Source organism: Bombyx mandarina, chromosome 16, assembly GCF_030267445.1.
Source record: "Bombyx mandarina strain Sakado chromosome 16, ASM3026744v2".
Taxonomy (NCBI): domain Eukaryota; kingdom Metazoa; phylum Arthropoda; class Insecta; order Lepidoptera; family Bombycidae; genus Bombyx; species Bombyx mandarina.
Genome location: NC_143222.1, coordinates 13,557,402 through 13,786,028, shown reverse-complemented (window position 1 = coordinate 13,786,028; position 228,627 = coordinate 13,557,402). Strand labels below are relative to the sequence as shown.

Here is a 228,627-nt window from a genome sequence, read left to right as displayed (position 1 = left end):
AATGATAGTAGACTAGACAAGGTATAAGGAAAATAAAGTTTCAAAGCGGGACCTCGCGGTACTTAGCAGGAATTTAATTTAATGTGACCCGCTCCATACAAAAAAATCACAAAACACATTTTTCTGACCAAACTATAAAGTTTTTGTAATTTTTGCCCAAAACAATTATTATTGAGATTAACGAGCTCTATCTATGTACATAAATTTTTTTATAAAAAAACAAAGTTGGTCCCTAAGTCACTAAAATCATAGAATCGACCCACTGTGAGGCGGTTGGCTTTCGGACAATTAATCACAGTAGCGTACGTAAACACATATTTCACAGGCGCAAAAGATGGTAGAGGGGCATTCAATTTTAAAAATACTTTTTTCTTTCTTCTTCTAAAACTTCATTATGGTTTTAATATTTGAAATTCTCTACTGTCTTCTGCCAAAAAATGTCACTATAAGTTGAGCTTTGGATCTTGGCTCACTGCTCTAGTTGTCTGAATCCAAACTTGTATCTATTTCAAAATAATCGTCTTCCCTAGACTTCGTTGAAGGTCTTTCTGTATCTCAGGTATAGAATTTGGCATAATCTTTATAATTTCTTTTACTAGTAAATTCTTCATTATACAACATTCTGACTGACCAATTAATGAGGTGCGGTTTAACTTTTTATATTTAGGATGTGAAATTGCAGCTAAAGCAGCATTTTCGGCTTGTGATCCCGAAAATTTCAAAAGATCTGGTTTGCTCACTTTTTAGGTAAGTTTCAGTCAAACTGCTGCAGAACTCATAGGCTCTTCTTTCAGCAGTTGCATTTGTCTACTTTATCTTCAAGGAGGGCATTGCCGCGGCCTGCCGCGGTCTGCCGCGACAGGCTCCGTACAGGACGGGTACTCACGTACGTACCTTCAAACTCCGAAGTGGAGTTTTTTTATTTAAAGCTCTGCGTATGTAGTGCTGCAGATTTATCTTTTATTGTGACGATTTTATTCAAGGCATCATAAAGGCTATTTCGTCTCGTCTACTGGCCCATTAAGTGTGATTGAGAACATTTTGTAAAATTTCAGACGAATTTGGTCTATTTGCAGCTTTCTATAATGTTGTTACACTTTTTTATAGTTTGGTCATGCATTTTCGATAATTCAGTTTCCTGGTTTTCTAGGATTTTATTTGCGTCAGTGACACACGGACTCAACGTGTGTGCAGCGCACACTAGTGTTATGACAATTGTTGAAGAAAGGTTATCTAAATTAGTGAATTCGTCATGTGTACTATCGGTACCGGAGTCATACATGACCTTGCTCGCGATACATTCATGCGATTTACTCCGTAACTTTTAAAGGCCCAAACATAATAGGTGCCACTTTTGGTAACATGCGCCACAATATTTATGCTGGTTAGGCCATATCTAGAAACTATTTCTTGCGACATCTCGTAAATTTTGTCATAACTATGAGTGCCGATATAGCGTTGACATGCTAATGACTTTGAGACGCTCTTTAAACTGTGCGAATCTATCCAGTGTTTGTTTCACCTGGATAGCTTCTCTGACGTCCAGAGTAGTCCAGACCAAACATTAACAGCGTCAAACATGTTTTACATTATTTAGTTCTTGTTTCACTAAAGCAGATTCTTCTTCAAGAGTGCTTCTCTGCTCATGATTCTTAGATTTAAACGACTTAAAATTTGTTGGAAGTACTCTGTAACGTCAGTGTCACGTCAGTGCACTGTAACGAAATCATTGAGTTAACGAACTACTTAACAATATCTTGATCGAATTCAGTTTGTACGTTGAATCGTCGCGGCGACCGGCCTAGCGACGATCTTGAAGAACGAACATTTTTCGATCCTTTGCTTTTGCGATATGTTTTCGTTTTAAATGTGTTCTCACGTTTGATGTAAATAATCTCGTGCCTTTTATTTGTATTTTGTTAGGCAGATATTTTTTGCAAATAGCTACTATTTTATCAGTTCCTTATGCATCATGAAGTAATTACGATCTACGATGTAATTGAATACTATATAATTAGGTTGTAATTTAGTTATGTTGTAATTAAATACCAACGTTGTATTCAATTCTTTGCACATCCAAAGTAACTTTAATTATAATGTAATTGAATAATATATGATCAGATTATATTGTAATTAAAATATTTTGTAGTTTAAATAGTAATTAGAATACAAAAGTAAATAGTTGCGCCCATCACTGGACTTCGGTGCCATCTGCTCTAGCCGATGCAGAGCCTCGCGGAATCTGCCGTCAACTCGGGGACGCCACCACACTTGTGTATCTGCTGGTAGGACTTCTTGTGAGTCCGCACGGGTAGGTACCACCACCCCGCCTATTTCTGCCGTGAAGCAGTAATGCGGTTCGGATTGAAGCGTGGGGCAGCCGTTGTACTGTTACAAGTGAGACCTTAGAACTCATGTCTCAAGGTGGGTGGCGGCATTTAAGTTGTAGATGTCTATGGGCTCCAGTAACCACTTAACACCAGGTGGGCTGTAAGCTCGTCCACTCATCTAAGCAATAAATAAACCCTTCCTACTGTCTACTTTTACGGTTACTTAATTAATCAATGCGGTCTCTGACGCGTCGGCAGGCGCGGGTCGAGCCGTGGTACTATTTCTTTGTGTTGACGATAAGTTCATTAATCTGAATGTATTTTTTCAGTTTATTCAGTAAGGTTTGCTATCCAAATTTGATTTGTTTTAATAAATTATTTTTCTTAGGTGGTTTTTTTGATTATTTTCTTTATGGATCCACACCCGAATTGTCAAATCGCGGAATTTTATACTTTTATTTAATGAATTACTATTAGCTACTTATCTAAGGCATATGATTAAGTCTGTTGATTACACGTGCTGGTGGATGGCAACTCGAAGTTTGTAGGAATGTATTTTGTTAAAATTAAATTACATAGTACAATCGACTGTCTCTATTGTATGTAGTGTCAGTGTAGGCTGCCTACAGCTGGTGTATGAGCACTCGTGAACACCACATCCGTCACGAGAGCCGCGCGGTATACGCTGGCTTTTAGATAGGTACCTCAAGCACCGGTCACTGTTCTCGTCGAACCCGTCGCTTGCGACGAAGGGCTCGACGAGTAAATTAACCCACAGATACAGGCCATCGAGTTTCTCGCCGGATCTTCTCAGTGGGTCGCGTTTTTGATCCGGTGATAGATTCTACGAAGCACTGCTCTTATTAGGGCTAGTGATAGCTACGTCACCAGGTTAGAGCCCCGTGAGCTCACCTACTCGTTAAGCGAAACTGGTATAAGCCCTCGAGGTCACTAGAATAGGTAGGGAAAAAAACGGTTACAGAAACAGTCTTTAAGGAGGAATTGTTTGGAAGCTCGTTTATGCATCCTTCGTTGTTATTTCAAAATCACTTCAAAGATAAAATAACAGTCTAATTACTTTCCAATAATTTAATCATCGCCAATTTCATTATGTTCCGGTTCCAATTCGTCAAAATCTTTTATTTTAACATCTGCATCTTCGCCATATTGTATAATATTGTCTACAGTCAGCATTATATTTTCTATGCTCTCTTCATCTCGTATGTTCAATGGATAGAATCTAACTAAACTGAAATTTTCCACCACTTCTCCAATTGCTTCAGTCAGTTTGGCATACTTTTCGTGCCATTTCGAATGAGCGTTTCTCATATCTGATAACAATACGTGTGGATCGGGATCTAAGTAACTGAAATAATAAATAATAGTTAAGTACAAATTATGTAAAAAATAGAAAATATTGGTTCTGTAACTTTGAACGTTTGTGGGGTAAGTAAATAGAAACAAATAGTGTTCAACTGAACTTTATCCTTTTAAGATACTTTTCCTTTTAAATTTATTCTATACAATAAGTTTGAGATATATCTCAAATATACTCATGATACCTTGCTCAAAGTATTCTTAATGTCTTAAATGTGAACATGTCTGGTGCAATTATAATGATCAATGTGAATAGATTCATGTTCACATTCCACAGAGAGGTACTAATTTTCTACATATTATGTACATACATATTTGGGGCTTAAACGACGAAAGGAAAGATCTTCCACCGAGCGGGTAATATTGCTCGGTAGACCGACGGTCCGAATGTTGTTGTTCGGAACTTGTACATATGCGCTTTATCTTGAAAATGTAAGCGAGATTCAGGCATCTGTCAATTATCTTGCGTTGTATGATGGCTACCCGCCACACATATACGAAATATACTTGACACATGTTCACAACAGACTTACACCGTGAAGGTTCATAATTATTATAATCAAATTAACCTTATACATTTATAATTTGGTATGTATATTGTTAGTGTGATAAGCTCATGGAGGTAGGTGTCGGTATCATGACCAATGGGTTCCGGTTTGAAGAGTGGGACAGATGTCGTTCTTTATAGCTGTACACAACCCTCATACATCAAGTGTGTTGCAGCATAATTGTTGCCATGGCTTAGAGCTAGATTATCTTGATATCTTAGTTAGATAATTGTTTAGGATGTTTAGGATTTAGAAGTCTTGTAAGTTACTGGTAGAAATTGTGAGAAAGCTTACTTGTCTATTTGTTTTCTAGCAGTTTTACTGAGTAGATCCATTTTAGTGAGAACATTGACGTGTGGTAGTTCCAGATTCACCATTACACTTAATGCAGCCATTGTACCTTATGATAAAAAGTTTTATATAACTAGTCTGGCCATAAATACTGTTACATTCTTTTTTTCAACACTAAAACATTTCTTTTTTTCAAGTTTTTTTATGTATTTTGAATTTGGAACACGTTTATTATTTTTTAAACTCCTTTCGATTTTGCGCCATTTCACATATTTTTTCGCTCATTATAAAATTACCTTATGGAATGGGGTGTTACAGAAAATAGAATCTGTGATCGCCTTGCATAAAGTGGGTATGGAGCTGTTGGTCATATTCCAGACACTTTAAAAGCTTGCTATCAGCCGTATGTTCGTATACCGTACTATGAACAGATACAACAACACTTCGTCAGAAGGGGCGGAAAGATCGGGGCGGCCGTGTGCTGTTGGAACTACAAAGGCTGTTGATGCTGTTAAAGCCAGAATTCGTCGAAACCCCACTAGAACGCAAAAAATCTTATCGCGAGAAATGAATATTCCCGCTAGGACTCTGTTGCGTATTATAAAACAAGACCTGAAGCTCGGTGCATATCGTCGATATACAAGACATGCCCTTAATCAATCTTTACAATTAAAGAGAGTGGATCGATGAAAACACCTTCTGTCACAATACGCAGGTGAAAGGCATATTCACTTTACCAATGAAAAAAAAAACACAATTTAAGAACACTACAGTAATGATAAAATGATAAAGTGTACGCTCACAGGGTACAATGTCGTCATTATCCTGCATCAGTAATGGTTTGGTAGGGCGTGTCTTATCAAGGAGTCTTATTAAGTGTGCATAAATATGTACTTATGATCTATTTATGTTTGACAGGTTTACTTGCTGTTGATAATGCTTATGTTTTAATAAATAACCCAGTTATAGGTGGACTGCGAAATTGTCTATGAACAATAGTAAGATGTCTCACTCCTCAAAAACGATCTTGGCCTCTGATGAGACACACATTTCCACTGTCAAAGCATTAACTTCCATATTTTCCAGTTCATTAAATTAAGACAATCTCAAAACTTTCATGATCCCTGCTATATTATGCTCATTCCGCAGGCGGGTACCAATTTTTCCGCAGGCGGGTACCAATTTTTCCGCAGGCGGGTACCAATTTTTCGCAGGCGGGTACCAATTTTTCCGCAGGCGGGTACCAATTTTTCCGCAGGCGGGTACCAATTTTTCCGCAGGCGGGTACCAATTTTTCCAATGAAATACGTACTCAACAAATGTTCACGATTGACTTCCACGGTGAAGGAATAAGATCGTGTAATAAAAATGAAACCCGCAAAATTATAATTTGCGTAATTACTGGTGGTAGGACCTCTTGTGAGTCCGCACGGATAGGTACCACCACTCTGCCTATTTCTGCCGTGAAGCAGTAATGCGTTTCGGTTTGAAGGGTGGGGCAGCCGTCGTAACTATACTTGAGACCTTAGAACTTGTATCTCAAGGTGGGTGGCGCATTTACGTTGTGGATGTCTATGGGCTCCAGTAACCACTTAACACCAGGTGGGCTGTGAGCTCGTCCACCCATGTAAGCAATAAAAAAAAAAAAAAAAAAATTCCACACAAATTAGCAATAAAATTTATCTAACCTGATAAAAACTTTGCACCATCAATCATGAACTGCGAGTCCACTAAAAACACTACACATATCCTAAAGTTCCAATTCTGAAGCAAATCAACCAATCTTCTCATAACCGGCAGATGGGTGTACAACTCAATCTGTCCTGGACAGTCAAATAAAATGTAATCATCATCAACATCTCCAAGTTGCTCCTCTAACCAGTCAGAATTCTCTAAGAGGGTCCTGAAATTGTAAATATTGTTTCAGGTTATGGCCAATTTATATCAGCCTACAATTTTTGTACATTTTTTTCTGTGGCAAAGTAACTGTGAGCACTTATTATTATTAACTGGTAGTAGGACCTCTAGTGAGTCCGCATGGGTAGGTAGGTAGGTACCACCCCCTGCCTATTTCTGCCGCAAAGCAGTAATGCATTTCGGTTTGAAAGGTGGGGAAGCCATTGTAATGATACTTAAGACCTTAGAACTTATATCTCCAGGTTGGTGGTGCATTTATGTTGTAGATTTCTATGGGCTCCAGTAACCACTTAACACCAGGTGGGCTGTGAGCTCAACCATCCATCTAAGCAATAAAAAAATTATCACAAATACATTTATTGTGGCAACTATAAATTACCATCTCATTGCCCTCTTAACATAAATTAAGGCCTATGTAATTACCTATTAAAATAAGTGAAACTTTACTTAAAAGTCATCATACATACTGAAGGGTAGGTCACCAGTGCTCATAATGCCAAAGGCTTAACAGTATTTACTTTGTGGTGATTGTGGGTTTCAGTGAATTACAATAACAATACAAAATACTCACTCAATACAAAACACTAGACCACCATTTGGTCCAAATTGCAATTCCTCATCTTCCATAGCATCATCAAGGTGTATTAGTTCTCTGATGTCTACGAGTGGCTCATAGTCAAAGTGTTCAGCTGCTGGGTCCAAGTTTACTACATCTACAATGCGTTTGGAGTCCATTGCATGTTTCACTATTGTAGAGCAGTATGTTGACTGACAAAAAAGGGTAATTTTATTAAATTTTATATATTAGGATTTTACCATATAAATATTAATGATTTGATTATGGAACATGCATTACATTTTTGTATTTTCTATCAAAAGATGATTAAAGATGTTTAACGTACTTAAGTTTCTTCGTTTTTTAGTAAATAAAAAAAAATGTTTTTCATAGAAAAAATGCATACATAAAGGTGCTAAAATATTATACCTTTCCACTTCCGGCTGGTCCCACTATTAACTGAGCGTAACGCATTGTTTTTTTGTTTAGATCTAAAACATGAGTTGTTAACAAGGTTTATATTTTTTGTTAGAACGAATAGGTTATCTTTGCATAGCTGCCTGTTTTCTTATCGCCTCTGTATCTTTTTTGAATTTTGAACTTCAAGACGTGTTCTGTAAATTGTATTATTGTTATAGTCAAATATATAAAATCCTAGTGCATGTACAGCCCTTATTTTCCAGCTAATAACTTTTCAAATCGTTTTTTTAATACAACAGCTCGCAATGGTGAGATTTTGACACTGACAATAGTGACAATTGACATTTAAAACGTAAGTATACCGGTAAAATGGGGTGATTAGGGACAAATTCCAACTTGATGAACAATTTTATGGTAGTTGTTGATGTTTAAAATGCTATATCGGGACCAAAATGATTGAGTCTTGAGGGTATCTTTGTTATCCAATTTAAAGCTATGCAATTAGCATTCCAGTTTAAGCAAAAATAGGTGCTATCCCTATTTATCCAGAAATTGCGGTTTGGGGACGAAATTAGCGTTAATAGAGAAATTTGCTAGGGCTGGCACTCCTTGGTTTTAATTAATTAATTAATTTATTTAGTTGCACCAACAAAGTGATCATCAATAAAAAACATTGAAAAACTGATAAAAGTACATGGCAGATGTCACCTCAATCATAGGTGCAATTGACAGTTTAGTTACTTATGATTAATTTATATTTACTTGGAAAATTATCCGCGACAGATTTTTCCTGTAAGTTGTGAACAATTAGAAAAAACATCTATTTCATCACTTAAAGTTAGTTCAGCGCAATCGGACAACTCCGATTGAACATTAACGGAGACCGCACTACCGTGATACCGTGGACATTATTGTAGTCCCAAACGATTCTGTTTAAGGGAGGGTAAGCACCTAAATGCGAACGAGCGGACTTTCTTATAAGCGGTTTATATTTCTTCGTTCTTAGTAAGTACTTAATGTGGTAATTATGTTAAATAATGAAACATAGTTCTTCGGATGTACATACTGACTTTTTTAATTCTTTACATAAAATTATACGACTAACTAATTGTTGCTAGGCAACAACTATTCTTCTTAATAAACTTATGATGGTTACATATAGTAAGAAGGCCAGTTCTAGTATAATATAATAATTTAATATAATTTCAAATTAAATAATTTTCTTAATAAAGTGAGTCGTCTTATCAGTCCGCCATCAGCGTAGGCCTTTTCTAACGCATCCCATGTTTGTTTTGCCGTTACGGCACCGGTAACAATTGGGAAAATGTTTTCTTCCAAGAGTAGACATATTTTTGCTCTTGCTTTACTATCTCTCTTTTTTAATTCAGGAGTATCAAGTGTGTCTGTACTTACACAGTCCCATAGATCACAATCTGTGAGGAACATCTGCGTCGCGAATGCCCATGTTCCATAATTGGATTGTCCACGCAATTTTTATATTGTGGACTGCATGGTCACCAGTATGTATATAATCCAAAAATTTATTTATATATTTATATAACGGTACCTGGGCCCATAACCTGTGGTAATTATGTTAAATAATGAAACATAGTTCTTCGGATGTACATACTGACTTTTTTAATTCTTTACATAAAATTATACGACTAACTAATTGTTGCTAGGCAACAACTATTCTTCTTAATAAACTTATGATGGTTACATATAGTAAGAAGGCCAGTTCTAACACTTAAGGGCTGATATTTTTATCTGAGTTAAGAGCTTAGGTGTGTCCGTTATTCCATGGATTAATCAAGTGGATACCCCCACTTTGAACAAATATTAAAATATTTTATTATGTATTACTTAGACATTTTTGTCCACCATGAGATTTCATTGTTCTTGTCACATGTCTGTGCAAAACCAACTTATGTTAAATTACTTAGCTATTTCAACTAGACTTATTCCTAATTTCATAGTCTTCTATTCTGTACCTACTATTTTTTATATTAAGGGATCATATCTCATATAAGGATTTGCACTCTTTGATACGTACACGCGAGGCATATCTAAAAATAGAAAACAACGCGTAACTGATAATATAAATATTTGCCAAACAATAAAATAACACTGCATTGATAATTTTGAATAAAAGTTGTAGACATCATGAATAAACCAGATTCTTACCAACAAATTTAAAAAATATTGTTATAACTACATAGATAACCCTACAAACGTGTACCTATTTATACTTTTTTTTTTCCTGCCTAAGCTGGTAGCCTGGAGCGGCTATTCCAGCGTAACCGTGACTAGTAGGTGAGCTCACGGGGCTCAAACCTGACGACGATGCTAACACGAACCCTAGCAAGAGTCGTGCTTCGCAGAATCTACCACCGGATCGGAAACGCGACCGACTGAGAAGATCCGCCGAGAAACTCAGTGGGCTGTGTCTGAGAGGACTTTATACTTAGGTCGTTTCCATTTCATTTATTCTCATCCCAATTGACCCCTTTTTCGTTGTTATTTGTACCTGAGACGTCCCCGATATCCCCAAAAACAACAGATTTTTACATGTATTTTTATTTTATCAAATACTTTAAAACCAATAACAACTGAGACTTACCTTTAATATATATGATGGTTCAAACACTAAATTGCGTTTATAAATCACAGTCGTCTTATATTATTATAAAATAAATAAAAGAGAGCAAAGTTTCTAGCACTAAAATAATTACCACCACAAGAAGTTAATTTGAAACGCGATTTTTTATAAGTTAGCAGCTATTATCATGCATATTCAGAGTTGTTTTGTGAACTTTCAACATTCTATTACACTACAAAAAGTGGAAGATTTTGCAACGATTAAAAAAAAACTAGTATTGCGCGTCGAAAGATTTTCCTGGTTTTTTCCCCAATCACCTCGCCATCTCTAATCGCCCCATTTTACAGTACCTACGAGAAAGGATCGAAATTATTTGCGATGATTAGGTTGGTTATCGATGAGTTAGTAATAGGGAGGGTAGAGGTAAGAGTCTTTTATGCTATTAAGTTGAAAAAGTTTGAAAGTTTCAAGAGTTCAAAAAAATCCACCAAAATAACGCTAGCGTAGCAATTACCTAATTAATATGATATCATAAATAGTGTATCCAGTTGGAGCAGCGCCCTTAGCGACAAATGCAAGCAAAAGTTCCAATTCGGTACAAATTTGAGTTAACTTTAACGCTATCAAGAACGTTAAAAAGCTCGCTATAAGCACACAACTATGTTCCGATTTGCACTGAAGGTGTGACGTCAATTTAGTATATCGCGAAGCCGTTCCTTTATTGTTAGCTGTATTGGTCATTGTTTAAAACGGAAGGCAGCACAGTATAATGTTATCGACAATTTTTTGGGCGGTTTTCAGTTAAAAAAAGTTTAAAATTTAGTTATATTTCAAAATAGAATATTCAAGCTATTGTCGGTTGAATTAATAGCATAATAAAAGTGAGTGCATATGTAGGTATACTTTTTAGTAAAAGAAAATATATTGTTTTTCAAGCAATTTAATGCGAAATATTAATTTAATAAAAGTATTATTGGAATGAGGTTTCTCCTCCTTGCGTCGATAATCCTCAGTGCTGAGGGTCGTGGCCTCCTCTAATAACTTTCTCCTGCATTATCTTGCACCACTCCTGCCTGTCCTCGGCTGTGTGGATAGTAACGTGGACTGAGGTATTGAGAGTGGAGCATATTTGGTCCGACCAGCGCACGGAATGAGGTTAAGTTCAGTAAAAATGATCACGCGATTAAAGCATCGAGAGCACCTTACTTCGAAAACACTAATGTTCACTGTAGAAAAATGCTGACAGTACACTTCACTCTGTTTAAAAATGGCTATAATCACAAGGAAAGAGAAGTTGAGGAAGATTGCCAACCAGGTGGATGGACATTGTCAAGGAGGCCACAAACACCAGCGTCCTGGGCCCCATTAAGCAGGCCGAATGCAGGTAACATTGGAGGAAGCTAGTGCAAAAACTAGACCAAGGTGGTCGCGACCCTCAGTAATGAGGAAGCGACGAAGAAGAAGAATATTCATAGCATTTCTACTTCCTACACTAGCGCTATGTCGGTAAGTCTTCTTACTATAACTTACTGTTTACAGGCTGTGAACACTTTTTCAACTTGTCCCCTATACAAGATGGCGCTCCTTAGTTCTATCCTCCATGCTTTTAACACAACATCTCTTATCTCACTCAGTCATGCTCCATATCTGTCATTCATCCGTACATTCTGTTCCTACAATACCTTTATATTGTAAGCTCTTTAAAACGACACTGAAAGGACTGTGCAGTTTATGGCGTTATAGAGAGTTGACCAGAGTTGTCGTTAAATGTAGAGAAGAAAAATCAGAATTATAATATAAAAATAAAAAGTTTATTTCTATTTAATCTGACCTTCTTAAAATATAACACCTAATGATCTCTCAACACTAGTCCGCAGCATCTGTTCACGACTTAACCTAACCTAATCTATCTTAAGAAGGAGGGAGCCTGGATATCAGTAATACAGGTCTTTGAACCTAGTACAGACTTCAGCTCTTTCAAAGGCTTACAAAATAAATTATAAGGTTAATTTATTTCCATTTGAATTTGTACTATACGTTTAAGAGATAAATAAATAAATTATTATTATTATTATTTAACTAAGAACACAAATTTAATAAATCAATTTAATTAAATTTTATAACAACACGATTAAAACAATAGGTATACGCGAAATTAATTAACTGTACAAATCTTTATAAATTTCACAGTACGGTAGGTAATATAATAGTATAACGTGCAAAATGCCCGCGTTATATGGGGTATACCCGTGTTATACGAGGGACTGAAATCGCGTAATATGAAAATCCGTTATAAGAGTACCGTGTTATAAGGATTACTTTATAATATATCACTGCATGGAAGATAAGTCAACTAAAGCCAAGTGATTTCGACGCTTCAAGCTTTTGGTGCTATCTTTGAAATTACACCAATTCCTACGGTGGCGCCACCCTAATTGGTCGAAGATTTTTTACATTGTCGTTTATTTATTGTACCTGAGTGAAATAAGTCTTAATAATAGGAATAAAACATTTTTGATTAGCAATTTCTTTATTTTAAATTTTAATAAGTTTAGAAATCGTTCGGAGAGAAGACAATGGTTTCAGCATCATTACTTTTAATATTATGATATGAACAATAATAATTACCGCTATTTTATAATAATACCTCTATTAGTTAATAATGTTGATAACGCGTTATAACTATCTTCTACCTGTATTTACAATAATGCTATCACTTGAAACGTTACAACACAATAACAATTAGAATAATGTGAAATAATTTGTATGTGTTTTGTGTCTCAAAGTTCGTTCCTTAGAATATTGATGATGTAACAAAATACTTGAAGATCAATTTTAACAATCCAAAGTCTTTCTTGTTTAATTTACTAAGTAAAATTATAAGTTAAATAATAGTTTCATTTTTCTTTACATCTTACAAAAAACTGTATCAGAATTGAATACGAAAAGAGTTTACGATTAAAATTCATTGGAAGACTTACAGGTTAATTTTCATTTACATGTTGTCTTGAAATGGTTAAAAATTACAGTACTATATATTTGAAGTGGTTTGAGACACACTACAAAAGATAACAATTTTAAATAATAAATTCAATAGAATTGTTGAAGCGATAAGCCGAGATAAAATAACATGTTATTTCCATATCACGTAGTATCTTAATTTTAAAATAGCTGGTATAACGTTATTGAAAACGGCTATTTCTCTTACTGTCAAACAGCCCTATTAATTTACTATTACATGCTATTCATAATGCTTACAATATTGTATAAATAACATCGATATGTATTGTTTTATTTTCTCCTAAAACTGTCTTTGTTAAAAAATGAGACGTTTGTCACGAATACATTCGAAAAAACATTTCGTCACTTTTTTCCTTTTTAATAAGATGCCTAACAAATTTCATTGTTTTTGGATACACATTTAAGTAGGTCTGAAGTCATTTTCAGGAAATTAACGGTTAACGGTTCTAGGTAACTAATTAACTATATTATGTATGTATTCGATTATCTATAAGTTGTACATTTATTTAATTATTTACACTATAAACTGCAATTATTTACATCGTTGCAAGGATTGTGGTTCCCTCAAAATGTACATTTCACCTTATTCCTACCATTTAACAAAAGGACAATAGAGGAAAGAAAAAACTGAAATAATATTAAAAGCAAGTTTTATTGCTAAAATAAAATACAAGCATAGCCGGAGCGAGGTGCGCGTCGGTCGCGTGGCCGGCGCGGCGCCTCGCTCGGCTCCGCGTTTTGTACGTTTTCTTATCTATCATTTAAAAGGAAGCCATTTTGAAATTTATAAAAATTAAATAGGTAGATAGTCTTCAAAAACAAAAAGTAAAAAAGTAGAAAATCACAAGTTTGAGCGATCTCGCACGTCAATAGAAAACATGTATGTAATAGATACAATAATATAGACTATAAAACTTTATAATTTAAAAGTAAAAATCTTAAAACCCAATTAATTCATAATATTTTATAACCTCTCCGGGTTCTCTATTAACATAATAATACTTTTCAACTGGGGTTCAGTAGACGATATCTTAAATTTACATCTGATTGCACTTCAAGTTTCAACTAACAATAAAGGAAACTATAACTAAACGGTCTCAGGGAGCTGGTCCTCGCCCCGGCCGCACACTGTCCGCCCGCCCACAGGCCGCCCGCACACCGGCCGCGCCGCAGTTTTGGTATTCAGTGTATTTACAACGAGCAGCGGCTCGACGCGGGCCGCCCGAGGACAACTAACTACGTTAACAAATATTAAAGCAAATGCATCGTTTGTATCTCGAGTTCCGACAGAACGTTACGCGGCTATCTACAGTCTTTGGCCTCACACTCGAACTAACCTACCCCGAGCGGCGCTCAGTACTCCCACCGGTCGTCCTCGGCCTCCGACTTGATCTTGTCGTCGTGCAGCAGGCGCGGCGGCGAGGGCGCGGGGTGCGGGGGGGCGGCCACCAGCGAGGGAGGGGGTGCGAGCGAAGGGGGCGCGGGGGAGGGCTCCACGCGCACCGTCTCCTCGGAGTCGCGCCGGAAGTCGTCGCCGCGCATGACGCAGACGCCGTTGATGATGACTTCATCGGGGTTGCGCGGTTTCTCGTCCTGCCAGTCCGGGTTGACCCACTGCGGCGCCGCAGGCTTCCGTCTGCTGGATCGACCCTGGGGCGTCGAGGAAGCTTTCGGTTCAGTCTTAGATTCGTCGTCTAGCGAGTCCTCGGAGCCGAGGTTGCTCTCGACGTCGTCGTCTTCGAAGTCGTCTCCATCAGGTTCGCGTTTCAACGGCATCGTGAGGTCCAGTCCACCGGCTGTGTCTTTCCCTTCTTCGGGAGCGACGAGCCCGCGTCCAATCAGCGCGGCGAGGTTCGAGTTCGCTGCAAAGTACGGAGGATAGGGGAGCGGAACTCCGGCAAGGCCCATCCTCTCCTTCTGTAGTTCCAGCAGTCTCTGATTTAGAAGTAGCCTGAACTGAACGGGGTCGAAAGGCGCCGAGGACTGTTCTCGTGCCGGCGGCTCTGACGGCAGCCCGTGGGGCGCCTGCTGTTTGAGCCTCATACGATGATTGTGGAACCAGTTCGTAATGGTACGGGTGGATAGCCCTAACTCGGCAGCCAGGAATTCTATTGTGGGCATATTGGGATACGGATCAAGGGCAAAAGCTAATCTCAGCGCTTCTTTCTGCTCTTCTGAGAACAAGACTCTTTGTTTCTTAGCACAGGGAGCTCCAGAGTTGGGTCCGGGCGAACTGGAGTGGTAGAACTCAGAGGTGTCGTTGGAGGAGGTGTCGGACGAGTTGTCCTGCCCGGGACCGCTCGACCGCCGCCGTTTGTTCGCTTCGCGTCGTTCGTTCTTGAGCGCCTGAAGGCGGTCGATGTTGTGAGCGTCGCTCAGCCAAAGCTGCATCCGAATGAAGGGCTCCCTACCTTTTATGCTTAACATGTGCCAAGGTTTAGGTTTTGATAATAATTCGCTGACCGATCCCTGCGAGAGGCCGAGAACTGCTTCCCCAAATATCTTTTGTCCGATATTATTCGCAAGCAAAGCTTCTTTTATTTTGGTCGTGATGGTCTGCGTGTCGAGATCTTGCGTGAGAGCGGCCATTTCGTATACGCTGGGTGTCATGTGTTGATGCAGGGTCCGCATCACTGGAGGCTGGTGATGTGGCTGTGGAGGAGGCGGAGGTTTTCTTTCCTTGTTGTTGTTATCGTGGTGCTGCGGCGGCAGAGTGACGGCGTGATGAGGAGGGAATCCAGGAGGAGTGAGCAGCAGCGGCGTGGGTTGTCCGAGATGTGCCAGGTGTCCCGGACCCAACAGCTGTTCTTGTTGCATTTTGCTCAGTAGAGACGTGGCGTCTGAGATCATTTTTTGCGTCGGCGGCATCGGTTTGTTCATGTTTGGCGGACAAGCTGAAAATATGAATGCATCGTTTAATCATTATGTATGTGCATATGTTCAATAAGGGATTTCATGATTTCCGATTTTTTTGGAATTCATTAATAATAATTTATATATCTGTTTTTTTTTTTTAAATTAACAAGATTAGTTGCAGAGACGGCGATGCCAATACTTACGAGGTGCTCCGCTGTAGTTTCCGGTTCTCATCAGTTTCTCGGGTGCAATCTTGTACTGTGACGCCACCAGCTTGTGAACAGCATTATCATCTTCTAAGAACATCTTCATCCTGATAAATGGCTCCCTTCCCTTTTGCGTAAGCATGTGCCAGGGCTTCGGTCTCGCTAACAAATCGCTGACCGATCCTTGAGAGAGACCAAGAACTGACTCCCCAAACAAACGTTGGCTTATGGAGTACTGGCTTAATGCTTCCTTGACCCGTCGGACTATCTCCTCCGTGTTCAAGTTGTTAAAGAGATCAAACTGTTGTTGGGTGATCGGTGGTAGTACAGCTTTCATGGATCTTTGTGGCGGCGGATGGTGCGGGGGGTTTGTTGGTTGCGATATTAAGCTATTAGTTATTGAAGCCATTCTCTGCAAGGGGCTTGCCGCTGCTGAGCTAGTAAAGTCCTCGTTGGGCGTGATCGCGGGTGGTAGAATAGCATTCCCTAGTGGGCTGGAAGCAGACGACCCCGTGGACTGCTGTCCGGGCTCTAGCTTAGGTCGGACCAATGAGAACGCACTACCTGCGTGGCGTATCGCCTCTTCGGCATCTAATGGCTTGTCCTTATCACTATCAGTCATTCCGTTCATTTTCATAGTTTTGTCTTTCGGAAGAGACAAATCTTGAATGGCTCCCGAGCCATTCATATGTTGGTTTTGAGCTTGCTGTATTGCCTGTTGCTGCAGGGCGAGCAGGTTCGGAAAGGGCGGCATTCCTGGCAAGTTGTGGAGATTGGGAATGTTGGTCCCCGGCTGGAGCTTAGCCAGCTCCCTGTGGTAGGCCTCGAGCGCCATGCGAATGTCCTCGGGCGGTCTCTCCATGTGAGGAGCCATACCGCTGCTGAAAAAAGGGGGAAGCATGCTATACGTCAGTTTTAGATTTGCTGTTCTCGTCTGAATTACTGTCGCTATTTCAATATAATGTGAATTGAGCCAATAAAGTGATTTTATTTTTAAATATCTAACGTTTATCACTCAGACATTATTAGTAGCTAAATTGACCGGCGTTAAATTGAAAGTTGAACTTACCCAGGGAAGCTATCTCTGCTGTGGCGCATGTCTTCAACCCGCCTGGTCATGATCTTAGCCAGTTCCTCATGGTAGATGCGCACGACTTTATCCGGAGGAATATCATCGTTTTCGTACTTCTTAAGTCTTCTGTTTTGACTCGAATCCTGAAAATTTTATTTTAAATTTTTAATACCTTTGTTTGGTTTCAACTCGAGTTCGCGCTCTACCTGGTAATAAGTGAAACCTATAGACTTATACATCATAATGTGAATGCCACTGTTAATATTGAATCATAAATTTGAAGTCTGAATTGTTCTGCGTGATGGGTTTACCAGACATATTCTTTTGAAAATTTGAGATCATCTAGGCTGGGTAGGCTGGCCCTCAAGGACTTAGAAGTCTATCTTTCCTATTTTACTCCAAACGCATTTGGCTAGTGAACATGAACTTTTATATTTATAAATCGAAGACTATTTTGGTTTAAAAAAATACCTTATTTGAAAACGGTGAGAGGCACTGGGTCCTTGGTGAGCTGGAATCCTCATTACTCCTAGAGTCATCATTATTGTGGTGTCCTGTTGGGGTTTTCATAAGGTGTGAAGCTTCGCTGAGCATGTGAGCAAGACGGTCGTCGCCTTCTCCTTCTGATCTACCGAAGCCGGGACCCGGAGTGCCATCTTTCGTCCCTACTGTAAAGAGAGAGAAAAAACTGTTAATTTGGTTCTGGAATGTATGGAAAAGCTCTTGAGAGAAGAGTTTAGTCAAAGTTTGAGATGGTATAAAAGAAGTCAAGTGAAAGGAAGTAAATAATTAAAGCCAAATGCGATCAAAATTAGTACGGAAATGTTGAACTCATAGTACTGTCCTTCTTGCATCTAACGTTTCAACAAGTCACGCTCCCGTCAGCAATGAACGTTTTAATTAGAACCGCACATCATCGCATTCTATTACGATCTAGTAATAACTATACTTAATACTCGTGTACCGCGACACACAAATTTAATTGTCGCTAAAGTCCCTCGCAGAGCCGAGCGAGTTTACATATGCCAACTGACATATTAACGAGTTATTTTAGGCACAATTGATATTAAGAGAGTCGTTTAATTGTGCAGCGAAGGATAATAGCTGAATGGGCCGCTATCGTCGGCTCGGATGCTAATCCAAAACCGGCGCCCGCGCAACCATAAACAAAACGAGTTACGCGCCAAAACCGACCGCCATATTGTCGCCATTTATTCTGTCAACATATTGTCTTCGAGACTCACAATGGAACTATTTAGATCTTGATATACGTTGAATTTGTTTTAATTAAGACGCAAATAATTAGTTTGAGAGCGTTTGTAGCGACCATTATAGGATCGTTCTCGATGCATGACGGGGCTGAGTGGTCGCGATCTTGTGTGAGGTTAATCGGAATTAATGTTGTGGTTCAAAGAGACCCTTGTATTTTTCTTATTTGTTGATGATTTTATGTGCAATGTTAATTTTATAAGGGTCCTAATTAAGTAGTCGCTATAAACAAGTAGGTATGTAAGTAATACGCATAGCATAAAAATACTCTGTTATAGGTAATAAAAATGTCGTCAGTCTTAGCAATAATTCCTGAAATCGTCTGAAAAAACCGCTCTCATTGTTATTTGAGTTCAGCTGTTCTAAATTCAGTTTTTATTTTACTTGTGGTATTTTAATGATCGCAAATAAAGATCGTCTCTCCAGTGTAATCCATTAATTTAAGGATTACAAAGGACTTGCTGGCAATGCTAAGTATAAGTACCTGTTTATGTTTTATTTGGAAACCGACAATTTGGTAGCAACTTTGTGAACGCAATACCATGGTGCCATGCAGAGAGATTTAATTATTATTACGGTTCAATTGTAATTCTTATAACATTAAGTTGATGAATTGATAGCTAGGTATACAGGTTTGTGGCAGTAGGAAATGAATACGTCTCACATTATGTACTCACTGATTAGTACTATTGACGTGTGACACTCGACAGGAGTGAACTTCTTTGACGCCAAGAGATAGACAAAAAGCAAGACCGAGAGACAGTAATGAAATCGTTGATCGTTTAGAGAGTACAGATCGTCGCATCGCCGTCACTACACACAAAAATTCACTAAAACCAATTTAGGGCCTTTTTTTATTATTCAAGAAAATAATAAATAAAAATAACTACAGAAAAGGTGTGTTTAATTTCTGCATAGTTCTAGAACATTTTCCACAACGTTAAGGAGATATGAAGATTATTTTTATTGTTTCGAAATAACGACAAATATTTGATGTAATCATCACGACCGGACCACAGTACCTATGCGAGGTCAATAATAGTTCTTATAATTACATTCTAATAGCAGTTATCACACTCAACCATTGGATGAGTGGTTACTCCGTTCCAGGACTAGCCTTGGATCAGGCTGTTCGTTGACTTATAGTCAGTAATTGAAAATAAACTATATGAATGTGAAAAACAGCCTCATGATTGAAATCGTATGCAATATACGACTGGCCTAAATAACAATTAGTAATATACGTAATTAAACGAATTAATGTTTTAATTACAAACAATAAAACACATAATTCAGTGCTCCGTTATTGTTTTTCTTCAAACGCATTCAGGGAGAGTAATTTTATTGGCGTCTTAAAACATTCTTATTTTATTACGAATCAAAAATGAATTAATACGTTTCCCGAAGGAGTTCTGTGGTCGAGATACGACAAAACGTTTGTTGACAAAAATATATTCTGGCGCTCGTCCACGATCTCCATCTTACTGCCTTGTGTTATCGAAACAAATATTTAAATAATTATAAAACGCGTATTGAAGATTAAAAACTTTCGAAAACATATTGAATTTAATAAGACAATTACATATAAGCAGAGCAATCAATGCATATAAAAGAGGTCACATTTTTTCCTGCCTAATCGCTGGAAGCTTCCATTACGAAAGGTGAATGATGAAATGAGCTCACAGGGCTCAAGCTGGGAGGACTTGCTAACGCTCGCCCTGGTAAGGCCAGTGCTTTCCTGAATCTAGTACTGGGTCCGAATCGCGGCTCACTGAGAGCCTTCGGCGAGAACGGTGACTGGTACTTGGGGGGCCGAGCAGAGAACAAAGCGCCTAGAGCGGATCGGAAATACCCGACAGGACTGGTTAAGGAGGACGGCGGCTTTGTCCCGTCGTCTGGGTCGGAGATGGCGGAAGAGGTTGCGGCTGCGATCACCCTGGTATGCTAGCAGCCTGTCGCAGAAAAACTACAACTGGACAATGACTCCAGGCACAGTACAGCCTTACAATATTTTTGAGAGGGTAGTTTTGTATATGATTCCATCTGGAATACATTCGTGTGGATAACAAGTTTTTTAATTTCAAATTTGCAGTAAGGTTTAACACGGAACCCATTAAGTTTCACATAAAATTGTTTAAACATTGAACAACTAGCACAATTCCTTTAGTTTGAGAGTTGTCAGTTTGAAACAACCTCCCCTGGGCTGTCGGTATTTCAGAACGTTTTGTTTCATTTAAATTTCTAAAAAAAAATAAGTAATCGCGTCCACAGAGAATTTTGTTATTTATTTGATAAAGAAACAGAAATTCGAGATCTTAACGACTTTCGAGTAAGCACGTGACGGAAATAAATTGTTTTATAAAAATGGCCAACAAACCGAGATTATAATCTTACATGTCCATAATGTCGTGCTCCGCCCGTAACAGACGTTAGACAATAACTCTATATACGTGACATGAATACGTAGCCTTCTGTTGTTTTAGTTAATTATTGAATTCATTTTTATAAAGAACTAGATGACCCGGCAGACTTCGTAGTGCCTCAATCGATAAATAAAAGACCTAAAATAAACTTAAAACAAACAAAAGGAATCCGTCCGACGGGGGACCCATCAAAGGAAAAACAAAATTGTAATTTTTTTAAATTCCAAGCATTTTCATATTTAAAGCTTTTAAACCTTCTCTGGACTTCCACAAATAATTCAAGACCAAAATTAGCCAAATCGGTCCCGCCGTTCTCGAGTTTTAGCGAGACTAACGAACAACAATTCATTTTTATATATATATATAGACTTCTTTTAGTAGAATCTAAAATCTTCGAAGTAGCTATCGGCTAGCTAGCAGCACAGACATAGTGGAGGTTAGTTCACTCTTCCGAATGTTACGCGGAATGAGTTTTCGTGTGTTGAATAGCATTTGTTAGTTTTTAGAACGACAAAGAGGAGATCTTTCACGGCGCGGATGTTACTGCTGGGCAGAGCGAAAGTCCGAATGCTGTTGCACGGAACTTTTATTTTTATACATACAAGGTTTGAAAATGTTGTTAACGCGATTCAAGTTTTTGCTAGACTTGTTGCTCTACTGTACGATACTCACTCGCTGCAGAGAACAGTGAAACTGTGTGTGTGTGTGACAATAGTTTAACATAAGTTAATAAAAATGTTATAGACCGTGTTTAAATCGAGTTCCGAATTTTAATTTAAATATTTGTATTTATAACAGACAAAATAAGTATTCGATACTCATCCGATTATTATGTTAAAAACATCCGTTATGTGTATGGTAGAATCGTATCATTAGCATGTACACCATGCACGTTCAAACCGCGACAACTCAACATAAATACGTTCCTTTAGGTTTTATGGGCATTACAGTTGTGTGCTTCACAGACACGATCGCTAGATTTAGCTTAAATTTTTATTTGAAACTTTATAACTATAGCGGAGATAGAAAAAAACCTTATTTTTCTGAATTAAATATGCAGATCATTGTGGCATATGTAAAATATATTTCGTAATATAAAATGGAGAGAAACATACAGTACTTTGCATATTACGTGTAACGTAAGTATCTATCCTTCGACACACGGTACGTCAATAAATTTCAACACACGTCTATTAATGCCTTTGATCTTGTTGCAGACATTTTGTTATTCAGTAAACGGCCCGCGGACAATTACCGCGACGTGCCTCAGAGAATTGTCAAAAACTGAGGTTGTTTCCACTAGATCGTGACGAAATCGCAAACGCCATTTTGTGGCACGTCACCGTCGGCAACATGGCGCTCGATACGCTGCTCAATAGTATTTACTAATCTAAACACTAATTTGTTGTGATCAATCTAGTTCAGATCCCGCGACTTGTATGTTATTCGGATGTTTTATGAAGAACTAAATAATATCTGTTTTTATGTGGTCATTACGATGAGCATTTTTGAAGAATATAAAAAAAAACTAGGCGCTCAATTAACGTCGTCCGGTCACGGAAGTTTTAAATTTATCGGTCGTTGTTTGATCGCTTCGGAGCGAGTTGCAGGTCGCCGGGAAACCAGGGAAAGTGTAAATTCGAGTGGCAATAACATAATTCAGGGATAACGATAAAAACGAAGAAATTATTTGTTTATGCGACATTAGGTCGCGTGCGGACACGCGAATCGTACTTCCTTCGTGACCATTATTGATTAATACGAGTCGTATGAATATTCAGAACGTTCCGAAGGTACAGAGGGAGGTGCCCTAAATTACTCTGTCATTGTGACATAGTAAAAAATGCCATTGAAATAATATAAAGGAACATGTAGGATCGTAATGGGGAACGTGTTTCCGGGATTGTAAATCAAGTTGGCGGGTAGTCGTAAGAAAGGGGTGAGAAGTGCTCGCTCGGTACGTCACTCGCGCGATCGATGCTTATTTGCATTCGAGTCGCCGGCGCGGACGGACGTCAGGGCCGCTCGAAAGTGTCGCAAACCATTAAAAAATGGCCCATTTGAATTGTTAATGCGATGCAAAAGAAGAAGAAATAGTTGCATAAGCAAATAGCGCGCTGGAAATTAGATGTCCAGTATACGACATGCCGAATGAACAGATATTATACGTGGGAGAAAAGTAGTCAAGAGATTATTGAACGACAGTCGAGACGATGTTGGATGCTTTGTAAAAAAATAGTTGAAAATTATTTAATGATATATATTTAGTACAGCGAGCTTTCTATCGCCGGGTCATTGCGTGAGGAGGGCCCGGTGATCGGGATCGCGTGTCTGCCGGCAATCTACCGCGCCGGGGGCACCGACCACAATTGATTCAATACCGGAGAGAATCACAACGATTCTGTGACGCACAGCAAATACTTTTGTAACGATTGTATGTACTTTAAGGAAAACACATTTGATATCACATCGCTACGGTGCGCGCTCTTCAAGCGAACGGTAGCAGCTTTGAGATTGAACTAGTGACATATGTTTTCAATTTTCTTCAGTTGAGTTGTGTTTTCAGTATTAACAACCACGCGGTTTGAAGCGGGTAGTTGTACAAATGAAGGGCGAACCAAGAAAAAGAAAATTCACTTTTTTTTTTTTTTTCGCCAAAAATGTGCTTTTGTTTTAGAAAATTATAGTAAACGATCTAAAACATAATTGCTCTTAATAGAACTGAGTTTAGAATATATTTCCAGGGCGTGCCCGGTCTCAAACCAAACGACCCGAGGAGCGTTACAAGTAAACGCTTCGAACGGAAAAATAAAAACTAAATAAATCCACAGCGACATCGTAAAAGTGTAATAAAATGTAACACTATCGCTTCTCTCCTGTTCATGTTAATCATATGATTTCATAAGTATTTACGAAAATAACTTTAAAAAAAAACCGTTTAAATGTGTCATAGAAAAGTCTTAAAAAATTTACTTTTTTGATTTTCGTTTTATGCCGGAGGAAATTCAGGATAACGTTTAGTACCCTTACAAGTTTTGTAGATTTGGAATTGCTTCTTTTTTATTATCTTCAAAGGGTAATTAGAATGAATTCTAAGAAAAATTTCGATTGTGATTTTTAAAAATTAAAGCTAAATGTTACGCGGCTAGTTAGAGCAACTCTGACTATATATCTCCCACAAAACGATTCTGATTTGAAAATGACGTATGATGGACGACTTGTACCTGATGAGGTTGCCTAGCGCGAGTTGGACATAAAAAAAATACCTGAATGCTGTAAATATTAAGAGAGTAGAGAGAGCAATAATAGCGTGTAGTTTGATTATGAGCGAGGAGGGCTCGCGTCGCGGCCGCGGCTCTCTCTCGCAAACGTCCGTAGTTTTTAACTAGATTCGATAATCAATTTTGTCTGAGAGCCGAGTGCACATTCATAGTTACATTTTATATTATTTATTTGATTTTTTTCTGGAATTTGTAAAATCTATACTAATGTTATAAAGCTGAAGAGTTTTTTTGTTTGAACGCGCTAATCTCAGGAACTACTGGTCCGATCTCAAAAATTCTTTCAGTGTTAGATAGCTCATTTAATGAGGAAGGCTATAGGCTATAACATCACGGTAAGGCCAATACAAATGGAGCACCAATAAATAATGTTTCAAAATAGGGGCTTAAATAGCTCCTTATCATTCTATAATTCAAAAATATTTTCACTTTCTACGTAAATGAAGTGGGGGTAAAATTTAATGTTATGTCAAAGTAACTAACTATTCCACGCAAGCGGAGTCGCAGGCAGAAGCTAGTTTGAAACAAAATTCATTATTTTGTTTGTTATTGACAGCATAAACAACAAACTGTAGGTCATGATCATATTGCATTGACCTCAGCTGACGTGTCGGCCGAATGGACCCAGAATCCGGGTATCACGAGTCTTACTTTGTGTTCTATTTTATATTACAATTTCTGAAGTTTTCGATGCTTTAAAATTTTCATGGATAATTTATTATTCCAACTACCGCCAACTTATAGAAAATTTGAGCCAGAGTTTAAACCGTACGTAATATCCTTGTGATTATGATTTTACAATCACACACAAAAAATGCACAACGGTATGCATTAGTAACTCGTAGAAGTGGATCTATGGATAGAGCTTGTATCGATTCCCAGGAGAACACAAAACTTTTTACCGGCATCCGGGGAAGTGTTCGCGTCAAGTTTTTTAATGTAATAACCGAATTCCACCGTCATCGTACCCCCCGCCCCCCGCCCCCCGGGGAACAATACCAACACTTAATTACACACTCGGCTCACAAAGTGCAGTAGCAAAGTGTTTGATACAAATTTCAAATAATCTTTTTCGATATATGTAGTTTAATTTCGCGTACTGCTCGTATATTTCATGTAATCAAACGTTTTTGATTACTTAACAAATATTCGAAACTTATTTTTCATAAACTTGTTGCGATAAATATCCATCAGTCTACATGTTGATACATGGCAATATGCCTGCGAAATATTTGATCGGTCACCAATCACAAAATAATAAATGGTGACATTGAATATTGAAAATATGTATTGGCAACATTCTAACGGTCGACCTGAATTCAAAATAATTCCAAAATCGAAATTCTTGGCGCCAAAACCGTCCCATCTCCGTTTTGTTGTGCCGCATTTAAAACAACAGTTTAATAGGAAATTAAGTGTTCCCTGAATTATTATTCGTGTTAATGAATTGCACACGTTTCCCTGCCTGTTTAAATCACAGTTCTGTCACACGGGATGGCCTGTTTAAGCTGTCAGTGCGGACACGATTTGTGTTCGGCCATCTTACATCTTTGCTCCGTTGTCTTGCATAATTAGCGGGGATTAATGAGAGCTCGTGAATGACTCGCTGTTCCGATGTGATGTACGTGTTAATTCGGTGGATAACAGATATAAACGTAAATATAAACGGTTAACTCAATAATCACTTGCGGACTGCGGTCGTCTTCTGTATCGAATACTTCCCTGCCTGATTAATTACAAATATCATGTATACATATGTAGATATTAATTTATTAATAAGACTTTGTCTCAATACAAATAAGATGTTTCGTTGATTTTTATGATATAATTCTAGCTAACAAATTGTTGTATCACGTGATTGTGAGTACAGTCATATACATAATAATATGCATTAGCCAACCGCTGAGAAGTTTTTTTCAAACCTGGCTTAAAGACAGAAGTGTCGTAGTGATTCCCCAGGGCAATTACGAGAAGGGAAATCCATTAGGTATTTTAAGAAGTAAGAGAGTAACTATTTATTGCCTTTACAAAGAATCAAAGTAATTTGAAAAACATAAACCAATAGATTAATAATGGAAAAGTACAACCACCTCCACGGTACATTAAATGTGTTAATTGATAAACTTGTACATCCACTATCGATCACCAGAGACAACCAAGACTTTACTAAAAAGTTGGATCTGTGTTACAATGTTGCCAGTATTAATCCGTTAGCCGGTCCTTAGTCGTTGTATTCGATGCGGCCCTGGCTCCTGATGGCGTGTCGTTTCGCAATCAATCGTTGTTTTAATCAATAAGCGGCTGTCTGTGCACCGATCGACGCATTAATGACCGTTATAGTTCGTCTCGTTTCGTCACGCTAAATAATTTTGTAAACAATATTTTATTTGTAGACATTTTTAGCTTTGCATGGACCAATAAATACTAAAAAGTATATTTTGCTGTTTTATAATATTTTTAAGAAAATCACCACTATTATATTTTTTGGACGAATGGATTTAAGCAAGTAATCTTTAAGCCTATAGTTTATATGGTGTTATTCATAAAAACATTGTCTTATGTTAAGTTTTGCCGCTAATTTCGGATTCAAACAGCGTTCACTTTCGCTTTTCCTCCTCGAGTGTACAAACTAGACGATAATTTTATTAACAATCGTGTGTGCTGGATGGACATTATTATTTTTCTGGGCTTGTTTGGCTCGCACGGGTCGGTTTCGTTATCTAGCCAATTTCTGCCGCAATGCAATTATGAGGTTATGTTAGATGTGATGCCAATGAAATTTCTAATGATTTTCATATAATGTCTAAAGTCAAGAGAAGGAAATTGATGTTTTTAATGTCTATAGACTGCAGCGAATGTTAATTTGAAGTCTTAGATGCCATGAGTGTGTTTCCAGTTTGAGTCAGTAGTAAAATGCAGTGTCATAAAGTAATTTAACGTAGGTAATTCATTGTCAATAGCGTTCAAGCATGATGTATTTTTGTCGTTTCTAGCAGCTACAGTGTATCGCCGTTGACTTGTTGTATCGGCGCAGCGCATTAGTCGGCGCGGCTTGTCGCGAGTGTGTGTCCGCTTTATTAGTCTTTAGCGCAGTTAGTGTTTAATAGTCAGCCCAAAATAGAGCGTTGAAATATTACAGCCGACTTCAATGATATTGTTAACATATTCGCTCGGTATTTCGAAGTCATTCTGCTGATGCAAGGAAGGGGTTGCTTTTTTAGATTATTAGTAAAGTTTTATCGGTATGACGACATCGCTGTGTTCCTCTGATACTGCCTGTTAAATGTTCTATGAACATGACTAATGTTTATCGCCGCCAAAGATTCCGTAGATCGTTACTTGGCGAGGCCACAATATATTTCCAATATTCAACATATACAAAAACGTCTTGGGATCTTAACTTGGATTTGGATTTTTAAAAGTGATTAAATCCGTGTGAAGGACGCAAGCACGCGGCTTTGAGCCTGTGCGGCGCGGGCACACCCGCCCTGTCTCCCGTGCTCCGTGACGCAGCCGTCTTCCCTCTAGTTTAACTCAACTTTTTAACTACCTATGTATAGGCAGGCAGCGGCTTGGCTCTGCCCCTGGCATTGCTTAAGTCCATGGGCGACGGTAATCACTCACCATCAGGTGGACCGTGTGCTCGTCTACCTTCAAGGTAGAAAAGAAAATAGTACTAATTTAATAATATCTTGTAATTATTTAATTGTGTACACATATTAATATTATGAAAAGAGCTGGCTATTTTCTTGTCGACTCTATTAAGTGACAGAGCTGCATTCCGAGTGGGTGGTGTGACCACCTAAAAGTGCCCGTGTAGGCCTATTGTAATAAAAAATGTTTTGATTTTCATTAGGAAGTTACGTCGTAATTTCAAATCGAAGCGCATAGTTTTGGATCAGAAATAAATAGGAATAACCTCTTATTACAAAAGAAGGTATTTCATAATCAGCTGTTAAGTTGACCACTGAAACTATTCACATTACTATATGTAATTTATAGTGTCGTGACCTCGAAAGAACGCGAAAAAGTTCTTTCTCTACAAAGTAAGTATAACATTTAGTCGGATTACAAGCTCGGCTTCATAATCTTGTTCCAGCGACAAGATCTCACACCTCGCTCTGGACAATTAAGTAATTGTTTTATTTCCGTCCGCCGCGCGGTGGCGCTGGGGTTCATCTTCAGCATTTAATACGCGTCTCGAATGCGAGTGTCGATGTCTATTTTAATAATACTAGTGGTCCCGTAGTAATCGAAATCGAAATCCGACTATAATTAATTGAAATTGTAAGTTTGTACACTATTATGATTCTATTTTCAAAGACTTATTATACTTCTGTAATCACAAATTTCACCAAGACTATAAAACTATAGAAAAATATTAATAAAGACAAACAATATTTAATCTATTCTCAATTTGACCACAGACGTCAAGAACAAAAGTTTGACAATAAATAGTATGCATGCGTGTGTGCGTCAAATACATGGTATGGAGTGTGTGTAATGTTTTCTTTATTGATTTAATGTATTTTTTAGGCATTATTTAAAAAAATATTAATATTCTGCACTCCTTCTCTATATTATCTATAAGTGTGGAAAATTTCATACTCCTCCGTCCGTGCAATTTTCGTAAAAAGCGATACAAAGTTTTTCCTTCACGTATTAATATATAGATGTATTACAATCTGAACTGATATTAATACTGAATAGTGTTTATTATGTTCGGTTGTCGCGACCCGTAGACATACTCAATGTTACGTTTGCGGTTCAATCTCTAGTTTTGATTGTCCTTGTATTATTAACTTGTATTATTACTTAACTTCAAATGTTCAAAACTGATAGAAAAAAGTCATAAACATAATCAACTTTTATTGAAACGTAAGCTTTGGTTACCTATCTACTTACTGATAACAAAAAAACAAAAAAAAAACAATAGCGTTCCTTTTCACCCGATACCACATACCATACCTACTGTACAGTGTGCCTAATGCGAGTTTTTTTCTGTTCTCGATACTGTTAAAGTTAACTCCAATTTGTATGGAGTTAGAACGTTTGCCTCTAGGAGCGCTGTTCCAACTTCATACAAATTTGAGTTAACTTTAACGCTCTCGAGGACGTTAAATAACTCGCGCTGAGCACAGTTTCCGTGGTCGCGGTCGGCTGGACGTTGTTCATCGACATTTGAATATTCTATAACTGACTATTTTTCTATAATAATATTTTTTTAATTTTATGAAATAACACAGGAAACTATGAAATGTTTCAAACGTTGGAAATAATAAAATGTTAATAAAAAACGCTAGATTAAACCGTAAATTAATTTCATTAATGATATCTGGCATCCGCCATTTTTATTAAAAATTGGTATTTATTTCGATTTTCAAATGCGAATTCATCTTTGCTTTTTTAAATAGTTTGTATAAAATTTCCCATTAAATTAGAATATCAGCGCAGAGTACTTATAATGTTTTCCGGTGAATAAATCCTTTAATAGACACGCCGTCGCGGCATAGACAAGGTAATGAATACTACGACTTAACAGTTAATTACTGATTTATATCAACTTAATTCAAATTAAAGTAAAATATCCATAAACAAACTTAAAAAAATGGAGTCTCTTCCGATATTTACAAAAATCTCAGTCCGTTTTTCGCTCGAATGTTTTAGTAAAGCCGTGACAATCATGTGTACTCACTCACCCGTGTTTAAACATATAATATAACGTATTATAATCATAAATATGCTTTTAAACTGGTCTGATTGCTTCGTTGGAAGGCATCAAAGCGACCGCTGCATTGCTAACATTCCCGATGGAAATTCTTGACCTCTAGTCTCGGCTACTCAGCGGTAGATGGCGTTACACGTGCATTGTTCAGTACATTTACAACTTTTTCCAACGTTTCTACAGAGATATTTCTGCGTAAATGCTTCTTAAAGGCTTATTTGGTTTTTCAAACGGCTTTCTAAGTGGCCATCTTATGGTTTTTGCCCTGAGCGTCTCTGATATGAGTTTAGCGATAATTGCTTGGTGAAATTGTTTGTACCAATCGTAATTTTATAAGTGTCGAGTGCACGGGTTCAATTAGGTGCGCTCGTTAGCGAACGTATTCCAAGTTTTTGCGTTTCTGCTTAAAAAAATGATTTTTTAGTTTATGTTTCCTTCCGACAGATGGCCACATAATGATTGCCAACATGAAAAAATAGGTTTTAAAACATTTCATTTAATTATGTAGGTCAGTATGTAGGTATGTAATTGATATTAACGTAAGAAATTATATATTACGAGGGGAGAGTAGGAACTGGCAACTTTTAGCTTGAACCTTTTTGTATCCCTTCGAATCCCAAAGCGCGGGTGTATCGGGTAATTATTATGTGATCAGCGAACGGTTTCCGTGTTTGTTAACTTTATGATTTATGTGATATTGTCGTTAACAACCTAATTACGACTTGTTCATCGACCTATTATGGTGACTGACGAAAATTTTGCGTTCGAGAATCGACACGATCCGATATGTTAATTTGAATTTTGATAATTGTCTGATTGAACGCTTTTACAGGAAGCTTTTAGACTAGTTTAAGGCTTATTTAAATTTAATTGTTAGTAATGCGATTACAGCTATTCTTATATTGTTAATAGACAATTGAGTTTTAACAAATTTCGAGTTAATCCGACATTTTGAAGGGGGTCAAAATCATGTTCAAAGATTCCGTTACAAACATACATACGTCTGAAGCTAATAAAAGCGTATTGAAAACGAAATCTCATGTTCAATCAATTCTGACAGCTTAGTAAATTTCGAATTTGAAGTTTTTTTTTTATTGCCCTTGTAGACAGACGTGCATACGGCCCACCTGATGGTGAGTGGTTACCGTCGCCCATGGACTTCAGCAATGCCAGGGGCGGAGCCAAGCCGATGCCTACCGTCAAAGTTTAAAGTGACTAGCTAAAAAATACAAATTCATAAAGCGAATTTCGTTAATGCGTTCAGAAGTTGAGTGTCGCGCGGACTGTATCGGCGCGCGGTTAATACACTCCCAACAACTTTTCGGCTCTGCTTTTAAACGCTTCTGACAGGGGAGCGTGTAGTTTCCGAACGTGACCCGCCATTGATAACGTATTGCCGAAGCGTCGCGAATCAAAGGGTAGTTCGCAAACTTTACGTTCAGCTCACTAACGACTTGTGACTACTCCGTGTTGCGGATGTAATTTATTTGGCGATATAACGATGAGACGGTCATTGTAAAGGTTGTCGCGTCGCACCCACGCCGGCCTCAACGTACGAGGGCAGGGCGGATGGCTGACCATTGCGATCTTGGCGAGGTCAAGGCAGCCATGTTCCTAACTTGGCTTACAATTAACAAAAAGGTCGCTCGAGGCATATTTTCTTTGACGGAAACTATACAGTCGTAGCACGCACGGATCGACAGCAGTACGAACTAAAACATATCTGGTTCGTTCAAAAGCACAATTGAATATTAAAATTTGCTTAGCGTTAAGCTAAGTGCGGTGTAAGGGGAGTTCGCAGTCGGGAGCGCGGAGAGCGTCGAGAGCGCTTAACTTCGGGCATAAAGCCTGCGGGTGTCCTGCCGCGGCCGATACTGGCCCATTCAAAATAGATTTTCACGCTACGCTTCAAATGCTTTCGAGAAGATAAACTTTGTTCAAACCTTCTCGTACACGGATATATTCTGCACACACACACACACACACACGACCGACGTACTGACTGTGTTTATGTTTTTGAGTTAGCAAAGCGGAGGGACTTCGTTGTACTATGTATGTATCTATTTAGACATTATTTGAACATTAATACGATCAATAGGAAAACCTACATGGTTATCTATATCTACATCTATATCTATCTATCTACATCTATCTATATATCTTTAAATATAAAAATAAATTGCTGTTCGTTAGTCTCGCTTAAACTCGAGAACGGCTGGACCGATTTAGCTAATTTTGATTTTGAATTATTTGTCGAAGTTCAGAGCAGGTTTAAAACGTAGATAAGTATGAAAATGCTCGGAATTAAATAAAAATAACAATTTTGTTTTTCCTTTGATGTGTCCCCCGTCGGACGGATTCCTTTTGTTTGTTTTAAGTTTATTTTATACAAAAGTTTAGGTCTTTTATTTATGGATTGAGGCACTACGAAGTCTGCCGGGTCAGCTAATCGTTAATATAAGTGTAAGTTCAGTATAAGCAATGTTTGATTGAATCAGAACGAACGCGGTTCTTTGTGGACAGTTTTTAACATCTGCCTAGTGTTTATTTGAGGCCCACCTCTATAGGGCACGGATCAATACTGACATTTATTCATCTCGCGATGTCTCAGTTGACCGTTTAATTAATTTAGAGTGCTTCATATTTGCCTGTTTTTGTGGCAAATAATTCAGCATCTTTAATGCAATAGACAAAACTCATGTCAGACAGACAGATCAGACACATACATAGTCAGTTTTATTTTGGAGTTTCGAATCAGTTTTCAATCGTTAACCGTTTATAACAGTGACATTTGATGTTGAATAAGTACTTATATTGAGTACACCGTGCACAGTACATCGTTCTATACGAGTAGTATGGTCGAACATCTGATATTATGTTATTACACGTCTAGCGGTCCTCCACGCACTGTGTCATTTACCTACGTTGCAGTGAATTTTCCCAGTTCCCACGGTACGGATCCATAATGTTGTGTTGCGAAACAATCGCGGACAGCCGACTCGCGGCCGGTACTTGAGTTTCATACACACACAGCGAGTTTGCACGGTCGTAAAACATGTTTTGTAACGTTACGAATTATTTACTTCTTCCATGGGAGAGTTAATAGGAACCTACTACTATCCGACCTACGCAGAGATGCAAAGTGTTTGCATATGTAGCTGACGCACGCTGATTCTGTCCCTATGTTGAGCGTCAAGTGGTGGTCAGGGAGTGGTTCCCACGTGTCGGAAGCGGACTCGAGCGAGACCGGCGCGCTGTCATTAGACGTCATTACCATCGGCACGGTTGGTTTTTTTATTTATTGCTTAGGTGGATGGACGAGCTCACAGCCCACCTGATGTTAAGAGGTTACTAGAGCCCATAGACATCTACAACGTAAATGCGCCACCCACCTCGAGATATAAGTTCTAAGGTCTCAGTATAGTTACAACGGCTGCCCCACCATTCGAACCGAAACGCATTACTGCTTCACGGCGGAAATAGGCGGGGTGGTGGTACCTACCCGTGTGGACTCCCAAGAGGTTCTACCACCAGTGAAAATTAACCAGCAATCTCGGTATTTGAACTTATTGACGTCAAATTTGAAGGAACGCGAAAGCGAGTTCTAAATTAAAAAACATACAATTGAGTAGCTTAATGCTGTGTCGAGCTGGACGCGGACACGATTCAAATAGTCATCTATTGTGTGCGTCGTATTTACGAATTAGAAAACGTGTAAAGAGACAAGGCACGTCCGATCCAGCCGCAAACAATGGACGAAACAACGGGAGGAGCATAATTCCGTGGAAAATAAGAAAATGTCCCGAATTATCTGAAATTCAATCTATTTGAACCGGGTCCGTATCGATGTGGACAAAGGCGGCCGCTCGTTCGCCCATTGTCTCATCCAGATTTATACATCGGTTTCCATTGTCGTTAATGTGTACACTGCTTTACGATTTCTGGCTAGGTTTTTTTTATTTTTTTTGGCAGGATTTTTCGTATAGATTCTCTTGTTGTGTCTCGGGATAGATTTAATTTTAACAGTCAGGTTGTTCTGACACCCAGCTCGTCCCGTGCGTGAGCGGAGCTACGTCGAGGTATAGAGAGGCGATTTATGACTAAGTTTGACGCCCGTAACGCTATCAACCAGTGTCATGATCATTAAAGATACCTAAGTGTTTTCTGAAAAAAAAAGTCAAAGAAAAGTAAAAATGATTTATGGAATTTAATGCGGTTCTGAGAGTAAGAGCACAGAGTGTGAGCCCCCCTCCCCTCAGCCTGCCCCCGCGGCGCCCTGCACGCGGAGGTAACGGGTACGGGTACAAAAGGACAAGGTCGGGAAAACAAAAATATAAAAATTGGAAAAAAGTATAAAACACAAAAACATAAAATGTTGCATCGGAAGCGTGAAAAGTTCATGATAATAATTCAATTTCAATTTATTAACGTATTATTACGTCAATTTCACTGTTTGCCAGCAAACTAACATTATACGACAATTTGAAATTGAATTTATTATAACTTAATGCTAGTATTTAATCGAGTCTAGGACAAAGAAAACTTATTCAATATTTCAACTAAAAATGACTGCCTCCTAAACTTAGGTATACTTACATCTTAAAAACAAGCGTAATAGTATAAATTATGATGCAAGATCAGTCAATAATGCCAAGATCCATTGCTCCTTTGACTGCAATATTAATCGGAGGTCTAGTGGTTTTGGTTATCGGGTGCACGAAAGAGGTGAAGTCGGTGATTGATGAGGTCTATTGTCAGGTATGTTGTCGAGCTCCGATAGCGTCAAGTCGCTCGGAAGATTGCGCCAAGGGGAGCGGAAATTGTACCAGCAACAGTATGTTCGATCCTACTCACTAATTTAATACTTAATTTTATTATGGCGCTAAACAATTCTAAGTACTCTGAATGGAAATTTATTATAATTTTGGTTAGTTTGCCTTTAGACTCTAAGTAAACTATCTCGAACGGATGGTACGTAGGTGCGTAGAGCGTTTTGCGTAGTGCTCTGATGACGACTGATGCACTAACCTCACCATGTCGTATAGGAGTGCTTACTCAAGACATGTAATGTGCGCGGATGAACAGATCGCTGACAATGTACTGTTCTAGCAATCAGTGTTTATACTGAAGTTTTAAGCCGATTGTTTCTGTTTAACTAACTACCCTGTTGTAAAATATCAAGAGCGGTACCTTTTTTAGGAATGAGAGACTTGAGGAGCATGATGGCGGCCTCGTCGCATGCCCACGCGTGCATCTTCCTGTACGAGTCGCGGCCCTTCTCCGTCAGCTTGTCCCAGGGCTTCGGCTTTGAGAGCAGCTCGGAGACCGTGCCCTGCGAGAGGCCCAGCACGTACTTGGCGAACAGCCTTTGGCCGATGTTGTGCACGGACAGCAACTCCCGCACTTTGCGGCTGATGTGCAGCGTGTCCAGGTTGCTGTTCGCGTACTTGTCCATGTTGTATCGGAGCATTTCCTGCAGCCGTGCCTCCATGGGGTCGCCCTTGGGGATCAGCGAGTCGCCCAGCCGACCCACCAGCGCCCCCGGCGGCAGCGGACCCATGTCCTCCGCGAACCGATAGGGGCGGTGCTCCTCGAACCTGAAGGGGCTGGGCGGCGGGAGGGGCAGCGGCGTGGGCCCGTTGTTGTTGTGATGGGTCGTGTTGTTGTTGAGCGGCGGTGGGGTGCTGGGCCACTCCTCGCCACCTGCGATGAGAGCACGGTCACGCGGGAACACGAGGAGTGGGACGGAGGGGCTCGGGGCTACGGGGAGGGCGGGGGAGGGGAGGTCGTCGCGCACGTAAGCGTCGCAATTCTACGACTTACGAATTTTAAGTGCGAGCGCGGCGTCTCTCATGTCGAATTCTAATGCTGGAGCTGAATGTTTTGAAACGGTTACGCGCGTCCGTGAGCGGCATGGCGAGGTGGTGGGAACTGGATGGAGCCCTCGTACTCCGCGCGTGGATCGTTACGGCGGCGGTGTAGGGAGACGAGCGCGCACTAGCCGCGGACGAGCGCACGTGTCCACGCCGACCCGGGAGCCCACACTGGGCCGGGGGCGCGCTTAGGATCGATCGTGGACGATAAAAGTCTCAACGTTTTGCGATCGACGAACGATCGTTTAGTAATGATAAAGTCCTCGATCTAAAGATATTGTTTACAGTTAAACAGACACAGAACAGTTCGTTTACAACTTGACCAAATTGAGAACGTGTGTGAATATATAATTGTTCGACACGTACCTAAGACTATAAGTCACAAGTGAGCCGGCTGGCGACAGTTCGCGCCATATCGTCACGCTCTCCGAAAATACTAAATACGTTTTCGTTAAGAAAAAAACAAACGACAAACATCGGAATTTCAAGTAATGCAGCGAGCTTGCGTCATTACAGTTCACCGAGAGCATGGAGTATCGTTTTTATGATTTCGAAGATTAGAATCTTCCGTTCGTGGTTGCACCGTAAACGCAGAGAAGCGTATCTTAAGTGCGAATCTATCAAGACTGATTGTGATAACTCGTTTCCTTCGGTACCGAGGATGGAGTCAGTGGCAGGTGAAGGCCAGGCGGCGGCGGGCGCCCTCCGTCGCTTTATATCGACGCTCAAAATTTAGTCAAGTTATGGGATGAGGAGTGAGCACATACCTGCGTCTCGTCGCTCGGCGCTGCGCTCGCGCTCGGCGGGGCTCCGCTCGTCCAGTGTGGGCGCGGCGCTCGGCGACCGGAGCGGCGCCGGCTTCCGCTCTAAGGACCTGTCGCACGACCGCTCGCCGGCGCCGAGGTCCAACGATCGAAGCATGCTGCGACAACAACACAACTAACTTTAGCTACACATCATAGTAACTAATAAGTCGTCGTGGCCTAACGGATAAGACGTCCGGTGCATTCGTGTTGAGCGATGCACCGGTGTTCGAATCCCGCAGGCGGGTACCAATTTTTCTAATGAAATACGTACTCAACAAATGTTCACGATTGACTTCCACGGTGAAGGAATAACATCGTGTAATAAAAATGAAACCCGCAAAATTATAATTTGCGTAATTACTGGTGGTAGGACCTCTTGTGAGTCCGCGCGGGTCGGTACCACCACCCTGCCTATTTCTGCCGTGAAGCAGTAATGCGTTTCGGTTTGAAGGGTGGGGCAGCCGTCGTTACTATACTTGAGACCTTGGAACTTGTATCTCAAGGTGGGTGGCGCATTTACGTTGTGGATGTCTATGGGCTCCAGTAACCACTTAACATCAGGTGGACTGTGAGCTCGTCCATCCATCTAAGCAATAAAAAAAAAAAATAATAATAGGGTGCGTATATGGCGTGTCAGTTCACTATTCGAACTTGTGGGAGCCAGGGTCTTGGGGATCTCTGTCACAATAACTATAATATTTGATTCATAGATGGTCATAAGATAGAAGTGTACTTTGCTTTATAGAGCGTATTTTATTTCGTATCACATATATGAAGAACGAGAAAGCTTAAAATTTCGTATATGCTGTGGCTAGACAGAGTAAACTATCGCAGGCCACTCGGCCACTCCTTAGAAGGACGAGGTACCAAGACGCCGGCTCGGCACGAGCAGCCGTCGCGAGCGCAGTGTAGCCCGTTCTTACACAGTGGTGTTGCATGCAACAGCACGCTAATAAATGTAAAGCTACCATAATATAAAGATGTTACAATTCTCATTCTATACATACCTACATATAGGTATCCAACGCAGATTCAGATATCTCTCTACTTATAAATTAAGCGAAACTGAATTGATTAAAACAATTTCAGGTGAATTAATTAAGTATTTTAATTAATAGGATATCCCGGTGCCCTTATTGGCAATACTCCTTTCATAAATTTATTGAGATTGGTCCCTTTTGAAAGGTACCTCAGGGCTATTAGGAGATAAGGCGCCCTTTACGTTCTACGCCGATAATTTCAGCTTGTCCTATCTGTGCCTCACGAATCGAATATATTTAAACATCCAACATGCTTCAGTTTGTTCACTTATTTATGAGTGGTATTTTAAGAAACAAAATTAATAAAATAATATTAAGATGAATTTTTAATTAGTTTGAGTATTTTTGTGTTAAAGTCTCAGCAAGCTTTTTATTGTCCAACGTATTTAAAAACATAATTCTGTATCTATTGTGTCGATTTGTTATAATTAATATGCTATGAACAGAAATGAGGTAATATTTACTTCTTTTGTTAATTTCGCGTTCCAACTTCAATTATTTCACTCATTTTTACTTCGTTATCATAAAAGTAATTCGTTAACACATTTTGAAGAAAATCGACGCGCGACTTTACAAATTTAACCTATGAAACTAAATTCACGAAGCGCAAGAGGTGTGTGTGAGCGCTAGAAGAGAATAATTGCAGGTTAATTACGATATAAGTTATCGGCAATTAAATCGTTGATCGGTCGCAGCCGCCCGAGTGTGGGGGACGGGGCCTCCCACCTGCACGGGGGAGGGCGGACGACTATTAGAATTAGTCGCTTTGTATTGTTTAGAGTTGAGAGCGGTCCCTGGTCTCTGCAGGTAATTATCTCGAATGTATTGCACGTAATTTGAGTACAATTGATTTCAGACGACATACATATAATATATTCGATTATAGTATTAGGATTTCAAGTTAAGAGGCGATTGAGCTCATGTGTACAACGGAGTAGACCTGCAATACCAACTAATAAATCTCGACAGACGGGACACACCATCTCGAGTCTGACTCCTCGACTTAATTCAAAAAGTTTACATCCTAATTATTTGTTTCAGGTCATTCTAAATGTACTATTAGTATATCGTGACCAAGAATCGATTTCTTAAACAAAATTCAAGTTGTATCCCAGTAGGTATCACGTGCGAATGTTAATGAGGATATTTCTTAAACTTTGTACATTAGAAGCGTTTTCGTTTCGCTTACAACATGTTTACATAGTTCGAGTTCTGCATGTACCTACTGGAGGCTGGCTGAACGATGTCGCCTGGAGTTTTGAGATGTTGTTATGATATTGCGAAGAGGTGCTTAATTAAAAAAAGGTGTTTTCGGGAACCAAACGCTAACTTTTACATTTTTATCCGAACTAGGCCAATACTGGTGGTAGGACCTCATGTGAGTCCGCACGGGTAGGTACCACCACCGCGCCTATTTCTGCCGTAATACGTTTCGGCTTGAAGGGTGAGGTAGCCGTTGTAACTATACTGAGACCTTACAACTTATATCTCAAGGTGGGTGGCGCATTTACGTTGTAAATGTCTATGGGCTCCAGTAACCACTTAACACCACGTGAGCTGTGAGCTCGTCCACCCATCTAAGCAAAAAAAAATTACAAAGTTGTTGTCTGATTTTTCATTATTTGGTGGAGTCATTTATTCCATGAGCCTTGCGTAATTCGAACAAAGGGAGATGAGCCTGCTGCTACCCGGTCGTAAGTGGTCACCGTCGTTTATTGATGTCAGAGTCATCCGGGGTCGAGCTATACCGCGGCCAGTCACTGAGGACCCCTTTAAATACATACGGAAGGCGAATGGTTGGAGGGCACAAGAGGAGTTCAGTCTAGCTGCCTCTCACTGTGACTAATGTTTTAACGAGAAACAGTCGAAATAACCATTAAAAAGAAGTAGTTGGGAAGATTGTGATCGTGCTCCCAGCTCTCCGGCCAAGCTTGGGGCTGCTCCGCGGCGCCCTCTTGTGACTGACTCAGACGTTTATTCACAAAAGGGAAGTGTAACAAACGCGCAACGTTTCACTTACTTATTAAATATTCAAACTGTTTTAAGACTTAAAGACAAAGAAGCTTTTAAGCTCATGTAGGGTGAGAATCGTTAGGTCGTTAAACTTCTAAAAGCTTCCTGACCTAATTGTTTAGTTTTTGTAGCTTTAGATCATGTGTGTTGTGGAGTCGGTTCAGTTATTGGAAGTGAAGCATGGTCCACGTCTTCTTAGAGTGCGCGCTGGCTAAGTAAGTGTAAGTGGTTAACTATGCTTATGGACATCAATACCAGGGGCAGAGTTGTACTGCTATCCGATATTTAGGACTGGTTCAAGCTTCGTTTGAAAAACGTCCAGCTTGCCGGTATACCTTGGAGCAAAGTGTGTGAGCCAAGAAAGATCTCTAGAAATGCACTGTGGATGAGAGCATTAGCTTGGTGCGGTCCAAGCACAAGTCCAATATATGTAACAAACATAAAGTAATTTTCCTATGATTTCGATTACTCGTATCTATATATATAAAATAAATGATCTCTTTGTACCTACTAATCGGGTTTAAGTTATTTCTGTAGTAAAATATTGCCGGAATGTGCTTTTTATCTCGGTTGTCAGGAACCATTTAAAATTACAAACAGATTTTGATTGATCGCGTTCCGTTCGAGGCGGGGGAGACCTCGCCCTCCTCGCACTCCTCGCGAGATATCAAAGACATATTTCTATGGAGTAACTGCAAAAGGATGCTTCAATATTGATTAGCTAATTACGAATTCCTTCTGAGCTCTCGGCGCGGCGGTCGGAGCGACGTTTTGACGGTCCATGCGTCCCCACGTCCCTCCTTGTATACTCGTACTTCTGATAAAAATATTAACAATAACGCGGGAGACGTATCATTTGTCAGTCTCTTCATTCGATCGGAGATTAGAATCAGTCAGTGATCGAATCGTTGTTTTGTTATCTTTTTTGTGTGTTCGTCGAGTGTTCTCAAACAATGACGCTGACGCAAACACCAGCCATTATCAGCAGAGCGATCGGCCGACGATAGGCGCGCTCCGCCTCCCGCACCGGCTGACCAATCGGAACCGATCGATCGGTCAATAACATTCCTGAACGCCTCTGCGACCATTCGCGTTCCCAATGTAACAATATAAGGAATGGTCAAACTCATTCGTTCGACAAAGTGACGTGTTGACTCTAGTTCCTAGAGCTAGGTGAGTGAGACAATAGCGGGCGAGCGTTCGTTACATCAAAAAAAAGTCGGGAAACGTAAATTAGTTGATAATTTGTGTGCGACAGTGTTAGGCTAAACTTTCGTTAAATGTTAGACAAACACCCGCCTAAGCAAACGGAGACAGGTGTCCGCGATAGGCTCGCGGGCCCGTCGTATTGATACTCAGGAGGCAAACAGAGCAGCGCGAGTGACGCGGCCGAGCGCTCGCTACGAATATGTAAATCATTTGTGTGCTTAATGTTAATTAAACACGAGATAACCGATGCTTGGATTCGTTATTTGCTTTTCTTACATTTTAAGTTTTTCTTCCCAAACAACGTCAACATAGTCAGTTTTTGTGGACGCGACTATGTCTTCGCGCGATACTTATTCTTTTTGTTTGATCACTAATGACACACAACGGGCGATATCAACCTCGAGATGTCTCTCATTAACTACTTTACAATTGACAACGCTGAACATTAAATAGCGCCGGTGAACACAAACAAATTTTGAAGATATCACGTCGAGTTGCCGACAAGACAACAAGAGAGAGAGAGAGAGTAAGAGAGCTGTGAGCAGAGTCCCGCGACCTCCGCACAGATTTGGCGCTGAACCGCTCAGGAATCAATCTATTCCCACCCTCTATTAAGCTTTAATCTTCGGAGGCTGGCTATAACTTAATCCCGACTTCAGAGGCCGAGTATAAATAAGCAATAAACCGCTACAGGTGCCTCCGACTGTTTATATCGGGAATTATAGATCTTACAGGATTACTATGTTCCCCTCGTCTTTTGTTAGAGAGCTCCGATCATGGGAAACGAGACAAATGTTCGCGTGTTCGCCGCAATAATTGGAATGGGTACATGGATTTTTTTCTATTGTGTTTTCCGTTTATTTTTCTATCAGCGTGTCGTGTGAGCCGATACTATGTCATCAGGTATCAACGGTTATATCGCTCACCGTGTGCCTTCGGTGATTTTATGGTGAATGTGATCGCACGCGATTATCCTCACAAATCGTAGGAAGCGGACTAGAATTATAAAACACCACATTAGAATAAAACAATTTAAGGGAAGCATACGATGAGGCGCTTTCCTTCATCTTTCGTACACGTAAGATGAATTTGTATGCAAATAGTAAAACAAGATTCGTACAGGAAATAGTGTAATCTTTTTTGCACATGTTAATTTGCAAAAATTATCAACAAATATCATGGAAGTCATCGTATCGTCAAGGAGAAGTGAGACAGAAAACACGATTAATCAAGGAACCACGCAACTCCGTAAAAAGGTTGGATTATTCAGAAAGAAAGATCAACTAGAAATTTCAATGCATATCATTGACTATGTTTAAAAATAGCAATAGTCGAAATTTACTACATTTTTTGGGTGTCGATGAATGATGTTACCCGTTTTTAGGACACCATTGACACTACGAGAAATGATTATCATTTCCCATTCTATACAGCGAAATACGGGTGCTTTATGGCAGAAGTATGGCAATGGCACCTACTTTAGTGAATTTATTGTAGATATAACACATATTGTATTTATTATATGAAATATGAATCAAATGTAAAGGATAATTAAAGTGGCGCCAATCAGTCAGCAACTCATGGTGTGATTTTACAAATTATTGTTTGACTCCTGCCATTGTTGAAACCAATTGGCGACCCACAAAACCGGTTAAAAACTATTATATTTTTATGCAATCGTCTTGTCCGATTTTGGGTACTGGATTGTGTACCTACGTTATGAAGTTACTATTGAGTCTTTTCTGCGTAAAATCGAATTCATAATATCGTCAATATATGAACATTAAAACATATTTATAACGTCCGATTTCCCGTGATGAAACACTCGATAGTTTATGACTTTTTAAAAAAAATGGTGTTTATTGTTGTTTGCTTGTGTTTTATGTTGTCGCTGTCGGCGCGTTTGATCCGAACGTCTTTGATGATCAAAGACGCCGGTCATCGGTCGCCATATTGGTAAAAATAACACATTAACATTGGTTATAACACGAATATAATGTTTGTTTTAGTGAATGATGAACTGTTTATGGATTGATGTCTCTATTAGCGCACCGGGCACTTGTTTGTGACGCTCGTTCTGTGCCGCGGACCACGGATTTATTAATTAATTGACTTGTTAGGTAATTACTTTACCTTTACAAATATTTTGGTACCTGTGTAAAAGAATGCTTTAATTTATTATTAATTTATTAATGTCAACAAACCGTAATATTACGTTACAACCAACATATGTACTATCATATTTGATTCTATGTGGTTACACTTCATGTTTTCAGACATCTTTCTGATGGTATGTTGGCACGTGCAGTGAGTCGTCCCCATAAATGATTGCACGTTAAAGTGCAATGCACCGCAAAAGCTCTCCGCAAAGCATAAACCTTATTGTTTGAGATGATACCATCATCTCGTTTTTACCATCGCACCGCCCGCCATCGGAGTAGAGTTCATCCATACTACCTGGAGCCATTGTGTTCATCCATAGTGCGTTTTCAGAGGTCTTTTCACGTACCATCCGGCTTTGAAATGAGCTCCCCTCCACGGTGTTTCCGGAGCGCTATGACATATCCTTCTTTAAACGAGGCTTGTGGAGAGTACTTGACGGTCTGCCCCTGACATTGCCGAAGTCCATGGGCGACGGTAATCACTCACCATCGTGTGGACCGTATGCTCGTCTGCCTACAATAGCAATTAAAAAAAAAATGTCGGTTACTTATCTTGAACATTTACATCGGTATTGTGAGCATAAAGCCTTTTTTCATTGATTAGATATAATTGGTGTTTCCCTGAATTAATATTGTGTTGCATCACGCAGGCTCGCCGGCCGCGCGCTGGCGGGGCGGGTGTCGTGTTGCGCCTCGTCAGCGAGACGTCGGTAATGACGATAAGCAGAAGCCACGCATCTATTTGTTGATTCTGAACTTAATTGATATTAGCGGAGCGGGCCGTAGGTACTCGCATTATCTCGTAGAGGATGTTGACTGATCGCCTTTTGACTGATTACCGGGAACACGACACGTGGGAACGAATCCCGGCCGTACAACGGATCAATTGTGTCATATTACTCCGTATTGCTTCGTATTGCACATTGCTAATGTTAGATAATCGTTTCTAGGTAGATATTATTGCCACTATTTCATGTATTGGTTTTTGTTCGAATTATTTAGATTTCGCTCAGTATGCGATATCAAGTTTCGATCTTCGTGAGTGAAAAAATTATTTTACTGAATATTTTAAATATATGAATGTAATTTATGATGTTCCAATAGGTATTTCAAACTATAGACCTTTTGTCAATTTCCTCAAATTGAATAACATAGGTATATTTTGGTTCTTAGGCCCTTCTCTTCTCCCCTTCTTCCTCTCAGGAGGCGCCGGAGTCCGACATAACCCGGTCCGTTACCCCCCTCGACCGGGTATCCGTAAATGGATTCCCCAGCGTTAAAAAAAAAAAAAAGGTATATTTTAGTTAGTTAACATTTACTATTAGGATATCCCAAAATGTATACAACAAAACTTAATTAAACCGACAAACATTGATATCGAAACTACAAAAATTCATTATCAATCGAAAAAAAAAAGACACATCCGTCGATAATTCTATTTATATTTCCCACTGACGTTAGCAGGAAACGAAAAAAAAAAAACAGCGTCTATTATAATTTCTCAGGGAGCGTTATTTGTTACGATCTGTTTGTGGACGGGGGTAGGATGCTAAATTCCATATCTCGAACCGTTTAGCGTGTACATGCTACACGACTGTGAGAGATTGTGTCACAAGTGGCCACCGATTATGGTGGAAATGTTCCAGGTAAAGAATACGTCTGGGGACCTCCTCTGGAGTACATGACTTGAAGCGCTCACCGCTCACAAAATTAATCCATCAAGGAGCCTTAAGCTTCCTGCGGCTTCGTGATGACTTGTTTTACATTAAGCAAAATGCTGATAAAATTAATGATAACTTGAACCGAGCGATGTAATAAAAAAAAATTCCGTCGTCGTTTTAAAAAATAGCGAAAATTACACATCTGACTGCAGCATTGAAGTACCTACACAAAGTTTCAGAGAAGTTAACGACGAAATAATTTGATTTTTTAGCATGAATTCAAGAAAAAATTTCAAAGTTTTAAAACAATTACAACACACAGCCGCCATAAGTGCACGATCAAATATGATATGTGGAGGCTGGTGAGCTGCTGCGTGCACTCGTGGAGAGGAGTCATGGTAACACCAGAAACTTATTGGCGAGAGAAGTAGACGCGACTTTTATCTTCTTATTTGCATCCAGCGGTGGCGGTACTCATTATGTTCGATAGCAGTTTGGTAAAAATCGTAATAATTAATACGCTTTATTAGCTTCATATGTATGTTAGAATGTAACGGAATCTTTGAACATGATTTTGAAGTCTTCAAAACGTCGGATTAACTCGAAATTTGGCATATACTTATTAAGGACCGATGATTGAATTGTCATCTTTTAAACTGTTTGATCCGTTATCCTTACTAGGATAATCAGGATTAGCGATTTTTTGTTTTCCTGAGACCCGGAGTGTCTGCGTTGCATTTCAACTAAAAAATGAAATATAAATAATAGTTTAAAAAAACTAAAAAAATACGCTTTTATAGAAAATCCAATTAAAAAATAGAAAATAAATTTAAATTAAAAATAGTGTAAGAAAAAATGATTTTACTGTAAACAAAGCGTGGGGTGCTTTTCAGGATATTGTCAAAATATTTATAGCTATTATCCCAGGTCAGTCTGTTTTACCATTGCGAAAGCTAACTAAAAAAAGGAAATTGTTGGGAAATCGCGAAAATGTTAGAATAGTTGATTAGGTAATTATCGATACTAAAATGTTATTTTGATGATTTTTTATTAATTAGAAATTTTATAGGTTTTGAAATTTTGCCTCTTAGTTATATACCTAGGTGTACGGCTTAATGTCGATTCATGCTTAATGTCATGTTACTATATATGTTTACACGGCGCTATGTGCTTTCCGCAAACTGTTAATAGTTCAACTGAAGTTATCGTATTACCAATTATATTAATTTAATGTGAACTAATTGTATTACTTTTAATTCTTATTTGATATCGAGTGGGAAAAAACTCACAGCCCAGTTTGCTCTGATGATTATAAGTGGTTTACATAAGTCGTCCGTGGGCTCGGCGGCGCAAGGAGGGCAGACCATCCACTGTTTAGCTCAAATTCTATGGATTAGTCATGAATCATCAATGATTCATTCACTCGTACCACCACGTCACTATTTACATTCGCTACGCAAATACCACAGACAATGCCAACTATGTGCTATATTGTGATATATTTATTTAGTCTGTTTTGAGTAATGTAGATTACAAAACATTAAAAGTACATTGCGAATGCAGTGCAAACTAATCTGTGGACATTTCTCTATAATCGCACTCAGTCAATTTGCGGAACTTTATCTTGAATTTCTTGTTTAACTGTTTTTTCCGTTGCATTCTAAAGATATGTTATATCTCCGACAAAATAATTCTAATAAACGACGTTTTTCACAAAGCATGGGTGTGCTGTAATTTTTCAATTTACATATATACAGGTGTATGTGTGTAGTAGTACGTCTGGAGCGTATTTTTTAAAAGTTTATTATGTACTTAAAGAGTTAATGACCGACTATGAACGATTGTTAGCCTTGTACGAGATCGATGGATCCTTTACGAGACTCTCAGATAATTTGTTCGTCCGCGTTGTAGACCATGGACCACGTAGGTTACGACAATCCAAAGACCTGCATTAAGCTCACCTAGGGCAGCACCGGATGTATGTATTGCTATATTAAGCCCGACAGTGTGCGTTAGTTCTTGATTGTCTATTGGCTGTGCCAGGGATGGCGCTGAGCCGCTAAGGCTGTCTTGCCTTGTTTCAAGGACGTGCCGTACTAGACTACAGCATCAGGGACCTCCACCCCACAGTCCATACACAGTTACAGAGGAATTGAGTTTTGGATTTTTTTGGTAAAAACGCACCCGCATTATGTTGTAGACAAGGCTAAATAGATATGTGGAATGTCTTTATTGATTTGAAAACCGTTTTCTTGTTTCAGCACCTCACTGCCCAAATGATAGGTCAGCCAATTTTTGTTGTATAGTCCTAATTGTCAGCACGAGCTGTACTCAACAACGAGTGAGCTACCCGGCAAGAGCACGTGTTAATAAACTTGATAAAGCAATACCAGTTCGTTCACCTTTGTACAGAGATTAGGTGTGTTTGCAGTGTTGGGAAACTGTGATGCATGAGCCTTGAGCTGGCCGAGGAACTACGAGACTGATAACAGACTGTACTTACTGATCTATTTATACTGTGTATAATTTATACTGTGTACATTCGAAGCGTATCTACTTGATTTTATTTTTTATTAATGGCATATGATTTTTTTTCTTTAGAATTTTTTTATTGCTTAAATGGTTACCAGAGCCCATAGACATCAACAACATAGATACCGCTACCCACCTCGAGATACGAGTTCTAAGTCAGTTTTATTGTTTAATTAATGTAAAGTTTATGTAAAGCGGGTGTTAAGTTGAATTGTATTAAGTTGGTCGTGCGAGCACTGCGCGTCCGCCGCCCGTCGCCTATCCCTCACCTTCAGTTTTTTTTTTGCCCTTGTAGGCAGACGAGCATACGGCCCACCTGATGGTGAGTGGTTACCGTCGCCCATGGGCTTCAGAAATACCAGGGGCAGAGTCAAGCCGCTGCCTATTTATTTTTATAAAGAAATTTTAGATTTTATAAACGAAAAAGATTCATCCATTAATGTTATTGCACTACGACGACATTGCTTCGAACGAGGTCTGGCATGGTATTGTCGGTGTCCATATACAGAGAGTAAGTACTCACCACCGGCGCATTACAAGATCACAAAAGTCAAATGAACAATCTAATTAAGACACAGCTTAGAAAGGAAACATTGTAAGTCAAACACAGAAATAACTTGAGAGTTAAGTTACACCTGCATCTTGTTTGCACAGCATACCTTTGACTGATAGCGTGGCGCCGTGCATCCAACGCACACACAATGTCGTAAATTCTTTTATATATGTACAGATTTTATTTAAATATATATTCATTTGTTTTATCACAGACGGAGCGTTTTGTTTAACTTAAAGATCTGAAGTTGAAACTAAATGAAGTTAAATGACTCATTTACTTTTAAATATTATAACTCGTGTCTATGGCTAAACCTTTGGTTATTTCTAACAAAAACAACTATAGTATGTATTCACGAACAAAGACTCACTTAACTTTATTGACTTCGAGAGAAACCGAACTCTTTGCTCCGGGAGACAAGAAAAAACGCTCAAGTTGTCAAAAGTTGTTTTTTAAACAACGAGTCAAAAGGAGCAAGGAAGCGACCGGCGCGCAACAACAACGATTAACGGTTTACGATCGCGAGGGCAGGCTGTACAAACAGCGCCTAATGAACTTGTTGTCATTGTCGGTGGTGACGCTTTGATGTGCACTCGATCGGGTTTTTATTAGCCGGCGCTGGCGGTCGTGCGAGCGCCTCACATCCAACCGATACTAACGCTACTAACACGCATTTTGATTGATTTCAACACATTACACGTGTACCGCAAAGTCCGAGCGAGCGTGCGCGGGCGTGACATGTGCATGTTCTCCGCAGATACGTTTTGAGCTCACACGTACTCGTCGGTCAGCACGAGGGGAATTTATAATGTGACAAAGTTTCAATAAACAATATTACATTCGATTTCAAGAACTTCTTTCGTATCAGGGTGTTTTGCTTTTAGTAAAACTGACATAATCAAACCAAACCAAATGAATGTACTGACACTGATCTTATCGTGCGGTAATTGTATGTTTGGATATGGCGGTGAAGGTTTTAAGATGGTAACGTCTAAGGTAATCTACACAACTACATATCTGCAATTTGACGCATATAAGATAATAGCATGTATACAAAGTGCACCGTGCAGACCCGTGGCTGACCTGATCTCCCGTTTGATATCGTCATAGTCCCTCTGGTTGTCCAGCCGCGCCTCCAGCCTCGCTATGTGTTGCTTCTTCTCATCTAGACGCTCCTCCAGCCTCTGGAGCTGTTGTGCGTGGGCTTCTTGCAATGCTGACAGAGACGCCTGCAGTCTTCTTACGTCTTCTACTAATTGAGCGATCTGTGGAGAGAACGAGTCAAGTTACTTGGTTGAACAACTAAAACGGTCGGTGCAGTTGTTAAGTTAGGTTAGAGGGCCTTTTTGAGACACGCTCGCGTACTGCCGCGCTGTGTCCTCGTTGCGAAGATGGGACCGGACGAGTCCATTATCTTGCAGAAGGAGGTGGGGGAGCGAGAGAGGGAAAACTTTTCTTCCCTCTTGGCGTCGTACAACCGCCGCCGAGCCGGGGATTAGAGCAGGGCGTTCGTCCAGCTCCCACCAATATAAGAAGGCGGCTTCCTCCTCCTAATGGTCACGGATGACCTAATGGGGTCGAGGCTGCGTCGCACGCTACCGTCACTCCAGCGAGCTGGCACCAGGAGGACGGGACGACGCGTTGGCAGCTACGGTCCGCGTTTTCGTCGTCGCCGGACGTACTCTGGAAGAGCAATCCGGTCGGCGGTGTATCACGTTTCGACCAGGTGCGCTGGTTCTAGGGGGGGTATCCCAGAACACCAGAGGCACTACCTGGTCGGTCTGACGGGCCCCCGTACCGCGGAGACCGGCGTCGTTGATCGTTGACGATCGCCTCGGTCGGGTGTCCTCGGGGAGGAACGCGAGTCTGGTTGTAATGTTGACGCGGACCGGAGGTCAGGTGAGTGAGTGTAAGGAGAGTTCTTTGGTAGGGACCTAAAAACATCCTTGGGCCCGCGGTCCGTTCTCACCGTCAAAACCTGCATACCCCGCGCACCCTCTAGGCACGGACACTTTTTGTCAGAGGTTTTTCCCCCTGGACTAAAAAAAAAAGGATAACGGCCCGGCAAGGCCCTCTTTCTACATCAGATATCACGGGAGACAGCTTGTTAGAATTCACACGTCGCTAAGTCTGCTCAGCTGTGCTCACGGACAGTTGGATATCAATGTGTTTATAGTATTCTTATTTAATACGGAAGGTGGTGTTTAAGTTGTATTTTATTGTAAGTTAATTTAGAAGAATGAATAAAACAAACCAAGAAAAAGCTTCGTCTGTGCTGACACTGACAGTAACTGCATTCGGTATACGACCGAACAACGACTCAGCAACCAACGCGCGACAACTACTGACTGTGTGTGTGTGTCATCTGTTACATGGTCGGCCATTTTTAAAGTAATAAAACTTAATTTACATTCACAACAAAATGATTGAATTCGTCAAACAAATCTTCGCGTTTTTGTTTGATACGCATAATATATTTAATTACACTATAAACTCATATAATAATATATTGTACTGCGGCAATCTAATGAAGTTTCTAGTGAAGAGATTGATCCATGTAATGTAACTGTAGGTTCTTATATCTGATAAGAAAAATGATACAAATATTTACTACTGTGCTGATGTTATATTTAGTTGATAACATATTTTATATTGTGTGCTTTATTCGTAAGGCGACTAAAGTTTTAAAGATATTGTTTAGCAGCAGCGGGTGGCATCAAGGGTTGACTTAAATCGAAGTCCGAAGCTAAAACTGACAACTACTAAGACCAGCACTAATATCCGTCAGGCAGTCGTCCCGACAGTGGAAATATCCTTCAATGTATAACACATAAAACATACGTGTCGTCCACAAACAGATATCGTCGAAAGAAAATTATAGGTAATACCTCCGGTGATTAAGGTACGTCATAGTAATTATAGAAAATCGTTCTTTATTTGAATGGTTTTAAAGTTGAGATTGGTCTGTAAGGGTCGATGTATCGGCCTTCGGTAAGTATCAATTGTTCAGTGTCGGGTAGAGTGCAGTCGACCGCGGAGATGCGTATCGCTCCAAGACGGACGCCGCGGATGCCAAGGTCCCCGACAATGACATGTCAAGCAGAACGGCGCGAGTCGCGACCAGTGTGAAGCCCGCGCTCTAATGTGGGACGCTCCAATCAACACCTTGGAATACGTTGAAGGTCTCAACCATTACCAGCCTTTGCGGTCTATTACAGTACAACCCAGACCTCATGGTTCAAGGTGGCAACTGCCAGCAGTGAGCACGTTTCATGGCTAATGGGATTATAGACACATTAGTAACATAAAATATGTATATAGTGTATTATTTTATTTACATCAAAATACAGTTTAGCCTAGTAAAACTATAGCACAAATTGAGAAACAACATTTAAAGCTATTGCTTCACCACTTTTGTATGTTTTTTTATATTTCAAAATCCCAAATTGCTTTTATATTTCTAATGTTCCTTCTTCTAATGTTTCAATATTCAAAATTCCATTTATGTCATCTTTATAACATATTAACCTCTTTTAAGACAAATCGTATAGAGTTTACATGTATTACATAAATACTTTATGTTGTATGTATTTCATTATTTTACATTTGCATTGAGACCAAAATCAAACAACTAAATGACAAAGATGTTTAAAAATAGGAAACGAACGACAATTTGACGGTTTTTTGACAATTTACGTCAAGACTGTATTATTATGTTAGTTGATCTTTGATTTCAATGTGTACTCTATGGATAATTACAGAAATTAGCTGCAAAAACAACCCTGAGTACACTCAATTGTATGCTTTATAGCCGAGTACTTAAACGACAAAACCACGTGAACAAGAAGCATGCCTTGACATACCTAAGTAAGTTGATAATAGAGTAAATAACATTCGAAGTGGCCTTGAATGAACGAATGCTGTAAATGTTCGTTTCATTAATTTTTTTTTTTAATCCCCTTCAACGAGATGTCGTAAATGTTATGACGTCATTATTGTAAAGCGCACTTGATGGCTTTTATCAAATTTATAATATCATTAAATTATAAAATAAATCTTTGGAGATTTACCGCGATCATAGTTCGGTGTTATCAGGTGCGCGCGACCGCCGAGGTCGGCTTCACTCGACTTACCCTCGCACTGGAAGTCGCGCTGGGCTCCACGGGGACCCTACTGATACGTCTCTCCGAGCCAAGAGTTCTGACCGCCTCATCAGGTAAAAGATAAATAAATACGAAACTCTGTTCCCCGTCATGAGGGTTCATCTAATTTGTGAACAAAACGTATAAAACTGTAGGATCGGAGCGGACATCCTCTGGTCGCGCCCCGCGCCGCGTGTAATTATCGTCTTAATTCGGTGGCGCGCTGACCGCCACTAGCCGCGGTCCACTGCGCGGCTGTAGCGGGTACATAGGGCGCCCGCACTGTGCAAGTCATAGAAGATATAGACATAACTCACTGAGTTTTTCGCCGGATCTTCTCATTGATTCGCGATTCCGCTAGTAGATTCAGCGAAGCACTGCTCTTGCTAGGGGACTAGTGTTAGCACATTCTCTCAGGTTGAGCCCGTGAGCTCACCTACCGGTCCGCGCGTAGTTGGGATAGCTCCTTAGGGTACCAACGATTTGGAAGGGAAAAAAAAAAGTGATATTCCTTATGTTCATGAATAATATACTTAGTTTCAATACGATGTACGATTTATTATTTCAACGGATTCAAGGCTTTGTCGTTTGGCGTGTAAAGTATTACTTACGTAATATAGTTAAACGCCTTTATATCTTCAATGGAATTTAAAATTTATTACCCCCCCCCCCCGGGCCGAAAGTGGCAAATTTAGTCCCGCTGCGCTAAACAAACTTGCCACTTTCCGCCTTTGTCGGACAAAAAAATAGTATACAGCCCTTGGAAAGTAAAGAAGTAAACCTCAGATCACATGTTTGTTATATGTGATCTGAGGCTTTTCTTATTTTCCTTCCCAAGGGATATATCCCAATACTATTACTGTTTATCTCGTGTTTACGTAATTGTATATCATATCGTACCAGTGATTTGAATCAGTAAGTGTACAATTATACAATTGTATAAATGTTATTCCAGGAAAACTCGTCTGTTTATATCTTGCGCCGCGTATTCCTTTGTAGGGGTTGAAGGGCAACCCCCGACAATTGCCTACAATCGTTACTATAACGTTGTCGGTGCTCGCCACAGCTTTTTACCGGTCGTTTTTAGTTTAATTGTAGCCTCGTGTCTACGGACGTCTCTTAAATCCAGATTAAACTTTAAATTTTCACGTAAAAATGTTACAAGTTGACGAGGTTCGGTCTAGTTTGATGTTTTAACTTTTTAATTAGACTAGTGCATGTTATGTCGTGTGTTGAGGAAATAGCTTCGGTGTCATGTGGGTCATTACTTCGCCCACGCTCTGGCGACTTCTGGGATCAACCCCCGGCCTCAAGTTGTGTCACTCGGAGTTCAACAATACTTACCGAGATATACATTACGAGAGGCGTACTGACTGTGGGCCATGTCAATGGTATATACCAAGGGCGTCAGTGGCCAGTCAATATCGGGTAGTTTTTATGAAATTGTTAGCTCCCCGTGTTATGTGTTTCGTTATCCTGGCCCCTCTGTCCCCTAGTGACGCAGGTACAATAGAGTTACACTATTAACTATATTTCACTTCAGAATTCAAAACGGCAGACACATTTAAAAGTCCGCAGTAAATAAAATCACTAATTTGAAGACACATGACCCCATAAAAGTATGGTAATGTAAGAATAAAGCATGATTTCTTTGTTGGAGTGGCTGATAAGGTCGCCGGAGACAGTTGGCCGTTATTTATTGCTGTGGAGCATCCAGTTCTTGAAGGGTTGCAGCGGGGAATGCGCTGATAGCCACACGTGATGCATTTATGCAGACGAGGTCTCGTTAAGGTTACTTCTTAATATGCATGTGCTTTGTTTTGTACAAGGCGGCTTCAGGGTCGGACAATATACTGCCACGTTTGATATACGATAATTTTGTGTCATAGCGACACCTCATGCCGCAATACGAACGGCTTGGGATCGAGAAGGTAGTGGTAGAGTTGGTATTACTACCACGGATGAGCGGAGGGCATCTGGAGGCGGAGGCTCACCCGGCCGGCTGATGAAAAGCTCAACATACTAATTATTCGGGTGGAATTCCCTGTAATTTGATTTTGTTTATTGCTACAGGAAAATTGCAGGCAGGAAAATTTACTTCCTCTTTTTTCCACTAAAATAACCAAGCGAATAATGCCTATTTAGTTTCATCGGTATCAGTAAATTAGCAATAAGATTTAATTTCAGTCACTCGGCTGTACATGCACCGATAGGATGACATTTGAGTCAATAATGTTATTGGCGTTGTGTTGATGCGCAGCAAGAGCTCAGTCGGAGGTTCTAGGGCGACAAACGACAGACAAACGACAGACAGACAATAAACGAGACCAAACTTATAATTGCTTCATTTCGGTTGTCTGCGATCGGAAACGGTTGCGCTGCTCCGCGGAATTCTGTGCCTTTGCTGAAAAACATATTCAGCTGTAGCGGATTTGTTCTGTTTACAATCAAATTATTTAAAGATTTTTTTAGTTCCTCTATATTTTATCTCGAGTCTGACACATACCCAGTGTCGAGCCAAAATCTAAAATGTACAAATGATTCTATGATTGATGAATAAATAGTTTACGTGTCACGTGAAAAATGATATTCATTACAGTTATAACCATCTCCGATGTTTCGTTGATAACAAATTATGTTTTAATGCTCCGAGATTATGTTTAAGAACGCAATAGAAAATCTGTAGGTATATAATTGGCGTCATTATTTGCTTCGAGCTAATGTCGACCATGTTTGCTAATGTCAAAAACCGAATTGACGTTCCAATTTGAAAGTTTCGAACGCCGAAATGATTGCCAGCGTTGAATTAAAATTTTTACCTGACTCGCACGATTTGACGTCTGATTGACAGCTCTGACGTTTATTGTCAATCGGAGCCGCGTTCCGACCGAGCGTTCTGTTAAAATTTTGAATATTTATGAATTGTGTGAATTGTCCCGTCGTGTTAAAATAACGTTTTCATTTTATCACTTTTAATTTGGTATAGATTCGCTGCAAAAGCTCGTTATATTGTTCGGTAAAAGGTAAAACGGATAGTTGGAAAATCTCTTTTCGAAATTCCCGTCCAACTGTTCAATCATTCACGTCATTTATCATTTCACGTCCGACAGAGAGCCAGTAAAAGGGAAACTAAACTCGGACGTAGGAAGTGGAGCGTCTTTTTATTCTGTTGGTACGCCTCGCTCAGGTCGGAAGCTTAGTTTTGCCCTTACTACGGTCTTAGCTTAGGTTCTGAAAAAAGTATTTATCTACATTTATAAATTTATACCGACTTTTTATGAAGCCGCTTGTTTGAAATGTTACGTCTGAAGATATAAATGTATTATCACTTGTTACTTTCAGTAAGCCTATGTTTGACAAGTGGCGTGGCGTTAAGTTGGGCGTGTTCAGATCCGCGGTCGTGAGTTCCTCTTGAGGAGTACTATACCAAGCTCCGATGTACTTCTTCAGACATCTCGTGTCGTGAGTTGTAAGTCAACACTCATTTAGTGTACAATACGTAACTCACAAACAGCATAAACATCTCTAAGCTTCCGAAACATAATTTTCCTTCCTGTGGTAAGACCAAGACTCCGATTTTCCCCTGCTTTGAATTTCATTGAGCTAATAACTCTGTCCGCCGCCGGCCGACCTCATGTTTGACCAGTTTGACACACCGCCGACATGAATCCCACTTTATGATGGCGGCTGTATCGCGGCGTACTTTTTTCCGTATAAATTCCGTCCGTCCATATGTCGACTTGTCTCGTGAGTTCCTTTGTGATTGAGCCTCATCTATTGTCAAAGAGAATCGATGCGGGTTTGCTTTTATTAGTTCCTCTATATTGACGTTGTTCTTTCACTTTTCATTTTTAATGGGATTTTCGTTCTTTTGATTGGATTTTCGTAGGATTGAACGTCAATCATTATGACTTGTGTTGCACTAAACAACACTATAGAAAGTATCACTAGCGGTTAGCTTTAGCTTTAGTTGGAGTTTAGCGTAAATGAAAATTAATTGAATTGTGGTGGTTAAATAAAATTAATTTACTGGTGGTAGGTCCTCTTGTGAGTCCGCACGGGTAGGTACCACCACCCTGCCTATTTCTGCCGTGAAGCAGTAATGCGTTTCTGTTTGAAGGGTGGGGCAGCCGTTGTAACGATACTTGAGACCTTAGAACTTTATATCTCAAGGTGGTGGCGCATTTACGCTGTAGATGTCTATAGGCTCCAGTAACCGATTAACACCGGGTGGGCTGTGAGCTCGTCCACCCATAGAATGAGTCGACGTTTTATCGTTTATTAGCACTTTGTTCTGTTTATTAGGATATTCTTCTTATGTTCTTAGGATAGTCTTATTATGTTCCAACAAAAATGCAACATATAAAGTTAGTAAGCTACAGTATTCTTTTTTTTTTTTTTTTTATTGCCCTTGTAGGCAGACGAGCATACGGCCCATCTGATGGTGAGTGGTTACCGTTGCCCATGGACTTCAGCAATGCCAGGGGCAGAGCCAAGCCGCTGCCTACAAAATTCTATACAAAATAACTGTTACACGGTAAACTGGGCAGTCGACGTTATAAATGAAAACCTACATCATATAATTTATATATTAATACGTGAAGCAAAAACTTTGTATCCCTTTTTACGAAAATTGCGCGGACGGAGGAGAATGAAATTTTCCACACTTATAGAGAAGGAGTGCAGAATGTTAATATTTTTTAAAATAATGCATAAAAGATACATTAAATCAGGAAAAAAAAACATTACACACACTACATACCATGTATTTGACGCACACACGCATGCATACTGTTTATTGTCAAACTTTTGTTCTTGACGTCTGTGGTCAAATTGAGAATAGATTAAATATTGTTTGTCTTTATTAATATTTTTTTATAGTGTAGTCTTGGCGATATTTGTGATTATAGAAGTATAAAATACAATCATAAGAGTGTACAAACTTATTATACAATTCCAATTAATTATTATAGTCGAATTTCGACTACTGCGGGACCTCTAGTATAAGTAATATTTTAAAGAAAAATTGTATTTTAATTAAAAGTATACTCGGATAAATCGGATAACGTTTAAGCCGCCAGCCCGACTAGTATTGAAGCTACGTTCTGGAACGCCGAAATAAGTCTGACTTTGATTTACGTCTGATTTTCCTTTTTTTTTCCTACCTAAGCTGAGAGCCTTGAGAGGCTATTTCAGCGTAACCCTAACTTTGTAGGTGAGCTCACGGGGCTCAAACCTGATGACGTTGCTAACACGAACCCTAGCAAGAGCCGTGCTTCGCAGAATCTACCACCGGATCGGAAACGCGACCCACTGAGAAGATCCGGTGAGAAACTCAGTGGGCTGTGTCTGAGAGTTAATTTACTCGTCGAGCCCTTTGTCGCAAGCGACGGGTTCGACAAGAACGGTGACCGGTGCTTGAAGTACCTAAAAGCACCGTTAGTGGATCGGGAGGATCCGAGATGACGTCTGATTTTCCCACAACCAACGCTACAACGAACCTACGCCTATCCTACCGCACGCTACTACTTCCAAAATCGCGAGTAATTCATAAGCAATAGTTATTCGAAACTATAACTACATACATACATACATCTATTTCCTTACTTTTTAATACGCTTTTATTAGCTTCAGACGTATGTATGTTAGTAACGGAATCTTTGAACATGACTTTGACTCCCTTCAAAACGTCGGATTTACCCGAAATTTGGTATACTTATTAAGGATCGGTGACAATAAAATATATAAAAAAAAATTGAAAAAAAATTAATGAAAAAATTGAAATTCAACTAAAAAATTTAGAATAAATAATAGTTTAAATAAATCCTAATAATAAATTTAAATAATATCCTGAAAAGCACCCCACGCTTTTTTTACAATAAAATTATTTTTTCTTGCACTATTTTTAATTCAAATTTATTAAAATTTATTATCTATTTTTTAGTTGGATTTTCTATAAAAGCGTATTGTGTTAGTTTTTTTAACGACTTTTACTTACTTATATTACTTATTACTATTACTTATACTATTACTATACTATTACTTATTTATTTTTCAAACGTTTAACATTACAACTATCATGTCACTAACAATGCTAATACAAATTCATTGCCACTTCAGCTTGCTTAAGCGTTGAACTATGTCGGTAAGTCTGGTTCTCTCGCGAAGGAGTTCGTTCCGGATAGGATCCCTTAGAGAAATACCGAGCATAGCTGGGTCGGTTCACAGCTCGCTGGGCGCTTTTAAACGCTTAGTGATCATTAAATAAAAAAAGCAATAGGTAAAATAGGGTTAATTTTGTTTTTTGGAACGAAGTTCCTTATGGGATGATGCGGAGGAGTACCCTAACCTTGAAAAAACGTCCGTAACGTAAGATTTTTATTAGTAATGCACACAGTGTACGACTTAACTTTATAATAACGTACAATAACGTACAAAAAATTATTATAAGTAATTAGAAGTTACGTAATATTGGGGCGGCTTGAGGCTCGAGGGCCGCACGATGACCACGCACGCGGCACAACAAGTACATCCGACGTTCTGATGCTAATATTTATGATTGACTATTGCCGATACATTTTTGAAGGTCCAGCTGTACGCGAGTTCCACCACCCACCCTCATTTCGTTAAAGTATTCTGTTTTCTATAATTTCCAGGCGATGTTACAGTAGTGCGGCGCGAGGTGGCGCATGGCGGGCCGAAACTTGCATTTGCAATTATTCTTAATTTACGAGCGCGTCCCTCGGTAGCGTTTAATACGTAGGTACGTATCTTTAGCTGAATTTGCTCGTTTTAAAAACCGTTGTATTTCTTTTTCGGAAATATATTCGATGTTAATAACACCTTGTGCTTTCTGGCGTTTCGTGAGGTTTGATTTAAAAGTGTTCGTGGAATAAATAGTCTGTACTGATAACGAGTTTTTTTAGTGCGGTTGCGGATAACCACCCGCCCCGAGTTATAAAATAGAGTCGATACGTGAATAAGTATGTCTAGTCTTCACAGTTTTTGATCTATATGGTTTGATTATTTTTTTCAGTTTTTTTTAATAATTGTTAATAGCGGTATGCAGCGGCTTGGCTGTCTTCCTGGCATTGCTGACGTCCATGGGCAACGGTAACCACTTACCATCAAGTGCGCCGTACAGTCGTTTGCCTACACGGACAATAAAAAAATGGTTATCCGATATCCCCCGCACCGCTTCCAGAACATTATACATCCGTGACGTCACCCTCCTTCCACGGTATTTGCACAACTCCTCAATGCTTTATTTCGTCTGTTTGTCTATTTGTTCAGTCTAATTAGAAAACTCGGAATCAGCTAATGCTCGTTATTGAATTTCATTTTATTATCGATGTATTTTGAGTACTTCGTTTTGACCGTTAGAGCTGTACGGATGCATGGCGCGAGCCAATGGCATAGGCGGCCACCGCACCGATCATTCATGCCGATGTGATTTTGTCCATTTCTTTATTGTTTAGTATTGATTTCGCCTGGTGCATGTCGTATGCCACTATTGAATTATTATCTGTAGTATTACTACAGATAATTAAAATTGTTTTTCATAATCACCAACACTACAAACAATGCACTGCGATCGATATAATTGCACACATTAAAACTAAAAATAGCACTCATTTAATGACGTGTAAAATAAATGAATTATCCTTTATCAATTATAGAGTTCGAGGGAAAATAGAAAAAAAATATTAAAAAGATACGTGAAACATTCAAGATGGCAATCGTCATAGATTAAAATACTTCTCAGACATGACCCGGCCTTCTAACGCAATTACTATACTACGCGCTCTGGCTGCCTCTGAGAGCCGCGCTCTTATTTCTGTGTAATTATAAATAAAATTGACAGTAATTGCGTTTATTTTTATAATGTGGGCTCGTTAAATATTTCTCGAATGTATGAAAATGTCAGTAATGCAGCGCACTAAAGTTAGACTTAATTAATGCAATTTAGCGAAACAGTGATTAAAGTTATAGAAACACGACATGTTTGCTTTATGAAAATGGAAGATTAATTGGCGCGGACGGGGTCGATTGGTTTAGAATTTTATTATTCCACTTCAAACTCGTATTCCAAGCATGAAATAATTATTATGACGGAGCTTGTACGTGCACAGTACAGATAGTACAGAGCGTATGGGATTCAAGCGTCGCCGCCGCCGAGAGGACTTACTGCTCAAATGGTTTTCAAAGACTTTGTAGTGCGTCATTGCTTATGAGGATGTTGGACAAAAACCAAACTGATGTGTCACGTCTTTGTTTGTCCGCTCTGTGTCGCGGCGGCGCGGCTAGGACTGGTCCGGTCGGGGGCGGCTTGCTTTGGTCTATTTTGTCGTTTAATTAACTACTATGAAATTTTAATGGCACGAGTGAGAGTTGAAACAGACAATTACGTTTTTTGCTCGCAAATAACTTCATACCTGTACAAGGTTTACTTGAAGCTTAGTGCTTCATTACTTTAGTGCTGTTTACTCTACGAATCATGGCGAGTCCAGCCGCCTCTTAGGCAAAACAACAAGACAAGGTTAACAAGAGTCGTTACTATTGTTAATGACAAGGTGCTGAGGTGGCATTATGTCATATAAAACCACAAACAAGAAATAAATGCTATTAAAAAATAATAAATAATCTGAATTTCGGAGTTGATCTTGTAAGCTCCCCCATCTCGGAGCTGGTGCAGAATCATTCCGCAAAGCACAAAAGGTCTATCGGAAGGAAAACGAAAGGGTAATACGGGCGTAAGATGCGCATCGTCACACACGGGCGCAGCCAACGCACAGGGCTGCCAACTCTAATCTATTTTAATTTATTCATTATATAATACTAAATTGTCGAATAGAATGTAATTTCATGAAGATTTTTATCATAGGTGGTGGGCAATCTACAGCGAAGAATGATTGCTGAAGAATGATTCACTCCACAGAGAGAGGGGCCATACTAATAGACAAGAAAACAGGTTAAACATTATAGGCTTGGCTCATAATAAAATACATTACCAGTAGGTTCCACATCGTTAGTATTTTGGGGATTTTACGACGAAGGGAAGATCTTCCACCGAGCGGATGATATTGCTCGGTAGACCGACGGTCCAAATGTTGTTGTTCCGAACTTGTATATATGCGCTTTATCTTGAAAATGCCGTAAGCGAGATTCAGGCATCTGTCAATTATCTTGCGTTGTATGATGGCTACCCGCCACATCACTCCCCTCCGAGACCGGAGGTCGTGTCATTTAGTTAGCGTTGTCTGTGCTGAGATTAGCTTGAAGTGCCAGTGCTTGCTCGAAGTTTGCGGTGAGTCGAAACTGAGCTTGAATGCTGCGTGATTGTCGCCAGTGCTGCTTGAAGTCTGCGGTGAGTCGAGACTGAGCTTGAATGCTGCGCGATGAGGCAGTGTAGGTGCGTGCCGTAGGGCCAGGAAGCGCGGTGAGTCGGCTGCGATGGTCCTGTTGAGGCTGCGATGCTGGCTTGCTGTGGGACGACTGTCGATGACTTGCTTTTATCTGCGAGGATGCGGGGATTGTGGTAGCCGAAGTTCTTGATGCGCTGATGATGAATCAGAAGGTTGCGTGTTCACATCTCGTCGCAGGTCACCAGTTTGGGGAGCTTAACGACAAAGGGAAGATCTTCCACCGAGCGGGTGATATTGCTCGGTAGACCGACGGTCCGAACGGTGTTGTTCGGAACTTGTATATATGCGCTTTATCTTGAAAATGTCGTAAGCGAGATTCAGGCATCTGTCAATTATCTTGCGTTGTATGATGGCTACCCGCCACATCACTCCCCTCCGAGACCGGAGGTCGTGTCATTTAGCGTTGTCTGTGCTGAGATTAGCTTGAAGTGCCAGTGCTTGCTCGAAGTTTGCGGTGAGTCGAAACTGAGCTTGAATGCTGCGTGATTGTCGCCAGTGCTGCTTGAAGTCTGCGGTGAGTCGAGACTGAGCTCGAATGCTGCGCGATGAGGCAGTGTAGGTGCGTGCCGTAGGGCCAGGAAGCGCGGTGAGTCGGCTGCGATGGTCCTGTTGAGGCTGCGATGCTGGCTTGCTGTGGGACGACTGTCGATGACTTGCTTTTATCTGCGAGGATGCGGGGATTGTGGTAGCCGAAGTTCTTGATGCGCTGATGATGAATCAGAAGGTTGCGTGTTCACATCTCGTCGCAGGTCACCAGTTTGGGGAGCTTAACGACAAAGGGAAGATCTTCCACCGAGCGGGTGATATTGCTCGGTAGACCGACGGTCCGAACGGTGTTGTTCGGAACTTGTATATATGCGCTTTATCTTGAAAATGTCGTAAGCGAGATTCAGGCATCTGTCAATTATCTTGCGTTGTATGATGGCTACCCGCCACAGTATTCGTGAACATACTTTACGTACGTAGGAGTCATTTGTGAACTAAGACATATAATTTTGTAAATATGTCATCATCACTCTCCTGCCCTTCTCCCAGTCACCTGGGGTCCGCGCAACATGTTTTCTTCTTCCATACTCCTCTAGCACATACCATTTCTTCGCTCACTCCCTTCTTACACATATCGTCTTTCACGCATCTTGTAAATATGTAAAAGTTGTGTTTGTTCGTGTTCGCTCGTTTAGTACCACCAACTCAAGAAGAGCTCGTGGTCCACTTGGTGTTGAGTCGATACCGATGGCGATAGCTACAACTACGTGATTACGTGAACTGCGTCTCATCTAATTATATTTATATATATATAAATATATGCATGTGTATAATAAAAATCTTACATTTATTTCTGGAAGAGCGGAGTCTCCTAATACAGGCTTGCACACGTAAAAGGAGACTCCAATCATTGTATTGTTTTGACTCGTTTTTTAAAATAAAGTATTTTTGTATTTTTTTTGTGTTTTGTATAATTCAGGGGAAATTACGGCACAATTAAAAAAAATCCGTTATCTGGTACCTGTAACACAAGTTCTTTACGAACTTAGCACGGGACCAGTTAACGTGGCGTGATTGTTAGTAAATATTTATTTATTTATTTATCTTTACAGCCTCCAGCCAGTAAACGATCAAACAGTTACTGTTCAACGATTAGATGTATGGTAGAGACAGCCCTGCGTTCACAATTTTGCATATTGCCCAAATCGCTCGGTACACCCTACAAGAATACATTTTTACTACCACGTTACAAAACTGTATTTGCTGCTCACAAACTTCCTATCGTTCTATTTTTAACCTTATTCTTTTGACACAAGGGCTAGTTAAATAATTACGATTGTAAATCCAAGTTGTTAAGTAATAAGGGTGACATTTTGAGGGATGTTACTGAGATCTTAATCGTGGAGTGTATTGCGTATTGATTTCTTTATTGTTTTAGTTTTCGTAGAAAATATTTGCAAGGTACTTTAGTTGGTGGACACTTGCGAGTACTTAATTAAAATTATGTATGTTCATGTTTCGTTACAGGGAATTAATTATACATGCAAAGAACAATGTTTGCTTTATTGAACAATAAAACAAAAATAATACATTAGGAAGTACCTAAGTAATTAACAGGGTTTACAATTATCGATTAATTTTATGATCACTAAGTGAGGCGTTGTTAGGTTTCTCATGGATTACCACTTTTAGATGCCTCGTCTGAAGAAGCAAGCAATGACACATTCCAAATGAGAAGCTTCGCTGGTCTACATCGGCATCGAGCATCGAGCATCGAGCATCGAGTCGCATCACTACATAGTATAAAACAAAGTCGCTTTCTCTGTCCCTTTTATCCCTATGCTTAAATCTTTAAAACTATGCAACGGATTTTGATGCGGATTTTTTTAATAGATAAGAGTGATTGAAGAGGAAGTTTTATATGTATAATAACATCCATTAAATAGTGGAGAAATCAATAATAAATAACAGTTTCCGAAGCGAAGCGAGGGCGGGTCGCGCTAGTCGGAATATAAATCTCAATTAAAGTAATCGAGTAGAAGCATTTGTCGAGTCGTGAAGTCGCGTTCGTTAACACACTTCCCGAGTTACGTTCTCGAACTACCCCCGTTTACAGAAATACGTCGAGGACAAACTAATAAACGTGAATGTTTAATATTCCGAATCTTCTACGGGCCCCTCCGACAGAATTTCAATACGAGGCTAAAGTAATATCAAGCGGGGAGGGCACACGGGATTTTTCAGTCTTATGGAGCAACTTATTTGTTGAATGTATCTCAGATAGAAGTTATCAGGTATAGTTAGGACAATGTTGCCAAATGCCGAGTTTATCTAATTATTGAAAACCAAATAGTATGTTAATGTGGTAATCATTCTGGGCCGTTCATAATATTGCAATAACATTGAGCACACATGAAAAAGTAGAATGATGATGACTAAATACGGTTTTGCTTACTAGACGGATTTTTTACAAATAATAATAAAAAACGTAAAACTTCCATACTGGTTGCAGTTACTGTTGGTAGGACCTCTTGAGAGTCCGCGCGGGTTGGTACCACCACCCTGCCTATTTCTGCCGTGAAGAACACGTTTCAGTTTGAAGGGTGGGGCAGCCGTTGTAACTATACTTAAGACCTCAGCACTTATACCCATCAATCCAATAAAAAAATTTATGTGAAATTGCTAATTTTCACTGGAGCACTAGAGATAAGCAACCGTAAGATCGCTCGTCTGCGCGCCCCAGTTATCACATTTCACCGAACAATATTGTACAAGACATAGCATCGTGCAGTTCCGAGTTCCCTTCCCGAACGGAGACTGTAACGGCCGATCCGGAGAGTGATTTCCCTTGAAACCAATGTACCATATAAATACCATTATTTTGAAACATTCGCGCCTTAATACCGCCATGTTGGAGCGCGGGAAACGGTTGAGACCTTTCGACGTTTTGTGCTCAAGACGTGATCTGCTTTGTTTTCCGAATGTTGCTCTGAATCATTTCGATAATGTTTCTTAGGAGAGCGTTGTTAATTTTATATGTAGATTAGTTTTCTGCTTAAGCTGATGTTGTGAACAAACTTGTTAAATATCTGCGTGCTCTCTGATGCGACAAAAAATATAATTGCTTAAGATTTGCGGTAGGCAGCGGCTTGGCTCTGCCCCTTGCATTGCTGAAGTCCATGGACGACGGTAACCACTCACCATCAGGTATGCTCATCTGCCTACAAGGGCAATAAAAAAAAAAAAAAGGTTGGAGGTAAATAGAGAACAGTGCAGCCACTTTAGACACAACGTTTGTAGCGTCAACTGCGAGAAAGTTTTCCATTTACAGGCTCATTAGTTGTTATCGTCGCCCGTTTTATGTATCTGCCTATCGAAGATCTGCAACCTGTGTGCCTAGAAGATGTAAGTCAAAGTGACAGCTTGTCATTTTTCTATTTATAATCGTGAGGTCGTGAGGTGCAGGGGGCGACCGGTCCCCCTCACGACTAACTAAATCAGACATCCGAACCAATTGTACATTCAATTAGTACAGAACTTGTATTGGTTCTTAGATCGCGACTTGTGCCGTGTTGCCAACCTTGGGAAATATTGCAGTTTCATATCGACTATTCTGGTATTTATTTGTAAAAGTATTTTTGTAGTAGGATTATTGTGTTGTTGCAAGTTAATTTGTGGATTTCTAAATATATCAAGACTGAATTTATTTGTAGCTTAGATGGATGTTTTTAGTTTCCGCGAGCAAGGATGTCAGTATTTGATTATTAAACGTTATAAATAAAAACTGTAGAAACGAAAATAACAAATGAAATGGTTGAATATCATTCTATTGTTTAATCTGGTCATTATTATTTTGTTAATACAATGACTGAAGTATTTTTAAAACAGAATTAACAGTAGGGTAAATACTAAGCTGAATGAATTGGCGGAAACTTTTAAAAATTAGACTCGCAGTCTAGTGTTTATTATTATTTTTCTCTGATAAATGTAGAAATGATTATATATGTATATATGTGTAAATTTTATATTATTATCATGATATAAGATTGTGTACGTTGTTGTATATTATATTATATACATTTCTATATACCGTGTATGTGTTTGTATACGTATATAATATTATTATTAATTTTCTTATTTTCGCAAAAAATAATGCACCTACCACAGGACTCTCTACACTACCTTTGGTTGACTGGTAGAGAACGCCTCAGGCATTAAGTCGGCCATTGTACCATTGCGCATGAAGTTGAATAAATAAATAAAGTTGAACATGTTTACGACTCGGGAAAATATCACTCATATATACCTTACTCTTTATCTTTAAAACTTAAGATAATAGACCATAATTTTATCAAACTGAGTCACAAGTCTAGCAACACCGTACGTTTCGTTTCGCATCGAGCCGCCACGACGCGCACGTTTCTTATCGCGAGACGATTTTACGAACGAATTAATCCGAAAACATACGGATTCTATCTCCCAGGCGGCCCCTCCGCGATACCCGCCGACTATTGTACTGTGCACAACTTAATTAAATAGGTACGTGCATTCACTTACTGTACTGGATTCGTCTTGAGCACCTTTAGCTATGCCAATGCCAACAGTTTCGTGGTTTTAACCGACGCAATCAACAATAACAAGAGAACACAGCGTTCAACTTATTACCGAAAATTTAGTTTCATCCGGAATCCTTTTTCAGGAAACCTCCTGTATTGTTGAATTTATATAAAACGGCAACATTACATACGTTCGAAATCTAAAATCAAAATAAAGTAAATCAGTTCGAAGTCTAATTGAATTACCGAAGCACAGCGGCTATAAATACTTCGAAATTTGAATTAATAAGCAATATTCCATAATTGAATAGACAACTTTATAAAATCCGTAACCACAGACAAAATAGGGGAAGTGAAAAAATATTGATATTTATTGTATTGTCTATTATATTATCGGCTATTGATCATTGATCGCGCCTCGATATCGGGACTGTATTGATGGATTGATATTAATGGCATACGGATTTGTGGGGAGGCCGCCCGGCCCGGCACTCGCTTGCACCACAATGGGATATTATGTTGTTCACATACAAACGATTTCATTTTGAGTTTTTGTATGTTTCTGTTTGTTTGGCAGGCTTATGAATTTAGAATGGACGATGTAATTGGAATAATTGATTGTTTGTCAATATGTGTGTTGGGCAAATATTGTGGGTACGTAACGGTGTCAAGGGGTCGCAGATTCAAGGTCGTTCCCGTTTATGTTATGTCGAGGAGTTCTTGAAGGATGAATGGGTTCACGGATATTATATTATTAAGCAGAGATTGATAACAGCATTTGTAATACAAAAGTATATCTTCACACCATGTGGCAGTACTTCAAACGCTCATTACAAACAAACGTACATAAAAGTAATGATATGGAATCCACAGTCGTCATTCGTTCTAACAATGGCGCCCATATTCGCGCTCACACTTCAATATGCGAAATTGACACCGCAATATTACAAACAGAAATAAGATTGCCTGGAGCCTCCCCTCGCTGAGGGGTGGCAGGGGGTGCTACTTTATTATCCAGAATGTCTTCACGATTGAAACCAATTGTTAATTGAGCTATATCTATGAAAATTGCGTTCCGTGCGTCACCGATTCTTATCGGAATTTGTCGTTGAATTTATTACAACAATGGCGACCGGGTCTGCGCTGCGTGGAACGGGACGTTGTTCGAACGTTCGAATTTTAACGATTCATATTTCGAATTGGGCACTTAAACGATTCTGGAATCGAACATTCCTCTGTGATCACAAACATTCGGAATTAGTACTCAAGTGTAGATTAGAGTGCTCTATACCGACACGCATCGCACGCAACTTTGCGGCAGGATACAGCTAGACCGTGACACCGAGTTGTGTGGCGTTGCAACTCCAAAACCAGCTATTTAAACATATAGTTTTTGTACCAAATAGCAATATTGGACGCGATCAGCCGCTCGTGTTTGTGAAGCAATTATACAGAGCAGGAAGGAAGGCCGGGGCCGACAATAGTTAGACAAATGAATAAATCCAAATGGAAATTTCCCTATTCGTGAACAATAGTTAGATTTTAGAGGCTGTATCTCGTACAGACAGATTGATTGGGGCCGCGCCCGGGAGGAGCGGGGAGTGGGGGGACGACTCGAAGACTCAAATCATTGCGGTTCTTCCGTACTTTACAATTTTAATTCGAGAAACAGAAACAACCCAGTGCAGTCATACTCAATGTGAGGTTCGCTGCTGCTGTAACTTTAATATTGTATTTTTGTAGGTTTACGCAGTCAGATTGATCGAACACTGATTGTTAAAGATGAGGAGAGCTCATGGCGTTTTAAGTGGGCAGTTACGCAATATGTCTTAGCAAGCGATGTACACACATAGTTGACATGTCTTGATCATTGGGCCCATTGGCTCGGTCACGTGGCGGCTGTGCAGAGTGCCTGCGACACCCCCGGCACGGAATCGTAATGTTGTGATCAAGCTACAATAAACAAAAATAAGAAATCCGCCATAACTGTACAGTCCATAAATTCAGACAAAATCTCAAGTTTCGACATTAATAATACGATTGCGTTCACATAAATAACATTTCTCTCTCCATATTTTGTTACCTGGGCTCGTTTGTTACGATTTTATTATGAAAATGAATGGCAGACGAGCGAGGGGGCGCGGGGGTGGGGGCGAGGGAGCGCGGGGGCGCCACTAGAGGGGGTGGCATACGATCAAAAGGGTTCGTAATTCGGCAACGGTTGCACACTACACCAACTATGAGAGTTTTATGGGCCCGAATCTTTTATGGGATAATCAAATTTTGTTAATATTAATGTCTTTTAATTCGTATTACGGAATCGATTCTGGCTTTGTGAGGCTCTAATTGTACCGGAGATCGGTGTACCTGAAGTTTTGGTCGTTGGGATAGTTAGTATACTTTTTAGGGTTGCCTCACTATTTAAAGACTAAGTGAGTATTCGATATTATTATTCATAATGTTTGACGTTTAATATGTGTGAATGGAATGGAATTTAATTTAGTTTTCACTAGTCTCCGTACGATGGGAATCATATATAATATTGTCTCAACATAAACAGTGTCACTCTCGGAAGCGCATCACTACGTGTGCGTACATCACGTCAAAATCATTCGAGTCACTACATGGTCACTGCACAAGGGGGTCGCGGGTTCGAATCCCGCCAAAGGAAGATAATAATAATAATAATAATAATTACATTTACAAATATTTGTATGATAAATATAAAATGTCTTTTCCAGGGTTATGGATGTATTTTAAATATATATGTGTATAATAAAAATCTTACATTTATTTCCGTTATGTGGTACCCGTAACACAAGTTCTTTACGAACTTAGCACGGGACCAGTTAACGTGGCGTGATTGTTAGTAAATATTTATTTATTTATTTGACGGGAGTTGCTAGACCAATAAGACGTACCAGCTCATGGCTTAGCAGCAGCACTTCTTAGTAGTTCTCTGTAGGTAACGCGCGACATTGTCGTGTCGGGGGCCACGTATGCGATTGGTCGGACCGCGCGCTCGGCTCCCGGTTATGCTAATAAGTAATTACGTCTCGAACGTTGTTATAAACAGTACAAAGCGCTAACAAAGAGACCGATCGAAAAACCAACATCATTATTCTCGTTTCCCGCTCTCACCTATCATTATTTTAATTGAAAACTCCGCGTGACGTTAACTTATTTTTGACATGTCGCCTCTTACAATTAATTTGCGGGTTGTGTCGCGGCCGCCATTTTGAAACGTAACGTTTTAGCGAAAAGCGACTTTGTTTTCGTTTATTTCACTCCGTGTGCTGGTTATTTGTCTGAATTAATTGGAATTTTCATTATTCAACGGCCACACGTGTAATTAGAATAGCACGACTTCCACAGACGACTTGTATTGTTGTGCGCGAAACTGAACGGAATCAAAATAGTTGTGACGAAAATTGTCAATCGTAAAATACAACTAGAATACTTTTAATTAGTATTGAATGTACGTAGAATATAAGAAGCGCAGAGCTGCAGCCGACACACGCTTAGATACAGGAACGTGGATGTGAACCATAAAGTTATATTAGACTTACCGATCCAACGTACACATGAAACATTAAATGTGATCGTGGAAACCTGTGAAAATATGTAAATTGATCCTCGGAGATGTCGGGCCGGCGGACTGAGTGAAATTTGAATATAAACTTTCCGCCTCCGTCGTATAAGCGCCATTTATTTCGGCCGCTCATAAAATATAATGATTTTTGCCGTAGTTCACGGCTGTGCCCACACTGCGGGCGCGGACGGGCCCCTCTGATACATCGACAGGTATCTCCGTAACTTAATTAGATCGTTGGACGACCCGAGGTAAGAGTCGGGAATAATGAACCTCACGGCTCACCGCCCGCACCAGCTCTGTGCTGCGCCTCGTATGCGCTCTAACCTGACGTCCTAGTCTAACCAGCGCTCGTCAGATGCACTGGAATTCTTTTAGATGAATTTGTGAACTTAGCAGGACGAGCTCCACCATCTCGAGGTGCTTTAAAGCTTGCTGTTAAGTGGTTAGCTCAGCCGATAGACACTTACAACGTAAATGCCACCACACACTTTGAACATAAGTTCTAAGTCTTCTTTTTTATAGTAAAACGGCTGCCCCACCCTTTAAACCGAAACGCATTACTGCATCACGGCAGAAATAGGCAGGGTGGTGGTACCTACCCGTGCGAACTCACAAGACACCCACCCGACAACCAGTAATTACGCAATTTATAATTTTTGCGTGTTTAATTCTTACTTCACGATGTAATTTTTTTACCGTGGAGGTCAATCGTGAACATTTAAGTACGTATTTCATTAGAAAAATCGATGGCTGCTTCCGGGATTCGAAGCCCGGCACTGTCGCCTCGCCCGTATGCGAACTCTTATCCCTTAGGCCACGACGACGCTACAGGCTGCAGAGCGGCTCGTGAGTTTTTCTCTTTACTTGGAAAAATGCGCAAAGCGGCAAAAAAAAACGTTAGGCCAGCTGGCCTCGAGTGGCTACTAGAGTTCCGCCAGTCCACCTTGACGCGTCAGTCATCCTTCATCACATATGTAGTTCTTGAACACGTGTCGGTTATGTTTCCACAACTATATACTTAGAAACATTGAAGAGTACTTGACAGAGAATTTGAACTCCAGAATATTAGTCCAAGGACGCTCCATGGTGTCCCGTTCCCGAAGAATCCAGGAGTTGTCAGACAACGGAGGACAGCTCGTGATCTATGACTGGCCTTAGACTAACACAAAATAACAGAGAATAGTCTCTATCGGAAGGTTTCTATCAATATTGAATTCAATCTAATCTTTGTATTTGTCGTCTTCACGTTGAGTATCCTGCACAAAAAGTAGCTCTGTGAAGTGGTCACTACAACGAGCCACCGCCGGTAGGTATACGTTCAACATAAAAAGACAATAAAGAGGAAATCACGGAACGTATTATGAAAAATAAAACTCATAGATAAATATGCAGAGCGCGAAACCCATTATTGAAATTCAACTTCTCTATAACGCAAATTTTTATAAAAGGAATAAAAATGCCGCGAAATGGACGCCACTCGCCTGAATAAGAGATCGACATTATTTACATAAAAAACAAATAATACACGCCGGAGACGGGATGCGTGCATAAAATTAAAATCGATGAGAACTTCTACCCTCCGAATTAAATATCACTGTCCTGACGCACACACGCGCACACGGACACGCGGGATACGCACACAGGCGCAGCGCAAGATCTAGACTCGAGCAGGAGCGACGTTCGGCGCTAGTAGCTCCAGAATGTCAACCCTTTGACGGCTGAACTAGTTCGTTCGAAATTCAAATCGCTCATGACGCGTTCGGTGTTCGAAGTCTTACAGCAGGGTGAGGATTGTTTCGAGTAACGTAACGGTTGCATCGATTACTGCATTCGAATTTCAAAATAACAGTGGCGGTTCAAATGCAGGCGCATTCTTCCGAACTATAGAAAACTGACATTAAAAAATCGCACGTTACCAATGGGGTGTGCTTAAAATATCGGTCCGCGCTTATTTGCATACTAACTAAAATAATTTATTATTTTTTCTCGAAGGGGTCGTCTACTTGGGGTGAGTCTCCACACAATGGGTATGACTAGAGACTGAGTGTTATTGGCCTGATCGGGGTGCTTTATACGCAAAATCATGTTTGATGTTTTAAAATCGGCAACAATATTCATTCGGCAGCCGTTCGATGATTTCATACTTTTTAATCAGATTCATAAAGTTTGCAGACGTAAACAAAATAGTTACGAGCCCACGTGTGTACAGACAGATATAAGAATATTAATATGCGGGCGCGCTGAAATGCAATATTCGTCGAAACGGATGCTTAAAAGTTTCGGGAATCAAAGCGATACGAAAATCAAAGTAGCGTCGGCAAAAGGACGAGTCGAGGCTTCGGTCGGATTGCATCCTTACAAAACAAGCGTGTGATTGTACGAAACAAAACGCTCAACTTTCCGAGCTCTCGTTTCGTTCGCGTAAAACTTTGTCGGCTCTGCGCGCACTTACTCTGTGTCGCGTCATCGCTGCGGCGTCAATATCCGCTTCCGATTGCGATTTGTCATTTTAGTTTTCTTTTTTTTTTCAATGATACGATCGGAGTTGCAAATTTTGAGTGTTCGATTTTATGAATTCAGCCGCCCGGGGAAGTTTTACAAAAGGGTCGTCGGTTTGATGTCGGATCAAAGGGTAGATTTGCAGTCTGAATTTGATTTTTCCGATACTAAACATGTTGTTAATTTATATTTTAGATAGGAATACGTGGGATTAGTCGGGACCTAAAGGACCATGTATGTAAATGTGTACTTCACTTATGTGCGCATGAATGATTTCCACGATGAGCAAATAACATCAAGTAATTAGATACAAAACCGGAAAATATAAATTTGCGTAATTATTAGGCCATCTTGTATGGAAAACATCTGGATGGGAACTATTCAGAAGATGGAATTCATCACAAAGGAGCTAGATTTAGAATGGCGTGGACAGATGGGCCCAGAACCGATTAATAATCGAAAATGTCCTTATTCATTATTTAAATAAAAAAGGGATATTATTTTGTAATCACTTTTAGGAAAATCCATCAAACATATATAAAATAAAATTACTGTTTTGGTGTCGCTCCTCCAGACATTCTGTAGCGAATGAAATTATCATTTCGTATCAAAGGGAATAATTTTAAATATCTATACACAAACACAGGCTCGGGTTAGGTCCAGACGCACCCACACTGACACATAAGATTTATATCCGATACATTAGGAGCCAGAAATTATTGTTTTAACGTCATGCCAGCTACACCGATGGCGAGCACACTTTGCATATTATGCTTTTCGGTTTGAAGAACAATTTTAATAAAATAAAGACTTTGACATCATGCCTTGCATGCCTTTATGTTTTGGTTCTATTGGATCCAGCGAGCACGTAGAGAAGTCACTTCACAGAATCACAAGTTTTAAAACAAACTTCATCAGTCCAAAGATGTCCGTCTCCTAGACTTACATCTCGTACTACGGCATGCGAATTCTACGTTGAATTGATGCATAATATGTGTTCGTATTTTTATTATTATTTTCTGTATTCGGTCTGTGGCTTTTGTTTCGGAAGCTCGCGACGTTTAAGGGCTTAATTGTGGAGGTGCCGTGCCGCCATCCGCCAGTTCTTGTTATTGTATTATTTTATATCGTGTACTTGTATCTATTACCCAGTAATAGTTCTAGTATGAAACAATATATACGCATCTTAGACAGAGGATAGTTCCAACTAAAACAAAACGATATTTTCAATTTAGTGTATTGTTGCTTTATGTCATAGATAATAAAGGAGCAGCAGTACGTAGCGGCTCCGCTGACGTCCGCGATTGACGGTGACCACTTACCATCAGGCGGGCTGTATGCTCGTTTGCACGGATCTTACATGTTTAGTGGTGTTGTCCATCTAGAAAAAGTGGATTTAAATCCAATTTCAATGCGTTTCATACAGGTAAGCGTGAGCGTTAATGAGCACGCTTCATTTAAGCTACGTTTTATAGGTACTTATTTTATGAGAGTTTGATGAGTCAACCGCAGATTGAAGAGAACAAGTGACAAGGAAGTCCTGTTGACTAATTTCTTCAAAATCCAGAAAGTAGATTTCGATGCCCAGAATTAATTGCTTAAAAACAGAGACTAAATGAGTGTACACGTTGCGTGGTGTAAATATATATTTTTTTCTAAATTTCCAAATAACATAACGCCATTAGCACGCACACATACAAATACTTATGAATATTTATAAACTATATGTATATTTTATTACATTAGTGTGTGTGAGGGAGGGTTTCACACAACAGATATTCAATCAAAATCAACCCCTTTATGTGTCCGATATCTTTCCATTCACCCCTCGTTTTGTATTTTGTTACTTCTCTTGATGAATTTAGATAATTCTGAGTTATGGATGCTGTGTCGGAGACGTACATACAGCTTTGGAGATGTAAAGTCTCAGATTTTGAATATTCGTTGATTTACAAACGGGTCGAGTCCCGAGCGACGCGCGTGCGGTTGTGTGACTTTGCGTTTAGTGGACGAAGACTGCTTCATTGGTATCGTCTCCCACGAGACACACCATCCACGAGATGGTAAGAACTTGGTAGTCATTCGGACCATCGCCGTCAAGACAATAGAAGGCGACAGTTAACTTCTGAGGAGTTTGCTCACACTTGCTAAGAACTGTCCTGTCGTTGTGATACCTGTCAAGGAATGAATCAAACACATTCTTTGTCTACCCCAAAACAAATGATCAGACGTGAAGCCTGACGTCATAGAGTAATTAATATTCAGATGTGACGAACCTCTCTCTCTCTCGGCTTATCACGAAGATGTTTTTTGTTTGAAACATAAAATTAATTTAGCTTCGCCATCCCTAGCAGATATGAAATGATCTGTTTGTCTTTCTTATATCCGTTTTTGTGTCATCAATAATAAAATTTAACAATGAACTTCGGCCGCGTGCCTAATGATTTTCTGAATCCTATTTTCCAAGGATTATGATTTCCCGCAGGCAGTTGTTTGTTTATGTAAATAAAATCGTCGGTTAAGTCGTCGGGTTATTTTTTTTGTAAAATATAACATATTGTATGCTGATATTTGCTAGGGCTTCTTGAGCAATGCTGATTATCAATCCTCAATGTTCGCGAGTGGCGGTGACTACTTATGATCAAGTGCGCTGTATCACGTCTGTGCCTTTAGACAATAAAAATCGTAGAAGTTCATAATTAAATAACATTTTACCGATTTTAAAGAGAGCCTTCATATATTTCGATATGAATATTCGTTAGCACGCGTCATGTTGCGAGATACGGCCGGACGGAAGTTATAAGCGATTACTTTTTCTTATTCTACGACGGATTGTAGCGCGTTTGATAAACGATTGAGCCTTCAAACACTTTCGTTCTTTATAGTACTCAAATGTCTAGCATCCTGAAGAATGTTTGTGGTCTGAAAGATAGGTCCTGGATTTTTCATAAATATTTCTTACAGAGATATTTGTGTGCGTGTAATATGTGTCATTTCGTACAGTTACACTAACATGTTGTGGTTCGCTGTTGATAGTGATACTGATATACTAAGCTTGAATCCTATGTTTGTACATTTTCTTAAAAACACTGGTTTGGTTGAGTTTTCGTTATTTTATTAATGTTCCTATTTATAAGTATCGAATACACAAACATACACTAGTCCTGCAGAACCAGTCGACGCGACATTACAAAGCATAATGATGTAAGTCGATTTAAAACGCGGACTCATGGTAAACACTAACATAATTTGTTTTTTGCACACAAAAAATATATTTAAAGGACGTCTTTACTGAAAGCAGGCATTGTTATAGTGTCATTAGTGTTTCCGTGCGGGCTGTCCGCTGTCCGCTCATCCCTTGGGCCTCCGGTCAAGACGATCCCTTTTTCGGGCGGGTTGTTCACCTTGTATCGAAAGGGTTAATTCTGTAGGGTAGACAGAGAGCCCACGATTATGAGGTATGCGTGCCAGAAATATTATGTTTTTTATCATTTTTGGGGTTTGAAAAGGGACGCCGCGGATCGTCTGCGTTACTCCTTTTGTTTTGCGTTCGATAAGCGGTCGGTCACCGTGAAAATGTACATTTTATATAAATAATACACGTCGTGTACTTTGTAACGGATCCGACGAGACTGCTCGCTGCTTTTGTATTCCGTATTCATTGGCGTGATCCTCGGGCAGGTTGTGCCAACTACAATACGAACTGACGGGGACATTGAAAATGGAAGTTTGTATCGCTTTCAACATTCACCACGAGCAGCGTCCTGGGAGAGTGCTCATAGCAATGCTCAAAGTTCAATGCTTATGTTAATGTTTTAGGTGAAATCAAGTAAACATACACGATATTTATACAAAAATGTCGTATTTATAACGATACTATTGTATTACTGCTCGTGGGATGTGCGTGCATCACGTGGTCTAATTTTTTTTGATCGCAATAGATGAGTTGACCGGCTCATGACTCACCTAGATTTAAGTTATTAGAGGAATTAGATTTAGTTTAAATTCTAGTCATGCTTATTTTGCTACTACTGATACTGATCTTTAGAAGGTAATAAATTATGTATTGAAAAAAGAGTAAGATCTGAGCATCTTACCTATTCTGCTCAGCAGTGAAACTGCATTCCTAATTAATGATAAAGTCGTGATAATTGAAGAGTTCCAGTAAAGTCATGTTTTAACTTTTTAAATTTATTTGACTTTGATGTCTTTTAAGATCTCCAACTGAAGTCTGCCAACATAATTATATACTAAATAACCAATAACCAATCGATACATAAAGAGTTGACCCCCAAAATCTGTCACCCTTCTTCGTTAGGGTGGATTCGCGCTGATTTTTGAACCCCGTTCTGAATCTTGTCCCCCGTGTATAGACCCCGCGAATACCATCGTATATACACGAGATATACATTATAGTTGAATAATAGATAAGAAAATTAAAACTGCGCCCTTGGGCTTAAGTCGGTTTGTAATCTAGCTCCGCGGGCGCACACACACTCACACACACTTTGAGAGAACTTTGAACTAATCAAAAGTTGAAAACTAAATCCCGCTACAAAAATGTGGTACATTATATTTATTGTGACGTCATGTTCTATGTTAACACGGAGAGCTGACGAATACAGAATCGCAATATTTGCTCAAATATCCTTGAATATGGTCCGTGAAGTAAAACTAGGTGTCCGGTACCCTGTACACAGGGTTTTTTTATTGCCCTAGTAAGCAGACGAGCATACGGTCCACCTGATGGTGAGTGGATACTGTCGCCCATGGACGTCAGCAATGCCAGGGACAGAGCCAAGCCGTTGCCTACCCTACAAACAGTTACACTGAGGTTTATAGTTCTCTGCCGCCTCAAATAAGTACTGGGCCCGGCGGGGTGTTATGGGATTGGGAGCATTAATTGATGAACTGATGCCTGAACCTTGAGAGAGATACTAGCACGGATCGGGGATCGGGAGCGGAACACATGGTGCTCCCCGGCTCGGCCCTTTAACAAGATTTTAATACTAAATTACTTAATACTATTATTTAATAGTAAAGATAAGAAGAACGATGAGATCGGAGCTTCCATCCCACATAAGTAATATATTGCTCATACTATCGATTTTACTAAAATCTTGATACAAACATTTTTACATCACAATATATTGTCTACTTATAGACGCACACAGCCTAAGTAAATGTAATGAGCAAAAATCAAATATAAAAATCTTATGTGACAAAATGTATCGGTAAATAATAGGGGGTTGGTGGCCAATCGATTGATCAGTCGCCAGGGGGGAGGAATCAAAGGGGTAAATTTAAAATATTACAAGAGGGTCGGTCTATCTGTTGTGTGTAGGGTAGTTTAGACGATTGAGAAGATAGTACTGCTAGCACCATTTGATGGACTTGCTTACATCAGTGTAGTTTGGTAGATGAGCTCACGGCACACTTGATGCTAAGTGATTAACAGAGTATTAAGACATCCCAACAAAAATGACAAACTTATTTTCTTTAACACGCTTACATTGGCTTGTCTAGCTGCCTACATATGTAACTGAATCTTTCAACGTAACCTTGACTAACTACACTCGATTATACAATTTGTAAGCATATGAAGGATTTACGAAAATTCAACAATTTTATAATCTTATCTGATTAAAAATGTCTAATTGAATTTTAATTAAAACGAGTTACTTTAGTTTTGAATTTCGTCGTTGTCAAACCAAAATCTACTACTATGTGCACTTTTTGAGATTTTTACTTTTTGACCTTTTCGTATAGTTCACAGCCCTATCTACCGTATAAAAAAATGTTATGTATAGCTTTAATATTTATCTCTAGCTTTCATTTGATATAGTTCTTAAAAATTCACCTTCATATAAAAAAATTATACGAAAATATTTTTACTCGTTAATTCAAAATAGAGTTTTTACACAGAGCAGATTTTGGTTTGACAGCGACGATTTGTTTTTCGAATGCTCATGTCGCTGCGTGTTCCTATGGGGGGCGATCATGGGGGTCTGGTGGTCGCGCAACCCTCGATGGGCAGGTCCGCGGAGCCATCGAGTCTCCACAAGTTCGGAAAGCCACGTTGTAAAGAGGATAGCTTTGATGCGGATAAATGCAGTTTTATCGTGGGGCGGCATGCGATCGCCGCGATTATTGTGGATTCGAACTCATAGCGTTTAGCCGCTCACACTTGAGCCGCGTGCTCACAGACTGGGCATATAAAAAAAGGAAAATGTTTGCAATATTTTTTACTGGTGGTAGGACCTCTTGAGAGTCCGCGCGGGTAGGTACCACCACACTGCCTTTTTTTTTGTTTCACCCTGCCTGTTTTGTTATTTACGTTGTAGATTTCTATGGGCTCCAGTAACCACTTAACACCAGGTGGGCTGTGAGCTCGTCCACCCATCTAAGCAATAAAAAAAATTTAAAATTTCTGTATGAATCGTATGAATACTTTCCATACCTGATTTACACATTATAAAAGCATTGCAATATTCGACATGTATCCGCTCGCTTGGTTTTAAGAGATAACCGAAGCTCATAGACATGACTGCCTTGAGGCTAGAGATCGACGTCTCAAGCAATGAGGCATAATTCAGTACCGTGCTTCAGTCGATAAAGTTCATCAGGCATCGCTAAATAGACACGGCGCTAGTTAGTTGGTAAACGTCGTGAGTCAGGCTCGCGTGACCGGGGTGCAAGGTTTGACACGGAACGCTACGGTGTTGTACTCAAATTTTCGCGTTAAATTCTCGTATTTCGGGTGTGTAATTAACGATTGCTATCTTTTTAGTTTATGCTTAGTTTTATTGTTTGCTTTCAAGATGGCCGACTTTGTATATTATACGTTGTATATACGTTGTCAGTCTGCATGGACGGGCCCGTCTTGCCGACTGTGTGTACCACGAAACTATCACGGACTCAGTTCGTATGTAGAAATGTAGTTTTTTTTTTTGATTTCGTTGTTCCATGGGTGATAGCTGCTCCAGACCACACGGGCCCCGAGCCCAGGTGCCTTCGATGAAGATATTTACGCACGCAATCCATTTGACGGAATACCGTATGCCTTCGTATATGCTATTGTGCAGCTTGCAGACCCAGGTGGCCATTAGTGGCTATTTATCAGTCTAGCAAAGCCAGCTTGCTCTTAGTGGTCAGATAAGATCAGATAAGAGAAGCAATGCAAGCCGGAGTCGCGAACATGACAATCAACAAATCTCTTGTTCTAGTTGTCATCTTTTCCGAATAACAGCATATGTTGGTCAATCTAGCAAGCAATGTTTAATATATATTCATTCCCGATCCTGCAGACCAAATGATAAACAGTCGACATCGCCCAAAACACGTCATTTCGGATCCTCCCGATCCACTAACGGTGCTTTTAGGTACCACAAGCACCGGTCATCGTTCTCGTCGAATCCGCCGCTTGCAACGAAGGGCTCGACGAGTAAATTAACCCACAGACACAGCCCACTGAGTTTCTCGCCGGATCTTCTCAGTGGGTCGGGTTTGCGATCCGGAGGTAGATTCTGCGAAGCACAGCTCTTGTTAGGGTTCGTGTTAGCAACAACGTCAGGTTTGAGCCCCGTGAATTCACCTACTCGCCCGGTGACGCTAATATGGTTTCTCAAGATCATCACCTTAGGTAGGAAAAAAAAAAGCGATGTATATGCTCGGTGGAAGATATTCCTCATGTGGACGTTCCCTACATGTATCAATAACAAATATGTTCCAAACATGTATTAGTGCAAAGATTTGCCAACAATGAGCACGCGTGAACATATTTAGCGTAAGTTACTTCCAGAAAAATAGCTCGAGAAGCACATATGTATGAAAGTATGTTGACGAATAACAATTTTATTTTATCTATCCTTGAAAATGGCGACATTAAAAAAAAAAACAAAGTACTTCAGAGGGCATCACGCAACAGCACCGAGAAATGGTCTTCATCGATCCATCAATGTTACGTTTAAATTTATGTATGCGAAATAAATATTAATGAACACACACACACACACACACATACAACCCTTCCGCCCCTAACGAATACCACTAATAAATGTGTATAATTAATCATTTGAAAAGTTGATGGCGAAATCAAGGTATTTATAGTGTGGCGGTTTTCATTTGGGGACCACTGAGCGGGTGACAAAAGCAGACTAGATTTCTCCACTGACTTTATTTGTATAGATCGATGATTACTGTTCGAAAAGAGCAGCCGATCCTTATACAATCCTATGTCTTCCTGGGCGGACAGACACGTACAATCGTTATATAAGAGAGTTGGCGAGCAGTTTCCATTTGGAAAGAGAACCGATAAAAACATTTCGACAATGTAATAATTATTATATATACTGATGGCAGGACGTCTTTTGAGTACGTACGCGTAGATAACACTATCCTGCCTATTTCTGCCGTGAAGCAGTAATGCGTTTCGGTTTGAAGAGTGGGGCAGCCGTTGTACTGTTACAACTGAGACCTTCGAACTAATGTCTCAAGGTGGGTGGTGGCATTCACGTTGTAGATGTCTATGGGCTCCGCTAACCACTTAAAACTGAATCTTTCAACGACTGCTTTAATAGTTTTGCTGTTTTCTGCCAACAGGCCTTATATTATTTCACTTAGCTCGGATTTTTTTTCAAACAACGTGTCCTGACCCTCTGGTAACACCGTGGAGTGTAGCTTGTTCCAGAGCCGGATCGTATGCGTATGAGTGTAAGTTTGTTAGGCGTCTCGCATCACGCCACGGACGCTACTCTTAATATTTTCACGTTCACAATAACTTCCTTATAATCATGAACCCTTCCTCGTAAATTTACCAAGTCATCAGAAATCAATGGAGCAACACACGAGAGAGGACATAAATCACATACACTGAAGGCATACATTCTATTAATTATATTAGAGACGTTTATGGGGATAATGCGAAATCGATATGCTTCTGTTTGTTTAAAACGAGATAATGATAACGTTCATGAAATGATAATGTGAATGATTCAGCTTGGCGTTTAGGTCGTGTCTACAGCTACCACCGCTCCAACTGATCATGTTGATGCTACGATCTGGTCGGAGGCTAACCGTGCTCTGTGTGATCAGTTCACTAGTTCTTCTCAATAAATAGAACGTAAATGGCTAATGGCTTTCGCGACGAATGCGGTCTGTTTAGAAGAACAACCGATGTTGTCTACGAGGTAATTGGCACTTTAACCTCATATCTGAATACGGCCCACCTAGTTTTAAGTAGTTTCCGACGCTAATATATATCACTAGCTGCCAGACCACACTTGACTCAGGGCAGAACAAGGTAGGAAGGTGCTACCGATCCACACACACATGTAGCTGATCCAAGTTGTGCAGCTTCAAAGCCAATCGTCGTTTCATTCGCGCACGTAACTAACTCAGAAACTAAGAGCTTTCTCTAGATATTATACATAAACTTCAATGAAAGAGGAGCCATTTCTCCAAATGGCCGCTTTCATTATCCAAATATCGGGATGCGATGTCGTTAGCACTTTCCAAACCATAAACTGTCAATAAAAGTACTTCGAATGTCAGACATTAGCATATCCGAGCCGTTAAAAACAAAATAGAAGAGTCGAAACAATCACAAGGAATTAATAACCCGTTCAATTTTTTGCTTCATCTTGTGACATCGGAAGTGTTGCCGTGTTTATTACATCTCAAGAATATCCTGATTGTGACGATTTTTTTTGAAGTCGCATCTATTAATGGAAGTCTATAAAAAATCAGAGATTCATTTTTGAATCTGTTGAAATTTTATATGTCATTCTAGAAAAAGATTGCTTTGAATAACTCATCAAATAAATAAAGTCGCTCGGTTGCTAAATGAAAAAAACGATATACGAACTTATATGATTCCAGGGTTCGTTTGCTGATTAAGTGACTTAGAGGCCCTAATACCTAATTAAAATACAACGAAAGTCTTATTTTAAAACCGAAATAATTAATAATTTAAAAGAATGAAATAGTGAAACTCCATCATTCCGACCCACGCTTATCGATAAAACTGACAGTCGATAAAAGAAAAAAAATGGCCGCTTTTAATTGTCACGCGATCAGCGTTTAACGTTTGACGTTTCGAGATTAAGGCCCGTGAACGTGAAACGCTATTAATGGATTTAAATTCGAACGATATTGACAAATTAGTGCCATTAATAACCCGATGCGGAGAGCCTTAATGTTCTTTATTGTTCTATTTATCTGACTACGATTGTCTAAATAGATTGTTAATTTTAACCATTGGTTTGCGGTAATGGTTTTTTGAAAAGATTGATACTGCATTGGGATAGATGATGATAAAAAATTTAATGTTATATTTAAGTGCAATGTCACTTTAACGAATAAGCTCGGGGAGCACATTGTCCGTCTGCACCATTCCGGCGAGCGCCTAGATCGGACTGTGCACATTTTCTGCTAGACCCTGCAGGGTGTCGCTAATTTAGTGCATCGTCCATGTTTTTCTAGCTGAGGGTTTTATAACTACGTTTGTCATAAAGCAAGTATTGTTTCTGTCCTCTACCTACAATGTGTCTCTCACACATTTTATTGATGCAAATTCTTAGATTATACATACAATGAGTATTTTATACATTGGGGGCAATTTCAGACGAAAAAAACAACAACATTTTCTTAACATCACTCATATAGACTTGTTCTGTGAAGAACAAAAATTAACAACAATTCATCTTACATTTGAAACTTCTCACTACTGTTTACCTGAAACAAATTAAAACACTTATTATTTCACTGTCTTATACAAATGAACGAGGCTGCACCGATTTAGCAGTAATATAATTGCGAAATATTGCAAAAAGTAATCTTTAACTGCATTAAGGACGATACAAAGCATTCCAAACAAGACGGGGAACAAATCGTCTAACCATCTGGAAAGGGGTCGGAGGGGGACGGGTGCTACGGGAGGGGAGCGGGGTGGAATCGTACAATTCATAAAACGGATTTATCGACACTGCATAACCGATTTTAGAGACATCCCTACTTTAACGGTTAATGAGCCGTGTGCCGTCTGCTTGAGATTTTTAAATAATACCGATTTGGGGAAATGACTGGGGGCGTACAATGTTACGTGATAATGCGTATGTTCCTTCATGTTTTGAGCGATTTCGAAGGTACTCCGAGAGCTCGAGTTGTAATTTGCTATGCGAATGTGTCATTAATACAGTCAATGACAGTGAACTCTCACGAATACACACAATGAATTGGACACACAGTAGTGCGACCTCGCCTGGAACTTATGGTTTCATTTCGCGAAATATAAACATACTAAATTACAGTACGTATACTCTAATTAAATAATTTTAGTAAATTTATACATTTACAGGAAATTCATGTTGATATTTTGTTTGTCATTGCCGTTCGAATATATGGAAAAGTCCATTCTCTGAATACTTTTTTTTTTTCGTACCTAAACTGGTAGCCTTGAGAGGCTATTCCAGCGTAACCTTAACTAGTAGGTGAGCTCACGGGGCTCAAACCTGACGACATTGCTAACACGAACCCTAGCAAGAGCCGTGCTTCGCAGAATCTACCACCGGATCGGAAACGCGACCCACTGAGAAAATCCGGCGAGAAACTCAGTGGGCTGTGTCTATGGGTTAATTTACGGTGACCGGTGCTTGAAGTACCTCGAAGCACCGTTAGTGGATCGGGAGGATAGATATCCTTGTTGTATTCAGATGAATACAAAACATCCGATTAAACTTAGAATCGCGCTCAAGATGATTTAAGATCTTTGTCCTTCCGAGCAACACCGTCCGCTTGCCGAGAGATCTTGATCCCTTGAACTACGAACTAGTAAATATCCATCACCTCCTTTGCTGATATTTTCCCCAGTATTTGAAGCAATTGAAACACTAGTTGTTTTTAACTGCTTAGATAGGTGAACAAGCTTCCGCCTGATGATAAGTGATCACCGGAGGTCATAAAGATCACAATAGAAATTCAGCTTCCCATCTTGAAATACGAGAAGATGGTTGAAGGTTCCATTATACGGCTCATGGCTCTTCCCCTCAAATTGAAACGTACGAGTATGAGTACTTCGCGGCAGAACTACGCAGGACGATGGCACCTTCCCATGAGGGCCCATTACAAGGTACACTTTACCACCAGTTAATAAAGAAATATGAAAAACATAGTTTTTGAAAATCACATTAAATGAGCAAAATATCAAATGATATTTCATCGATGTACCTTTATCACATCCCTATAGGTATACTTTATACAATCTGTAATAAACGATATGAAGGTTATTCGTTCAGATGACGTGGGACGTCAGAGTGACAAATGTCAAGCAAGTAGGGAAGCGCTCGGCAAATGAAGCCAACAGAAGATATGAGGAATCTTGATACAATCGTCATAAAATTGTATTGATCAGGTTTTTTTTTTAATAAATAGAAAACCGTTTTGCCTACTTCAGCCGCGGAGTCAAACGTGCCAGAAATGGCTAAAAATATGGCAGTTATTCCAATATACGTAGAGACTTTGACCTAATGTCTCAAGATGCCGGCATTAACATTTGAGGTCTTCGGACTCCGGTGACTGATTAACTTTAGGTGGACTGTGAACTCGCACTACCATTGCAATGCCATGAAATAACGATGAAATGTTAAATTTAAAAAAAATACTTCACGGAGATACAACCTTACTACTCTGACTACCTGTTGAGAAATGCGTACGTCCTGATACACACGACACTGAGAGATCCACAGTGGGCCGGCACATACACAGACACGCCGCAGCATCAGGGAATTAATTGTATTATTGTAGCGCTTGGATGAGGAATGGAAGAATTATCAATTAGAATAAGAAAATGGCGCGGAGGGGCCACACTGAGGGCTTTGTTCACGTCAACGTGCGCGTGTGTGTGCGCGTGTGTGTGCGCGTGTGAGGTACAGATCATACGAAACTCTTCATTCTGTCGATATATTGCGTTTTAGTTAATTTTAAACTTATGTATCTCTAAGTTAAAAACGATCATGAAGATATTTTGAAAAGAATTTAGATGCAGATGATCGCAATAAACCGATTTCTGTTTATCTTTATGTTAGAAAAAAAAAAAAAAAACTGATGGTTCTCTTTTGACAATACTTTTTATGTTGGGAGCTTATTATTTGACCAAAAATTTTATCTCGCTTCGTCGACGGGAGACAGGAATACTACAATAGCAAAACCACATCCAGCGACAATCAATCGTAAACAATAAAATAAGGTGCGATAATGTTTCGTGCATTGATATCTATATTTTTGTTATTTGAAGTAGCTGAAATCGCGTGACCATAACAGTGTAACCATATACAAACAATATAATAATAACAATATAATAATAATAAATAGGATATTCAAAATAGCTTAACCAAAGATAATAATTAAAATACAAGAGGATAAAAAAAAGTCAAGAAACAAGAACCCCGTTCGACAACAGAAATCGTAAATCAGACGTCCCTCCAGACCGTAAGCCCCCACCCCACGGGGAGCGGGGGCCGCGAGGGGGGCAGGGGGCCATTCGATTTTCCACAACATTCATCTTAGCATTAGTACTTATAAGATGAGATCTCTGTAATTGTATATGATTGTATCAGTCGACTTCTCCTACTTACGCAATTCGAATATTGTATTTTCTGTCGTGACGTTGACGTTTATAGTAGTTTGACTGACAGCCAGCGTCAAATACTCGTTGTTTGAAGTGGCTGTCTTGTGTCACAGGTAAAGTATGTAACAACGAGCAAACCGTACGTAACGGCCGGACGTGCGTGCCGTCGGAATCGCGACTCGAAGCGACGCAGAGTGAAGTTTGTTGATATCATTGTATTATGTCTATTTCAGTGGAAAACGTCCATACCCTACAGACAGATACCAATTCCTTCAAGTATCTACATACTTAAAGAGTCACGGACGACTTTTGCACTGACTGCCAGACACATAAATAAACCTATAAAATTAATAAGCAATATAAAATTAATAACGGGCAACTATTCATAATCTCTTTTATTGTCGATCCGAAGCAGCCGTGGGCTTGAAAGGTGGGCTATCTGTATACAGTATTGTTGTTCCTTAGATTGCACGCCTCAAAGTGAGTAATAGTATCAATGTTGAGTGATAACCATGAACTTTGGTAACCACTTGGTATCAGAAGAGCCGAGCGCTCGTCAATACAACATACGGTTGCATTGAGGCTCGGTCATTTACAAGAGCCAGTTTATATTTTGAAAGACCTCGTCTAGAAAGGTAAATATATTCATTTATCATTACACGCATTGCTAAAAAATAAGAACACTTAAGTGTCGATGCTCTAAGAAACACAAGTGAAAGACACTAAACATGGACCATTTGTGACCATGGGCCAAATGATCACTAAACATTTGTTAAAATGTTGGCCCAATACGAAATGCTAAAGAATTTGTCTCCAAACAAAGCTCCCCTTGCGTTAATAGACAAGAGATTTTCTAATAACTTTCGATTATTTATTTAAGATTTTCGCCACCTGAGCTTTCGGGGACTCGCAAAACTTACCGAATGACAAAAAAGAAAATGAACCTAATTTCTTAAAAGATAAGTTACAAAATCATTTAATGTAAGATTTGTGGTTGGTTACTTTAATAGGATTTCGTTTTGTTACGTTTTGTAATCCTTTTTTTGTTATTTTCTTGAGTTGTTTTTGAGTATAATTAAATGTCTGCCACACCAATAAATTAAGGAGCGCTGTGCTGTCGATCTGTAATCGTACAATGGCGGTGGTTATTGCTGTCGAAACCCGCAATCATATTCTATAACAATATCACATAATATGTACAGGTTGTTGTACAATATTAGAATATTACATTGGCAACATTTTGTAAATTCATAAAATTGTTTCCAGGTTATTATAAATTTTCAAAAGAACGTAAAACTCATTGTTCTTCGTTTGTAGTGTGTTTATGAAAGAAAATTACTTCCTTCAAAACCGAATGTCATTATCCGCGGCAGCCACGATATGATCCATCCACACTGCACGACTTGTCTCTAACTTGTGTTGAGGGAGAATTTTTAAATTAACTATGAATGTCTGTGAGATAATTATAATCAATGCGTCTATTTACGTGATACTGAACCTGATATATTTTAATATTATTAAAAAAACAATTTAGTACGAGTACTCTAAAAACAAAAAAACAAAACAAAAATTTTATTATTTTTCAAATAAGATGTTACACGTGTACTTCAGGAATTCGTAATTTAATAGGATTCCTTTGAAAGCAAATCTGGCTGTGAATGGGACGTTGTGAGTGCTTATTCAAAAATAGAATTAACGCTGTCAATAAATACCTCACACGAACGAAAAACATTTCTAAATAAACGCTAAAGAGAGAACGTCTTAACTCGCAAGTTCATTTAAGGCTCAGGACTTAGAATTGAAAATAGCTTGTACGTTTGAAATGTCAGCTAAGTGCCTAACATTGTTTGTATTCAAATACATCGATCGATAAAACTTAAACAGTGATCCGTTTCTATATATTACGTTTCGGGGGCTAATTCCTGTTGTCATAAATCGTGGCATTAATTTAACGACAATGCATTACGTACTATCCTAAGAGAACTATTCCGATAGATTGGTTACAAACGCCATTGTAATTAATGGCGGTTATATCAAGCGAAAATAATCGAGAAATGTACTTAAAGATGATACTTAAGGGCGGAATTCGTTTGAATTGTCTCTTGTTTTGGGAATACGGGGGCGTCACCGATTCTCAATCTTGCGGTCGAAGCGCCCAAAGTTTATATTTGATTGAAGTATTACGTCATTAGGTAAATTGGTTAATGTCTTCCGAAAGGACGTTACAAGGAAATGTTTTGTTCTGTATGCTCAGTGTGGATGTTCGTTGTTGTCGGATTAATCGAATGCGTATTGATAGATAAAGGGAATCTAGTCGTGTGGATAAGAATCTAATAGAATACTTAATAAGTGACGAAAATGTTCTTGTTCTACTTGTTGTTGTACAATACAGATCACGGAGAGAGACACAAGCTTGATTGTTTGATGTAAAATATTATTTGATCTCAGAAAACGACAAAGATTGAACAAATTTGTTAGTTGTAATTACTATATTTTAATTGGAACCCGTATAGCGTAATTACGAGAAAACTTAGATTTAATTTCTTCAAAAGTTTATAATGAGCATCATGAAAATAATTTGTTGTGGTCCGGAATCATTGGGGTAAACAGAGGTATAAAATAAATATTAATAACGAAAAGAAAATATATATTAAAAATAACAAAAGAACTAGATTAAGAACATTTTGTTCGTAACGTTGTCGCAAAATCGTCTTTAATGATAAGCGGGGGGTTAGTGTCACGAGTGGTGCACGGACCACGACAGCTTACCGTCAGAGTAACAGTCACGGCGGTACCTGCACAGCTACTGAGTAGTGCCGACTACTTCCGCGTCGATATTCATTTAAAACAAAAATATGGATCGATTAATGAGCGTTGATAACCTCGATTGATCTCACACGTATACGCACTAAAGTATTGTTAGATTATGTAAGTATTTGGTTTGATCGTTTATGTGAATCGCGAATGTCGGAAAAAATATAATGTTGTTAACAGTTCGATTTGCACTACGGCCAAACAAAAAAGGGTGCGTGTACTTATTATGTACGCGCGTAAGAAGTTATACTTTATTTTTGTTAAATTTATTTCTTTTTTTTATTTAAATTTTAATCAATTTGAAAAAAAATCGATTAAACAACATCCTCAAACACGCATATTGGACATCCCTTTTCTTGACATCGTATAAATTCGGTAATTCTCGGTACGGTTCGGAAAGTTCACCTGCGGCTATATTCAGACTCGCCAAGTTACGTCGGTCGTATTGTAATGAACGATTTAGTGGGCAACTTCATTCTGTTAATTTTATGTCACGGTGCGCGCGCATCGTAAAATTTCACTCTCATCAATTTTTCATAACGCGCCTAAACAAGTATAACTTCAAAAATATATAATGCAATAACAAAATAAATAATATATATGGCTGTACATTATTATAACTACTCAATAATGCGCTCTATCAACTGGCCCTCAATCAGTACTTATTAGCCTACAACATCCCAAAGATCTATCTCCTCAGTCTGTAATTTTTTTTTATTTCCGACATGAAAAAAAAACGAAAATATTTTATTATGGACTTTATTAGATTTGAAGGGATCCTATTAATAATACATAGGATACGAGTTTTCACAAATACTACTGTAATACACAGAATTTTAGCTAAGAATGGCAGAGATCACGCGAACCTAAACCTATTTCTGTCGGAATTAATCAACAACCGCAAATAAAGTTAAAAAAAATATAATTTAATACCAACCTTAAATTGATAATTGATTTGAAGCTAACTTCCCAAAACCTCTATCAAGAGCGAACGGATGCACGACCGTTATCTCGCGCAGTCACTTGGGACATGTACAATGTGTAACAAACAATATCGACAAAAAAAAAATGTTATATAAAATTATAATTTATCAAACTTTACAATGTTTCGTGTATTGATATTTTTGGTGTGTTGTCAAAGTTTCATTCCGGAGAAACGTTCGTTCAGAGCGATATTCAAACAACGAGGCCACACAACAGCGAGCTTCCAGCACAACGTCCATTCACAGAACGATTCTGGTGTAAAATTAACTCTTTTAAATGTTTCTATTAATATATACTGTTTTACAAATTATTATAAGTATTTTAAATATATTTTTGGTAACACCTGGTGTTAAGTGGTTATTGGAGTCCATAGACATCTACAACGTAAATTCGCCACCCATCTTGAAATATAAGTTCTAAGGTCTCAAGTATAATATAGTTAGTCATATAAAATCTCCGTGAGTTCATGACAAACTGTTAATTAATTAGAATCTCGTCTACATTATGATAATCACACGGACGGGTAATGGTAAATTTAAGACAAGCGCACAATCTCTTTTTATTTTAATTCTGTAATCACACGAATAATTTTCTTTAACGATGACACTGATATAATTGGTTTATAGTGGTGGTGGTGGTGTAGATATTTCCTGAAGTCGTCGTGGCGAGGTGAAGGAAGGTGAGGGAATAATGAAGTGTAATAAAATGAAACCTGCAAAATTTATAGTTCAAATACGACGTTGACAGCCTCCGTTCGCTAGCCAGGTACCGCTCGCTCACACCTCAATACAATTAAGAATAAAATCTAAATATAAATAAAACCTGAAATCTAATAAGATAGTCTTATCCAATTATATTTAAAAAAAACAATAGACTAATGATTCCTAAGAGGCTATCTATATGTATCTAAATTGTTTAATAATAGATTTTATTGACGAAGCTGTAACAGTTTATAATGATATTTGAATACAATATCCACGTTTCTTAATGGAATCTTAATCTGGTTAAGGCCAGTCTTTCCAGTTAGATCAGAAAAAAGCGGTGAATTCGTAGCCGCGTTCAGTAGATTTGTAAAACAGCTTTGACAAGTAAAATCATTCAACTTCACTTGTTTACTTTCAGTGCTGGTGGACGAGAAAGCGATTTCAATGAAACCTCTTTTCTGATGATTAAGAATAAAAATACATTTGTAACAACTTACTCGGCGCTGGAGAAGTTTTGATCTTGTGACCTTCTTCAATTCTATTTCAATTATATATGAAACTGCAGCTAGGTCACAATCGCACATATTATTAACACAAATACAAATATTTTATGCACTCATGAAATTTTAAATTTTGATTACCACATGTACCTGTCAAAAGTTTAGTAAACAAAGTCGAAATTGCTTTACAAATTAATTTTAGAATAAAAAAATCATAAAGTTTGAGAATCGCAAAGACGCGATATAAAGAGTTCGCTAAACTAAAATTTCGCGAAGGAACAACCAATACTGCCTGACCTCTTAGATAAGCCGGGCCGTTGACTCGATCCGAATTAAATCATTATTATTTAGTATCGATTGTTATTGCTTTGATCGCATAGCGACAACTCGCATCTAATATTAAAATAACAGGAAATAACGAGATTCAAATGGAAGGAAAGAACCGATACGTTCTCCACCTCTACGTCAGATCAGGACGGGATGGCTTGGAATTCGTTTTTCCATTTACACTTATAACAAATGTAATTAATCCTACTCGGGGTTAAGATTTCAGTAGGGTGCACTTTATTGCATAAACATTTGCAAACTGAAATTGAAAATTTGAATACAGTCTCGTATGTATCGTGAAAATAATTCACAAATGATCACAAATGTAAAGGTGTTGATTTTCTAGTTATAGGGCGCATTATAACCCTGGTACCTGGGTCCTGGCTAGTTCCACTAAGGAGCAATCCTTCGCTTGGATTTCAAAAGTAGAAGAAAGTCTAAGGAATACAATTCAGATCATGTTTCAAAGTGAGTAGCAGAGTTTTGTGGGATTAGATGAAACCAAAGCATCATCGGTATTAAGAAAAACGACTTAAGATAAAGTATTACTTTATTAGTATAATCTGTTAACGAATTACACTTTAGTCGTATGTGACCACGAAAACTGTAACACAATTAAAAGTCGCTAATAATATAAGGTCAATGAAAATGAGTGATTAAGCCCACGAGTCGCGACAGCCGAAGATAGCGCTAGCACGTGCATTTAAATATAACGAACCTCGCACCCTTGTACATAACGCTGAGTTGTGAACACAGAGCTACTCTGCTAACAGTGCTCACTGCACAGCGAGCGAACAGTGAAAGTCTCCTACTAACAGTGTCGATAATATTCGATATTGGACTAAGCCTCTGCGATTCCAAATATACTTAACGAAATACACTTACTTACAAATAATGTTTCATATAACTTCGATATCGTTTAGCTAAATCTAGACTTGTTGAGTGCGTGTGTGCGTGCGTGTGGGAGTGTGAGTGCGTGTGAATGTTACGTCAGCTTTACGTTTGTATCTCAAGGTCGAAGGTATCGCTAATGAGGATAACAAGCAGATAATGATTTGTGTAATTTCGATTTTATTTTAGGTTTTTTTATGACCTGAGTGGGCAAGTGGGCTAACGACTCTGGTCACTGGTTACAGTCACCAGAGATTATAGGAAATAAAATGCGACAGTCCAGTTCAGACACAGTTTGTTTAGTTTGCGTCTATCCGGGGTACAACGGAACGCTGATCAGTTATGTTATTAAGTCCTGAAATAATATAAATAAACTAGCTGACCCGGCAGACTTCGTAGTGCCTCAATCAATAAAAAGGAATCCGTTCGATGGGGGACACATCAAAGGAAAAACAAATTGTTCTTTTAATTTAATTCTGAGAATTTTCATATTTTCTACCTTTTAAGTCAGCTCTAGACTTTCACAAATAATTCAAAACCAAAATTAGCCAAATCGGTCCAGCCATTACGAGTTTTAGCGAGACTAACGAACAGCAATTCATTTTTATATCTAGATAAATACCAAAAATAATCATTGAGAAAGTTAAGTAAACGTAAGATATTATGATGTATAAATTTTGTTCACAGGTTCCGATTTTGTATTTTTACTAAGTATTGTATCCTGACATGAAAGAGTTAGACTATTAGTTTTGTTGAAGAAAATACATTCCAATTACAGGAACTAGATTACTGTCTACAGCTGAGCTTAGTCATCCTATTAACCCAATGCTGTGTAAGTTCCGGTTGATGCCGGGCCGCGAATTGTAGTGCCCTTCGCCGGGCCTTCTCCAGTCAACGGCGTCGACGGGCCCGACTAGACCAAAAAACGTGTAAGATTATTGTAATTAGCCGACACCCCATCCGCGTCTAGCGGTGTCGTAAATTACAATAACAAAGCGCCGTGTAATACAGAATGCTAAAAGTTCGTTTGTTTCCGCCTCGAAATATTAATATTAACGATATCTCTGACAATGAAGTGCTGAATGAAAAAAATATATAATGAAAAATAATTTATTCGTAAGATTCGTTTTGACGCCATTGTTCGGGACCGCTCATTACAAAAGATCGGTTTTTATAAACCGATTCCACTGTAGACTTCTAGATGGTGTTTTGATTCAATGTTTGTCTTATAGGGTTAAATTAAGATTAGCGTCATGTCATGTTGAGGTCTAGGACTCCTTCACACTCAAACGCCTAATTACTTAAAAATTATTTAAGGAAAACTGAAACTATACCTGAAGCCACTTGGTGGGGCCACGAGCCGTGCGCGTTGTACGGAGAGATCGCTCGACACGGGCACTAATTACAGCCACACAGACACTTATAAAACAACGATCTAATTTATGTCACAAAAATCAACAATGAAATCTAAGCCAACGCCAGGTGCTCCGAAGCCACATAGAAAGCATAATGTGGAGCATAAATCACTAATAATAGATTCCTACAACAAAACATTCGATAATTTTGATATTTTTGAATGACAAAAACCGGTGACCACGTGTCACTGGAGACCGGTTCAAACCGGTTACATCAATAAAACTATTGAATCGATTCCGCGCATTTAAATATTAAACTCGCTAATCTAATTTAGTCATTATTTCTATCAGTGTAAAGAGCACTATCGCCTTTAATTGATTGGATTTTACTTTTGTCGTATGTCCATTCATCGTTGACCAGCTGTCCCGGCAGTGATGGAAGTAGCTGCAGGGCGACGTCTCGTGACTGATCATAAGTTAATATTTATTCTTTCATACGATTTGCTCGGAGGTATTCATGAAGTGATCGAAGAAGTTAAGACTCTTATCAGGAGTTGTCAATATGGAATTGGCGATATGCGATGATAAATTATCAAGATTATGCAAAAGGTCATCTTCAAGTGTGCATGCATCTATACTAAACATACATCTATACTAAATAAGAATCAAAGTAAAAACGTTTTTTGCTAATGAAGAATAAGCCAAATTGATAATATCAATTTATCAAATTCAAAAAATTAATAAATTCGCCTATCAATATTAATTTGGAACTAGTCTCGCCCCCACCGCCGCCGCGCCGGGGCGAAGCACCCCATGAATACTTAATGACCAAATTAACAACACCTATTGTTTAGTTACGTTGTTTTTTATCGAGAGAACATTAATATTTCGCTTTTGTCTTCCAAATGAGGGAGCTAGGGGGACAGAGGGGGCGCCGGGGGACACTTTGAGAGCCGCAGAAGTTTGATATCGATCGATATTATGCATTCATTTAAATAAAAACAATGGTATTGGGTGTTTGTGACAGATTATAATTGCATCCCGCGCTCACAATAGCGGCTCCGCTCCACGATAACTTCTGTTCAACAAACTATTTCGGTTCGTCGAAGGAATTTAATGTTTCATTTCTTTTCGGGATATCTGATGTTTGTTTACTGAGATTTCGTCCGCGGCAGGACAAACATGAAGTCTAAAGCGCTGGACGAATATTGCTTGCTCTAGTCGCCAATTGATATTTGAGCGAGGTACACACATCCTTTGGATCTTTGGTGCTCATTATTGAATTGCGATAGAACTTCGGCAGTACTAGCCTTGCATCTCACTAACGCGTACACAATTATAACACTTTCCTGTCTACCCGATTACGTTTGAATAGCCGCAAAGATACCACTCAAGCACGAACAGATGATAACAAAACAATAAACATCCTAAATTTGTAATTTATATCTGCATTGTACATTGATTACCGAGAAATACGGTTACATTACCGAACAATAAGGCCCTTAATGTTAACAAGTACAGACAGACACCTCCTTATTCCAATAATATGTCACAAATCATCTTCTACACGACGCAAAGTTTGTAATCAATTGATATATTCAAGACATGTGCCGCCATAATATGTCCAGCATATTCTGAGCTCTAACTATATGTAGCTTATTTGTGTTGAGAGGTCTTAATAAAAAAGAGAGTCACACATGTTGAGGTTCTATAATGAGTTATAGAGAAATTGATTTTATTGGAAACTGTTAAAGTTTATATTCCAATAAGCTATAATTTGTATCAGAATTATAGAAGTTTATTTCGTATTGTACAAAGCTGAATTTGTCATATTTACATTTTGTATTAATGAGAAGTGTGGTAGGCTAAAATAATCGGCTTTGCGATTGATGTTGCCAGAGTATCGTTACACTTGTCATTGCTTGAGACGAGTGGACGGGCTCACGGCTCACCTGGCGCTAAGTGTTTACAGCAGCCCACATAAATCAGTACACTGGGGCCGCCACGAGATATGAGCTCAAAGTTTCACTTCCATCCAATGTACATCAGCTTGGATTACTCACAGTGATTTACATTGTATGTTAATGTTTTTAGCAATAAATACACAATCGCATAGGTTAATACGCGTTTTGTAAGCTACGATTTATTTTGATTGTCGCGCCATTACAAGTCGTACAACAAATAACTAACTAATATTATGTATAAACTAGACGGCAACAACACTTCGCTTGATATAACATTCATTTATTTATTTTTAGTTTGAAGCTGAGAGCTCACCGTTATTCGGTTTGTATTGAAACGAACCAATTGAAGATGTTATTTAAAGTTATACATATTATATTATATTTAAGGTAAAAATATGCTTCTGAGATTACTATTAAAATTTTTCAGATTTGCATCACCATCCTAATGGGTTTAGTTGGTAGCCGCCCGCTAGATATCAAATAGGCAGATGTGGTAGAACGTCTTGTGAGCGCGCATGTGTAGGTACCACCGCCCTGCCTATTTATGCCGCGAAGCAATAATGCGTTTCGGTTTCAAGGGTGGGGCAGCCGTTGTAACTATACTGAGAACTTAGAACTCATATCTCAATGTGGGTGACCGCATTTACGTTGTAGATGTCTATGGGCTCCGTTAACCACTTAACGCCAGGCGGGCTGTGAGCTCGTCCACCCATTTATTCAATATACAAAAATTGCTGATGTACGAATTCTATAATTAAAAATGTTCGTTCAGGAATTAACTTTACAAAACAAATCGTATCTCGTGTAGCAGCAGCACGACACATTCCTATACATAAATATATTGTGAAGACGCAATCGTTACATTCCGCACGCCACCTTAAACGAAACTAATCATCGATGGAGGCCCGCGATTGTAATTGCTAATTAATATTGATGACGTACAGTGCGATTCTAATAATGACTTCATACATAAAACATTATCTGTACTTTAATGTTTGTCTTTCAGGTTCGTTTTGCGGCCGCGTCTTAAGACTGAAAAATTATGAGTTTTGGCGCGTTCATGTAATAATGTCCGGTCATCGTTCTCGTCGAATCCATCGCTTGCGACGAAGGGCTCGACGAGCGAATTAACCCACAGACACAGCCCACTGAGTTTCTCGCCGGATCTTCTCAGTGGGTCGCGTTTCCGATCCGGTGGTAGATTCTGCGAAACACTACTCTTGCTAGGACCAGTGTTAGCAACACTCCGGTTTGAGTCCCGTGAGCTCACCTACATGTTAGGGTGAAGCTGAAATAACCTCTCAAGGCTATCAGCATAGGTAGGAAAAAAAGCTATCTGATACTTCATCAACAATTAAATAAATGAAACTCGTTTTAGATATAAATATACATATAGATGAAATATGTGCGGACTCATACACATTACTTTGTATTTAAAGACGTATCTACTTGATTGTAAGTTGCTTTCATTACTTTTAATGGTTTTTTCATGTCACAATTAACATCAATGAATCTGTTTTCGAAAGGATTTGTTTGCGAAATGTATTTCAGATGGAATCTTACGTGCAGGAGAGTCGGTCACGAAAATGACACGAGATGTCACCGAAACACGCCAGATGTGTCGTATTAACGACAAAGAGAAATACGTTTAATGAAAAACAACTGAATTTAACTTTAAACAGGTTTCTAAATGTTTAGCGAGATTAAAGGAGTGATTCACGTGTTGTTCACGCTCTCGAGTAACGCTAACGGGGGTGGCAGGGAACATAAGTGCTTTTGTATGTCGCCGTTTAGGCGTTCAGGGCGCACACTCGATCGAGCGCTGCGACTGTCTCATTGCGAAGGTATCTTTTGTGTAAATATTTTAATTTGAAATCGTTCGTTCCGTGTGTCACGTATTCGACGAGGCCCCCGGATGATTCACGGCCGCACACACTGATGTCACGCTCACGGAGAGCTTACAGTCTGTCGAAACTGTTATCAGGCCCGTCACGCGGCGACTCCGCGCATCCGAATCTAATGATAAATCGTCCGCAGTTTACTCAAGGCAGTGACGTAAACAATAAAATTAACAATTTACAGTTCACAAAACGTGTAACAAAAGTACGAAAATAATTCCTTTGCCTTTGATGAATAAATAATTTATCGCTCCACTAAAACCTGCATAAGAAAGAAATGTTGATAAACATCGAACATTAAATATGTAACTGTTGATGATCGTAAAAGATGGAAGCCAGACGCACGCGTGTACGAGATGTACTGCGTCTAGGAGAATGTTTAATTAGCTCGCGTTCCGAGGCTCACTTCACCTCCGACCAGTCAAAAAGAATTCCACGGACGATTTGCGCCGAGAGCCATTCCCTAGCTCCGGCGACGCGACTGCACCGCGTCAGAGCGGCTGGACGGGGCTGGTCTCCGCGCGCGGCGGCAACAGGTGCGCGGCGGGGTGGTCCGCCAGCCGACCTGAGTCTCCGCGCCCGTTTGATTCATGCGCTCGCGCTGTCGCTTTTTAATACTGATTTACAATAAAAACAGTAACGTTTCACCGGCGATTGATGTGAGTTATGATGAATGTAAAGTCTTTGATGTTCGCTGCCATGAATCTATCGAGCCGGCTGCCGGGTATCGACGCGGGCGCGTGTTTATAAATAGTCGGGCCGATTCGACGAGCCGCCTCCGTTTTAGTTAATTATGAGCTTATTAAAGAAACATCGTTCGGTGACTTTAATGAAATCGCTCTGGACGGCTCCCGAGGGCGCGCCGGTGACGCTACGCTACACACGTTCATATTACATTATTACAGTTTTTTATCTCGACTAAAATTAGAGTAATCAGCACGGAGCACGGAGCACGGGGCACGGGGCACGGGGCACAAAGAGGCAGATCGCTTTCATCATCGACACGACGCTGTTTACCCGACTCGTTCCGAGAACGGAGCCCCGCATTCAATACTTGGAAATAAATATGTGAGTTTGACATTTGCTTTCATGTGGGTTCGCGTGCTCGGGGCGGACCGGCGGCCGCGCTCGCCTTACGCCGTCCACATAAAGTTTATTTTAGTCCTTTTACGTTCCGATCGGTCTATGATTTTTTTTTGTTATGAAATTATCTCGCGTGCCGATTTCTGTCGAGATGATAGGTTACGTTTTACGGCGCGTCTGATTGCTTCTCCTCTGGCGTCTCGCGTCTGCTTTCTCTTTGATTGACGGACTCGGAAGTCGATGGAGAGATCTCGTCGGTGAGTGCGGGCGCTTTAATATACCTAGCCCATATTCCATATATCTCATAGCTGTGGACGAGCTTGTAGTTGTGAATGCTATTCGACTCCCGTGTCATCGTCGGTTAGTCGAGGGTGACTCGTCGTGGACGGCGCGTGGAAGATCTTGGCGCACTCTCACTTGCTGACGTTTATACTAATATTTTTGTAACAAGATTATGATGTAGATATTACAAAAAAAATCATGATGAAGAGAGACGCATCTCGAACGACCCTCGTATTTCCTGAATAGAATTAGTCACGGCCGGCTTCGAGGAGTTGGAAATATCCGAACAAACTGAGACAACGTTTAAAAGTGACGGAAGTGTGTTGAATTGTTCAAAATTTTTTAGCAGCACGCATTCGATTACGAAATTTTTGTGGCTAATATTTTCGATTTGATTGTTTTAATTCATAAACAACTTAAGGTTTGTCTGTTTTTGTCTAACAGAGGGGTGACGCGACCACACCACGCGACCATCCATGGGTGCTTTTACTGCATTCCTTTAATCCTGCTTACATTTAACCTGCGAAGTATGCCTCCGTTCCGATCTGAACGGCAGAGCAGACGTATTAGAACACATTTGAGACTTCCGCCTCATGTCTCAAGCGAGCGGGACATCCCCTTCAACACCAACTGGAGAGTGAGCTCGCCTGCCTGTCGTGTGCACTAGCTCAGAGCGCAATGTTTGAATGAAGGTGAGTCCAGCGCGGTCCTGTCCCAGGGAACATCGCCCTCGCAGCAGCCGCGCCAATGTTCTATATGCATCGCATTGACATTTCAAGAGTCGTTAATTTCTATCGTTGGCTCATCGATTCATACATCACACTTCATAACATCGTTCTAATGCGTTTTGGCTTTAGAAATAGCGTGCAAGCTATAAGAATAGACGGCCGAGTGCTAGAAGCGGTCCAGTTGCAACGATTTATTGCTTTCGTGTGCACATTTGTCACGTAATATGTGCATATTTGATTTAGTAGTGTTGGATACCGCGACAACAAATCTTGTGTTGGAAACACTTTTAATTTAAGGCTGTGTAGATATCGGTTATACTGAGCTATCGTCAGGATCTGTCGTCCCTGCGTTGTCTACACGGTCTATTCTAACATTGGACGATGAGGTTGAGACGACAGAGAAAGAAAGAAAGTATTTAGTTCCCGTCTCAGCTTCGAGCTTAGTCCCTAGCACCCTGTATAAATAACAATATTAATTAGGAGCCAATAACTAGTCCAGAAGCACCATCAGTAAACGTCAATACGAGATTTAAATAAACACGCATCCTTCCCTAACGTCATTAGTCAGACGTGTACGAAAATAATTCACTCCGGTATCATCCACGACTTTACGACTCGAACGTTAATAAGAATAAAAACGTAGTTACGAAAATAAAAATCGAAAGACAGTCGTCATAAACCAATTTCGAGCATATTAACAGAAATAGCGTCCACACTCTTTCATGTCTTGAACGAGACTGACATAAAACTGTTATTTATCGCCTTTTTATATTACAGCGCCATCTATGAACGAAACATGAAAGCAGTTTTATGACGTTTGAAAAGTTCATCAATGATTTACGTTTGAATATTATAACTTTATGAAATCAAACTGCACCCGTATTCATATTTAATGGTTTGTTTTTTAGTATTTTTAATTTACGAGGTGTTTAGTTTTTAACGGCAGGTGTATTTTTGTAATGGGAGGTTTGGGAATTAAAAAAAAAACTTCCTTTGAAACAAAAATGAGAAACAATGTGTTTTATAACGCTGTAAAAGTGCCGTTGAGCTATTCTTCATACACACGTATGTATGTACATCCATACATACATCAAACATGGTGTGCTTGTTTGTTTTGTGTTGCGATTACAATAATACGTAATGTCTCAGACGCTTTCGAGTTTTGAAAGTATTTTTGTTGTAATTATTGTACTGTTGTGTTGTGCAAGATATATTTACAGTGCACTTGTGTAGTGTACTGGACAGTGAGCTACCGTGTTATATATACATCGTGTTCTTTTTTAGAATACAATTTAATCTTATATGACGGAGCCAGGGATGGCTGAACCTAGCAAGAGCAGTGCTTCGCAGAATCCACCTTCGGATCGGAAACGCGACCCACTGAGAAGATCCGGCGAGAACCTCAGTGGGCTGTGTCTGTGGGTGAATTTACTCGCGGAGCGTTTCGTTACAAGCAACAGGTTCGACGAGGACGGTGACCGGTGCTTGTGGTACCTAAAAGCACTGTTAGTGGATTGGGAGGATCCAAGATGACGTGATTAGGGCTACGACGACTGTTTTCCATTCGGTCCGCAGGATGGGGTACTGTATGTAATATACTATATATCTACAGCACGTGATGTGATGACTGCCTCACGCCCAGCCTTGGACCAGGAAAACTAATCATACAATACCATTGAGGATTTGACCTCATGTCTCAAAGTGTTGTTTATAAGCTCCAGTAACCATTTAAAATCAGGTGGCGCGTGAGCTGGAGTAAAGAAAATTAGGAAGTTATGATTAATACCATTTTTACGGTTTAATCTCGCTTTTTTATTGTCTACATTGCTGCCGATGTTTCGATAACTTTACAGTTTTCATGGTCCGGAAGACGTCAAAGTAGTTTTCTTTAAGTCTGTGGTTCGTGCAAACAGAAGAAAAAACTAAGTTGACTTTCATCGATGTTGTGCAATGAGGTCCACGGTCAGCTCCTCCGAACTGCAGACTATAGAGATAAATAACAGTACTCGTGTATTTTAGATTTACTTAAATGGCTTCGACTTTAATTAAAAAAGTCCGTAATAATGTTAGAAAAATGAAACGTAGAACTGGAAAGCTCAATAAGAAAAGTTTGAAAGAAACCAAAGCATTTATCGGTTGTCATCAAAATGGAATAACAACTTTCACCCTTCATTCGAACTTAATTAAAGCCACCGAAAAAAAATTCTGAAAGAAGTTGGTCCCTTCAATAGGTCTAATAAGTTTTGAAGTTAAGCGCGGATTGTGAGTCAGGATTGCCGTCATGTCGCCGCGACAGTTAGTACGTACGCACGACGTACTTCCTTACCTTTCTTTGTGGTATTTTTCATTATTTACCTTTCCGGCTGTAAAGGTATTGTTTTAACAAGGTTTCCTTATTCTTTCAATGTAATTATTAACTTTTAAACAAAAAATTAGAACAATACGGAGTCTAACAATACATTCGCAACTTGGACCGCCGCTCGCGTGTTGTGGCAACCTTTAAATTTGGATTGGCTGTTTGTTCTACTACAACATTATACAACGAGACAAACTCGCCGTTCGTCTGATGATAAGATCCTCATTTTTCTACTCTCTGAATTTTATATTGAAGTAATAATTTGACCTGACGTCCAATGACCTGACATTACTCTATAAATTGTAGGTCAAATATATGTAGTTCAATTTGAATAAGTTATGATTATATTTTCAATCTATTTTTTTCTATTTTCAATAGATACGGGGGAAGTAAGGACTGTATATCGTGTTCGTCCACGGTTTTTTTTTTATTGCTTAGATAGGTGGACGAGTTCACAGCCCACCTGGTGTTAAGTGGTTACTGGAGCCCATATACATCTACGACGTAAATGCGCCACCCACCTTGAGATGTCAGTTCTAAGGTCTCAGTATAGTTACAACGGCTGCCCCACCCTTCAAACCGAAACGCATTAATGCTTCACGGCAGAAATAGGCAGGGTGGTGGTACTTACCCGTGCGGACTCACAAGACGTCCTACCACCAGTAAAATACCCATCTCTTCCCGAGACTGATAGAAATATGAGCAGCACAGTTGTTGAGTGTGTCCATACATGTCGGTAGCACCACACCTGCACATATACATACCCACCATCTCTTGTCCTGTTCTACATTTTCTTGTTCGGAGCCATCACTCTACGAAGTCTTTATTCCCTACATTAACCCTTCCCTTTTCTTATTCGAGTCAATAAAATTTCTTTACGTAAGTTGGTTCAAACAAAAGTAGAGATGTCGTAAATAGTGATATTTATTTAGTGCAAGGATTATCGTTCGTTCGAAGCCGATCAATCATTCCATTGAACGTATCCTGTTTCCCTTCGCTAGAGATGGGTACAACAAAACATCGATATTTTTAACAATTAATAAAGTTCCTTTTGATTTAGTTTGAATAATTAGTGGGTGTTAGTAAGGTGTGCTTAAAGGTGAATCTCGATTGCTTACATCACATTGAATACAATGTGTAACATTTTTAAGTGCATGGGACTTCCACCGAAAACTGCCCAAATCGTGTAGCCTTTAATATGCGATCTCTGGTTTGGTATTGCGGGGCTCCTGGGCAACTTTCATAAGAGGTTTAGTCCCAGGTGTTGCAGGAGCTAACGTTCAGTGGAGGATGGGTTGCGATGAACATCAGTCACAGGGGAGGCTGGTAGTTTTTAATAAATTCGTAGATACCATTGATGTAACACATTTCTAAAAACTCGGTAATAAACAACCGGTTTAATTATATTTATCGATATTTAATGATCCCGTCTCTATCTTCTAAACAACTGTCAAATACAATTCCGAGCTGCCCCCGCGCAAGTAATTGATTTATTGATCATACGTTACATTCGATGTGATGTGACCGCCAGTGCATCCTCCGCACACCGCGCTCTTAACAGGCTGACCTGGCAACTTGACATAAGTGAGGATAAAAGTGCTAAAAATATTTCTCTGGTGAATGTGTCTGTCGTGTATTGAGTAGTAAGCTGACGTTGAGAGTTATTGGTCAATACATCTCATATTCTGCCCGAGTATGACCGAGGCGACCTGGAACCTCATCATGCTGCTGTTACTACGTTTTCCATCGTCTTGTCGTAGCAGTCCCTGCCTATCCTATCCTCCAAACGCTTAGGGCATTTAACCTGAGATTTAGCGTCGATGATTGGCGTATCGCGGAAATAGGCAGGATGGTGGTGCGCACTCCGAATACATACACCCTGCCCACTGGTAGTAAAGCCAACAGACAAACGAAGCAGTGTTGTGGACTATTCTTTACTACATTCAAAGAGTCGTCGGTTATGGGCATCATAATGCCAGCAAATCACTGTTTATTGCTGAGCAATTTTAAAAATTTTTTTGAAGCAGGTTTTTTCGTAGCATGATCAATTCCTTCCGGAGACAAATGGTACGCGTCAAAATGAAATGAACAAGCAGTGGTTCAAGGCAGTTAGGACGAACCCTGTTCGGTACTGGGAGGCGTAATGATAAGAAGATGATAACAGGAGTAACACATCACAGAGTAATGAAATCGAACCCGGAAAATTGATAAATTAATTACAGGCGATAGCATGCACGAATCGATACCAAAAATAATTAAAAAATTAATCGAATACTTCCGGTGGAGCATACGGTGGTGTATAACACAAAAAGTCAGTTTCTCCGTAGAACGGAGTGGTTTGCCAAGTATAACATATCTTTAATAGAGAGTAATAACGTGTTTTGGCCCATTATGATGGTATCCCCGTGGTTGCTTATTGTACTTAGTTTGTTGTTTCCACGGACAGGCGAGGCCCAGGTATTCGGTTAGTCGTTTGTAAATTATCACGAGGATACAACTGAAAATCATAAGTATGTTTTTTTGAAAGCTAATTGTGTTGCGATAGATTCGACACGCGCCGCGATGAAGGTTTGTCGTACAGATGGCCACCGGAGCGGCTCCATCCAACTGAACCAAATACAACAGCAAAGATCATGTAGTTAAAAATATATCCCTCCAGATTCCATTGTTAATTGACATTGGCAAGCGCTCCCGATGTCAGTCTAATACCAATTAGTGTTGTGGCAAGTCGCGTCGCACGCACCCGATGTGACGCCGGTCGAAGCAGTTGACAGAGACGTGTGACTCGTCTCAGTCGTTCATTGATTTTTATGATTATTTGTACGGACTAGTCAAGTATTTTAGCAAGGGTATATCAGCATGCTTTTATGTGAAATCATTCATATTTGTTCACAATAAGACACGACATCTCCAGTGAACGCTACTAGGTACGGGAAATTGTAAATTCCCTAAGGTCGACTCGACTACGACTGTTTTTTAACATTACAGTGCGACACATCGGCTTTTTCTCCAACGTAAGATATTTTATTTTTAAATACAAAACGTTATAATTTGGATTATAGTCTCCGGATGATCTATAAGTTTTATTTTTGAGAGGTTGGGAATACTGGTCATTTCAGCGAGCACGGGCTCAGCAAGTAGGGTAGGATATATAACGCCCGAGTGCCTCTGAAGGAGACCTAACCTAGACACCTAAGGGCAGTTCCTTCGCGAATACATCTACCGTCGTATCACGACCAGCTAAAAGGATCGGCGAGAAACTCAGCGGATTTATGTTATAGGTTAAGTTTTACGACGAACTCGAGAATATGAATACCATTACTCATACCATACCATACCACACTCCTAGTGCTAGAGCTGCAGGCGTCTAATAGTTGGGTTGCTGGATCATTGAGTGAGCCAAATTCGGGAAGTACTCAACGTCGGCCAAGATGAGGCAGTTTTCATACCGCATTGCCTTATCGAAGCAATGTGATTATACGTAATCTATATTGCACTATATTACTATTAATTTATAATCGTTTTCAGAATTGGTTTCAGTCGTGTGAAAACAAATGATTATCAAATTCAATTAGAAACTGAATAATGGATCTTAAACGGAAGCATTGAATGACGCCCACGAATCGATCAATCAATATTATCGATATACTAAATTAATCGTAACTCGCACGAGTTCAGCTCTAATTGAGACCAATGAAGCAGTGATGCAGCGTTTAAGTCAGTTTCTGATATGTATTTATGATCATAGACGCCCACCGTACTGTTAAAATATCGTTTGTAATGGTCAAAGACCTTTTGACTTGTAAGAGATAAAGTACCTAGGATTACCGAGAGGATGTGACAATGCCAACGTCTTATTGAATGTATTGACTGATTTTTTTGCTAACAATTTTAGGTGTTCATTCCAGCCAACATCAGTGTCATAGACAGAATGGTCGAGACCAGGCAGAGGGCTCTGTATCCATCTATATCCATATAACAGACAGTCTATTGACGAACCTTGAATTTGATTTTATTGCTCTAAAGTAGCTAACTAATTTAAAACTATAAATTGAACTCACCTCTTTCTCTTTAGCTGCCAACTCATTCTCCAAACTTCCTCCCTGAACGATAGGACTACTCCTAGATGAATTACTATTACTCCTAGCCGTGGCAGCCATTTCCATCTTGTCTAAATCCTCATCAATTTCAGGGGTATGTCTCTTCTCTTCTTTGATATCTGGACTATATCGGTCTATTCTAGTATCTGTGGGTTCCCTGGTTAGGTCTAAGTGGGAGCCATTTGTCTTTGGTGGTATGTTGGCTTGGAGAGGCGTGGGGCTTGTAGTCGCTAGCTGTTCCTTCAACGTGGTGACTTCTTTTTCGGCCAGTGTGGCTCTCTGTAACAATTGAAAGATGACATTTAATTAATGATGAACTGCATCCAAATACTATATTTTCGATGAGTTTAGCAGGAGAAGCTCCATCTGACGTCCAATTGGTTGGAGCTGATAGAAACAGGGTGAATGCGGCTGCTCGTTTCCAGACCTAGGCTAATTATATCCGGAAACGGGGCGGATATTTTTTGCCCAGCAGAAACAGACAGGTTGGTTACGACGACGATACGGCCTTAACATGATACTTTTGCGTTTGCGGAACATTGCTAGTTTCGCGACCCCATCACCCTTTAGGGTGTCCTGGTGAACGCCTTGTGCTCCTCACCACGTTGTGACCACACACGAATGGTGCCCTACTCCTCAATTTTGGCGCGAATCGGCCAGGTTCATGACATTGCCAGCGTTCATGACCAGGGCCCATTACGTTCATCTACCTTCGGCGGCAATAAAACGCTACCCGTGAACATATGTTTGTCTAACTTAACATTTTAATTAATACTGTTCCAGTTATCAAAAAATCAGCATTGTTCATTCAACTATCGACGTTATGCCTATTGTTTTTAATCACGTTATCAGTTCTCATAGCTCGGGTCTATTGTTTGGAACCATTGTTGGAACAGCACATTCAATATTGGTAGTTCAGGTATTATCTTTTACATTCGATCTCAACGGATGTGGTTACTGTTGGATGGAATCGGCTGGAAAATAAAATGGATTTAATTAATGGTTGTTTGTTAAATGGCGTTTCGTTCATAGGGTGGTTGGTTCGAAGCCCGATGTTGATGAAGTTTTCAGAACCCGGACCAGTGTTGACCTCTGACTGTTGAATATATGGCACAATAAGCTATCTACAATCTTATTATGAGTGAGAAAAAGTTAAATAAAACATACATATGCTTAAAATTTTCAACAAAGATCTTGAAATCGCCCCATCTCTCATTGTTTATTAAACTAGCAGATACTTTAACATCAAACATCAAGGAAATTTTAATTACACATAAATTACTTATTTTGTACGAAAAAAACGCCAGTCTACAAATGAAGGAGCATACGAAAATAGTCTATCTAAAAACGATACAATCACTAAGATTCACTAATGAGTCATTAGTTAAAAGAAAGTCGGTTCGGTTACAGACGGGCGTGCACGCGTGACGCGGGTCTGCACAGATAACATCGCTTGTACCGATTGGCCGTTGCAGACGGGCGGGTTTTAATGAAAGTTTGGTTTTATTAGTCATTTTCATTATGGCAAGATTTCGTTAATTAATTACTATACGAGAGTAACTTAAAATTATCATGATTTTTTAGCGCGCATTAAACCGCTTCCGGTGGTATTGTCTGTATGTGTGTGGGTATTAGTTTTTCGAACAAATAAACCGTTTTTTGTTCTACGTTAAATAGTAATTGGCGTTCTGTTACTTCGTTATATCGAAGACCGTTTTGTTCGCACGAAAACGCAACTATCGAGCCACCCGCACTCAGTTTGAAGGAATTACGACTAACTAAAATATTTTTTTTTATTCATCGGTTTTGGTCATTAGACCTGTGACAACACTTCACGTGTCAATGAGACAACATCTTCGGAGATCTCGTGTGATGGATCAATGTGATGGATGTATCGATTTATCGTAAGCAACAGAAGTCACTGTTTGTTAGCTGAGATTCGCAACATTTTTTATGTTAGATTTTCATGGTGCTACAAATCGTAAATATTATCAGAGCTTTTTCAGTCTTGGTTACTTAGATTTAACGCGGAAATGTGAGTATTTTAATTCACAATTATTTATATATAAATAGGCCAAAATAAGTTAAGAATATTTTCACATGCGTTTGTCAAGCGTTTTTTGTTTCTTTTTAATTTATTTTTTATTATTTAGGTGGACTCAATATTCACATTAAAAATCCGTATGTTCTCTTCTTCCCTCTACTCTAGAACTAAATTATAATTTTCAGTGGGTAGTCTTCAATAAGGCGGTACGTGTTGCGTTAACGCAGCGTGTTTCCCACCCGTCTGCAGGCCACGACTAACGCATACAGCCTAGAGAAGTCTAGACTGCACCGATGCACTGCGATGGAGATCAGTGATCACTGGATCAAACATATCAAACTATTCACATTAATTAAATCTTTGGAAAGTTATATTTAGCTACGCAATTGATCACAGACATGCGTTCTTATGACAGGAGAGTTTGAACAAGTGCTTCTATCTGTGATGGTGCTCCGTTTAATGAGTTGACGTCTACTTACTGGTGGTAGGACCTCTTGTGAGTCCGCGCGGGTAGGTACCACCACCCTGCCTATTTCTGCCGTGAAGCAGTAATGCGTTTCGGTTTGAAGGGCGGGGCAGCCGTTGTAACTATAATCTTGGAACTTATATCTCATGGTGGGTGACGCATTTATGTTGTAGATATCTATGGGCTCCAGTAATCACTTAACACCAGGCAGGCTGTGAGCTCGTCCACCAATCAAAGCAATAAAAAAAACTTAGTAATAAAATACAATGGAACGCGTATTCCTTCCAACACACTGTTGTTGCCATAAATGCTGAAGAAGACAAGCCGCTGTCGAACTCGTCGATCTTGAGAATGGCAGCGTCGCTGAAGATCTCCACTAACCACTCTCAGGAAGGCGAGACTGTCTGTTCATTTGTCAACGTACTCGAAGGTAATTAACATCACAAACGATTTGACCATTGGTCTGGTGGTTAGGAATGCTAGCTATCGTCCCGTATGGCTTGGGTCCTATTCATAGTTATAATCAGTTAAATATCCTGTTCGCGACAGAGGCATTTAATACAGAGTGTAGTGCATGTCAAGTTCCGAACTCCCGATACATCCCGCGAGTGAGTCAGAGGGACAGAGCTCACAATGCGATTACGTAACGTCCACTCTGTGAGCTCAATTGAGCGTGATTGATGTTGGACAGAGTCGCCGCGTCAGGAGCGCCCTTGCCCGGCACATCGACACGCGGCAATCATCTCATCAACTACACCTGACTCTAGGAGCTAGGACCTTCATATTTATTCTATTAACTATTTTTTGATGGGCTTAAATCAGTAGTGAATGCCCAACCGGTTCTGGAAGCAGTTCATGATGGAATTGGCCGGCGGGTCTTAGGAGCCTTTAGGTATACCACTTGTATTGGAATATTAGCTATCTGAACTTATTTAGATTTCCACGAGACGAGTGTATCATTGCGACGTTTGACAATACTACCGCCAGCAGTTGTTACTTGATTATATTATATGAAGCTATAGTTATCCTAGAGTAGAAGAAATCAGACAAAAACCTAAATCATTTTAGCCTAGATCCTAGATTTTTTTTTATTGCTTAGTTGCGTGGACGAGCTCACAGTCCACATGGTGTTAAGTGGTTACTCGAGCCCATAGACATCTACAACGTAAATGCGCCACCCACCTTGAGATATAAGTTCTAAGGTCTCAGTACAGTTACAACGGCTGCCCCGCCCTTCAAATCGCATTACTGCTTCACGGCAGAAATAGGCGGGGTGGTGGTGCCTACCCGCGCGGACTCACAAGAGGTCCTATCACCAGTAAAACCTAGATCCAAATCTAGATCATTTATAAAAGTGCAAGTAGACAAATGTTCGCGCTTCATTTCATGTGCGTAAACTCATGATTGGAAGTCAGCTATTGCAATATACATGGATAGTGGGGGAGGGCCACGGAACCGCGCGCCCGCAGCCGCCGAGCCACGACCGCTCGTCTACGAACACACCCGAAACTTTCCAAAACTAAAATAATAATTTGATTTATAACAGATTCAACGAGTGTGACCATTTTTATAAAAGCCCGAAACAGGCATCGAATCATTAACCGCGAGACCGCTACACTAATTACTGAGCCCGTGAGAGCACAATTACCCAAATAACTTCTAAAACTATTGCACAAACAAACCGATGATTCTCTTAGATAAGAGCCGACGTTTAATATGTAATGAAACATTGTTTTAATTGTTCGAACGGATCCGCTGTACTAACTGTACTCGCACAATCATTATAAGACTTACTTATACCTTCTTCTTGTACTTTCGGAACTTTCTAGAACTATTACGGACAATTTTATCGGAAGTTTGATGGCGTGGAGAGAATATTTCAGTTGTAATCATTTTCTGAAACGGTCACGCCGTGCGCTCAGTGTTATCCCGTCATAAGGGCAGGAGGATCGTGTGTGTTTCCACAGTCTCATCCGTCACGTTACGTACTGTCCGCATGCGCCCGGTTATCAATGGACACAGTTGACGTAGGTACCGGGTGGGATGAGTTTTGACCCCGGGCGGAGATCGGACGTCGGGTGTAAGAGTGCAGGGGAGTCGTTTAGTGGGTAGGACCCTAAAATTCCTTGGGCCCGCGGTCTGCTCCCAACACCTTGCAGTTCGTCAAGTCCCACATACGCCTAGGGGGCGCGCGGGGACCTCATAGGAGGCTCGGCCACCGGCATGAAAAAAAAAACCGGGTGGTATGGCTGCGCTGCACTTTTTTTTTCCTACCTAAGCTGAGAGCCTTGAGAAATGAGCTACTAACCAATTATCATATTTAAAAGATGAATCCTAAATGTAGGTACATGTTCTAGAAAGTACTGCGCCCCATTATCACTGAAATATTTCAATACTTATTTTAATATTACGAAATGGTTCTTCATAAAAAAAAAAATTGGCAAGTAATAAAGAGCGCGTGAGTTGACAAGTGCCAATTATTCACGGTGGTTCCGCCGGACTATTTCCATTTCATATTTTTTTTATGAATGTTGATATATTTAATATTTAGTGTTTTTGTCGTTCTGTCTTTCATCTCGGGATCTCGCTGACGGTGATTTATCAAAGTCCTTTAGATCCAACGGTTGGCTGTCGTTCATCTCATTCAAGTCTTAAATTCACGAATTCACTAGTTTTACCTGAAACTTGGGTAAGTCCAGGAGAGTGCTAATTTTTCCCGCGTATATTTAAACTTTAGAATTAATCATTTCAATGGCAGGTTTTTTTTGTAGATGATTAGACAAGCTAACGATCTACCTGGTTATAAGTGTGTTCACTCGCGAAGACGCACTGGACCTCCTTTTGTTAGTTGAGTGTGAGTTCTCACAGAACTCATTACAAGTCGATGGCGAGTGAGGTCTCGCGTGTGGCTACACTCAACTTTCTAGTTGTAAACATAAAAAAGTTACGAGTTTAATGAAAATGCGTTGTTAACCTTTTTTCATAATTACGTTAAGTACGTTTTATTCTAAAAAAACAATATTGGAAGAGTTTCGTAAGAGACTAAGTTTCAGTGACTTTGTTTATTTTATTTATCTCATATCCGTCATTTATCGTGTATATCGCGCCCCGCCATCACGCCAGGGGTAGGGGATATGAGAGCTCTGGCGACCAGCGTCACTCCGGCGACGCTATGTACAACGCGGCTACACGACATCTGATTCTTTTAGTTATCACGAAGCTTTGCGGGTACCATGAATCATTTTAATTATTCCATCGTGAATAATTCACTTCAGAGGTTTGAATTTGTATTTTAACATTTTGAAGTCGTCGTGGCCTAAAGGATAAGACGTCCGGTGCATTCGTATCTAGTGATGCACCGGTGTTCGAATCCCGCAGGCAGGTACCAATTTTTCTAATAAAATACGTACATAAGCAATGTTCACGATTGACTTCTACGGTGAAGTAATAACATCGTGTAATAAAAATAAAACCCGCAAAATCATAATTTGTGTAATTACTGGTGGTAGGACCTCTTGTGAGTCCGCACGGGTAGGTACCACCACCCTGCCTATTTCTGCTCTGAAGAAGTAATGCGTTTCGGTTTGAAGGGTGGGGCAGCCGTTGTAACTATACTGAGACCTTAGAACTTATATCTCAAGGTGGGTGGCGCATTTATGTTGTAGATGTCTATGGGCTCCGGTAACCACTTAACACCAGGTGGTTCGACATCCAATATTTTCTTTCAGAAGCTGCATCAAGTTCTGTGTACGATAAAATAAAAAAAAGTATTTCGTTCATAAACACATACAACATTATAATCAATGATGCTACTCTTTCGATGTCTTTGTAATTACGTACGGAAGCAAAGAAACAAACCCAGCAATATGTATACGCGAGCTGTCGTTCTGACTGCGACGTCGCTTCGTATCACTTACTCCGACTGTCAGTTATTGTCGCGCGCTTTTGTTCCGGCGAACAGTTTTCAGTAAATAAAACTATTTCTGTTTATGATTGACATTGTTATAAACATCCTACAATGTAGGTACTAGCAGTATATACGTTGGCATCCCAATACATTTGACAGTCGACATCTCTCTGACGGCGTATTGATAATGTTTCGTTTGCGTCAACGGGCCGACGAGTACACGGCTCGCGTGCTGTTAAGCGGTGTTCAGTAAACGTTGTAAAATTGTTCAAAATTTTTTTTTATTGCTTACATGGTTGGATGGGCTCACAGCCCACCTGATGTTAAGTGGTTACTGGAGCGAATAGACATCTACAACGTAAATGCGTCACCCGCCTTGAGATATGAATTCTAAGGTCTCAGTATAGTGACAACGGCTGCCCCGCCCTTCAAACCGAAACGCATTAATGCTTCGCGGCTTTGATTTTTATTACACGATGATATTCCTTCACCGTGGAAGTCAATCGTGAACATTTGTTGAGTACGTATTTCATTAGAAAATTTGGTACCCGCCTGCGGGATTCGAACACCGGTGCATCGCTCAACACGAATGCACCGGACGTCTTATCCTTTAGGCCACGACGACTTCAAAATCAAGAGCGCTTATTTAAAAAATAAATTGAACGGTTTCAATATAAAGATCATAAATAAATCCTGGAAGACGGCGCGTGTTATTGACGGGGCACACCCTCGGGCCGCGCACAGCCGTCCTTCATATTTATTTTATTTCGATTCAGTACGAATTTAATCCTTTTCCATTAATTAGTGGCCGGTCCCTGCCTAATGCGGGCGGCGGACCCTCGCCAGTGCGTTAATTTTTCTTCGCGGAGACCGGAGGGCCGCGTTCGGTGTGAGCTGCGAGAGTTTACTCGATAATTAACGAAAAAATTGTTTAGTCCACTTCCGAAATTGAGAAATCTTTGCAATTAAATTTTAAAATTTATTACACCATTTCCAGATTAGAATTTTTGGAGTTTTTGTAAAATTATCCTATTCGATACATTACAGTTCAATCATGTTTTGTAAAGTCCTATTAAAAATTATTCCCAATAATAGTATGTAGAACAAAACACAATAATCTATACATATAAATAAAATTGGAATGTCTGTTTGTAATATTGAAATAACCGCTTTTTACTGCATGCATATGAATATATATACGGTATATACCTACACCAAAATAACATTTTTTACAATTTTTGTCTGTCTGTCTGTTTGTTCCGGTTAATCTCAGGAACGGCTGGACTGTTTTGAAGGGACTTTCACTGACAGGTAGCTGATGATATAAGGAGTAACTTAGGCTACTTTTTTTAGACTAGCTTCGCCCCGCGGCGTCACCCGCGCTACGATAATAACCGCGGGTAACATCGCGGGACTCAACTATCAATAATAAAATTTAATGTTTCCGAAGCGAAGCGAGGGCGGGTCGCTAGTTTTAAATAATTGTGAGTCACTTTAAAATTTACTTCAATATCAGCACACAAAAAGCCTAGCAGTACTCATAATACGACCAATACAACGAGAGCTGTCGTTCAAAGCGACTTCAAAAACATCAGAGCTCATCCGTTATCTTAGATGTAATTAGAATGGATACCTTATGAATAGTTATTATGAGGCGCGTACGCCAACATCTGATAACGCTTCAGTGCTATAAAAATTCCGGTTTTCTAAAATGATTTTTTTCAAATAAACGAAGGGAAATGAAAGTGCGCGAGTGGAATGAATGATTCTCATACGAGTAATTGTAACGACAATTAATTTGGTTAATTAATGTATGTAATGCATTAGGTTACGTCCGAACTTAAACGAGGAAGGCTCTTAAATCTTATTATTTAGCTTGCCGACTTAACCGCAACTATCGAGCTGGGTGGCGCATTTACGTTGTAGATGTCTATGGGCTCCAGTAACCACTTAACACCAGGTGGGCTGTGAGCTCGTCCATCCATCTAAGCAATAAAAATAAAATAAAAACATACCGCCAAAACACACTCCACTTGCAACAACATCGCTGTGATCCAGACTCGATTATTTCTGGTGTAAATTAGTTCCGGGCAGACATCATTATCCTTAGACATCAAAAAGTGGTGTTTTGACGTATAAGGTCAAAATCCCAGCTGGACTGTGTCATCGGTGCATAGTTTTAATTATCCAGTCATAATATTATAAACACATTTTCTAACTACAAAACAGCTAAGAAAAACACCTTAAGACGTTTTGTGTTTGGTCTGAACAGGTCCGCTTAATCTGGTTAAATATTCTTGAATCATACTTACGACTGTTTGGGACGGCTGCCAATTTTCGAAACACGTCTTCAAATATTGACTCACGACAACTAATTAATGGAGTATTTATTTATATAAATGTGACGTCATGAGTTTATCCAAATCCGAAAGCCCTCACCTGCCACTGGACTACTGGTTGCCGTCACTCGTTAGTTGGCGGGGTCAAGGGTTTTTGAGTAATCTTGAGACGTGAGGTCGAATTCTCAGTAACATTGAAATAAAGCGGAGGGGCGTGAGGATTAGTTCGGTGGCCGCGAATGATACATAAGTATTGGCGACAGCTTCGATACTAGCTGCATACTCTGCTGATTACTAAGACACTTACTACTCTACTGGTGGTAGGATCTCTTGTGAGTCCGGACGGGTAGGTACCACCGCCCTGCCTATTTTGCCGTGAAGCAGTAATGCGTTTCGGCTTGAAGGATGGGGCAGCCGTTGTAACTGTACTGAGAACTTATATCTCAAGGTGGGTGGCGCATTTGCGTTGTAGATGTCTATGGGCTCCAGTAATCACTTAGCATCAGGTGGGTTGTGAGCTCGTCCACCCATCTAAGCAATAAAGAAAAAACGTTATTTACCTAAAATATAAGATCCCATGAATTAAAGCTAGCCTTTTTATTAATGGACATTAATTTTAGAAAAGTAATTAAGATTATATGACGCCTCTAAACGTTCGAAAGCCGAGCTCGTCCAGCGGACCTGTCTAATCGCATTAATAGATTTCGATTTTGTGTTCGCAAAACCATTATTTACCAAAGTACAATTTTGAACATTTTATATGACAATGTTTTAATTTACTAATAATAATGTCACTGTGAGCTATATGTACGTATCCGTAGATTATCTTGATTGTGTGTTGTCGTGATCTGTACGTCCGCGTGTCTTTTATCCGAGTTGAATAAAAATCGATTTGTTATTTTTACTTTTTAATTTGAACAATTACCAATTAGCGTTGTTTATGGGATTATAGACCCGCAAATGAAAGCTACTGGAGTTTTCTTAACAATAAAAGGAATAGAGAGGTCGCAAGGCGCAGACTCATCCGGCTCGTTCAAAATAAAGGTGCGAAGTAATGTAATAATCCTCCGGCAAGACGAATGATCGAATTAATACATTTTCATCACTAGATTATAAGTTTTTTTTTTTAAATTGGCTCGTCGAAAGCGCTTCCTCTACGATGTCTACGAGACGTAGTCGGAAAATAGCATGTTGAGTATAGTAGACGGAGAACGGTGAGCAAGTCGAGCACTTTGTAAACATCTATACAAAATATTGTCACGTGCTTTACGTGCGTCTGTGTCGGGAATACAGTACATATACAGCATTCAAACGAGGCTTGCGGAGAGTACTTTATGTTATTCAGCGGCTTGGCTCTGCCCCTGGCATTGCTGACGTCCATGGGCGACGGTGACCACTTACCATCAGGTGGGCCGTATGCTCGTCTGCCTACAATCGCAATAAAAAAAAATATATACCCAACAACTTCTACCTAATTGACTACTGATGCCGTTCTTGCATTTAGATATAATGCAATGATCAGGTTATCTTAATGAAAAATTACATTTTAAAAGTATGAAAAACTAGGAGAATAATATCTCCTATCATTTTCTTTCATTATCTTTGTTTACCCCTTGTGAACCGTTGATGGTCTAATGGTTTCATTTAAATTATTCCATCATCACAGCTGGATTAGCTGCAAAGTGTGTTGATATAATCAATATTAACTTTTTCCACTCTTAAAACAATCGCTGCAAACTCTTGACTTAGCATACTGTTCTCCCCAGCTCGCGCCATAGGTAAGAGGATACTGGGAACAAATTGAAACTGACATTGAGAGATTAAGTACTCCTTCAATGTGTTCGGTGCCGGACAGAAACATATAATTTTTAATAACATCACAATTTTAAAAATCTCATTAGATTTTTTTATTAGAATTGAAGATGATTAGAAATTTATTATGTCGTCGATGAGTGACGATAGCATATTTTATTGGTCTCGTTGGGTGAAGTGGTGTGGTGTCTGTGATTATACAATTTATTGATGAAGTTTAAAGATTAAGGTTGTCCTTAGTAAGCTCGCTCGTGCGCTCTTACCAAATATGTTAACGGCCGTCTGGTGTAGTGGTAAGTGACATGGTCACTACACAAAGGTGTCGCGGGTTCGAATCCCGCCAAGGGAAAATATTTGTATGATAAATATAAATGTATTGTCCAAGGTTTTGGATGTATATTAAATATATATATGTGTATAATAAAAACCTTACATTTATTTCCGTTATCTGGTACCTGTAACACAAGTTCTTTACGAACTTATCACGGGACCAGTTAACGTGGCGTGATTGTTAATAAATATTTATTTATGTGAACGTTTGTGAAGACTGTAGCATCAACACTATCAGGGTCAATATGTAGCCTAATTAATAATGTTGATATCCAATGAAGACTTGATTTCGCCACATAATAGCTTTTAATCTACATACGGGTCAGCGTTGAATGTTAAAACCACAAAGGGGCAGAACAATCGCAGCTCTGAGAGTGATTCAGCTTCACAAACATTCGGCAGTCAATTGTGGAGTTGAGACACGCGCCCTGCCGATAGACAGGTAGAGAACATCATTATTAGATATTGAATTTTCGTAACTTTGGACTCATCCGGTTTCTAATTTACTAATGAATCCGAGTGGTGTTGCCATTAGCTCCCCTCACGCTGCCCCCCATCCTCCCGCTACCCCCAATGGAAGGGGTAAGATGATTCCCGTCTTTTATACGAGCAGTACGATAATCCGATTGGCGATTCGAGAGTTCCATGTTTGACTTCGTTCTGGAATGTTTGTTTGTTACTCTAATTAAATATTACTTATTTTTTTCAAAATGTCTCATTAGAAAAAAAATCGATTTTGGCTACTACCTACATTTTTGGACTTAACCTATTTGTTCATTGTTTTTATTTTCCTCCTGCTTGTTTCTAAAGCGAGCCAATCACACTAACTAATAGAAGGGACTATGAGTTGGTAAATAGTGCTCATTTGCGCTAATAAACCACCAGTCCAGTCAAGTCAGCTCGATCAAACAGAAGTCCTCGACATAAATCCCTACTGGTAATCACATTAAATGGCACACGTGAAATCTATACATATGTCTGTATGTTTAGTACAAAATAGTTATTATATTACACAAATATTGAGTGAGCGCGCAGCGCGGGAGGGCAGCCAATAAAACAGAATCGCTCGCACCTGTGTGGCATAGAACTCTTAATATAAATAGGTAGTTTAAAATTACCTAACTCTATTGTGCTTCTTAGAGACAAAACTATTAGCGTATTATTGACATGAATGACTAAGTCTAATAAAGTCACACAAGTCGTTAGCACCTTGAGACATGAAGTCGGAATGTTTACTCTTTTGAGATTATCCCACCCTTGGATCAGTATGTTGTTATTCTTTATAAATAAAGCAAGCCGTAGGTACACAGCCCTTTTATAATGTTAATAATGACATTTATGGTATTTTTTGCGAATTATTATCTACAATTTTACTGTCGTTTCCTCTATAGCCAGGGCCTGCGTGTGCAGCGGTGACCACGTGATCGAGTGACAACCTGAACGATGAGGGTAATGAACTTAATCAGAAGACTATAGGGTGCGTGGGGATTAGATCTCTATTTTTCTCTAGTCAATGTTATATCAATAACAAGCTGAAATAGAGAAGACGTGCAGTCGAGTGCAGTGCATACATATATGTATATACCATATACCATATACAACACGCCGCGGAATCTTTATTGATATAAATAGAATTCAAAAACTTATATTGAAAACTCTCTTCAAAATCAGGCAACATTGTGAAATAAACGAATTGGAACGCGTTCGAAACTTGAACAATTTGAAAATTGAACAAAACGTTCCATCTGTTTCTTTGATTCGCGCGTAAAGTTCACAACAAATCGCGAGCTAACATAGCGAGTAGGTGTTCGGTGTTCGATCGGAGACCTCGTCGCGGGACATTCATTCGAATTTAGTCCGGAAACTTCTAGAACGTAACCCCCCGACCGAAATTCGCTTGTATTGTTTGTTTTATTGACTGCAATATTTGTATATTGTTGCCGTTCTGTAAATTGGAATTTGAATTTGAAATGTGTTTACGTAGAGTCGAATTGTAATGTAGAGTGCATTTTTTTAAATTTTTTTTTTATTGCTTAGTTGGTTGGATGAGCTCACAGCCCACCTGGTGTTAAGTGGTTTCTGGAGCCCATAGACATCCATAACGTAAATGCGCCACCCACCTTGAGATATAATGAGGTCTCAAGTATAGTTACAACGGCTGCCCCACCTTTCAGACCGAAACGCATTACTGCTTCACGGCAGAAATAGGCGGGGCGGTGGTACCCAGCCACGCGGACTCACAAGAGGTCCTACCACCAGCAAGATTTTCAAACGGTTTATTTTTTATAATTTTTCAATATTTGTACGTTAAAGGATGATGATGAATGATAGTAGGACTGCTCGATTGGGGCATAGCCATCATAGGACATATTATGCCTCAACTAAAGTCCATATGGTAGCTGATTTATTATTAGAGACAGTAAATTTGTTGTGAGACAAGCACTCATTTTTAATTATAAAATATTCACATCGTAAAATGAATACACAGTGTAATACAATATATGAAATCGTTGTAATAAAGTCGAACGGAAGTGAAATTGTCTTTATTCGTATTTTAAAATAATTACTGTTATATTCAAACAAAGAGACATTAACTCTGATTACCTAAGAAACATTAATTCCACAATCATTTACAGTGTATTTTTGGCAGTTCAAGTGATGCTAGGCGTAACAGAGTCTACCTTCCGGCTTCAGGTCGCCTTGAATACATTGAACTTAGGATATTTGACCCTTCGACATATAGGACTACTTATAGGGCTGTGTACTAAATATCAAAACCCTTTTAATTACGTCTATTCTATCTTACCGTGTGTCAGAGCCGTGCGGCTGAATCGCCGCTGTCTTTCTTTTTATTTACTTTTATTGCTGAGAAGGGTGGACGAGCTCACAGCCCACCTGGTGTTAAGTGGCTACTGGAGCCCATAGACATCCACAACGTAAAAGCGCCACACACCTTGAGATATAAGTTCTAAGGTCTCAAGTATAGTTACAACGGCTGCCCCACTCTTCAAACCGAAACGCATTACTGATTCACGCGCTGGTACCTATCCGCGCGGACTCACAAGAGGTCCTACCACCAGTAAAGAGTCTTCAAACAAAGAGTGATTAGTTCAGCTATTGGCCGAGACATTAGAATCTAACTAAACGCGTATTCAAAGCACTTATTTTATTTCGAAGCAAAAATCAACCGGAAACACGCAATTATACGATCCACATTTACGATTTATACGTTCCTTTCTCTTGTTTACGGTGATTAATACGAAGCTCGCACTTAAATATAAGAAGAAGCTTCATTTAGATCGATATCAGGAGTTTCACATGCATTGTTCGGCAACTGTTTGTTTACCGCCTCTATCAAATTTTATTCTACTCATCAAAAATTTGAGAACAGTTGGTTACGTTGACGGTCTAATGAGTGATCAGCCCGTTCGGTCATAGGTAATAACAGTGTCAAAGCTGATCCTGTTGTTTTGGGTCGTAAGCACTATTCTCTTCGCTTGACTAAGGAAACAATGAGCAACTATGTTATAAATAACTAGCGGCCCGCTCCGGCTCCGCTCGGGTCATTAACGAAAATTTTAGGTAATTTTTTTACACCTTGGGTTACATTATTGGAGTTTTAGTAACGACCCCTAATTTTTTTCAAAAAATATTACAGCCTATGTCACTCGGGAATAGTGTAGCTTCTAAACAGTGAAAGAATTTTTCAAATCGGTCCAGTAGTTTCGGAGCCTATTCGAAACAAACAAACAAACAAATCTTTCCTCTTTATAATATTAGTATAGATACAGATATATATATATATATATATATATATATATATATAAATATATAAATAAATACTAAATAATAAATAATAACGTGGGATCTATTTTATTTAAAAACGAGATGTTTTATGATTTCATTTATTTGTTAGCATTATTTGTTCGACTAATTTGATACTTTGTATAGTTAATGTTGGTGATTCAAGACGGTTCTCTGGCAACAGAAAGTTTAAGAAACCAGTGTATATTTACGTAATTCACGTTTAATTCCAATTTCACGTAAGAATCCGGATTCATGCTGTAGACCATGGGCTCCCATAGCCGGTGACATTCCCTGTGTTCCCACTCCACGAGAGTGACCATCAAGACCCAATTGAATAAACAATGCAAACCTACTGAACCCAGGAATATAAACAGTTGGGTATGTTCTCGACTGTAAATATTCGAAGCGTCAGTAATTGTATAATGTATTAAATAAATGTGAGATTAATCCGTAAGTGTTTTAACCGCGTCTACGACTCGCTGAAGCTTCAGTTAACAAGTGCGGCCCGCGACTCCGCCTGCGATCTATTTGAATTAAGTATTATGACTACTTCTTTCACGACTTCACATATCTGGTTCGTGTCCGCCGCGCCGGGACGTCCGGGGACTACACGGGCTATGACACAAAGCTCGAGTTTAGCCGGTCTGCGAATAATTTAACAAAAGTCTCAATCAGTCTTTGGTAATTTTCACGTGGGCAGAGGAACATACGTTCATCTGGTGTTGAGAGATTACTGAAGTCCATGGACAGCACAACGTAGACACCGCCATTCAGTTCTTTAGCTCAACACTTCTTGTTTTATGGAACCTAGATTTATTAATAGACAAGAATCCAAAAATTGTATGCAAAGGACAACAACTCAAGAGCAGCTGCTTCGCGAATGAATCTACTACCGGATCGGAATCGCGACCCGCTGAGAACACCCGGTGAGAAACTCAGTGGGCTGATGCTTAGGTTAGGTTGCACGTCTTTGCCGAGTTCTACGAGTACGGTTACCGGGATTCCTAAGCCTTAAACGCATGTCTCCTTCGTAGCATGTAGACTGGTGGTAGCTCACAATATCTCCCAATAGCCTTACCGCCAGTCAGTGCCGATTTGCGATGGCTGCATTCTGTTGGCCCTAGCGCCCCCCACCCCCGGAAAGAATGAGGTTGTTCTATCCGACATTGTACAGCCTAAATTAAATCATTTGTAACATTATAAACGCACACACGCACACATACTTCTATGTAGTTTCGAAATGTTTGAGACACAGACGAGTGATATATTTTAAGTCCGCGTCACGTTGAAGAATAGTGAGCAGCCCGGAACTATTCCGATGGCCATCCGTCAGCCCGACCATCGACAATCAGCGTTCGAATAATTATAAAGTGCATTAGTGTCGTCCAGATCGATGGCGAGCGGGTCGGAGCTCATGATCTGTCGCCGTCCCGAGTCCCGCTCTAACGACTCCGGCTGATTGATCGCGGACATCAGGTGAGCGGGTCGCGAGTTCGACTCCTGGAACGGCGCCAACTGGAAGCGACGCTTCGGGAATTTTGATTGGATTGTCATTATTTAAAGTTTATTTATAAAAGCTTTTGAGCTTTACATTGTTGCGTTGATTCTTGGAGCTTTGTTGGAATGTGGGTTATAGGTCTGAGATTAAGATTGGATAGGCCATTAGCTAATCGGCAGTAACCGAATCATACACACATACATATAGCTTTATGAGAATGTTGCCGCTTATTAATTACGAGTATTGTAGTGTGATCACGCGTGCTCACGAATGCTCACGACGTATTCATTTATTGTTGATGTTCGGTTGGCCATTAAAACGTACCTGTTCTCAGCGACATGGCGACATCACACCGCCATGCCGTTCACTTTTAAGTTTATAAGACATCCAATCCCATGGCCAAGTGTCGGTTTGTGAAAAAAACCCAAATATAAACGTATTGTCAATAGTTTAGTTCTCTACTAGAGGAATGAGTGCACTCTGAAATCAATATTGAAGCCTGGTCCTTATTACGTCTCAGAAAAGCTTAGTAAGATTGGAACGGTAATGATCCCCACGGTTGAGTGCACAGCGCAGGGGCCTAGACGGGCCAGTGGTGCCTGCCCGGGCGGGATCAAAACATGCTCTAACAACAAATACACCATGTTGTTTCTACGTGCTGGTCTCACTCACACACACACACACACACACACACACACACACACACACACACACACACACACAACCTATAACGTATCCACGTCTAAATATGTCACGTGACGTGTGTAATATTGTGTGTCGGTTTGTGCTTCACGCTTTCGATGATAAAAGCATCGGTAGTTGCCAATAAAGTCTCCCCTTTGTGCTTTCGTGTCATAGATTGTGCAGTATAGAGGGATTGTTAGGCGTGACAAGTTAACTCAAGTAAAACATTCAGATGGTAAATAAGCATGTTGAACTTTCATTTTTAGGCGCGGATTCATTCGTGTTAATGTAGAAACCAAATCTGCCTCGAGTATTATTATTTTGGTCAAATGAGTCCCTGTGTGCTTTTTTGTGTCCTTGATAACGAGTCGGTAAAATCTTATTATGATTTAAAAATTAAGGATCTAGGGTATGTAATAAGAATGTAAGATTTTTAACTTCAATTAATTTAATGGTCATAGAAAATAAATAAATTTGCTATAAATATTGAAAATGAAAATTTATTAAATATTAATATTATTATGAATAGAGCTCATGTTTGAGTGTTTAAGATTTCGTTTTACTAACTGTCTGAAATATATTAATGATCTCTGTCGAACATGGGGCCTCTTGATTGCGTGACACGCATACTGCCCCAAAATCGCGACATATTAATTTTGTTTCTTATATTTTTGTAGAAACAATGGCTTTGCAATACCTACAGTTGCCGTCTATACCTACTGGCCACGCGGCGACCATAAGCACCGGCTTGAAAAACACAGTCCAATTCGACCTCATGTGTAAAAGTGGATGACGTCTATATGAGGTCTATACCCTCAATATCACACTTAAACTCATTAAAATACAGAAAAAGAAAAATTATACAGAAAGTTAATAGGTTTAAAAAAAATTAATAAGCTAATAAAAAAAAGTGTTAACAATTTTTACGCAAACGATTTCACGGTCTAGTAATTAATGTAAGAAGGGGGTACATTTCATTTTTACTCAAGATTCATAGAAATTCAAAATAATAATTAAGCAAATTTTGAAATATTTATTACAATTTATATTCGACTTTTTTAATGCATAAAACACTCAAAATGAAACATTTGATGTCATCTACCCTCTCTTACCTACCTAATCTATGATCACTTTAAAGCAGTGGCTCATTGCGAACACGGCAGAAGATAAAAGCCTAGCTAATAACGCGCCAATAAAGGCTTTATTGAGCCGAACGGAATTAGGAGGCGACGGAAACTGCCGAACCTACACGGCACGCGAGTCAAACAACTTTCCGACGTACTTCCGCGGGGGAGTGATAATTAATTTCAATTTAAATTTTGAATATTCGAACGTGTCTTGCGTGATTGACAGTTACAGTTGTAGTTTTAATGTATTAATAGATACTGTTAGTTGACAGTCTGACTTCTCTGAGTAATCTTTGACAAAACACGAGTCTAAAATGTTCTCATTTTGTTTGGAAAGTCAATATAGTTCTTTATTAGACCGAAAGCAGCACCCAGTAGACTCTGACCTCGTCCACCCATTTAGTTAAGGCTGCACACACACTCGTACATATTATGTAAGTAGGGCGTGCCAGGGATGATAACCGATCACCCCCTAATTACGAATTAACGCAACTGGCAACGTTAAAAGTCGAAGCAAATATTCGCGAGACGAGACGCGACGCTCCGGGAGAAGTTCCGCGAAACTTGGTAAAACTCGATGAGGTACAAATAGGCATCGGAATTAAGTTTCCATTCGGTTTTCAGTCGACCTTTTAATTATTTCTTCGTTTTCGGGTTCGGTTCGGGGGGTGGACTTTTGATTTTGCTCATTTTGACTGATAGGCACTTGTAACTTGTAATTACGTTTGCAGTCGCCTTTTATAAATAGGCAGCCGATCGAATTTGCGACAGGGTTCATTGATCGTCTTTTCTGTTCCGCGAAGTGCTGCTTCATGAGTTATTTAGTTGTGTCTCTTTGTTGTCTGTTTGGAACAGATATTTATTAAATTATCGTTTTTAGTGTCGTTTAATAAATTTATTGTTTTGTTTTATTTTGAAAGGCTGACCGAATCGTCCCTTCATAAGCGGACATAGCCAAGTCGTCCAAGTATTATTTAATCTATATATCTCTATATATAAAAATGAATTGATGTTCGTTAGTTTCGCTAAAACTCGAGAACGGCTGGATCGATTTGGCTAATTTTGGTCTTGAATTATTTGTGGAAGTCCAGAGAAGGTTTAAAAGGTAGATGAATATGAAAATTCTCAAAATCAAATAAAAATAACAATTTTGTTTTTCCTTTGATGTGGGGTACATATCGGACGGATTCTTTTTGTTTGTTTTAAGTTTATTTTATACAAAAGTTTAGGTCTTTCATTTATCGATTGAGGCACTACAAAGTCTGCCGGGTCAGCTAGTATTAAATAAAAAAAAGAATAATCTATTTGCTTGTAAATCACAGATCAACCATGAGTTATCGTGAGTTATCATGAGTGGCGATGTCGTAACAGAAGTCGTTGGGGCAGGGCGCGGGGCAGGCCCACACCTCATTTACATCCATCGTACGAGTTTAATTGGTATAGAATACTTCATCAGCCGACGCGTGTGTCTATTCTAAGGACGTTTAAGACGCAGATACAGAGATAAGAAAATATAGAGACGGTTCGAGATCCCAGGTGTAGTTGGTTTCTGTGGTCGCGTGATGTGTCACCAGCGCTCGGGGGACCACGCGACTCTTAACTAAACCGTCACACAGGATGTAAGCTAAGCCACACAGGCTTCTCTAGGCAGCTGGTGAGGTGACAATGTAAAGGTTCAAACTTTTTTTTTATTGCTTCGATGAGTAAATGAGCTCACAACCCACCTGGTGTTAAGTGTTTACTGGAGCCCATAGACATCTACAACGTAAATGCGCCACGTAATATTTAATTCATATTTGTATGAAGTTGTAACTTTTGCCTACGTTTGCCGTTAGGGGCGCTGTTCCAATTGTATACAAATTTGAGTTAACTTTTACGTTATCGAGAACGTTAAAAAGCTCGCACTAAGCACGCAGCACACTAAATTGGTTTAAAAAACTAAAACAAACGCACACACAATGAACCGAGACAATGTGCTCGAATTGAGTAATTAATTGATTAAAAAGGGTTCGAGGGACATTCGTTAGAAGTTTTTCTACGCCCTCCGCCCTCCGCCCTCCGAGGACGATTTTAAAGCGGGCCCTAATTGATTTAACTTTAAGGGATGTGTGCCCGCTTAACTTTCTACTCAAATTATCGACTGCTTCGGTTTTTTGTTTGGGTTTCATAACATTACACACGTGTACATGTGTCGCCCGTCCAGAACATATATTATATACATATAGTTGCTTAGACGAGCGAGCTCTTTAGTCGTCTCGTGAGTGCTGCTGTCCAGCTCGACACATGAGACTTGTCAAGGCTCAACTGAATCAATAAAGGATTCGCGGAAGAAGTAGGCAGGATAGTGGTGCCTGCCTTGCGGACTTACGACATGTCGATAATACAACTATGTTATGATTAACAGGAAAATAAACGACAAATACATACCCCCAAAGTCAGGTATCTATAAAACTAGGTGCCAGATCGATAATAATATTATTTCATGTAATGAAAAAGGCATTAACTGAAATAGCAAATTTACTAATTCTACTAATTTATTCTATGAATTTACTAATAATTTATTGTTTAAAATGACACAATTAAGAATCATTCGATGAAGTTAATTTTAATTAGTAACAAAACTTAAAGCTAGACTGTTTTATAGACTGTTTTAAAGTAAAAAAACTAGTTTTCCACAAAACGGCAAATCTCCATTCATTCACAACTGGAGTTCCAGCGTAGTTCGATACTGGAATGGGCTTAAACGAGTATCTGTTTACGAAACTGAGCTTCGAAGGGAACTTTTAAATCGTTTAAAAGTTCCTAATAAACTTTGCGATACTCACGCGTCTACAGCTATCGGAATCGACGGCAAAATTAATTCAATCCGCTTTGTACTTTACTTTCAATAAATTGAACCCTTCGAGTAAACAGAATAATGCAATTATTCAATATTTATTTACCTGTCGCTCCACTCAGAAATTATTACTGTTTCTTTAGCAGTATCTCAGGATAAGGCGCTTGATTTTAAATCTTAATACGGAAATTGTTTGATGCATCTCAGTTTATGAAAAGTTAAAAGCTCTTCGGATTTCCGATATGAAAGTTCAAAAGCTCAAAAAAGAAATCTAGCTCAAAGCGAATTCGCAAGATACGTACTCGTGTCTCCGTTCGAATCGCCAAAGCTAATTAATATACCCCTTGCATTAACCCTTTGAAGCGTTTTTTTTATTTCTTACGATATCCTCATTTTTGCAGACCGTACAAAGAGTGGCCGGCTCTGTACATAAAAACCCTTTAACTTATGATGAATTAGCGATCTCCTACGTTTTATGTCTCCCGCGTTATCTGCAGCCCCCCCCTGCCTCCCCGAGCCTCGGACGTCAATATGAAGGAATTAATACGGGTGGAAAAATTTTAAATAAGCGTTTGGGGCCAGCGTCCGAGGGACTATCTGCGATCGTGGGGAATTCATGAGGTCATGTTTTGATGGGCGCGAATATTTTTTTTCGAGAAAGACGCATTTCAGAGATTGAATGAGTAAAAGATAGTTTCAGGTAACATTTTTATATTTGTATTTCTCATTAACCACTAATTTGGTTATTAACAAAAAAAAATTCGCATGTCCTGCTGTCTGTCAGAAGTTTCCTTCCAAACTTCCGTCAGTTCTAGTCTATTTAAGTACGGATTAATTGTCAATTTTCTGACTTAGTTTCATTTTCGATTGCTCTACGACAAAAGTTTTCACTGTACAATATGTGAGCGAGCACGCCAGGACCCTGGCTTACATTATTCCGCACGCTCTCATCTCAATACAGAGGTCTCCGCTAAAAATCGTCCAGTCACGGCCCTTCAAAGGGTTATTAGCAGATCCCAAAAACTTGGACCACCCTTAGATGTTTAGATATTTCCCTTCACATGTCTATAGAAAAACATTGATGTAAAAACTGGGGGGTGGGGCGTGGAGGGAGACGGTGAGAAGGGTCCGTTTTAGGTAATTTGCGGATCAATTTGGCTTACCGACGACACATACGATGGTAGCTCGACTAGATTGGATATGTTTATATTGAGTTATAGTGTTTCTTATTTATATATATTTTTAAATTTCTCTAAGCATTTATTGTAACGTAATTTTGTGAGTGCAAAGTTTTGCTATCGATTGATGGCACTGCGATCTCACAGTGACATATGACGGTTCCTACCAGCCTATTACGTAATTAATAGCAATAACTGATAAAATAACTTCGATCTGTTTGTCCGGTACGTCACCTATTGTTCTGACCGGGAGTCGAACCGTCGTCCTACATTAAGGAGTTTCTTGTGACATGTGCGTGGGAGGGTGAGGGACACCGCTGACCGCTGAGGAGGGTCCGCAGTAGGGTGAGTCGTTATGTGTTGATGATTTTAATGTCACGAATAGCGTTAGCAAAAAAAAAAAAATATTTTGCGGATCCTGTAATTGAAATATTTTATGATAATAACTGTGCATAGTGAGTTCTTTTCTAAATTATCTACTACATAAAGGCTGCATAAGTGCATGGGCAGTACCGTAATAAAATCGTATGAATCTATACCAATGGTAATGCCATCTATGTAACGAGGTAGGTATAAAATGTCACTATTTGGTAGTAAAGGTACTGAAGTAAGCCTACCGCTCTTGTACACTAACGCCATCTAGTTTTTGTAGCTTGAATTCGTTCACAGGATTATTATAGAACCTAAGGTTATCCATGCTATTTTGCAGCTGTGTTTTTATAAATATATATTTAAGCAATTCTTTAGGCTTTATGTATTACTAAGCACATCGTTTGGCGACTCCCCCCCTATCTTCCAGTCACGGGATTAAAGTTTCATTTGGATTACTGCGCGACAGATATACGAAGAGATCGGGAACTCAATTTAAAAATCAAAAAGGAAATTTAATTACTTTTCTTAAATGAGTTTTCAAAAGACAACAATTAATGGGTGGGTGCAAGGTGGAGACATCACGCCATCTCCTCACGCATTCGGACCACGATGGCAGTGATGTCATGAATCATTACATTACATGGATCGCATTCAATAATTTGACAATTAATCCGCTCTCTATACAATAAAAAAGATTTCTGAACATATTTATAACTTTTTAGATAGGTACTTTGATAATATCTTTCCCATTTGAGGAATATGACAGGCGTGTCTTCGACCGTATCACATTCTTTATAGGGCAAGCGGCAAGGACTTAATCTAAATCACGGTCCGTAATAGCAACTTTAAAAGAAAATTGAGCTGTCCTTATTTTTTTAAATTAGGGCTTATCTAAACTAATATTATAAAGCTGAAGGTTTTTTTGGTTTGAACGCGCTAATCTCAGGAACTACTTTTCCGATTTGAAAAATTCTTTCAGTGTTAGATAGCCCATTTATCGAGAAAGGCTATAGGCTATATAACATCACGCTAAGGCCAATGCAAGCGGAGCACCAATAAAGAATGTTTCAAAATCGGGGGTATTTTTCCCTTTTGAGAGCTTCCGCTGCGTGCGCTGCGGAAAGAGTTAAAGTTTCGCTACAATAATGTATGCAAAAACTGTTCTGCTTTAAAAGATCTAAAAAAAGTCCGCAACAACATATGTCTATATGTTAAGGTTGACTCAGTATAACGTTTTTTATGCCATAATCTCTTACATAGATAAAAAAATTATGTTCGAATTTATAACTTCCTCTTTTGAAGTCGGTTAAAAAGCGTGCAGGTTTTGTTAGGGGTCGAGGAACCAGAGAGCAGATCTTAAACATAAGGCAGTTGATCGAAAAGGCAAGGGAGTTCCACGTCCCGATGGCTCTCTGCTTCATTGACTACGCCAAGGCTTTTGACTGCATCAACTGGAAGAAAATGTTCGACGTGATGCAAGAGATGGGAATACCGGACCACCTCGTCTCCCTTGTTCAGACTCTATATATGGATGGAATTACGAGAGTCAGAATGAACAATGAGTTTTCCCGTCCATTTAAGCCCGAACGTGGAGTCAGACAGGGGTGTATTCTCTCCCCACAACTCTTCAACCTCATCGGTGAACACATTATGAGGCTCGTTCTGGAGAACTGGGAGGGGGGTATTCGTGTAGGAGGCCACCGAATTAATAATCTTCGTTTCGCTGATGATACCACTATAATCGGTACCTCGGAGCGAGAGCTGCATAAGCTTCTGAGGAGAGTGGAAGTCGTTAGCAAAGATTACGGACTTCACATCAACCGATCCAAAACGAAATTGATGTTTGTCGATAGAGCTGGCACAATGACACGCACTCACGAACTGCGTGACCTGGACGTGGTGCAGGAATTTGTGTACTTGGGGTCATTAATATCCAGTGACGGTGATTGTGACAGGGAGGTGGTCAGGAGGGCCCAGATGTCAAAATCAGCCGTGAAGCGATTGGAGAAGATTTGGAGAAATCGCAGCAGAAGCAATAAAACTAAGATAAAGCTCATGAGAACCCTTAGCTTCTCCATATTCTTGTACGCTTCTGAGACGTGGACCCTCAAGGGCCGTACCCGATCGAGAATTGACGCATTTGAAATGTGGTGTTGGCGCAAAATGTTGGGCGTATCATGGACGGAGCGCCGAACAAATGTGTCAATTCTCGAGGAGCTAAACGTCAAGACCCGTCTATCTGCAATTTGTATGCAGCGTCTCCTCAAGTACTTCGGACACGTGGCCCGACAAAATCCTGAGAACTTGGAAAAATTAATAGTTGTAGGTCACGTGGAAGGAAAGAGAAGTCGAGGAAGATTGCCAACCAGGTGGACGGACATTATCAGGGAGGCCACAAACACCAGCGTCCCGGGCGCCATTAAGCAGGCCGAATGCAGGCAGCATTGGAGGAAGCTAGTGCAAAAACTGGACCAAGGTGGTCACGACCCTCAGTAATGAGGAAACGACAGAGAAGAAGAAAAAGCGTGATTTAAGGTACCATTAAATAGCTCCTTAACATTCTATAATTCAAAAATATTTTCACTTTCTACGTAAATGAAGAGGCGGGTAATATTTAGCGTTATGCCCAAATAACTATTCCATGCGGACGAAATCGCGGGCAAAAGCTAGTGCTTTATAACACTTGATTATATTGATAACCGATCGATCGCGCCATCGATATGATAATGCACACTTTATGTTCCAGTGCTGATACATAGCTCAGGTCCTGCGACCTTCCGGTTAAGAAGGAGCAGAGAGCCTTATGTTGTCTTCAAGCGTAACTGTGAAGGCACGTCCTTGCAGTAAGCGCGGCCCGTGAGCGCGCCCGCCCGCATCCCAAAAGAAAAACATTTCGTCTTTCGGCGCTAATTTGCGCCTCTCTTAATTACCGGAGATGTGGGGACGCTGCAGACTAGCGGGACGCTTTGATGTGGCATCCTGATTTCTACGTGTGCTTCACTTAATTTTCCGTGATTAACTGACGATAACGTTTCTTCCTATTCAGCTTGTGTTTATTTCAGCCGTAACAAAATAACATAATAATTTTGCTCTTGTTTTGTTTTTAGTTTATTAACGTAAATGAGGACACGGCGGCAAATCCTTTTACGAAAATCTTTAAGAGCTCTTTAAATGGTCCGCATTTGTGAATTAAGTTACAATTTCCACAATTTTCACACATATAGGCATATAGTTTAATGAACTACGCTCAATGGTGCCACATCCGTTTTTGTTTGTAGTTTAATGTTCGTGCATTATAAATTCTCTTTTCATTAGGAGTCGGGAGTTACGAGAGCGGGTTAAACGTATTTAAGCTTCTAATAAGGAACTTAATGTTACTTGTTTATGTGTTTCGATAGAAAATAAATAAAATTGTAACTTTGCTGTATGAGTGGGCCAGCTTGGGAGGTTCATTTTTTTTTTTTTATTGCCTAGATGTGTGGACGTGCTCACAGTCCACCTGGTGTTAAGTGGTTACTGGAACCCATAGACATCTACAACGTAAATGCGCCACACACCTTGAGATATAAGTTCTAAGGTCTCAGTATAGTTACAACGGCTGCCCCACCCTTCAAACCGAAACGCATTACTGCTTCACGGCAGAAATAGGCGGGGCGGTGGTACCTACCCATGCGGATTCATGTAGGATTGTGATTGTCATCATGGAGAACCTTAGCGACGTCTATATCGCGCAGTGGGTAGGCTGACGATAATGATGATGATGTTTGAAGAGTAAGAATACAATTATGACGTCAGATGTTCCTACCGATAGCTAGTGTTCTCCGTATACAGACCACGCGGCCGAGTCTCCTGTAGCTGCTGCCACTACACCTACAGTAGCGGTATTAGCTCCTTAATTACCTTATCTTTTCCCCCAAAAAGCTCCTGTCCTCACTCAAATAAGCCCATTCCTGTCGCGAACCAGGACCGCCTTATAACAATATTAATAATAAAAACATAATGGGTTGAATGTACACCTCCAGAACTAAGTTAAAGTTAAAAGTCAGTATGACGAATCATACGTATATTTTAAAAATCTTTCGTTCTTATTAAATTATGATTTCTAATGAAAGCACTTGATAGTTTGCGTGATCAATCTCCGAGTCAACAATTGAATTTGAAAATCGTTATCATTAAAATAAATAAAAATATTTATTGAAGTTTTTGCAAGTAACCAAGTTTAGTTTTATATCCTAAGTGTATAAGTAAGCCCAACCAACGTATCTGTTGAAAGATCAAAAATAATTCAAGTTAAAAGTAAAAACACGTAAGTACAAAAGTAAAACTCACCTCATGATAGAAACTTCTAATTTTCATAATTTCTATCAACAAGTAACTTAATTTTTCACACAACTGTACATTCATAACACCGGACAGACTTTCGCTTACAAATTACAAAAAAACCTGCAAAAAAATAACATAAAAAAAATAAAACTAAAATATTTTTATGAACATTGTTCATTTAGGCTTAGCGTCGCGGCGTGCTGGTAACGAACAATGTTCATAAAACAGTAAGGAATCAAAAAGAAATTGTCAATAATCGAACGCGTCACTCGCGTCACTCGCTTCACTCGCGTCACTCGCGTATTTCAAGTCGAGTATTCGTGAAAACCAAAGCCGATGGTGACGGCGAGGGAAGCGCGCGGGCCGCCGCGTGACACTGTCACAGCAAAAGCGCGCGACCAACTAACAAGCAAAGATAAAAGTCAGCCATCTCTACGCGTTATCTCTTCATTTACATACCGACGGGAACGTGAGCCGATCGTTTCCCATAGCGCCGTTTCCTTATAAAAATCGTAACAAATAATTTACATACCCAAAGAAAACGTATGCAAATCGATGCGCGCATGCATTCAACTAGCATTGTGGCGCGCATTAAATATCGGAATCGGTCTGTCAATCGGCAAAACAGGTTTCAATATATTTCGATGCGTCTTTGTTGCTTTCGAAGGAGATAGGATTAGGGTTAAGATTTGTCGACCCCCGGTACAGATGCGCGCAGCATCCGCGGTATCGGTATTTAATTCATTGTTCGTCTCGCGACGTTCCGAAATGATTTCTGTGAATAATGCACCGCGCCATGTGTGTGCATTAATATCGAACTTAGTGTTGAATATTTTAACCCTTGTGAATGGATGTTTGACGTAATCACTCTGAAAAATGATACTTTGGGTTTTATTGAAGGATCACTCCGAGTCATTTAGTTTTGTCGCTGACAATGTGTGAGCGACTCGGGCGGCCCGCACGTTGTAAGAATACTCATATTTTACGATGTAGCTTTTGAAATATATGGCGCTGAAATGCAATGATTTTATTAGAAATAAATCGGGCTAGGGGGTTTTTTCTTAACTCTTAATTTGTTTTTTTTTTTGTTTTCATATAGCAAATCATGTTTGAAACTAACAAACAAATGAACCCGGGTAACCTTTAACATTCGACCCTGCACCCCAACGTGTCCGTTGACCTAACATGCAAATGACGCATCAAAAGAAACCAGAAAAACGCATTCGATCGTAAAACTAATAAATCACACAATCTTCGGGGCTGTAATGTTCGTGAACTTTCTCACCGTCAAACGACACATTGACTGTTTAATATGTGAATAATTAGAAGCCCTTCGACCTATATACATTCGATAAATTAAAGAAAAAAAAACCGGTCTCTGTAACCCTTGTTCTATGATTTATACGAATCGATATGCAAATTTGATAAAAAATATAATTATACACGTTACGGATATGTCGTTTTCTACTTAATATGCGAATAGTAATTACATTTAGAGTACAGTTTTGGCTTGTTCTCACGGCGGGGCCCGATCGACTATGCTAAGTAGTCCTGCGCTGCCGAAGGTAAACTATTGAGCTCTTCTGTCTCCGCAACAGATTCAACAACCGTTTTCGTAAAAAAAACATTTTTGATTTAACGGTTTTTTATTTTAATTGAACGCAAGCAGCCCGAAAGTACTTTTAATAAGGCTTTCTTTAATTGTTCATTTAACGGTATTTTTGTTATCGCGCTAAAGTTCATCAATGAAATAATAATAAAAAATAAAAACGTTAATTCGGAATGATTACTGTGTAACGGAACGACTCCAAAACACAATAGCATTAAAACTAGGTACGGTCTCACACGCTGTAACCACGATTCGTTGACTCCGAAAGAATTTGGAAATGTTTTAGTCAAATTAATTAATTATCATCTATAATTGTGAGTGATATTGTGTTTTATTTCGCCACACATAGAGTCGAATTCCAATTGGACGTGTGGGGTAATTTTTATGAGAAATGATTATTGTTTTGGCCAATGAATGAGTTTGATCGTACGGATTAGTGCAATTTGAATTTAGAATGATCCGATGTGATTGTGGAGCGTAAACAATAATTTTAAATTAACGAACATGTTCGAAATACGTTATTTTTTTTGTTTTCTGTTCGAAAGTTCGTTCGTGTGAATAGACACATACCTACTTACCGCTTCACAGCCGCGACTCATGTCTGTATATTCACATTTTGATGGGTCGAGAGGAGCAATAGCAGAAGTCAGTATAAGCGCATAGTGATACTAATAATGTGGCCACGATCTCAATGCACTTGGGCAAGATGTAATGTAATTATATACTTGTTTACTTGCAACTTCTTCATTTTAATACAAATTAGAAGAAGCAAATCGAGTTAATTATAACATGGCAACTTTGTGTACAGAAGTTGAATAGAACACGTCTACAATAATATTATGCAATGCAAGTATCTTTACAATTACAATTAGTCAAAACATTATTTGTTTGCCAATTTCATATTACGCCAAAAAATGAATAAGAAATCGAAATTATTCTAGAACATTTTCAAATAATCATCAAAACGTTCGAATTTCAAATGGAAACGAATTTTTTTAATTATCTTTCGTAACGTCGAAAACGTGCGTCGACCTCGTCAGCGGTCACGGTACACTTAGCGCGCTGTTTAATTAATTAATATAATATTTAAAATGAATTAATATACATACATACGAGTTTTTATAATCTCCATTGGGGTTGTCAGATCGAAAAAAGCTTTTAACAGAAAAAATATATCCAGTGAGGCAGTTACGATATTATTGTGTTCTTCAAATTGTTTTCATAGCTTTAGGTTCTGCAGTAAGTTGTATATTACTTTGTAGCCTCAAGTGAAGCCACGTGAATTCATTGGCATTGGTGATGCTTTGCAAACAAGAGTGTAAATAGTTCCATAAAAATACTTTCTTAGAATGTGTCCTTCAACCCGACTCCTATATTATGATAATATTCGAACTATGCCTACGCAGGTCTACGCTTGTTTGGTAGTACAAAATGTAAAAGTTTCGATTTATCTAAGTTACTACGAAATTATAAAAATCTTCATTTATTGACAACACCTGCAACAGATTATCAGTTTTATAATCTAGCGGCCTGCCCGCTCGTCTGTGGCCATTTATTTTGTTATGCTAACCGCGCGGCCGTTTCAAATTATTATAACTGATATTTTATAAAACAGGGCGTACTTTGTTACTGGTCAGACGAGCCGGCGAGCTGATGGTTCATTGGTGACTGGTCGGTGTCTGCTGATCCGTAGACGTTAGCGTCAGTAGGTACTGGGCGCCCGTGAAACACCTTACAGGCATATTTCGTCTTCTCGCATTAAAACTGTATAATTTCAAAATTTACTAATTTTACAGGAGAGTGTTTTAAAGATTTAACATAATATGATACTTTTAATAATAATCATCTTTGCAATATTATTTTTTTGTTTTTTACCAGTTACATTATCTGTCTTTTAAAGTAATTTAAAATTATTTATTAATTTTGTTAATAGTAGTCAAAAAATAAGTAAACCAAAAAAGAAAAAAAAAGAGAAACTAAACTAGGCTCTTTTGACAGTATTTATGAGAAAAATACTGGTGATACCAAATGTTTACGCATATTAACTCAATTTCGAATATTTTTGGAAACTGTACACTTTTAATGCGAAAAGGCGATGTGTTGATATGACAAAAGTTGCGATGTTAAGAGATCCCAGCAAATCAAAGGTCACGTTATTTTGGGAGGTACAAAAATTTCCGGAACGAGTCAATCGCTACATTTAAACTTCCCTCCCAAACGAAACCTCATTACTCCCCGGGATATAACCTCTATGGGGGCAATAAATAACCTAACGGCGTGCATATTTCAAAACAACGGAAAAAAATAACACATAAAAATTTCTTACGCCCGCACTTGTAATGCTTGGGTTCGTTTCCGTTGAGACACGATTTTTCTTATTCGTAAGCTTTGAAATTTCGATGAAATTTCTTGGGGTGTGGTTTCTAAGTTTTTATTTATAAATCAAATTAGGCAGACGTCTTATGGGTCACCTATTGAGGTCGAGGATTGAGGTTGAAATTACATTAAAATGATGACTATCCTACTATACTTTTTATATCACAACGCACAATTACCTCGTGGCACAACTCGAGTTTGAACTTCGGCCTCATGTCTCAAGCAAGATGTCGGCATTCTCATTGTCTATTGGCTTCGATTACCGCTTACCATTGGGTGGATGGTGAACTCATCTTTTGACAGAACATAAAATCGTGTGCGACTTTTGTTCAGCAATAAGAAAGCAATGGAAACAAGCTCGTCGAGTCCCAAGCATAGATTTTTGCATTACTTTAGTATGCAAATGATACGAAGCGATAGATAGAGACTGCAAGAGAGCAATTTAAATTATTTTTTATGACGCTCCAGTGTATTGAGAGTGCGCCAAGAAACGCGGCGGGGAAGAACTGCCAGCGTCCGGGGTTACCAGCTTACGAAAACATGCACGAATTCGGTATTGTTGTGTTAAGGAAAGTACAATCTAATCACTAAGCCTAAGGGCAGCCGGCCACTGCTGTCAGTACATCAGAATACCCCCTCAGGTATATTTCTGCGACCGGTTTGAATGATTAATAGAAATGATGATGTAGAAGAGTTCATGAGTATAATTTCAATAGGAGCCTATTAACGCTACAACGTGAGAAGGAAAGATCGATAGGGCGGTCTTGCATACAACGGTCACCGATTGATACTATGACCTTCTGATTCTAGAACTTTACCGGGTGATTCATATCAGCTGGAGCTCGCAAGACCTAACAGTCATTTTGTAACTGCGTAATTAGAAATGTAAATCTCTAAATTAAACAAATAAAATGTGTTATTTCAAAAAGTGAAGTCTAGTATCCCCGATTTTTACTCTAAGGAGTATTGTTGGCTTCGTAAATATTATATGAGCTGTTCGTATTGCAAATTTGAATAGATCGAGTCGGTGCGGTGTTACACGTTCGAATTTTAAAAGAGATACGCCGGAGCTCATCGCAAATTTGAATTTCGAACAACATACATATTTTACTCGTAAACAATTCAGGATGTCTTTTTAATAATAAAAAAAAAACGAATCGAATATCTTTTTGAACATGAATCTTATTGTTATATTATTAAATTTCATTTTTATTTGTATTGTTATTATATTATTATAGCGGGAACGTTACGTCATTATGTTGGCCTAATATTGAAAATTATTATTACCGCGTCCACTAAACGATACACGCTTACATAAACTTTTTCTAGTATTTTGTAATTTTGTTTAGTATTTATCTGTTTTACAGCATCAACGACATTATTTCTTCAACATACCCCATTTAATCCCTAAAAAGGAATTTAAAGGGAATGTCTTGAGCGGAACAAGGGAAGAATCTGATTAGCCTTTATGATATATAGCTCTGCGTAAGCGTTAGTGGCTCTAATTTGAATATTAGACGCGTTATTGAAAAGGAAACTTTTTGAACGGCCCTCGGCAAGCTTTTAATGGTTATTGCTTACCCCCCTTCCTCCTCCCCCCGACCAGTGTGTTCGGCAATCATTCCAAACGGTTCAGGTGCTCTATATTTTTTCGCTGAGAAACTAATCTTGGTGCTTGATTAAGTCTTAATTGAACGTACATTAGTCGTTTTTGTGAGGTCGTCGTGGTCTAACGGATAAGATGTCTGGTACATTCGTGTTGAGCGATGCAACGGTGTTCGAATCTCAGGCGGGTACCAATTTTTCTAATGAAATACGTATTCCACAAATGTTCACGATTGACTTCCACGGTGAAGGAGTTAGGTACAGAGTGTAATAAAAATCAAACCCGCAAAATTATAATTTGCGTAATTACTGGTGGTAGGACCTCTTGTAAGTCCGCGCGGGTAGGTACCAACACTCTGCCTATTTTCTGCCGTGAAGCAGTAATGCGTTTCGGTTTGAAGGGTGGGGCAGCCATTGTAACTATACTTGAGACCTTAAAACTTATATCTCACGGTAGGTGGCGCCTTTACGTTGTGGATGTCTGTGGGCTCCAGTAACCACTTAACACCAGGTGGGCTGCGAGCTCGTCTAATCTAAGCAGTAAAAAATTGTCTGAATGGCAGACGAGAAATCTTGAGCCGATCACTCAGTCAGCGTGGTAATCAAGCCTCGTGCTGTGCTCCGGATCCACCCTCGGTGAGTGAATGTGCTCCAAGCCTCGGGCACCGCTCTTGTAGAAGGTGGCGAAAGGTGTGCGGGTGACTCACATGTATTTATTTATTTTACAATATTTTATTATAATTACACTACACAACAACACATACATACTTTATTTTATATCAAGACATTTATTTATCACACAATCATACAAAATATTAATTACACTAAGCAAAATTAATTCACAAGCATAGTTAGGTGCTATGCTGCGGTTATCGCCTGACTATGCTCGTTTTTGTATGATGGTGTGATAAATGAATGTCTTGATATAAAATAAATTATGTATGTATTGTTGTGTAGTGTAATTACAATAATAAAATATTATAAAAGAAATAAATACATGTGAATCAAAACCACATTACTCCCCTCCGGAGACCGTGTCTACGGGCGATAGTAATCTTCCAAAAAAACGTGCAACTTAACCCCCTTGAGAGGCTATTTCAGCGTAATCTTAACTAGTAGGCTCACGGGGCTCAAACCTGACGACGTTGCTAACACGAACCCTAGCAACAGCCGTGCTTCGCAGAATCTACCACCGGATCGGAAACTCGACCCACCGAGAAGATCCGTCGAGAAATTCAGTGGGCTGTGTCTGTGGGTTAAAGCCCCGTGAGCTACACATCCGGCAAATCTAGAACAGACCCTTGTGGCTACTGGTAACAAAAGTATTGTGCTTGATTGTGCCGCGAAACGATCACTAGTTCCGGCTTGAAGGCGTTCACTGCGGCATTTCGGTCTCCTCTCCCACGAGCGGTCGCTGCCATCACCTGCCGACTTACTATGCCTTCATACGTTTGGTTTAACGATAGAAGAACGTGGAGTGATCCGGTTGTTCCTTATCGTGTCATATGACTCACTTCTGATTAGAAGTGTGCGGCGTGAGACTGTTGCCTAGGTAACCGAAGACTACAAGAACGTTCTATACTTACATTCAATTATGTTACAACGCCAATGAACCGTTTCATTAACTCTTTACTAAACTTCTTCTACCTCACAAAACAGTTTCAAAATAAAATTGAACTCTGTCGAACCTGCGACCTCTAAACGGATAGTTTTAATTTAAAATCAAACAAATAACGCACTTCTAAAATGTCGGAATAATGACTTGTCTCAACTAATAAAAGCTGCATTATTTTTTAATTAATAATAAAAAAGTTTTTATCTATCATCAACCGGCCAGCAATTACACTGAAATAGCATAGGCCGTTATCGTTTATTTAGAACGCGTTCTTAATTCGAAACGCTCGAATTCGAATATCGAACGGAAGCGGAAACTGTACTGATTCTAATTTCAAACGAAATATCGCAACGTTTGTATTGATAAGTATTTTTTTTGTGTAGAACACAACGGACAGTTATTATATTGAACGGAAATTTACGATAATGACTTGTAATAGGGCGTTCTATGCAAATGTTAGTGCATGGCCACGAGCGCACTTGGGATGCAGAGCTGGGACGAACGGTTGAGCTATTGATGTTTAATAGCTTGTCTTGGAAATACTCGACAGTTCGGAATACGTATGAGACAATTTTTCTTTATTCTGATGCGCAGTTTTATGCAGAATTGTCACGGATGTTATTATTAACGTCTTGTTATTAGCAGACGTAGTAGATAATATTATGTCTTTCCTTTTTTGACGTCGTTTTGTATCGATGATTAAAAGTGGCCATTGGCCTACCTATGTAATTATTATGTCATATTAATTTGATTTTTGAATAAATGACTTAACCTTCTGTAAGGTTTGTCAAAGTTAGAACATATTGTAATGAGTTTCGTTCGCAGCTTGCAACCCTGTCGTGTATTTCGGTAGAAACTCATAAAGCACGATTACCGGTAATGTCACGCGTATTCGCGCGTTTTCATTTTTCGGGGCTTTCATATCGGGAATACGAGGGATCCTCATTCCGACTAACTTTTTTCAAAAACATTTGTAAATGAAAGATGTGGTTCTAATATTTTAAAACGCGTAGTATTCGATGGACTATACACGTTCAAAATTAATTTAAAAACAAAGTGCATCTAAAATGCCTTGTTTTACTGGTGGTAGGACCTCTTGTGAGTCCGCGCGAGTAGGTACTAACGCCCTGCCGATTTCTGCCGTGAAGCAGTAATGCGTTTCGGTCTGAAGGGTGGGGCAGCCGTTGTAACTATACTGAGATCTTAGAACTTGTATCTCAAGGTGGGTGGCGCATTTACGTTGTAGATGTCTATGGGCTCCAGTAACCACTTAACATCAGGTGGGCTGTGAGCTCGTCCACCCACCTAAGAAAAAGAAAAAAAAAATAATTAAATAGATTTTCCAGTTTTGCTTCGACGTTGGTGTTCAAGACAAAGCTAAACAGCTGAATCTTAAATGGAGATCATTGGGCGCATTCACAATCGATCGATTATACCGCGAGACAAGGTGACGGCGCAGGGAGGTCCGACGGAAGGATTACGACGTACCTACATTAGCATACGTAATTCGTGAACACATCTGTCCCGCGACACGTGGGCGACTCTCGCTTTCTTATTGTTCAAATATATCGTTACACTCTTTTCAGATCTTTTGTGGGCCATTTGAATCGCGGCCCGATCGCAGATAGTCGCCAGCGAGTAGCACGGAAGCCGTTTTCAATTTCAGATCACGCTCTCAGATATGTTTCATTGTAATTGAAATAATGCATGCTATTCTTCTGACAATGACTTGATTTGTGATAAAATTAAAGTAAATAAGTTTGAATGATTGCGATTCACAGTTCAGCGGGTGTCAGTCACTACTCGAACGCCGTTGGATCGATTGTTGTTCGATTCGAAAATCAAATATTCAAATCTTTGAACACAAAGCGACATGTCGCCTAATGAGCCAATAACTCGCAAGACAATGGCCGAGCGTGGGCGTTCCGAATTCGAAATTATCACAAAAGAATATTAATGTTACACTTATTCAAATAGCGCCGATCCATATTCAAAAAATTATCTTGTCGTTTAATTTCAATGGCGACGGCGACTAACTTTTTTCAATGTGACGTTCTATTTTTGAATTAACGTACGCATTGTGATCGAACTGTTTTTTCTCTCCGAACTATGAAAGGCTCCCCCTCGAGCGTCGCTCTGCGCCGTATTCAAATATGGATCACGCTTTTTTTTTAATTATTATTAATACTTGTTTATGATTTTTGTGCCGAGTACATGCTTTATTACTATTTCCTGTGCTGTCAACACTAATGAATGTGACGTCTGTGACGTAGGACATGTGTGCGCGTGTTCCACACACCCCTGCGCTACAGATATAAATAAAAATATCATATTATTAAACACACCGCGAAGCTTTCGTTTCAATGCCGACTGTCGAATTATTAAGGATAACGGAATTAAAATTCTTTGATGGCATTTAATAACACACAGTAAAAAAAAAGGGGGAGCGGAGTAATCACGTCAGAAATTCGTTTCGATCGAGAAACTCAAATTAGAGGAATGGCGGTCGGAAGATTTCTTTGTCTTCGACCTAATGAGTTTTTAAGTCGATTATGGCAATTTTTCATAGAAAAACGCCTTTAGTGATGTATCGGTCGAATCAATCACTGTAATGTACAAATTGGTGTTCGGGGCTCGGCCGACCCGCGCTCTCTTACCACTAATGTTCTTTCGCAGTGATTGTGTTCAATTGATCTGTACCTTGAGACCAGATGTAGTGAATGCGGTCGATGATAATAAACAGTCTTATTTGTCAAATGTAACTCGCTAGCTTTAATTCATTCGGATCGAAGGTACAACTTACGCACCTGCTGAAATTTAAAATCAATGCCTTTCTTCTGTTGAAGTTCTCGCTCAGTTACGCTGGCATAATCCTCTATGTTACCAGCTTATGTAGGAAAAATAATAACCTTGAAGTAAAGAAAAACGTAAACAAAGTGTGTAATTGGCTCGACCAAGACCGCGCCGACCGACGTTTGATGGCGCGTCGGTCCAACTGTCATATTGACAGACACTCTACCGACGATCCATGTCAATCAATGTTTTTTTTTCATCGCGTTTAATGAAACCGAGTAATCCTTGACACAGGTAGCGAATATCAACCGAAATAAACAGTTAAAAGCCAGAAACGGAACGCGCCCGTTGGAACTGTCCGTCACGTTCCATATTCAAACGGGCCAATGCCTGAATGGACGTATTGTTTTAAAATCCGAACAGCGTAATGAATGCTTTCGTTTTTTTTTTCAAAAATCGTTAATCGAGCTCTTTCACTTCATTTGTTTCGAAGGCTTTATTTTTTAAATTGTATTGTGCCAGTCCTCCTGGATTCGAGACTCGTTCGATTTACGAATAATAATTAAAGTTCTTTTTTTTAAAATAGGAATTGTGTTAGAACACTAGAGTGTAATTCAATACGAATTAACGACTGCGCCAGGAGCCGTGGTCCCGCTGCAAACGTAGCTTGTGTTCTTACTTCGGCGAATAACAAATTTTGAATGAAACTATCAGGCGAGCAAGGATAATGAATTATTTCCGGTAAAACACTTGTCGTAATGTTTCGTGATTCATGAATATCGCATGAAAAAATTAAATTGTAAATAATTGAATTTATGATTACGTATTAATGACAGCACGCCAGACGGAAAACAATTTGGATTGTTTAATATCAACCTAGAAGTAAAAATAATTACTAGCCGGATTTTGATTACACTTATGGAAGAATTAATAGCATTGGCAGTTACGTGGTATCCGATGTGATCCCATCTTAGTGACAGCCTCCAAGTAACACTCGTCCGACTTCGAACTGGATTTCGAATTAAAGATAATCGATAGAAGAAAAATTACCTCAAACACAAACAGCATCATTACGTACCTGCGAACGAACGAAAACACACATTACACACACACAGACACACATAGACAGATAACACAATGAATTTATATATGAATGATGTTATCGCAAGCTATTGCCATCGGGGATATAAAAATATCCATTTTTCTACATAAGAGCTGGGCGTGGCTGGCGGAAGGCACGCCCGGCTACAGCTCTCGCCACGTTAAAGGTGAATTTCCGATAAACCTCTCGTATTAAAGTTCGATCGCTTCAGACGCCCTCACTATCTTCAAGATATCGAAACGCCTTCTTAAAGAAAAACGAACACACGAATCTAGTCTTTATTCATTTAGGGGAAAATACTAAAGTCCCGCGCAAGACGACGCCGAGAAATATATTGATGCGGTATCGGTTTTCCATTAAAAGCTACAAACGAAACGAGTTCTTATTTGAAGAGCGCTAAAGACGTTAGTTGCATGCGAGTCTCTCGTGGAATGTATTGACGTGTTATCGGAGGTGGTTCCGTCCTTTTCTTTTGTATGGTTAGCACGTATGTGCGTCCCCTTTTACAGCGCAGGTCGTCGAGATGAACACGGTCGTGAACTGCGCATTCTTTCTTATCGCGCCGTAAATATATTTATTATAATTGTTCGCTTTTATGTCGTCCTAGTACTTTTGTGTAATTGAAGATTTAGTATTTAAGTCGACATTGCGACAGGAAATAGACAATTTGACACGCACTCAAACTAAAACTCGAATAAAAATAATCTTTGTTTCTTTGGTTTAGTTACCTGAACGAATAACAGATGGCGATAGTAGTAGCTTTTTTGTCAATCAAACTGTAGATAATTTTTGTCAAATAAAGTTTACGAAGTGACGCAATTTTGTGTAGGTTTTTTAGATTTCAATTAAATATTGTTTCATTTATATTTTTTTATTTTTGGCTCGAGTTATTTCGAGAATTACTCGTGATTCAGTTTCGTAATGTCACATTGGTACACACCGTTTCCAATGTTTATTTAACTTCAAAATATAAACTAATCAATTCTGTGAACGTCAAAGATGTTTAATTTTTATTATGTTATCTCGAAAACGTCTATTTGTTTGAAGCAGCCAGTTATTTATATGAACTAGAAATAACGTTATGGAAACATAACGTAGCGTATGATAATTATGATACATGTGGCGTCTCAATCGAGATGAACTTTTTTAGCCTGATTTATTTACACGAGCGGCGCGTTCGAGTCCTGGATGTGTATTAATTGTTTATTTTGTTTATTTAATAAAATCGTATTTTGTTTTATTACCGTCAAAAGATTATTGTTTTAGTTTTTCTTGATTTATTTTACGACTGTAATAAAATTATATTGTAAATTATTATTTTTCGGTAAATTAACTTCGGCTTTTGTTTGATTTCAAGGTGAACGATTGTAACGTTAATGATCACTTGTTTTTTTGTTTGCTTCCAGTCCTTCCTGAAGCGACTCTATTTACCCTTGGACTTATACGCGTATTATTTACTTAGATAAGGTTTTGAATAATTAGGAAATTGTGAGGGTGAAAAAATGATTAAATAATTTGTTTGCTCATTTCACAACGAGAATGCCGCCGCCCACCACCTTGAGGCGTGAGACGTGAGGTTGCAGTAATGTGATTGGTAAACAGTTAATTACCCTTGAAACCAAAAAGCACGACTATAAGTTAGTATGAAGACACCCGCCGATCACATGTTCACACGGAGCGGAACTATTGACCCTAATTACGGCACGGCTCAGTGGCAGCATACAAGGGTAATCCGGGATTATCCCAGTCGGACACCTCTTGATCGGCTACCGGCCTTTATGGGATAAACGAACACTTCGCTCCACAAAACATTTTGTATATTCTTTATAAGTTATCGTCGGATTTGCTAGGCTTGCCATCAGCGGTACCGGCGGCTTAGCCAACCGATAACCACTATAGAACATTTTTCATACTGCTTAAAGCAGAGAGCAAATGAACTACCGGACATCGAGCTAATGTTGGCAACATGAGTCCAAACTTGAGACATGAGGACTTTCGACTGAGTATTATCTTTAGTTTTGAGTCTTTGTGCTTTAGTAGAGTCGGCGGGGCGAATCTGTACGGCTTGATTCGTCTCCATCTTATTTCAAAATAGTATAAATGTAGGTTTGTCGATGTTGATTCCGCGTTACCTTCAAAGTTTTTTTATTGCATGGTTGGGTGGCCGAGCTCACAGCTCACCTCATTGTGGTTACCGGAGCCCATAGTCATCTAGAACGTAAATACCGCCATACACCTTGAGATATGAGTTCTAAGGTCTCAAGTATAGTTACAACGGCTGCCCCGCCCTTCAAACCGAAACGCATTACTTCACCTTCACCGTGGAAGTCAATCGTGAACATTTGTTTTAGTACGTATTTCATTAGAAAAATTGGTACCCGCCTGCGGGATTCGAACACCGGTGCATCGCTACATACGAATGCACCGGACGTCTTATCCCTTAGGCCACGACGAATTCAGTTACAACGGCTGCCCCATACCAAGTCATAGGTCTCGTACTAATTGTAAACATGAAGCAGTCTTTAACTCGCGATTATCCCGGGGAGCAATTTACGAAGGGAAGGCACGTAGGGCGAGGGCCCGGAGCCGCGACCTCCGGTCAACTGAGCCCGATACTATGAAGTATTTATTGAGCTGCGGTCCACCGACGAGTCCATTGTGTGTGGCCTTTTGGTTCGACGCCCTTCTCTTTGCAAATTAAACTTACGCACTCTTAGTTATTGAGTTTATTTTCGAGTGTGGGTTCAGATAGACCGTGGCTAGCAGACGAATGACAGTCATCGTCAGTAACTATGTTGCGAGGCTGCCGAGAGGCGACCTCCACCAGCCTGCATCAGCGCACGAGTGTCTGAATGATGTGTTGATTCAACTCACAAAAGAACCGAGGAATGTAGATCTACGCGACGACCTAAATTTAGTATCGAAGAGTTCGGCGAGCGATCTAGCCATAGACACAGCCCACTGAGTTTCTCGCCGGATCTTCTCACTGGGTCGCGATTCTGATCTGATGGTAGATTCTGCGAAGCACTGCTCTAGCTAGGGCTAGTGTTAGCAAATTCTCTCAGGTTGAGCCCGTGAGCTCACCTACCCGTCCGCGCGTAGCCTCTTAGATTACCAGCGAATAGGTTGGGAAAAAAAACAAAGACTGGTACTCTACCAAAATGCCTTATATTCGATTGCAATCGTGAAGCATTAAACCGAGCACCGCACTAAATATAAACAGAAGTACCTCCATCGAACGCCAGATGGGTGTCGTCACGGCGCGGGTTTGATCCCGGGCACCTGTTGTTTATGGACTCTTCGATTACGCCCCATTAGCAGTCGACAACCGATACTTAATACTATTGACTCAGCGATTTCGACTATTAATAAATCTGGCACAAGAGCGCGCGCTCGCCGCCGCCGCTACCCAGAGGTCGCAGGTTCGGGAATGATCGTCGTGTACGATCTAGAAAAATGAACATGATTTGTGTTCACGGGCGCTCATAATAGGTTAGTACTTAATATGCATTTATTTAATCGTTTATCTAAATTCTATATTTTTTTCATTCTTTATTATTATTATTATTTGCCTTTGTAGGCAGACGAGCATACGGCCCACCTGATGGTAAGTGGTCACCGTCGCTCTTTATTAGAGCCATACACCTATTAGGTTAAATCGGCTTAAATAAAGTAAAAAAATAGCTCGTGATTTATTCGTGTATCAATGAAGCATTTCTCATGTTCATCCGATTTCGTACCCGTCCGATGGGAAGCGCCCCTTCCGGAAAAGCGTTCACCGGGAAAACAAGCGGAAGTATCGTGGAGGAAGGAAAAAAATGATACCCTTCGTTGAGAATTAGCATCGAGCGGGGGCGGCGCCCCGTGCTCCGCGACCGCCGCTTGTCAATTTGTCGGCGTCAACAGTTGACGGCGCCGGCGAAACGTCACTCGTGGTCATTATGCTTTACAAACGATTTATTTGGAGTTTATTTAATTAAAAAAATTATTTATGGACTTATGTTTGTCGCGTCAATGGCTTCGCAGTATCGCGTGTGCGGATCCTGTTCGCAGAAGCCGCTGGTTTGGGAATAGCTTAGACGCTATCCGGAGTATGAATGTTACAACAACAGCTGTATCGAGTAGCAGAATGGCAGATGGTCTATAAATAAATGTCCTGTAAATTATTTGTAATAATCTTTCTCGCGGAGTGCTCAAATTGTCAATTAATGTCTCTTATTCTGTCATCAGTTATGTTCGCCACGAAGCTGTTACGATCTATCAAAATGCAACGGAGCACTCGTGTATACATGTTATAAATATCGACTTACTATTTGTTTTCGATAATTTAATTTAATTATATTTTTAATGTTTCAAATATTAAACGAGTAGGTATTTCTTTCCAGAAGTGTTTAACAAACTTTTCTGGAACGCATCTTATAAATTAAATAAAATCGAATTTTGAATTCGAAAATCGAACGTCTGCAATCAGACAGGTGATTCGTTAATTCGTAAATGGAATCCGTTTTCGTTCGTCTCCGGGAGCGCTCGGCTCACTGTGGGAACGTCACGTATTAAGTTCGGTATTTGAACAAAAACCCGAACGACGCGAGCGATCGGCGATACAATTAACTAGGTACCTTATTATCTGGCTTCATTAGCGATCGCCATTAACATCAATAATTTTTAAGTACCCTACATTCGTACGATACATTCTGTACTCGACTAAGATTTGATAATATTTGTAATATAAGCATCGTGCAACGTTCGATTTATCGGACGTTTGCAGCCCACCTGAAGCGCAGTGCGGAATCCTCATCACAAAACTGACGGAGGTTTGACAAGAATTTTGAAAATTGAAGAATAGTCGGGTCGTTGGTTAATGGTTATGGAGCCCGTTTTTACGACAATAATTTTATTATATAAGTTTCTCCTTTCGATTGGAGGTTAGGTGGTTTTTTTTCTTTCTTCTTTTCTTCTCTGTATTATGATTTCTAGTGTTTCGAAGCTACGGTTCACGTTCAGAGGCCTCGAGTTAGGGTTTGTGGGATTCCTAATTAGGCAACATTGTTGCAGACATCAGTGGTCCATCGCCCAGGCTCGCTTATCACCAACGAAGTCAGAGTAAAAGCCATTTTGTTTCGTAATTCAAATTCAAATTTCAATCCCAAGTGCTTGATATTAAATTAAAGAATAAGTGCCTGTTGGATTAAGAATCGGCAAACATCATTTGACGATCGGTTTGAAACTTTATTTTTATTGCGATTGGTGCTGTTTTCTAAAATGATATACCTATCGTTCCACAATTTCACTGTTTAATTTAGTCACTTTTGTAATATTCCCTTAACGGGGTCTTAGGTTTGCTGTATGCTCACGGTACTAATGATATCATAACGCGGCTTGCTGTAAGTCCTTGTGAGGACTCGCGAATGTTTTCTGGACGTTTACACGCAATAGTCGATGTAGTTCTGGTGCTACGTATTTTCAGTGTCACCACGGGTCAACCTGGTCTGCCAACTGTGAGGACAGCAATCGTGAACCTGCCTCATCTCATAGACTCATAAATTTGAGAAAAGTAAGAGAAATATATGAGCGAATGTATGCTGTAGTTCTAAACATTGAACTTTTGCACCAAAATAATTTCACAAATGGTAAAGTCGTACTCTTCAGCTGTGTAGTCCGTTTGTGTAGACTAGAGGTCCCGCGGTAGTCGAAATTCGACTATAATTAATTGAAATTGTAAGTTTGTACACTATTATAATTGTATTTTATACTTCTATAATCACAAATTTCGTCAAGGCTACACTATAAAAAATATTAATAAAGACAAACAATATTTAATCTATTCTCAATTTGACCACAGACGTCAAGAATAAAAGTTTGACAATAAATAGTATGCATGCGTGTGTGCGCCAAATACATGGTATGTAGTGTGTGTAATGTTTTCTTTATTGATTTAATGTATCTTTAACGCATTATTTTAAAAAAATATTAGCGTTGTGCACTTCTTCTCTATATTCTCTATAAGTGTGGAAAATTTCATACTCCTCCGTCCGCGCAATTTTCGTAAAAAGGGATACAAAGTTTTTGCTTCACGTATTAATATATAGATACATTCATATAACTGCGCGGCACAAGGAGTGAATCCCCGACTTCCTTTGCGAAGTGTCCGAGGTCGCGGACACACTGCGCATACAACACGTTACCATCTGATCTAAACTTATCGAGTTTCATTCGTTTTTTTGCGCCTAGCTTTCTTAGTGTCGACTTCAAATTGTTTGTAAGCACTCTCCTAAAATAATCTTGTATTTTTTATGTATACTTTTTTTATATTACTGCTTAGATGGGTGGATGAGCTCACAGTTCACCTGGTGTTAAGTGGTTACTGGAGCCTATACATAATATCGACATCTACGACGTAAATGCGCCACCCACCTTGAGATATAAGTTCTAAGGTCTCAGTATAGTCAGAACGGCTGCCCTACCCTTCAAACCGAAACGCATTACTGCTTCACGGCAGAAATAGGCACAAGAGGTCTTTGGTCTCTACTTTTGTGTGAGTGGTTTTCACATTCTATAACTTTATATAAATTTTCATCAGTCGATTAAGTAAATAATTATTTTACATCTACAGTGGGTATGTAGTTTAGAGCTTCCGCTGTATTGGTCGAATGAGTCTATGAGAGGATCTTGTGCTGAGCTGTTACTGTGGTGCGTCTGTTGTGATGGTAAGTCACATACATAATTCTCATTGTGTGATCATAAATTCGTGATCGGGCTGAGCCGGGCGGCGTCCTCAAAGGCGAGCCGAACGCAATAAGGACAATTAAAACGCCACGAATCGCGAACATTGTCTCCTGAAGACCTTGTCCTTGGCTGGTATTCGACTCAAAAAACTCCTTTAAGGACTGCGAAGGACCCGTTTGATTTGTACTCACTCTGTTTGTAATTTCCCGCCAATTTCAATTCCTTCATATTTAATAGTACCCTTGCTCGTTAACGGACATTCGTCACGTTCCATTTTTGAACTTTATTCGAAATACGTTTTGGCCGCCAAATTCTTTGTAGATTGTTTTCACGTGCGCTGACCACCATCAGGTGGGCCGGTTTTGGATACCTGAGTTCACGGACCACCTCACGCTTAGTGACTAATAGAGCTTATAGAAATGTGAAATGTCGAACTTTCAATTCCGTTCTAATTAAATACTGACATCACAGTTTTCAATCCAGAAGCCGAGAAGTGCGCGTTTGGGATGGTATGGTCATGTGATGAGACAAAATGAAAATGAGGTTGGTAAGAGAGTGTTAACTATGAATGTGGTAAAATATAGAGGAAGACTTAGACCTAAGAAGAAATGTATGGATTGCGTGAAAGACGATATGTGTAAGAGGGGAGTGAGCAAAGAAATGGTATATGATAGAGGAGTAGGGAAGGAGAAAACATGTTGCGCCGACCTCAGGTGACTGGGAGAAGGGCAGGAGAATGATGATGACACTCTTCATTCCAAGCTGCTCGACACAGAAGTAGGCCGTTAGTGGTAGCTACCTGAGTAGTATCAACCAGCCCTACGAATGCATAGGTATTTATTTTTATTAGACGTTGTTATTCTATCATCTTGAGGAACTCATGTTTAGTAGGTATCGTCGGTGAGTTTTTATTTTTTATTTTTATTGCTTAAATGGGTGAAGGAGCTCACAGCCCACATGGTGTTAAGTGGTTACTGGAGCCCATAGATATCCACAACGTAAATGCGCCACCCACCTTGAGATATAAGTTCTAAGGTCACAAGTATAGTTACAACGGCTGCCCCACCCTTCAAACCGAAACGCATTACTGCTTCACGGCGGAAATAGGCAGGGTGGTGGTACCCACCCGCGCGATCTCACAAGAGGTCCTACTACCAGTAAAACTATACACTAAATGTTATCATAAGGCTAGGCTAGTAAAAAACTCCGAACTTAAGATCTGACTGAAAAGTAGTGAACAAAGCTGACGGCATTGTAACTTATATTAAACCTTAAGCTTTAAGCACGTGAGGCTATATTAGGTATTATCATTTAACGACCCGACTTACAAATAAGCAATCAAAATTACATAACATAGTACACTTTTACGAGTCTTTTCATCGAATCTGGAATATTAACTATTAAAAACCATTGATTGCTTATATCTGTGTGGAGATTATAAAAAATAATGTCATTTGGTTTTAAGACGTTATAAATTTAACGTTTCGGTCGTAATATCGAGTTTTTAATGTTTCGAATGTTTTTTTTTTCTGTAAAGTATCGATACGTGGCGAGTGCCAACGGTACCCGAATAACTCAGGTTTTATTGGTCGTAAAAATTTAGTAAGGCTCCAGTAGGTGACTCTATCCGAAATATCGATTTTAACTATCGATTATTCGTTTGAAAAAAAAAAGTTAATTATAATCTTATATAATGTTCTTAAATCGTAAATTATAAGGGATTTCATAAATAGTCATAAATGTAACATTTTTTTCTTTAAATGCTCCTATTAAAATACGGTTATGTTTGACTATCGTGCATCGGGATGTGCTCACGAGAGATCAATTTGATAATAGGGGCATATTCTAAATGCATGATTTTATATTTTATATTTTACTGCGGACGTCTTGGGAGTCCGCACGGGTAGGTACCACCACCCTGCTTCATTCTGCCGTGAAACAGTAATGCGTTTCGGTTTGAAGGGTGGGGCAGCCGTTGTAACTATACTGAGACCTTAGAACTCCTACCTCAAGGTGGATGGCGCATTTACGTTGTAGATGTCTATGGGCTCCGGTAACCACTTAAAACCAGGGGGGCTGTGAGCTCGTCCACACATCAGCAACAACAAAAAAATATTTTTATTAGTTTGGCGCTTTGAGACTTAGATAATTATGTTAATATCTATTTAAGTCGTAGAATATGAGTCCACAAGTGTCCGTGCGTTGGTCTGTCTGTGTCTGCTCTGTAAGCAGCTGGAATATTCCAACAGGGAAGTTCTACCGTGGAGTAGCCTAGCGCGCGGACCTGCTGAACGTTATTGTATCTCTATTGTGCTCCCGTTCCCAGCGGACAGCAAATCGAGTTCAATTGACTAACGATTGATTATTCAATCAAAACAGATTGATCGGTATTATCAGATAATGGGCGCACGCTGTGAGATCACCGCTGCTATCGTATACTACACACTGTTGGCTCTGTGTCGCGCGGCGAAACCTACACTGCATGATTTGGTTTGTAATTGGTTCGAATTTACAGTTTGTAATTAAGAATTGAAGACTGAAACTTTTGAATTTCAAAAGGTTTTTTTTTTATTGCTCACCTGGTATTAAGTGGTTATCGAAGCTCATAGATATCTGCAATGTAAATGCGCCACCCACCTCGAGATATAAATTCTCAAGTATTGTTACAACGGCTGCCCCACCCTTCAAACCGAAATGCATTACTGCTTTACGGTAGAAATCGGCGGGATGGTGGTACCTACCCGTGCAGAGTCACAAGACGTCCTACCACTAGTAATTACGCAAATTATAAATTTGCGGGTTTCATTTTTATTATACAATGTTATTGGTTTAACGTGGAAGTCAATCGTGAACATTTGTTCAGTATGTATTTCATTAGAAAAATTGGTACCCGCTTGCGGGATTCGAACACCGGTGCATCGCTACACATGAATGCACCGGACGTCTTATCCTGTAGGCCACGACGACTTCAAACTTTATTGTGTCATCTAGATGTGTGGACGACAATCAACAAATCTGCTTTGTGTTTCTTTGAGATATTAAGTTAGATTGTTGATCAAGTTGCAATCAAGCAATCAAGTAGTCTTCAAGCCGCTGCGGTTGGTATGTAGACGATGCCGCCAGTTCGGAGGCACAGCACGTCCTACGTTCAAAAACTTTCATCCATTATTTCAACTTATAATAAAACTTTCTGGTAAAATTATTTTCAAAAATAGAAATTAATTTTATTGTTTTAAAATTTGAATTTAGAACTATCTACGTGAATTGGTTCATTCTATCGAACGTTTGACATAACAAATAATAGTAATTTTTGAAAATGGAATTTTTCTTGGACAAAATAACTATTTTCAAACAGTTAATGACAGCTGCACGTGACTGTGGCACAAGGTATCAATGGAGAGGTTTGTTCAATAAAAATTCGTCTAAATCGTTTCGTGGGGGGCGCGAAGGGAAACAAAGATGTCTCACTTAAGGTTCAGGGATCGAACGTGATCTGTTTGCAAAAAAAAAAAACGTTTTAAGCAGCTCTTTACCTGTTCGAAGGGGCCGGGAAGTTTTCTTTTGAACTTGTAAACATCGGATAAAAGATGTCGGAAAATCTTCGGTGAACCTTTTCGAACTTGAATTGCCTTTATTTGTATCAATTTGTTACTTACCCCTTAGTTCTGTGGCTTTTGCGGTATTCTACAATTGGTTTTTGTTTTTTATTGCACGCAGTTTATAGTGTTGTATTTTGCACAGAGATAGTCCTGATCACTCATGATCATTCATGAGCTTGCTTTAATAAATAGTTCATGCGGTAGGTACTGTTCCACGAGATTACAAGTATCAATTTTAGTATTAAATGTCATTATGTAAATTTCAATACTTGAGTCAGTGAACATTAACTAATAATACTAAAACTAATCTTACTGGTGGTAGGACCTCTTGTGAGTCCGCGCGGGTGGGTACCACCGCCCTGCCTATTTCTGCCGTGAAGCAGTAATGCGTTTCGATTTGAAGGGTGGGGCAGCCGTTGTAACTATACTGAGACCTTAGAACTTATATCTCAAGGTAGGTGGCGCATTTACGTTGTGGATGTCTATGGGCTCCAGTAACAACTTAACACCAGGTGGGCTGTGAGCTCGTCCACACATCTAAGAAAAAAAATTGCAGACGAATTAATTTTAAGAAATCATCGCGTGAGATAACAGACTGATTTAAAACTTTAGTGGCATTTTTGTTTCTTCATTAGCACACCCCGGTTAACTAACAGCAATCGTGCTCCATTAGAATGTGCTTGACGTCAAACCTTCTGAATAACAGCTCATGAGCGATTTGATAGAATTCGTGGATTTTTAACCGACGTGCTCATATACCATACGCCGAAGAAAAAAATCTCGTGTGCTTCGTTAAGTGTATTGAAAAACCTAATTTAATCACAATTAGTTCCAATAACTTAGCACTCGACTATATTAAATTCGAAAGATTTTTCCCTCAACGGCGACGGAGTAAGTTTTTCATCGGCATTCCGTCTCACGATAACACCTTTCTGCTGTAAATAAATTCTTTATGCTGCTCCGCGTAATCGAATGCATATTTTGGTGAAAACGTATCATTCATTACCGACTTTAAGCCGAACGCATAAAGCTTAATCTACTTTGAGGCTAATAAGCTGCTATATTCTTAATATCGCATGTTCGGATGTAATGTAACGCGTCGGAATTCACTTGACATTTTAAAATTTTTAAACAATAACTCAAACGTGACCGTTGCCTCGATAAGTTTTACTAATTAACTGTCTATTTTATTTTATATTAAAGAAAATGATAAATTAATATCGCATAAACACTTGAACAAACTGCACCCCTTGTCATCATCATCATCAGCCCGTATCTCCCCACTGCTGGATGTAGACCTCTCCCATAGTCCGTCGTATACTGATCGACAATTTCCACAACTCGATAACAGATCTTGTAATTGCTTGATCGATAATATTATGATTACCCTACAAAATGATACTATGAATACCATGCCTATTTTTGCCGAGAAGCAGTAATGCGTTTCGGTTTGAAGGACGGGGCAGCCGTTGTAACTATACTTGAGACCTTAGAACTTATATCTCAAGATGGGTGGCGCATTTACGTTGCAGATGCCTATGGGCTCCAATAACCACTCAACACCAGGTGGGCTCGTCCCACGTCCCACACATCTAGGCAATAAAAATAAAAATAATAATAATGAAGACAGAGGCATTCTGAAATATGCCCCAATAAGTTGAGTATGTCGTGCTGTCTGTATATCGCCGTTTGTCTGCTTGCAATCGCTCGTAAATATTCAAATACCTAATAAAATTGCCAAAAATATAGTCCCTCGATATAGTTACTTTACTAGGCGAAGACCTTAATATTAAGATAATACTAACTATTTTTGTTTGTGTTACCCACAAGCGTTTATACAAAATGTTACAGGTGACAAAGCTATGGCCTCTGCTGCACCAGGTCTACGGTGCTTCTCCCGGATTCGATTCAAACATTATCTTTTACATTTTAACCGTTTTCGTTTAGCACATCGGAATGACTCCCAGCCCTCGAAACGTGCTAAATGGCATACCTATTAGTTTATTTCCACGGGTTCGTAACATTATCGTGCGACATCACAATGACGCTATCGATATCCAGCCATCGCTAATCATTTTACTGCAGACCCTACATGATGTACAGCAGGCTGATCTAGGTTTTATAAATATATATTTCCTTTGGAAGTAGTTTTAATTAAGAACTCACGTCCACCAGTGAGAGCGAAGCTTAATTGTTTAGGCGTGTTTTATTTTATTACACCATACTGTGAATCGTGGTTAAAGTTCTTACAAGTAATTCGGAACATCTTTCCGAATTATTGTTAAAAAAAAAGGTATTTGACCCATTGCCCAATTACGGCATAGATTCGAAACCCAATGCCGTCTGATTTACGCATTTTCCGTTCATCTTTTTCTTTTATTATTTGGTTAATTATTTAATTTAGATTAGAGAAATTATAATATTTTGTTATTATATTTATTTTACCTCAATTAAGAAAATAAAATTCGAAAAACATTACAATCGTACCTGAAATTTCTCAACACCCTGTATGTCAGATCACAACGCACTATGTCAATAAAGTGTCGGTTTCCTTTCGGAACTACCAAAATCGTTCTTTTTTTCTTTTATGACGTAGCCCGGGCTCCCTGAGTGTGGCCCAAACCACTGCGGTTCTCCGGAGTGATATACGCTTTTAAGTCTTCAGTTGGATATTCAAATTATAAGTTAGAGTAAAGATTGGTCTCCGAATATTACATTCACTTAACATGCAAAGATTGAATCAGTCCCTCCCCTTTTTGTTATACAGCGCTTTCGCACACGAAGAGCTTGAACGAACGCAATTGATACAAATTACCTTTCACATCATTGAAGCGTTAAAAAATAAATTGGAAAAGAATAAAAATGAAAAATAAAAACAAGGCACACGTCTCGTGGGGGGACTCGCGATGCTAACAAATTAATAATTAATTTTCACGCGCGCTCAATGTCGGGGGCATTCGTTCGATCTCGTTTTGTTCCAAATTCGAAAATTCATTTGCGTTTTTTTTTTAAAGTTGAAAATTGTCTCCGATGTTTTCGTTGTTCTGATTTTTTTTTATTTCAGGCGTCGCTTTTGAAATCTATACTAATATTATAAAGAGGAAAGATTTGTTTGTTTGTTTGTTTCGAATAGGCTCCGAAACTACTGGACCGATTTGAAAAATTCTTTTTCCATTAGAAGCCGACACTGTCCCTGATGAACATATGCTACTTTTTTTTTTTATTTTTTTTTTTTGGTTTCATGTGTGTTTTAATGTTTCCGAAGCGAAGCGAGGGCGGGTCGTTAGTTTGAACATATTTTTAGGGGAGGCCTTAATTTCTTATCCTGAAGGAATCGAAATGTTTTTGAAATTGGAAGTAACTTCAAACGCTACTTCGCTCTCTAAACATGATTATTTTTTAACCGACTTCATATTAAAAGGTAGGACGATATTCTCGATTTGAGGCATTAGTTATTCTTTCGTTTTTTTGAATCTGACATAAACGCGTCGCTTTTTTCGTTTATCGGAAGTAACTAGATACCGTTTATGATTGATAAGTACTCACTACCGGCCTCTTGTGACGTCGTAGCTGTAATTACCTGAAATAAAAATAAAATAAAATAAAAAAACTTCATCGCAACTGTAATAGCTAGTAGCTTAAAGCTACCTTCGTAATTACTAGTTAGTACACGAACACTAGTCATTCTCCTCAACAAATCCATGAGGCAGGCGTGAGGTTCAAGCGCCCTCTCGACGGACGCGCGCTCATCGCAACAGAAATAAAATAATAATAAAACATTTTATTACGGAATCGATGCGGGCTCGGTCGTAAAAATAATTTAGATTAATTTCATGAAATTTATCGATATCGATGTTAAACTTTTAATTAAATTATATTACTAATTACACATTGGGCTTTTGAGATCTGTAGAACAGGTAAGTTTTTTTATCGGTCAGAGCATCTTAAAATATTGTGTTATATCGTCCCCTTTAAACTGTTCACCCGACCCTGGCAGCAGTACTGGCGGCAGCCTCCCGGACTATCATCATCAGAATGCTATCGGGGCTGGCCACAGTTGGGCAAAACAGGGCAAGGACTCGAACCGTTTCTTTAATTATTAATAGCTCATAGCCGACCTGTTGTTAAGTGTGGTAATAACGTCGTGGCCTAAAGGATAAAACGTCCGGTGCATTCGTATCTAGGAAAGCACCGGTGTTCGAATCCCGCAGGCGGGTACAAATTTTTCTAATGAAATACGTACTCAACAAATGTTCACGATTGAATTCCACGGTGAAGGAATAACATCGTGTAATAAAAATTAAACCCGCAAAATTATAATTTGCGTAATTACTAGTGGTAGGACCTCTTGTGAGTCCGCGCGAGTAGGTACCACCACTCCGCTAATTTCTGTCGTGAAGCAGTAATACATTTCGGTTTGAAGGGTGGGACAGCCGTTGTAACTATACTGAGACTTTAGAACTCATATCTCAAGGTGGGTGGCGGCAAGGTGGGTGGGAGTGCTCTGAGGAATTATTCGAGATGATACCGGCATCTCGTTTTTACCATCGCACCGCCCGCCATCGGAGTAGAGTTCATCCATACTACCTGGAGCCACTGCGGTCATCCACAGTGCGTTTCCAGAGATCTTTTTTGCCACGTACCATCCGGCTATGGAATGAGCTCCCTTCCACGGTGTTTCCCGAGCGCTATGACATGTCCTTCTTCAAACGAGGCTTGTGGAGAGTTTTAAGCGGTAGGCAGCGGCTTGGCTCTGCCCCTGGCATTGCTGAAGTCCATGGGCGACGGTAACCACTCACCATCAGGTGGGCCGTATGTTCGTCTGCCTTGCCAAGGGCAATAAAAAAAAGAAAATTTACTTTGTAGATGTCTATGGGCTCCGGTAACCACTTAACACTAGGTGGGCTCGTCCACCCACCCAAGCAATAAAAAAAATAAAAAATTTACAGGTGTCCCGCGGCCGCGTCTCAACCCGTGTGGTCTCACCGCCCCCCCCCCTGCCCCCACAGTCACACAGACAGACGACTTTTGGATGTATGTAGGTATCATTTCGTCAGACGAGCGAAAGTGTACCGTGTTTGGTATCCAATACTAATATATTTACCGAAAATTCCAATATGCGAACGACTTAAGCTGAGCTGTTGTGAAAGTTCTGTTACAGAATTAGATAATCTGGAAGGTTAGTTCACACCGTCGCGCCCGCGCCGCGGTATGACACAGGCTTCGACTGACTCGAATATCGCTTCAACGAAAATAATAATAATTACGCAAGAGCAAAGTGCCCGTGGGACTCTCCGATGGTGAATAAAAAAAAACATTTTTTATTTCTCTATAAATAACAATAAAAACCACATAAAATAGTTTACTTGACCGCGATCAATACCCAACTAACCCAACAATTTTAGTGCCGTTTTAACGAGCCGGTAATGGGAAGCCGAAAAATATCCCTAATTTGACTTCATTAAGTGTTCGAAAACAATAAAATATAATTTTATAGGTTTTTACGAATCGAAGAGAAATAAAGCGCGATAAATAACGTGAGATAAATATGGCGCCGCTCGCATCGAATATCCACTTAATTTATTCAAATGTTCGAATTACATAAATATTGTATCGTCAAGGATCTAGACAATGGCTTAATAAAATAAAGCACAAAAAGAACACGCAACATGTCAATAAACTAAAGCTGGACGGAAAAAAAGACCCCCCTTTTTAAATTTCGAATCGATTCACACTTCGAACGACCGGCCGCGACGGTTGATTTCCGTTCTTAATTCAAACAGAAGCGTCTTTTTAAATAGAGCTCTTTTTTCAATTCGAAATTTGAATGAGACCAAAGTTCGGAACCCGATCGGTTATTTGAATAGTGAATGAGATTCGAATTTCGATTATAGATTCATTCGATAAGTGACCTCGTTTCGAATCGTAAAGGATATCGCTTATTTATCGCTTCTTTATCGATTCAATAAACGAGCGATCGGATGTGCACGTGAGGGTTTTTATTTAAATTGGACTAATCGAGACGGAGCCGAATGTAAAGTTTATGTCATAATAACTGCGGGACCCAGTATCAACCTATCATTACGGGAGATCGGTCGATACCTATCTTCATTTACAGATTAACTGAATATTAAAAACCCTAACGATCGACCGGAGTATTACCATCAATATTTTAATCATTCCGAGTTAATTTTTATGTGTAACCATTTATAGATTTAATTATGAAAACTTATAGACACGCGAACGTTTTCCTTTAAACTTTTATTGCCGTTCGAATTCAATAAATGTTAATGTTCAAATTTTATTAGAATTTCTAATGCGAAATTATTTAATGAAACTTAAACAGTTTGATAAAGCTGATCGCGGACTAGATACCATTTAATTATCTAAATAACGAATGAGGGAATTCTTAGAGCGACGAACGTGAATACAATTCGGGGACGGCTTCGATCTCCGCCCGATCTTAAGAACATCGGGATCAGAAAATAAAATCTATAAAAACTCATAAAGTGCTCGTAAACATGGCGAGGGCAATAAAAAATATGTTACGTCGAGTTGTCATTGGGTCAGCTGTCGCGAGCTATTTCCGAGTTGAACGCGGCGACGGGTGTAGAGCGCGGGGGAGGGGGGATGGACCACGGGCCACAAGCTCAGGTCACGTCCACGGGGATGGGATTGTACCATTTCAATAGTGGCAGAGCCACCACAGGGGCTCATTAGTCTGTGTATCAGGCCGCTGACTAAAATAAGAAATGAAGATGGGTGGACGAGCTCACAGCCCACTTGGTTAAGTGGTTACTGGAGCGCATAGACATCTACAATGTAAATGCGCCACCCACCTTGAGATATAAGTTCTAAGGTCTCAGTATAGTTACAACGGCTGCCCCACCTTTCAAACCGAAGCGCATTACTGCTTCACGGCAGAAATAGGCAGGGCGGTGGTACCTACCCGCGCGGACTCACAAAACGTCCTACCACCAGTATTTACGTTAATTATAATTTTGTGTGTTTGATTTTTTTACACGATGTTATTCCTTCACCGTTGAACTCAATCGTGAACATTTGTTGAGTACGTATTTCATTAGAAAAAGTCACCACCAAAATTAATTTTGTATGTACGATGTGAGTACTAAATAAAAATAATACAGTTTGCCGTTTATGTCCTTTCTAATTCAAGAAAAAGATATTGTAATTGACAATGATAGCCTGCCCTGAGTACCTGCGTGGTATACATTACATATCGACGCTTGAAAGGCAAACGTGACTAAGCGACAATAACTACTTTGTACATAAATGATAGGCAATAACCGTTCGATGCGCAAAAAAAATATATTTCTAGGTCTCTTAAAATCATTTCAATCCTACAGCTAGATTCGTTAAAATATAATTTTTTCAGGTATTTCTCCTGTATATTTTAAATTAATTTCAACTTTAAATTAGTCTACTGTAAAGTTCACGAATTGTCGCTTAGTAACTTTTGCCTTTCAAGCGTCGTTATGTATATATGGATCAAAACACACACCAGTAGGAGGGATCGGCGGGGCGCACATAGCGCGAATGATTCAGCAGCCGATGCGAATCTCGGATCGATGGCTTATTTCGGAATGTCAAGCGTAAAGCAAACACTCGAAAAACGCAATTAAAAATACGAAATATCGCAGACACGAACAAAAACTGAGTAATCGCTGAGCACGAGGGCCCGCGAGCACACGGCGTCGCGGCCCCGGCCTCATGAGGCTCCGACCAATTTCTCAAGGCGATGCTATCTATGGGCCCTAGCTCGTCTGCCTATCTATCACAACATACATACGTACACTTTTAAGTATTACTTTAAGTAGTTTAGTGATTGAGACTTGCATAGCCCACGGAATTTCTCGCCCGATCTTCTCAGTGGGTCGCGTTTCCGATCCGGTTTGAGCCCTTGCTAAGGTCAGTGTTAGCAACACTCAGGCTTGAGGCTCATGAGCTCACCTACATCTTAGGGCGAAACTGAAATAGCCTCTCAAGGCTATCAGCATAGGTAGGGAAAAAAAGAGACTTGTGTGTGACGTCCCATTTGATGGTTAATGGTGTCTATAGTGGGTAACACAAGCCCTACATCCCAGCACAGCCGCGTGCAGGCGAGCTCATCCCGATATTGATCACAATCTTTTCAACTCCACAATTTCCCAATATACAAAACGTTGTTTTCATAAAGCATCGCATTCATTTAATTTATTATTTTATTGTATATATTTTAACTGGATTCTTGAATGGCTGCCAAATAATGCTATAGAATGTTTTCTGTTAACGAATACGAGAGAAAAAAAAAGACTTATACCGATGATTGTTACGGAGGAGACGCGGAACTTTCACAAAAGCGTCGAGTTCGTTAGTTAAAATTGATCGTCAAATGTTTGATATAACTCTACACTTGATGCTCATGACGGCGGACACTAAACATACATAATTTGATGTTTATAAAGTAAGAACGTAATTCATTTACCAGCTGACGAGTTTGCACAAATCAGTTAGTAAAAATATTGTGTTTAGCAACTTATGTCCTCCTTAGAAACCGGCAGCTTAGAATTAGATTCAGTTAAAACGTGTTGTACTATAGGATATCGGGTTCAGTGACCCCGCAAGTTTTCTGCCGCAAAAAAGAAGACCGCGGCCGCGAGGAGTTGCTCAGATCGACCTCGGAGTGACGTAGGGGTTCCTGGTAAAAGGAAGACACAGCATCACGGGTTTCTTACAAGGCACGAATGTGTATTGAGAAAAATATAGTCTACAACATGTTGGAAATGATTTTTTTTTGTGTAATCCGTAATCTATAAATACCAACTCACATGTTCTGTTCCATTGACACTCACCCAGTTGGCAAGAGACGAGAGTGTGATCATGCTTTTAACAATCAAAACATAAAATACACTAATACCCGCGTTTACTTTAATTCGATTCTCAATAATTATCACATCGAATTATTGCGATTAATTTTGCTGTAAATGTGAAGTTACTTTGAAGTTTTTGAAGCCGCTCCACTCGTTATTTCCGAAGTGAAATTATTTTTAGCGGCGTTTTGTTTAGAAACATTTACACCCATAAGTTTTACGTTTCTTCATGTAATCCAACATTTACATCATAATGGGACTTGCCTCTCCATGCTGAGAGCGTCAACTAAACTTCTTTGGACATGTAATGCGATCAAATGTTCCCGAGTTGGAGAAGCGGTTGGTTGTGAGAGAGATGCAAGAGAAACGCTTCAGAGGCTGAATTCCAACACGATGGTGTAACGGTATTGTAGAGACAACAGGAGAAACTCTACAACGATCCGTTGAACTGGTGCGGGACAGGAGTAAATGGAGACAGACCCTATGTGGTCATCCTCATTAGTGAGGTACTTCTGAATGTCGCATTTTTACTGCGTGTGAAATGTACACGGGTTTTTTCTATGTGTGCAATATTGAATACCAGGTGGCTACCACTGCAGAGCTTTAGCTTGAGGCATGAGGTCGAAATCACAAATGCGTGAGAACAGCAAACAACATCATATCTGAATAATTTCACGCATCTATCGTCGTATACTGCCTTTCAATCTAGACAGCACGATTGTGGTCCAAGTGTGGTCCGTGGGCCCGCAACCTCCGCTCTACCACCACTAATATTTATCTACGCGAAACTACAATTTTTGCGTATTTGTCTAACACACGATGTTATGTAATGTATGTATTCTGTGGCAGTGTTTGGTAGGTCTATGTTAAATATCTACTAAGCAATGTCTAATAGTAATCTATGTTTTTGTTTGCATCATTTTCCGTTTCCATTAATAAAAAGGAATCCAGTAACATCCAAAATACAGCAACCTCCTGTGATAAACAAATTATCAAAAGTCTAGATCACTTTTATCAATAGAACCATTGAATTTTCTTTGAAGCAAGTGTAAGTGATCTAAATTGTCTAGTAGTATTGTGTATTGTGTCGTCTCCTGTAATATTCTGCGCGTCTACGTCACGGCGTCACCGAAACAAAACCAATAACTCTAAATTACGAAACGAAATAAAATATAAATATATAAACGTGTTTTTGTAAACAGAATGACAAACTAAATTATTATTTATAACGTTCATTTTTAACAATCAAAATTGGAACAATGTGCTGGCGACACGCGGCCGGAACGCATTTCACATACGTCATACGTGTCTGAATTTTAGAATTTTGTGAGATAGAGGCCGGTTGATGGCGGAGCGTGTAAATGATAGTGCTCTGCCTATTTCTGCCGCTAAACAACCACGACTCAAAATTCAGACTTGAATATTATGCGTCTAAACGAATGAAGGATTAGTGACAGGTAGGTCCGCACGGGTAGGCACCACCTCCCTGCCTATTTCTGCCGTGAAGCAGTAATGCGTTTCGGCTTGAAGGGTGGGGTAGCCGTTGTGATTATACTGAGACCTTAGAACTTATATATCAAGGTGGGTGGCGCATTTACGTTGTAGATGTCTATGGGCTCCAGTAACCATTTAACACCAGGTGGACTGTTGGGCTGTGAGCTCATCTACCCATCTAAGCAATAAAAAAGGTAGACACGCGACTCAGCTCATCAAGCAACTGTAGATTAGAGCTACACTTCTTCTTAGTCGTTTGCACTCTTGGTAGAGTGGTCGTGGTCATCAGTCCGGGTGGTGATACGGTTCACAAGACGTCGCCATCTCTCACGTGACGCGGCCTTTTTTGTGCACTCGTTGACGGGACCGTTTAGGGCTGCCTTCATTTGGTCGGTCGATCGTAACGATCATCTGCCGCGCGGTCTTGTACCCTTAATCATGCCTTATAATTAAATAATTGTATACTATATCCTGTGTCCTATACTATAATATAGTATCAGCTCCTATTTAACACGATTTTGCTTACGATGGTCGAGGAGTAATAGGCTTAAAGGTTTTTTTCTTTCCTACCTATGCTGATAGCGTTGAGAGGCTATTTCAGCTTCTCCTTGACGTGTAGGTGAGCTCACGGGGCATAAGCCGGGAGTGTTGCTAGCACTGGCCCTAGCAAGAGCAGTGCTTGGCAGATTCTACCACCGGATCGGAAACGCGACCCACTGAGAAGATCCGGCGAGAAACTCAGTGGGCGCTTTAAGGTCAGGCCGGCCAAAAGCGCCTTGATAATGTATAAAGATTAAAGAGTGGTTCGTGCCCGGTTGTGGAGCCACCCTCTCCAAGGATAGTCGACTATCGTTACGTGCATTAACAATAACACGAACGTTCCTAATTAGTCTTCAAATAGAACAGCGATAGTTTCTCGGAGACGCGCTTATGTTACTAATCCGGAGTTTGTAATCTGTCAAAGGATTCGAACATCGTCTTACTTGTACGAGTGTTAGTTCTGTCTCGCTGTCAGTCCGGTGTCGGTTCGATCTCTGTACGTCACAGCCAACAGTGTGCAGAGATCACGGTCGTGTTTCTTCATTTTTAATACGCTTTTATTAGGTTCAGACGTATGTATGTTTGTAAGGGAATCTTTGAACATGACTTTGACCCCCTTCAAAGCGTCGGATTAACTCGAAATTTATTAAGGACCGATGACAATTCAATATTTAAAAAAAATTTGAAAAAAAAAAATTGACATTCAACTACAAAAATTTAAAAACAAATTATAGTTTAAAAAAACTAACAAAATACGCTTTTAAAGAAAATCCAACTAAAAAATAGAAAATATATTTTAATAAATTTGAATTAAGAATAGTGTAGGAAAAAATTATTTTATTGAAAAAAAGGCGTGAGGTGCATGGTATCAGTAGTTATAAATATTTTATGAACAGATATGAGTAGATGGGTTTTCTGATAATATCCTGAAAAGCACCCCACGCTTTTTTACAATAAAATCATTTTTTTACATTTTTTTTTTATTTATTAAAATTTATTTTGATTACTAATATTCTGTTTTGTTACCTTTAGTAAACAGATATGTGAAAATTTTCATTTTCAATTAGAGCATGACGTATAAGTATTTTTATATGAGAGTTTAAAATATACTAATTTAAGATAAGTATTTACTAATTAACTATAGTAATAATTTGAATTTTAGAGACAGGCCCTTTGTGATTTTGTTTTGTAGTGCTAGAGGGTGCTATTATAAGTTTAAAAGACTTATAAAGAGCATCGTTAAATGTTTGTCGAACATACTGTAACTTGTTTAACTAATATGTTTTCTAATTGAAAAAAGATGATGAGGTAAATCTTTAATTAATTTTCGTCAAAGATGAAACCGCGCCTGCGAGCTCCAATTTATAAGAGAATCAAATAAATCTAACTATGCCGATCTGGCATGCAGCAGTTACGTAAAGCCATCAAACCGGCAAACATCGTAAAAGCGCGTAGAGTGAAATAGAACGCATTCTAAAAAGATTTAAATTTAAAATCCGAACGGTCCACATATATTTTTAAATTTCGAACGACATATATTTTTAAATTTCGAACGACATTTCAAACTAATCGCTGTTTTCGATTCTAGAACGTTTTGAAATTGTTTTCGAACTCGACAACGACATTCTATATTCGAATTTTTCGATATCCGAACGGCTGTTACGACGCGTCAATGTTGAATAATGACCGGTGACTCCTGTTCACTCGCTTCGGTTTTGTTTTATTTGAGTTCAACAAAAATAGCACGTTTTGTTTATTTATTCATGTTTATGCAAATGTATGCATATAGGAATAGACACTCGCGTGTAATAATTGTGTGCATTACAGACCGCGTGGCGTTAAGTGGGTATTTGGAGCCCGCACCCGGGCATGAAGATTTTGGAAAAGTCCAACCACTGCTCTCTCCAAACTGAGTCAAACTATCCGAAATAGGCATTAACTAGTTACCGTCTAAATTCATAGCTTTATTACCTTTTTTATTCTTTACGAATGGGTTTAATGTTTAGTAAAAATCGTTTAGTAAAAATCCAAACCTCGATCCCATATCTCAAATGATAATGATCATCAATATACATATATGCTATAATAACAACATTAGTGAACAACACCGCGGTGTTTTATTGTCATTTGACATTTTATGTGGCCACCAACGATCAGTTCATACATTTAACAACAATATAGTTTAATATTATTATTAGAAAGATCCTGGAGTGGCGACCACGTACTGGCAAGCGCAGTGTGGGACGGCTACCTACTAGATGGACCGACGACCTAGTAAAAAGCGCTGGGTCTCGTTGGATGCAGGTGGCAATGGACCGGTCGCACTGGAAATCTATTGGAGAGGCCTATGTTCAGCAGTGGACGGCGATAGGCTGAAATGATGATGATGATGATAGTTTAATATCTTATTTTGACAAACGTTGCTATTGACAGTTGTCAAGGCACTAGAACCGGCTCGCACTGGCCCGGAGTGTGCTAACGAATTCACTTGCACTATGTCCTGAGGTAATTCTGCTTTTTACATATTTATTCCTTGGCCGCTGTCATTAACAACCATGTGAGGAAGGATATGCTGAAGCTGTTCCCAAAGACACATCTCAAGTGCATCTGTCACCGTCCACGTTTGAACCATCATTAAGCACGATGGCCTTTGATAAAGAGAACGAGCCAATCATCATTTCCCTTTTAAACTGTTTACTGTGGGTACAAAATAGTAGGACAGTCGCTGTCCATTCTTGGAACTGGTCCCCTGGGGATCGTTGCTGGCCACTTTGAGAGCCACCGTCCTGAACAGTAATTAGCCCGTAGGTGTGACAGCACATCTCATTACTCCTTCATCTGATCATGTTCACCGTACTGTAACACGATGAGCCGGAGGTGCATACCATATTGTTGTTTTGTTAAAATGGAAACATTAGTGACACAAATAAAATACATCTTGATTATATAAAAATATTCCCACATTATCTATGCTATTGGATATACATAGCACACGAATGTTTTGTTGGATTTCAGTTGTTTAATCAATTGAGTTAAGATCGACAATCGCTTGTTTCACTACAGAGTGCCTTCAAGCAACTTAACATTCATGACTAGCGTTCACCTATGTCTAATAACCATCAATGATCATTCTCGTGAAAAATATCATTAAAAAACCATCAGCGCTTGATGTTACGAATCTTCGGAACGATTCGTGAGCGGTCGTGACCACAATCGATCGTTCTTTTTTTTTTTTGTAAAAAATAGTTTCTGTATATTGATGTCGTTTCGCGGTTTTTTGGTCGCCATTTTTAAATTCGATTTGTTGAACTCGCGCTGACTCACGATTAAACAAGCTTGCACAAGTAAATCCAAGATATTTACAATGTAAATAACTATCTATCTGCAGTGAATTAACGAGATGGACGTGTGGGAGCAATGGTCGGTGTTCATTCCCTCGTAATAGGTGACGTGTAATGGTGGATTATCGATCTACGGCTTACTGATCCAGTGGTAATGATCGAAGGTTATTACCAATAGTCACGCCCACTTATCGGCTGCTGGGGGAGGGGCGAGAATCGAATTAGTGAGCACGATGAATCGATTAACCACAAAAAAAACACGAGATTAGTCCCAAAAATCATCGACAGATGAAAAAAGAACAACGGACGGTTAATGACGGTTTTTGTTCGAAATTCGAAGATTTGAATTCGTAATTTGAACCGCAAGACGTTCGAATCATTTGTCATTGACAATTCGTTTTTTTTTGGAGTCGCAATCGATTTTTAAATACAGGTTAAACTTTTTTGATGTCGGGCGAAATTTTCTCCAAATTATTAAATTATCGAATTTTTATATTTACATTGAATGTGAAAGATAAGCAAATCGGTATCTTTTAAAATTATGGTCCAATGAGTTCCACAGGCTGTGGTTAGTATACTGTACAATTCGGTAAAAAGTATTTATAATTGAGAATGTCAACGATCTCCGACCTTGTCGACGTCACAGTGCCGTGGCATAGGCATGGGAAAGCACGCGACTTTTTTGCTCAAAATGGGACACATATTTCGGACGTCAAGGCTGTGAGAACCGATTGCATTCCGCTAAACCTCCGTAGGGAAATGCTCTTTTAGAGATTCAAACCGATACGATCGAATGAATCGAGTCGATTAATTACGACGTCGCGATCCGAATGTTTGAGGTGACGCGTCCCGGTCAACCTTAATTAACGTTCGGAATCCGCCCTTTAAAATATCGAAGTTATTCGAGAATCGATCGTTTTGAAAATTCGAAATACAAAAATGTAATTACTTATATCCCTTGCGTTTCGGCTTTCGTTTATATTTAAAAAAAAAATTGCATCGCTTCTGCACTAACATTTTTGTATAGAGACTAGAGAGATTAAAATTTGTATGTCTCGCTGGTTTGTAGCCCTTGCTCTAGAGTTACATTCAATGCATGGCGAAATGTGTATAAGGTTAAGTTAAGCAACGATACTTAATATTGTTATCAATCAGAAGTTGAATAATGGCGGTCGGACGTAACTGTAATTTGCAAAATCCCCTGATTTATTAGTTAAATACAGACCCGACCCACAGATCTTGCCACTTTATCGTTACGCAGCTATGCCAATAAATATCTCGTTTATTTTAGTTATATTCCAGATCACTAGTTCCTATAATGTTTGTACGTTTCCATAGTTCTCTCGGCGAGGAGTATGCGCGACTTGTGTATGTACAAACACAACGCTTTTTTTTTCCTATGCCTTGAGAGCCTTGAGAGGCTATATCAGCTTCTCCTTGATGTGTAGGTGAGCTCACGGGCTCAAACCGGGTTTGTCGCTAACACTGGCCCTAGCAAGAGCTTCTCAGAATCTACCACCGGAGACCGCTCTTGGTTCAGAGACTTGAATCTGTCGGTCATTTGGCTTGGGCCGGATCGGCTAGAGGACAGAAGCGAGCAGCACGGTGGCATCGCGTCTAATAAAAATCCAATACTCATAAATATAGCATTAAGCATCGTTTGAAGGCATATTAAAGAGAACAAAATAACAACGTTTAATGTTTTATAAAACTAATAATTAAGAACAATAAAAATGTTGAGGCTCCGATTGTTGGAATCGCACCGGTTTTATTGTTGCCTTATTGAAAATGACCGACGCTGCGTTATTGCATGGCGTTGTTCCTAACTTACCTTCGCCAATACATGGTTCCATTTTTAAATATCGACTTTTGCCGAATTTTTAAATGTTTTTCCATTTTCGGTATTGGATAATGATCGGAATTGGGACGCGCTTAATAACTGCATAGTCGAAATATTAATCGATTGTTAATGCTGGGTACACATAATCGCCTAATTCTTCGCGATTCGTCGGGGCTTAACGGTTAATAAGATCACGGTTAATATTCTTTTGTTTATAGAAATTATTGAATTAAATAGAACTATTATTGAATTAGACAAGATAACATATGCACACTTGCAGCATGTCCTTACGTACCCGGTCGAAGGCAGGTGTTAAATATACCGTAATGTGAGCTTTCTTCTGAGATTTGAGATGATAATATCACAAGATCATCAGCACATTACAATACCGGCACTCTCTTGCTGTTTTCCATTAATGACGTTGACCAGATCAGTCGTATGCACATTTATCGACAAAGAAAAAAAAGGTACTACCGAATTTAAAATCGGTTTATTTCCAGTGAACACTGAGGCACCAATAAATTACACCCCCGACCTCAACTCAAGCCATCTGGTACCAACGTCACCGATGTCCTCGAAGTTCCTAGACTTTACTGCTGCATTTCAACTATTCTTGCAATAAAGTACTAAAACTTAGATCTTATCAGGACCATGAAACCGAATCCGCGAATGTACCTATATTTTCGTCGATAACTTGAATGCAGTCAAACGACATGCAAAACGAGGAAATGTGATTTGGTTTATATCTAGTGAAGCAAAAACTTTGTTTGTATCCCTTTTTACGAAAATTGCGTGGACGGAGGAGTATGAAATTTTCCACACTTATAGAGAATATAGAGAAGAAGTGCACAATGCTAATATTTTTTTTAAATAATGCATAATAAATACGTTAAATCAATAAAGAAAACATTACACACACTACATACTATGTATTTGGCGCACACACGCATGCATACTATTTATTGTAAAACTTTTGTTCTTGACGTCTGTGGTCAAATTGAGAATAGATTGAATATTGTTTGTCTTTATTAATATTTTTTATAGTGTAGTCTTGGCGAAATTTGTGATTATAGAAGTATAAAATAGAATCATAATAATGTACAAACTTACAATTCCAATTAATTATAGTCGAATTTCGACTACTGCGGGACCTCTAGTTGACATTGTTTTAAGTTGAAGCCCAGGTTTGGCCATGTTCTAAAGTTCCACTGGCGCGAGCACCAGCAATGTAATGTAAAATGTATTATCGACTCGTAATATTCACCATTACTAGTAAGAGATAAGACGGTTAAAATTTCTAACAGCTCTTTTAACTAATACGAATGTTAAAAAGCATTCAAATACAAATTACAAACAACACAAACTAAACGGCAATGCTAAATAAATATTCATACGCGTTCAAGGAACCGAGCGCCCGATGTGTAGAAACGATACCGCGGCCATTCAATGCGCCGAGATACCATTGTGAATAATACTTCAGAACATTAAAACATTGATTAAAAATCATTCGAATGATTTACATAAAACGTGGCTATTTCAATCGATTGTGTTCGGAGTGCCTTTATTTTGCAACGGGCTCCACTCGTGCGAGATGTCTTTTTTGGGTTCCGCTCACGTAAATCTAATCCGTGCACCGCTGATGTTTGTTATATGCATTTGTAAAACAATTAGGCAGGTAGCGCTTAATATCTACCAGAGAAATGAACTAAAATAAAAATTATTCGCGTTATAAGATAGATAGTATAATAGTTTGTATTCTTATCGGTGGGTCTTGTTCGCTATGTGCCTTGTTCTAAGGGTGTGGGTTTTATAGCGGCTGGTTATTGAAGTAGCTCATTCGGTTTAAGGCTATAGATAGCTCACTTTCGTTACCCTCACTCTGTAGTGAAACTAGAAAACACATTTAATTTAAATTTAATTGCAATCCAGATTGTCATATTAAATTTTAATATTGAAATTTATAATTACTATAGTTGTAATTTGTTTTGTGCATCAATAAAGGAAAAAAATAGATTATGCGTTGTCGTTATTGAGACAGTGAGGTTTTTTTTTTATCGCCCTTGTAGGCAGACGAGCATACGGCCCACCTGATGGTGAGTGGTTACCGTCGCCCATGGACTTCAGCAATGCCAGGGGCAGAGCCAAGACGCTGCCTACCGTGAATTCAGGTTGATGCATTTTTTGTTAGCTTTACTTTTACCAAAGACTGTTCGTCTCGAGTACGGAACTCTTTACAGTGCGCGGGCGCGCTCGCTCTTGGCTACTTTTATAAGCGCGGTTTGACAGACGAGCTCTTGGATCGTATAGGTAGGTTAGGTTAGTGCTTCTTGGGGTCCATACATCTTAGAGCATAAGGTTGAGCATGGTTACAATAATTTGATAAGTTTAGGTAGAACTTTTTCAAAAAATGTAAAAATGTATTTTCGAAGGCAATAAGTGTTTATGTCTCAAGGTAGTTAGTGAATCTTTAATTGTGACTTTATTATTGCGCTAATAAAACGCTCTAGCACGTATCGCGCACGTTTATATCCGATATCGTAAAACACTTATAATAATATGATGATGATGAATTCATTCAATATCGCATCAATTACGTCAATACGACAATGTAAGTACGCATTAGATCTTCCCTTCATTTTCACATAAATATTTATACTCAACCAATAAATACACTTTCCAAGATTTCGCAGACGCCATATTGAAAGCTAATCTGTACGTGCTTCACATATATTCACGATGCGATTATCAGATATTAGTCGTGCGCTAATGCCTATAATTGGCGTCGTGTCACTGCATTGACACTGACGGGTGTCAAATGTCAAAGATTGGCGGTTATTATCCACAGATTTGTAACGGTTGTCTTACGTGGAGGTTGGAAGCATTAAAATAATTTTGGATGATCTTAGCGTTAGTCATGAACGTGTCGTGAATAGTCGATTTTAATGGGACTGTCTGTGGAACCGATTAAGAAATCGACTAATTGAATTAACAACATCGTAGCAAACATGTGTTTTTGTTTCTCAATTCTAATCGTGAACAATTATCAGTTGAACATTGTTTGAAGTTATTTCCATATTAATATCTGGTGATCAAAGCCAATACTATTGTTCTGTGCGAGATGCGTATCTGTACGTGTGTGGAAGGTCACAGGATGTTGCGGAATCGTTGAGGAAATGTCTATTTTAAGTGCTTCTGTTTTAATGCCATTCAAATGTAGTTGAATGAGTCAGAAAAAATCTTTTTAATTAGTAAAAACAAACAGGACGCTGTACGCTCAAAAATAACATTACATGGAGTGCTCACGATCAGTCACTTCATGTGTCCAGGGGCCAGTGGTTCACTACTGTACTTAATGGTTTTTTTTATTGCCCTTGTAGGCAGACGAGCATACGGCTACCTGATGATGAGTGGTTACCGTCGCCCATAGACTCCAGCAATGCCAGGGCAGAGCCAAACCACTGCCTACCTGCTGTACTTCTTCTTTATATTTCCAGATCGTCGGATTGTAATGAAATTATTGATAGATATATATAGAAATGAGTTGCTGTTCGTTAGTCTCGCTAAAACTTGAGAACGGCTGGACCGATTTGGCTAATTTTGGTCTTGAATTACTTGTGGAAGCCCAGAGAAGGTTTAAAACGATTAGATAAATATGAAAATGCTTGGAATTAAATAAAAATAACAATTATATTTTTCCTTTGATGTGTCCCCGTTGGACGGATTCCTTTTGTTTGTTTTAAGTTTATTTTATACATAAGTTTAGGTATTTTCTTTATCGATTGAGGCACTACAAAGTCTACCGGGTCAGCTAGTTACTGATAGATAAATACACGACCACGCTCCGGTGACCCTAAATCGAGCCACAAGTCGCAGTAAAGATAACGGGACACGCCCAACGAAATCAATTAATAGTTTAGCATAACAGCGTCGATTATCCGACGACCTACCTTGGCCCGGCGCGAACTCCGCCAGCGATCGCCCTACGTGTCGCGGAGTGTCTCCACAGAATTATTGATGTGTACTTGTGATTACTGATTGGATTCATTTACTCTTCATCATAATAAAACTTAGCTGCGGCTCATCGTATACTCCTACAGTTGGTTTTCCTTTAAATAGTCAATTAAGTTTATTGATTATCTTTTTTTATGATTGAGGGATTACTGGTGGCCCGTAAGCCTTTCCAGTTTCACAATGACAGTTGGGCGAGCAAGGGCTCAGCCAGGAGGGGTGAGATTTGCTAACTGCCACCCGAGTGCCTCCAAGGGAGGCCTAACGACTCAAAAGTAGCTGCTTCGCGAATGAATCTACTACCGTATCGGAATCGCGACCTGCTGAGAACATCCGGCGAGAAACCCAATGGGCTGATGTTTAGGTAAGGTTTTACCGAACTCTTTGTCGAGTTCGACGAGTACGGTTGCCGAGGTCCCTAAGCCTGCTCCTAGTGTTAGAGCTAAATTCATCTAATGCAAGGGTTATTGGATCCCTAAGGACGTGTTCACTATCTTTAATACGAACTCACGGCTTGTCCGGTTGTTAAGTGTTTACCGGAGCCCATAGACATCAACAAGAAAAATGCCGTCACTCGCGTTCAGATGTGAGTTCGCAGTCTAAGTTCTAAGGCACAACAGCGGCTCTTTTCAAACTGGAACGCATTACCGCCACGCCGCACTACTGAGCCGGGTGGGGTACCGACACGTGCGAGCTAACAAAACGTCCTACCCCCACTAATTTCGTTTATGAATTTAAAAATACAAAAGTTTTATAGTTGACATACACTTCTTAATAATCTTGTATGGTTTGACCCACTCAACTATGGGTTTTACGAAGTAGATATGTCTGAATTTGTGTTATTAACGATGATGGGGTGTATTGTGTGCCCGCAAGGGTGGTTACCAGTATTCTACCTATTACCGCCACAAGGCAGTCGCCGGTTCAAGGGTACGAAACGCAGTTGTGGAGTACAATAGAGAGTTGGGGCTGATGATGTCGGCAGTTACGTCTAGATGTCTAAAGCTCTGACAGCCACTTAACACCAGTTGAACTGTGTGCTCGTCTGCCCGTCTTTAGCAATAAAATTACTGTAAGAAAGTAAATGCTGGTTTTTGATTGTGGTTAATTCCAGTTTCACCAGGACAGGTGGGCGAGCAAAGGCTCAGCCAGGAGAGGTGGGAGTTGCTAAGAGCTGCCCGAGCGCCTCCGAAGGAGACCTAACAGCTCAAGCGCAGCTGCTTCGCGAATGAATCTATTACCGGATCGGAATCGCGACCCGCTGAGAACATCCGGCGAGAAACTCAGCGAGCAGTCGAAGCTTTAAACTTTGGGCCCACCTGTTGCCAGAACTGCGCGAGTAGATAGATCCTCTCTTTCTTGAAGAGCCAGTCCATCGAGTGCATAGCTTGCACCTCCGCCTCGGGTGCGGCGGGGAGGCTGGCCGCGCCCGTGGGGTGCATCCGGCTGGCCTCACGCCCGGCTCATGCCGCCGCCGTCACCAGCGCGACCGCACGCACTCGCCGACCTCGTTCAAAAGCATTTCTTTACTCGCGCAATCAATTCGAGAATCGATTTTCCTTCAGTCGAATGTTCTTTTATTAGGCGAGTTCGCGTGCCGTTTTCGCCTGTAAAAGAAAAAGGCATTGATGAAAGGGGAACGTTTTTCGATTGTGTTTCCGAAGGCAGACAATCGGGCAGTCGGTCGGTCTTCGTGTCGAAACTAATTTGGATACAGTTCTGATGTTCGGCGCGATACGTTCGGAAATATAAAATTGACAGGTTCGTGTGTAACAGTAGTCGTTATGGCTGCGTCATCAACGTCTTAAGAAAGTACATTAAACGCTTTTCTATGAAACTTTTGTTACAAAACGTTTGTGCTGAATCCAAAAAGGCTGTTTTTCAAACATATCATGGGTCTAGGTCATTTTAAGTGATATAGCACATTGTTTTTTCATTATAATGAGTTATATATTTGCATGCAATTTTACTACAATAATAAATAAACCCATGTATTAATGTAATAAATATTTCAATCTAGAATGTTCCAACAGTACAGTTCCCATATTTAAATACGTTAGTTAAATAAATGCAATTGAAATTCAACTTAAAAACTAGCTTATCGCCACCTTGAACAAAGAGCCGTAAACCGCGGCTTGTAAATTTTATTTTCCGCTCTAAGCTATAAGCTTATAGCGGGAATGGTCTGTCATCATCAGCTTGTACACAAAACTGCTTGCTTTTTACTATTTTTTGGTGCATCTCAATAGATTGCACCATTTAGCCCACTGAGTTTCTCGCCGGATCTTCTCAGTGGGTCTCGATTCTGATTTGGTGGTAGCTTCAGCGAAGCACTACTATTGCTAGGGCTAGTGTTAGCAAATTCTCTTAGGTTGAGCCCGTGAGCTCACCTAGGTCCGCGCGTAGTTGGAAAGCTTCTTAGGCTATCAGCGAATAGTTAAGGGAAAAATCATACTTTTTAATACATAGCGGTAGGCAGCGGCTTGGCTCTTCCCCTGGCACTGCTGAAGTCCATGGGCGACGGTAACCACTCACCATCAGGTGAGCCGTATGCTCGTCTGCCTTCAAGGGCAATAACAAAAAAATCAACAAACATTTTTTTTATTACTAATTATTTTTATAATTTTTTGTAGTTTAAGAATGTGAGTCATTAGTGATCAATAAGAAATGCAATATGTTTGTGTGAGTGTTGTTTTCAAAAGTTAACGTCGTGGAAATTCCCAAAGCAATTACATAAATTTATTATTTAGTGAACATTGAGATTTCGTAGACTCTGTACATCTTTAAAGTTTCTTCAAATATAGGTTTTTTTGCACTTACCTATCTACTAACTCTGTACAATGTTTCAACGATGATATGCTCCTTTTGATGTATTCGATTTCGTAGTTAATTTAAGTTTATGAATTAGACCACGAGTCTGTAAGGTGGACTGTGAGGGTTGAAACAGTGAATTACTGGCGTGTCAATCAATAAAGCATGATAAGTGCGGGACTTTCGTGCCACCGATATGCAAACAGGATTACGCGCCGGCACGAACGCGACCGCCCCGAATCGATTAGTCGATTGTTAAAATCGATTCAGTTAATTAGTTCAACTCTGCTTGATGCCCGCCACTATTGGGTTTTAGATTTTTTTTTAATTATTTTATCCGAATAAAAGGAAACTGATAACTGTTTGTTGGAATTTGTTAAGTTTAGCCTTATCGTAAAAAGGTATATTATATATGTACGCTGATCGCGAATGCAATCAGGCTTATAGAGCATGCCTACAATCAAATTTTTACGGTTGATTAATCAGACGGCCCGCTCGGTGTTAAGTGGTTATGGGAATCTAGAGACGTAGAAGTCACAATCAGATTGCAATAGAGCTTATTTTCACGGAACACAGTACGGCTTGCTGCAAAAATAAGTAGGATGTTGATACCGATCGGTGCAGGCCTCGACCACTACCTCGCAAATTACATTTTACAGCACGGTAATGGTCGTTTATCGAAGAATTTAGCCACGAGCATCACGTTATGCAGATATCATTAATTTAAAATTGTAGCAGCTATAAGATGGCGGCACATTTTAATCCTACGACAGTCAATTTGTCAAATACATATATTCGGTATTCGTCGTGTGTATGGGTGTGTGTTCGAGTACTTGTTTGTTTGTGGTATGTTTACATTACCTATAACGCAGAAAACAATTCTGACTTTAGTAGTTTTTAAGGCGGAACAATAAGACCACGGGATCCATGCCCGACCGGCCTCCGATCCAAGATATAAATACAAGTATCGACTATAAAAATAAAAAAATACGTAAATAAAACCCACAATATTTCTTAGGGAATGAGTCATTGTAACTCATTAATTTGAACAGTTTGATATTAGTTAATATTCATTAGCGGGGAGGCTAGATGCGGTAGATAAGGCCGCGCCGGCCCTCCGAGGCCTTAAAACATTGTTATCGTATTGACACCGCTACTTATAACATTACTTTATGCGCTTCGAAACAGGTTAATATAACGATCGACTTCATTATAGATAACATTTTAATTGAAAACTAAATATTAAATGAATATTAAATAATTAAACTAATGTTTTTTAGTTATATAGGGAGACAGATGAGCTCACGGTCTACCCGGTCTGAGTTAGTAGAGCCTGTGAATCGTGGAGTGGAAATCTTCGTAGTATTGCAATAGCCTTTTTTCCTTCAAATAGGAATACACGTTTTTTTGGCGGCAAAAATATTTAGCGAAAAAATTGCCATCTTAAACTACATATTTTGAAATTCGAATTCAAAATGCGAACATTTGTAGCTGCAGAATACAATTGCTTGTTTCGATTCCATGTTCAAAATTCAAATACCGAAGTACTTCGCGATACCGCCGATTCTTTTAATTCACATAACTCTTTAATTTTGATTCTTATTTATAAAGGAACAAGGAAGAAAGTTTTATGACATGACGAATCGATAGCGATCATGGCGTGCGCCGCGACAGTTCGCCGAGAGACTAAATTCAACAACTTTATTTTTCTATATTATCGAATAAAATAAATCTTATTTTTATTAAAATGTACATTTGAATTGTAAATCGGTTCGCTCGTACTGGTTTTTATTAATGGCGTCGCATTATTTTAGCTATTCTCGTAAAAATATATCGGAGTTTTCGACACGACACTAATGTTATAAAAGCTAGTTTAGACACTGGACTTAAGCTTTAAGATCACGTATTGACCAAAAATAATGTTAAGGTTACTAGGGAATCCTCTTTTTTTTTTAAAGTCGGTACCGTCAAAAATGATTTACGATTGTATTCATACATTTGAAGACATTTTATAAGTTACAAAATAGTCTGACAGGTGCTCGCTCCACTGAGACGCAAGCGACACGACCGCGAACATTTTTATCGCTCGCTATAAAATGTGACTCGGTTCGTCTTTAGCGTTAGGAAGTTGTCGCACTACAGGAGCGAAGATATGCGTAGATTTTAGAATATGAGTTGAATTTTTTTTATTTTTTATTGCTTAGACGTGTGGACGAACTCACAACCCACCTGGTGTTAAGTGGTCACTGGAGCCCATAGACATCTACTACGTAAATGCGCCACACACCTTGAGATATAAGTTCTAAGGTCTCAGTATAGTCACAACGGCTGCCCCACATTTCAAACCGAAACGCATTACTGCTTCACGGTAGATACTGAAATACGAAAATAAAGTTGATTTGCATTGTTATTCTCATCGTTTGCTTTGAAATTGAAGATTTTTGAAATCTATTTATTTAATATTGAAAAATTTAAATTTAAATTATCTATTATAAACACTATTATTTTGGCAAAAAATATCTTTTCATTTTTGTATAGTGAAGCTTTAAGAATCCATAAGTTGGCTCGCGCGTAAAATACATCAAACAATATAGAATAAGTGGGCAACGAATCGAACAAATATAGTCTTTAATGAACACACATAAGCAACAAAATCCTTGATCAATATAATACTATATTCTAAATGATATTACCCTTCAAAATTCAGATTACTAATCCCTATCTCATTTCAATAAGAGCAAAAATGGCTAAACATTTTTTTCGTGATCGGGTATCAAAACTCTGTCAACAAAATGGTGAATTCAGAAACATTCAAGTCGATCTTTACGAGGTTAGATTAAAGACGATAATCACTTGGCAATAACTTCCCGAATCCCAATTTAGCCGCGAAATAGTAAAAATCTATCGTGCATCGATAGAAGCTTTCGTGACACAAAAAAGTTAGTTTTAGTTTCTCGAACAATCGATGTCTTTAGTTTGACAGTTCTTTTTACTTTCTAACCTAATTATTCACATGCAAGCTTTTTGAGGAAGAGAATAACTTTGGTTGATGGGCTATGAAATCAGTGGCCATGACGATAAGTTGTTTCGTGTAATATTAGGATAGATTAGACATCCTCATCCAGTGTCGAACCCGTATCTTAACGATCATGACCTATGCATAGATGCCCACAAACAGAACTGTCAGTTTTATAAAAGCAAACATTCGAAATTCATAAATTCAAATTCGCATTTCGAACGTCATGTTTTTTTCATTGCGTTCTTGTGGCTCTTGTTTGCGAGTTATCGACACCGTACTTTGTCAGATATTTGTAGGGTCACCATGAAATGTTTATATTTTCATAATATCTCAATTTTACGAATTTTTTTTATGTTTTCTAAATCTAAATATAGTTTCACTGAGTAAAACAAACTTTAATATAAATTTGTGAATAGTTATAGACGGATTACTTACGTTAACTTTTAGTTACTTGTATAAAAATCCTGTTACCACGATTCTGACTGCTTTGGATAAACCGAGCTCACGGTCGCATCGAGTGTTAGGTGATTATCTAAATCCATAGTACTATAATATGAATGTCACCATCGATCTTGAGTCATGATGTGGAAGCTTTGGTATTAAAAGTTGCAAGAAGGTTCTTACTTACTTGTACAAGCTCACAATACAATGCTCCTTATAAGAATATGAATGTGTTAAGCCATGTAATTGTGGAACATGTTTAAAATAATCATTTACTATTATTAGTACCTACCTATTAGCAATGATTTGAAATCTAATTAGAAATCCGTTATTCTTACTATTTCATGGTCACATAAGAATCAGCTTTTTTCTAAAATTCGATTTTCGAAGCTTCGTCCTCCGCGCCCTTTGAGCTGCACTCGTTCTGAAACTCGATTACAGAATGATTGCATATTCTTTGATTGACGTTCAGTGTACTTTGTTTTACGAACGGCGACGGTTTCCGAACGACTGCTAAGTGCCCTTTTGTCGAACCGCGCCATTTACGTTTTTTCGTGCAGTCAATGATAGAAGGGTTTTGTTCTCTTATTTGTAGACATATGTGAAATAATCAAAAGGATTATTTTAGCGTTTGATACGAACGAATGAAATACCAACGTAAAAAAATTATATAGCTATCCGAGCATCGAATATTGTATAATTAGTAAAGTTAATGCGAGACTACGCACCCCAAAGTGTTTTTATCAGGTCAAATATGTTTCTTTAGATGATTTCTTTTTTTTTGAACTTTTAATATACTTCTTTCAATATTTTTAACCAACTTTGAAATTATTTTTGGTTTGGAAGTATTTACTCTCGACTTGGTCATACTTTTTTTTCTGTTTGAAAGATTACTGGAGTGCCCGGAGGCACTTGGTCATACTGTAAAGTTTAACTAACTATAAGTTCATCCATCTAGGCAATTTAAACAAATCGCATAACTGAAGATAGCTTCAGTCAATATCTTTTAAGACAAGCGAGTCTAGTGATCAAACTGGATGGTGCACGCGTACCATCCAGCTACCACTCCGTTAATTACCTACGACTACTGTTTACAGTTAATAAGGGAGTACCCTCCCGGACGCGACACCCACACGGGGCTCCGTTGGACCACCGTTGCTCGACGAGACAATTAACTTATTAAACGTAAGCCATTGATCGTTAACAATTTACTTGATGTCATATCTGAATATCACTTACTCTATGGACTATATATATACACGCGTGGACTTTGTGCAGGTTGTTTAAGGGCTAGGGAATAGTTTGAATTCTGCGTAATTATTGTGGTAGAATTTGTTGTAAGTCTGCTCAGGCAACATCGTCCTACCTGCTTCTGCCGCGAAAAAAGGCGTATCAGTTCGAAGAGCGGATAGCATTACAATCTTATTAAGATTTGTAACTACAATGAGTTACTATATTGTAACAATATGAGACTTTAGAACTTATATCTCAAGGTGGGCGGCGCATTTACGTTGTAGATGTCTATGGGCTCCAGTAACCACTTAACACCAGGTGGGCTGTGAGCTCGTCCATCCATATAAGCAATAAAAAAAAAACAAAAAAAAAGATTTCGGGTGGCGACATTCTGATGAAAAACAGACAAACGAATCCGCGCTTGAACTGATTATGAATATCTCAAGCAGCAAGGCTTTTCTTATAGAAGATAAAAAATACGATTTCTTTTAGGTAATGGTAAAAAATAAAATAATATAATTCATCCTTCAAGCTATTACGTCAATGCACAAGTCATTATGAAAGTTTATCGATAACATTGTATCGATGGATCGCGTGTCTGCCCCCTATTCATATATTAATGGCAGGTGTAACACTATGACATGTCTTTGTGTCAATTGTTTTAGTATAAAAGGTGTTTTAAAGGTTTCAAAAGAGAAAGTGCTCAACTTAAAAGGTTCGTAGACGACTCAAAAGTTCCGGTATTGACACAATTTAAAGTATTTAAAGAGAAGAGTAGTGAATGTAATTTTCAATAGATCATTTTTTAGGGTCCGTCATGACCCTATTAGTGGACAGATCTGTATCTTTGCTGTGACGACACACACATAATATGTATATTGTACCTAATTTTGAAGATTTGACTATTATATCTATATTTGATTATATGTATGATTTATCATAAACAGGATGACTTCCAGAACGTACTAAAACATACTAATAGTCACAAACCTACGACCTTTCGATTGCATACCAAGTGTACCACATCCAGGTACCAGAGTCAATAATACACAAGTTAAGAATTGATCTACCATCAAAGAAACTAATTTCTTTACAAGACAACTTAAGTACGTAGTTACGGCAATTAGCTTTTGAAGAAAAAAACCACAACAACAATGGCTACCGCAAGAGAACACAATGAACAGCCGTCGGTAATTGCTGGTGGAATTCGCGAGATGTTACAATTACAGTAACCAATTATGTTGATCGAACTAATCTAACTTATTCAGATGGAAGAATTGTGGCGGCGCTGGCTGGTCTCCTTGCGCCATCTCTACCTGCTGCTGTGGAACACCTCGCAGGGTGAAGGAAAAGCTGAGCTGTCATTATCGACCTCATAGCAGCTGTATTATGATGTCTTGGAGCTATGGTAACCAGGTGAAATCACATAATTTAATTACTAATTTTATATTTCTGTGGACAATCACAATCGTTATAGAAATATTTAAAAAAAATGTCTCGTTGAGACCACATTTATATGCTAGAGATATTGATTGAAAATCTCGGGGTATAGCTTATTTCTACATATTTATCTAAACTGCATGCTACATAATTAATGCAGAAGTAGATGGAATCACACGCCTTGGCAGCATCACGGCAGCGATAATAATAATAACATTAGCCCAAAAAACTTTCCACAATACAGCAAATGTATTACCCAAAAAAGAGATAAAAAATGGTAAACCGATAAAAGTAAAACTTAGTGTAGTTGAGAGTTGTTCGCTAGTTCGAGATTTACACCCCGTCGTGAAGAGGGGAGGGTGAACGAAAAAACACGTCGACAAACGTAATGTGACGTTTCGATATTTTTTGTCGACCCTACTTTGTAGGGTGACCATGCTTGGGTTTTACGATAGAGAATTGTATTATAATATTGTATTTAGTGTATTTTGGAAATAGATCCCAAAGCAAAATTGACAGTTGTTCTAGTAATCCCTAACACGATACAACTAGAAATCACATTCGAATTATCTCTAAATATCCTCTTTTAACTTCATTTAATGAACAATGAAACCCCGCGTGGACGGTGTTGTTTTTACAAAATGTTTATTTCTAGTATTTGTTATTATTATTATTATTTTTATTGCCATTGTAGGCAGGCGAGCACACGGCCCACCTGATGGTAGGTGGTCACCGTCACTCATGGACGTCCGCAATGCCAGGGGCAGAGCCAAGCCGCTGCCTGCCAAACTGTTATAACCTACTTACTGTTATAGCGTAATACGATAAGCACACATATAATTTACCTCTAACAAACCACAGATTTAGTTGTGGAAGCATGGTATCCCTATTCAGCGAAGACAGTGTGTCATTACACCCTCGCGTGGGAGCCGGGGTCCGACGGTTGTTGAGCTGTTGTCGTTCGCCAGCAGTCGTCAACGCTGCAATGTCGTAACTCAATTGCTATGATATAAATACGTTCTCTGAGCTCAGGGGTGACGCGAATCAAAAATAAGACTATCTGAAGTTTCCCACATCAAGGTTCGTGTAAAATCTACATACTACTTGTGGTTTAAACATGACTAAAGCAACGATTGGTATCTGATGACTTCAACAACTGTCTCCGCTGGATTAGAGATGGTGCATTGAAATATATTAAGAATGTATTATTGTTAATTGTTTTTCACTTTTGTTCGTGACTGTATTAGTTTTGTCATAGTTCAAGTGTTTTATTGAGCCGTTGAAAATGATTTGAATCGACAGTCGGCGTCACATGAAATGTTTATTTGACGATTATTTGGTTGACAATACCATGTCAATGGCAAGGTAAACGCGAGTCTACTACTAAAACTGCCTCACTGGAAATATAGCTACCTTACCCAGGTACCCCATGCTTTGTGAATTTACCTTTCAAACTGGAGTGCATTGCAGAAAAGTGCAAAGCAAAAGAAAAGCGACTCTTTCTTTAGGATTGAAAGATTACTGGTGGCCTGGAGGCCTTTCCAGTTTCACCAGGAGCAAAGGCTCAGCCAGGAGGGGTGGGATCAGAACGATACAGAGAAGATTAGCATGGCTCGTGTATAAGCGACTCTATAATCACTACAAAAGTAGACAATCTAATACACGAGTGGAAGTGGAGTTATTTACAAAAATATAATGAAAATGCCTCTTCATAAAGCAACTTGGCTATGGTTTTGGTGTTTCAGATGTCCAAGGGCAACCTCGCAGCGTCTGTCAGTCGTATCGTCTGTCTTTCTGGACAATAAGAAAAGGTATTAATTATATGTTTGAGGTAAATTCGAAATTATCAGATGCTTCCGAAAACTTCCACGGTGAGAAGTTGCCATCACTCCCTGATCCTCCATAGGAACCAGGAAATATTTAACACTAGACGACCTGTAAGATCGTCAATCGATCTACTTTTTTTATTGGTTAGATGGGTGGACAAGCTCACAGCCCACCTGGTGTTAAGTAGTCACTGGGGCCCATAAACATCTACAACGTAAATACGCCACCGACCTTGAGATATAAGATCTAAGGTCTCAGTATAGTTACAACGGCTGCCCCACACTTCAAACCGAAATGCATTACTGCTTCACGGTAATAGGCAGGGTGGTGGTACCTACCCGCGCGGACTCACAAGAGGTCCTACCACCTGTAATTACGCAAATTATAATTTTGCGGGTTTGATTTGAATAAAGTAAACCGTGAAATCTGTAAGCGCTCATTCATAATCGCCAATAGTGTGTGTGACGGATATACGAGATGGTAATTCAGAGCCCACGGTCCGCGTGTTTGTTTATGTCAAGTCAGTACTATAAAATGCGATCTGTGCACAACCCAGTGAGTACTTTTTGTAACACAACACCGTTTACAGTCGCATGTTCTGATATCAGTCCACAGGCACAAGGTATAGGCGATAGCGATTTTCAAATATAAATTTTCATATCCGTCCTTGACGAAGCAAATTGTTATTGATTGCAAAACGCCTAGTGGCTTTTTTGACGACTGTAAATTTGAAAGTAGTCTAATAATTTAGTTATCACTGTGGTCTATAGACATCACAACGTGCAGGCCACAGTCCACACACGGCTCAAGACACCCGTAAGATGTCGAAGACTCAAGTGTTTTGTATGTCTTCTTCGCGGCATAAATAGGCAGGATAGTGGAATGTTCCCGTGTGGTCCCAAGTATATACCATTATCAGTAATCATGCAATATTTTGCCTATCTATTACTGGTAAGCTCGAGGGGCTATATGCTAGCTTCACCAAATATGTAGGCGTGCTCACGGGGATCAGCCTGGGAGTATATCCTAACACAGTATTTACGGTTGCACTTTCTTAATTCAGCTGTATTTTTTTTATACCGTCATATTTTTCGTCAATCTCTATTATTGACATTGTTCATAGGCTTGTTACGTTTGCGTAAAATATTACTAGACAACATCTTCTGCCTTAGACCGAGTCCACTTCCTCTGCAAGCATTACAGGGCATTTTGAATTCTATTTCTATTGGTTTAAACTCGATAAGCCTGTGTATGAACCGTGGGAACATCCGAACCTCAATACTGATAACACAGCTATTCATGTAATACTAAACCTTTTTTGTTCATTCATAACAAACTATATTTTGTCTCTTTCACGCGTATGGATACGAGAAATGTGCGAAGGAGATGAAGTCTTTATTGAATCATTGAATTCCAATGAACTGTCACTTATGGCTTTTTTTGTCGCAATTAGTTTTATTGCGCATTTAGTTATTAGCGTAGATGAGTGACGAGCGTACGGCTCACCTGGAGTTAAGTTTTTGTCGAAGTAGATGGACATCAGAGAGTAGGTACATGCTGCTGCCTATTTTAGACATGAATCAGACCAAGTGAGCTTATTGCCTATCTCAAAGTACTCTTGTCTCCTGTCTTCGATATTTTTTCTAAAGTCGAATTTTGTTCTATGATCATATTTGGTTAAGCAAAACCTCTATTTGATGATAACGGGTATTTTTTTCTCCCACCTATGACAATAGCCTTGAGAGGCTATTTCAGCTTCTCCTTGACGTGTAGATGAGCTCACGGGGCACAAACCGGGAGTGTTGTTAACACTGACCCTAGCAAGAGCAGTGCTTCGCAGAATCTACCACCGGATCGGAAGCGCGACCCACCGAGAAGATCCGGCGAGAAACTCAGTGGGCTGTGAGAGTTTATAATACTGAGTTTCTATCAATTTCCTCATTCAGCCTTGAACCCAGCATGTTCACTGTGCCGTGTTTACAGGATGGCTTAGAAGACGTAAGACGCGCGCCGGCGCCGCTTCTAACATTAAATCAAATTTCACGTAAACACGGTTTTATTAGAGACATTAGATCATTCATTAATCGAACGAAAATAATTAATAATTTAAAAAATATGCAAACAGCATGCTCGTCGCCGCGGCCTAAAAGATAAGGCGCCCGTATCGAGCGATGTGACAATACTTGTGTTCGAATCCCGCGGCCAGGTACCAATTTTTTTATTGAAATTCGTATTTGACTTATGTTCACGACTAATTCCTATGATTAAATATTACATCACATAGTAAAACTCAAATTGAATTTAGGTCCTGATGTCCATGGGCTCCGGCAACCATTTAGCTTCAGATGGTTCTCCTTCTTCTTGCGTCAATAGTTTTCAATGCTGAGAGTTATCAACTATCGATCTAGAACTAGAGGGGAATAATTGGCATATTTTTGTTGTAACAGTTTAAAGGGTTCCATTCGCTTTAAGATCGTCACCAGACTAGCCCAATGGCACCGCGTTATTGTATAATACTGTCTACAGAAGATTGCCTGCTTTCTAATAGGTGAGTGGACTGCTTTGGATGGCAGTGAAATGGCGAAGTAAACCTGCCATTAAATGGTTTGTCTCATCGATATAATATTAATAAAACACAAAGTCAGAATATCAACACATGCGGCGAAATCGGTGCTCCCGGCGGCCGTAAATGAATAAAAAAATGACCCTCCGTCTCGCTCGTACGTATTGCGTTGTCCCTGTCCAGCGCTGGCTGCCGCACAACATCTGCTCTCAATGTGATCAATGATGTTTTTTTTATCAACTTTTATCATGTCAATGATTGTTATTGACACGGAATAATGATGTCGAAACTTTACCGATGGTCGGATCTCGAGTGTGCCGCGTGTGGATTCACGTCGGAAGAGTCGACAGAGAGTCACATTCGGAGTCACCCAACACCATCATATTAACCCACTTTTAAGGCATCGAAAACGTTTCAACGTCGGAAAACGTGCTGAAGATTAGCTGAATATCTATACTAATATTATAAAGCTGAAGAGTTTGTTTGTTTGAACGCGCTAATCTCAGGAACTACTAGTCTGATTTGAAAAATTCTTTCAGTGTTAGATAGCCCATTTATTGAGGTAGGCTATAGGCTATATAACATCACGGTAAGACCGATACAAGTGGGGCACCAATAAAGAATGTTTCAATTCATATTTTAACTTTCTACGTAAATGAAGTGTGGGGTAAAATTTAGCGTTATGCCAAAGTAACTATTCCACGCGGACGAAGTCGCGGGCAAAAGCTATTAGTTAATAATACCTCCAATGAAACAATCAAATAATACACAGGACGATTTGTAATCATAGACATCAGCAGACTAGCTCATGACCCGGTTACCGCCCATAGTTACTTATTCATCATTATGTCTATCTAATCTGGTAATGCTGTAATACTGCCAAGTGGGCAGTAAGCGCGTCTCCCCACCGCAACAATAACAATACACCATGAGCCGCGGCCCGCCCTGGCAACGTCGCTGCTGACCGTATCCTCTTAATAATCGATACTTGATCTGCTTATGTGACATTGACCTGATTCGCAATAAGAGGGGTTCAGTTATAATTATTTTTATAATCAGATGCGCGTCTAAAGAAAGCCTAAACATCTGGAGTCAAGTGGTCGTTGAAGCCAAATGTCCCTACGCACCATGGAAAGTCAGAGTAGCAAAGCACAAGAGGTCCCTCTTGTGAGTCCTCGCGGGTAGGTACCACCGTAGGTAGGTACCTATTTCTGCCGTGAAGCAGTAATGCGTTTCGGTTTGAAGGGTGGCGCAGCAGTGGTAACTATACTTGAGACCTTAAAACTTATATCTCAAGGTGGGTGGCCCATTTACGTTGTAGATGTCTATGGGCTCCAGTAACTACTTAACACCAGCTGGGCTATGAGCTCGTCCAACTATCTAAGCAATAAAAAATAAAAAATAAATCCTGGTCACGAATGACCAAGCTCTAAGCTGATTTTTACTTTAAATTAACCTTCATTAATTTGGTTATTCGTTTTGTATGAAGTCCAGTTACGCCATCTAGTGCTAAGTGGCGATTTGAAGGCAACGAAATTGCCGGCGTTCATCTTGACACTGAGGTCGAAAAGTGCTTTGGAACTGCTGGCTTGTGCTTCAAATAGGAATATGTATTTAATTCGCGGCAGTAATGTACTGCGACGTATTAGAACCTCGTGCGCGCTTAACAAATTCTAGTGCGATTAAAATAAGAAATTCAGTAAGTAATTTTTTCATCAAAAATAACAAAAACCAAAAAAATAACTCACATTACCTATACTTCAATAAATTGACAATAAAAGGAACGGGTGTTTTATTTTAATTGAACGTGTTAATTACGAGTATAATTTGCGTAATTCCTCGTTTCTTAACGCCCTGCCCATTCCTGCCGTGCAGTAAGCGGTACGTTCCAGTGTGCAGGGTGGGGTAGGAGTTGAGACTGAGGTCTACCAAAGTGAGCTGCGGCATTTACGTAGTGATGCCCACGGGCTCCGAAGACTAGTTATGTTCGAGCGGCCTGTGAGCTCGTCCACTGATCTATCTATCTAATAAAAAAAAATTATAAGTTTTAATGATGATGATATCGAAGGATTACAAACAATTAGATAAACACTGCTTTAAGTTATGTTGTCTTACTATGAACGATAGACCATCTTACGGCCCATCTGATGTTAAGCTATCCCAGTTTATTCACCCCAAGCCACATTGAGATATGAGGTCAGTTTCGATTTCCAATAAGAAATTACGAAATTTAGAAATATACCTATTAGTTCTTATAGGAGCTCTTAATGCAAAGGGAATGGGGTTTAAGATTTGGCACGTAACAATTATAATTATTTTTCCTTACCTTAATTTTTACCCACGGTCGGAAGATTGCTACGAATTTAGTTGACAATGACATGGGCAACGCTCACTTATCTAATAATGATAATAATATGGAATAGATCGTAAAATTTGCACTTAATATTACGAGAATAAATGCGAAACTGAGCTAGTTGGTTCATTGCGCGTTTACATGTTACATGTTCTGAATTCCGTCATTCTGAAGTTGCATATACGTTCTCAAGGGCGGACAATAGATATAGGATATCTTTCAACCAAAAAAAGTGCCACTCCTTTTAATTAAATTAACGTAAGTAAAACCACAAGAAAAAGCTCGTAGATATAAATTAAAGACGCAAAATCGAAGCAGGCAACAGATTTCCTTTAATATTGAAGATGGAGAACAAACCGAGGTCACTTAAATATTGACATCTCTAAGTTAACTTTATCTAAACAAATTTAGTATGAGTTACTTATGAAGATATATGAATTCATTTATAATATAGATTTCTAGTATTGAAGATAATTATAATAAATAATAGTTCAAAAAAATTAACAAAATACGCTTTTATAGAAAATCCAACTAAAAATAGTAAATAAATTTTTAATTAACTTGAATTAAAAATAGTGTAAGAAAAAATGATTTTATTGTAAAAAACCATGGGGTGCTTTTCAGGATATTATCAAAATAACCCTTCTACTCATATCTGTTCATAAAAAAATTATAACTACACTGATACCATGCACAAATTGTCATCGGTCCTTAATAAGTATACCTAATTTCGAGTTAATCCGACGTTTTGAAGGGGGTCAAAGTCTTGTTCAAAGATTCCCTTACAAACATACATACGTCTGAAGCTAATAAAAGCGTATTAAAATAGTCCGAACACAAACAAACAAATTTTAATTACATATCTCTTTGAGTGTTTCGTCCTGGTTAGACTGATGAGTTCACGGTCTACCCGCCTTCAGACGTTAACAAGATTCAAATGTACAAACCAATGCCGGTCCAGTTCTGTTAATCGGAACGCAGCGGCAATGGATAACGTGGTTGTGCTCACAGCTGGGCACCTCCCCGAGTAGGCTCTAAATGTGCTATAGCCCCACTAATTGCAATTGTCATATAATTATAACTCCCGGGGAAGCGGTTGTATCCGATATTAATTTCATTTTTTTACTTTATGAAAGAAAAGAGGATTCTTACATAATTAACTGATAACAATGCTACACACAGTCTGCTCACTTTTTTGTATTGTTTGGATAGGTGGACGATCTCACCGAGTTACCCGAGCCCATAGACATCTACAACGTAAATGCCGCCACCCACCTTGAGATATGAGTTCTAAGGTCTCAGTATAATTACAACGGCCCCACCCTTCAAGCCGAAACGCAATACTGCTTCACGGCAGAAATAGGCAGTGCGGTGGTGGTACCTACCCGTGCGGACTCACAAGAGTTCCTACCATCAGTAATTACGTAAATTATAATTTTGCGGGTTTCATTTTTATTACACGATGTTATTCGTTCACTGTGGAAGTCAATCGTGAACAATTGTTAAGTACGTATTTCATTAGAAAAAATGATACCCGCCAGCGGGATTCGAACACCGGTGCATCGCTAGATACGAATGCACCGGACGTCTTTAGGCCACGACGATTTCCAACTTTCTACTTTACCTCTAGGCTGTAGACGAAACCTGAGCTACTTATATTAGAACTTAAATAATTGTCAAAAAGTTGGGTCATTAATATTTTGTTAATTCAAGACCAAAAATTAGAACGACAATTGGTAACTTTGAAAATAATTGAACACGCGCTTATACATAAGGATAAAGCTTTGAAGTAGCTTATGAGGCTTTTATTTTTTCGGTAAGACTTGTCCACAGATTCATATGGAATCACAACAATCCCTACACACGTACTTTGTCCAGTTGATGGAGTTAACTTTTAGATTTACACATTAAAATAATCTAACTCAATATAGAAATCTGTTAATATCCCCCTAATTACGTAGTTTAGGTTGTATTTTATAAAATTTTCGCAAAAATTATAACAATTTTCTTAAATAATATTAAATAGTAATTAAACAGGTTTTCCGTAGTGTAATTGTCTAATTGAATAGATTTCTAATTAGATTATGTTTCAGGTCCAATTAAAAAACTTGATGACAGCAAAAGACAGAAATGTGTCAAATAAAACAATCTATCAAAAAGCGTTCTACTTTTTATGGATATTTTGAATGAGCGAAAGAACTTTCGGTCAGTCTGTTGTTAAATGTTCACCGGAGTCAATTACAACGTGAACTAACCCACCTTGAGACATGAGGCCGAATTCTCAATTGTATTGTATATCGGCTGTCCCACTCATCAAACCAGAACACGTGATGGTTTCGCGGCAGAAATAGGCACAATGGTGCTATCGAGCCACCATGGATGCCTTCGCAAGTAATTACGAAAGCTACACCTAGTAATCATTAACAATGTCCATTGCTAACCGATCTGCATTTAGCATTCGTGAGCACACGTTACGTTTGACGGACAACAACACATTTGGAACCCTCATCCTGAGTGTTGGTAAATTATCGGCGCCTACAAATTAAATTTAGCGAGTCAGTTCAATGAACTCTGAATGTAATTTGATTATTTCAGATCCGCGGGCGGACTCGCACCTCAGCGTCTCGGCGGCAGAACGTTACCAGGGTCCGTGGACATCACCATGTGAACTTTGTAAAAGCCGCCCAACTTCCGCCCGGACTTTACCTCACCACATGTTCCTATTGAACTATAATTACTTCTTTGAGTACTCTAAGTACTTATCCTAATTGTATGCACTAGTGATACGCACGAGATATGGTGTCCTACTTATTTCTGTCGCGGACCCACGTCAGACAATCATCAAAGGTAACCAAAAGTCAAAGGTCTAAAATCAAACTCTTCAAACTGAAATTTAATTTAAAAATTATAAAAATTAGGTTGTTTTGATTTTTATTGCATTAGAACGCGCAGGATTGTAGTACCGACCAGAGCATGCTTTTGTTAAAAAAATCCGCAATTGTTATAATTAACATTACACAAATAAATTATTTAAAAAAATAGCGTCATTGATTCTGTTATTATACGACACGCGACATTTTAACAACAGGCTTACAAACAGACGCGAAATTAAAGGCTTAGATAAAAAAAAACGTTTTGTGGGCTTAGTATGCCCGTGAAGCGAACGATCTGATTGATGACAGTGGGCCTGTTTACGCACAAGTGACGAATACGGCTAGACTTTCATTTGATTATCACACCTGCATAATAATTTATTTATCTGCTGTTCCTTTCGGACATTGCATAATAAACCCTATTTGTAATAAATTTTGGTGATCAGTAATTAATTTTTGTTCGAACAGTTTTGTCACACACATGACTCATAATTGAGACAAGTTATTTAATGTAGCTTCGTAATCCAGCTCTTTCATCGTTCAGTCCTTTTGAATTATAATATTTCATGAGAAGCGCGAGGTTAAAACGTAGTGTTTGTCATCATCCTACCTAACGTTTGTTAAGCTCTAAAAGTTATGCTCGACTTTCAATAGTTCATTTAGGATCACTGTGGCTCTCGTTGCGACTCGTTAGAGAAAAAAAAATCCGAGTTTTATCAATTTCGATATTCAAGCAAAAAAGTTATCATGCGTGTGTGATTTTATAAATTATATTTTTCATAGTTTAATCTCATGTGAGTTGCAAAGTTATTGGGAATCTCAAAGACGCGTCCCGGCGCTAATCTCCGTTAGCGAATATAAGCTAAGCAAATATTAATTATTGCTAAGCTTTTCTATTGCAAGTTAAGAAAAAAAACACTGGTCACTTTTTTCGTTGTAAAATATTCGTTGAACCAAAATAATTTTATGAAAGTTGTGAATTAGGTACATTTAGGTAGTTAATTTCAAACGAGTTTTAAATATTTTTTTTCGATTATTTTTTAATTTTGTATTATTTTGTATTTGATTAAAATTCGTTCAGCTATGCATTTTTTTTCTAATTTCCCCATAAAGCACAGCACAGTTTTAAAATGTATATTTGTAATTTTTTCTGTCGCGGTGACTGAGAAAGTTACTGAAACTATGAAAATTTACAGAAATTTGAAAACAACTTTGTCATTTTCGAACATAGCCTAGTTCGTGTTGTTTTTAATAGTTTCGAAAGATACGACTCTACACGTTACAAATAGCCCTAATCCTAGAATAAAGCTCTCACTTACTTGTTCTCTAAGTCAGAAGTCACAAACACAAGCTTTCTGTGTCCACAATCACTTTTTAGTTCAAAACAAATCACAGATATTCGTAATATTATTTGTTTGCCGCTGAACGACACACACGCACAGAGTGACAAAACGTTTTATCAATATTACTAAATAAATCCACACTCGGGTCCGTGCGATACAACTCTCTCAAGTTCGAGTCAAAGAAACAAAAACAATAAACTTGTCACACGAACTCAAAACGGATATTCGCGGCGAAATTGATTTAAATATTGAATCGAATAATCGATCGATGATTAGACTGTCGATCGGACAGTTGACACGACACACGTAACGATCGATGATCGAAGACAGGATTCCGATCGGTTGAGTTATTATTACGTAAGGCGGTCGGAGCCGCGACGGAGCCGCGAGCGCGCGTCGTAGTCGCGACACACGACTGCAGTGCGATCCTTTGGACCGGACCCCACCGGCACTGCGCGCATCTGAGGCTCACTCCTTAGCGCGGCCCCGCCCAGTGGGACGCCACTCGACAGCTAAGATGACCGTCTGCCTCTCTGTCTTGCGCCGCGCCAAGTTCGCGCTCCGTCCCTGTCTGGCCCGGCGACAGTGGGGCGCGCCAATGGGATCGGTTCGGCGGATCGAGTCGAGACGATGAATCGAGATGTGTACTTAGGTATCACTGCACGAGTCCTTTTGTTGTAGTCGATAATGCGATGCGCTTTTTTTTTTGCGAAGTAATCGACTGGCCTTTTCTTGGCCACGCTCGCCTCTCGTCTCTCGCTCGGCGACTATTTGTTTACGTTTACTCGACTGTTGCTTATCGACACAAACTACACTAAGACCGCTTTAATAATTATATTGTAAGAAAATAAAAGTCCGTCGCGTCTCTTGATGAGTTCGATGTATCCGATGACCACCAGCCCGCAGCGGCATATAGATACATCTTTGATTGAGTTGAGTTTCATTTGGTTTCGTAGTTGATGGGATGTCGATAGTGTTGATAAAGTTGAGTCACCTTGAAAACAATTGTAAGTGCAGGAACGAACGTAAAGGGCGAGCTAGGAGCGTAGGGCGCCCGTCTCAGCGCGGCTGGCGGCTGGCGGCTGGCGGCAGGGGTGGCTGAACTGTAGGGCGAGAATGTAGGTCAGTTTTTGTTCTCGCCCGAAATTCGGTTAGTGGGTACGACTAATCTTTAAACGTATCGATGATAACTGACTTCATCTTATATATTATTTAAATTAAAATATTACATAAAACAAGTCGATTTAGTTCGTTAATTTTCGAAGACCGTGTAGTTATAAAAAGCGAATCATTAACTTTACTCATACGAATGTAGATGAGACAACGTTAATTGCGGATATAATTATTATGGATTATTATTAAGTTTTTAATTACTAATGATTTGTTTATCTGTTTAAGTGGATAATATGTAGCTTCAACTAACATATCAGAGTCCACAATCAAGGACATTTAAAATCAAAATCGTCAATAGGGAAAATAATTAATGTCGGGTACATTAAAATTAAATATTTAATTATTTAGGCAAAAAAACGTAATTATCAACTATTGTAGTATTTAATTGTTCAAAACCTTGTTCAGAAATAACCAAATCATGTAAATTAATTATAGAAATATGAAAACAAATATAAAACCTGAAAAACAACAAAAAAATGTTATTTAATAACATTTTGTGCGGAATAATACAACTACATTGTTAATTTTTGTAACATTTTCTACTTTAACATCGATGTGGGTGTATTGTGGGCTGGAAGGAATAGATAAGAATGTTTTCCACAGAGTTTTCCGAGCCTATCGCCGCTCGTCAACAGATGGCGTTGAACGGCGCTTTTCCTTAGTTTTCACCAGTTTTCCATTGAAATTATCAAGAAAACTCGTATTAATAACATTAAACAAATTGTTAAGTTAATAATTATTCTTAAATTAACGAATCTGGTTTCGGGAAAGCATAAATTTGAGTATAATAGTCTAATAGAATGGGAACGAATTTGAAAATGGTTGATCGAAAAAATAATCCTTATTTCGAATGAGGTTTAAAAGGCGGACGGCCGCATTCATGTTGTGAGGTCGATGAGTCCTTCGTCTACTTGTACTCACCTTACAATATAATTAAAAAGACAACTGAATCTTGCTGCTCGGCGAGTGGTCCCTTATCGTCTACGGATACTACACAACTTGAGTACTTAGTATCAGGTAATAATGATTTCTATTTAAAATAATTGAATACAATCGAGTATTCTCCTCATATTTCGCGAGCTGTAGATATAATTAAAACTACTCTTACTGTTTGATGCCGAAGTTCATGACATTCGAGGTTTTGAATAGATTTTTTTATTGCTTAGATTGGTGGACGAGCTCAGAGCCCACTTGGTATTAAGTGGTTACTGGAGCCCATAGACATCTACAACGTAAATGCGCCACCCACTTTGAGATTTAAGTTCTAAGGTCTCAAGTATAGTTACAACGGCGGCCCTATTCTTCAAACCGAAACGCATTACTGCTTCACGGCAGAAATAGGAAGGGTGGTGGTACCTACCCGTGCGGACTCACAAGAGGTGCTACCACCAGTGACTGTAAGTCGTCTCTGACCAGGAGAGCTGTAAAATAGTCAAAATGTAAGAAATAAAATAATCTGCCTACTTCTGCCGCGAAGGAGACATGTACTCCGATGTGAGGGGCGGATCGCCGTTACACAACTGTTAGCCCCGATGTGTGTTCGGTCCGCTACCCACTTAACACCAGGTAGGCAGTGAGTTCGTCCTTACATCGAGTCTCCAAGGACCTAACAGTGACATGGGTGCAGGAATGGAGTGCACAAGGTATTTTACCAGACAACACAAGGACTATTCGAAATTCAAGTGAAAAGTTTCTCAACAACACAAATATTGATACGAACCCGCATCACACGACACAATGAGATGCAGTACAAACATTACTGATCCAACCCCGTCTTAGATATTAAAAACATCTGTTCCTTGTTGCACCCTTCGATCGCCACCTTCGCTAAAGGGTTGATGTTGGTATCGACATGGATAAGAAATTCATTAAATACAGAAAAACCTTGGCTCAAAAAACAAATATGGCCAAGCTTATGGCCAACCGACCCTGATCACAAAGTCATTCAAAAACCCACAAAAAATTCCAATTGTGAGTAAATTAGCTCACAATCCTCTTAGTTTTACCATTTTACACATTGTACCATGGGGTGGAAAATTCTTTACAAAAATAGGCTATTCAGACCGCAGTTCTTCGTGGCAATTTACATGATGGTATTGAGAAGACATTGAGAGTGAGTCCCCTCACTGGTGTTTTATCGGCTGCGAAGTGTCTTTATTTTTAAAACAGATTTGTTTATGTTCGATCTGGTATACATGTACCAGTTTTGTACCAGATAAGACGAAGGGTTTTCTGTTTAAAAAATAATTTATTAGTCCTATCCACAACAAGCTCGCTCAAGGGTTTGAAAGTAAACATGGCTAAAGAAAAAAAACCCCTTCTTATGCAAATTACTTGGACTAACGTTTGATTCAGGCCCGAGTGTTGCCATTATTTATTAATTTTCAAATGATTTATATCAAGGATGTCGTGACGTTGTACCTACATCTGATTCAAAACCCTTACCTTCTATGGTTTAGTTATTGGCTTTTTAGAAGTGGTACGGCATGATACCAGTGTCCAAAAGTGGTTACTTGTGTGGTGTGACCTTCCAAGATTAAGAAGCACAGGGGCGGTCTGGAGGTGATTGGTCTTCATGCTGATGAACATCGACTATGCTACAGCGAAGTTGCTTCTTGTCGGTGAGAACAATTTCTAAGCTTCCTTCGAAGAAGAACGTGTCCTAAGGTCAGCAAAACGCCTTGCCTTCGACTTATTGTCTCCACTAGGACAACCGCAGACGTTACTCTCCACAATCCACAATTATTTGACGATAGACAGGAACTTATTTCTATATTTGAATTTATTTAGTGTGTACATTTCTGAACTGTTGATCTCTCCTGATTCAGTTTGTGGTTTTAGCAGTGTGCTATCTATATCACTGAACCTATAGGTAGCTCGAAGTAAGTGCAACTTGACCCTGACAATGGCTCGGGCAATGACTAAGCCCCTCGCTCGTTACAGCATAACCCGATACAAATCAGGACGTAACATTTATAAAAATATATATTTTAAATTGATGTCTCGCGAATCACGTGCCATCCCTATTTCATGACGTTTTTCTTTTTTTTCCTTTTTTCCTTCAAAGAAGTGACTTATGAAATATTCTATATAAAGTTAATTTGCAAAATCAACGGTGGATTGAAAGGGTTGATTGAGAAGTGAAACAATTTTAACACTTTCTTTCATTCAATTGAATTAATTAATGTTTTTGTTTTTTTATTTATTCATTTCGTCTTTGCGATGGAAATTTCAGCACTAGCTTTTGACGTTGGGGTTGTTTGTAATGTAATTTGTTTCTAAATCTGAGATTGTATAGTAATATTATACCTATATTATTGATTTCGCCTGTAGTTAATAAATCTACTAACAGAAGTGTGTATTGTAGACTCGCACGGGCTGATTCCACTGTCATAAATATTTCTGCTACAAAACAAGCATGTTCTAGTTTGTAGGGTGATATTGCTTCTATCTTCTATACTATAGAAAACGAGTTAATCTCAGCAACTACTGCTCCGATTTGAAAAATTCTTTCAGTTTTAGATAGCTCAGTTATCGAGAAAGGCTATAAGGCTATATTTTTTAATTTTTTTATTGCTTAGATGAGTGGACGAGCTCACAGTCCACCTGATGTTAAGTGGTTAGTGGAGCCCATAGACATCTACAAAGTAAATGCGCCACCCACCTTGACATATAAGTTCTAAGGTCTCGGTACAACGGCTGCTCCATCCTTCAAACCGAAACGCATTACTGCTTCACGGCAGAAATAGGCAGGGTGGTGGTACCTACCTGTGCGGACTCATAACAGGTCCTACCACCAGTAATTCACAAGAGGTCCTACCACCAGTAATATAATATCACTCTAAGATTCGGACACAATCGGATTTTTTTCCTTATGAGAGCTTCCGCTGCGTGCGCTGCGGAAACGGTTAAAGTTTCGCTAAAATAATGTAGGTATGAGATAATAGTTCTCATTCGAAAGTTCTAAAAAAAAGTCCGCGATAGCATATATCTATATTTTGAGGTTGGCTCACTAGAACCTTTTTATACTAACCAAATTGGTACTAAAATAAACATTATTTGTGAAGGTGTTTTTATAAAGATGATATTAATCCTTTTCCAAATAAATACGTTATTCATTACAAATACCTATTTAATTTAAAGTCTAATTTCATTTCTAATTTAATTTAAAATTGTAAAGTCCTTCACATCATTTGATTTCAATGAGTATCTTAGAACTATGATGATGACTGTGTTTTACTACCATCATACGACCCACCTAATGGTGAGTGGTCACCATCGCAGCCCCTCCTGAAAACTATTTATTGTACTAGTCATCAGAAGCATCGCTATCAGGCACCGTATTTAGAATCGAGAGGTGTATTTGTATTAATTATTTATGAAACCAGAACAATTAACAATGCAGGGTATTGTCATCGCTTTCTCCGATTATGTTCATTTATCGGTTGTCTGGAAGAGAAGGGTGTTAGTGGTAAAATCGCTGTTTTGTTTGACCTTTAACCTTTAAAGGTAGCAGCGGCTTGGCTCTGCTTCTGGCATTGCTAAAGTCCATGAGTAACGGTAACCACTCACCATCAGGTGGGCCGTATTCTCGTCTGCCAACAAGGGCAATAAAAAAAAGCCTTGGGTACACGTTGAATAGTGACGTCAATGTTTCTGTGTGCCATACCAAAACTTACTCGGTTGCGGAAATTGAGCAAAATGGCCGGTCAGTACAATATCTAAATACAGAGTTGAAATAGGTACACAGAATGGCACCTTTTCTGCGAGAGGTGTCCAGCCTCAAAAGAGTGAGTGAGAGTCGCGGCAGAAGGCCGGCCGCGAGAGGGAGCACGTCTCGTGATGTTTTATGCAAATCGTCCCGCTTTATTATCGCCATGACACACTTCGGTGATCTATATCGTACTTGAATCATTGATGGTCGCCATATTGTCCACAGAGTACCCGGAGACACGTCTAACGTTTTCAAAACCATGTATTTTTTGGCACTTAAAATTTGTAATCTACAGTATAAATTAAATTTAACATAAAAGGTAAATGATATACTAATAAACCTATGGTTCCTAGAAGATGGCTTGATTAAAATCAAGAATCTTGAATAACCAGTTACTTGTATTCCGCTGAAAGCTTAATATCTGCCTCACAGACATAGCCCACTGAGCTTCTCAGTGGGTCGCGGTGGGATCCGGTGGTAGATTCAGCGAAGCACTGCTCTTATTTGCCAACGCGATCGGTGAAGCTAGCATAATCCCTTGATGTTAGAAGCAGTAAGTATGCACAAAAATTATAATAATATTTACCAACTCAAATTTCAACACGCCGGTACATTGCAAGCTTTTTAACTTTTCACTTTTCTTACCAAATAATTGCTGTGTTTTTAAATTATCCAAAATCTCTGTACATAGCTCTAATCTGTGAGCTATTATCGAAATGCACATCGCGGTTTTCGTTAGGGTTGAATATTCTATTTTCACAATTGTGTCCCTTACTGCCAGTCAAATAAGGTTGAATTTCTAACGAATAAACCGAGCAAGCCGATATTTACGATGACAATACAGCACGATAGATATTAAGGGAATTGTACTTTCTTTGTGCCCTGAAAGGGTTTTTATGGTTTTCGAACATCCTGTATAAATATAAATAAAAAAATGTTTTGTACTGAAGACATTTGCTGATTGAACGTGCCTCGTTTTGAGATTGAAAAGTCGAGGCCTTGGATTAGCTGGATGAATGCTGAAGAAGGATTTGAAGATAGAGTGTTTATTTATTAAAGTTTCTATAAATACTGATTGTCTCGCTGGTGTATAGTGGGCACTGGCGGTCCGCAGCGACAACAACTTGGATAGTTTGGAGATGTGAGGTCGTAGTATTAGCCGACTAGGTGGTTGTTCTTAAAAATTGCCATTTATTGATATAGGCTCAGAGTGGAAGGCGGCTGCGAAAGAATTTAAGGCCTTGTATCAGTCGATACTAATATTACCACGATATTACCCTTTAGGACATGGATTGGTGTGCAAAATATTTTACTGCTCGTGATTATCTCTTGGGTGGTGCCAATGTGCTCCATTAAAACACCTTTTACTCTTTAATCTGGCGTTTATTCTATGAATTAAGATTATCTGACGCTTCCAAGACTACATTAGTTCGGGATAAGCAATATTATTGTAAAAGTGATTTTCTCGTCCCCCATAAGGTCAGCGACCCCCGAGTTATTGTTTTAGTTCACAATCGACATCATTAATTAATCAACATTTATTATATTCTTGAAAAAAAATGGTCGTCGAATTGATGCGTCCATGTGTAATGAGTTTCTTGTAGAGCTTGAAATATTTAGAGGCGGTATTAACTGTATTAATGATAAAAAATTGTACTAAAACGCCTTATATTTCAAACGAGGTTTAAGAAGAGTTTATTTGGACTACTGTCAATGGCAGTCTATAAAACGGCCCAAATGTAATCACTTACTGCCCTGTCGCTAATTTTCGTAGATATTTCTTCTTTATTTTTCTTTCTTTAAACGTATTTAAGCCTCGTCTGAAGGAGGATATGTCATAGCGCCCAGGATACATCGTGGAGAAAAAAGTCGTTAGCGGTAGGAAAATGTCTAGCTTGTTCTTGGTATTGCTGATGTCAAATTGAAGTTAATGAACAATGAAAATGATCCTTAAATTCTTTTATTACCTCAATTGAGGAGGATCTAAGCAGTTCTATGGTCTGTAAGCCGAACAGCGTCGTGGCAACAATTAAAATTTGATGATGCGGGCACTCTGTTCGTGCACTCAGCACTTGTGGCTTGCATACGTGTTTAGGCACTTCAAGATATGTCCAATTTCAGTTCATGCACTTTTGTTGCGAACTTTAAATACTTAAAAAGATTTACAATGCTTTTATTGTAGAGCGACTAATTTTAAATATTTAAGGTATTGCTTGAAACGACAGACATACTTTTTTATTTATTTTTATTGCATAGATGGTTGGACGAGCTCCACCTGGTGTTAAGTGGTTCCTGGAGCCCATAGACATCTACGACGTAAATGCGTCACCCACCTTGAGATATAAGTTCTAAGGTCTCAGTATAGATACAACGGCTATCCACCCTTCAAACCGAAACGCATTACTGCTTCACGGCAGAAATAGGCAAATAAGTGGTGCAAATAAGGTGGCAAGGTACTTTTGAAATGAAGACACTGTCGCCCATGGGCATCGACAAAGGCAAGGGTCGAGCCGCTTTTAACGTTGTATTGTCATTGTTCTAACAGAGCGTCGAATTATGGTTGGTTGGACTTTTAGTCGCTTCATTTAAAACTTAAACGCGTTACAATAAGCCTCCCACATCCACGGTTTTTCTAGTATATACGAGCCAAGAGTGGGTCCACTTAGACACCGGCTGCCAAAGGTCTGTAAGGCTATCAAGCTGACAACATAAACCAATAATGGTTGAAGCCTGTTAAAATTTTCTCAGAGAGACTTAATTTACCTAAGTGCTGATGAGTATATTACGGACATCACAACATAAACACCGCTACTCATCTTCAGACATGAGGTTGACATTGCAATTCTAGTGTATGGGATAGCCTTTACTATCCCACTCATCATATTGCTGCTTGAAGTAGGATGATGGTATCTCTCCCTCTATGTTTTTTTTTTTTATTGCTTTCGTGTGTTGACGAGCTCACAGCCCACCTGGTGTTAAGTGGTTACTGGAGCCCATAGACATCTACAACGTAAATGCGCCACACACCTTGAGATATAAGTTCTAAGGTCTCAGTATAGTTACAACGGCTGCCCCACCCTTCAAACCGAAACGCATTACTGCTTCACGGCAGAAATAGGCGGGGCGGTGGTACCTACCTGTGCGGACTCACAAGAGGTCCTACCACCAGTAATTACGCAAATTATAATTTTGTGGGTTTGATTTTTATTACACGATGTTATTATTCCTTCACCGTGGAAGTCAATCGTGAACATTTGTTAAGTACCTACGTATTTCATTAGAATTGGCTTACCTCTTATCACTAACAAATACGAAATTAAACAGTAAAATATATTTTTTACGTAGCGTTTGTTAATATGTACAAGTTTTTAAATCCTTAATATATCTACTAGAATATTAATTCACAAGGACATTTAACAGAAATAGAAATGTTTTAATATAAATCCCATAGATCAGACACCCTCAGCATATTTTTTACCCAACACGTCACTTCCTCACAAACAGATGTGTAGTCCTTATTCAAATGATATTATTATATTTAGATCACCCTATCCAGTCAAGGACAATAGTGGATCCGTGGCGCTGCATCGTGGAATTCGAAGTATAGGTAGGATCGCTAATACAAGGTGTGTGCAAAAAGGCTATAGATCAAATACATAGAAAAAAAATCTCAAAAAGAGGTATTTTATATCGCGCCGGATGTATTTATTGCCTTTCCACTAGGTACTTTTAGAGTTATACGGCTTTTTGGCGGAAACGCGAAGACTGAAGTGGTGTGATTTGTTTTATTTTGTCTATTTAGTCTTTCTTTAAGTTTAAATGTGTAATAATGATGGTTTATTAACTGTTCAATATTTTTGAAAGTGCACAAATGTGGGAAAGTGAAACAAAGCCGCTGGACGTAGCTTCTCGGGATGTTCCAAAAAGCCCACGGAAAAAATCTCATTTTACTGAGATTATATTTCATCCCACATCATCTCATCTCATTTTACTTCACTCCATAATATAATTTTTCATAAAAATAAGAATATAAATTAAAATAGATTTCAACATGAAATAAGTAGTGCCCTTGTACTCTGTATTCTTATTGTCGTGTTTTTTCTAACAGCTGTGTGTACAAAATATATTAAATAAAAATTAAAATAAATAAAACTTGACCTAAAGGTCTTATTTATCAGGTCATAAGATCCCTTAAAAAATATTTTGAGTTACACTTAAGTAAGAACTTATAAGAATACTAGAAGAAACCTTATATTTGAAATGATGAAATTTCAGATAAACATTATCAAATTTGACTCTTAAACATTTGTACAATTAGACGTTCTTCTGAACATATTATTACCTTCCTCGAATATTTCAAAAGTTTTTGTTCGCAACAAGCTCTCACCTTATTTTATTATACCAGTTACCAGACACCATTAAATTTAGGCTTTCTATAAAAAAAACACAGTGCCACCCTCGAATTCCAATAGTGAAAGTTATAAAGTGAAAAAAATATCCAAATACTTTCAATGTTTTGATAGTTGTCAATGTGAAAGTGGCAAAAAATATGACTCACATCCAATTTAGTTTAGAGTCAACATTTGATTTAAAAAGTCCTTGTAGAGAGAGTCTCTTTTAGCTCTCTCTGTCTATCACAGGTGTCACAAATTTGTATAATTATAATTGAAGTAATGACATTTTGTCAAAAAGCGAAGGGTAAGGTTCGTAATCACTCGTGACACCAAGCTTGAAGAGTGCATCACCAGCTCTATATTTGAACTCTAGTAATAAGGTGGTGGCCGCATCCACGTTGTGAGGCCCGTGGAATCCGACAACCACTTCCCAACAAGTGGGACGGCAGCCTGTTTGCTTGTTGAATCACGTTACGACAAAAAATTATCCTTAAAATGTCAACGCCAGTTACAAATTGTTATCAGAATTTCAGTGAACAGTAAAATGTTATAAAACCGTGGTCCAAATACAGAGCGTGACGTCACATTAGATCAATCATTTATCAAACAATAATTGTGTGTATTACTTATGCAACGGCGACCTCCACATCTCCCCTATGCTTAGTGCTTATTATTATTCAAATTCACTAATGATTCCAGTCATTGATGCTCGGGTTTACTGATAATGGAAATCGCATTGTTGAATTTATTTTTTAAGAGATCAATGCTTTGTAATTTATGCTTTTGAAGATTTGTGGCCTGGAAGGGAACGCCGGCGACGATGCCGCCTCTAACTCTGGTAGCTATGTCATATTAAAGTGCGTAGTTATTTTTATAATTTGATTTGAAATTTACTCACGAGCCCAACATCCTTCTAGTCTTGAAGCGGCAGTAAGCAGTTCGCTCAGTGCGAGTTTTTTAACGTTCTCGATAGCGTAAAAGTTAACTTAAATTCGTATGGAGTTGGAACGTTGCCTACGTTTGCCGCTAGGGGCGCTGTTCCAACTTCATACAAATTTGAGTTAACTTTTACGCTATCGAGAAAGTTAATAAACTCGCATTAAGCATACAGACAGCCAATCGTAACCACTAGACACCGACCTTGTGAGACCACAGTCGCCCCGTACAGAATATATGACACAAAAGTACACAGTTTCAAAAAGTGTAATAGTGTTAATTTCCAAAGCTCTCAATAGCTTTAAAAGTAAGGAGGTAAGGTTTTTCACTGGTGGTAGGACCTCTTGTGAGTCCGCACGGGTAGGTACCATGGCCCTGCCTATTTCTGCCGTGAAGCAGTTAATGCGTTTCGGTTTGAAGGGTGGGGTAGCCGCTGTAACTATACTGAGACCTTAGAACTTATATCTCAAAGATGGGTGGCGCATTTACGTTGTAGATGTCTATGGACTCCAGTAACCACTTAACACCAGGTGGGCTGTGAGCTCGTCCACCAATCTAAGCAATAAAAAAAAAAAATTTTTTTTATGTATTTACAATCCATAATTACGACTGACATAGTTCGTTATTATCCTATACCTATATTATCTGGAACCGCTGCGTTCATCGACAGTGCGTTTCCAGAGGTCTTTTTTGCCACATACCATCCGGCTATGGCCGGGCCGGTGTTTCCCGAGCGCTATGACATGTCCTTCTTCAAACGAGGCTTGTGGAGAGTATTAAGCGGTAGGCAGCGGCTTGGCTCTGCCCCTGGCATTGCTGAAGTCCATGGGCGACGGTAACCACTCACTATCAGGTGGGCCGTATGCTCGTCTGCCTACAAGGGCCATAAAAAAAATCGTTTTATTTCACGCGAATTCATAATTATTCGATATTATTTTGATGTCCAATACAAAACTCCTTTATGATCATAGATAGATAAATTTAAACAAATATTCACCCCGGAATATTATTAAAAACCATAATACAATGAATGCACATCAAACATTTTCAATACTCGATCCGTTTCTACACAACGCGACCCATCTTTTATGGTAATGCGGTATCACCATTTTGCATATGAACAAACTCGTATTGTTGGTATGTGTGTATTTTCCTAAAGTATTTCAATGATGCGTCATGTGGATCGAGCAGGGTTTTCGATTGTGAGATTGGCTTGGGTTGTTGGTTCGAGTTTGGCCATCGACTGCCTATCAAGTCTTCTGTGCTCTGTCAATACATTGTCATGTCCAACCGGCTTTCTGACTTTTGTGTTGGGTGTGGTAGGATACGTACCACACTGCTAGAATCTCCACCACTCTCGTACCTTCTGTGTCGATAATCTTTTTGTTTTTTACTTGTTCACTGGTAGCCTAAGAGGCTATTTCAGCTATGACCGGACGGGTGTCGTTACTATAATATGGAGCTAGCGCTTCCGTTCTCAAGGTCGATATTCCAATAGTAGAATAGAATAAAGTCATTATCAAGCAGAGTCGTCTAGAATTATTTTATTTATTTCTTTATAGAACTCTCAGATAAAGTGCTGATATTAAAATGATTATTAGATTGAAATTAAATGCTATTTTGAGATCACATACATCAGACTTTATGCTTCTGATATTGAGGATTATAAAAGAACCCGTTAAATATAATTTAGTTACGTGCAAGGCGAGGACGGGCCGCCCACGACATACAGACACACAAACCGATCTCGTTACCAACAATGCCCCATATATTACGCAGCTTCCGGTGATCGTGCATCTTGCGTCCCATTTTGGTAACCTCTAAACACGTTCTGTCCTTCTCTCTATCATTCTAAGATGATTAAAAGGCGATACAGTGATTTGTTAAGGTTTTTTTATGTCAAACTTTTATTTATTTCCTGTTAACTAAGTACTGAGATGTGATGCTGAGAAAAATAACTGTGAGTTTTGCCTGGTTTTGGGATTCATTTAATGTGAAGGGTAATGAAACTTGTAGGGGCTTTTGGACGTCCGCAATTCCAGGATGACCAGTCAAATCGATGCTTTCGGCAGTGATTTTTATTTATTTATTTATTTGAGAAACCAACAGTACAATACAAACATATAATATTTTAAAAAATAGCTAAAACAATAACCGAACATGTTTGCTCCACTAAAATCTCATATAAGTAGAAAGTGAACAGAGAAGATAAATTTAGATATACACAAAAAGCAAAAGCATACGATAGCCTTGAAACATTTCATCCATATCTATTAAGTGACGTATTTTGTACGCAATGTATTGCAATATTAAATGACACGACGCGCGGGGTCAATGCTTCGACAGAGCGTGCGGGCCGGCTGCGGGCTCCTTGCCTTGACTTGGGGTTTGTTAATTTTGGTCTCACACAAACGATAAGCTTAATGCTGACTTTAATCGATATATACTGGTCTAGGATAGGTAGTTTGTTGCCACTTCGAGACCTTGTATAGTTCGAAAGGTGCTCGGCCATCAGTGTAAATAAAAATAAGATGTGGCATTCGTAGATGTAATATTTCGTTCGAATCGATCCACAGTATACGAGAACAGCATCTTTCGATGTGATAAAAAACGTTGACATGGACCAGTGAGTATCAGCGTTAGAAACAGATAAACAAATGTTTAGCCGTGTAAATAATGATGTAAGACCGATCACGCATACGAAGGGTTAAGCTTACCATCATTAGCGCTGACAAATGATGTGAACGCGTGGCGAATAGATACCGGACGGTTTAGAGGATTCTGTATTTTTTTAATGATAAGGAGGGTAAACTAAAATCTCATGACTACCTTTTGACGTGAGCTCGGGGCTAATTGACATTGTCAATACCACTACACTTATTAGTGGTAGGGTTGATTGCGAGCCTCAAAAGCTCGGTAGCACTATTATATTTGTAGCACATAGTCACAAGTTCCGGGGTGAGTGTTGGGACAGCCGTTATACAATACGATTTCGACCTCATGTTTCAAGGTCAAGGAATGACATTCAAGTTATCAGATATGTAATATTGGTTCTGAAAAGATGTTTAATTTAATTGTTCGCGGGTCACACTCTATTTAGATAAATTCTCTGCTAAATTCTATGGTTTGGAATATTTACGTACTACCCACAAGGTAAAGAAGGCCTTTCATGCTGTATACCAAAAGTTAGACCATCAATGTCAGAAGAAATATCGGTAGAGTCTCTTAGTTTTCTAGTCATTGACTGACAGTAGGTAATTATGGTGAACGGCAAAAAATTGAACGGTGAACGGTCACCTTGTTTATCATGGATGACACCTTTAATTAATAGGGATCAAGTTAATTAATAATTATACACTACATGGAGAATTGTGTTTGAAACTGCAAAAAGATCTAAATTAAATGTTAGTGAGCATGCGACATGGTCATGTAACCACCGGGCCACAGAGTGAATGTGATGAAAATATTTTGTACTAGCGGCCCGCTCCGGCTCCGCTCGGGTCTTTAACAAAATTTCAACGATATTTGACGTTTTATTTTTTTTATATAAAATAACTCTTATTGCGGCATAACTATAATAGTCAGACATATGCTGTCGCGACACTTTTTGTAAATAATAATATGTTCTACAAAATCGCAGTACATTATTTTATTCTATCATCAATAGTTTCCGCAGGGCACGCGATGTAAAGAATATTGTAGGTAATTTTTTTACACCTTGGGTTACATTATCGGAGTTTTAGTAAGGATACCTAATTTTTTCAAAAAATATTATAGCCTATGTCACTCGGGAATAGTATAGCTTCCAAAGAGTGAAAGTATTTTTCAAATCGGTTCAGTAGTTTCGGAGCCTATTCAATACAAACAAACACACAAATCTTTTCTCTTTATAATATTAGTATAGATTAATTTATTCAATATACAAATCCGATAGTCAATAGTCTAGTGACTAAAGCGGATACAGTTGCCGTCACAAACGCGGACCGATGTTTCCGATCCATTCGGAGTCTGTTTTGAAATTCAAATTCGTCGTTCCATTAGTGAGGACTCGTCATTTTAATGTGACAGTATTGAGTTACGCTAATTGATGGGCGATCCGAGTTCTTTTTCGTACGTTCGAATTTTGAATTTAAATACAAACTTCGCGCTTCAAACGGAATGTCATTGTATGTTTTCCGATTTTATTTCCGGTATTTTTTTAAATTTCGAACACTTGTAACGGATAAATCAAGGCAATCGAAATGTGAATCATGTTTCAATCAATATAATTCTTAATCATCGGAATTGTGCCACACTACTATATACATATAATGTGTGATAATTCAATTTATTTTGCCACAACATTCACGGCCATTCTCTAAAGCACTATTGAACTTTTTACTGTCCCTGTCTCAGTAAAACTTGTCACACTACAACAAATAAAAGGCAAAAACGTCAAAGTAACACCCGTGAAGTTCCCTGACAGTAACTGTACCGTGTAATATGTATTGATGATCGAATCCATTCAATCTCGATTTGCCACGAAAATTCATTAATTACATTAAAAACCCTTTGATTCTTGTCAATGTCAGATTTACTTATCGAATTGAAATAATCGATTACCTTGAATATTTTTATGTTTAGGCGGACGATTAATATCTACAGATTGGAAGTCGAAACTTTTTTCTAGAACGTGCGAAATTCCCACTTGATTATTATTATTATTGTTTTATTACAAAATTGTAGTTATTGTTTTTATTTAGTTCTGGTATACTATATTAATGTTAATGAATGTAATATGGATGCAAAATATGAAGTAAATAAAATGTATAAATTTGGATCACATTTCTGGTAGGTATCCGAGGGACAGTGACCGAAGTCAGAGTTCTGATATGTAGTTCATATATTTTATAGCATATGTTTTTGGATTGGCATTAGCACAAAGGCCGAGTAACCGCCATAGGTGAGGTGGCGAGGGAAATGAAGCGTGGCGTGCACCTGCCGACAATCTCGTGTCTTTGGCGAGGCGCTACCGCGTGGAGAGGGCTTTTGTGAATAAACTTACGACACTACTAACATTTATTTGAATTTGAAGACAGCGTTACTATTTTTGTTTCTTAAATTGGTTTGAAAAACATTTATGAGTGTGTCTAGTAAACGATTGAACCAGAGGATTTATTTTGAAGATTTTTCAAACCTTGATATATTTGAAGTAACGTGAGAATTTGCGGCAGAAATAAGGCAGGGACGTGCTACCTGCCGGAACACTCGCATCGTCTAACAGTAGTATTATGTCGGGGGTCTTCTCCTTTAGATCACGATAATTTCATTTAGGTTTAGTTTAGTCGTGCTAATAGCAGCCTTCATTCGCAATAAAACAATCACGTAATTATAATCAGTTATTTTTATATTCATTTTTAATTATTTTTTTTGGGTAAAACAGTATTCGTTTTTTAGCTTGAATCGTCAGAGTGGACATAGTCTGTATCCACACTAAGCGAGCCACAAACCGAGGAAAGTTAAATGTCCGTTAATAATTGCGGAATAATAACTACTCTACAGCTTTCTTTGCGAACGGTTTTATCGATAATTTCTATCGATAGCTATCGATAGTCGATTCCCTACGGCAGCCGCTAAGTGGACTGTAAAGCCGCAATGTGTACAGTTTTTACCAGATCATTGTAGATTTGGACGTTGTCATTATCATCTGTTACTACTAATAACTAATTCCTGCCAGTATTTGAGTAATTATGATGTTTTTGGACACGTAGCGTGTTTATAACCAGTTCGTAAAGCACGAGTACGAATGTTACATATGAGAGTCAGCTCTAGAAGAACTTGAACTCATCCTAAAGACTTATCGGTGGCAGAAGTACATAGTCATTATTTCGCATATTAACGCAGCCTTCGTGCATTGACTGCGATGACTCTAAGTACTCTTCAAGTTAATAAAATAATAAAAAGTCTAACAATAAATTAACTTACATAATTGTTTTAAGTAATATTCCCCCTTACACTTCGGAAATAATCAGACATGAGAATTAACGTTTACGGAGTCGAGTTCACGGTCCACTAGTTCTCAAGAACGCGATCGGATCTTTGTAGTGTTCAGCAATGCTCACAGCTTCGTGTTCAGATACAAATCTGTTTATTTGCCGACTGCTTTTTGCAATAGTCACGGCTGGATGGTCTCCGCTCGATTTTAATCTTCATAATACACTTTAACACCAAGCTCAGATATTACTTACTAGCCTTTGCCCGCGACTTCGTCCGCGTGGAATAGTTACTTTGGCGTAACGCTAAACTTTACCCCCCACTTCATTTGCGTAGAAAGTGAAAATATTGAAATACTCTTTAGTGGTGCTCCACTTGTATTGGTCTTGCCGTGATGTTATATAGCCTATAGTCTTCCTCAATAAATGGGCTATCTAACACTGAAAGAGTTTTTCAAATCGGACCAGTAGTTCCTGAGATTAGTGCGTTCAAACAAACAAACTCTTCAGCTTTGTAATATTAGTATAGATTAATGATCGTAGAATCTACAATATGAGCAGTCCAGTGATTTCTCCTAGGGAACTTTGCAGCATCAGACGAGCTAATATTCGACGGTCGATTATCTGATGAAATTTAGTACTACTAAGTGTACTACAGCCTCTCAGTATATTTGTGAGACATTATGTCATTTGTAGGGTTTCGAATCCTTTATAGTCTGCGTGGTCACGGAAGACTAAGGTTTTATTCGTTGACATTTGACGATTACGCCGGTAATTAGTAAAATATTCAAGCGTCACTTCGTACTTCGAAGAACATGGTGACCTGTATTTGCTGTACTGTATTTGCGATAGAATCCAATGATCGAAAGTTTTTATTGTTTTGACATTGACGTTGACGCTGACGTTAGATTGTTCTCGATGACTTGATTTCTATTTTCGTGTAATCCGAATGACCGATATAATTTTACGACTACATCGTTTTCAGAATGGACTTTTATTTATTAATCGAGCAGAGCCAAGTAGTAGTAGTAGAAGGTTCAAAGCCAGTCCTGCTCAAATAAAATGACCTAACGGTACAAATTGCAAGCCAGTCATATCAAAAATCATCTGACACGGTAGAACACAACTGTCTGCTCTGCGGAGCGTGACTTCAAACCAACAGGCTATGTGGTACAAGTGATCACTCTCCCTATCAAAGGATCACTAGTTTAGAAATGTTGATAGTGAAAGTTAGTTTTTTTATCTTATGGGAATATATTTAGCATCTTCCCTACACATCTGAAATAGGGCGTAAGTAATACGATACCACGTTTTAACTCATACATCTGTCATCACCATATTGATTTGACCCTAAAAAGGATATGGACTTTATATAAGTACATGGCGCAATCAAACTTATATTTTCAAATATTTGAAATAGTACCTTTTTTTTAGTTATCATATATCGTTCGTGAGAATTGTGAGGTATTCGAAATTCGCAAAATCGGATTGATAGAATTTGATATTTATCCAGTTTTCATTGTATTTCGGCGCTGTTCCGATCGGCAAGGTCTCGGGTAGATTGAGAACTGTTTGTTGGATGTAGGCGCACATAGATCAGTCATAAGGTAATAGTTCTAAGGTAATATCTTTGTATTTCCTTTACTCATATCACTACTGTGCTGTGCAGGTACTAGTCGCCTCATAGACAAGCGGTTAGTATCACGGGGACCTCATACTTTCTATGTTTAAAGTCCCACTTGCAATGTATCGTCAATGGCACAAAGGTTGCACGCGCATCCAACTCAAACCCGTACGTGAAATTTGCATACTGTTCAAGGGTTGAGAAATAAATTATTATCATACGTTCACCATTATTCATTTAAGCACGACTATGAGCTTTATTTCGATCGTATTAAGAATCATATTGCAACATAAAATTTATCTTGTCAATACTCTTTAAAAGCATCTCTTTGGATAATTCGAAATAAGTACAGATAAATTCAAATCTTAATGTGATTGCACTAGCAACTACTTTTCTGTGTAGTTTGTACGCCTTCTAACTGTACGAACTTTATACCCTATTTTTATGTAAATTCTTCTAAAAGCGAATTATTTTTCGCTATCATTTTTCAATAGCTCATTAAAAGCTCCAAAGCGCAAGTTTACATTAAGCTCGTTATACTGTCACGGCTGTTTTATGGTTCACATTGAGTTTTTACGGTTCTCGATGTTCATTTGCATGATTGTGATTTATCGGTTTGCTTTTCAATTGTTATTTGTTTGCTTCAATATTTTATACGTTTTAACCGAATGGTCGTGACTTCGCGATTGGACGCGTACTGTTAACTTACAAGTTTTCATGTGGACCACATGAAATCAGATGGGTCGCGAACTTGGTCATTCCTCCATGTAATAAATGGGAACTTTTATGACTAAGGACGCGGCTGTTTGGTTGAGAATGGTCATCGGTAGCGCGAGTTGTTCACTACGAGGCTAGTTACATAGTATAATGTCTCTGTGTGTTTTGTATTATTTTTTACTCTTAACTAGATTGTCGCCCGCGTGTACTACACTATATACGACGTAGTCTCCATGCTCAGCCGTTGGGTAATACGTACATTGTTCTCCAGGGATCCAAACCAAACCAAAATCGGTTACAAAATTTGAGCGCGAAAACCTCAAAGACAAATCGAGTCATCATAATATTAACATTATTATTATGAATTAGTAATACGCGGCTCTATGCTGTGATTATGACAAAACGTATGATATTATACATTTAATTTTGTTATAAGCACTCGTCGTACTGCGATAGTGGGTTCTTAACAACCCCTGACGTGGCAACAGACTGCACAACCTCTCAAATTAATAGGATACCTGCTCAACTTATTATTTACTTATTATTATGTCTCAATTATATATCATTATGTGTATTAGATAATTATTAAGCAAATGAACCCACACTCTTCCTGGATTAGTTAATAATATAATAATAATAATAATTTATTTATAAATACAAATGGAAATTAACCTTATAATTTATTTTGTAAGCCTTTGAAAGTGCTGAAGTCTGTACTAGGTTCAAAGACCTGTATTATTGATCTCCAGGCTCAGTTATTTGACATCACCACAGATATTAATATGTGGTGGGGCGTCTTGTAGCGGATAGGTAAAATCTTACACCACCGTGAAGCAGTTACGATATGGGGTACGGAAAGCTGTATTATACAGTTTGGCCTTACACACATCCAAAATCGGAAAGTGGTTCATATTATGTTAACGGATTCTTTTTTTTTATTGCTTTGATCGGTGGAAGAGCTCATGACCCACCTGATGTTAAGTGGTTACTGGAGCCCATAGACATCTACAACGTAAATATATAAATCCCAGAGATATAAATTCTAAGGTCTCAGGTATAGTTACAACGGCTGCCCCTCCCTTCAAACCGCATTACTGCTTCACGACAGAAATAGGCAGGATGGTAGTACCTACCCGTGCGAATTCACAAGAGGTCCTACCACCAGTAATTACGCAAATTATAATTTTGCGGGTTTGATTTTTATTACGCGATGTTATTCCTTCACCGTGGAAGTCAATCGTGAACATTTGTTAAGTACGTATTTCATTAGAAAAATTGGTACCTGCCTGCGGGATTCGAACACCGGTGCATCGCTCGATACGAATGCACCGGACGTCTTATCCTTTAGGCCACAACGACCTCACGACGATTCCATGTTTTTTTAACACTTGAGTCGTGATTTGTGAAGCTCACAGAACAATGTTAAACAAAATGCAAGATAATAAAATAGCAGACTCAATTGATTAGATAAAACCAGTCTTACATTTATTTATTTATTTGGACACACCAACAGCAATACACACAAAACATTCAAGCTTAAAATTAACATGTATAAAATTAAGTACTGGTATGTAAGCCAGTTATAGGCATGTACAGCAATCTCTTATGACACACTATGACATGTTACTCTGCCATTGCCGGTCCCAAGCCCGGATGAGAAAAGAGGAGGGTTGAGTAGAGTTAGACATTCCTACCGTAAACCGTCAACGCCGAGCACTGGGCGGCGGGAAATAACCCAGCCCCCGGATACAACCAGAGACCCGGAGCGGGACCAGTTTGCCGTGAAGGACTAAATCCCTTCGAAATACTGATGTGGAAGGACGTGGGAACCCACCACAATTATATCCCAAGAGAGTCATGGACAGAGAAACATTTAAACTGTTTCAAGGCCATGACCACGACCCTCAGTAATGAGGAAACCGACGCAAGGAGGATGACATGTTACAGCAATTTTACAAACAGCGGAAAAATAGGTTAAATTTAAATGTTAACAGTATGACAAAAAAGTATATTTGAAAATAACATGAAAACAAGAGTTAACTACTTAATTTGGCCGTCTGGTGTAGTGGTACGTGACATGGTCACTACACAAGGGGGTCGCGGGTTCGAATCCCGCCAAGGGAAGATATTTCTATGATAAATATAAATATCTTTTCCAGGGTTATGGATGTATATTAAATATGTGTATGTGTATAATAAAAATCTTACATTTATTTCCGTTATCTGGTACCTGTAACACAAGTTCTTTACGAACTTATCACGGGACCAGTTAACGTGGTGTGATTGTTAGTAAATATTTATTATTATTATTATTATTCTCTCATCAATTATAAACAAAGGAACTTGGTAATCGTGGAACAGGGTTTGCTAGAAATAGGCAGGATCAGAAAATTCTGGTGCACTATCCAACTACGCGTTGTGGGTCAAAGCAACCGACCGTTTCGGTTTGAAGGAAGGCATTACAACGTTCCCTAAGTACTTCGCGTGACAGACGCACATGTATTATCAATTTCTAATAAAAAAAAACATTATGCATTTACAAAATGGCGCTACAAAAAGAGTTAAACCGAGTTATCGGGAAAAGAAAGTTTTAATTAATGGATCTTTTAATGTTTTCGATCAGTCATGCCCAGTGACAGCGACATTGGGGTCACGTCTACCGCTGTGAGCGAGGACCCACCTGGTCTAACCGTGACACCACAACGTAATTGAGGCTTGAGGTTGAAGTCGCAATTTTGCATCGAACTGGCACGTAAAACTTTAGTAGCTAGTGAGGTATATCCTCCTCACAATATTACTTACTCCCAGCAACTTCCCAAACTTATTTTTGTGGCTAGGATTTTTACCGCTCGTACTTTTGGTATAAGTCTGGAAGAAGCTTGCGAAATCGCGTTAAGTATTGAGTTTAAAAAATTGTTACTTACTCCAAGTTCCAGGTTTTACCAAGCTAAGGTTCGTTTAATTGTGGATAGTATATCGAACCGCGTTCTATTTTGAATTAGCGACTTCATTGTCTAGTCCATGAAACCGCTGAACTTATAGATAACATCTAATAAGCAAATAACGCGTAAGTAGCACCTGCGTTACAAACCCTCAATTACTTTAGCTCAAGGACCAGCGCCCCTCGACCTCAAACCTCAAATAAATCGACTGAGATATCATTTATCAAAAAGCCAACCGAATTTTTAATTAGTTGACTAATAAAAAAAACAGTTCAAAGCATTGGTGCGTTTCAATCAACTTCCGATCTGCGTTGTTTTGTTGTCCTTCTTCGGCTCGTTACGAAGATGTATGTTTGTCCTTTTCTAGCTTAGTAATTAGTTTCTCATGTATGATGTTTTGTTCAGCGACATGTGGCCGTCTGGCTGTTAATTATTGTTGTATTTAGAGTCGATATCGAGTATCGATAGTTATGGTGGAGAGATTCTAACGACTTTTGTTAATGAGGAAAGGTGCATTGAATATCTTAGTAAATTTCGAAGAAGTGTCTCCAAAATACCAGCAAATAAGTGCACACCTGTCCAGGGTGTTTTCCGAACTGCACGACGTGTCCTGGACGTCAGCTGGGCTGTGCTAAGAACATATGCCGGATTTCTTTCGAAGCATACAACTACATCTCCTTATAATAGAGAAGCATTTTTTCGCCATCCTAATTTTTTATCTTGCCTCTTTACTGCTAATTTGGTATTTCATTTTATTGAAGTGAAATGAGGCAGTAATTTGTTTCGGTTTGAAGGGTGGGGCAGCCGTTGTAACTATACTCAGACCTTAGAACTTATATGGTAGGTGACAGCATTTACGTTGTAGATGTTTATGGGCTCCGGTAACCGCTTAACACCAGGTGGGCCGTGAGTTCGTCCACTCACCTAAGCAATAAAAATAAAATAAAATAAAAACATTGCGTGCTAGTACATTTTATGCATCCATAATGTGCGTTCCGGTCTTTAGGATGAGATGGCTATGTATCAGTCTGGAGTCGTCATGGCTTAGACCATGAGACGCGGCGTGTGTTCGTATCGAGCGACACGACTATGCCGGTCTTCAGATCCCGGAAGCAGGTACCAATTTCCCAAATGAGATACGTACTTTTACGAATTACTTGACACGATGAACCATCCAATTTATATATGTAAATAAAAATGAATTGCTGTTCGTTAGTCTCGCTAAAACTCGAGAACGGCCGGACGGACCGATTTGGCTAATTTTGGTCTCGAATTATTTGTGGATATCCAGAGAAGGTTTAAAAGGTAGAAAGAAATGTAAATGCTCGGAATTAAAAAAAAATATCAATTTTGTTTTTCCTTTGATGTGTCCCCTGTCGAACAGATTCCTTTTGTTTGTTTTAAGTTTATTTTATACAAAAGATTAGGTCTTTTATTTATCGATTGAGGCACTACGAAGTCTGCCGGGTCAGCTTGGCAGTGTAATAAAAATAAACTTGCAAAAACTATCATTTGTAGTAGTCTGGTAACTATTTAATACCAGGTAAATTGTGAGCTTGTTCACCCATTAGCAAAAAAAATCATGTCCACCACATTTCTGAAGGTGAGTAGTAGCAATCACGTAGTGGCGACTCCAAGCTCCAGTGGATCTTAGCACGGGTAGACCGTGGGCTTAAAGAGAGAGTTTGTACTTCTGGTCCCCTATACACTCGTTCTCAAATAAATGTTTGCTCTGAACCCGTTTATGAAATTCCCGAGAGTTATAAAATAGATAGTTACATTTTATACACTATAGAAATTGATTTGACAACGACCATTCACCATGTATTTATACTCGTAGATCAGTTAGTAGAATAAATGCTTAACCTGATGCTTAGCCTGAACTTTTATGATCAATTTATCAAAGAACTTAATAGAGAAATGTGTGGTGTGCGAAGTTGGAATGCGCGGGTTCAGCCACACACTGTCAGGGTATCAGGGAAGAGCATGACGTGTGGCAGAGATACAGGAATCAGTTCATCAGATGCATTAGTTGAATTAGCTCCAGCGACATAAGTAATAAGTACAGCTGTGTCTGATTCTCTTCTGTTTTTTTGGCTCTCGAAGTCGCAACAGCTACCTACGGCTGCTCGCCTCACGGATGGATCTGGACTGCCCAATAATGCAACACTGGACACGTGTGAATGTTGAGCACTCTGGATCCAAACCAGCCTTTAGGTTAAGGTAGTTTTGATGTTAATAAATAATGATAAAGTAATTATGTTATTAAGTGTTTGAAGATAATAAGTTTTTGTTTTATTATTATTATTGAATTTGTTTTAGTCCGAGATTGTAGTTATTATTTTTATTTAATTCTAGTAAAAAAGAAATGTTAATGAGTGTAATATGGATGCAAAATCTGAAGTAAATGAAATAAATAAAATAAAAATCTAAATAAACTGACCCAATACTGCTGTCGGCAAAAATAGATAGGATAGGGCACATAACCTATTTATGTTGGTTAACGGCATGCCCATCCACTGATAATCACGCAAATTTGTAAAGATCATCGGAGGCTTAATTTTTATTTTATCATGGCATTCCGTCACCGTGGTTATTAAGTACGGATTCCATTACAAAAAATTGCCTATCTGCGGCATTTGTATAGGAATATAGTGGCAACACTCGATACGAATATACCGAGAGAGTCTAGTGCTTCAGGATACGACGCTTACAAATTTTGGATTCGCGTCAGCTCACTCTACGCGGATATTTCTTTTTCATTACCTTGTTCATTCTACGATTCATTTTTTATCTGAGTATCGCGCGAGATGCTCGTCCCGTCACTGTTTTTCATAAAACACTAATTCAAATTATGAAAAAAAAACTGTTTAATAATATTAAAATATCTTTAACGATTCTAAAATCATTCGAACATAACCGGACAATTAACAAAACCGAATTCGCCCGAGCTATTGACCTGACTGTCATTGTTCCTCCGAAAATAGCCTCAGGTGCACGCGATATTGATCATTACACCTTTCGACATACGAGTCATTTATCGATTGAAGATTTTTCTTGTATCCTTGAAAGTTACGCTGACGATTTTAGATCGTATTTTTTTATGACATAAAGCTGATATTTGTATGGATGTTTCGGTTGAGTGATACCCGTTACGGTCGGCCGGCACCTGTTAGGTGGTCACCAATATGAATGTAATTAGAGGTGAGTCGCGTGTGTTGTAAGAAAGCACCAGGTCTCGATGTCAAGGAGACCCTTTGTGCGACGGTCACCCATGGTGTGCTTAAAAGCCTTTTAATGTGTGAAAGCTTTTGAATTCGGAATTGACTTGACTATGTTTGATTAAAGCACTGAACACGTTTTCATTGAGTCTTTAATTTACCGATTTTAAGTAGACGGCAACATTTATTTTGTTTGTATGAAGTCTCCGACAAGCACTTAGCATCATGTAGGCTGAGAGTTCGTCTATCGTCCTATCAATGGTAATGCCACAATTCGAAGTGGGCAGCAGCTTGGCTCTGCCCCTGGCATTGCTGAAGTCAATCGGCGACGGTAACCACGCACCATCAGGTGGGCCGTATGCTGGTCTGCCTACAAGGGCAATAAAAAAATATTCTCAAATGCGTTTAGATATTTCTAGAGATACATGCATGTAGTAACCTTGAAGAAAAAATATAGTTTGCCTTTAAACAGAGAGGTAAATAAATAATAGTTTAAAAAAACAAAAAAAATACGCTTTTATAGAAAATCTAACTAAAAAAAGAAAAAAACAATTTAATAAATTTGAATTAAAAATAGTGTGTATGAAAAAATGATTCTGATGAAAATCTGTTGAATGTTGATATGAGTAGAAGGGTTATTTTGATAATATCCTGAAAAGCACCCCACGCTTTTTTACAATAAAATCATTTTTTCTTACACTATTTTTTAGTTGGATTTTCTATAAAATCGTATTTTGTTAGTTTTTTTAAACTATTATTTATTTTGAATTTATTAGTTGTATTTCAATTTTTTCAATTTTTTTTAATATTGTATTGTTATCGGTCCTTAATAAGTATGCCAAATTTTGAGTTAATCCGACGTTTTGAAGGGGGTCAAAATCATGTTCAAAGATTCCGTTACATACTAACATACGTCTGCAGTTAATAAAAGCGTACTAATATGCTGAACCAACATTTTGACAATCGCTCTACGCAGAGAAAATTATAAAAAACATTTATTAGATAATAATAAAAATGTTACTTTAAAAATAAAGGTCTACCAATTACCTCTTCACCATTAACTGGGTTGTTATCAGAGCATCTTCCATCTGCCGTCCGCTCTACGATAAGAGTGACGCATCACTGCCTCCCCTCCAAGATCGAAGCTGAATCAATTAACTTCCTTGTAATTTATTTGCATTAGATAACTGACATTCGATTGTAATAAATACTTTCTTCATAATAGCGAGTATACGTTATGAGTCATTGTTGGTTTTCAAAGAAAAAGTTTTCTTTTTGTTATTATTATTATTATTATTGCCTTTGTTCGCAGACGAGCATACGGCTGATGGTGAGTGGTTACCGTCGCCCATGGACTCCAGCAGTACCAGGGGCAGAGCCAAGCCGCTGCCTACCGTTAAGTACTCTCCACTAGCCTCGTTTGAAGAAAGCCATGTCATAGCGCTCGGGAAACACCGTGGAGGGGAGCTCATTCCAAAGCCCGCACATGGCAAAAAGATCTCTGGAAACGCACTGTGGATGACCGCAGTGGCTCCAGGTAGTATGGATGAACTCTACTCCGGTGCCGGGCGGTGTGATTATTTTAAAGGAGCATGTATTCTCCTGGTCACCTTATACGAGGTGGGTCCCAGAGTTCAGGGATAGAACAATGATAGCTGTCTGATGCTGTTCCACTTTTAAAATGAGGCAGCATAATGACTACGGAACATCAGTATGCAGGTAAATGTTAGCACTAACCTGTGTCCTACATATTTCTAGGCGAAGTAATCTCATCTGCTTTGAGGATAGAGGGTTGCGGATATCTTCTAGCGGCGGAGTTGATGCTATATCTTGGGTAGATATTGGGTAACGACAGAAAATACTTTTACCTTTTTTAGAGAGTTAAAGATGTCTGTCCGAATTTAGAACTTTATCCTTTTTTAAATAGCTTTAACATGAACTAGAATTGCTACAGCTATTTTATTATTTAAAATTGACATGTTTTACAAAGTAGCACTTGATACTTTTAACCCCAAAATTAAAGAACTAGCCACCCTTAACATAAGGGTGCGGGTATCGGTCAGTCGGCGCTGTAATCGACTGCTATCGGTCCCTTGGATCAGAGTTCGATTCCCGAGGGTTGTAATTAGATTGTTAGTCGCATGCAATATTAACGTGTCATGTAGATGGAATGACCAATTTTGATATTTATTTCACTCCTTAAAAGTTCATCTATAAAAGCTTCAAAATGCAAGATCACATGTAAATTAATAAAAAAAAGTCAATAAAGTCATGAAAATGCTAAATATATTGACTATTGAAAGGTCAATGAAATTACTAAATAATTTATTCAATACTAATTAAAGTGTAATTAAGATTATAATTGAAAATAAGGAATTTATTTATTTATAAAACAGTTTATGAAATTATTTAATAATTAAAGGAAACACATTTTTACGAATGACTTTCTTGAAAGTTTAAAACATTATACGATACGATACGATACCAAGCCAGAATTCGGGAACATGTGTGCGTTATATCAGTGTACTCATCGCCTTAAATAATAAATAGCAATTATTAAAGAAACGAATACAAAATTTATCTTTATTGATAAAGGTATGCTAATGAGCCGCCTCTTGTTAAATTATCAGTTCATAGTTATTGCAATGCGAATGCCAGCAATTCAACGACGTATATGCCACCCATATTAAGACTACCCCATCCTTCAAAGCAAACAATATGACTGCTTCATGGCAGAAATAGGCTAGTTGGTGGTACCTGTTTGTATTGGCTCATAAGAGGCCTTACCAATTTTTTTTTTCTTTTTCTACATGATCTACTGGTGGTAGCACGGGTAGGTACCACCACCCTGTCTATTTCTGCCGTGAAGCAGTAATGCGTTTCGGTTTGAAGAGTGGGGCGGCCCTTCTAACTATACTGAAAACTTAGAACTCATAATTCAAGTTGGCTGGCGGCATTTACGATATCTATACGCTCCGGTAACCATTTAACACCAGCTGAGCTGTGAGCTCGTCCACTCATTTAAGCGATAAATAAATATCAAAGGTTTGTCCAATCATACTTAATTAAAAATAATTTTAATGACTTCTTATTTGTTAATGACAATCAAAAAAGTTTCAAGTATCAAGACAGTTTGGTCCTAGTATCGATACATTTTGATGTCGATAAGAAAGTCAGTTGAGAATTTTAATATACATAATTTCTTTCAACGTACATACATATGTACATATTGATTGTGGGTTTTCATGTGTTAACCACACTTTGCACCCCACATTGAGAATGCATCCTTTTATTTTACTTTACTAATAATCTATCGGTACATACGGAATTCCTAGAGCAGGATACTGAGCACACACTGAATTTTTTTCTTTTTAAAGGCTGATGGTCAACTTGCCAATCTCAAATCTAAGGATATCAAATCTAATATCAACCTGGCGTACTCAGAATATTTTTTAAAAATTTTGGATTTTCGGTGTTGATTTGTCGGTTCGTTCGTGTTTCCCAGCAAGCAAAATCTAGGTTAGACCTATTTAATGTAGAAAGCTAGACTTTAAATTTTATTTTTCAATACATGAATTCGCCGTTAAGTGAGAGTACAGGTTTGAAGGGAGTATCCATAATGCATTTGACCATTCTGCCTCACGCCTCAACAAGGCTAGTGGATTCCACGTTCTTTTTTTTTTACTTAGTTGGGTAGACGAGCTGACAGCCCACCTGGTGTTAAGTGGTTACTGGAGCCCATAGACATCCACAACGTAAATGCGCCACCCACCTTGAGATATAAGTTCTAAGGTCGCAAGTATAGTTACAACGGCTGCCTCACCCTTCAAACAGAAACGCATTACTGCTTCACGGCAGAAATAGGCAGGGTGGTGGTACCCACCCGCGCGGACTCACAAGATTAAAACTTCTTTCTTCTTACTTCTTTCTAAAACGCATCTTTAATATAAATTTTACTTTAGATATGATTACTCGAACAAATTTAAAAATACTAGTGGTTTCCCAGTAGTCGGAATTCAACCATAATTAATTTAAATTATAAATTTGAACATTACTTCTATAATCACAAAGTTTGCCAATACTACACTATAGACAGATAATATTAAAGACAAACAATATTAATCTATTCTCAATTTTATCAGACTTTAAAAAAATACAAAAGTTTTACAATAAACAAAAGTATATATTATATGTGTGACAGTGTTGTGTCAAATACACGGCAGTGTGTTATATTTTTTTTAATTGATTTAATGAATATTAGCATTCTGCACTCCCTCTTTATATTCTCTATAAGTGTGGGAAATTTCATACTTCTACGTCCGTGCAATTTTCGCAAGAAGGGGTACAAAGTTTTTGCTTCACGTATTAATATATATAGATTACTAAATATGTTCCAACCGAAGTTCAAAGTAACAAAGCGAATAATTATCCTAATAGTGAATAGAATGGAGGACGAAGCGACATTGCAGTAAGGGGTGCACTTGTACAATTTACAGCTTTTACGCTATTTTCAATTAAAGTCCTAATGGCTCATGGACCACCGATGCGCCGATTGTCTAATTGTTGATGTCTATAGAGGTGTTTGTTGGTGTGACAAGTTTTGTTTTGGTGTGACAAATTTAGATTATTTACTCACGATCGTAAAATTTTGCGCACTGAATAATTTAGATCCAATCGTAGAAAGAACAAATCATTTATTCGCTAAGCATGGTGAAAATGAGTTATTACATAAGTTAAAAGCAGCGTGTATGCTTTGTCATTATTTGACATGCGAATTTTAGTGCTTAGTATTATTTTATTTTTGTCATGGAAGAGAGACGTATAAATGATCTACCTATACGAAAGCAGTTACTATCGTTCATAATGTAGGTATGTATCAGATAAGGTCCATACACCATACGGCAACTATCTTATTATTGTATATATGTTACGACAATGCACTAACTAACTTTGGAAAAAGCTGACTTCCTGTAATAAACAGTCACTTCTAAAGTTATATCTGTAAGTATGTAATAAGAGTTTTATTCAAGTACTACTTTTAAGAAATCCAAAGACTTGGTAGTAACAACTCTCAGTGTATGTAAAGCTCTGAGCCACACCCCTTTTGTAAAAACTTTCGTTTTAATCGCTTTACATTACGATCGTGTAATGTTCTAAGTTTGGCGCTTATTGTTATTGAATCTGTCCCAATATGGCACGCGAATCGAACTCCCGACTCCCCTTTTCTACTAAGAACTTTAACAATTAAAGACATTGAAATTGATTAGGTACGGCCGTTTTGTATTGTTTGTGTTTTTCATACAAAGCTCTTTGAGGTTTGCTGAAAATAAAATATTTTTCACTTCATTGGCATGATTTTTGTGTAATGGGCTATTTTTGTATATGCAGTTGATGGCTGGACGAACTGACAGCCCATTCGGTGTTAGTTGGTCACTGGAAATATCACAGCGTGAATTACGCAATTGAATTACCCCTCAGAGCGATTAAATGGTGGCACTTTCCCGTAGTACCACTCAAAGCTTCCTACCACCAAAATAGCGTTTAACAATTTAAAATAAATCTTCCGTGAACGAGTGAAATAAAACATGCAAGCAATACAAAGGACATCGCGACGCACGACGTCGAGACGCTCACGTTTGACATATTTTAGTGAAATCTTCACAGTAATGAGTGTCGTGTTCCCAATGTACGGGTTGCAGAAAACAACTATATATTGTCAACAGTATTGTGGTTTCTGTTGTAGATATCTATTGATGAGATGTTGCGAAATATTGAGTGAATAGTGCAACTGTCACCAAACAGATCCAATTCAGGCGACGGGGCAACGCAAAGTCGGCGTCGCCCGAAACATGTCTTGTCGGATTCCTCGGATCCACTTTCGGTGCTTTTATGCTATTCAAGCACCGGTCACCATCTTCGTCGAACTCGTCGATGACAACAAAGAGTAGATGAGCAAACTAACTTATAGACACAGCCCACTGAGTTTCTCGCCGGATCTTGGCAGTGGGTCGCGATTCCAATCTGGTGGTGGAATCTGCAAAGCACTGCTCTTGTTTAGACCAGTGCTTGCAAATTCTCTAAGATCGAGTCCGTGAGCTCATCTAACCGTTCGTGCGAAGCCGAAGTAACCTCTCAAGCTACCAACCAATAGGCAGGGAAAAACGTGTCACCAACTATGTTAAGTTAGACATCAATGTGAATCTAAAATTTTACGAAAAAGTTCGTTTAGACCAATCGAATCAGTCCAAACTATTTATTAGCGGCTGTCAAAGAATACACCTTATAGTTACATCGTCAGATCAGTTTGATAGCTTACCGTTTCTGTTAACTCTATATTATTTTGATTGTGTTTCTGTCCACCATACGTCGCGATACACTGTAAGAGTAGCGACGTGTAAAATCTGCATTTCTTTGAGATGCACTTGTGTTCCTCCGAAGCCCCCGCCCCTCGACGCCTCTTAGATAAAGAGGGCTCTACTTTCGCACGCTTTGAGAACGGCACCCGTAGCTCTATGTAGTCTAGGAATTAGCCAGTCGATTGCGTGCTTACTCTTCTTTTCTTGTCTTCGAAGATCGACCAGCCTACTGGCCACATGACTTAGAAGTCATCGTAATGCTAGGTATACTCTTGTTGAATGTGCCGAGGCTTAGGAATGCCTATGTCTAGCAGTGGACGTCTGTGGGCTGAAAGATAGACAGAAGAAGATAGATAAACAGGCGTGCGTCCCAGTTTGGCGTTTAGCCGATATGCAAACAGCAGTAAACAAAGTACTATATAAAGTTTAACCAAATCCATACATATTACGTGGTATATTAAAATAATTGACAATGAGTATTAAAAATACATGGAAATTTAAGAAACATCACCACCTCTCGGAGTATGTTTGAGCCGGTTGAGCGACTGGTTGTATACAGTAGCTAGTTGTTAGGTTTTGTTTCGTTCTCATTCGATATATGTATGGAGGAGCTATAATTGTCTTTATTTAGTAGAAAAAAAAACTCAAATAGGTGCCCTCATGGGAAGGTACTGCGCTCTGAGCTATCCTCGACGCGTAGAGGTCACGCATTCTGGCTCAAAATGGAACAGTCATTTTTTTTTTTTTTTTTCTTGCTTAGATATGTGGACGAGCTCACAGCCCACCTGGTGTTAAGTGGTTACTGGAGCCCATAGACATCTACAACGCAAATGCGCCACCCACCTTGGAATATATGTTATACAATATTATACAATAAGTTATATTTAGTTATACAATAAGAATACAATACAATTGAGATTTCATATCTCAAGGTGAATGTTTGTATTCATGCTCTGATCTCTATGGGTTCCGCTATACACTTAACACTAAGTATCTTGTGAGCTCCCCTGACGAACATAGCCAATAGCAAAGAATGAAAAAAAAAATTTTGATTTCAGATTTTTTTAATTTATCCAAAACTAAGACTCAGAGAAAAAAATAACACTAATGTTTGTATAAATATGCAAACGAACTTATTGGGTCTCTTACCGGGAGACCCTGCCTATACAACGCTCACGAAATATCGTATGACTTTACTGGTGGTAGGACCTCATGTGAGTCCGCACGGGTAGGTACCATCGCCCCGTCTATTTCTGCCGTGAAGCAGTAATGCGTTTCGGTTTGAAGGGTGGGGCAGCCACAATGGCTGAAAACTTCACATTCACACAAGTGACTGTTTGAGGGAGAGAATTGAAGCATAAGTGAATGTACATAGTAGGTTTTTTATTTATTTTATTATTGCTTAGATGGGTGGACGAGCTCACATCCCACCTGGTGTTAAGTGGTTACTGGAGCCCATAGACATCTACAACATAAATGCGCCACCCACCTTGAGATATAAGTTCTAAGGTCTCAAGTATAGTTACAACGGCTGCCCCACCCTTCAAACCGAAACACATTACTGCTTCACGGCAGAAATAGGCAGGGTGGTGGTACTCATCCGCGCGGACTCACAAGAGGTCCTACCACCAGTAATTACGCAAATTATAATTTTGCGGGTTACATTTTTATTACACGATGTTATTCCTTCACCGTGGAAGTCACTCGTGAACATTTGTTGAGTACGTATTTCATTAGAAAAATTGGTACCTGCCTGCGGGATTCGAACACCGGTACATCGCTACATAATATGTGCTTGACGCTTTTTATTTTAAACTTTCGTGTTTAATTTCCGTTTCATCAGGCTTTAATTCACAGCCATGCCAAAAAATTTCCACTTAAAGCACACATTACAACTATGTACACCTATATGTAATGTATTTGTGTAATGTAGTTGAGTATATAAATACTGTTGTTAATATAAATTCTTAATTTGTGAAAGCGTTTGCGACTGATTGAAAAATGTACAGTTTATGAATGCTAGAGAGTTTACACGTGGTCAGTAGATCCATTGGTATCATTGGCATTGGAATGAAAAAACTGATACTGTGAAATTATAGTACCACTTCCTTCCGTATCTGAAGTTGATGAAACATTATGCTTAGATTGTATGAAGAATATGTTGACAAAAGAAACGCGATTGAAACTGGGTCATCCGGAGAGATCAAAAGCTTCAAGAAGGTCACACGAGGAACCTGATCGTTCAGAATCGTTCAGGCGCGTCGATACGAACCGACCAGCTACGCGATATGAAATCAAATGATCACACGTAAAAATTCCGAGCGCCATTAATCTCTGCACATACACGTTCGCATCTCAGACACGCGGAGCGGAATTATAAA

The 228,627-nt window shown here is 39.1% G+C and overlaps 2 protein-coding genes across 6 annotated transcripts; both read right to left on the bottom strand.

Annotated features, from left to right (window-relative positions):
- Positions 1–3,404: 3,404 nt before the first annotated feature.
- Positions 3,405–7,770, bottom strand: LOC114245301 (GPN-loop GTPase 3). The gene is made up of 5 exons (XM_028177430.2): positions 7,449–7,770; positions 7,035–7,231; positions 6,235–6,449; positions 4,550–4,655; positions 3,405–3,696 (listed from the first exon to the last, which is right to left on the bottom strand). Exons 1-5 carry the CDS (start codon positions 7,491–7,493, stop codon positions 3,420–3,422), a joined length of 840 nt encoding a protein of 279 aa, XP_028033231.1. The 5' UTR covers positions 7,494–7,770; the 3' UTR covers positions 3,405–3,419.
- A 4,779-nt stretch (positions 7,771–12,549) lies between these two features.
- On the bottom strand, positions 12,550–194,666 carry cut (homeobox protein, cut). 5 transcript variants are annotated; one of them, XM_028171142.2, is made up of 10 exons: positions 194,174–194,666; positions 175,614–175,901; positions 106,015–106,332; positions 48,824–49,005; positions 36,532–36,686; positions 35,082–35,594; positions 17,665–17,861; positions 17,191–17,336; positions 16,119–17,023; positions 12,550–15,953 (listed from the first exon to the last, which is right to left on the bottom strand). In XM_028171142.2, the coding sequence occupies exons 2-10, from the start codon at positions 175,734–175,736 to the stop codon at positions 14,413–14,415; spliced, it is 4,080 nt and encodes a 1,359-aa protein (XP_028026943.2). In that variant the 5' UTR covers positions 175,737–175,901; positions 194,174–194,666; the 3' UTR covers positions 12,550–14,412. The 5 variants fall into 5 exon arrangements, with proteins under 5 accessions (XP_028026943.2, XP_028026944.2, XP_028026946.2 ...); XM_028171143.2 differs by having other exon boundaries at positions 16,119–17,002; XM_028171145.2 differs by having other exon boundaries at positions 16,119–16,999.
- Positions 194,667–228,627: the final 33,961 nt, after the last annotated feature.

What these genes read in the sequence shown, in the direction of transcription:
- LOC114245301 (XM_028177430.2), bottom strand. Translation starts at nt 7,493, where the DNA reads ATGCGTTACGCTCAGTTAATAGTGGGACCAGCCGGAAGTGGAAAG. An exon ending in GACCAGCCGGAAGTGGAAAG is followed by an intron (nt 7,232 to 7,448) that starts GTATAATATTTT and finishes CTTTTTTGTCAG; the next exon opens with TCAACATACTGCTCTACAAT. An exon ending in GGTCTAGTGTTTTGTATTGA is followed by an intron (nt 6,450 to 7,034) that starts GTGAGTATTTTG and finishes TTACAATTTCAG; the next exon opens with GACCCTCTTAGAGAATTCTG.
- cut (XM_028171142.2), bottom strand. Translation starts at nt 175,736, where the DNA reads ATGCACCCCACGGGCGCGGCCAGCCTCCCCGCCGCACCCGAGGCGGAG. An exon ending in TCGCGCAGTTCTGGCAACAG is followed by an intron (nt 106,333 to 175,613) that starts GTGGGCCCAAAG and finishes CAATTGTTACAG; the next exon opens with AGAGCCACACTGGCCGAAAA. An exon ending in AGCAGAGATAGCTTCCCTGG is followed by an intron (nt 17,024 to 17,190) that starts GTAAGTTCAACT and finishes ACTGACGTATAG; the next exon opens with CATGCTTCCCCCTTTTTTCA.